At 44.9% G+C, this 263,912-nt stretch overlaps 1 protein-coding gene and 1 long non-coding RNA gene across 6 annotated transcripts; one reads left to right on the top strand and one right to left on the bottom strand.

The window, feature by feature from the left end:
* The first annotated feature begins 58,928 nt into the window (after positions 1 to 58,928).
* LOC120916685 lies at positions 58,929 to 77,061 on the top strand. Its single transcript, XR_005744096.1, has 2 exons — positions 58,929 to 59,051; positions 76,758 to 77,061. It is a non-coding gene; the product is annotated as an uncharacterized LOC120916685 (long non-coding RNA).
* On the bottom strand, positions 75,936 to 242,955 carry RUFY3 (RUN and FYVE domain containing 3). 5 transcript variants are annotated; one of them, XM_040327674.1, is made up of 18 exons: positions 242,239 to 242,955; positions 165,513 to 165,686; positions 163,202 to 163,319; positions 160,861 to 160,962; positions 143,414 to 143,537; positions 143,219 to 143,280; positions 137,045 to 137,110; positions 128,510 to 128,579; positions 126,835 to 126,915; positions 125,165 to 125,248; positions 122,549 to 122,716; positions 112,783 to 112,880; positions 104,321 to 104,440; positions 88,298 to 88,433; positions 85,830 to 85,900; positions 83,618 to 83,651; positions 80,734 to 80,808; positions 75,936 to 76,910 (listed from the first exon to the last, which is right to left on the bottom strand). In XM_040327674.1, exons 1-18 carry the CDS (start codon positions 242,633 to 242,635, stop codon positions 76,767 to 76,769), a joined length of 2,124 nt encoding a protein of 707 aa, XP_040183608.1. In that variant the 5' UTR covers positions 242,636 to 242,955; the 3' UTR covers positions 75,936 to 76,766. The 5 variants fall into 5 exon arrangements, with proteins under 5 accessions (XP_040183608.1, XP_040183609.1, XP_040183610.1 ...); XM_040327675.1 differs by lacking the exon at positions 242,239 to 242,955 and adding an exon at positions 188,658 to 189,425; XM_040327676.1 differs by lacking the exon at positions 242,239 to 242,955 and adding an exon at positions 188,580 to 188,654.
* Between the last annotated feature and the right edge of the window lie 20,957 nt (positions 242,956 to 263,912).

Raw genomic sequence — 263,912 nt, 5'->3', positions numbered from 1 at the left:
ATTCCTGCTCACGTGAATTATATGATTCTAATGAGTCATGACATATATTTAATGAGCTACCTGCATAAAATATATGTCCTGACTTATGAGAAAGACAGAGTTCCTTACACATCTCCTTAATGTGCCTCAAAGATGTGTGTAGATGGAATATTTTTCTTCAGGGAGAGGGAAGAGGAATTCTTGCCAATATACAGTAGTTCTACAATTGTCTGATGTCCTTTTACTGTATTGTCACTCTTTCCCGTTTGTTAAAAGTGTATTATGATAATTGCCCATTTGTTGCCAGTTTATTGTCACATCTACCTGTTTGCTGCCCACATATTTTCACGCTAGCCCAAATGTTGTCTGCTCCTTGTCACAATTGCTGTTTGCTGCCTGTTTTATATAATAATTGCCCATTTGCTGCCTGCATATTATAACAGTTAACCTTTGTTTGTGTAGTGTATACAATTGACTATTTTTATTCCATGTACAGCGGGTATAAAAAAGAATCACCCCCTTTAACCACTTGAGATCCGCGCTATGGTCGAAAGATGTCCACAGCGCGGCTCTCAAGTGCCAGGTGGACGTCCATAGACGTCCTGCTGTTGTTGTTCCCTGTGCGCGCCGCTGGGGGCGCGCAGCGGGGAAACAACGTGCCCGGCGCATCGCTCGGGAGCCGATGCGAGTGCCTGGCGGCCCGATGTCCGCCAAACACTCGCGATCGTCGGGAACACAGCCGGTAACACAGCAGGACGTGGAGCTCTGGGTGTAAACACAGAGCTCCACGTGCTGTGAGGGAGAGAGGAGACCGATCTGTGTCCCTTTACATAGGGACACAGCACCGGTCACCTCCCCCAGTCACCCCCTCCCCCCACACAGTAAGAACACAATGAGGGAATACATTTAACCCCTTCCTCACCCCCTAGTGTTAACCCCTTCACTGCCAGTCACATTTATACAGTAATTAGTGCATTTTTATAGCACTGATCGCTGTATAAATGTGAATGGTCCCAAAATTGTGTCAAAAGTGTCCGATACGTCCGTCGCAATATCGCAGCCCTGACAAAAAGAAATCGCAAATCGCTGCCATTACTAGTAAAAAAACAAAAACAAAAAAAAACATAAATCTATCCCCCATTTCGTAGGCACTATAACTTTTGCGCAAACCAGTCGCTTATTGCGATTTTTTTTTTTTACAAAAATACGTCGAAAAATACGGCCTTAACTGAGAAAAAAAATCGTTTTTTAAAAAAAAAATTGGGATATTTATTATAGCAACAAGTAAAACAAGTATAAATATATTTTTTTTAAATTTTCGCTCTTTTTTTGTTTATAGCGCAAAAAATAAAAACCGCAGAGGTGATCAAATACCACCAAAATAAAGCTCTATTTGTGGGGAAAAAAGGACGCCAATTTTGTTTGGGAGCCACGTCGCACGACCGCGCAATTGTCAGTTAAAGCGACGCAGTGCCGGAAGCTGAAATTTCGCCTGGGAACGAAGGGGGTTTATGTGCCCAGTAAGCAAGTGGTTAAAATAATCCAATTTTGTTGCTTTGCAGCCTGAAATTAAGACAGACACAGCTTTTGTTTTATCCAGCTGTTTCTACTCACTGCAACTTATAACATGCAAGTGAAAAATATAACAGCATTCAAATAACACCATTCCTATAGTAAAGCGTGGAGGTGGTGATATCCTATTATGGGGGTGCTTCTCTGCAACAGGGACTGGAGCACTTGTCATGAAATTTGTGAGGAAAATCTGCTGCCAGAAAGTTGTTAATGGGAAGAAGGTTTACCTTCCGACATGACAATGACCCAAAGCACACAGCAAAAAATTACCACACAGTGGTTGAAGGAGAAAAGGGTGAATGCCCTTGCATGGCCTAGTGACTTAAACCCCATTGAAAATCTGTGGAATGACTTGAATCTGCAGTCCATAAACGGCCACCATCAAATTTAACTAAACTTGAGAAGTACTGCAAAGAAGAGTGGGCAAATAAGTCTAGATGTACAAAGTTAGTAGAGACATATTCCAACAGACTAAAGGCTGTAATTTAAGCAAAATGTGGTCCAACAAAATATTGACACAAGGGGTGATCCCTTTTCCAACTCAGTGATTCTGTTTTTGATTTTTTTAGATTTTTCTCTGACATATTGGTGATATAGTTTTCACTTGGATACAGCAAACAAAAACTGTCTGTCTTCTTTTCAGGCTGCAAAACAACAACATGTGATTATTTTAAAGGTATTTCCATACCCACTGTATTGGTGTGATTGACATTTTTTGCCTGCGTACTGTCAAGTCACTGCTGTTTGGAGGACCACATCACTATAATTTAGTCCCCTGTAGGTCTGCCACTATCAAAGCATTGTTATGTTTCACAGCAGCATTCAGATGCCCCAGTAGAAGTCCTATTTGGAATGAAACAGGTCGGGCCAGGTACACCGCCCCCCATATTGCCCCCCTTTTTTATTGAACTGTGATCACATTTATCATGTATGTCGGTTTTTATTGATTAAAGCCTACCCTTTTGACCTGCACCATCGGAGCCCCTATTTTTTCTTTCCTTTCATGTCTTGTGGATGAAAGCTTTTTGAGTCTCTCCAGTTGGTCCCTATCACCCTGGAAAGGGGTCTTACTTACCAGAACAGAGATGTCTTGTGAATTCCTATCGATGTCCTAGCCACTCATATGGATCGCTGGATCAACCTTCAGCTGCGGAATATTGGGCCCATTGTTTTTTCCCCTTGGTTGAAACCATCCAGATACCAGTGAGGCGTACTCTACACTCTTCAGGATTTCTTACAGTTTGGTCCACTAGCCGGTTGGGATACCGCATGCTCGATCGATCCGTTATCGGGTCCAACAGTTCTGGTAAGCGTATTTTATCCATTCCTTTGGCTTGAAGAATTGTCGCTGGAATGATCCATTTAATCTTATGACATCTCTACTGTGTTATGTACATTCACTTATGATGGACACTTTCATTACATTGGATTTTTTGTGTGACTTGATCATCATTTCACGTGTGGACTGATTATAATTTGTTTCACTATCACACCCAGTTGGGTGTATACTGTTTAGTGTTTTTTTCCACATTCCACTTTACCGTATGTAGCGCTGCATATTTACCTAAACTAGTTTCAAATTTTTGTCACATTCCTATTCAGCTGCTCCCCTTTTTCCCTCTTTTTGGTTTGCTTGTGTTTTTTTGGGATAGCTCAATCATTATTCACATTTACTTCTGCATGTACCTCTATTAAACACAAACTTTATTTTATTCAGCACATTGTTATTGTCTCAATGTTTTCCTGCACTGCACTTTGTGTGCCACTATTACACTTTTATTTTTTATTTTTTTAACCTCATGTTTTTTTTCTACAGGAAATTGTAGTCATGAATAGTATTAATTTAATGCCATTATTATTACTGAAAATGTATTTTAAGTACAGAGGAAAGTGTAGGATGGGGTTAGAGCAGTGGTTCTCAACCTGGGGGTCGGGACCCCCTTGGGGGTCGAATTACGATTTTCCAGGGGTCACCGAATCCCGGGCTGTTCCTGAAGCGTGCGCCGCTCTCCCAGCCTTTTCACGGACGCCCAGCAGGGCTGTTCCTGGAGCCCACGGCCACCCACTCAGCCTATTCGGAGCTGCCCAGTTCACGGCATGGATGGGGGCGGAAACTAAAGATCAGCTAACTGGTGAAGAATGTAAAGTAGGAGGGGTTGAAGGAGACCCTATCTCCTGATTTTATCATAGGGGTCACTGCCTCTGATTATATTTGCCATTAAAAGTCCCCACTACAGTTCTCAGATCAGCAGATGACCTTGATCAAGAGTACCTAAGTTGGCCGATCAGAACTCCCCCCACCATTGCCACTCATCCCATTCCCCCCCACCAGCAAGGAGTAAGAGAAGGAAATAAAATAGAGAATACATAAAAGGGAGAGGAAAGAGGGAAAGTAACAAAGAAAAAGGGAGAGAAAGAATAAGAGAAAGAACAAGAAAGACAGACAGAGAGAGAAATGGGAGGAAAAAAAGAAAAGAAATTAGGATAGAGAGATAAAATGGAAAGAAAGGAGAACAAAGAGAAAGAGTGGTACATCCTAAAATGCGGAGTGGAAGGGACTCAGGGAGCATTAAATGTCCGTGGGTCAATGGCGCAAATTACTTGCCTTGCCTTGGGTGCTGACAACCTGCGCTACAAAATTTATTTTACTGTTAGGGGTCCCCACAACTTGGGAAATGTTATCAAGGGGTCACGGCACTAGTAAGGTTGAGAAACACTGGGTTAGAGAGTGTTAAAAAATTATCTGTCCTGGGTGCCAAATATGTTATACCATTGGTTGTCTACATGCGTGAAATTCTTCCCACTTACTACTGGTGTAGGTAGGGGACAGTCTTCCTAATGACACAAATTAAATTATCATCATATGAACAATAATAATAAAAACAAAACATAAAATACACTTATTATATAAAATACCAAAGTTATAAAGTGGCAATATAAAATGTGCAAATAGTAGTATAAATCAAATTATCATCAAATATACATGAATTGATAAAGCTATCTGGAAATATAACAATAGAGTGCAATAGCCCCAATCAAATGTGAAAAATGTGTGCAATAGTCCTCACATGTGAAGATGTCAACCAATAATTAAAGTGCAAAAAATCCAGCATACAAGTAAATAATAAATTCAGCTCCAATTCCCTGCGACTTTCACTTGATCCAATCACTACCCTTTTAAAGGCCACTGAACTCACAACCTGTTAACCTTGTAGAGAGTATACAGTATTGTGCAGTCATCTAAGAGAGATGGCTAAAGGCCTGTACACACGATCCGAAAATCGGAAGTAAAATTTCATCCGACTAACGATTTTTGGATCGTTAGTACGATGCTTTCGACGATTCCGATTTTTCATCAGACAAAAGCTGGATGAGCAGACTATAAAATTTTTATTGTACGTGAACTCAATGTCCGATTTTCGTTTAATTAGTACGGCTTTCGTCCGAAAAAAATCATAAGAGCAAGACTAAGCATGCTCAGAAACAAAAGAATACATACAAAACTATTCAACACATTACGTCACTTCTGAATTTGAATTCTGTCGTCCAAGAATTTTCGTATGGTGAGTAACCTCTTCCCTTTCATCATGAGACTAGCATACAAAAAAAAGGACAAACGGTCGTCTGAAAATTGGATTGTGTGTACGAGGCTTTAGGCCCAGAGAGACATTATAGTCTACTGAGTGGAAAAAGCAGAAAACTGCTTCAGGGTTGGGTTACATGTAACCTGTTCATTCTATGTTTAAAGTATATCAAAACTCAAGAACGAAAAAATATTGCAGCTTACCACTGCCTAGATGTGGTGGCTCTATTCGTTTTCTTTTTTTCAGATTTTCTGCAAGTACAGGAAAATAGCTGTTGATCCTTGTAGAAAATCTGTATCCTTGTAGCTTTTTATGTACTGAACTGAAATCCCAAACAATGTTTAAAGTTTTACAAGCTATCTTCTGTGAAATACACAACCCCCCTTTCTATATAATGGAGATGAGCATTAATTTCCGGAACCATGTCCTGTGGTCTGATGAGACCAAGATAAAATTATTTCATTCAGATGGTGTCAAGCATGTGTTTCGGCAACCAGGTGAGTAGTACAAAGACAAGTGTGGCCCGGATTCAGATAGATTCGTCTATCTATCTGCGGGCGTAACGTATCTCAGATACGTTACGCTGCCGTAACTTTGGGCGCAAGTTCCGTATGCAGAAAGAACTTGCGCCCTTAGTTACGGCAGCGTAACATATGTGTGGCGGCGTAAGCCCGCCTAATTCAAATGGGGATGTTGTGGGCGTGTTTTATTTAAATTTAAGATGACCCCGCGTATTTTACGTTTTTTGTGAACGACGCATGCGCGGTTCGTGAAAGAATCCCAGTGCGCATGCTCGAAATTACGCCGCAAAGCCTCATTGGTTTTGACGTGAACGTAACTTACACAAAGCCCTATTCGCGAACGACTTATGCAAACGACGTACAATTTTCAAAACTCGGCGCGGGAACGACGTCCATACTTATCATTAGCTACGCCTCATATAGCAGGGGTAACTTTACGCCGGAAAAAGCCTGACGTAAACGACGTAAAAAAATGCGCCGGCCGGACGTACGTTTCTGAATCGGCGTAAATACCTAATTAGCATATTCCTTGCGTAACTATACGGAAGCACCACCTAGCGGCCAGCGTAAATATGCAGCCTAAGATACGACGGTGTAAGACACTTACGCCGGTCGGATCTTAGGGAAATCTATGCGTAACTGATTCTCTGAATCAGGCGCATAGATACGACGGCCTGCACTCAGAGATACAGCGGAGTATCTGGAGATACGCCGTCGTATCTCGTATCTGAATCCGGCCCTCAGTCTTTACAGTCAGGCATGGTGGTGTTAGTGTCATGGTCTGGGTCTGCATGAGTGCTTGTAGCACTGGGGAGCTACAGTTCATTGAGAGAACCATTAATGCTAACATTCACTGTGACATACTGAAGCAGAGTATGATCCCCTCCCTTCAGAGACTGGGCCGCAGGGCAGTATTCCAACATGATAACAACCCCAAACACACCTCCAAGACGACCACTGCCTTGCTAAAGAAGCTGAAGGTAAAGGTAATGGACTGGCCAAGCATGTCTCCAGACCTAAACCCTATTGAGCATCTGTGGGGCTCCTCAAACAGAAGGTGGAGGAGTGCAAGGTCTCTAACATCCACCAGCTCCGTGATGTTGTTATGAAGGCGTGGAAGAGGACTCCAGTGGCAAACTGTGAAGCTCTGGTGACCTCTTTGCCAAAGAGGGTTAAGGCAGTGCTGGAAAATAATGGTGGCCACACAGAATATTGACACTTTGGGCCCAATTTGGACATTTTCACTTAGGGGTGTACTCACTTTTGTTGCCAGCGATTTAGACATTAATGGCTGTGTGTTGATTTATTTTGAGGGGACAGCAAATTTACACTGTTATACGAGCTTTACACTCACTACTTTACATTGTAGCAAAGTGTCATTTCTTTAGTGTTGTCACATGAAAAGATATAATAAATATTTACAAAAATGTGAGGGGTGTACTCACTTTTGTGAGATACTGTAATCTGAAAATGGATCAATTCTGATGTACTGGTGTGCCCAAACAGCGACACAAAACCAACGTATTTATTTCAAAGTGCCAACACAGAATTAAACCTACCAGCAGATCTGTACAGAGGATGGGACTGATCATCCCTCTGAATGAGCCCTAAGGGACCAAAAACACTGCCAAATTTGCTCAAAATGCAGGGTTCGGGAGGGGTTTACGCTCAGAATGCACTGTGCAACATACTGTGCGCAACATACACTGACCTACCTGACCCATACACTGACCTACCTGACACATACACTGACCCCCTCTGACACATAAACTGACCTACCTGACGTCAGTACTGACCTACCTGACCTCTACACTGACCTACCTGACCCCTACACTGGCCCATACACTGACCTACCTGAATCATACATTGACCTACCTGACCCATACACTGACCTACCTTACACATACACTAACCTACCTGACCCATACACTGACCTACCTGACCCATACACTGACCCCCACTGACCTACCTGACCCATACACTGACTTACCTGACCCTACCCTGACCTACCTAACCCAAACACTGACCTACCTGACACATACACTGACCCCCTCTGACACATACACCGACCTACCTGACCCCAGTACTGACCTACCTGACCCCTACCCTGACCCATACACTGACCTACCTGATACATACACTGACCTACCTGACACATACACCGACCTACCTGACACATCCATCCAGCTGCTCCTTGGTGTCCCCACCACTGGGAGCTCAGCTAACAGCCACTGCACCTCTCCCATGGTCATGATCTGCTCCAAGCACTGCCACTCCCCCTCCACTGTTCCACAGGTCGCGGTGTCAGAGGGACAGGCTGGACCAAAGTAGTCCTGGCACAGGGGGAGCTAGAATAGGGTGCCACATAGAGGAATGCCCAAATGCCTCACCGGAGGTGTAGGGGTCCAAGGGAGGTAATAAGCTGCAGCACAGACCCTCGGGACAACAGGAATAACTTTACACCCCCCTAAATGTGACACCTGGGGCGAGATGACTGGCTTCCCACGCCACATGCTACGCCACTGGCTCCCGGCCAACCCCAGGCCTTGATACTTGGGGCTAATGATTCTGAATGGGAAAAACAAGACCCAGAGCTTTTTGGGGGCCTACTCGGGGCTATATACCCTGTCAGCACCCCCCTGCCGACCCCACTTGCACTGATGCAAGGAAGGGAGTGGGCTCCTCTGCCTGCACCGCCAGTGCAAGTGACTGCCTGGCTGGGAGTCCTCCCCCCCATCCTGGCAGCACTGGCTCCGTAAGTTTGTGTGCCCACAGAGAGGGCTCTGCGTGCCAGCTGTGGAACGAGTGCCATAGGTTCGCCATCACTCCCCTATATCATTTCTTGAGGCCCAAAAATGCCAGGACAGTAGAAATATCCCCCAAATGACCCATTTTTGAAAACTAGACAGTTCAAGGTATTTAAGAGTAGTAAGAGGCATGGGGAGTTATTTGAAGCTGTAATCATGTTTTTTATCTCTTACCAGTGGAGTTCACCGTCATCATATAACTGGTGTGGCCAGGGGTGGATCCAGGGGGGTGGGGGACTACAGGGCAATTGCCACCCCCGAGAAATTAGCTAATTTCTAGTTGCGGAATTTGCGGGCATCATAGAGTCTGAGCGGCTCCGCAAGTCCGCGTGCGAGCAGGGCTGCCATCAGGACGGTACAACCCATATACCTGTAAGCTTCTTTGGGCACTTTCCCTGCACATTTTCTGAGGACCGGCGCCACAATGAAGCACTCTGAGAGGTGCTGGCTGCTTATTACAGCAGCACACCTAGCCGATGAAGTCTGGGCTTCTCCATTCTGACCAGGGCCGGACTGAGGGCTCAGGGTAAGTGGGGAGGGGTACACTTGCCACTGTGGGGACATCAGCAGTGCCATTGCTTCTAAATACATACACTGCGCTGCGTGGCCTACTGCACCGAGGTTGCGCAACATGCGGAGCCTCGACCTAACACTGAGAGAGGCCCCAGCGGCTTTCTGGGTCCCAAACCCTCTGCTGAGAGGATCCTAAGCTGAGAGCTGTGCGATGGGTATCGGCCCGGGGAGACCCTGGAACTAGGGGTTGTCCAAGAGGCATAGACGAACCATCGGGGATCCGGTCACCACACTACATGACAGGTATGCTTAAAGCTGTCAATTGGTGACACTATTTGAACTGTCTGGGAGGATTCATTCAACCTAATCTCTTATATTTCAAATTGCAAAAGCCTGTGGTAGAGGCCTGTTTCCTCCGCTCCGGCTGCCAGGCCTATGATAGTCGCCTGCTCGGGGGCACTTTACCCACTCTAGCTGGAGTGGCGACGAGTTGAGCTTTATTATTGCTGAGAGCGGGTTTGCTCTCCTTCATATCCAAGGCCTGATACCAAAGTTCTCTCCTTGCTCATCAACCTTTCTCTATTGTGTGCCATGTTGATGTTGGCCGTGTCGGGCCTTGGAATAAAGCATTGAAAACGTATTTGCTGTCTGGAAACTCAGGGCCAGATTCAGATCCAATTGTGTATCTTTAGGCGGGCGTAGCGTATCTCCTATACGCTACTCCGCCGTAACTTTGAGAGGCGAGTATGGTATTCAGAAAGATTATGCGCCCAAAGTTACGGTAGCGTATAAGGGCCGGCGTAAGCCCGCCTAATTCAAATATGGAAGATGTGGGCGTGTTTTATGTAAATTACGTAAATTAACGTAAATTACGTTTCTAACGAACGGCGCATGCGCCGTCTGTGAACGTATCCCAGTGCGCATGCTCCTAATTACGCCGCAAATAGTCAATGCTTTCGACGTGAATGTAACTTACGCAAAGCCCTATTCGCAAACGACTTACGCAAACGACGTAAACAATGCAAAATTCGACGCTGGCCCGACATCCATACTTAACATTGGCTACGCCTCATATAGCAGGGGTAACTTTACGCCGGAAAAAGCCTTACTTAAACTACGGAAAAAAAAATGCGCCGGGCGGACGTACATTTCTGAATCGGCGTATCTACCTAATCTCCGGAACCGCCACCTAGCGGCCAGCATAAATATGCAACTAAGATACAACGGCGTAAGAGACTTACGTCAGTCGTATCTTAGCCAAATTTCGGCGTATCTTGCTTTCTGAATACAGAAAGAAGATACGCCGGCGCATCCTAGAATTTACGCGGTGTATCAATAGATACGCCGACGTAAACTTTTTCTGAATCCGGGCCTCACTCTTTATCTACACTCACAAGCATCACCCTAGACAAAACAAGAGGGCAACTCAGTGCGCCGATTCCAAACTAATCAGCGGCTCCTTCGGGGGTGAGCGCTACACTAAAGTAAGTACACTGGACTGGATCTGGGCTGTACTGACAGCACAGAAGGGGTAGAAGGATTACAGAGGAAGAACACTGTAAGAGAGGACCGATAGAGGGGAGATGAGACTGGAGAAGGATGACCAAAAATGGAAGAAGAGAAAGACATGAGATGGCGACGATGGGACTGCAAAAGGAGGATTATGTGGGATGGAGGAGATGAGACTGGAGAAGGAAGAGGACATGGGGTGGGGGACAAGGAACTGGAAGAGGAGCACATGGGATGGAGGATAAGGGAGTGGAGGAGAAAGAGGACATGGGAAAGAGGACATTTGACTGGAGAAGGAAGAGGATGGAGGAGGAGGACATGGGATGGGGGAGAAGCAACTGGAAGAGGAACACGTGATGGAGGAGGACATGGGATAAAGGATATGGGAGTAGAGGATGAAGAGAACATGGGATGCAGGATATATTGGGTTGTAAGGGTATTCAAATAAAAGTGGGTGCACCGAAGGACTTGGTGGGGTGGCCAGTGGGTGGATTTTGTGGGACAGCCAGTGGGCGGGCCTTGAGGAATGTTTGTGGTCAGGCCGGGGGGGCCCCAGACATAAAGCTGTGTAAGGGGCCCCAACATTTCTGATAGCTGCCCTGCGTGCGAGTGACAGAGTGGGCGGATGACAGTGTGGGCTGCCGGGTGCCTCGTTGTGTGGGTGGTCGGCTCTGTGGGTGAGCGGGCAGCTGACCAATCATCAAGCTGGCGGCGCAGGGAGATGACATAATCTCTCACCGCCCCGCACCCGTTCTGCATCCCTGCAGTAACTTCTGCCCTCACTGTGCAGGCAGCAGAGAGATTACATCATCTCTCTGCTGCCTGACTCTGACAAGCAAAACACCACCTTAGCATGTGACAATCCGCAAGGTGAGGTGGCAGGCAAGTGACACTCCACAACTTGTGGCAAGTGACAAGCTGCATCTGGTGGCAGGTGGCGTGGCAAGTGACACACTCGGAGCTCCCACTGATTCTGCATTATGGTGAGTTGAACCATTTCATTTTATATTACAATGTAATATTAGAAATAATGCGCTTCAATCATCCTGACACCATAACAACCATGTTGCCGTGATCATTAAAACGCTAACACCAGTCATTTCCCTGATAAATTGCCCCTAAAAAAATATATATTTTCTGTTAGTGCCCCTCCCGACTAGACTCTGGATCCACCCATGGGTGTGGCGGTGATCAGGGATAATGACTAGTATGTAAAAAAAATATATATATATATATATATAAAAAATTATTTTTTATTACATTTTTTAACGCACTGTGACAAGCGCAACATAGGGGGTTATTTACGAAATCCAAATCCGCAGTTGCTGTAGGAAAATAAAAAACAGCATTTTAGATTGCACATGATTGAATGATAAAATCTGCAGAGCTTCCCCTCATTTCAGATCTTCCTTTTAGATCTACAGTGACTGATTTTCCAAGTGCACGTGTAGTGCAAAGTGGATTTGCCTTTCGTAAATAACCCCCATACTGTTACCAAATTAAAATTGTACTACTCTGGGGAAGTGATCATGATTTTTATTTATTTTTTACACACTATGATTGCTTATACCAGTGAATTTTACTGGTATTGTCAACCATTTTTACTGAATGAAACTTATTCATTCAGTGTTTATTGTTGAGATTAGAGGTGATTGGCCCTGTCCGTACCATGTGATCACTGTGACCAATCACAGCTAGTAACACAATTGTACACAATGAATGGCATGAAACCAAGCCATTCATTGGGGTAGATTCAGGTACATTTGCGCATTTCTTACGGAGGCGTAGCGCACCGTTTTGCCATTGCGCCTCCGTAAATTACCTGCGCTACGCTCGATTCACGGAGCAGTAGCTCCGTAAATTGCGTGGGCGCTCCTGAAAAATGCCCGGCGTAAGAGCGCGCAATTTAAATGATCCCATAGGGGGCGTGGATCATTTAAATTAGGCGCGTTCCCGCGCCGAACGTAGTGCGCATGCTCCGTCTGGAAACTTTCCCGACGTGCATTGCGGTAAATGACGTCGCAAGGACCTCATTTGCTTCAAAGTGAACGTGAATGGCGTCCAGCGCCATTCACGATTCACTTACGCAAACGACGTAATTTTTCAAAAACGCGACGCGGCAACGACGGGTATACGTAGCATTGGCTGCCCCTGCTAATAGCAGGGGCAGCCTTACACAAAAACCGACGTACGCAAACGACGTAAACTGCGTACGCAGGGCGCGCGTACGGTTGTGAATCGGCGTTAGTATGCAATTTGCATACTCTACGCTGACCACTACCGGAACGCCACCTAGCGGCCTGCGTAAGAATGCAGCCTAAGATATGACGGCATAAGAGCCTTATGCCAGGCATATCTTAGACTGCAGTCGGCGTATCGAGGTTCCTGAATCAGGAGCATTCGATACGCCGGTGCAAGTAAGCAATTGTGCTGCGTAACTATGGTTACGCAGACGCATTTGCTCTCTGAATCTACCCCATTGTTTACAATTGCCCAATCACAGCAAATCACATGGTACCGGCAACGTGCAGTGCGGCCTGTGGGGCCTGCATGAGGCGCGTTTTGGGAGGACGTCATATGAAGGAAGTGGTTAAATAGATTTTCTTTAAAAAACAAACAAACAAAAAAAAACTTTAATGGGTAGATAACCCAGAAACGGTAATTATAATCATAGCTTACTGCTGATAAGCTAAAGCCGGCCATACATGGATCAAAATGTAACCAGTTTCTCAAATAGATTCACCAGCAGTCTATCAGTATTATTTTTATATGAGGTCATTGATTCACGTGCCGTGCACATTATAAGACACTATTTCATTCCATAATTATGGCACGTTAATGCTGAAATAAGTAGCTGAATCTCTATCCAAGCAGACAACTATAAATAAATGCACATGTCTGCACATGTGATATCCATGTGATAAATACTAACCATGGATTTGTCGTCTTGAATTCTTTGTATCATAATCTCATCTATATCTGGGTGTGGTTTGTTTCTCGGTATCAAAGAAAAAAATAAATAAATAACATTAACTGGCGTGAAGAATTTATGTGTGCATGTGATCAGCCTGTTGTAAATAATCTTTATCAGTCTATTTCAATAAACAAAAAAACAAAAAAAAATAGTTTATATATATGTACTGTACATGGAGCAGTCATTTGCCTATTACATATACCATATATTGCATGTCAATAGGATTAATTCATGTAGGGCAGCATGTGGTTGCCATCATCCCTTAATCAATCAAAAACTCAAAGGGGGTGGGATTTTTAAGGCAACAAATATTCAACTCAAAAATTCATAAAAAATGATTGTAAATTTATTACATATTATAGATAGAAAATACCAACAATGAACAATAAGACATAAGAATATATAAAAAAAGATTGTATGTCAAAATGGTACTGTCCGTCAAGCAATGCCCGTCACCAAAGGGCTGAAATCCCACCCCCTTTGAGGGTTTTTTTTAGTTTTTGATATATTGCATGTCTTCCTACTTTGTGGCTAGATTTTTGTTACTGTCCTTACCGCCACAGACACTGTTATAATGTTTATTTCTCCATCCGCTATTATGATGGTTACCCCTCAGTTATAACTGTAAAATGAATTTTTTTGCCTGCATTATATATATATATATATATATATATATATATATATATATATATATATATATATATATATATATATATATATATATATATATATATACCGGTATACAGGGGCGGACTGACAACTCATGGGGCCCCCGGGCAATAGAAGATTATGGGGCCCCTCTGGCTTACAGATGGCCACCACGCCAGGAGGCAGTGCAGAGGCAGGGCAGCTAAAATCTTGGGATATTCACATTAAAAGCATGTCAGTTTCGGACATATCAGGGACAGATAAAAAAAAAAACAGATTTTTACATACTGTCCCTGGTTTTACTGAGCCTGGCAACCCTGATGGGGCCCCCTAGTGGCATGGGGCCCTCGGGCAGTGCCCGAGTGACTCAATGGTCAGTCCGCCCCTGCCGGTATATATATTTATGTCTCTGTCTCCATTAAGCTTGTTCACATGTGCGGCAGCCCTTGCCACCCCTCTAAAATGCAATCTGCAGGGGAACGCTTTTCAGAGGTGTTTGACAGACAGCAAGAAGTCAACATGTCGCCTCCTCACTGCCTAATTTAACCCTGTAAATGCTGCACCACTGTGCCCCAATTGCAAACATTGCAGGCAGTTAATTGCTGTGCAGTTGCAGTGCGGCCTTATAGACTAAGGTGGCCAGATTTTTTAAATGAAATCCGGGGACATATTTTTTTTTTTTTTTTTTTGTAACGGTGGCAATCAGCGACTCATAATGGGACTGCGATATTGCGGTGGACAAATCAAACACTAAAGCCCTGTACACATGATTGGTTCATCCGATTAGAACGGTCTGATGGACCGTTTTCATCGGTTAACCGATGAAGCTGACTGATGGTCAGCCGTGCCTACACACCATCGGTTAAAAAACCGATCGTGTCAGAATGCGGTGACGTAAAACACAACGAGGGGCTGAAAAAAAACGAAGTTCAATGCTTCCAAGCATGCGTCAACTTGATTCTGAGCATGCATGGATTTTTAACCGATGGACGTGCCTACAAACGATCGTTTTTTTCTATCGGTTAGGTATCTATCGGTTAAATTTAAAACAAGATTGCTTTTTTTTAACCTATGGATAAATAACCGATGGGGCCCACACACGATCGGTTTGCTCCGATGAAAACGGTCCATCAGACCGTTCTCATTAGTTTGACCGATCGTGTGTATGCGGCATAAGTGACACTTTTGACACTTTGTGGGAACCAGTGACACTAATACAGTGATCAGTGCTACAAATATGCACTGTTATTGTACTAATGACACTGGCTGGGAAGGGGATAACATCTAGGACAATCAAAAGGTTAAATATGTGCCTGACAAGCGTTTTCTCACTGTGGGGGAGGTGCTTTTACCGGGGATGTCTGGTCACCCTACCATAGACTTGCATTGGTCATGTTTGACGCTGGTAATGCCTGCCAAGTGGGACATACTGTTTAACTTTTGTGTGTATAGCACTGGGCAGCTGTAAGTCTGTAAGGGGGCCGGGGGTTTAAAACTACGGCTCAGTTTTACCCCCCCTAGCAGCACAAGTCAACAAGGCCTTAAATGCAGCAGCCAGATCAAAATTTCTATAATGGCCACATTTGAGAGGTTGTGTCTGCACATTTATAAATAAAATCACTGCATCATAGTGTTTATGCCTTTGGTATTCCAATGTGATATCAGTGTAGCGGTACCCCCATAGGGGCTGCTGGCGTGTATGGTCGTCTCCCACCCTGCACAGCCAGGCACACAAATCTCCACTCACTTCAGAGACAAGAAACAGTCCTTGCAGCTTTGTTTGATTTATTTTTTATTTTTTTATTAGGGGAATTGAACTTGGATAGCGAAGTGTTGATAAGGGATGTCCATTTGATCAGTAGGACTCTTTAGGGACTTGAACTATATAAATCCAGTATACACTTTCTTTCCTCTTCTACCTCCAAGACAACTTGCAGACTGTTACTCCCAGGACCAGCTAGCACAGGTTCTAAATCCAACACAGACTCAGCTGGATATTAGCAGAATTCTCTTTGCATGCAGGGACCGCGGGCCCTATTGGTGTAGCAAAAATAGAAGTCTATGGTGCTAGCTGTCCCATCTGTGACTACTGCTCCCAGTACCAACTCTTCAGGCCCTGACAGCCCTCCTGGCTGCAGCTGCCTCTTTCTCCTGCCCATGTCAGGGGCGGATCCAGGGGGGGGGGGGCAACAGGGAAATTGCCACCCCCGAGAATTTTGTGTTAGTTGTGGAATTCGCGGGCACCGGAGAGTCTGAGCATGCAGTAGTTGCGGAATTTGTGGGCACTGGAGAGTCTGAGCGGGTGGTAGTTGCGGAATTCGCGGGCGCTGGAGAGTCTGAGTGAGTGGTTGTTGCGGAGTTCGCGGGCGCCGGAGAGTCTTAGCGGGCAGTAGTTGCGGAATTCGCGGGCACTGGAGAGTCTGAGCGGGTGGCTGGAGAGTCAGAGAGTGGGCGGTCAGCTGGTCGGCTCTGTGGGTGTGAGGGTGGCTGGCTAATGACATCATCTCTTACCGCCCTGCGCCCGCCTTGCATCCCTGCAGTAACTTCTCCCATCACTGTGCAGGCAGCAGAGAGATTACATCATCTCTCTGCTGCCTGACTCTGACAAGCAAAACACCACCTTAGCAAGTGACAATCCGCAAGGTGTGGCAGGTGAGGTGGCAAGTGACAATCTGCATCTGGTGGCAGGCAAGTGACAATCCGCAACTTGTGGCAGGTGGCATGGCAAGTGACAATCTGCAACATGTGGCAGGTGACGTGGCAAGTTACAATCCACAACATGTGGCAGGTGACGTGGCAAGTGACAATCTGCATCTGGTGGCAGGCAACTAACATTCTGCAACATGTGGCAGATGACGTGACAAGTGACAATCCGCAACGTGTGGCAAGTGACAATCCGCAACGTGGCAAGTGACAATCCACAACAGGTGACGTGGCAAGTGACAAGCTGCATCTTGTGGCAGGTGACGTGGCAAGTGACAAGCTGCATCTTGTGGCAGGTGACGTGGCAAGTGACAAGCTGCATCTGGTGGCAGGTGACGTGGCAAGTGACAAGCTGCATCTGGTGGCAGGTGACGTGGCAAGTGACACACTTGGGGCTCCCACTGATTCTACATTATGGTGAGTTGAACCATTTCATTTTATATTACAATGTAATAATAGAAATAATGCTCTTCAATCATCCTGACACCATAACAACCATGGCGCTGTGATCATTGAAGCACTAACACCAGCCATTTCCCCGATAAATTTCCCCCAAAAAAATATTTGCCGGTAATGCCCCTCCCGAGACTAGACTCTGGATCCGCCCCTGGCCCATATGACCACAGTTCTCCTGACTGGCTCTGCATCCATCACAGACTGCTCCATCCCAGTCCTCTCAGGCATGCCTCCCAGTCCTCCTGACTGTGTGTCAATCACCAGCCCTCTTGGCTGTTCCTTTCCTCCTGGAGACTTGCCTGGCAGTGTCCTCTCCTTGCTCCTGTGCCTCCTGACCAGGACACCCCTGTGTGCCTTGAAGAGGGACCTGTCCTCAACCGAGCCCAGGCCCAAGGTCACCCCCTCCCCCCCCCCCCCCCAGACTGGGGAGCTCTCTCCTAGGCCATGACAGCCTAACATTCCATCTCCAGCTTTCACTCGAATGCCACACTTCCCCTCAGAGTATTTGCGGGGGCCTGCCAACCCTTTTGTTGGGGATTGGTCAGGGCTCTTGGAACACTCCAGCTAGCGCCTCCTAACTGCTTCTGGAATCAGTTTTCTAGCAGGTGGCTGTTGATCTTGTGAGCTGGTAACTTCCTGTGCTGACTGTTATCAATTACATTTTCTCAGCTATCACTGAGTACTGCATAACCATACCCTTCTATGTTATGGAGAATAAGACAAGGGTGTGGTTCAATAGTCCTATATTGTTTCTGTTGTCCTGATACTGATGAGTGAGTGTGTGTTGTCACTCTAGGACAGGAAGCGTGTTACTGGAAGAATCATTATGTGAATATAAAGCAAACCAAGCTTAAGAAAAGAAAATTATCATGATCCAAGTGTTAGTTGGTCTGGATAATCTTTTCATAAACAGTGTGAAGATCACAGTACATGTTTGTCATGATCCAGCAAAGGTAATTTTGAATAAACATGATCACAGTGGCGGCTGGTGCTCAAAATTTTTGGGGGGCGCAAACAAACTGAATTAAAAAAAACATCAATTGCAGCCACTGTGCCATCAAACACAGCCACTGTGCCCATCAAACGCAGCCACTGTGCCCATCAAACGCAGCCACTGTGCCCATCAAACGCAGCCACTGTGCCATCAAACGCAGCCACTGTGCCCATCAAAGGCAGCCACTGTGCCATCAAAGGCAGCCACTGTGCCATCAAACACTGCCACTGTGCCATCAAACGCAGCCACTGTGCCCATCAAACGCAGCCACTGTGCCCATCAAACGCAGCCACTGTGCCCATCAAACGCAGCCACTGTTCTATCAAATGCAGCCACTGTGCCATCAAACGCTGCCACTGTGCTATCAAACGCAGCCACTGTGCCCATCAAACGCTGACACTGTGCCATCAAACACAGCCACTGTGCCATCAAACACTGCCATTGTGCCATCAAACGCATCCACTGTGCCCATCAAATGCAGCTACTGTGCCATCAAACGCTGCCACTGTGCCATCAAACGCTGCCACTGTGCCATCAAACGCAGCCACTGTGCCTATCAAACGCAGCCACTGTGCCTATCAAACGCAGCCACTGTGCCCATCAAACGTAGCCACTGTTCCCATCAAATGCAGCCACTGTGTCCATCATATGCTGCCACTGTGCAAAAATTCTGCCAGGGAGCCTATCATATGCTGCCACTGTGCCAAATGCTGCCAATGTGCCCATCAAATGCTGCCAGGGTGCCCATCATATGCTAGTTAGGGGCTAGTATAGGTTTAGTTGGTACATTTTGTAATTTCTGGGCTCTGCATCTGAAGGCTTGCCTGTCCCCCCCTGTCTTTTCAGAAGGCACTGGAACATAGTGGGTGATGATAGTAGAGTCTGGACTGACCCTATATACGTCTCAGACAATCCCTGGCCAGGAGAGTGATCAGCAGGGGTCTGAGAGGGGTATATAGGGTGCTGAGCAAAGAGCAGCAGGGTCCTTTTCCTGCTGGAGAGTGATCCAGCCTGGAAGTGCGGTTAAACCTTCCAAGGCCTTTGGAGCTGCACAAGAAGTTCTGGGTGGTTCAAGTTCTGGAGAGGGCTGCAGGATCACCCCCAAAGTCGTAGGAACAACTGAGGCAATGTCCAAATAGGACCTGGCCAAGTCTGTCCCTGTTTTTTTCCCCTGATTGTATTTGAAGGAGGAATCCAGGTAGCTTGTGACACAGTGAGTACATAGTTACATAGTCACATAGTCACATAGTTAGTCAGGTTGAAAAAAGACACAAGTCCATCCAGTTCAACCATAAAAAAAATAACAATAATGATATCATACAATCCCATATACCCAATTCTATACAGTTGATCCAGAGGAAGGCGAAAAACCCCAGCAGAGCATGATCCAATTTGCTACAACAGGGAAAAAAATTCCTTCCTGATCCCCCGAGAGGCAATCGGATTTTCCCTGGATCAACTTTACCTATAAATCTTAGTACACAGTTATATTATGTACATTTAGGAAATAAAACAGGGCTTTCTTAAAGCAATATACTGAGCTGGCCAGAACCACCTCTGCAGGGAGTCTATTCTACATTTTCACAGCTCTTACTGTGAAGAAACCTTTCCTTATATGGAGGTGAAATCTCTTTTCCTGTAGATGTAAAGAGTGCCCCCTTGTCCTTTGTGATGACCGTAAAGTGAATGACTCAACACCAAATTCACTATATGGACCCCTTATGTATTTGTACATGTTGATCATATCCCCCCTTATTCTCCTCTTCTCAAGAGAGAATAAATTCAGTTCCTCTAATCTTTCCATATAGCTGAGCTCCTCCATGCCTCTTATCTCTGTCTAATTGGGCGACTATGTGGCAGATGAGGTTTAATGTTGATAAATGTAAAGTTATGCACTTGGGGGCTAAGAATATGCATGCACCATACATACTAGGGGGAGTACAACTGGGGGAATCCGTAGTGGAGAAAGATCTGTTTTTTTTTTCGCCAACTAAAGCACTGACAACCGGACAGAGGGTCCAAGACCTCTGCCCTACACTTGTGGCAGTTCCAGAGGCCCAGGGTGAGAAGGTGGCAGTCTTTCCTCCCCAGCAAGGATCCGTGCACCTGGAATACAGTATCAGAGACGTGTCGTCCAAGCAGTCAGATGAGGGTAAGGGAGGTGAAGCAGATGACTTCCCTTCCCAGCAGCAGATGGCACCCCAGAATGATGCCAGCAATCCAACAGAAGGGCTGGCAACAGGGCAGAGGCCCTCTGCCCTCAACTAACAAAATATGCGGCATCCACCTGTATGCTCCAGGGATGCTGGGCAGTCAGCCTAGATCCCCAACAGCATCCTGTCTTCTTTCCAGTGGCTGAAAGGACTCCAGGGAGAAAAGCCTGCTAACCTCTGCCTAGCACCGATAACATCTTCTGGGTTCTACCGACAGGAGATGGTGAACCTCTATCCCCAGACACCAGTTCCAGAGACTGGGGATTTAATTGACTCCTCTGCTGAGGAAGGACAGCCTGATGAGCCTCCAGCAGAAGAGCTGGCGTCAGGGCCAAACCTCACTGAGCTCTGCCCAGCACCAACAGCAGCTTCAGCCTCTCTGAGAGAAGAGATAGTCTGCCTTTCTTTCACAACACTGACAGAGACATGGGATTTTCGGCCAGCAGCATCTGTGGAGTTACCAGAAACTTCTCCAGCTGAAGCGCTGACAACTGGACAGAGGGTCCAAGACCTCTGCCCTATACTTGTGGCAGTTCCAGAGGCCAATGGTGAGAAGGTGGTGGTCTTTCCTCCCCAGCAAGGATCCGTGCACCTGAGATACAGTATCAGAGACGTGTCGTCCAAGCAGCCAGGTGAGGGTAAGGGAGTTGAAGCAGCTGGCTTCCCTTCCCAGCAGCAGATGGCACCCCAGAATGATGCCAGCAATCCAGCAGAAGGGCTGGCAACAGGCCAGAGTCCTGCTGGCCTCTGCCCTCAACTAACAAAATATGTGGCATCCATCTGTATGCTCCAGGGACCCTGTCTTCTTTCCAGTGGCTGAATGGACTCCAGGGAGAAAAGCCTGTCTGCACTTCTCCCATGCAGCGGGTATGTTTTCTGAGAGAGGCAGAGGCTGGCTGGGTGAGTAATGTTATGTTTGTGATCAAATTATTTGGGGTACTGTGTGTATACCGGCATTGGGGGACTAGCCCTACTGACTAATGTGGGAGTCAACCCATCTGGGGTCTCCTCCTGTGTTAGTTTCCTGCCAAAAGGGGATATGCGTGAAGGGAGACACTTGGAGAGGTTGGTCCCTTTAAAAAATAATTTTTGATCACTTTTATTGCTGTCAGAAGGAATGTAAATATCCCTTTTTACAGTAATAGGCAGTGACAGGTACTCTTTATAGAGGGACCTATTTGGTGTGTGCTGGAGCAGGCACGGGCAGAGGAATGCACAGCAGCTCCATGCTCCGAGCTTGCATTACTTTGAGCTGCAGATCGTAAAAACAACATCTGATGTGGGAGTGCACAGACAGTATTCCAGATTTGATGGAACAGCAAGCTGGAAGTAAAAGCGAAAGTGGATAAAGCTCTCTGCTTACTGTTGTGACTTGCTGTCATCCGTGAAAGAGACATGAGTGTTAACCATTGCATATCTGCTGCAAAGGAATGCTACACTGCTGCTTTCCTCTATTCTTGCATTAAAGCTTATTTAAAGTGAAATTATTGCCTCTGCTCACTGTCACCATGAATTACTTACACTGGGCTGTTGGGCATAAAAAACTGACTTGCTATAGCATAGTTCCCAACTGTCCCTGAATACAAAATGCACTATTCATCTATCAAAACGTGTTTCGTCCAATTTCTAAATTGCTGCATTTGTAAATTCCAAAAGCCAATATAACGGGAATTAGTAGTGGTAAAAAAAGCACTTGCGGGTTTAATCAATTTATTTTGTACAGTTCTCCTTTAGGGGGCGTGGCAGAGGGTGTGTTCTATGCCTACGTACTTTTGCTAATAGGTGTCCCTCATTCCAATCTCAGAAAGTTGGGAGGTATGATTATATCCTTGTTGACAGAGGCGTAACTAAAACCTTCTGGATCCCAGTGCAAGAAACCATGAAGGACCCCCCTGATCCCCAGCCTGGGCCCTTCCCACTGATCCCAATGATGGTGGCTTCACATGTGGACTCTCTGATCAGAAGTGCATTCTTTGATCAAAAGTGCCGGAGTTAAAAACCAGGAGTTGACTATTATCTGCTTCTGCTTGCAGATTTTTTTTTTCCCCTCTTTTTCTCTGACACTTTTTAAACAGCTTTTTTTCTTTTTCCTTTCTGCTAATTAAGGGGAGGGTTTAATTGTTCACAGGTGTGTGTTTGTTCACAGGTCTTCACAGGTGAGTATAAAGTGGCTGTACAAGCTCCCAGAGGAGCTGGCTCCCAATGATGGTGGCTTCACATGTGGACTCTCTGATCAGAAGTGCATTCTTTGATCAAAAGTGCCGGAGTTAAAAACCAGGAGTTTGAAACAGGAGGTAAGACAGGAGTCTTCATTATTTTTTTTTCAATCACTGATCCAGAACAAGCTTGCAGCTAATAAAGTTGGAACTCTTGCTATATAGATTCAGCGGTGCAGCAGACGCTCTCATCTTAGTCTGCTCACCCCAGGGATAGTGAGAGCAGGACGCTCTCAAACGAGTCGGCTCTCCCCAGGGATAGTGCAGCCAGGCAGGGTCCTCCCAGCTCTCGGCTGCTGCAGACACAGCACAAAAAAACAGGACTAAGACCCCCCCCCACCCCCCTAGCCAATTGATCCAGGGTTGCACCGATCGCCGTTAAGGGGTCAGGAAGGAATTTTTTCCCCCGATCGCTGCAGATTGGCACAGCACGCCTGGGGTTTTTCGCCTTCCTCTGGACCAATTGGGGAGAGAAGACTCAACGAGTGACGGCTCACTTGGACAGTCTTCCACCCATCACGTCCGGCGTCTCGCGGCTCTTCCCGCATCCGCGCCAGACCAGGCCTCATTCGCGGCCGCCGCAATTAGGAAAGACTGACGACAATGTGACTGGCGACAATGGCTAATCTGCGATACTCTGCGGACTCTATTCGGGGTCTGAGACAATTCGCAACAGCATTACCAGCCGTCACCAAAAAGGCCTTAAAAATAGAGCAACTTTTGAGATTCGATCGACGATCGACCATCAAAAATGTAAACTATTTAACCCAGCTCAAGCACATTTCATGTGCTTTGATCAACACAAGATCGGCAGTAAAATATAGTATCCACAAGAATCACATTACAATCACTAAGCCAGCCCTTCAAAATCCTCTTCCATTCATGGAAACCCTTACTCTTCAACTTCAAACTTCCCCCCATGAGACTGTTCACATTCTCCTCTGCTATAGGCCACCTGGGCCAAAATCGCAGTTTTTGCCATCTTTAACGGAGTTTATATCCACTTATACCCTTAACAGCAAACACCTTTTGCTGCTCGGGGACTTTAATCTGTGGGCCAACTCCGCACAGGATCCCATTGCGGACGCCTGCATCGATCACCTGGAGGGATTAGGGCTACAGCAACTTATATGCGGGCCAACACATGCTTCAGGTCACACACTCAACCTAATTTTCAGACAAAATCTGAAAATAAGCATTTTAGAAAATGAACCATTGCCATGGACAGACCACCATGCAATCAATTTCATAATCTCCAAAATTCCCCCAGTGATAAAAGCACCCAAGCCGGTGACAATACACTGGGATAGATCTCAGAAGAAGCTCCATTTGGAACTCTTTAAATCTACCTTGGGAAACAGAATCAAAACAATCCATCCACATCAAACAGCCGCAGATACACTGGATGCCATAAACGTAGCCCTGCTACAGTCAGCCGATTTAGTAGCACCGAAACGCAAAGCCTGCATCCGAAAAAGAAAGTCTGGCTGGTTCAACAACCAGCTGTCGCTTCTGAAGCAAGAGCGCAGAAGGGCGGAAGCCGCCTGGAAAAGAAGCCCTGCAGAGGATAACCTCATCATCTACAAGGCAATAAAAACACGATATCATAAAGAAATCTTCAAAGCCAAGAAACATCATTTTTCTATGGCGATTAACAGCGCCCTAAACCGCCCCCGCGAACTCTTCAAGATGGTCACCCAGACCATGAATCCAGGATGTCTTGAAGTCCCCAACTCAGACACCCAAGAGTTCTGTAATGAACTATCGGATTTCTTCATCAACAAAATTGAAAGAATCCGGAAAAGCATCTTGCAAAACAGTACCCCCCTCAACCCCACCGTCAATCAACCACAAAACACCCACAGAAACGCTCTACAATCAACAAAGTTCACTCTGGAACCGATCTCCATCGATACCACAAAAAATATCATTGGTGCTTTGCGGAACAGCACATCGCCCAATGATATCATCCCCACCAAACTGCTGAAGGAATGTGCCGACATCCTGGCACCACCCATCACACAGCTTATAAACCAGTCATTTAAGGAAGGCACAGTGCCATCCCTGTTGAAAGAGGGCACAATCCAGCCCATCTTGAAAAAACCTAACCTGGATCCCAAGGACCCAACTCACCGCCGTCCCATAACAGGCCTAAATGTTCTCTCCAAGATAATGGAGAAAGTAGTGGTACAACAGCTGCAACAGCATCTAGATACCCACAATCTACTGGATCCATTACAATCAGGCTTCCGTCCCGGACACGGGACAGAAACGGCCTTACTCAAAATATGGGACGATGCCCTCGAGGCCGCAGACGAAGGAGAATCTTGTCTCCTGGTTCTGCTGGACCTAAGCGCAGCCTTTGACACGGTAGACCACAAACTGTTACTGATGCGACTAGCCAAGGTAGCAGAAGTCGCAGAAGGTGATTTACCATGGTTTTCTTCCTTTCTTGAAAACCGATCACAAACAGTTAAATTGGGTTCTTTCACGTCGGAAAAGCGCACAGTGTCATGTGGAGTCCCCCAAGGATCCCCCCTGTCACCGGTGCTTTTCAACATCTATCTTCGCCCTCTCTTTGATATTATCAGTAGCCAAGAACTACTCTATCACTCTTATGCAGACGATACGCAACTGTATTTTCGCATCTGCAACAAAAAGGATCATCATCCCAGTTTAGAGAAATGTCTCTCTTTGATAGAAAACTGGATGTCAAAGAGTTATCTTAAACTCAACAGTTCAAAAACAGAACTCCTTATGTTTCACGCCAGCCGAAAGAGTCAACTGGCAACAACCTGGACACCCCCGCCCATTCTGGGCCAAATCATCACCCCTAGCTCCAAAGTCAAAAGTCTCGGGGTCATCTTCGACACCTTCATGACAATGGACGCACAAATAGGGTCAGTAGTCAGCGGAGCGCACCATCTGTTGCGCCTACTACGCAGACTTATTCCATTTATCCCCAAAGAAGACATAGCAGTCGTGGACTATGCTAACGCCCTGTACCTCGGACTCCCAAAGTACCAAATCTCCCGTCTGCAAGTCGTTCAGAATACGGCCGCCAGACTGGTGACTGGGAAAAAAAAATGGGAATCAATCTCACCTTCGTTGAGAACCCTTCACTGGCTGCCAGTAAAAGACAGAATTGCATTTAAAGCACTCTGCCTGACACATAAGTGCATCCATGGGAAGGCTCCGCAACATCTTTGCGACAAGATAGAACCTCACAATTCGAATCGCGTTCTGCGATCCACCGACCAAAATCTGGTCAGGGTACCAAAAACCAAATACAAGTCCAAAGGAGAAAGAAGGTTTGCTTTTCAGGGTCCTAGACTATGGAACGCTTTACCAACCAGCATTCGCTTGGAGGAAAACCACCTGACTTTCAGAAGACAGATCAAAACTCTGCTCTTTTGATGTCATGAGACACGAACAACTAGCGCCCAGAAGCGATTCAGTTCGCATGCGCCGCGCTTTATAAGTTTTTCATTCATTCATTCATTCATTCATCCCTGGAGCCCATTACTCCCATTTCAGGTTTCTGTATTACGATCCCACAACAGTACCCTTTCATATGTTCTGCACCGGGCCACCTTCCTGCTGTTTTGCCCCCCACCACGGTAGCAGAATATCAGAGCCTGGTCGCATATGCAACCTTGGTAGTGTCAATCAGTAGGTCAGTGGACGATGTCAGTAGGACAGTGGGTGGTGTCAGTAGGGCAATGGATGGTTTCAATAGGCAATGGACAGTAGAGCAGTGCACAGTTTAAGTAGAGCAGTGGACGGTGTCAGTAGAGCAGAGGATCATGTCAGTAGAGCAGAGGATCGTGTCAGTAGAGCAGAGGACCGTGTCAGTAGAGCAGATGACCGTGTCAGTAGAGCAGATGACTGTGTCAGTAGAGCAGTGGGAGATGTCCATAGAGCAGTGGGTGGTGTCAGCAGGGCAGTGGCCCGTGTCAGCAGGGCAGTGGACGGTGTCAGTGGACCATAGGACTGTGTCAGTAGAGCAGTGGACGGTGTCAGTGGGCCATAGGACGGTGTCAGTAGAGCAGTGGACGGTGTCATTAAGGCAGTGGATGGGGTCAGGAGAGCAGTGGACAGTGTCAGTAGAGCATTGAATAGTGTCAGTAGAGCAGAGGACAGTGTCAGTAGAGCAGAGGACGTGTCAGTAGAGCAGTGGACGGTGTCAGTAAGGCAGTGGATGGGGTCAGGAGAGCAGTGGACAGTGTCAGTAGAGCATTGAATAGTGTCAGTAGAGCAGAGGACGTGTCAGTAGAGCAGTGGACGGTGTCAGTAGAAAATAGAAAATAAATACTGCGCTGTGACAAGTAAAAAAAAAAAAGCTGCCAGCATAACTTGTGGACAAAAAAGCAAAATAGTGGATGTGGAAAAGTGCAGCGCTACATTTACATTGGCAAAATAATAAATACCAATTGCATAGCGAAATGAGCTGTAACTTTGACAGAACTGTGTATTAATTGAGTTTCAGGCACGTGCATAACTTTACTTTCACCGCTACACTACAGGCATGAGAAGGAACAAGTCAGGCTGCATTCTTCACCTTGTATAAACGCGATTTGAATCTAGACTTTCAGATCAACACATGGCACGCTGATAACCAACTGCCACCATAACCAAGTGGCACAATTACACATCCTCTGGTTGTTGTTATTATACATTGCTATGTCATTAGTGAACCACAAGTATGCACATAATCATGGATGAGAGACGCCCACAAAGCTCACGTGTATGTGACAAGGCACTATGCACACTGGAATTTTCAGTTTACATGTGTAGATGTCATGGATTTGTGCGCACCCTCTGTGTTACCAATGCTTAGCTGGTGTTGTCTTGATGCATACTAAGACGTGTGCACTTTTCACAGGGATCCCCACCCGGAGGGACCCAATTATTAGCCTCTGTGTTACCAGACTTTCTAGAGCTTTACCCACTACAAAACATGGCACTTATACACCTTCCTGCCCAGACCAATTTTTAGTTTTCAGCGCTATCACATTTTGACTGACAATTGTGTGGTCATGCGACGCTGTACGAAAGTTTCATCATTTTTTCCCCACAAATAGAACTTTCTTTTGGTGGTATTTGATCACCACTGGGGTTTTTATTTTTTGCGCTACAAATAAAAAAACAAAAATTTTGAAAAAAAAAAACTTTTATATTTGCTTCTGTCATTAAACTTTGTTTTCTCCTTCACTGACAGGCACTGATGAGGCGACTGATGATTTGGCACTAATGAGGAAGCACTGATATGTAGAATTGATGGGCACTGAAAGGCGACACTGATATGCAGGTGACACTAATGTGTACTGATATGTGGCACTGATTGGCACTGACAGGTGGCACTGATGGACACTAAAATAGATGGCACTGATGGGCAGCACTGATGATGAGGTACTGACAGGTGTAACTGCTGGACACTGATTGGCATTGAGGGGGCACTGGCACTTTCATTGGCACTGACAGCCTTTATTGTTGGGGCACTGATTTGCAGCTGATGGGCACTGATTGGAAGCTGATGGACACATCTGATGGGGCTGCACTGTTGATCAATGTGCTGATTATCAGCACAGGACACCCCCCCCCAATCTGACAGGGAGAGCCGCTGACACCCAGTCAGGATAACAGAACCACCGCCCGGCCGACAATCTGCTATATGCCGGGTGGGTGGTGGTTAAAGCATAAAAGTGACTGGTGCCCAATGTTCTTTCTTGTTCATCACCCACCATGCCCATAAACCTGTATCCTGAGAATGTATGTCAGCCACCCCTACCCCTGGTAGTTACCATCAGATTCCTGGAAAATTGGGGTAGGCGCTACAGGGGGTTAAGAGGGCACAGTAAGGGGGTTGGAAGGGCACAATACAGGGGGTTAGGCAGGCACAGTACAGGACTTAGGAGGCAAGACCGGATTAAGAGCATCATGTGTCTGGTGCTGAGGATTTTGGTGTCGGCATGCGCCCTGAGGTGGAAGGGTGCAGTCACGCAGGGCTAATACAACACTATGGAAGCAGAATACCAGTCTTCCGTTAGGACTGCCCACCCAGCACCCATTATTAATCTCGCCATCCGGCGCCGGCCAGGCGGTGTGTGCGTAATTTAGGGACGGTCAGACCAGGGGAGATCGCTCCCTGTCGGCCCATTGCTTTTGGGCGGCTGGGCGCATGGCTTTTCTTCCTAGAGTATAGGTGCAGGAACTCCCCACCCCACTTCCTCCGAAGGAGCATGCCATGGACGCCACGCCACAGGACTACATAATACACATAGCACTGGTTTCAGTGGTTTGCTATGCACAGAGGACACTTCTTTTCCCCCACATCCAAAGCTCACATCTGCACCCTTCTCTCATAAATCTCTGCAGCCACCCCTTAGTCCTTCCCCCACAACAGCAAAACCTTCCATCTCTCCATGCAGCTGCTTCAGCTTTGACACCTGCTCCCCCAACTACAAACAGACCCCCCCCCCCAACTGCTAACCTCAGAAGCTGCCGTTCTCAGCCTCCCACACAGTCCATTTGTGGCTCTGCCTCTCTTCCACTGGGCAGCAATAGTGAGTTTGTCCAGCAGGGGGCGTGGGCAGCCGAGAACCAAGATTTTTTTCAGCTAGAAAGCTCTGTCTGAAGCCCATAACACATCCTTTAATCTGCAGCTGTCCCTCTGTGTCCACTCTGCATGCTGTGCAGGGAGGCAAATGAAGTAGCCGCTGTCACTTGTAACACGGAAGCAGGCTTCTGTGTTTACAAGTGACAGTGAATCTGACCAGCCCATGCCTATCTTAAAGCGGAGGTCCACCTAAAAAAATATATTAACAGCCAGCAGCTACAAATACTGCAGCTGCTGACTTTTAATAAATGGACACTTACCTGTCCAGAGTGCCCGCAATGTCGGCAGCCAAAGCCAATCAATCGATCTGCTCTCATCTGCCCCCGCCGCCATCCTTGGTGTTCCCTGTACATTCGGAAAAGACAGATCGAGGGGGTGGAGGAGGAGAACGGAGGGGGACAGCAGCACGGGGGGGGGGGGCAGAGGAGGACATGGCAGCATGGAGGGGGACAAGGAGGGGGACACAGCAGCATGGAGGGAGACACGGCAGCACAGCGGGAGACACAGGGGGAGACACGGCAGCACAGAGGGAGACGGCAGCACGGAGGGGGACACGGAGCGAGACGGCAGCACGGAGAGGGACACGGAGGGGGGCTGGAGAAGGATACGGGGACAGTCAGCTGTGATCGTGTGTGGGAGAGTTACAAGCACCGATCACCGCTGGTTTTACTAAAGCAGCTGAAAGCCACGGGAGGGAGAAGCGGATAAACGGCTGTCAGACTTTGCAATCTATACAGGGTGATCGGTGCTTGTAACTCCCCCACCGCACTGATCACCCTGACTGTCCAGGTATCGGGTGAAGCATCGGAGCATTTGCCCGAGTACAAGTACTCGGGCAAATGCTCGGTATCGGTACCGATTCTAGTAAAGGTATAGGGACAACCCTACCGGAGACCACTATGAGTAAGCTGGAGCCAGTACCAGAGCAGTCTTCTAACCAGCGAGGGACGGTGAAGAAGTGGGAAAACTTCAGAAAATGCCAAGACAGGGACCCAGCAGGACAGCATAGGAAACCATAGGAAATGTGCTGTAGTGCAAATCTGCAAAAAGCACTAAAAATGCAAAGGTGTGAATCACGCCTTATGGACGTGGAAGAGCTCCAGGGATCCAGAGAGGCCCGGAGCAAAACAACAGGACATCAGCGCAGGGCCGGCCATGACGGGGTTAAAGAAAAGCCCTGCCCTGGCCGGGGGGAGGGGTCAGTGAGGAAGGAGAGTGGAGGGAGGGAGGTTATATATTTCCCCTCCCACGCTTCCCGGGTAACACGTGGGGAGAAGTTTCTTTGCCTGCTGGGGACTTGCTGCTCTGCCAGAAACGGAAAGGGGTGAGGTAGGCCGCGATCGGGGACATTTTTTACCGTTTTTCGGCGTTTTAGGCCAGCGCTGCTGGGGGAAGCTAGGCTCTGCCAACAAAAAAAAAAAAACCGAGCGCCGCTAGGCCGCAGCCGGGGACTCAATTTTAAGCTCACCCAGCGGCCTGTACCATGGCTGGGGTCGAGGCTATGCTCGCCCAGCTCAGGCAGGAGGCGGATCGCCGCGGTGAGGGGTGGCTGCAGTCTATGCTGGGGCCGCTCCTCCCGCACGGGGACACGGGGAACGATTCACCCGGCCGGGGGGGCGGGGGGGGGCACCCCGCGAGCGGGGGGGGCTCATACTGCCACCCAGGATATAGCCAGCAATCCACCCGTCCGGGGGGGGAGGAGTACACCCCGCGATCCAGGGTGTCCCGGCCTCCGGCACGCTATTCCCCGGGACCGTCCACCCGGTCCCACAGGAGAGGGGGCAGCCCCATCCGGGCCGCCTCGGGCCCACCCACAAAACGGACAGCGTCGGCGGCGGGGGGGGCGCCAGGAGGACACCGATCGGCAGCGGGGAACGGGGAGGGGGCGGCCAGGGGGCTCCAATGCGGCGGCCAGGTCCGCTCGGCGAGAAGATCGGAGGGATGCGGGCTCCAACCCCGGTTGTGCACCGGTGGGCCGAGAGCCTCGGCGAAGCACATCTGTCCCTGCGGTGGCTAGCTCTTCAGCATCCGCGGCTAGCCACCTCCAATCCAGCCCCGTGGTGAGGGAGCGAGGGGGAGGGGAAGACGGCAGAGTGTCCGAGGCGCCGAGAAAAGCTATGCGGAAGTCGGTGCACGGGTCCAGGGCGCGCAGCGAGAGTGAGTCCAGCTCTGGGCCCGCGGCTCCCAGGCCCGAGTCGCCTGGAGGGCTTTCATCTGGTGAGGAGGGTCGGCATGGAGATCGATCGGAAGGGGAGCTGTCGGAGGAGGAAGTGGTGCCCAGGACGGAGGTCGCAGCGCGGGAGCCAAGCCGGACGGCTGGTGGGATTGCTTCCAGACAGCCCGGTGAGTCGCTTTTGGCTTTGCCTTCTATTTTACAAAATGTGGGGGTGTTAGCGGGGGGACGGGGGGGGTCCCCGTAGTCGTGGGGGGGTGCCCGCAGGGGTGAGTAGTGGTGATTCTGGTACACTGGGGGAACAGTCGAGAGAGGATGCGGGTTTTCACCGGTTCCTGGCGGGTTTGGAGACGTTGGTTAGCCAGCTGAAGGGTGGGGTCAGCCCCGCCGTTAGCCCGGCGGCAGCATGGGGAACGGCGGGGGGATCCGGGGTTACGGCACCTGCAGTAGCGGTCGCCGTGCCGGGGGCTGTGGTGCCTGTGGACAAGGGACAAGAGGTAGGGGCTGTGGCGGCAGGTGCCGTGGTGCCGCCTACGGAAAAGGGGGATGCGGGGGTCAATTCCGCGAAGAAGAGAGAGTTGGTCCGGTTGGCGGACGCGGCTAAAGGGGAGGCACCGCTGGGAGGCACCGCTGGGTTCGCATTTGAAGCCGGAGGTGCGGGAAAAGATTTGGAAGAGTGAATATGTAGAGATATTCGCGTTGTTACCGCTGGAAAAGTTTAACCTTGATAGGGTTAAGCCGGAAGAGTCCAAGAAAGAGGACGAGGAGAAGAGGAGGTATAGGCTTATACCTAGGACTTTTGCGAATTGGTCGCAGGCCTATTCGATCATGGCGAGCGTGATCGGCGAGAAAAACCCCGAACATTGTTCGGCGCTTTTCAGTTACCAGGAGGCGATTAGCGAGGCCTACCGGTGTTACGGGGGCACGGGGTGGCTCCGGTATGATGAGCAGTTCCGGCAACGCCGGGCTATCAGGCCGGATATTAGGTGGGATACTAAGGACATTGGCCTTTGGATGCGGCTTATGTCGGCCCCACGGACGTCCACGCCGTTTTTTCAGGGGGGGGCCGGTGGAACCTCTTCCCCAGGACAGTTGGCCGGAAAGAAGAAGGGGGTCTGCTGGCAGTTTAACGAAGGAAACTGCAGGTTCGGAGGGTCCTGCCGGTTCAAGCACGAGTGCTCCGGCTGTGGTGGCAATCACCCCTCTTCCCGGTGTTTTAAGCAAGGCAAGGGACGTCCCGGAGATTCTTCAAGTAAGAGGGAGGACTCCGGTGATGGTGGAAAGGATGCGACCGTTTCTCGGTAGATATCCTGATAGGGCGGCCGCCCTGTCGTTGGAAAGGGGATTCTCGGTGGGTTTTAACATTCAGTGCTCTTTGGCCGTGGTCCCCCCGGTGGCTAAGAATTTACGTTCAGCGTTACAACACCCGGATGTGGTTTCGGAGAAACTGCAGAAGGAAGTGGCATTGGGCCGTATGGGGGGCCCATTTGTCTCGCCTCCCTTGGACGACTTGGTGGTTTCCCCGTTGGGGGTGGTGCCTAAGAAGGAGCCGAACAAATTTCGGCTTATTCATCATTTGTCGTTTCCGAAGGGGGGGTCGGTGAACGACGCCATCAGCATGGAGGAGTGTACGGTGAGTTACACCTCTTTTGATGCTGCGGTGGGCTGGGTCAAGCGGTATGGCCGGGGGGCCTTGATGGCCAAGTCGGACATTGAGGCTGCGTTTCGGCTCCTGCCGGTCCACCCAGATAGTTTCAGGCTCTTGGGCTGCCAGTGGGGTGGGGAGTTCTACGTAGACAAGTGTCTGCCGATGGGCTGTTCCATTTCCTGCGCGCTGTTTGAACGGTTTAGTTCGTTCCTGGAGTGGGTGGTTCGGGATGTGTCCGGCGTAAGCTCCGTGATCCACTATCTGGACGACTTTCTCTGTGTTGGGCCGGCGGGGTCGCAGATTTGCGCAGTGCTGTTGGCCACTTTGGAGCACATTGCGGAGCGATTTGGTGTGCCGCTGGCGCCCGAGAAAACGGAAGGACCGAGATCGGTCATCCAATTCTTGGGCATCGTGATCGACTCGGAGAGGATGGAATGTAGGTTACCGCTGGACAAGTTGGTGGGCCTCAAGGCCGAGATTCAGGAGATGGTGGGCTTGCGGAAGGTGCAACTCCGAGCGCTTCAGTCGCTCCTGGGGAAGCTAAATTTTGCTTGCCGCATTCTCCCCATGGGGAGGGTCTTTTGCAGGCGCCTTTCGGCGGCCACAGCGGGTGTCAGGTCGCCCAGGCACTATGTGCGCCTGGGGAAGGAACATAGGGAGGATTTGTTGGTATGGCACTCCTTTTTGGACTCCTTCAACGGCAGGGCCTTGTGGATGTCCGGTCCGGTTAGCAACTTTGACATGGAGTTGTTCACAGATGCGGCTGGAGGCGCAGGTTTTGGGGCATATTTTCAAGGGCAATGGAGTGCGGGCTCCTGGCCTCAGGCCTGGTTGGAGGCGGGGTTCACAAAGAACTTGGTGCTGTTGGAATTGTTTCCGGTGGTGCTGGCAGTAGAATTGTGGGGTGCGGCCTTCCGGGATCGGAAGGTGCGGTTCCATGGTGACAATATGGGGGTGGTCCAGGTGATCAACAGAGTTACGGCATCTTCTCCTCCAGTTATTCGGCTGTTACGGCACCTGGTGCTGCGCTGTTTGCAGTTGAACATATTTGTATATGCGGTGCATCTACCGGGGGTGGAGAATGTAGTAGCTGACGCTCTGTCTCGCTTTCAGTGGGACAGGTTCCGGGAGCTGGTGCCGGAGGCAGAGGAGCAAGGTGTCCCCTGTCCGGAGTGGCTTTGGAGGATTCCGTTGGAATCGTCTCCGATTGGATCAGAAGGTCGGTAAGTGTGAACACCTGGAGGGCGTATGAGAAGGTGTGGGCGGAATGGCAGGCTCTGGTTAGGGAGGCCGAGGTGGACCCGGCCGGTCCCGAGGTCAGGGGTTTGGTGCTGTATTTCTTGGTCAGGAACATGGAGGCCGGGGTTTCTCCGTCCATGGTGGACAAAAAGTTGGCTGGATTGGCTTTCCTGTTTAAGTGGCAAGGGCGCCCGGACTTTACTAAGGATTTTTGTGTCCGGCAGGCTCTAAAGGGTTACAGGAAGCAGGGGCGTCAGGCGGATTCCCGTCGCCCTGTGTCGTTTGCAATATTGAGGGGTATTATGGAAAAGTTGGGGACATTGTGTTCATCCCGGTTTGAAGTGTTATTGTTTCGCGCGGCGTTCGCTTTGGCGTTCTTTGGAGCTTTTAGGGTGGGGGAGTTGGTTAGCCCCTCGAAGACGGTGCAGGGTGGCATGTTGGCTGATGATGTGGTGTGGAATCAAGACGGGGTCGCTTTGTTGCTACGCCGGTCCAAGACGGACCAGAAAGGGAGGGGTAAAGTGGTGCGAGTCTTCCCTATTGAAGGGTCGGAATTATGCCCGGTTAGGGTAGTGCGGGAATTTTTGGATGTACGGCCAGAGTTAAGTGGCTCATTCTTGCTGCACGAGGATGGGACGGCGTTGTCGCGGTATCAGTTCGTGACAGTGTTCAGACGGTGTTTGGGGGCATTGGGCCTGGTGGCTCAGGAGTTCTCGGCGCATTCCTTTCGGATTGGTGCCGCGACAGAAGCAGTACGTTGTGGCTTGGACGATGAATTGGTGAAAAGGATTGGTAGATGGGAGTCGAGGAGATTTCGATTATATGTCAGACCTCAGCTCATGGTAGAACTAGGGGGGAGCGGGGGTGCAAAACAATAGATGTCCAGGGAAAGTTCATGTCAGGCCACCTCCAAGGGGGATGGGGAGTGGATCGGGGTTTTTTTTTTGGTTAAGGGAACATGTTGGGAGTCGGGATGGGAGCGTCTCCCGATGGGCTTGTGGTGATGGATTTCTTACTTGCTGTCTTTCAGGTGCGGGACAGGGACTGGTATGGATAATAGGCCACTCCTTCGTTCGTAGGGGGGCTGCGAGAGCGGATATGCGGCCGAACGGTCGCCAGCTGGGGGTCCCCAGACAGGAAGCGATGGTGCGGTGGTTGGGGTTCCCGGGGATGTTGTGGAGCAGGGTGGTGCCGGAAGTGCACAAGTTTGCACGCTTGGACCGACCGCCGGACGTTTTGTTGATCCATGCGGGCGGAAACGACTTGGGGGTGCGTTCTATGTTGGATGTCGCACGAGACATCAAGTTTGATTTCTTGAGGATTCGCATGTCCTACCCGGAAACAGTAGTGATATGGTCTGACATTGTGGGCAGGTCTTCATGGCGGATGGCTAGATCGTGGGAAGATGTGAACAGGGCCAGGAGAAAAATTAATCGGGACGTTGCTAAATTTGTGATCCGGAACGGCGGGTTGGTGGTTAAACACCCTGAGTTGGAGGTGGATACGTGGAGGTATCAGCTGAGAGATGGAGTTCATTTGACCGACGTGGGGATTGACATGTGGGTGTTGGGCCTACAGGACGGGATACAGCGAGCATTGAGGGTGTGGAGGTGCGCCCAAAGGTAAGGAGTTACCTTTGGGTGCTGGTGGCGGGTGTTTTGGACTTTGCAGGAGAAGAAATTACCCTGAAGTGGATGCCATTACCCAGAGGTGGTATGGGTTCTGAAGGGGCTGTTAGTCCAGTCTACCAAGGTGTAGCTGGCAAGTGGTTAATGGGGGTACTGCGGTCAGTTGGTCGTCTTTGAGTCAGTTTCGGCTTGAGGCCTAAGACCAGAGTTAGGTACTGCAGTGCTCATAAAACGTTTTAGAATGGTTACAAGTGTGTTAATGTGCCTGCAAAGTCCAGCACCAGCAGGGTTAAAATGTTGTATCTCAGGTCTAATAAAGGTTTATGTGTGAAAATGTTATTTAATGTTATTTAATATTTAAAAGGTTATTTAAAAATATATGGAGGCTGCTACGGACAGTTTTTACTCCAAAGATTACAGTAGTGGTGTCAGTTATTTATTAAGGTAAAGGTTGAGTAAAAATGTGGGGGGCTTAGCAGATAAGGGGTTAATGTATTTATACCATAGTCAAGTGACATTTGGGTCTGAGAGTCTAGTGAGAGACTGGGAGCTCGGTGAGTGAAGACCTACAGTAAGAGACTGTAGAGTGCGAGGAGAACTATTTGCGTTACCAATAGTTAAATACAAATACCGTTAGTGACCATTACAGGATTTGTTGCCATAGGAGACAGTGGTCCCACCTATACAGAAGTGGTGTCCGGCTGGAGGCCTTCCACTGTATAGCTATCTCATAGTTGCCAACATTTGAAAAAAAATTCCAGGGACACTTTGCAGCACAGCTATGAACATGCCGCTGCGCTTGCGACCAATGGCTCTGCATCTTAAAGGGGACATACCTGGACGCCCATGTGTGCAGCCGTGCCGTCGCCGTACATCGTTGTGCGGCAGTTGGCAAGCCGTTAATCCTTATCAACTGTCATTGCATGCATTTTGTAAACTAAAAAAAATATTTCTTAGGCCCGGTTCACACTGGTGCAGTGCGAGAACCCTGCAAATCCACTGTGGGTTCCCGCATCGCACCCGATACGAACTGCTAGGGAGTGTCATTATATGTTACCGACACCCCCAGTTCAGCTGGGGACTCTTACATTAGGGTCACCTGAGGGCCCCCTTACATCAGGGTCCCCAGACAGTCACACCCCCCCCCCCACACTTCCAGAGGTTTCCCTGTACCTGGCTAGTCTCCGTTGTGCTCCTTGAACACCCAGGACTTCTCCATAGGTGAGATGGGAGGCAGTGATCGGCGGCTGTATAGTGCCCACAAGCCACGGGATCTCCCTGGGGCTTGTAGTTCTCTCTCTGACTGTATCCACTGAAGAGGGGAGGGGCCTCTAACCCAGGCATGTATCATCAAAAGTGTAGAAGCAGAGCGACTCACTTAAGAGTGAAGCTGATTTATGCCCGGGTTAGAGGCCCCTCCCCTCTTCAGTGGATACAGTCGGAGAGAGAACTACAAGCCCCAGGGAGATCCCGCGGCTCGTGAGCACTATACAGCTGCCGATCGCGGCCTTCCATGTCCCCCCTTGTTAGGGTGACCACATTTCCAAACTGCCATTCAGGGACAATTTTGCCAAGGACCAGGGGGGGGGGGGTTGATTTGTCAGGTGAATGGCTGTTTTAGCACTCATATCATCCCAACACCATGCTTGATATGGTGTCAGGATCATAGGCGTGCACACAGGGTGTGCCAGGGCCCACCCTAATCACCTTGTGTGCCACAGAATCCCCCTGTTTGGACCCCTGGTATTTCACTGAAGTCCTCTAATGATTCCTAAAAAAAATAAAAATTCTGTAAAATTATAAAAAAACAAAATAAAAATGAAAAAAATAATCATACCGTCCACTACTCTACCAGTCAGTCACTTTGAGAGGCAGCTGACCTACCTGTCCACTACGTTGACCTACCTGCCCACTAAGGATGAGCTCCGGCGTGTTCGCATAGAACACGTGCGGAACCCGCCAGGAAGTGAGCACGGCGCTGCGCTAATATCAGCCAGGGAGACATTTCACGATCCCCGCAGCCGAGCATCGGGACAATGTCTCCCTGGCTGTGATTAGCGCAGTGCCGTGCTCACTTCCTGGCGGGTTCCGCACGTGTTCTATGCGAACACGCCGGAACTCATTCTTACTGCCCACTACCCTTACCTACCTGCCCACTACCCTGACCTACCTACCCACTACCCTGACCTACCTGTCCACTACCCTGACCTACCTGTCCACTACCCTGACCTACCTGTCCACTACCCTGACCTACCTGCCCACTACCCTGACCTACCTGCCCACTACCCTGACCTACCTGTCCACTACCCTGACCTACCTGTCCACTACCCTGACCTACCTGTCCACTACCCTGACCTACCTGCCCACTACCCTGACCTACCTGCCCACTACCCTGACCTACCTGTCCACTACCCTGACCTACCTGTCCACTACCCTGACCTACCTGCCCACTACACTGACCTACCTGCCCACTACACTGACCTACCTGTCCACTACACTGACCTACCTGCCCACTACACTCTGTCTTGCAGTACTCAGACTACTGACTACTTCCACTCAGGTGGATCGGGGGATTTCACTCACCACTCCAGGCCAGGACTCCATCCATAGATAACTGCTAGCCACCAGTCCCTTCTTGAGGGTGACATAACTGAGCCATGAGGAAAGGGATAATTTGAGATGGTTCACTATTCACTTCTGAGGAAGCACTCCTCCTCCGCAGGCAAAGAACACCACCAGCAGCCTCCACACGCTCGTCTGCACCGAGCACCGCCCCTCCCACTCACACACACGGACTGCCTGAGGAATCATGGGGGACAGGACAGGCTGGACCAGACCACTGGAGTCCCTGGGCGGGGGGGGGGGGGGGGGCAGGTGCTGAGGACTGGATTGATTGATTTATTGATTGTGCACAGTGATAATAGGGGCTGCTGGACTCAGAGCCTGGAGGAAGTCACCCTGGGATAGCAATGACATTCAGTCATTCACAGCAGCGCAGAGGCAGGTTTGGAATGAGCACTGGCTGCTCACCCCCACGCTACACTACTGGGCTGGCCCGGATGGATGACGGTAGAACGACAGGGCCCAGTCCCATCTTCTCCACCCAGTGTGCTTGCCAGAGCACAGCGTGACATGGCTCCCTGCCTCCGCGCGCTGACTACAGAAGTCAACACGCTGAGGCGGGGAGGCGTGTCACGCTGTGCTCTGGCAAGCACACTGGGTGGAGCAAGATGGCCGCCGCTCCGGAGCTAGGACAAAGCCGGGGACTTTCCTAGGCTCCGGAGCGCTCCGTGGATCGGTGACGATCCGTTTCACCCCTACAACCGGGACAAGTCCCGGCAGGCTAAATTAGCCGGGACTAGGTCCTATTTCACGGGACTGTCCCGTTAAAAACGGGACAGTTGGCAAGTATGGCTATCTACCCATAGTCTCAGAGTCTGCCAATTGTCATTGCATCTACTTAAAGAGGAAGTAAACCCTCAGATATATGTCCCCTCGTCGATAGTTTCTGTTTTCGCCGCTCCGGCTCTGTGATTTGCCGGAGCGGCGATGACGTCACTCCCGTGCATGCGCGTGGGAACGGCAGGTCCCCGCGCATGCTCAAAAATACGGCATTAACAAAACCGGCACCACTCAGTGTGCCTGTTTCTGTGAAAATATCTCTATCTATAGGCTTACCTGTAGGTGCAAGTGTTAATAGTGGGTTTACAACCACTCCTGGTCCTAACCCTCTCTTTCACAGTTCTTGTTCAAGAGGCAATAAATCTCTTTGCATTCAAAAAGTGTCTGGCACCCATCACTTCAGCTTATATTACACCCACCATGCCTTGTAACCCACTCTACAGAGAAGGATGTCAGCTTTCCCTGACTCTGGAGGTCACCATTAGGCCTCTAGAGGTCCAGGACCTTGCTACATGAATAAGCCCAAAATACATTAAATGCCGCTTTTGGGGCTTGTGCACCAACATATGATAGTTTTGTAAGAGTGACATAACTATCTTATTTTCCATTTGACATAAAACATTACAACATACAGCCTAAGGATACTGGGAGACTCTGCAAACAGGGAAAGTACATTTGCAATGTACAGACCTCTTTGTACCAGGAAGTAAAGAGTTTTTTTTTTTTGCATCGGTATGCAGATTATGAAATGTCCTTATTTTTTTGCATATCATTATTGTAAATCACTGGTGGGGGCAGTAAGTGCAATCACATGGGTGCAGTCATAGTAATGTTCTAGGATCACGTGGAAAATTAGCAACATATACAATACCTTTTGTTGTGACCATTATTATGAAATGTCACACCTGCCTGGAAATTCAATTTGCGCAATAAAAAACAAACTCACATTTTTTTTTATTGAATGAAGGAAGTTTTCGGTTTACTGTTAAGCTTATCAAACAATGCTTGGTTTTCCATTTATTGTGTGTGACTAGGAATGAGGTTCGGCTCTACCATGGGTTTTGCAAATGAATATGTGATTTCACCCCCATAGTAATCATAATGCACCTCCTGGTCCCTGAATTTGGGGTAGCTTGCTTATGTGGGCCAATAATCTATCTCAGAGTTTTGGAGACAGATAAGTAAACACTACAGATATATGGGATTTGCTCAAATTCCATGACTGAGATTTACAACCACTTTAATCCCTTTGCGCCTAAGAATAAAACAAATTTTAATGCCGTCCACCTAAACTGACAGGCCGGAGAAGGAAAGCATTCATCAGAGAAGTAGTCAAGAGGCCCATGATAACTCTGGAGGAGCTGCAGAGATCCACAGCTCAGGTGGGAGAATCTGTCCTCAGGATGACTATTAATCGTTCACTCTACAAATATGGCCTTTATGGAAGAGTGGAAAGAAGAAAGCCATTGTTGAAAGAAAGCCATAGGAAGTCCTGTTTGCAGTTTGCGTGAAGCCTTGTGGGGGACAAAGCAAGTGGAAGAAGGTGCTCTGGTCAGATGAGACCAAAAATGAACTTTTTGGCCTATAAGCAAAACGCTATGTGTGGCGGAAAACCCTGCACATCACCCTGAACACACTATCCCCACCATGAAACATGGTGGTGAAAGAATCATGGTATGGGGATGCTTTTCTTCAGCAGGGACAGGGAAGCTGAATCAGAGTTCATGGGAAAATTGATGGAACCATATAAAGGGCAATCTTAGAAGAAAACTTGTTAGAGTCTGCAAAAGACTTGAGGCTGGGGTGGAGGTTCACCTTCCAGCAGGACAACGGCCCTAAACATACAGCCAGAGCTACATTGAAATGGTTTAGTTTAAAGCATATTCATGTGTTAGAATGGCCCAGTCAAAGTCCAGACCTAAATCCAATTGAGAATCTGTGGCAAGACTTGAAAATTGCTGTTCACAGACGCTCTCCATCCAATCTGACAGAGCTTGAGAAGTTTTGCAAAGAAGAATGGGCAAAAATGTCACTCCCTAGATGTGCAAAGCTGGTAGAGACAGGGGGGCTGAATACAAATGCACGCCACACTTTTCACATATTTATTTGTAAAACATTTTGATAACCATTTATCATTTTCCTTCCACTTAACAATTATGTGCCACTTTGGTTTGGTCTATTACATAAAATACTACTTCTCTGATGAATGCTTTCCTTCTCCGGCCTGTCAGTTTGGGTGGACAGCCATGTCTTGGCAGGTTTGCAGTTGTGCCATACTCTTTCCATTGCTATTGGTTTTCTAAGGTTCTCTAACAAACCTCTGAGGGCTTCACAGAAAAGCTGTATTTATACTGAGATAAAATTTCACACAGGTGGACTCTATTTACGTTTTTGGTTGTAACATGACAGAATGTGGAACATTTCAAAGGGTATGAATAATTTTTCAAGGCACTGTATCTTTCTTAAGGATAAAAAGTGATAAGCACAATAATAAATCTATGAACACGACAAGTGCTAAATGTAAATAAATAAATAAATATCCTATAAATGCTTGAAAAAGCTGAAGTGACACACATGTCCCATTAAACTGATGATATAATGATGAACAATCTTTGTGAATGAAATAGTGTTCTTCCTGTGATTTTCTAAGTACCGTATTTATAGGCGTATAACACGCACAGGAGTATAACAAGCACCCTAACTTTAAGAGGGAAGTTTCAGGGAAAAAAACGTCCACAGCCCCTGCGTATAACACGCAGGCAGAGTTTACCCTCTATAATCAGGGTAAAAAACTGAGTGTTATACACCAATAAATACAGTAGTTCTTCAAAAAATGAGCTCACAGAGCGCTTACCTTCTTATAATGATAATGTCTCCTTGGATATGTGACTCTCTGCTTTCACTGATGGTGGGGCCGGAAGTACCAAGAAAAACACCGGAAGTATAGTGAGAATTGTCTATATGAATTTTACCTTTGTAAGCAGCATTTTTATTCTTTGTTACATTTTTTACTACGTATTTCACCATGGGAAGTTTCTTTTATTTACCCTGAGCACTACCGAGGATTATTCTGGAGATTTAGCCCACATTGCTGGACACCAGGAGGAGCCTTGACTGTGAGAGATACACAGTTGATCTCCACCATCAGTGAAAGCAGAGAGTCCTATATCCAAGGAGCTCATTTATTATTGCGCTTATCACTTTTTATCCTTATTCACTTTGGTACATAGTATATTATTTATACATATATCTATTTACACTTAGATTGAGCAGCAATTTTTTATAATTATTCATCGTTTTCACTTGGAGGCGCGAGAGCCCTTTACAATTTTTTACTGTATCTTTCTTGGCCATTCACAGAGACAATGGCTTGGTATTTTGGACAGCTTTTTTATCTAAGAGAAATTTCCAAAACATGGCTTGTTTGGGGTACTTGAGGACTGAGGTTAAGAACCACTGTACTATAGAACCACAAACATTGTCTGGCATAAGGAACAGGCATTTGGAGTGACAAGTAAAGTCTAAGAATTCTACTAGAAGAAGAGCCACCAACACTGAAGAGAAACATAAGTGGAGTCAGTGTTCCATGGAACCCGAGGGATCCTCAAGAGATTTCTAGGGGTTCTTTGAGGTGCTTGAACTCCCATTCGATGGTGCCTGCATAGTGCCAGTTCAATTTGGTAGAGTCAGTGGTATGATACCAATGTAGCGGAGTCACACTATCATGGACTACTGATAGCCTGAATCCCCACTGGAGCTCCAGCCACATTTGTTCATATATGTTGATATTTCTTTAAAAGCAATGCATTGTGGGATCAGAAGTACTGGGAGATATGGACTCCATTGACACTTAGTAGGGACAGACTACACTTCCCACAATGCCCTGCCTTATTGGAGCACATGATACCTCCGCACAGACTTATGGGGGAGGTTACTTAAAGACAGGGAGGAACTGACTTCGCCCTCTTGGGACCTGCATCTTCTCCTCTGCAGAGCTGTGGAGAGCACCACAGCCGAGCTGCTAGGCCGGAAGCCTGGACCTGGATCCACCGGAAGACTAACCATCCGGAGGGAAGCAAGACCAAGGATGTCCAGCTCGTGTTCTAAGAGATCGGAGAAGCTCGCCAGCTGATGATTGTAGCAGTGTAGAGTCTGATACCGGAGACCGTGTGTTGTGGAGCAGTGACTGATCGGTGCGTCTGTGTGAAGGACGGATCGGGCCTGCTCGGGTGAGAGGGCACATGCCCAAATTTCAAATCCCACTTCAGCGTATAACTTAGTGTTACTCCATAAACCGGAGCCATGTGTTTGATCTCTGACTGAATCAGAGAGGCCTAACAAGTTGAGAGTTATACCAGCAGAGTTGACTGACGCTGACTGGAGATCAGTTCATCAGCATTGGTATTCATCATACCCTTTTTGACTGAGTTTATTCCCTCTTTTACCCTTTTGGATTACAATTTAAAAAGTGCACCAACGGCTGCAACATAAACTTTGTCCTTAGGAGACATTCGGGGGCTGCTTGAGCCAGGCCTGGCAAAGAGTTCTACATTAGCTGTTTTGCCCGCTAGGGGGAGCTTGCGAGCATAGACTGCCTAGACTAACTGATGCTTAGCAATATTATCCTTGTAGTTTAGATTTTCTTGTCTTTACTTGCTGACTCTTGCAAGGGCCCTTGCAGAGTCATTTTTATGTTAATACCTATTTATGTTTGACCTGTTATTCAAACCCCTTTATTCTCTTTACCATACTCAAAGTAAAGTTATTCTTTTGGTTTGAATATATTCATTGTGTGAGGTGTGTTTACTTTTGGGAGCCGTCAACTGAAAAAGGTAAAAATATTACTGTATTACCATTGCATGTTTTATGTATGCTATTGTGGCCCCAGCCAAGTAGGGGGTCACAATACTATTGCATTTATCTGGTGTGCCAAGGGAGGGTTCGAGTCAATTAAAGGGGGTGAGTCAATTAATGAGAGTAGATCCCAAATCTAACCAGCGGCTCCTGAGGGGGTAGCGCTACACCAATAATCTGTTTAGGTACCTGTAGGGAGACATTCTTTCCATTGACCACTGATGACCATTTTTCCCACTGTCCCCCAATCAATTGGTTTTAGCAGTGGCTCGCTGAGACTTGAAAATTATTTCAAGGGTTCCTCTAGAGCAGTGGTTCTCAACCTGGGGGTCGGGACCCCCTCGGGGTCAAATGATGATTTGCCAGGGGTCACCAAATCCTGAGCTGTTCTTGAAGCCTGCACCGCTCTCCCAGTCTTATTGTGGCCGCTCAGCAAGGCTGTCCCTGAAACCAGCGGCCACCCGCTCAGCAGCCGCCCATTCAGTTCACGGCATGGCTGGGGGGGGGCAGAGACTAGAGGTCAGCTGACTGGTGAGGAATGTGAAGTGGGAGGGGCTGGAGGAGACCCTATCTCCTGATTCTGGCATAGGTGTCAGTGCTATGAAACACCACAAAGTCGAAGACAGTGAGTGTCCTATAGAAATGCATGTACCATAAAGGGGTTCAATACTGTATGAGTGGAAGAGACTCGGGGAGCAATAAATGTCCTTGGGTTAGGGCCGCAAATTACTTGCCTTGCCTTGGATGCTGACAACCCAGGCTACGAAAAGAATTTTACTGGTAGGGGTCCCGACAACTTAGGACATTTTATCAAGGGGTCACGGCACTAGAGAGGTTGAGAACCACTGCTCTAGAGTAAAAAGTTTGAGAAAAGCTGGTTCAGATGAAAATAATGTTTCTTTATGAAGGAGAGGGGAGTTGAGAATACCCATCCTTTTCAAAAACCAGCATTAGAAAATTATATCTGTTGGATAATAGACTATCAAGTATGATTAGTTCAAATTCCCAGACTCAGAATAAAAAACAAACAAGTAATGATGAGTGACAATACAAAAAGGAAGTATGTTAACAGAGTTCCGATAAATCTCACAATCCCTTACATAGAATAAGGTGAGTCATCGTCAAGAGAGGATATGACACCTAGCTTTAAGTACTAAAGTCAAAACAATTTTTTCTAGTTTTGGACAGAGTGGAGAGGGATTAGAACACCTATTAGGTTGTTATTACCGTTGCTCTCTCTTAATGCCGCGTACACACCATCACTTTATGTGATGAAAAAAAATGACGTTTTTAAAAACGTCACTTTAATTGACTGTGTGTGGGGGAAAACGTCGTTTTATGTCTTGTAAAAAACGACCAAAAAAAATTGAAGCATGCTTCAATTTTATGTGTCGTTTTTCAAAAGTGCACTTTTTACTTCACAGAAATTGACCGTGTGTAGCAAAAAACGTCGTTTTCTAAGACGTTTTTTCATCCACGCATGCCCAGAAGCTACTTATGAAGCAAGCTTCAATGGTAAAACGTGGTGGAACGTAACCTCACTTTGCAAGATCATTGTGAGAAAACGATGGTGTGTAGGCAACTTCGTCTTTGAAAATTGAAGTTTCAAAAACGTCATTTTTTACTTCACAGAAAGTGTTGTTTTTTTTCATCACATAAAGTGATGGTGTGTACGCGGCATTACATTTGTCATTGAAAGTGAAAGTAAAAGAAAATCTTACATTTTGGTTTGCCCCCAGAAAAGTAATGGAGGGAAAATGTTTCAATAGATGCCTGGACGAAGGGTTCAGTTGAAGCCCTGGTTCACACTGATGCAATTTCAGATGTGTTCCAGAATGCATTAAATCGCATGACAAGTGAAATAACATGATTTCTGACTTTTTCCATCGGAAATTTCGATCGTGTGTACGGGGCATATGAGACTTCACCTGTTCAGGTAACTTGGGGCAGCCACAGTTAGGTTCAGTTAGGAACAGAATGTTTATGCATGTTGCCAAATCCATGGGAAATGTTGATTCTACTGCTCAGTGCCTGGTCTGAAGTAATTCAAAGGGGTGCATGTCAGTTCCTTGCATATTAATAAAAAACTTGGGTCCTTAACCACAATATGGGTAATATCGGTACAGCAAAGGTTCATGAGTAACTATGAAGAGAAGCAGCAACCAGTCATTGGCGTGGTACCTAATCGGTGAGGGGATCAGTGTTTGGACTCCATTCCATAGCTGTCCATCTCTATTGGTCCTGGACGTGGTATAGTGTTACCAGGGCTTTTTTTCAGGGAGAACTTGGGGGAACTCAGTTTCACCACCTCTGGCTCAGACCCTTTGGTGCCTGCTCAACACAATCACTTGTAAACACAGAAGTCTGGTTTCTGTGTTTACAAGTGACAGCTCTGCACTCTGTGTGTAACCCCCCTGAACTATGTACTCTGTATGTAATGCAATCCTGGTATTTAATGCCCCTTTAAGACCCTTCTACTGTTTGTGAAATCTGACCGGGATCATGGTTGAGTTCCTGCACCTATTTCCTGAGAAAAAAAGCTCTGAGTGTTACAGTGATCTATGCCTGGCCACTTTGTACAGTAAGTGAGAGCATGTAAGTCCGCGTACACACGGTCGGTCCATGCGATGAGAACGGTCCAAAGGACCGTTGTCATCGGTTAACCGATGAAGCTGACTGATGGTCTGATGTGCCTACACACTATCAGTTAAAAAAACGATCGAGTCCAACGCGGTGACGTAAAACACAACGACGTGCAGAGAAAAATGAAGTTCAATGCTTCCAAGCATGCGTCGACTTGATTCTGAGCATGCGCGGGTTTTTAACCGATGCTTTTGCATAGTAACCATCGGTTTTGACCTATCGGTTAGGCGTCCATCGGTTCAATTTTAAAGCAAGTTCTAAAATTTTTGACCGAAGGATAACTGACCGATGGGGCCCACACACCATCGGTTTGGTCCGATGAAAAGGTCCTTCAGTCCGTTTCCATCGGTTTGGACTGACCGTGTGTACGCGGCCTAAGAGGTCTGTGCTATGTGTTCAGCGGGACCCCATTCTGTTACTGGTAGTGAGGTAACAGAGGTACGCTGACTGGTGGAGTGGGCAGCGGCACAGCCTGTCCGTCCGAATGGCACACAGACATCAGAGAAAGTGTGTAGAACATGTGACGCATACATTTATAAAGGAACTCTGTGGCGTGGGTACTGCACACTTTTGGCTCATCGATGAGTAAGGAGACTGCCTTAGACCCCTTTCACACTGGAAGCATTTTTCAGGCGCTAAAGGGCTAAAAATAGCGCCTGTAACGCACCTGAAAAACGCATTCCCTGCAGCCCCAGTGTGCTTGCAGGACGTTAGAAAAAATCCTGCAAGCAGCAACTTTGGAGCAGTTTAAGAGCTCCTCCACTGCCACTGTCCAATGAAATGAACGGGCACAGCTGCCAAATACTTTAGAAGCGGCGCTTTTTGGCCGCATTTAATTCTTTCTTCGTCCAGCTAGCAGCAGAAAAGCGCAGCTAAATGACGGTAAAGCGCCGCTAAAACTAGCAGCGTTTTACCGCTAACGCGGAGCAGTGACAGTGTGAAAGGGGTCAAATATTTGACTTTTTACATGACTACTGTTCTTGCCTGGTTCTTGGCATTGTTTAGCACGCCTTTGGGTGAAGTGAGTGAGTGAATAACTTATATAGCGCTACAAATGCGAACTAAATCGCCTCAAGGCGCTTGGTATCCATTTCCTTCTATTTAGCCTTCAGAAAAGATGGGTCTTGAGTTTTTTCCTAAAAGCCAGGGGATTCTCTTTGTTCGGATATCGGTTGGTAATGCGTTCCACAGTCGTGGTCCTTGGACTGCAAATCTTCGTTTTCCTTTGGTCTTGTAGCGGGCCTTGGGGATTTGTAGTAGATTTCGGTTAGTGGACCGAAGAACGCGATTGGGGTTGTGGTGTTTTATTTTCTTGCATAGATATTGGGGGGCGGTTCCTTGAACACATTTGTGCGTCAGGCAGAGGGCCTTGAATGTGACTCGGTCCTTTACGGCCAGCCAATAGAGGGACCTCAGGGACAGGGTAATTGATTCCCAGGGTTTTTTCTCTGTTACCTGTCGTGCCGCCGTGTTTTGGATGACTTGTAGACGAGCGATCTGGTATTTTGGGAGACCGAGGTAAAGATAGTTGGCATAATCGAGCCTGGAGTTGATTATTGTACCTACCACTACTGCGGTGTCTCTTCCCGGGATGAAGGGCACGAGTCTTCGTAGCAGCCGTAGAAGATGGTGGGATCTGCTGACTACGGACCCAATTTGTGCATCCATTGTCATGTCGGAATTAAAAATGACACCAAGACTTTTGACTTTGGTGCTTGGTGTAATGGTCTGTCCCAATATGGGCGGGGGCGTCCATGTCGTCCCAGCAAGTCTCTTTTTGCTTGCGTGGAGCAGAAGGAGTTCTGTTTTTGATCCATTGAGTTTAAGGTGACTGTCTGTCATCCAGTTGTCTATCAGAGTGAGGCATTTTTCTAGTCCGACATGTTGGTCCTTTTTGTTGTTTATTCGGAAGTAGAGTTGACTGTCGTCAGCGTAGGAGTGGTATAGTAGATCCTGGTTACTGATAATTTTGAGAAGTGGGCGAATATAGATATTGAATAGCACGGGAGACAGGGGAGACCCTTCAGGGACTCCACATGTGAGAGTACGTGCTTCAGAGGTGAACGGTCCCAGATTCACTATCTGGGATCGATTTTCCAGGAATAATGTGAACCATGGTAGATCAGAGTTAGCGACTCTGGCTACTTCTGTGAGCCGAGTCAGCAACCTTTTGTGATCTACTGTGTCAAAGGCCGCACTAAGGTCCAGCAGTATCAGAAGACATGATTTTCCATTTGTCTGCTGCTTCAAGAGCATCATCCCATATTTTGAGAAGTGCCATTTCCGTGCCATGACCTTGGCGGAAACCCGATTTTAGTGAGTCCAGTAGTTTGTGGGTGTCTAAATGGTGTTGTAGCTGTTGTACTACCAGGGCCGATCCTTGGCAGGGTGCACGGGGTGCTATGCACCCAGGCGCCGCAGATGTGGGGGCGCCGAAGCTCCAAGTGCTCCCCTCCCTCCTCCTTGTCTGTGTCCAGAGGCAGCGCGCATGTAGCGGATTCAGCGGTTCCCCATCCCGCTTGCTCTCTCCGCTGGCAACTGACAAGAGCCCATACCTCCGGCTGTCCTCGAAATCCGTGCTGGGTACCACAGCGGAGCCTATTACCGGAACACGTTCCGGCACTAGGCTCCACTAATTAATTCTGTCTGGTGTTCAGTCTCCTGTCTGCCCCGCCACCTCTGCATGTGTCAGCTCTTCTCCCATAGGCGGTGTGATAAGAGGCTTCTGGGTTGGCAGTAGCTGCTGCCAATTATCCCGTGCACTCCCAGAAATGCTCTCTAAATGCCACCCTCCAAGCAATCAAAGATGCTACGTATGTCCCGCCCCCTGTAATTTGCTTCTGCTCCCCGCGTGCCCGAGCTACAGGGATCTATTGGACAAGTACTGATCTATGGGGACACCTGATGTGGGGGGCTCTGATGGGGACACCTGCTGTGGGGGGCTCTGATGGGGGCAACTCCTGTGGGGGGGCTCTGATGGGGGACACCCGCTGTGGGGGGCTCTGATGGGGGACACCTGCTGGGGGGGACTCTGATGGGGGACACTAATGAAAACTTCTTAGGGGAGCATCTCTGTGTTTTCGTAGCCATAGAAACATGTGTAAAGGGGAGGAGTTAGTAAGATGACCACGCTCATGTGGGGGCGCCAGAAATATTTCTGCACCCAGGCGTCTGTGACCCTAGGATCGGCCCTGTGTACTACAGCTTTCTCAATAATCTTGGAGAAGACATTGAGGCCGGTTATAGGTCGACGGTGGTTTGGGTCCTTCGGGTCGAGGTTGTTGTTTTTTAGAATGGGTTTCATTATGTCTTGTTTTAGGCAGGGCGGTACCAAGCTTTCCTTAAATGATTGGTTTATCAGATGTGAGATTGAGGGTGCCAAAATCTCTGCACACTCTTTCAGCAGTTTAGTGGGGATGATGTCATTCGGCGCTGTACTTTCACGCAGGCTGCCAATGATATTTTTGGTGGTGTCGATGGAAATTTAAATGTTATTGCTTAAGGCATTTTAGTATTAATATTGCCTTTTTGATTTGTAGGGCCGGGGTTAGTGATTTTATTTTGCTGAATTATTTCACAGATTTTTTTCGATTTTGTTGATGAAGAAATACGATAATTCATTGCAAAAATCTTGTGTTTCATATTTCCGAGCCTCTAGGCAGGTTGGGTTCATGGTTTGTGCGACTAGATTGAAAAGGTCACGGGCCGACTCCGGGCTTTTGCGACGATGTTTGTGAAATGTTATTTTTTTGCTTTGAAGATTTCCTTGTGACATTTCTTAGTGGCATGGTCGTTTTTTGTGATGAATAAAACAACGTTTTTAATCATGAAACAAAACGACGTTTTTCAAACTTCATTTTAAAAAACGACGTTGCCTACACACCATCGTTTTTTCAAAATGCTCTAGCAAAGCGTGGTTACGTTCAGCACGTACAACGGCACTCTGTTCCATTCAAGCTTGCGTCATAACTTGCTTCTGAGCATGCGCGGGTTTAAAAACGTTGTTGTAAACGTTGTTTTAAACGTCGTTTTACCCACACACTATCATTTTAAATGACACAAAAAACTACGTTTTGAAAAACGACATAAAAAATTGAAGCATGCTTGAACTTTTTTTTTGTCGTTTTTCAGAAGACATAAAACAATGTTTTCTCCACACACTGTCATTTTAAATGACGTCTTTAAAAATTTTGTTTTTTTTTCATCACAAAAAATGACCGTGTGTACGCGGCATTATTTATAAGTTGTGTGGTTTTCCACAGTTAGCGTTCTTCTCCAGGCGCCTTCCGCTCGTCTGCGTTCTTGCTTCAATAACGTGAGAGTGTCATTGAACCAACCAGCGTTGTTTTTTCAGATGAGCGTTCTGCGTTTCGGAGCGATTTTGTCTGCAGTCTGTAGTAACGCTTTGTTGATGGAATTAATAGGTAGATTCGTAGCTTCGTAGCTTAGCGTGTTTAGGCTACGCCGCCGTAAGTTAGCGAGGCAAGTACTTGATTCTCAAAGTACTTGCCTGCTAAGTTACGGCGGCGTAGCCTAAAGCGGGCAGGCGTAAGGGCGCCTAATTCAAATTTGTCTAAGGGGGCATGTTTTATGGTAATGAGGCTTGACCCGACGTGATTGACGTTTTTATTGAACTGCGCATGCGCCGGGCGCCTACATTTCCCAGTGTGCATTGCGGCTAAGTCCGCCGCACGGGCCTATTGATTTCAACGTGGACGTAAACAACGTAAATCCCTATTCACGGACGACTTACGCAAACAACGTAAAATTTTCGAATTTCGAAGCGGGAACGGCGGCCATACTTTAACATTGTCTACGCCACCTAGGAGGCAGCTTTAACTTTAGGCGGCCTATCTCTTACGTAAACGGCGTAAAGGTACTGCGGCGGCCGGGCGTACGTTCGTAAATAGGCGTATCTACTGATTTACATATTCTACGCCGACCGCAATGGAAGCGCCACCTAGCGGCCAGCCAAAATATTTTATGGATTTAGGTCTTTATATAAGGGGGGGCCCTACTGCCTACCACTCGCTGGTGATGGGTGGACTGGTGAGTTTGCCGCCAGGCCGCAGCCGCGGCCTATCCTAACGACGGCCGCGCATTGACGTGGGGGCGGACACCTACCTCTCTGTCTGCTCCAGGGCACTCCGGGGAGAGCAGAGGCTGACTGACCTGCGGGAGGAAACGGGAGGAGGAGGAAGGAAAGAGATGGTGGGAGACTTGCAGTGTTAGGCCGCAGCTGCGGTCTGTCCTAAACGGCCTGGGCTTAAAAGGTAAGCCGCTCTGGAGGTAAAATAGGAAACAGATTGTGGCTGGGGCGGCTGTTGATTGAGAAGGGGAGGGCTGGGATGGAACACAGAACACTGAACAAGGACAAAGGACAAGACTGGTACTGGTTGCTGAGAGCTAGGAAGCTGGAAGCTGGAAGCCTGCCTGCCTGCCTGGAGCTATGAGCCACACGTCCTACTCCTAGGATCGTGCGCCGATTTGAGCTCCTGTTGCTATCCTTTGCCTTTGGGCGAAGTATTACCCCAATTACCTCACTCAAGGGTCAATGACCAAGTTCAATGCCTGGTGTAGCCTAAAGAACCCTCACCAAGGGGGAACCTCTTATGTGACCCTACTTGGTGCCCAACGAGAAAGGGAAACATGGAGGACAAGATGGGCAACCTGACTAAACCCCCAATCCCCTTACAATCCTATGTATCTGTTTCAGTGTCTTCCAGTGTACTTCTTATCTGTTTCCTGCGTTGTGTCCCTGTGCACCTCTACCGTTCCCACTCATGACAAGTGTCCTGTGCCTACAGACAGATGTATCTGTCAGTGAGGCGCTAACTCAGGCTTATAAGAGGTCTGCACAGCTGAAGTCGAGGGTATCATGGATACCTTTAGGGTACATTCACAGTGGCGATTCAGGCCGGTGCTAATTGTAGCTAGGTGCAGCTATTGGTCCCATTGACTATAATGACAGGTCGCCGGCGGCCACAGCAATTCATGGCTCTCCACACAGCCAGTGATTACCTGTGATGACACACAAAGTATTTTCAATCACTAAATTTCAGTTCCTCTCACTTTTAACCTCACTTAGTCTATTCCCATTAGGAACTGACTGCCATGTGCTGACTGTCAAAGAGACAGATTGATGTAATGTGCTATACATCCAGGTGTTACACCCTACAATTTTCTCTTTTATAGAATAGATTTATGTTTTTATAGAACAGAACCGGAAAAGATATTTAATACTGCACTGCACTGAGGGGAGGGTGGATTGACAGGTGTTGGCATAGAAACCTGTGTTGAGCTGCTAAATTATTACCAAGCTTCTAGTGTATTTCTCCTTTTTTAACCCTGGAAATACGGTAGTTACCAGGGCAGCAAATGTAATCTAGTATTTTTATTTTTACACCAATGTACACGTGCTCTCTCATATTTATGGGGGAAAAGCAAGAAATAAGAAATTGGATAACTTTAAAAATGATATTGGGCCGGATTCAGATACAAATGCCTATCTTTAGGCTGGCATGGCGTATCTCATATACGCTACGCCACCGTAACTTTGACAGGTAAGTCCCATATTCAGAAACAATTTACGCCCGAAGTTGCGGCGGCGTAGCGTATATGGGCCGGCGTAAGCCCGCCTAATTCAAAACTGGCTGGTAGGGGGCGTGTTGTATGCTAACTAATCGTGACCCCACGTCTTTGATGTTTTTAAACGAACAGCGCATGCGACGTCCGTGAAAGTATTCCAGCGCGCATGCTCCAAATTACGGCGCAAACAGTCAATGCTTTCGACGTGAATGTAATTTACGCAAAACCCTATTCGCGAACGACTTACGCAACGACGTAAAACATAAAAAATTAGACGCTGGCCCGACGTCCATACTTAACATTGCGTACGCCTCATATAGCAGGGGTAACTATACGCCGGAAAAAGCCTAAGGCCTCGTACACACCACCGGATCTATCCGCTGGAATTGATCCGCGGATCAGTTCCAGCGGATAGATCCGGTGGTGTGTACGTCTGAGCGGACATTTATTGGCGGCAAAAATTCCAGCCGATGGATTTCCAGCGGATAAAAAATTCTTAGCATGCTAAGAAATCTATCCACTGGAATCCTGTCCAGCGGATTGATCCGGTGGTTTGTACAGACTCACCAGATCAATCCGTCCGCTCCTCTCCCTCGCATGCGTCGTAATGATTCGACGCATGCGTGGAAGTCTTTATCTTCCAGCGTCGCGCACGTCGCCGCGTCATCATCGTGGCAACGGCGCGACACGTCACCGCGGATGGATTCCGCGCGGATTTCGATCTGATGGTTAGTACAACCATCAGATCAAAATCCGCCAGAGGATTTATCCGCTGGAACGGTCCGGAGGACCGTTTCCAGCGGATAATCCTCTCGTGTGTACGGGGCCTTACGTAAACGGTGTAAAAACGTTTCTGAATCGGCGTATCTACCTAATTTACATATTCTATGCGTAAATATACGGAAGCGCCACCTAGCGTCCAGCGTAAATATGCAACTAAGATATGATGGCGTAAGAGACTTACGCCGGTCCGATCTTGGGGGAAATCTATGCGTAACTGATTCTAAGAATCAGGCACATAGATACGACCCCGCACACTCAGAGTTACGACGGCGTATCGGAAGATACGCCATCGTAACTCGTACCTGAATCTGGCCCCTAGGCATTTCCTGCATGCAGAATTTGCATGAGCACAGCAGTGCATTAATTATAATGAAAAGAAAAAGGAGGCGAGAGAAGTGCCAAGCCAATCCTTTAAACAGCTTAGGAATTTATTCAGTTTATGGGCCAGATTCACAAAGAGATACGACGGTGTATCTACAGATACACCATCGTATCTCTGACTTACACTGGTCCTATCTATGCGCCTGATTCATAGAATCAGTTACGCATAGATATGGCTAAGATCCGACAGTGTTACACTGTGTTACACTGCCGGATCTTATTTTCGATTTAAAAATGGCGCCGGGGGCGTTCCCGCTGATTTACCTTGAATAATATGTAAATCAGCGAGATACGCAAATTCACAAACGTACGCGGACCCGACGCAGTCTTCTTACGACGTTTCCGTAGCGGCTTTCCCGTCGTATACTTACCCCTTTTATCAGGCGCAGCCAATGTTAAGTATAGCCGGCATTCCCACGTCGAATTTGAATTTTCTAACGTCGTTTGCGTACGCCGATTCACAAACACGCGCGTCGCAAGTCACGCTCACGTCGAAACCACTGACGTCCTAGTGACGTCAGTGGGAGCAATGCACGCCGGGAACGCGCCTGATTTAAATAGTACACTCCCCCTAGCCGCGGAATTTGAATTCCGCCGGGGGATTTAGGATCCGCCGCCGCAAGTTTGGAGGTAAGTGGTTTGTGAATTAGCCACTTGCCTCTCAAACTTGCGGGAGCGGATCTTAAATCACGTAGATCGAGCGGATCTATAGATCCGCTGATCTACGTGAATCTGGCCCCATAAGTATAAAACAACACTACAAACTTGCGTGAAAAATGTTGGAGCACTTGCAGAGTGCTAGAGTGGGTGGGAACTTCCACATGCAGTGTCACAGGAGGGGCACCGGAAAGTCTCTATTGAGGAATCCACGAGCACTGTGTGTTAGCCGCAGCTGGAGCCTCGATAAGCCTCATGGAGATGTCGGCTGTGTGTATCTGGGTGGGGGCTGCAAACTGGGGAGCCACCCACACGCTGTTTGGCCAATCAGAATGCGTTTCGAAGGCACGGCCTCGCCTTCTTTATCGGCTTTAAAACGCGTTCTGATTGGCCAGACGTGTGGGCGGCTCCCTAGTTTGCAGCCCTGGACCACTCCCACCCAGAGACGCACAGCCGACATCTCCATGAGGCTTATCGAGGCTCCAGCTGCGGCTAACACGCGGTGCTTGTGGATCTCTCAATAGAGACTTTCCAGTGGCCCTCCTGTGACACTGCATGTGGAAGTTCTCATCCGCTCTAGCACTCTGCAAGTGTTCCAACATTTTTCACACAAGTTTTTAGTGCTGTTTTATACTTATATACTGAATAAATTAGTAAGCTGTCTAAAGGATTGGCATGGCGCTTCTCTCTCCTCCTTTTGCTTTTCTTTTGTTCAGAGTGATCGGGTTCCCCAGCCCGCGCCTGTAGCAGCCTCACTCCCTTTACAGCCTTCATTTAGAGACTTTTTTAGAGACAAATTTTTAGGGGTTCATGCCCCAGAACTTTCAATTCACTCACCGATCACATGGTTGCACCTTCATGTCAGTGTTGCCAACCTACCAGAATTTACTGACACAGCATCCAAAATTTACTGGCACAGCCAAGTTTTTACTGGCATTTTCAAAAGTTCAAAAATTACAGTTTTAAGTGCAAATTAGAGTATTTAGGCTACAAACAATTACAATAAGCAATATGATTTAAGGTAGATAATAAGGCAAAAAACATATTTCTTATTTTTTTTCCGATATAGTAAGTAGCTCAGGGAAAGGCGATAGGAGAGCAAGAAATTAGAATGGGCGGCACACACACATAAAATTGTGTGCAGCAGCACAGATGATGATGAGACCTCACTGACACAACACGTCCCAGTGACAGTCTCTCTCCAAGCCTAGTGGTCCCTCCAGTATAAACAGCACTGACGGTCCCGGTCCCAGCCTGCCTTGCTCCTATACCGCAGACACACTCACAAGGCTCTGGCCGCTACGGCTTGGCTCCATTGCACCATGACATCACACGACATGCTTAGGCACCACCTCTGTCAGAGCCGCCCGGTCACAATGTAGCAGGCACTCAGATGGTCTCAGACAGCTCCGGACCAAGCCGAACGTCACAGCATAATTATTTACTGGCAACCTTTTACTTTTACTGGCATTTACTGGCAGGAGAAAATTGCCTGTTTATTACTGGCTGCCAGTAAAAATACTGACGGTTGGCAACACTGCTTCATGTATCAGCATGCAGATGCATGCCTTTTCATTGAAATTTTAAACTTTAATCTTTTTTATAAGATTGTTTAGCGCTGATTATACCAATATTGTGTATGTGTTTCCTCCTAATGTCATTAATTCCAATGGGCTTCTGTGCCTTCAAGAAATGCAGGGAAATTCCAAACTGCATGGTGCTTTTGCACCATGTGGTTTAATGCACTAGAAAACTTGCTGCATTTTCAGATGCGCGGGTGTACCAGGGCATCTCCGTATGTTTTGTCTGTGGGTGTGGGAATGCATACAATTTACACACTTTCCCACGTCAGTGTAAACCTAGACAAACACAAAAAATAATAGAGCAAAAATATAAGCAAGCATAAAATAAAAGATGAACACAAAAGTAAGGTAATCTAAAAAGCAAAATAAACAAGAACAGAAATAAACAATAAATGATTATTTATTAAGCATAGACTATTTAGCTTTATTTACCTCTTCCTGACCCTATAATGCACAGGTGTCAAACACAAGGCCCGTGGGCCGAATCTTGCCCTCCAGGCCATTTAATGTGTCCCACGCACCTCTCCTGCAACTGCTGGAGAGCTCCAGCCCTCCTTTGGTTCTCCTCCAGACCCTTACTTTCTGCTTTCAAGAAATGCATCCAGCTTCTTCCCAGTAGCAGCAGCATAAGGAAAGGGGGGTGCATTGTGATGTAAGGGAGAGTGGGGGACTCAACTTCTGATGGTTGGGTGGCTCTTGACATCTAATGTAAGGGGAGGGGATGCGCTGGACATCTAATATTACAGATACAACCGGCCCTTTTGAGGGCAATCATAATGCTGATGCGGCCCACAATGAAATTGAGTTTGACACCCTTGCTATAATGGGCTGCTTCCCTGGACCGGGTTCTTGGCCACCTACCTGACACAGCATCCACGGTGAGATTGTTTTGAATGATGGTTATATATTGGTAGATGGATGTGCTCTTATCTATATAACTGTAAATAATAGAGCGTCCTGTTGTGACCCACTTTGGAACCCCCCTTAATTTCATCTGAGGGTCTGCGCACTCTAGTCTATGCCTCCGGGGGTCGTTAAGTGTCGGATTCTGCAGGTACCTGTAGGTAAGCATGCCTTGCTGTTTTATTGGGCACTCGGACCACCTGTTTTGTTGTCTTTTTTGCTCATATATAACCTCTTGTACATATAATGTTGTACCCATATAGCGTCAATTTATGATCCTATGTGGCTAATCTGGTTATGTTTTTTATTTAGTTGTAATTACTAAAATATATGTTGTTTTCCCCTGAGGAAGCAGAACGCGCGAAACATGTCGGGAAATTTCTGTCTGTTTTTTCAAGTAAACTACAATCCTGCCATCTGACGACCACTTGTATTTATGACACTAAATGAACTATAGATTTTAATATGTATTTTTTGTACTGAATAAAATTATTTTGTAATTTTTTATATAAGACATTCTTCTTTCTCATCATTACCGCCTAAATAGTTGCACCGTAATATATCCCCTTTTCTACCTGTCCACAATTTCAATATTATCTATTTGGGATTAGGTGCCTTGATGAATGGGTGATTCTATAAGTGTCTGGACTATAACATTGTGAATAATAATATATTTTCCACAATGTATATAAAAATACTAATGTTTATTTCTTTGGTTTTTAGTTTTTTTGACATATTCCATATACATCTTTTAATAAATTATGTGCCCATGTATGGCTCCTGAGGAAGCGGACACCAAGTAAACATGCAACATGTAGAGTTTATATACACTGCACAATATTTGATGTTTTGTATACATCATTGTTAATACAATGTTAATGATAAGCTGATTTATGGTTGTCACAATCAATATTTTATTGTAAGTGTTTAGAAATTTTTACTTAGTAATAAAAATATTTTACATTATAAATTTGACTGTCTGTCTATCAGTTGCTCATAGGGTTGCCACCTGTACAGTTTTCTCCCGGACAGTCTGGTTTTTGAGTGATGTGTACGGGTTTTCATTTGCTCCAGACCCGGACACATCATTCACATGGACTGCACCGGGAGTAAGATCTAATGTCTACTCTCTCCCTCGTGACAGCCTTGTTGAGCAGACCAGAGTGTTAGCTAATCATAGCTCCTCCCCTCCTCCTCCTTCTCTGCTCTGTATACACACGAGGAGGAGGGGGGAGCAGGCCAGGGACGCCGCTGATCTCAGGTCTGTAAAAAGTTTTCTATGCTTGCTGTGTAGATGGACAGGGGAAGGGAAGGGAGCGGCTGCAAAGGAGGACAAGGTAGAAATATGTGTAATGATAGAGGGATTAGGAGGAAATGTACTGGAAGCTTTGGCAGGGAGAAGACAATGCTAGAAGTTTGGATTGGATTTTAAATGTGATAACTCAAGCTCTATCTCTCCCCCTTCCCAAAGCACCCCAGCACATATCCTACCCCTTCTACCCCTCACCCTTGCACTGGACCTCTTCTCTCGCATAAGATGGGCACAGGCTGTATATGATGGACACATGCTGCATAAGATGGACACAGGCTGCATATGATGGGCACAGGCTGCGAAACATGGACACATACTGCATATGATGGGCACAGGCTGCATAAGATGGACACATGCTGCATATGATGGACACAGGCTGTATATGATGGACACATGCTGCATATGATGGGCACAGGCTGCATAAGATGTGCACAGGCTGCATAAGATGGACACAGGCTGCATAAGATGGGCACAGGCTGCATACGATGGGCACAGGCTGCATAAGATGGACACATGCTGCATAAGATGGGCACAGGCTGCATAAGATGACATAAGATGGGCACATGCTGCATAAGATGGGCACAGGCTGCATATGATGGGCACAGGCTGCATAAGATGGGCGCAGGCTGCATAGGATGGGCGCAGGCTGCATATGATGGGCGCAGGCTGCATATGATGGACACAGGCTGCATATGATGGACACAGGCTGCATAAGATGGGCACAGGCTGCATATGATGGACACAGGCTGCATATGATGGACACAGGCTGCATATGATGGAAACATGCTGCATATGATGGGCACATGCTGCATATGATGGACACATGCTGCATATGATGGGCACATGCTGCATAAGATGGGCACAGGCTGTATGTGATAGGCACGGGCTGTATATGATGGGCACGGGCTATATATGATGGGCACAGGCTGCAAAAGATGGGCACAAGCTGTATATGATGGGCACAGGCTGTATATGATGGGCACGGGCTGCATAAGATGGGCACAGGCTGCATAAGGTGGGCACAGGCTGCATAAGATGGACACAGGCTGCATATGATGGGCACAGTGGCTACATATGATGGCCACATGCTGCATAAGATGGCCACAGGCTGCATATGATGGGCACAGTAGCTGCATATGATGGGCACAGTGGCTGCATTTCATGGGGCACAGTGGCTACATCTTATGGAACAAAGTGGCTGCAACTGATGGCACAGTGAGGCTGCAATTTATGTTTTTTTTTTTTTCAGAATTTTTCATTTTTATTGCACACTGCCAAAAATTTTGAGCACCAGCCACCACTGCTCCTCAGCACATATGTAACTCTCCCCACCCCTGCTAGCAATAGCTCTCTCCACAGGACATATCTGACCCCTGCATTCCATCCAGAACACTCACAATTCAGCCATGTGCACTGTTTGCTGCGGGGAACTAGGCGCCATATTATTACTCTCTTTCAGGCCACCAAAAGTGTCATACGTCTTTTACAATCTTATAGCGTATACCCCCCCCCCCCCCCCCAAAAAAAAAAAAAAAATGCTGCCGCTAAAGTGTTCGGGTTTGGCTTGAAGAAAAGGTGGCAACCCTAGTTGCTCATACGATGCCATCATAGTCCAATACAGCCTCCCTTTTCTTTACAATATTTCAATGGGACAAAGGCATCATTTTGCAACATAAATATACCCTAGCACTTTAATACACCCTTGCTATAATGCATATGTGCAGTGGCAAAGTAGTGTAGGCTTTAATGCCCAGCTAATGCATATATGCGTCCATGGTGGTCTGAGGTTGTGTGCGGAGAGTGTGCTCCCAGCACACTCACTAAACTATCACCAACAGCTCACAGTCACAGCTTCTGATTGAGAGCCAGCCTAGCAGGCTCCCTGTTTGTACAGCTCTGCCCCAAAGAAGCTCCTGTACTTTTTCTTGTATCCTTGAGTAACATGACACTAAGGTGTGAACAACCATTATTGAAAATAATGTTCAGAACTTCAGATCACCCAGGTATGTACTGGAAAAGGCATTGCCTCTGTTGCAGGTGACCTAAAGGTATGCAATTTTAAGGGGGAAGAATTTCTCTTCACTGCACAATCATGTATATTGGCCCCTTGGATGCACTAGAAAGTTTAAACACAACTTTCTAGATGACAGCTCGGGAAGAAAATGGTGGCGGAAGAAGACAAGGACACAGGGAGAGACAGCGGCTCAGAGCCATTATACTAATAAAGGAATTGTTAAAAACCGACTCTTGTTTTTTTTTTTTACTTTTCACTGCTTTTGTTGGTGAATGGGTAGGGGTATGATGTACCCGATACCCTATCACATAGGGTGGGGGGTTGGGATCTGGGGATCCCCTTGTTAAAAGGGGCTTCGAGATTCTGATAAGCCCCCCGCCCGCAGACCTCGACATTCGTCGACTAGGGTTGTCGGGAAGAGGCCCTTGTCCTCATCAACATGGGGGCAAGGTGCTTTGGGGTGGTGGGGCGCAGAGCCCCCCTGCCCCAAAGCACCCACCCCCCAATGGGGTGGGGGTCCCCTCCGAATACATACTAGACCCGAGGGGCCTGGTAAGGACCTGGGGGAAACCCCAAGCAGTTTTTTTGTGAATTTTTTTTATATTCAGCTTTTAGCGGGGAACCCAGCTGATAGCTGATGACCCATCGGTTGATAAGGATGTGGCAGCTGGCTTCCTGGACCCTTTCTTAGCAACCAGCGTTATGCAGTGTGTTTTACAGTGCGTTTAAAGAGAAGAAAAAAATACGTAAAATGCAAAATGCATGAAATCTGCATGCAAAAACACATAAAAAACGCTGGTTTAAAAACGCAAAATGCACTAAAAAACGTGCCCGAAAAACACATCAAAATGATTTAATTTTAGAGTGGTAAAAAACATTTTTTGGTTCATATAATTTTTTTTTGAGTTCTATGCATTAGATCAAAAACTATGGAGGAAGGGGGAACAGAGGCATTGGTTTCAAAAGCAGAAAGGTCCCTCTAAATAAAGACCGTGGGAAGCTATGTTGAGGAAGACTGAATATTCCATGAGTGACCCATATGAAGTAATACCCCCACCTAGTGGTCACTTTGATGTATGTTCTATCATGTACATGATTGTTAGAAGACAACTACAAGGTCCTGTTCACGCTAGCATCCATCCTACAGCATACATCTATGCAAGGGCCAAGTTTTCCTTAATGGGAATATACAGGTGTTCCGTGCATTCCAATACAGACAGTTCCATTCTTGTCAATTGGGATGCAGTGACTGCATGGACACAGCCGCTGCTCCCAGTTTGACAGCCATGCAGATGCATAGCTTCACTAGGGTTGCCATCTCATCCCTTTAGGCTCGGTTCAGGGTCGCTGTGTGTCCCCATTCACCGGTTCAGGGACGAATCAGGGCCGAATCTGTGCCTAAATTCGGCCCTGAAATGAAGCCATGGGGGGGGGGACAACAGGGCAATTGCCCCCCCGAGACAATCATGTCACATTGGCTTAAAAAAAAAAAACATTTTATATAATCATTTTTTTTAAACTGTTTTGCGGTGCCTGCAGCTGCCAAGTCTCTCACTCTCTCTCTCTCATCACCAGGGCCGGACTGGCCCAGCCCAGTAGGCTGCCTGTCCTGAGGCTGATTTGAGCTGTAGCTGACTGCAGCGCTCCCCCTCTCTCCTGCGTGTATGACACCGGGCATCTCTCGCTGTGTGTGAGAGCTGAGTCTGTGTTCGGCTGTGCTGCCTGTGCTAGACCTGCTTGTGTGATAGTAGATGGAGATGGAACACTGATTAAATCAGTGTTTTGTCTATCACACAAGCCAGTCTAGGGGGGACCTTACTAGAGCACACTGCCCTGCCGAACACAGACCTACCGCTCCTGTTTGTTCCATGACACACGTCGGGAGAGGGGATACCTGCTGTGTGTGATCGAGGCAATGCCATGGTGAGTGCCATGCACAGTGGGGCTTCATTCATATACAAAGTACAAAGTGGGGCTGCATTCATATACAAAGTGGGGCTGCATTCATATACAAAGTGGGACTGCATTCATAGACAAAAGTGGGACTGCATTCATATACAAAAGTGGGACTGCATTCATAGACAAAAGTGGGGCTGCATTCATATACAAAAGTGGGGTTGCATTTATATACAAAAGTGGGGCTGCATTCATATACAAAAGTGGGACTGCATTAATATACAAAAGTGGGACTGAATTTATATACAAAAGTGGGGCTGCATTCATATACAAAAGTGGGGCTGCATTCATATACAAAAGTGGGGCTGTATTTATATATACAGTGGGGCTGCATTTATATACAAAAGTGGGACTGCATTTAAATACAAAAGTTGGACTGCATTTATATACAAAAGTGGGACTGCATTTATATACAAAAGTGGGACTGCATTTATATACAAAAGTGGGACTGCATTTATATACAAAAGTGGGACTGAATTTATATACAACAATGGGACTGCATTCATATACAAAAGTGGGACTGAATTTATATACAAAAGTGGGACTGAATTTATATATACAGTGGGACTGAATGTATATACAAAAGTGGGACTGCATTTATATACAGAAGTGGGACTGCATTTATATACAAAAGTGGGACTGAATTTATATACAAAAGTGGGGCTGCATTCATATACAAAAGTGGGGCTGCATTTATATACAAAAGTGGGGCTGCATTTATATACAAAAGTGGGGCTGCATTCATATGTACAGTGAGGCTGCAATGATGGGCACTGATGAGGCTGCATTGATCTCTTGTACCATGTCTTCAGTCTCTGACCATCTCTTGTACCATGTCTCCAGTCTCTGACCATCCCTTGTACCATGACCAACCCTTTGTACCACGTCTGCAGTCTCTGACCATCTCTTGTACCATGTCTGCAGTCTCTGACCATCCCTTGTACCATGTCTGTAGTCTCTGACAATCTCTTGTACCATGTCTGCAGTCTCTGACCATCTCTTGTACCACGTCTGCAGTCTCTGACCATCTCTTGTACCACGTCTGCAGTCCCTGACAATCGTCTACAAACTATGGGATAGATTGATGGCATTTATATTTAATTATTTTTTACTAGTAATGGCGGCGATCATTGATTTTTTTAGCGGTACTGCAACATTGCAGCGGACACACCGGACACCTAATTGAGTTCTGTAAGCAACACCTTTTTTTCTGGCAGTGCCCCTCCCGAGACTAGACTCTGGATCCGCCCTTGCATTCTCCTGCCATCCCGCATCCAATATCCAGTTTACATAGGTGTGAACCCAGCCGAAATCCCTTTTAGGCTGGGTTCACACTTGTCCGACAAACGGTCAGGGAGCATTTTCAAAGTCAGACCGACTTGTGTAGGACTAGTTAAGACAGCTCTCATAGGGAAACATTGATTTTCACACGTCATGCTACATGAGGCTCCCAATGTAGGACCGTTTGTCGGACAAGTGTGAACCCAGCCTTAAACCCAAACACATATTAATTACTCTGTGACTGATTAACCACTTAAGACCCGGACAAATATGCAGGTAAATGACCTGGCCCCTTTTTGCGATTCAGCACTGCGTGACAATTGCGCGGTCGTGCGACATGGCTCCCAAACAAAATTGACGTCCTTTTTTTCTCACAAATAGAGTTTTCTTTTGGTGGTAGTATTTGATCACCTCTGCGGTTTTTATTTTTTGCGCTATTAACAGAAATAGAGCGACAATTTAAAAAAAATGCAATATTTTTTACTTTTTGCTATAATAAATATCCCCAAAAATATATAAAAAACATTTTTTTTCCTCAGTTTAGGACGATACGTATTCTTCTACATATTTTTGGTAAAAAATAAAATAAAATAAAATAAAATAATCGCAATAAGCGTTTATTGATTGGTTTGTTCAAAATTTATAGCGTTTACAAAATAGGGGATCGTTTTATGGCATTTTTATTAATAATTAATTTTTTTACTACTAATGGCGGAGATTAGCGTGATTTTTCGTGACTGCGACATTATGGCGGATACATCGGACACTTTTAACACATTTTTGGGACCATTGTCATTTTCACAGCGAAAAAGTGCCTAAAAAATGCACTGATTACTGTGAAAATGACACTGGCAGTGAAGAGGTTAACCAGGAGGGGGCGCTGTAGGGGTTAAGTGTGTTGTAAGGGAGTGTTCTTACTGTGGGGGGGCGTTGCTGTGCATGTGACGTCACTGATCGTCATTCCCCAACACAGGGAACAGACGATCACTGACAGCCACACTAGGAAGAACGGGGAAGGTTTGTTTACACTTACCTCTCCCCGTTCTTCCTCTCTGTGACCCGGTGGCGCGCTCGGCACCCACCGGTTAAGGACCGCCGCACGACTATTTACTTCAGCAGAATGGCACGGCTGGGCACATGGACGTACAAGTACGTCCCCTTTAAGATGCCCAGTCGTGCCATTCTGCCGACGTAAATAGTCGTGCGGCGGTCCTTAACCGGTTAAGGTAGCAATTAAACTCACTGGGTGCCGGCTGGGTGCCGGTGACGTCACCGCGTTCCGTCCATTGAGACGGCGGTGTTAGACACATAGGAAGCGAGAGTTAGCAGATGGAGACGCCGCGGATTTATAGATTTATTGACATGCTGAATTACTCATCGTTGATGCAAGTGCATTACTTCTTTCATTAAATGCTTTTTATCAACTTATTGCGCTATGAGAGATTTTGTCTTTTATCCTTTGAGCCATCCCTGGATGTATTAGCTGCCGACTGGTTTTTGGGAGACCCATATCCCTGTATTTGATGATTTCTGGTAAGCAGGCAACCACACTTTTGGGTGTTTGAAGACTGGGAAGATTGGTATTCATTCAATCACTTATTTCACTTCTGAAGTTAACCCTTCACATGGACTTTTCATGAATGGGACATTGCCTTAGTTTTCTATTCTTAAACACAAATTTTTTGAATTTTTTCAATTTTTATTTTTTGGAGTGTTTTTTTCTGTTTATTATCAATTTACTCACCTTTGTACAGCACCATCACTGTGTTTGTTTTAATCCATTCAGGTTCATTATTGATTTGTTGTTCATGCAATCTCAATTATTAGCGCTGCACTCCTCTGTTTTAAACTCACTTGGTGCCTTATCTGCATTAAATTAGCCTCAGAACCTGTGTAATTCATATGTGTGCGGGTTTAAAGGGATGAGGTTGCAACGCTAGGCTCCACACACACTGTCTACATTCGGAGTCATGCATTTGCAAGGCTGTCAAATTGAGAGCGGCAGCTGTGTCCATGCAGCCACTGCATCCCAACCGACAAAAGGATGGGACTGCCTAGATGGGGATGCATGGAATACCTGTGCATCCCCTTTTAGGCAAACATGATGCTCAAGTATGCCTGTGTGAATGCAGCTTTCCTGACAGTTGACATGGAGCTGTCAGAAAATGTGGTGCAGCTGTGCATGGTAGCTTTCAGCTTGTTCAGTTAAGCTTTGACAAAAAAAAAACTGGAAGCGGATTGGTTTCTATGCAGAGATGTATCAGATTTTGCACTTTCCAGTTTTAGCGTGTAGCGCCTGTGTACTTTCAAGTACCGGTGCTATTCTAAATTTAAGGGGGATGAGAGAGTTTGTTAGCTCTCATCCAGTTGATTTGTTCAAATTGGGTCTCTGCTTTAGCTGGGCTGTACTGTGGGCTCATTCTGTTGTTGCTGGGGTGTTATACCACCCCAGAGCTACAGGTGGCAGCAGTGGAGTTCAGGCTAGGGTGCCTCTTGCCAGCAGCCAATGAGGAGGGAGTTTCCCTCACGGGGCATGCTGGGGGAGGGTACTTCTGGAGCAGACACCAGGAGGCGGGGTCTTGTTCCTGGTGTGACACCCACCTTTAGGGTGACCACACGGTGGCTCCCCGGCGAGATGGCCTACCAGGCCGGGGTGCGTGTGCCACAAGGTGTTCCTGGTTCCGGGACCATGTCGGCCCGTAACATTTAAAGCTGTGGTGGGGCCCCAGTATTCGACTGGGTCCACAATTCTGAGAAGATCCCAAGCGAGATAGCTGTTCGGTGGGGAGTCCGCCTGAGGAGAGCCAAGAGAGGCTCGCGATCCAACAGGGCCTAGACAATCCATCGGGGATCAAGGTAACCAGACACTGAGAGGTTGGATGTCAGCAACCTGTCAGTCGGTAACCTGAGGAAAATACTACCTGAAGGCGATTCTAACACAAATTCTACCAAGGAGGATTGTCTCCATGATCTAAGTTCTAGGGAGGGTATGTGGCAGAGATCTTTTCCCTCAAAGTTCCGAGTGATACCCTGGCTGCCAGGTCGGTGTGAGAGGCCTGTCCGGGTACACTATATCCACTCCGGCTGGAGTGGCGACGAAAGTAAAGTATCGTTGGAAGCAGGACTGTTTCCGTAACCTTAAGCCTGACTGCCATTTCTTCTCCTCACCCATCTTTGCTATCTACCTCAAGTTTTACTGTTTACCGTGTTGGGTAAAATAAAAGCACAAGAAAAGACACCTGCTGTTTGGACATTCCATTTGCTAAGGCCATCATCGTCTACCCTAGACAATCACAGAGGTAACACGCCATCCCAATCTATAACCAGCGGCTCCTTCGGGGGTGAGCGCTACATGTAAATCAACCCCAATGTGTTCCTTATTAAAACCGATGTAGGAATCCAATTTGAAAGGGCTACACATGTGAAAATGGCTACCAAACTTCCTAGATAGAAGGACATTAACACCTCCATGCTTTACTGTAGGAATGGTGTTATTTGGATGGTGAGCTGTTCCGCCAGACATATTGTTTGGTGTTGAGGACAAATAATACAATTTTAGTCCCCATGCACACAGGGTATTTTCACAGCTGCTTTTACCAGCGTTAGACTTTTTTTTTTTTTTGCAACTTAAAAATGCCTTTCCATGTTATTCTATGGCCTCATGCATACACAGGTTTTTAGGGGCTATAAGTGGCATAGGCATTTTCAAGCTGTGAAAAAAAACTCAGGACCAGCGCGTTCTGAGGACAGGTATTAAGCCACGTCAAGAGTTTTATTTTTATTTTATTTTTGTCATGTAAAAATCAATGGTTCCCTACGAGAGCCCATTGATTTGAATAGAAGTCCTAAGTCTTGAAGGGGAACCCATGCCAAAATAATAAACCGGCCAATCATTCCCAACAGAGGCGGAACGGCGGCCTACCTATGTAAACCATTCCCAGTTAAAGCACCCCCACACAGTTACAAAGATCCCCCTAGGGAACACAGTTAACCCTTTGATCGCTCCGATGTTAACCCCTTCCCTGCCAGTGTCATTATTACGGTGACAGTGCATATTATTTAACACTGATCACTGTATTGGCGTCACTGGTTTGCAAAAAAGTATCAAACGTCATTGTCCGCCGCAATGTCGCAGTCCCACTATTTATGGAAAAATTCCATAAATATATCCTATAGTTTGTAGACACTTTAACTTAACCAATATATACTTATTTGGATTTTTTTTACCAAAAATATGTAGCAGATTACTTATTGGCCTAAATTGATGAAGAAATTAGATTTTAATTTTTTTTTTATTGTATATATTTCATAGCAGAAAGTAAAAAAAATTTTTTTCCCCAAAATTGTCGGTCTTATTTTGCTTATAGCACAAAACAAAACAAAACAAAAAAACAGCGCAGAGGTGGTGATCAAATACCACCGAAAGAAAGCTCTATTTGTGAGAAAAAAAAAAGGACATCAATTGTATTTGGGTACAGGGCGCAATTGTCAGTTAAAGGAAAGCATTGCTGTATCGCAAAAAATGGCCTGGTCATGAAGGGGGGTGCTGAACAGTGAGTGAGTGAATAACAATTGCGAACCGAATCGCCTCAAGGTGCTTGGTATCAATTTTCCTTCTGTTTCTCCCTCAGAATAGATGGGTCTTGAGTTTTTTTCTGAAGGCCAGGTGATCAATTTCCGTTCGGATGTCAGTTGGTAAGGCGTTCCACAGTTGAGGTCCTTGGAATGCAAATCGACGTTCTCCTTTGGTCTTGTAGCGGGCTTTGGGCATTTGTAGTAATTTTTGGTTAGTTGATCGAAGCACTCGATTGGGGTTTTGTTGTTTTATTTTCTCACATGAGTATTGGGGAGCGGCTCCGTGTACACATTTGTGTGTCAGGCATAGGGCCTTAAATGTGACCCGGTCTTTTACGGGCAACCAATGGAGGGATCTCAGGGACGGGGTGATTGATTTCCCTGTTACCACTCGTGCTGCCGTGTTTTGGACGACTTGGAGACGGGCCAACTGGTATTTTGGGAGTCCGAGGTAGAGGGGATTTGCATAATCTAACCTAGGGTAATGATTGTCCCTACCACTACTGCTGTGTCTTCTTTAGGGATGAAGGGGACAATTCTTCGTAGAAGATGGTGGGTTCCACTAACTACTGATCCTATTTGTGCATCCATTGTCATGTCAGAGTCAAAAATTACTTTGTATGGAGTTTAACAGGTCAAAAAGCAGCACTCACCTGAGAAGCACTGCAACACACCCAGAATGGTAGAGTACCTTTTAATTGATTGAAATAAATCCACATTTCTCACATGGCATTTAAATAAACCTTTTTATTATACTTTTGCAGGTTGTATTCAATTTGTGTCATTACCCTGCATTATAAATATATACAGCAAATTTTCCATCAGCTCCCAAAATAGCAGCAACTGAGATGCAAGCATCACATCTTACAATTAAAAACAATACAAGAAAATGTATAGTCAATTTTCAACCATTATATATCTCTATACAGCATTACAAATTTCGATTTATAATACATTCTTTGGTCAGCAACATTCTGATTCATACAATAAGACTAATAGTGTGCACCATGAAAATCGATTTTCAGGCAAAAGGATAATTCTGTTCGTCATTGACCCCAATGTCATTGCATCCCTAAACCAGGTCTTACCAGCAGCAGGAACTACAATTCAGGTTCCTTTACACAGGCATCTATATCCAAGATGTACTCCTTTATTGCTCCACTAACTTGGGCACACATTGATGGCCGTCTGGAAACCTCCATTCATCACAGGCTAGCATAGATCACATCACAGCTCTGTACATATTCAGACCAAAAATGTATGAAATTTAGTTTTGGTCCAATATTGTTGCGTAGGCCTCCCGTGACATTGTGTGCAGTACAGGAACCTCTTGTACGTCTTAAAGAAGAACAATCTGCTGACAGCTGCCCAGGAAAGTAGTGTTGGGGGGGGGGGGGATTCACAGTGGAAGACCTCCTTTCAGAGCTCACATGTAGGTTTACGTAATCTGGTATTGCTGCATAATCATACATTGCAATGGTTCTCTCTGGCTACAGGATGCAGAAGCCGCTCATTGTTTTTTTTTTTCCTCTGGAAATCTCACAAAAGGTTAACACTACACACAAGCTGCTAAGAAAATTGTAGTGTATATGTTAACAAAAGCCAACTAGAAGCTGCTTTTAAAACCGAATACTAGCTATAAAAATAAGATTGTAAAGTGTAAAATCTTTTTCTTGAAATCCATTGAGGCACACAGGAATTATAAATAATCAGACTGATGAGATCATAAGCAGCTGCCTACAAGAGGTTTGGCAAAAAAAAAACATGTTGAAGATCAGCAGTTTGTGAATAAGCAGTTCATAGACATAATAAATTTAGGAGGCGGGACCTGTGTGCCTCCAAAGACTTTAAGAAAAATATTTTTTTAGTACAAAAAATGTATTTTTATTTTATTACTCCCCAAAGGAATTGTAAATAATCATAGACCAATTGGATGTCCAAAAGTGGCCCAACTAAGAGGCAAGCAAAAGTCAGAGAAATCCAAGCAAGTTGGAAACCCTATTGCACATTAATATGAAAGAAATCAGCATCTGAACGAAAGGCTTAATGGAGAAGGACCAAACAAAAGGAGATGTCAAGGCAAAGAAGCAAGAACTGAGGCGGAAGTTTTTTAGTAGAATTTTGTTAGTTTTCATTTTAAGAACATTCTTTCCACTTTTCTAATCGTTTGTGGGGTCAGTTGGACATTAATTTTTGGTAGTAGCAAGATGAAAAAGTTTTCTTCAACAAACAAATTTGTATCAGTGTATGTGATTTTCATTCAGTAATACCCATTGAATCCAACATTGAATGTTAAAAGCAAATAAGGTTTTAAAGTACGGTACTTTTGAACGACATTTGTCAAGTCACTGAATGTACATATTTTCGTATGAATGTTTATTGGAAAAGCTACCATGTTTGGCCAGATTTAGCCTTAGGCAGTGAGGGACCAATTATCTGTCCACCAAAATACAGACAGAACATTACAACAACTGAGGAAAAAAAAAAAAGAGGACTGGGACCAAGTACCAATGTGGTCAACAGAAGAAATAGATCCTGCAGTAAGAGCAAATACAAGAATTTGGAAACAATTTTGCCAGGAAAACTGAATTTAGGGAAAGTGGGCTTGGACAGAATGGACAAGTCCATATGAACAACAATAGGTAGCTGATAAGGTAGAGTCCACAACAATAATTGTCTTCTACGTGTCCTAGTGGTGACCTGCATCCACCCAGTGCTATAAAATCTAAGTCCCTGCACTATATGTGAACAGGGCCTAAAAGTAAAGATTCCTTTAAACTGTGTGGTAGGATTTTCCAAAAGCAGGGGCTAATAATCAATACATTTTCAAAAACTAGTTGCATCAGAATATCAAGGGAAAGCCATAGTATGTTTCTAGTCCTCACTGAGGAGCGTTTCAAGTACAGATTGTATGAGGAAGGTCTAAAAGTCCCTATACCTGGTTCAGCAGGTTGTTTCCCTAGAGACATAGCAAAGCATATTGCATCAATAACATTGCAAACAGTTTGAATATTCGAGTCATATAGAACATGTTCAAACAATCAGTCTTTGCAAATGCAGGCTGTAAAGCCTAGTTTTAATCAAAGATTTTGAGATAGGGGCGTCAGGCACTCTAATGGATAAGGGCTTAGTAGGGTCAAAATTATATTCTGCCGTGGAGCGTGTCAGAGGGTGTTTAGAGCTTCTGAAAGTAGTTTTCTCCAACAATTACGTATAGATTGACACAAAATTAGGAGTGGATATAAGAGACCTGGTAGACACAGTCGAGGTCTCATGCTCAGCCAGTGGAGCTATAGAACCTACTGACAAGTATGATCCTATGGATCTAAGGATGCCGTTTAATCAATCCCGCAAAATAGTAGGGGAGTATGGACAAGGTCACCTGTTGCACACCTGTGAGTGTCTTTTAAAAGGCATGTTGCACCACTAGCAGTGAGGCAAACCAAGTCCAATGTAGGGCAAGCTCTTGTGTAGTTACAAACCCAGGCAGATACTGATGAGGGTTTGTAGGAGGGTTAAGGGTTGCAGGAGAGTTGTTAAGTAGTAAATGCAGTCAGGAAGATGCTTCCTCTTAAGCCGAAAGGCAGGAAGGGAGTGCATGTGCAATGCTTCTCCTAGCGGGCAGTGTCAACGCAGATTTCTCTCAAGCTCAACTGTCACCTCAGGTAAAAAGATCAACAGGGTGTAAATTGTAAAAAATGGTGCCCAACTGTCAAAACTGTGAGGTAGCTCCCATTGCTTTTGCCTAACAGGCCATGTTCATTAAATGAGTTAAGAGACTGGGTCAACAACAACAGCCTGTGCCACACCTCTATACCTAGAAAGCACTCTGCAGTTTCTAATCTAATACATGAAGGACTGAGAAATGCTATTAGGCAGTCCAGTGCTCCAATGTCATATGTGGTGTAAACCACAATGAATGAATTAATCACAGAATGGGTCAGCAGAGAATGGGTTGCACCAAAGGTTGTGTGACATCTCTCTGAACCTGGACAGAAGAGAAAAATATACTCAGGAGTTTAGGCAGCCAACCTCCTAAGACACTAGCGAAACAATGAAGCATGTTAGAGACAGGGTTGTACAGGGGCTGGTTTCAATTTTTTTTGCCAGTGCCCAAACCTCTTGTGGAATGAGCTAAGATTCCTGTGTCATTCAATGGATGATAATGAAAACGTTTTTCATATACGTCCAAAAACCTGCCACCTCTGGGTATTAAAAACGTAGGGCCTTTTAAGACAGAAGTTTTGGTGCATTTTAAATGCATGCGCATAAAAAGAAATAGAAAAAATAAATAAATCACACTTCAAAGCTGGAACATGCATGTAAAAAAAAAAAAAAAACCCTGCTTAAAACGGAAAGTGTTCTTGTGCAAATGAGCCAATTAATGGCAGTGGATTTGCCTTTTGAATTAAAGAATTTAACATAGTCCATCAAAAAAGCAGCAGTGAATCCCTGCAATACCCCTTTTTAATGGGACTATACCAATTTTCTACATTGCAGAAAAGTGTAAAGAGTAGCAATTTGTGGGGCAAATTATAACAGACAGCAATTTTAGGATTACTCACTTTTTGTAAACCTATTAATACTCTTCAGTTGGCAACACTCATTACAATTTACCCTGGCCTACCCTACTGGCTATAATCTGAATAGATTGTTTAGATTTACCATGCAATGTGAGGGCCTAAAGTATAATGCACAATCCAATGGTTATATTTTTCCACAGCTTTATGGTTGTCTATTTTTACCAGAACATCAGCTTACTAGTATTTAAAGGTTGAAGCTCTGTACACACAGGCCAAATATCAGGTGGTTCAATAGAAACCAGCAGACACTCAGCCTGTGTGTACGGCAGCCAGTCCAGCTTCTGTCGAAGGGTCACGACTGAAAAGGGTCTGCCAATTGGCATCCAATGAGCGCTCTCAGCCAATCGCTGAGGGGGAGATCGCTGTATGGGGAGATCGCTGTACTAACATCGGATTGTTAATACAGGATCTTCTCTTGAGCTCCTCAGTTTTTTTTCAAAAAAAGACCTCCCTAGTGTGTATTAGGCTTTAGTCCACCCAAAGCCAACTGCACTTTACATCACTTGAGGGTATACTCTGAAGGAAAGATCTTCTCAAATGAATTCTTAGGCCCAGCCTGAAGTCACTAGTCATTTAGACCCCCATCACCTTATTTATTTATGCGGATGATGTCCACGGCCATATTTTCTAAAATGTGATAAAATATATATCTGTGCTTACCATAACATTCATGTAAAGATGAATCTTCATTAATTTTTCAAATTCCCTGCAAATTATTGCACTTCTGAACACAGGTTTACTTTAGCAAGTCTGGTCCAGGATCAAGTCACATTTTTTTTTTAAATCATTCCCCTCAGAGTTGAGCTATACATAAAAACACAAGTGGGTGTGTGAATCCAGTCTTTTTTAAGATCATACATACAGTACAGACCAAAAGTTTGGACACACCTTCTCATTCAAAGAGTTTTCTTTATTTTCATGACTATGAAAATTGTAGATTCACACTTTAGGCCTCAAAACTATGAATTAACACATGTGGAATTATACATAACAAAAAAGTGTGAAACAACTGAAAATATATTTCATATTCTAGGTTCTTCAAAGTAGCCACCTTTTGCAGCAGACACATCTCTAGAACTGTTAAGAGGAGACTGTGTGAATCAGGCCTTCATGGTAGAATATCTGCTAGGAAACCACTGCTAAAGAAAGGCAACAAGCAGAAGAGACTTGTTTAGGCTAAAGAACACAAGGAATGGACATTAGACCAGTGGAAATCTGTGCTTTGGTCTGATGAGTCCAAACTTGAGATCTTTGGTTCCAACCCCCGTGTCTTTGTGCGACGCAGAAAAGGTGAATGGATGGACGCTACATGCCTGGTTCCCACCATGAAGCATGGAGGAGGAGGTGTGATGGTGTGGGGGTGCTTTGCTGGTGACACTGTTGGGGATTTATTCAAAATTGAAGGCATACTGAACCAGCATGGCTACCACAGCATCTTGCAGCGGCATGCTATTCCATCCGGTTTGCGTTTAGTTGGACCATCATTTATTTTTCAACAGAACAATGACCCCAAACACACCTCAAGGCTGTGTAAGGGCTATTTGACCAAGAAGGAGAGTGATGGGGTGCTGCGCCAGGTGACTACCTCTTGAAGCTCATCAAGAGAATGCCAAGAGTGTGCCAAGCAGTAATCAAAGCAAAAGGTGGCTACTTTGAAGAACCTAGAATATGAAATATATTTTCAGTTGTTTCACACTTTTTTGTTAGGTATAATTCCACATGTGTTACTTCATAGTTTTCATGCCTTCAGTGTGACTCTACAATTTTCATAGTCATGAAAATAAAGAAAACTCTTTGAATGAGAAGGTGTGTCCAAACTTTTGGTCTGTACTGTATCTGGTTGCCTTCTTCACCACTTCTTGCTTATTTTGTTTGAAAACATCATGTCCACCCATGGCTTTTCAAACAGGTGGCCTGTTCTTAAAAAAAAAAAATGGAGATTGCCATTTTTGGCCTCCACCTGAAAATGCTAGTGGTCTGGTAGCCAACTTCGGGCGTTTGATATGGAACACGCATGCAGGAAATATAGTTAGAAATTCTAATCTGTATACTTGTTCCAGGTCAGCCATTCAAAGGATGTATGCAATTAAATCTAGATGCTAGGCAGACCATTAATATTTAAAGAAGGAAAAGTCAGCAATGGAAGCCTCAACAAAAACTGTCAACAGAGTACTCCTGTAGTCTTGTTGTGACATTCCGCTGCATATCTGACCTGTGTTACTCCTGCCTTTCTAGTGTAAGAGGATTACCCAGTGCAGGTAGCAGTGCCTACCCAATATCCACATGGGAGTACTCGAAATCACAGTTCTACACAATGCCTCTTCTGAGCATACAAAATTAAACTGTTATTGCATGCTGGTCTATAGACAGCTATACACTAACCAAAGAAATGTTGTATGGTAACCGAATATGAAAAAAAAAATCTATCAATATATATTTTTTAGTTGTATGCAATGTAATTGCCAGATTATCCATCCAGTTGTATGTACACTATGTTGATGTAAATAAGACCCGTCATATTTATTTAATCAAAAAATAGAGTAGGCTACAAGTCTGTCCATCTAGTTATTTGAAATAACTGTCCAAAAACCCTTTTCACATGAAAGGGCCTTTCAGAGGTTTTATATTTATCTGTAGTTGGCTTTCCGCTTTAGATCCTGTACGCACCAAGTATGGGAAACATGTTTGCCATTGTCTAGAAGTGCTTCACTTACTGCACCTTATTTGCAAACTGGATTTGTGCCAAAGTCGGACATCAATTCTGTTGGCACACACCTGTAACATATAAGTAACAGAAAGAATGTGCTTGCTGCATCTGCTTCACATATGCGCAAATTCCAAGCAGTGCGGTTTCAGTCTTTTTCTTTTTTTATTTGCATGCCGGATATTCTCATTCACATGAATATTCAGGTCCAGATGGGTCAATATAATCACAAGGAGCACACGTTTATAAACTATTAAGGCTGAGCAGCAATACCCAAATTCCCCACACTTCCAGTTATACTTTGCTACAGGCAGTGGGTTTAACAGACCTGTCAAAGCACATTCCAGTTTTTCAGATGCACAGAGATGAGCTCCATCATTGAGAATTTGTTGTTGCTTAGTGCATTTTTTTGCCGAAGTGTGCATTAGATGCCATGAGATCAGCATATATAATTTGTTGTTGCTTGGTTGATTTTATTTGTACAAAGTGTGCATTAGATGCCATGAGATCAGCATATATCGCATACATTGTTGGTTTTACAGGGTATCCTTTTAGGATGGGCTGCTACAATACTGCTGTATCAGTCTCTGGTGACAAAGGTTACAGACTCGCTCTGGATTGATGGAAGAAGGAAGCGGAATTTCATTGGATGAGCATGTTGAGCAGAAGATCCCCCCACAGTTCTTGCACTCATTCTGCAATGCAAAAAGAAAACTAGAATCATTCATCTTTAAACACTTGTGCCCTAAAAGGGCTTTTGCTTTATTGCATCACATTACTGCCCTTTCCCCTTAAAAAGAATGGGACAGTGAAAAATTAACCATTAAAGTGTTACTAAACCCAGGACCCTGCATTTACTATATCTGGTCTCTCACAGTACATGGAAATACAGTTATGTTAGTAAACAAACTGCTAAATGCCTTCCATCATCAGCAGTAGAAGTGTAACTTGTACCAGTGTCTAGCCAAGCACTGGTTAAAGTTTGTAGGTGGTAAAGAAAAGGAGGGGTTTGGGACTTTAAATGAGGTATGCATGAGAGAACTCAGAGATAAGACAGTGTAATATGGACGCGTTTATTTGTCTAAAAACACATAGCAGAGCATGCGATTTCGAATGTATACATAATAGTAAACATACATGACCGTGCATATAAAAAAAAGCATGATGCAAAAACCATAAACATTGTATAACAACTTGTACATTGCATTATTTAAAAATATGGAATCATTAAACCCAAGGTAGGTCCTAAAACTGAAACATGTAGCATCTGTGTAAGCCCGAGACGCCTTTCATGGCATTATAGCCAATCTTCTGGGGCAGATGCGTAATGGAGTAAGATCTGCAGAAGGACACAAGTATAATATGTAAGTTTTAGCATAACGCCCAAATAATGGGAAGCAATAAGAGATGGAAAAAAGGCCATCTCCAAAAAACGTACTCATTCGCATGTGAGAATGTGCGACCAGGAACGCACAAGTTGCTAGAGTTGTCTGCAACCGGGAACTGAGGTAGGGCCAGTGGGAAAGCCAAGAGCTTTGTAGGTGGGGTCTTTGACTGTCCTATAAGGCCTGACCCTCTGTCTGGACAGTGTTGATTGGCCCTGTGGTGATCACATGCACCCTCCCAAAATAAAAAAACAAAACTTTCTAGCAATATATACCAAACCAAGCATGTGCAGAGTACCTCCAAGGCTCTGTACTATCAGCAGATGGATTGGGGACAGTACAAGGGAGGGGTCAGAGAAGACAGGAGCAAACCGCCTTTTTACACAATGCAGTGGATTAACCCCTTAGGTTCCACAGCGAGTATAACAAGCATGCTTTACTGCATATACACACTGATTTTACTGTTGTGGGTTTAGCAACACTTTAAAAGCTAGGATCAATGCAGATGAAACATACAGTAGTATGTATGGAGACTACTGGAGAAACAATAACAAAGACAAAAAAAAAGACAACACTGTTTAATTTAAAAATAACAATAGCACCTATGGCTGCAATACTCACCTCTCCAACATTATTTCCAGATTCCAGTCTTCCTGGTTGAAAGATGCTTAGCATGCTTCAACTCAGAAAACCAAAGCCATCCTCTGAGTACAGGGCTACATGGACCTGCTCTCTAAAGGGGTGTCTGCACAGCACTGGAAGGTCAGTGTAATGATGCAGACAGCAGTACCAACGTCATTGGTTGGCAGGGAGTTGGGCTTTTAGGTTACATGAAGGGGTTCAGGAGTAATATTGTCTGCCTTTATTTATGGCAAGAATGTGGTATTTAGTTTCCTCAGATATTAACATGATTTGTGAAGTGTAAATATATCCTGTTCCCAGGAGAGAGCGGGGACCAGTGACAGCGCGCCGCGATCCTCGCGCATGCGCAGTAGGGAATTGGGCAGTGAAGCAGTGAATTCCCTCACCGAGGATGGCGGCAGAAGCAGCCGAGGACCAAACGATTGCTCAGCCCCGGCTGCCGACATCGCGGGCGCGCTGGACAGGCAAGTGTCCATTTTTTAAAAGTCAGCAGCTGCAGTATTTGTAGCTGCTGGCTTTAAAAAAATACTAAAAAAAATAATAAATAAATAATAATAAATAAAAAATAATAAAATTATACTACAATAATTTACATGATAGTCACAGTAGTGACTGTTGTATAAAATCTGAGTGTATAAAAGACAGTTTAATAAAGAAGGGTTCACATTATCCCCAAAAATGTAATCTTTAATAACCAAAGTTAGCCAATAACGGGTACCACTTAAACTCCAAACTTTCTGCAAGAGGGCAGCACAAAGGCATACAGCGGAACCTTGGTTAGCGAGTAATGCGGTTAATGAGTGTTTTGAAAGACGAGCACCCTTTTTTTTTAAACCTGACTCGGCTTGCGAGTGTTGTCTCACAAAACGAGCGGGATTCAAGTCAATGGGGTGTGCAGTATGGCATCTGGCCAGAGGTGTCGGTGACACCCGTAACGGTGCGGAGCCGCTCAGACATACTTGGAAATACTCGGTTTACCAAGCCTTTCCGAGGGTTTGTGAGTTCAGACGAGCTGTCCCCGAGTATTTCCGAGGCTCTCTGGCGCACCCCCCTGGCCACATGCGGTATTGCATGCAATAGAAGTCAATGCAGAACTAATTTTCTTTGTTTCCATTGACTTCTATGGGGAAACTCGCTTTGATATGCAAGTGCTTTGGTTTACAAGCATTCTCCTGGAATGGATCTTGCTCGAAATCCACGGTTTCACTGTAATCTGCAAAAACCATTAGGGCTTCCTTAGATATTATCACCTTAGTATTGTTCATCTCTTACTTCAATACTAGTGGTTGTAATTGCTGTTCTGGATAACAAATAGCGTGGCTATTTTGAAGTTTGTTATGCAAAAAGTATTAATGTTTACCACAGACAACATTTCAAAATTAAAGATAATGTAGGCCACTGAGGCCGACATACATTAGAAGCATTGTCATGCTGTTCTTGCCACCCACACCAGCTGTTGTCTTCTACTTCATATACCGTACTATAACATAGGTCTCTATTGCAGCAGAGTTAGGATGGCTTTTGGCTGCTATTAATTGACTTTTCAAACATAATTTTTCCTATTTTTCAGCAAAGACTGAATATCAATAAAACACCCACCTTAATGCGAATAGTTTAAGTGTTTTTAACTGCATCCCCCATCCCTTCTCTTATATATAGTCAGAAATATACAGTATGAATTGGTGGCAATGAGTTGCCATGCCCTGTTTAGTTGTTTTTGCCAGAAAATCGCTGTGTTTTTGGCCAGCAGAGGAAAATAAAGCCATCTGTCTGGTTCTTAGCAATCAATCATCTGGAAATTTCTAATTCTAACCTGCACTATAAAAAAAAACAAAAAAGACTTTTGTTGCTCTCTTGAAAATGTTGCTTGTTTGCTTTTGAGCAATTAATGCTGTAACTATAGTGATGGTGTGGTATAAATACATTTACAGATTTATTATCATTAATTGAAAAATATAGTATACAGCAGGGGTCTTCAAACTTTCGAAAACAAAAAGGACCAGTTTACTATCCTTTAGACTTTAGGAGGGCCGGACTGTAGCCATAGTAGAACAGGTCCCGACATCACTGGGAAAAAATAATGTCCCATTATTTGTTTCAGTGAAAGTAATTGTGCCCCATTATTGGTGTAAGTGGGAAGAATTGGGCCCCATCATCGTTGATGTCATTGGGCCCCATTGTTGGTGTCAGTGAGAGGAATTGTGCTCCATTGTTGATGTCATTGGGTCCCATCATTGGCGTAAGTGGGAGGAATTGGGTCCCATCATTGATGCCATTGGACCCCATTGTTGCTATCATTGGGAGGAATTGTGTCCCATCATTGTTGTCATTGGGAGGAAATGTACACCCTTCATTGGTGTCAGTGAGGGGAATTATGCCCCTTTATTGGTATCAGTGGATAAAATGGTGCCCCAAGGGCCAGATAAAAACAAGAACAGGGCTGCCGGGCCGCAGTTTGGAGACGCCTGGTATACAGTATAGAAAAAAGTACCTTAGTAAGCAATATGCTTGATTCCTCTCGGCAAAGCTGGCACATCTGAAGGATCTTCTTTTCACTGTCTTGATCCTGATGAGCAAAATAAATTACATTTTCACATGTCACATCAGAAGACGTTCAAAATGAATGCAATATAACCGAGCTGTCAAAAGAGGTTAGCATTTGTTTACACCAGGTATGAACGCTTGTCATCCCGGTAAGTAGCCGACACGTTATTTTCCCAGTAGAGTCATTCTAGTTTGTTCTGCAATCATGATGGAATTGACTGTCCATTATGAAGGGATCTCACGCTATCTAGATCAAGAAGAATACTGGAACACAACAAAAATTCCCAGGTAAATAGGAACAAAGTAATTTCCTGGGGGAGACATACATGTCCAAGACATAAATAAGAGATGCAAATTATAATAGCGAGTGTCTGCCTGGAGGATGGTGAAGGCACTGAGCACTGTACTGTGGATTCGATTACAGACATTTTTGGTGACTATCTTTTGTTTGCAGACTTCTTGCAACTTCTTTAGACTAGATCATTTGACACTTGTAATGATTACACTGTCAGGTGGCGTTTTTTTACATAGTATCACATTTGTTTTTTTTATTTATGTATTTAATTTGTACCACATAGCTCTGCATTGTGTGACTGGAGCTTTGTATTTACATACCCATGTCTTGTTTTCAAATCGCACCAGTGTGAACCAGGTGCGATTTGACAGGCTTAGCCCTGGTTCAATTTAACATGTCAAATCGGCGGCATTTGCCGGCAATGGCACCGTCCTAAATCGGTGCGACGCCGCATCTGCCGCGCTGCACCGATTTCAAAAAGTAGTTTCTGTACTACTTTTTGCGATCTCAGCCCGCAATTTACTTTGACATCTGTGCAGAATCTCCCTGTGATCGCGGCTGAAATCAGGACTGACAAGCGGGAGTGAAATAGCTCGCACGGCTTCACTCCTGCTGCCCAGTGTGAACCTGGGCTAGATTGAGATGCTTAATGCAGCAGCAATAGTGACAATGCCATTGTATCAGTTTTTTTATTTTCATATATTTATATTATTTCACGCAGTATGGAGTGGGTTTGGGAAATATCCAAGACATACAAGAAACCAGTCTTTACCTACAACATGACTTTTGGGTGGACTTACCATTTAAATTGAAACTCCAGGCAAACGGCTAATTGTATAGCTAAAAAACCTACATATTTAACCGTTTCCCTGGCAAAGCATTTGTTTTATCAAGCCGTTGTACACACATAAAACTTGAACATTCAGAAAGATTGCTCTGCTACATTGTGGTTCAGCATTACTGATCCATGTTTAAATTCCCAGCTCATTGGGCGAACAATCTCGGGGCTCTCATGGTAAGTGGTGGGGGGTTCCAGAGCCACTAACAGTAATAAAACTTGACGTGGTCAAATAATGGTTCAGTACCCCTGAACCCAAAATACAAAATCACCTTGGCATAGTTCCACTTTGGACCTCCTTCTGAGCATTAGCTTTTTTACATCGAGAGACACGGGTTAAAAGCAGTGCTTGCAGCAGAAGACATCCATCACCATAAATGACTATTACCAGTGCATACGTGTAAACAACACAAGTATAGGATATGTGATCCATATCCATGTAAATTATTTGATGTGTAAGCCCTGCACCAACTGATCATGTGAATGTTTACACCCTGAGGGGCTGAGACAGCCATAACTCCAGGCACCTGGCGGACCCGGACTTCCAAAGTCGGGATGACGCGGTTCTTGGACTGATCATGGTGACATCAGCAGAGAGCGGAATTCAGACCGCTCTCTGCGGAAAAAGGGTCACAAAAGTGCAAAACGAATTGTACTCCTGTGACCCATAGGAGAAGCACAGCAGAATGAGCTCAAGCTGGACGTCTCAATTAACCACTTAAGCCCCGGACCATTTCGCTGGCCAAAGACCAGGCCACTTTTTGTGATTCAGCACTGCGCCGCTTTAACCGACAATTGCGCGGTCGTGCGACGTGGCTCCCAAACAAAATTGGCGGCATTTTCTTCCCCACAAATAGAGCTTTCTTTTGGTGGTATTTGATCACCTCTGCAGTTTTTATTTTTTGCGTTATAAACAAAAATAGAGCGACAAATGCTATATTTTTTACTTTTTGCTATAATAAATATCCCCCCAAAAATATATACATTTTTTTTCTCCTCAGTTTAGGCTGATACGTATTCTTCTACATATTTTTGGTAAAAAATAAAGAATAAATCGCAATAAGCGTTTATTGATCGGTTTGCACAAAAGTTATAGCGTCTACAAAATAGGGAATAGTTTTATGGCATTTTTATTATTTTTTATTTTTTTTAACTAGTAATGGAGGCGATCAGTGATTTTTATCATAACTGTGACATTATGGCGGACACTTGATACCATTTTGGGATCATTGTTATTTTTACAGCGATCAGTGCTATAACAATGCACTGATTACTGTAAAAATTACACTGGCAGCGAAGGGGTTAACCTGTAGGCGGCGTTGAAGGGGTTAAGTGTGACCTAGGGAGTGCTTCTAACTGTTAGGGGGCGTGGCTTGCCGTGACACATCACTGATCGCTGTTCCTGATGACAGGGAACAGACGTTCAGTGACATGTTAGGGGAGATGTTGCGTTTACACCGACATCTCCTCGTTCTTCAGCTCTGTGACCCAATCGACCACGCAGCTCACAAATTAAAAGGGACGTATATATACACGCCTATTGGCGCAGCCGTGCCATTCTGTCGACGTAAAAGTGAAGGCAAGGCCACTTTTAAGATCAGCATCAACAAGAATTAGTAACATAATAAACAACAAAGCATAATGCCAGACCATTCTTTATCACATTGCAAAGAAAGCATGGTCCTTTTGCATACACACCTCATTTTCTGGGTTACTGGTATGTGAACTTAATCTGAAAAAAAAAAAGTAAAAAAAAGAGAAATCCATTTATAACTTATGTTAAAAACACAAAATAACTATGTGCTTAAAATAAACTCCAGAAGACTGCCCCACTGCCATTTCTCTGTAGTATTAAAGTTGTACTCCAGCCTAAACATTTTCTTTTAGCTTTGGGAGGAGACGAGAAGAGAAGGGAAAGGATCTCAAACTATTATTTTGCAGCTGACTGCAGAGACTGGATCCTAATTCCAGATATCCATTTTCTGTCCTGTGTGTTAAAAAAAAAAAAAAAAAAAGAAGAAGTGGGGTTATGTGAACACTAAAACACCTGACAAAGAATAGATTACCTTTCCCTTCCAGTCTTGGACTCATCGGGCCATATTCTGAGTAAAGTTACAATGGAGTATCTCAGGATACTCCATCGTATCTCTCTTTTTTGGCCAGTGTATCTATGCGAGTGATTCTTAGAATCATTTTCGCATGGATACACTGAAGATCCGACATGTGTAAGTCACTTACACTGTCGGATCTTAAATTTAATTACTCCGCCGGCCGCTAGGTGGCGTTTACGTTCAGGTCTCATTTGTTTATGCAAATGAGCCTGATACGCCGATTCCCGAACAAATTTGCGTCGCGTAACCGTCGCTTACGTCGTTTACGTAGGCGTAAGGTTACCCCTGCTATATGAGGGGTAACCTTACGCCAGTCCCACGTAGGCCATGTTAAGTATGGCGTCGGGTGCGCGTCGTGTTTTCCCGTCGGGTACGTCGTTTTACTAAGTCGTTCTTGAATACGACTTTACGTTGGCGTCATTGACGTTTTACACCGAGAACTGGAGCATGCACACTGGGCTATTTTAAGCCCGGCGCATGCGCAGTTCGTTAGAATCGGGGGCGCGCTTAATTTAAATAGAAGCCGCCCCCTTGGAGATACGCCGGGCCAAATACACTCTGCCGCCCCAAACTACGGAGCAAGTGTTTGGGGAATACAGCACTTGCTCCTGTAGGTTGGGGCGGCGGAGTGTAAATGGCTTACGCGCCGCCCGCCGGAAATCTACGAGAATATGGCCCATCATCACTAGGGCAGGAAGTGAAGGAAATTCTCTCCAATAGCACCTAAAGCCTCGTATACACGATAGGTTAACCAGAGGACAACGGTCTAAGGGACCGGTATCATAGGTTAACCGATGAAGCTGACCGATGGTCCGTCACACCTACACACCATAGGTTAAATAACCGATCGTGTCAGAACGCGGTGATCTAAAACACAACAACGTGCTGAAAAAAACGAAGTTCAATGCTTCCAAGCATGCGTCGACTTGATTCTGAGCATGCATGGATTTTTAACTGATGGTCGTGCCTACTAACGATCGGTTTTGACCTATCGGTTACCAATCCATAGGTTAATTTTAAAGCAAGTTGGCTTTTTTTTAACCTATGGTTAAATAACCTATGGGACCCACACACGATCGGTTTTGACCGATGAAAACGGTCCTTCAGACCGTTGTCCTCTGGTTAACCTATCGTGTGTACGAAGCCTAATACAGCAAAGGAAATGTCATTGCGTTTCCAAGCCTTCCACACTGTATCCTAAACAAGTAAAAAGCTGTGATTGCCATTCTATTTTTTCTAAAATGATCTAAGGGCCAAGTTTTCTCATCTGCCCATGTCTCCAACCAGAGCAGTGGCCAACAGCAGGGAAACTTTCCGTTCTCTGAAGCTCCCATAGCACTCTATGGTTAGAGATGTTCACAGCGGAGACAACGAGGAGCTATGGTTAGGGTCAGCCAAATGTGTTCTATGGAGAAGTCCATCTCAGAAGCAAGCGAGGGTAGCTACATTGGAACTATGGAGAATGAACATAGCCACCATCTAGCAGGAAGTTGGAACACAGCAGCAAAGAAAATAACTTTGGAGATTTGGAGGTGGTTCAGAACTACTTTTTTGAGATACGAAAATATTCTTAAATACATTTTTTTCTTAAAAAAGGAGTTTAGTGTCCGCTTACCTACACAGTGCATGGGGCTATTTATCAATGAGTAACCTTATTCAGATGCAATCCTCAGCTAAATAGCATTGTGACATACACAATGCTAGGTAGTAGGACTACAATGCAGTACTTTTTATTATAGAACTCCAACAACACATTTTGAACTAAAAAAATCAACAGTTTACCATCTAGTTCAACATACTTGGTATGAGTGGTGCCGTCTGCCTCTTTCACAGCAGGTCTCACATTTTCATCCACTTTATTATGCGACTTCTGTGCAAGCAAATCAATATTATTAGAGCTATATAAAAGCTAAATGCAGAGGTGGAAGAAGCAGAGGACAATAAAACTGAGACATTACTAACACAGTATTATCTTGCTGGAGTTCTCGGCTCATCCACAAATAAGTTGAAATATTATTGTGTCAAAGTTACTCATACCTGTTCTTAACAGAAACAAATCCATGGAATACGGTCACATTGCATTTATTTCTTTGTATTGTATTTCTAATTTAATAAAAAAAAAAAAAAAATGTGCTATGCTTTGCTTATTTTTCTTTATTTGTATATTTTACATTCCTTATTACCTAGGTGTAGCTAGGTATTTTTGCCTGCCTATGATTTTTGCATTCACCCTGTTGGCATACCTTATTTATAATGTGAGCATAAGGGAGTTGAAGGGGGCAATGCAAATAACATTTTAAGCTATATTTCTATTTTGCAGCTTGTTAAATGTCTGGTAAATAGTGAGCAACTATGGTGGGTTCTCCACTGCAATCAGCAGCTACTCATTGATGAAACTCATTAATCTACAAACAACAAATGTTAAAGATTGCAGCCAGTGGTAAAGCAAATGTGACAGATCTGGATTCCCCACCAGAGAACGGGCAATTCAAACGTATAAACCGGTTTCTGCAAACATGCAGGTAACAAATACTAGTTTTTACGAACAGCAAAAGATGTGCAAAGCGTTCAGCAGCAAATAAGTAATTATTCACCTTTTTATAATTATGTACCCTACCCTTTATCATTAAATCACCTTGCGTACTCAAAGCTTCGACAGCCGTTTACATATTCAGCTGAGTACCATGAATTACAGTGGAATTTTGGATTACAAGCATAATTCCAGGAGAATGCTTGTAATTCAAAGAACTCGCATATCAAAGCGAGTTTCCCCATAGAGGGCAATGGAAACGAAAATAATTTGTTCCACGTCGACTTCTATGGCATGCAATACCGCATGTGGCCAGAGGTGGGGGGGGGGCGCTGGAGAAACTCAGAAATACTCAGAGACCGTCCGGCTGCATTCGGAAACCCCCGGAAAGGCTCTGGAACTGAGTATTCGAGCGTTTCCAAATATTTCCGAATGGCTCCGGTGCCCTCCGCACCTCTGGCCAAATTCGGTACTGCACACCGCAGAGGCTGAAATCCTGCTCGCTTTGAGAGACAACACTTACAAACCGAGTCAGGATTTAAAAAAAAATAATTGCTAGTTAACCGCATTACTCGCAATCCGAGGTTCCACATTTTACAGATTTATCCAGCAGTTCATGCAACAGTATTCAGGTTCTTGTTACCATCTAGGCTTCTGCTACAAAATCCATGTACACAGCTGTTTTCCTGTATTTGATAGGTGTTAAGACATACACTTTAGTGTCAAAAGTATTGTGGCGCTTGCCTTTACATGCACATTTGTGAGGTCAGGCACTTATGGATGAGAAGGCCTGGCTTGCAGTCTCTGCTCCAACTCATTCCAAAGGTGTTTTATTGCGGGGGTCCCCAACTGTTTGCAGCAAAGCCTGCACTGTTAGAGGTGCGTCGGCAGGTAAGCAGAGAGATGACATCTCTCACCACAGCTTCCGCCCTCACAGCTGGGGCACTACAATGTTGGCGGTTCGGCGGTTGGGCAGAGAGAGATCATCTCTTAGCGCCTGCCCCGCATCAATGCTGTTCTGTCCTAACTCTGCACCCACCACTTGCATGCCTCTGTGCTCAATGGACCAGTGCTGCCACCAATGCTGTGACAATCCGCATCTGGTGGCAGGCAACATGGCAATCCACATCTGGTGGCAAGTGACAATCCACATCTGGTGGCAGGCAACGTGGCATGTGAGAATCCACATCTGGTGGCAGGCAATGATTGCAATTAAAGTGCTGCATCTAAAGGCAGGAGACGTGGCAAATGACACACTGCATCTGGTGGCAGGCGACATAGCAAGTGACATTCTGCATCTGGTGGCAGGTGCATGGCAAGTGACAAGCTTCATCTGTTTGCAGACGACGTGGCAAGTAACAAGCTGCATCTGAAGGCAGGTGACGTGGCAAGTGACACACTGCATCTGGTGGCTAGTGACAAGCTGTATCTGAAGGCAGGCAACGTGGCAAATGGCAAGCAGCATCTGAAGGTAGGTGACGTGGCAAGTTACATGCTGCTTTAGGTGGCGGGCGACACGCTCAGGGCTCCCACTGATTCTTTATTATGGTGAGTTGAATAATACATTTATATTACAATGTAATATAAGAAATAATGCGCTTCAATCATCCTAACACCATATCAACCATGGTGCCAGGATGATTGAAGCCGTAATACCAGTCATTGTCCACGATACAATGCATACTTTGCCCCCCCATCGCAAGGGATGCACAGAAAAGTCTTAGACCTCCGACTTACCAGTTTTGCTGTATTCTTTTGGAGTAGATGTGGTATTCTTAACGGCGTGTATTTATTTTCAGGGGACTCTTTCTCTTTAGGATTTCCAGAGGAGCTGCGCTTTTTGTCCTTCTTTAGTTCCATTTCATAATGAGAACTAAAAATAAAAACCAAAGAAATGTAGCCAATGAATTGCTAATAAAGCCAGTTTAAATAAAAATGTACTCTGTATATATTACATATGTATACACAGTATAGTTAAGTATCTAATGATTTGGAAAATAAACCACTGTACGATTTTGCAAGACAACCTTGGATGAGACAGCATTACTTAGTATAAGGATTAGGCCAACACCATAAAATCAAACTCACAAGATTTATAAAACTGCCCCTGCTTGCAACTCGAGAATATACACAATGGTTTCCAAACTAATCACCAATTTTTTCCATGACCTTCCTAAACAGTATATGAGCTTTCTTTAACATGAGCTCTTATTGACCTTTGTAGATGGAGGCACTAGGAGTAATTCATGCTCACGAGTTTACAAAAGATAACGTAGAGTAGTTTAAAGTGTATGTCGAGCCACACATTTTTTCCAGTTTTGGATAGAGTAGGGAAGAATTAGAACTCCAGTCAGGTTTTGACTAACTGGGGCTCTGGTAGACAGGTTTACCCTCACCTTATGTCCTGCTGACGACGGTTTCACCAGACAGGAAATGAGGGAAAATCTACAACAGGGGCAATATTATTAATGTGTGTTGTAGCAGTTCCTTAATCTACAAAAGAGAGAAAAGCATTTTTACAAGTCTGTGTTCCTGTTGGAGAGTTAAGCCTAGTACACATTACTATTTTTTTTTCCGTTCATTCCAGTAGGGCTGAATGAAAAAAAAAACTGACAGCTCAGGAGGAGCCGCTGTACTAACCATGATCTCTCCTGCTGCGCTATTGTGTTCTGACAGGAAGATGCACTCCCCGCCAGAACACTCAAGTGAGCGCTCTCAGCCAATGGTGCTAATTGGGAGCCGATCGTCAGACCTTTCGGTCATGCTGGCTTCTGTTGGACTGGCTGCAGTATGCACAGGCCAAATGTCAATAGAAACCGGACGATGCCGCCCAACATTCGGCCCATGTGTACCAGCCTTTTATCCATCTTCTGGTCTATAATTACATAAGAGATTAAAAGGTTAGCAGGGTGCTAACTGCTGGCATAGAGGAGCTGATCTGCAGTAATGAATGCGAAAATGTATTATTCCACAGTACCTGCAGCTACAGAGATCAGTGAAGGTTGTTTACATATTCCTATGGCCCTTTGCAAATGAGGTGTCTATTATGGCTGTTTCAGTGTGCCCGGGAGGAACAGGTGCAGCATCCAGCCTCACTGCCTGAAGCCTGTCAGATAGCTGCTTTCCAGGCATTTGTCCCTGAACGCCCCTGTGCCTCCCGGACAAGCAAAGACTTCAGGATTGCACACACAGAAGCTATACGCACTGTGTGCAAGGGCCTTAGGAATATATAAATACTTGAATAGCCATAGCCTGGACACAATTCTACTTTAAGGCAAATGAGCAATGTGAAGATTCTTACATGTTAAAGCGGAGTTCCACCCAAAAATTGAACTTCTGCTTTTCGGAAACCCCCCCCCCCCCTCCGGTGTCACATTTGGCATCTTTCAGGGGGGAGGGGATGCAGATACCTGTATAATACAGGTATTTGCACACACTTCCGGGGAGAGACTCCACTTACCGCCATCCCCCCGCTGCCTTCTGGGAAACAAACTGGTCCCAGGAGACAGCGGAGACCACTGGGAAAGCGCCTCGCTACTCGCACATGCGCAGTAGGAAACCGGGCAGTGAAGCCACAAGGCTTCACTTCCTGATTCCCTCACCAAGGATTGCGGCGGGGGCAGCAGAGAGATGAGCAATTGCTCGTCTTCTGCTGCCGACATCGCGGGCGAGCTGGACAGGCAAGTGTCCATTTATTAAAAGTCAGCAGCTGCAGTATTTGTAGCTGCTGGTTTTTATTATTATTTTTTTTTTGCGGCACCTCCGCTTTAAGAATTTTGTAAAATATTAAAACTTGTTAAAAACTTGGGCGCCCCAAATGGGCAGGTTCATATGCAGACCTTTATGCTTTAAATGCTTTGTTCAGTGAATTCTGGAAGCAGCGCCGTGGAGTTTTTTTTTCAAATGCATGTTACTATGTTTTTTTATGTTTTTTTTTTTTCCCCCTCAGAGAAGGGATACTTTTGTTGCCTACTCCAGCACGTTAAATATGTGTAAAGTGTCTTTTTAATTTTGTACAACGTATCCCTATTAAAGGAGCGCTGGAGAAAACTGGTGACAGTTTGAAACTTGACTAACTGCACTGCATGAAACTACATTTACTTGATTGGTACCAAAGGAAACAAAGGTGCATCAACTCATGCAGTTTGCAGGTAGTATGAAGTTGCACTAAATGCACCATAACACCAAGCTGTGAATGAATTCTTAGGTATTTACAAGGTTTCGGTTTATAGACTTCTTCACATATTCATGTTTATTTGGCCAAACAAATATGATGATCACATACATTTAATTATTTAAGCAAACTTGATACCTTCCTTGATATGGCAGCAGTATGCCAAGATAGGATATCCTTTACTTCCTAACCAGTTCAATACGTGCAAGCCTCTGAATGGGCCAGGGGAGCATGTCCTTCATTTGTTCCTTAGTAAAACAATGATGCCTTTAGCTGCCATAATTAAAAGTGCCAAGTCTATGCATCAAAGCCAGCTGAGAGATTCCATGCAGAGCAGTTGGTATTCTTACTAAGGCCTTGTGGAATATACCGGTAATCACAATGTAAGCAAAGACACTGTAGTCTAACCTCTGTGGCACATTGTCATTCTCCAAGTGCCATTGATGAGAATGATGAATATTATAACTGAAATGTAATATCTCTTCATTTTAAAATTTGTGGTTGTATTTATATTTAACCAATTAAGCCCTGGACCATTTTGCTGGCCAAAGACCAGAGCACTTTTTGCGATTTGGCACTTTGTCGCTTTAACTGACAATTGCGTGGACGTGCAACGTGGCTCCCAAACAAAATTGGTGTCCTTTTTTCCCACAAATAGAGCTTTCTTTTGGTGGTATTTGATCACCTCTGCGTTTTTAACTTGTTTGCGCTATAAACAAAAATAGAGCAACGATTTTGAAAAAAAATCAATATTTTTTACTTTTTGCTATAATAAATACCGTATTTATCGGCGTATAACACGCACCCTAACTTTAAGAGGGACGTTTCTGGAAAAAAACTTCCACAGCCCCCTGCGTATAACACGCAGGCACAGTTTACATAAAAGTGTAAAAAAGTGAGTGTTATACGCCAATAAATACAGTATCCCCCAAAAAATATATGAAAAAACATTTTTTCCTCAGTTTAGGCCAATACGTATACTTCTACATATTTTTGGTAAAAAAAAACAAAAAAAAACCACTAAGTATTTATTGATTGGTTTGTGCAGTTATAGCGTCTACAAAACAGGGGATAGTTTTATGCCATTTTTATTAATATATTTTTTTTATGGCGGCGATCAGCAATTTTTATCATGACTGCGACATTATGGCGGACACTTTTGACAAATTTTTGGGACCATTGGCATTTTTACAGCGATCAGTGCTATAAAAATGCACGGATTACTGTGAAAATGACAATGGCAGTGAAAAGGGTGGCGCTGAAGGGGTAAAGTGTGTCCTAGGGAGTGATTTTAACTGTAGGAGGGATGGGCTGTGTGTGACACAACACTGATCACCGCTCTCGATTACAGAAGCGTGATCAGTGTCTTGTCACTAGGAAGACTGGGGAAATGCTTGTTTACATCAGCATTTCCCCATTCTTCCTCTCCGTGAAATGATCGTGGGTATACCCGCGGACATCGAGTCCGCGAGACCCACGGAGCTTGCGGTGGGCTCGCATCGACTCCCCGCAGGGATGTAGTCCCAAGGGAGGGGGCAAGCACGCTGACTAACCCCCAGCCAGAACGGCTCGGATGATGGGGGCAAGCTTACTGAGGAGAAACAGGAAGTGAGAAATTCAGACAAAGAAAAAAAACATTTAGAAGGGAAATCGAAGGAAAAGGTAAGTGAACCAACAATGCACTAGCTTAAAGGAACCTATTTAGAAAATAAAAAACTAAACTTTACAATCCCTTTAAGTTTGAACTAATTAGTGTTTCCAATTCAAAATGGTTTTGACTTCTTGGATTATTAATTTTTATCTGCACTTTGTTAAAAATATTGCTTGTGGTCCAGGGCTCTAGTCCTGCGGGAACGCGTGGGAACGGAGTTCCTGCACTTTTTTCACAGCAGGAACGCAGTTCCCTTTGCAGGACTAGAGCAGCCGAGCCGCCCGAGCCAATCCTTTACTAAGCGGCGATGCCCAGCTCGAGTCACTGTCAGGGGCAGGCGAACCTTAGTAATCCTTTATGTTACTGGCTGCTTCCTGTATATGGATTCATCGGGTAGTGTGCGGGTATTCCGTCACTTCCTTGATGCCGCAATGTCTCCTGGGAGCTTTTGTCATTGTTCCCAGGAGACATTCCTGAGGTCTGCCGCGAGTTATCGTGGGATTTAGAAAGAACTTGCTTAAAAAAACATGCGGTTTAGTAATTATGCATATGAGCGTATCATCTCTTTTTTTTGGTGGGGGAGTGGATCTTGGGTGGGAGTTCCCACACTTTTTTCCCCAGGACTTGACCCCTGTTGTGGTCACATTGTAGGTTAGACTACGTAGATTTGCCTATAGTCCTCTGTGTGGCAAGTAGATGCATACAGGTTTATGATTATGTATAAAGAAAAAAAGGGTAGCATTGTTTAGAGTATATGGCCAGTTAACAGGATTTTTAGCACCATGTCAATATTAAATCCAGTGGTGGCCAAACACTTATTCCTGGACCTTGACCAGTCTGATGACTGCACTGTTCCCCACACATAATATTGGTATACTGTGCTTGCTTAAACTAGGTATATTAAGATTCAGGGCAAAATAAAAGAACATGTAATGTGTGGACATATTGGTTGGCATTCTTCCATGAAAAAAAAAAAAAAAAGAACTCAAAATTAAAGTAACTGGCATCCACCACTCTTTATTCCATATTGCATTAAAAAAAAAAAAAAAAGTTTGATTTTGATTTAACAATCGCGAACAAGTGTTTTCTGTAGCTCATTGAGCTTGTAGATAGTTTTGCCATTTCTTCTTGGGCAAACTATTCCGGTGATGATCAATGTCTTTCCATAGATGTTCAAAAGAATGCAGATCAAGGCTCATAGAAGGCTACTTCCGAATAGTCCAAAGCTTTGTTCTTAGCCATTCTTGGTTGCCTTTAGCTGTGTGTACTGGATCATTATTCTGACTTGAGGACCCATGGTCTGCGATTGAGACAGACTTCTGATACTGTACAGTATGTTTCACTCTAGAATTCCTTGATAGCCTTGTGATTTCATTGTTCCCTGCACAGATTCAAGGCACCCCATACAAGATGCAGCACAGCAGCCCTGAAATTAAACCAAGCCTCCTTCATGTTTCACAGTAGGTCCGGTGCTCTTTTCTTTGAAGGTTTTACTTTTTTCATCTATGACAATAGAGCCAACATGACTTGTCAAAAAGCTCCAAATTTGTCTCATCTGTCGAGAGAACGTTCTCCCAAAAGCAATGTAGCTTGTCAACCTGCATTTTAGCATTTTTAGGTTTTTCTTTTAACGGTGGAGTCCTTCTGTGTCTTCTTCCTTTGAGCCCACTGTTGTTCAAACCGCAACAAATGGTGCAATAAGATACTGATGTACTGTGACCTTGGAGTTCAGCTTGCATGTCTTTTCCTTAGCTCTTTGTCTAACATTCGCACTATTCTTCTGTTCAATCTGGGGAAATCCTTCTTGCTGCCATGTCTAGGGAGGTTAGCTACAATCCCATGGACCTTACAGTCTAACTCCAATACTAACTCCAATACTATTAGCTAGATTCAGAAACACTTACGACGGCGTATCACTAGAAGTCCGAATCCGCGCAGTCGTATCTTTAAGCGTATTCTCAAACAGAGATACGCTTAAATCTTGCTAAGACACAACCGGTGTAAGTCTCCTACGCCGTCGTATCTTAGTTGCTGGCCGCTAGGGGCGTGTATGTGGATTTACGCCGAGAATATGCAAATGAGCAAGATACGCCTATTCACGAACGTACTTGCGCCCGATACGCTGTTTACGCAAGGCGTTTTTCCGGCGTAAAGATAAACCACCACAAAGACGGCGCAGCCCATGCAAGGTATAGGCGACGGAACAGCCGTCGCATTTTACGTCGTTTGCGTAAGCGTACTTGAATGGGGCTGGGCGTAGGTTACGTTCACGTCGTCAGCAAGGAGTATTTGCGACGTGATTCTGAGCATGCGCGCATGCTCCGTACCAACGGCCCTCATTTACATGGGGTCACGGGTATTTTACATGGAGCACGCCCCCTACCTGCCTAATTTGAATTAGGCGGGGTTACGCCGGCACATTTACACTACGCGGCCGTAAATTAGGACGCAAGTTCTTTGTGAATACAGTACCTGCCTCTCTAAGTTACGGCGGCGTAGTGTATCTGAGATACTCTAAGCCCGCACAAACTTAATCCAGTCTTTCTGAATCTGGCTAAATGACTTTAAATAGCTAGTTGGCCCAAACAAAAATGTTCCTTACAAATCGATGCAGTGGCTGTCAGCGCTGTATAGACTGTATGAAGCGATGTGTTCCGGCAGTGGCAAGGGGACTTTCTGGCCAGTTCCAGGCACAAAATCAAAATCAGGCTGAATTCTGCTCTGCCATTAATAGGAAGCCTTTTATGTTTATGAATATTGAATACAAGGCTTCCTTTGATTGGGTGAGTTAAAAAGGTGGGGGGATGATGTCGATCTCCACCCCAGCCAATCCAAAGAAGACACAGGAAGCCCCCATACTGCTGCCTGAACACACAGTTGTATACTGCATGTAGATGATGCTACATACAGCATCAATTGACAACATTATAGAAATCTTTTTCTACCAACAAATCTGTCTAGGCCACTTAAATTATTATTGTAGAATAAGCAAGGATTCATCTCCTTTCACACCTTCTGTGCTTTATTCTACGACATACTAAAGGCATGTAAGGTTTGCGTGAGACAATGACTTTTTAGGGTAGCAGCAAATTTGTCCATATCAATTGCTTTTAATTTAAATACTTTTCAGGTGGAATAAAGCATGGTTTTAATGAGCTGTAAGGATACCAACAAATGTGTCCACACATTTAGCACATCTCTTCATGAGCACAGCCCTCTGATTCCTACTGTATTGTACTGTCTGCCCTCGTGTTGTAAAGCACTGCATAAACTGTTGGCACTATATAAATCCTGTATGATCATAATAATGTTCAATACCTTTAAACCACTTAAGGCCCGTAAGATTTTTCCCCTTAATGACCAGGCCATTTTTTGCGAAACGGCATTGCGCCGCTTTAGTTGACAATTGCGCAGTCATGCGATGCTGTACCCAAACAAAATTGACGTTCTTTTTTTTCTTTCTTTTGGTTGTATTAAATCACCTCTGCAGTTTTTATTTTTTGCGCTACAAACAAAAAAAGACCGACAATTTAAAAAAAATATATACCGCATTTACGCGAGTATAAGCCAAGTTTTTCAGCCCTTTATTTTTTGGGCTGAAAATGATCCACTCGGCTTAAACTGGAGTCAGTACCTTGCCCATTGCAGAATCGGATCGGTGTACCCGAGTCTGTGACATAGACGGCGGCCGTGCAGTTTTAAAAAAATCGCAATTCTCCTTGTGCTTTTCCGTGATAGGCGGAACACTTGGTTTTTCAGCAAACACTGTGTTCAGTGTTCTGCCTATCACAATTGCCCTCTCGTCTATAACAAACGAGAGGGCGATCGTGATAGGCGGAACCGACGGTGAGGTCAGGCTGCAATGGGCACCGTGAGGTCAGGCTGCAAATGGGCATTGTTGACCCTTATTTCTGCTTACAGTAGCTGCTGCATTCTCATCCTCGGCTTATATTTGAGTCAATACGTTTTCCCAGTTTTTTTGTGGTAAAATTAGGTCCTCAGCTTATACGGTATATATATATTTTTTTACTTTTTGCTACAATAAATATCCCCCCCCCCCCCCAAAAAAAAAATCTTCATCAGTTTAGGCCAATATGTATTCTACATTGCAATAAGCATATATTGATTGGTTTGCGCAAAAGTTATAGCGTCTACAAAATAGGGGATACATTTATGTATTTTTTTTTTACTAGTAATGGCAGCGATCTGCGATTTTTAGCGGGACTGCGACATTGTGGCGGACAGATCAGACACGTTTGATACTTTTTTGGGACCAGTGACATATATACAGCGATCACTGCTATAAAAATGCATGTGTCAGGCCCCGTACACACGACCGAGTTTCTCGGCAGAATTCAGCCAGAAACTCGGTCGGAGCCGGATTCTGGCGAGAAACTCGGTCGTGTGTACACTTTTCAGCGAGGAACCCGTCGGGCCGAAAAGAGAACATGTTCTCTATTTTCTCGTTAGTCAATGGGAAAAGTCGGCCCGCCGAGTTCCTCGGCGGCTTCCACACTGAACTTGACGAGGAACTCGATGTGTTTGGCACGTCGAGTTCCTCGGTCGTGTGTACGGGGCCTTACTGTATAAATGACACTGACAGGGAAGGGGTTAACACTAGTGGTGATAAAGGGGTTAAATGTGTTCCCTAGGAGGCGTTTATAGCTGTGGGGGGAGGGGACTGACTGGGAGTACAAAGAAATTGCTGTTCCTAACCACTAGGAACAGACAATTACTCTGTACTACCCTGTCAGAACGGGGATCCGTTTACATTGAATGGCTCTCTGTGGAGCGATCGCAGATGGCCGGCTGTCAATCGTGGATGGCCGGCGTACATCGCAGCCTTCGGCCATGTGCATGAGCTTCCCTGCCATAGTTGTAAAACGGACCTACATACAACTACACCGATTCGCTGGAACGAGCCGGCCTGCCGAAGTACAATGACAGGCTGTGGTCGGCAAGTGGTTGAATATTCTGCAAGTATAGAAAAATACCTTTTGATCCTAACTTCCCGTTTGGACGGACCACTGCATTTGCTGTGCTGCAATGCCAAGCAGCGTCGTCAGCCCTGTCTCCTGGACTATACAACCTTTCTGTCCCTCTCCACATGCACATATTGTTCTCCCTGTAAACTAGTGATGCTGCCTTGACTCCCTTGAGCCTGCCCACACATTGTTTAAAGCTCCCAGCAGTCATCTCTGGAAGCATTTTACAAGCCTGGAGATAATGTCACAGGAAGTTTTTACTGCCCGCCCTATAGTGAAAAGACAGACGGGTGGGAGCACTCTCTTTCTAGAAGGAAGTCATATGACATCCTCCCATTCTCATTTTGGGACACAGCACATCACCGATCACAGTCAAGAGCCTATGACGTAGCCTCTTTACCATGTGATCAGCTGTGTCCACTCATAGCTGATCACAGTGTAAACAGGAAATGCCAGTTATCGTCATTCCTCACCTCACGCTGACAGCACGTGAGGAGAGGAGAACCGGTAAGCGGCATTCCTCAGCGATGACAATCAAGGCACTGATCATCAGTGCAGCTCCAACAGTGCCCACCAGTGCTGCCTGTCAATTTCTCCTCATCAGTGCAGCCCATCATTGCCAACTATCAGTGCCCACGAGGGCCATCTATAAGTGCCCATCAATGGTGCATATCACTATTAGTACCCACCATTGCTGCATATTAGTGCCTCCTCAATAGTGCCCGTTAGTGCAGCTTATCAGTGCCCGTCAGTGCAGCCTCATCAGCGCACATCAGTGGAGAAAAATTACTTCAATGTTTTCGTGATTTTTTTTTGTTTGTTTAGCAAAAAATAAAGAACCCAGTGGTGATTAAATACCACCAAAAGAAATCTCTGTCTCCAGCAAATGATAAAAATGTTGTTTGGGTGCAGACTTGCATGACTGCATAATTGTCATTTAATGTGCGACAGCAGTGAAAGCTGAAAATCGGCCTGGGCAGGCAGAGGGTGAAAGTGCCCTGTAGGCAAGTGGTTAAAAAACTCTCTTCCTACAGGAACAAAAGTAGAAAAAATATTGCTGGTCCCAAAAATATTATAGTGGGTACCAGTGTTTTGGCCAGTTCAGAATGATGCTTTGGATAACAAATCGGGTATTTGTGACAAATGCAGATAGGACTATACTGGCAGAAAAGGCACGAAAAAACTCCAGGTGGTGTCTAATATTTATATATATGATTGTAAAAAAATTGAACACGTAGAAAAACATCCTGGGCCAGATCCACATACATTTAGATCGGCGCAGCGTATCAGAGATACACTACGCCGCTGTACCTTACCTGGCGTATATTCGAATCCTCAGCGAGTTTGCGCCGTAAGTGTATTTCTGGCGGCGGATTTGAAATTGGGCGGGTTGGGGGCGGGTTTCATTTAAATGAAGCGCGTCCCCGCGCCGAATGAACTGCGCATGCGTCGTCCCGAAATTTCCCGCCGTGCATTGCACTAAATGACGTCGCTAGGACGTCATTTTTTTACTTAGACGTGAGTTACGTCCATCCCTATTCACGGACGACTTGCGCAAAAAAAATAAAAATTCAAATTTCGACGCGGGAACGACGGCCATACTTAACATGGCAAGTCTATCTATACGCTGCAAAATACCAGCTTTAACTATACGCCGGAAAAAGCCGACTACAGACGTTAGAAAATTCGACGGCCGCGCGTACGTTCGTGGATCGTCAGAAATCGCTAATTTGCATACCCGATGCGGAAACCGACGCAAACTCCACCCAGCGGGCGCCGAAGTATTGCATCTAAGATCCGAAGCCGTACGCCTGTCGGATCTTACCCAAATGCCGTCGTATCTTGGTTTGAGGATTCAAACTAAAGATACGACGCGGGAAATTTGAAAGTACGCCGGCGTATCAGTAGATACGCCGGTGTACTTGCTCTCTGGATCTGGCCCCCTGTCTGTATACAAATACTGAATCCCTGATATACAGCAGCACTGTACACATCTTTTAGAATAAAAGTGCTAGAAAGCAGAAGCTACCCATAATTGATTCTCAGGGTATGAAGAACACACATGTACTAGATCACTTAAGCTTACTGACCTCAGGAAGTGACATTGTTATTAAATGAGTCCAGGAAAAATGTACAACTGTGTTCTAATGGGGCAAATTGGCAAATGATTTCCAGGATTTTCTTTGCTTCTTCCTCTATAGATCAATACAAGGCCAAATAAAGAATGGAATTGTGTGCCGATTCAATTATAATGGAGAAAAGATTAGATAAGCTTAACCCTTTACTTGATCATGCTTCAGGACTACAGAAAGTAGAAGATAAGCATCGGGTAGAATCCAACAAGACATAATCACAAGATTATGTCTTGTTGGATTCTACCCGATGTGATTTGTTATCTGTTAACACACTAGGTACTGTGACGGTACGCGAGGTGATGTAGTGGATAATCGCTATATTTCACCTTGCATTCATTCTATTGTAAGGGACTGAACCAGAATCCACCTCTGTGGCAGGCTTGGTTCCGGTCTGGATGTTCTGGTCCACTTGAGTCCACACATTTAGGTGGATTTTAAATGACCAGGAAGAGAGCACAGTAGTGCTCTGGCCTGAGACTCGGAACGGGAATCAGAGAGAAGAGCTTTGTTTTGTTTGGATTGAAAAAGGCTTGCTGACCCTCATGTTTTGTGGGTGACGGGGACCAGCCCCGCACTGTATAGAGAGCAGTCTACTGTTTAGTCAAGAATTTGATTTACTGTTTTTGTTTATTTTTTATGACTTGCTTGTAAAAAAAGCTGGCAACCCACCAGATTTTAACCACTTCCAGACCGCTGTACGACTATATACGGCCTAACTTTAAAGATACATATCTCGGTAACGGCAGCAGCTGCTGCCACAACCGAGGTATGTATCTTTACTGTCAGCGGTTCTGGTAACGATAACGGCGGTCTCCGCGGCGGATGCGCCGCGAGATCGCCGTTATCGGTGGCGGGATAGGGCCCCCCCCCCTCCCGCCGCTCTCCCGCGCCCTCCGCCGCTTACCGGAGCCGTCGGTAGCGGCGGAGGAGATCGCGACCGTTCGGGAGCTGAGCGGGGACGAGACTGAAGGAAAAATCTCCTTCGCCCGTCCCCATAGCTCGGCTGGGCGGAAGTGACGTCAAAACGTCAGTCCCGCCCAGCCTCTTAAAGAAACATTTTTTTTTTTTGTCATTTGAAAAAATGACATTTTCCAATTTTTTTTTTTTTTTCTCATTTTAGTCTAAATATAAGATCTGAGGTCTTTTTGACCCCAGATCTCATATTTAAGAGGACCTGTCATGCTTTTTTCTATTACAAGGGATGTTTACATTCCTTGTAATAGGAATAAAAGTGATCATTTTTTTTTTATTTTTTTTCCCAGTGTAAAAAATAATAAAATAAATAAAAATAAATAAGAAAAAAAAAAAAATGTTTTTTAAAGCGCCCCGTCCCGACGAGCTCGTGCGCAGAAGCGAACGCATACGTGAGTAGCGCCCGCATATGAAAACTGTGTTCAAACGACACAAGTGAGGTATCGCCGCGATCGTTAGAGCGAGAGCAATAATTATAGCCCTAGACCTACTCTGTAACTCAAAAAATGCAACCTATAGAATTTTTTAAACGTCGCCTATCGAGATTTTTAAGGGTAAAAGTTTGACGCCATGCCACGAGCGGGCGCAATTTGTAAGTGTGGCATGTTGGGTACCATTTTACTCGGCGTAACATTATCTTTCACAATATATAAAAAAATTGGGCCAAATTTATTGCTGTCTTATTTTTTAATTCAAAAAAGTGATTTTTTTCCAAAAAAAGTGCGCTTGTAGGACCGCTGCGCAAATATGGTGTGACAAAAAGTATTGCAATGATCGCCATTTTATTCTCTAGGGTATTAGAAAAAAAAATATATATAATGTTTGTGGGTTTTAAGTAATTTTCTAGCAAAAAAAAATGTTTTAGTCTTGTAAACGCCAAATCTGAAAAACACCCAAAGTAGAGAAGTGGTTAAGGAAACTGCCAGCACGCTGATCTTCATTCTGAGAAAAGGTAAACCCCACAAGCCAATCTCCCACAGTCCATAACAATCAAACATTACCCGCCCCTGGCAACACAAATGACTACACTCAAGTAGTCGTTCCCCTTTAACCACTTCCCGACCGCCGCATGTATATGTACGTCCACAGAATGGCACGTACAGGCAAATGGGCGTACATGTACGTCCTTGCCTTCTAGCGGGTGGGGGGTCCGATCGGGACCCCCCCCCCGCTACATGCGGCGGTCGGGTTCCCTCGGGGAGAGATCCAGGACGACGGCGCGGCTATTTCTTTATAGCCGCTCCGTCGCGATCGCTCCCCGGAGCTGAAGAACGAGGAGAACCGTGTGTAAACACGGCTTCCCCGTGCTTCACTGTGGCGGCGTATCGATCGAGTGATCCCTTATATAAGGGAGACTCGATCGATGACGTCAGTCCTACAGCCACACCCCCTACAGTTGTAAACACACACTAGGTGAACCCTAACTCCTACAGCGCCCCCTGTGGTTAACTCCCAAACTGCAACTGTCATTTTCACAATAAACAATGCAATTTAAATGCATTTTTTGCTGTGAAAATGACAATGGTCCCAAAAATGTGTCAAAATTGTCCGAAGTGTCCGCCATAATGTCGCAGTCACGAAAAAAATCGCTGATCGCCGCCATTAGTAGTAAAAAAAATAATAATTAATAAATAAAAATGCAATAAAACTATCCCCTATTTTGTAAACGCTAAAAAATTTGGCGCAAACCAATCGAAAACGCTTATTGCGATTTTTTTTACTAAAAATAGGTCGAAGAATACGTATCGGCCTAAACTGAGGGAAAATTTTTTTTTAGATATGTTTTTGGGCGATATTTATTATAACAAAAAGTAAAAAATATTAAATTTTTTCAAAATTGTCGCCCTATTTTTGTTTATAGCGCAAAAAATAAATACCGCAGAGGTGATCAAATACCACAAAAAGAAAGCTCTATTTGTGGGGAAAAAAGGACGCCAATTTTGTTTGGGAGCCACGTCGCACGTCCGCGCAATTGTCTGTTAAAGCGACGCAGTGCCGAATCGCAAAACCTGGCCTGGGCATTTAGCTGCCTAAAGGTCCGGGGCTTAAGTGGTTAAAGACACTAGCAAAATGATCCCTCAGTAACAGGCCAACTCTATTAATTCTCATTCTTCACGAATCTCTTTCTACATAACAGATCCTGAACGTGTTCATCATATTTGTTTGGGTGATGCGAGAGAAGTAATCAAGAGGAGATACAAATCAAACATACTGGATGGCCAATTTTGAAACAGCAACGGCACTTCAGCTAATTTTTAAGCCACACACTTTATAATTCCAGCACTCATAAAGTAAACCTGAAAATAGAGGCTGATTTTTCAGAACGTTAAAACAAATCCAGTATATTAGCGCCTGCTGCAAGTGGAGACTGTGGTCTATGCACCAGTGTTTGCTCTGTAGTTTTTCCATGTCGGTACATGCATGGATACCCTACCAAACATTTTACCATGCATTTCTCCTGCATGTATTGTGGCTCGCCTCTGAATTTCAATACAGTCTATACGCTTTGAGAATTATGCTGCAGGAAATCACAAGAACACCAGAGAATTTTAGCAGCCTTGTACCAAACATGCATGCGTGTATCCTTGTCCTTTGCATAGCAGAGAACAAGGGATAAAGTTTTACCTCCAATCTATTTTCCAATGTATCAAGTGTGTGGGTCTGTGTTATTTTAGTGCTGTAGGTCTCCATAGAGGACACCTGATTGCACCCTATCAGTATAGAGACATGACTGATTTGTGGAAAGGCAAACACGACAATATTAGCTTCCATTCTCCAACTTGTAGGGTTCAAATGATACACAGTCTATGGATATTGTACTGACAACCCACTAGGTATATTGCTACCCTTGATTGTTTTTTATATTTTTTTTATAGAAGTGATCTTAGCGATGAATAACCAAAATCAAGCAGTTAACCAGAAGTGCAGCAGAAAGCAAAGCTATTAGAAGCTAAAACAGGCACAGAACCTTTTACCCAGAATGCACTGTGATGACAACCACAACGTGTATATGGTCATATATCGTTCTGTTATCTCCCTCCTTAATCACATAAGTGACATCATAGAGATGGGGGGGGCTCTCAGGATCCAGAAGAGGAGTGACATCATAGAGATGGGGGGGCTCTCAGGATCCGGAAGAGGAGTGACATCATAGAGATGGGGGGCTCTCAGGATCCAGAAGAGGAGTGATATCATAGACATGGGGGGCTCTCAGGATCCAGAAGAGGAGTGACATCATAGAGATGGGGGGGCTCTCAGTATCCAGAAGAGGAGTGATATCATAGACATGGGGGGCTCTCAGGATCCAGAAGAGGAGTGACATCATAGAGATGGGGGGGCTCTCAGGATCCAGAAGAGGAGTGACATCATAGACATGGGGGGCTCTCAGGATCCAAAAGAGGAGCGACAACATGGGGCCTCTCAGGATCCAACCAAAAGCTAAATTTTGTAGTGTCAAATAAAAGATTCTGTGCCTGAAAGTATAATCAGATACAATAGAAGAGATCTATCATCACTTTATACATTTGACTACAGCAAAAATATGTTTATTTTACCCAAATACCCATTAGCGCTCATTAGTGCATTTTCTTTGCAGGTTGTGACACCTCTGATTACAATGTCATTTTGTATTTTACAGTGGACATATTGTCTACTGGAAGGAAGTATTTAAAAAACAAAATCAGAATGACTGTACACAGCAGCATTATAAAAAAAAGGGTTTACGACTTCCAATAAAAGATATCACCACCTGCAAGAGGTTAGGCAATTGGCTGGCACCAGAGACACCAAGATGGCATCACCGCTGCTTGTGACTAGAACTACAGCAAGCAATCATTTCTTCACCACTGCTTCCTGAGCTGATCCACTTCCAGCTGGAGGCTCTCAATCTTGTCGCCAAATTCTTGTTTGAAGAGACGATTGGCTTCCTCGGCAGACTGTCTGTCTCGCTCTGACACTCGGAGTCTGGGTTACAGCCACATGAATGGGTAATAAAAAAATAAAAGCAATGGGGGATGGTGGGGGACAGGGACAAGGCTAATTTAATAACTAAAATAACTGAAAAAACTCAAAATATTGTTAAAAAGAATAAAGAATCAGAATGGATAGGAGACAGGAGAAATAAATTAAATGAATAAGTGCTAGAAAATAAAATCAAGCTCTTAATTGGTGAATCAGGCAAAAGATAACCTATTAGGTATGTGTTAACTACCACTGTGGTTTTCTGTTCAGGTACTTGGTTTGTGTTTATTGTATTACTCATTACATATTAATTTGTTCATATTTTCAAGTGAATTTAGGCTATTTCCTTAAAGCGGGGGTTCACCCTGTTAAAAAAAAAAAAAAAAAGTTTTTTTTTATTAGACCATTAAATTCGGCATCGTAGCGCGAGCTACGGTATGCCGGTCTTACATTTTTTATGCCCGTACTCACTGTGCTATCGATGATTGAAGAATCCGGGGAATGGGCGTTCCTATGGTGAGAGAAGGTGATTGACGGCCGGCCCTGGCACGTCACGCTTCTCCGGAAATAGCCGAAATAGGCTTGGCTATTCACGGCGCCTGCGCATGGCCTGTGCGCAGGCGTCGTGAATAGCCGAGACCTACTCCGGCTGTCTTCGGGGAGCGTGACGTGGCAGAGCCGGCCGTCAATCATCCTCCCTCTCCATAGGCACGCCCATTCCCCGCGGGAGTCGGATTCTTCAATCATCGATACCACAGTGAGTACGGGGATTAAAAATTTAAGACCGGCATACCGTAGCTCGCGCTACGATGCCGAATTTAATGGTCTAATGATGGAAAGGAGGGTGAACTACCGCTTTAAGAACTGAACAAAATTTGAGCCGTGCATGGCCCCGTCGGCACCCTCCTGCCCAACATCTTTATATCAGAAAGTTGAAGGACCTGGGCTGGAAATTCTAATCAAATGCAGCCATTGTTTGGGTATTTTGACAGCCCCAGGTGCTAGCTGGCAGAATACAATAGCCAGCAGGGAAGATTTGTTCATCAGTGTTGTTTAGCGTGGTTGGATTAGATTGGTTGGTTAGATTTCTTAACACCCTAAAACTGGGAACACACTATTTTTTTATCGTTTAAAAAACGGGCCGTCAGAGTGAGTATTTAGGCCCTTTCAGAAAAACAGAGTGCTATAATGCAGGAGAAGGAAATATGCTAGAGAATATAATCTTCTGGATAAGCCACATTTTTTTCTTGAGATTTTAAAGGCACGTTACAAGTCATGAAAAACTATGTACGGAAACTAAATACACCGCAAGTAAGCTTTTATTAGCAATTATTTAAGTCGGTGACGGTGTATTTTTTAATGGCAAAGCAGTTGGCACTCTTTTTGATAATTTGCTTGTAATTAACTCTAGCCAAACTAAAGTGCCTGGATGTAATGCCGCGTACACACGGTCGTTTTTCGGCATGAAAAAAAACTACGTTTTTAAAAACGTCATTTAAAATCATCGTGTGTGGGCTTCACATCGTTTTTCGGCTTCTGAAAAATGTAATTTTTCGGGTTGTAAAAAATGATCGTGTGTGGGCTAAAACAACGTTTTAAACCCGCGCATGCCCAGAAGCAAATTATGAGACGGGAGCGCTCGTTCAGGTAAAACTACCATTCATAATGGAGTAAGCACATTCATCACGCTGTAACAGACAAAAAAACGCGAATCGTCTTTTACTAACAACGATTCAGCTAAAAGCAGCCCAAAGGCGAATAGAACTTCCCCTTCAGAGTGCCGTCGTACGTCTTGTACGTCACTGCGCTTTGTTCATCATTTTTTAAAAACGATGGTGTGTGGGCAACATCGTTTTTAATGATGAAGTTGGAAAAACTTCGTTTTTTGGACATGCTGAAAAACTTCAAATTTTGCGCGTCGTATCTTTGTTTCCACCAAACAAGATACGACGGCATCTGTGTTAGATTCGACACGCGTACGCCTTAGTACGCCGTCGGATCCAAGATGCAATTTTCCGGCGGCCGCTGGGTGGCGTTCAATTCGTAATCCGCGTCGAGTATGCAAATTAGCTATTTCCGATGATCCACGAACGCACGAGCGGCCGTCGCATTCTTTTACGTCGTTTCCGTTCGGCTTTTTCCGGCGTATAGTTAAAGCTGCTATCTGGTGGCGTACTCAATGTTAAGTATGGCCGTCGTTCCCGCGTATCATTTTGAAAATTTTACATCGTTTGCGCAAGTCGTCCGTGAATGGGGCTGGATGCCATTTACGTTCACGTCGAAAACAATGATGTCCTTGCGACGTCATTTGGAGCAATGCACCCTAGGAGTTTTGACGGACGGGGCATGCGCAGTTCGTTCGGCGCGGGGACGCGCTTCATTTAAATGAAACACGCCCCCTACTCGCCGCATTTGAATTCCGCACCCTTACGCCGCGAGAGATACCCTACGCCGCTGTAACTTATGCCGCAAATTCTTTCAGGATTCAAAGAATAGCAAAGCAAGTTACAGCGGCGTAGCGTATCTCACATACGCTGCGCCCACGCAATTGTATGTGGATCTGCCCCTAGATCTTCTATGCGGAAAGAAAAACGTGAATAACAGGACACACCATGAAGGGCAAGGCTACACCCTTAAAGGAAACCTGCCTGTCATTCTGATTTAACAACTTCATAATTTCCTGCATTACTGATTAGGAACAAGTATGCTGAGAAGTTATGTTTTTTTCTCCAACTTTCCCAATCTACACACTTGTTCCAGATCGGTGACTTGAGAAGAAATGAAGCCGGGGGAGGGGGTTTAGAATACCAGCCAAATGACCAGCATTTTCTGAAGAAGACCAGCAACGGCAGGCAAGAATTTATTTTAAAATAGCAGGTTTAAGAGGTTCCCTACACGTTTCAGCTTCTTACAAATCCATGTTGACGTGTCCTCTTTAATCTATTTCTCCATCCCTTGATTTAAGTTAGCGAAACATACAAAACTTTTGACAAAGAAATGGTTTTAAAAAGTTTATTTGGCAAATATTTCAGGGTTCTAACAAAGATTCCATCTATAGTGAGAGGGTGGGAGAAAAAAAGGAGAACAGAACAGAGGAGCCATGGCTTCAAAATGCAGCAGTTTCCAAATAAACGGTAGGCAACATTTAACATCTATGTAGTAGCTAGTAACTGAGCAGGTTTCCTCCCTTCCTCCTGCTACCAAGTTGCTCTGTTAGTGTTGGTCAGCGGCTGCTTAATGGACACCTATTGCTGCTTGTGTAGTATTTTACTCGCTGCGCTACTTAAGGCTTTTGCCTGCTTCACCAAATCCTTTTCACTATTTTGTCAGTTTTAAAAAAGGTAAGCAAGGTTTAAAATGAACAAAAATAAAAAGTCAGATGACAGGCAAGGGCAAATGATTAATAAAAAAGACAAAGAACATCAAGAAGAAAAAAAAACAATCAGTTGAACATTTGATACAACTTAATACAGCAATAAAAAAATGCATACAGCAAACTTATACAATATGCGACTTGGGTGTCCTTTTATGAAGCAGTGAAATCTATTCACTGCTTCGTTCTCCGGCATTCACGGAGGAGATTTTTCTCCTCTGGGTGCCAGTTTATGAAGCAGAGAAGATCGCTTCACCCTTGGAGGAGTGAAGTGATCTACCAATGCTTCTAACACTGGAGAACTGCCCCTGAAAGAAGTTAAAAATCTTCCTCATCAGATCCCCCGGGATTTCCTATTCACTCCCCGATTCACCACCTCCAAGATGGTGAATCGGGGAGGGTGAATTCTGACACAGATCACCAGTGAAGAGCTCAGATCGCAGCTTCATAAACTGGCCGTTATTATTACGGTGTCAGTCTATGAGGATTCTCTGTGTGTGGAGATAATCGGCAGGAGAACAAGTTCAAACACTTCTCCCCCCGATTATCTCTGTTTCATAAACAGTTTATGGGCTGTGATCAGTGGTGATCCTTGGGATCACCACCGTTCATTGCTTCATAAACGGACACCTTAAAGCGGGAGTTCAACCAATTCCTTTTTTTTTTTTTTTCCGCTTAGCTTCCTGCTCGTTTTGTCTAGGGGAATTGGCTATTTGTTTTAAAATATGATCCGTACTTACCCGTTTTCGAGATGCATCCGTCGCTTCTGGGTATGGGTCTTCGGGAGCGGGCGTTCCTTCTTGATTGACAGTCTTCCGAGAGGCTTCCGACGGTCACATCCATCGCGTCACTCGTAGCCGAAAGAAGCCGAACGTCGGTGCGGCTCTATACTGCGCATGCGCACCGACGTTTGGCTTCTTTCGGAAAATCGTGACGCGCTGGATGCGACCGTCGGAAGCCTCTCGGAAGACTGTCAATCAAGAAGGAACGCCCATTCCCGGAAGTGGCGGAGAAGATGCATCTCGTAAACGGGTAAGTACGGATCATATTTTAAAACAAATAGCCGATTCCCCTGGACAAAATGAGCATAAAGCGAAGGGGAAAATGTGTAAGGTATGGGTGAACCTCCGCTTTAATCAGTACTTCAGTTTTACAGTTGAAAAACAATGATGACGTGTGAAGAGATGAAACCCATAACAGACAAGCAAATATGTTATTTTCTGAGGAGTGAGGGTGAATTCGATTGCTGCGGGTTACTGTTCTAAACTAATTTACTGATTATTTCTGTCAGAATTCAGCAGAACGCTTTAAACAGGTCACAAAATATCATGCACTCAACTTAAACTGGTTGTAACCCAAAAAGAGAGATCCTGTTTCCTTATAGAAGGATAAAAGAGCACAGTGCTTGTGCTGTCTAACTTGTCCCTCTCTAAGCTGTAAAAAACCTGGTGGATCCTGCATGTTCCTGTGCCCCCCTTAGGCCGGGTACTAACGAGCAAACATGTACGATAAAACCGGTTCGTCGGACCGTTTTCCCTGTACATGTCTGCCAGAGGGCTTCTGTACGATGGCTGTACTAACCATCGTACAGAAGTCCGCACGTAAACAATACGCGGGGCGTGTCCGCGTCGTCGCTGCGATGACGCAGCGACGTGGGCGGGCCTGCCATTTAAAGGCTTCCACGCATGCGGCGAAGTCATTCGACGCATGCGAGGGACGGCGGGCGCTCGGACATGTACGGTAGGTCTGTACTGACGACCGTACATGTCCGAGCGGGCAGGATTCCAGCGGACGGTTTTAAAACACGTCCAGGAATATTTGTCTGCTGGGAAAAGGCCCGGCGGGCAAATGTTTGCTGGAATTCGGCCCGCTCGCGCCTACACACGACCGAACATGTATGCTGAAACTGGTCCGCGGACCAGTTTCAGCATACATGTTTGGTCGTGTGTACGGGGCCTTAGTGGTGCAGGACCCTTTTTTTGTCCGCACCAGAATCTGATCGCATGGGTGTTCACACCCATGTGATCCGATTCTGCAAATTGCGTTGCGTTTTGCAAATCGATTGCAGGGTGTCGTTAACTTAACATACACATTTGGCAATTAGTTTGCATGGGCGGGCTGCGATTTAGATGCGGTGTCGGATCTACAGCAAATTCGCACCGCATCTAGTGTGAACCCAGGCTTACACTAAGTGGAAGGAGTAGAAACTATGTCAAGATTTTACTGCCATTTGTGACCCCACTGGGGATAGTAACCCTCTATTTTTCCTTGTGACCAACTTCACTGAGACTAAAAGTTAGGATAAATGAAGTGGTCATCAGAACAAAGAAAGAGTCTAAATCGTCGAATGGGGACACTTATTCCAGTGTCAACCAAGTAGGTATTTCCCTCACCATAAGAAGATCTCTATTCACCACTTCACAGAACGTGAAAGAAATTCCCCCAAATGGGACATAAAAGAAAAAAAAGTAAAAGTATAAATTGATGAATAGATTCCCCCATCCACACAAGCAAGGTGACTGGGGGAATCCTCCTACTGTGCTACTGTATTCTGACAGAGGGGACTCCTATGCTGGCTGCAGCACTGATCGAAGATTTTTTTTTTCCAACACTCATGCGTGAGAAGTCGATCATCAGAATGACTTCTCAGGAGCAGGAATGGCCATAGATGGATTGAAATTCAGCTGGTCCCTGTTAAACTGACCCAATTTTGACCCATCTATGGCCACCTTTAGATTACTGTATATTGGCGTTTATTTTATTTAGTAAGGTGTGGTTAAAAGTTATACATCGGAAACAAAGTGTAACTACACCCCAATTTTTTGGGGGTTTTAAATAGAATGGGGAAAGAAAATAACCCATTTGGGGTTGCAAATTTGGCCTCACTTTCTGGTCTGGGGACAAACTTTTACAAGACAGGAATGTAAAGTAAAATTTGGAACAGGTTAACGGATAACAATAAAAATCTGAAAGGTTCTAGTATTACCCTACATCAGTGGTCATCAACCCTGTCCTCAGGGCCCACTAACAGGCCAGGTTTGATGTATTACCTTGGGGAGATGCAGACTAGAATACTGCAATCACTGAGCAGCAAATGATATCACCTGTCATGTACTTCAGTTATCTTGCAAAAAACCTGGCCCGTTAGTGGGCCCTGAGGACATGGGTGATGACCACTGCCCTACATCAGTGGTTCTCAACCTCAGTCCTCAAGTACCCCAATGGGCCATGTTTTGGGAACTTTCCTTAGATAAAATAGCTCCCATCAAATACCAGGTCATTGATATTGATTTAAAGCAGCTGCGCAAAATAAAGGAAAATCTGAAAACATGGCCTGTTGGGGGTACTTGAGGACTAAGGTAGGTTGAGAACCACTGCCCTATATATTGTAAAAAAATAAAAAAGACTTGTGTCTTTATTGCTGTTATAGAGATTTCCTCTCACTTCCTGTCCCAGGGACAGCCTTTTCACCGGACAAGAAAGTGAAGTAATCACTACAACACAGCCTTCAATGGAGATAAAACCTGACTGGAGTTCTAATCCTTTACCGAAACTATTTGAATTTTTATTTTATTTTAATTTTTAGAGCGCTAAAGACAGACTTTAAAGTGTATCCAAACAAAAGAACAAAAACAAATGTACATTTTTTTTAAGGTAACCAGTACTTTGATGTGGAAGCTGCACTTGTTTTCTTCTTTAAGTGGCTCTAAAGTTTTATTTTTTATGTCACAATGTAGAGAATAAGATTTCCTATCATCTGTGCCCAGTCTTGCCACACAGAGTTAATCCAGCTCTGAGCAATCCTCTTTTATTGTTCAGTGATATACAACAGACGTCCAGATAAAAACCAAAGTCCTTGCTTCTGAAAAAAAGTGCACAATTCACATCCCCTCCCCTGTGTTTTGATTAAATGTTTTCAAAATATGGGGTGAGTCACAGTTCAGTGCCATGAGAAAATGCAACAGCCATCAGAATACACATAGAGCTGGAGGGAAGAGGGGAGGGGCATGTGAACTGAGCACTTTTTACAGAAGCTGTGTATGTCTGCAAGCAGTGCACGAGATATGTAAATAACCTGTCACTCAAGCAAGGACTTTGGTTTTTATCTGGAAGTCTGTTTTATTTCCCTGAACTATAAAAAGAGGATTGCTCAGAGCTGGATTAACTCTGTGTGGCAAGACTGGGCACAGATGATAGGAAATCTTATTCTCTACATTGTGACATCAAAAAAAAAAACCTTCTGTGTGCAGATCCCCCCCTAACCCTCCTAATACTTACCTGAGCCTGATGTCAATCCAGCACTGCACATGAGAGGATTGTTCCCCTCTCTTCTCACTATCTCAGACACATAAGCGCCTGCTGCTATCAATCACAGCCTATAAGGAGGGAGGAGGGTGCTGGCCAGAGTCGCAATGTGTGTTTCAATGGACACGCAGATCGCGGCACGGGAGCCAGAAAAGAGGAGGATTGAGGCTCATCTTTGTAAATCCATTGCACAGAGCAGGTAAGTAGAACAGGTTTATTATGAAAAATAAATCCCTTTACAATTACTTTAAGGATTTTCCTATCAGTAACACATTTCTGTTCTCTTTGTGTCTACAATCACTTCTCCGTGGCATCTATGGAAACAACCGTGGTTGTCACACAGGCTGGAGCCGTTGCTTATTTTTATTATTTGGATGAATGATGGAACTAGTAGTCTACAAAATAGAGATAACCCGGTTTATGCTTTTTCTCAGTGCCAATGGCACATTTCTGGCAAAATCAACAGGCATTTTCTGTACTCACTAAAACTAATGTAGTAACCACATCTAAAGATTTTTTTGTTGTTTCGTTTTTGGGTTTAGATACATGACATGCCCAATGTGAAAACATAAGATCCTCAGACCTGTGAAGTGTAATAGAACACACACAGCTGTGCATTTTATATTTGTGTGTCATTGAATAGATGATGGTGTGTGTGTGTTCTTACCTGTGTTCCAGCTGTTTAATGGTGGCAGCCATCTGATTGGTCTTTTCTTCTAAGCGGCTGTTTAACTCGGCCTTCTGTTTCACTGCCAGATCAGAACTCTGCCAAAGAAGTGACATAGCTACTATTAAAAGGAAGTCTCTTCAAAAAAAAAAAAAAACATTTTGTTCGTTATGGAGCACCTATGGAAGTCTCTCACTATACAGTCCATTATTACCCTGAACCCGGACTCTCCATATATAAAATAGGCTGGATGACTTGAACTGTGTTCAAAAGCACTAGATGTTTGAAACTGTCGGGACAGAAACCTACGATTGAATCCCTAAAAACTGGATTGCGTGTACATTCCTGGAATGTTAAAGTGGATGTATACCAGATTCATGAAATTTGAGCTGGGCACGTATATCTGCAATATTTTGTTATCTCTCTTCAAAGAGCTAAGTCCTGTAGCTCTCTCCTGAATTGTTCCTCTGTTATCAGCCAGATAACTCCTGACAAACTCTTGGACACATCAGATAAAAGCAGCCTGAAATTTCTGTCAGGGGAGGTTGCTATTAATAGATTAGCAGGGATCTGGTCCTATTACAAAACACCTCTGAGATTCTCGGTCTATGATGAGAGGGGGGTGTGTGCTATTCCTCCAAACAGCAATTTTAGCTATCTTGGCTGTATGCCCAAACATCACACTCTGTGTTAAATAGGAAGAGAAAAACTAACATGATCTGAACTTTCTAAACAGTATATAAAATGTGAATTTGAAGACAGCAGATATACATTTAAAACCTACATAGGGAGATTTGGTTCATTCCTGTGCATCATCTGAGGCTGTTCACTTCACTGTGTGTATGGAGGGTTTACATCCACTTTAAGTATTGTGAGGTACAATGGGAAAGAGAACTACTGCATATACACTCACCGGCAACTTTACTAGGTACATCTGTTCAAGTGCTTATTAACTACTAGCCGACCAGCCACCGTCATTATACGGCGGCAGGTCGGCTCTCCTGGGCGAGAGCCCGTAGCTATACGTCCGCTTTTCGAGCGGCCACTAGGGGCGCGTGCGCGCCGCCGGAGGCGCTCGCCCCCGACTCCCGTGCCCGGCGGGCTCGATCGCCGCCGGGCACCCGCGATTGCTCGTTACAGAGCGGGGACCGGGAGCTGTGTGTGTAAACACACAGCTCTCGGTCCTGTCAGCGGGGGAAATGCTGATCTTCTGTTCGTACAATGTATGAACAGAGGATCAGTGTTTCCCCTAGTGAGGCCACCCCCCCCCCCCACAGTAAGATAACACACAGGGACATACTTAACCCCTTCCCCGCCCCCTAGTGTTAACCCCTTCACTGCCAGTGGCATTTTTATAGTAATCCAATGCATTTTTATAGCACTGATCGCTATAAAAATGCCAATGGTCCCAAAAATGTGTCAAAAGTGTCCGCCATAATGTCGCAGTACCGCTGATCGCCGCCATTACTAGTAAAAAAAATATATTAATAAAAATGCCATAAAAATACCCCCTATTTTGTAAATGCTATAACTTTTGCGCAAACCAATCAATAAACGCTTATTGCGATTTTTTTTGACGAAAAATATGTAGAAGAATACGTATCGGCCTAAACTGAGAAAAATTTTTTTTTTTTTTTTTAGATATTTTTGGGGGAAATTTATTACAGCAAAAAGTAAAAAATATTTTTTTTTTTCAAAACTGTCGCTCTATTTTTGTTTATAGCGCAAAAAATAAAAACCGCAGAGGTGATCAAATACCACCAAAAGAAAGCTCTATTTGTGGGAAAAAAAGGACGCCAATTTTGTTTGGGAGCCATGTCGTGCAATTGTCAGTTAAAGCGGCGCAGTCCCGAATCGCAAAAAGTGCTCTGGTCTTTGGGCAGAAATATGGTCCGGGGGTTAAATGGTTAAACACAAATTGCTAATCAGTCAATCCCATGGTAGACAACTGGTAGAAGTTTAATTTAAAGCATCAGAATAGGAAAGAAAGGGGATTGAAAGTGGTTCTAAAGACTCAAATGTTCTGTGTGCAGCAGCACCCCAGCCCCCAATCCTTTATTGAACTCCCTGGGATGTGGGTAAAACAAGCGATTGGCATTATGAATGTGCAGCAGACAAATCTGCAGCAACTGTGTGAGGCTATCATGTCAATGTGACCAAAATCTCTGAGGAACACCTTGATAAATCTATGCTACAAATAATTAGGGCAGTTCTAAAGGCAAAAGGTGTGTATGGGGCTTATTAGAGTGGACTCCTTCGCTGTAAGAATCACTGATCATCGCTGGAGCCATGATCGAATTAAGGTTTTCCACTGGTCCTGTTTGACAGGTGTCGACTTCTGTCGAACAGGGAGAGGGCTACACCCAAATCAAAATTCGTCTTGTCCCCATTCAATTTTGATCCGTGGTCACCCACCGTTAGTCAGATATGTCTGCAAAAGAAGAACTCGGCAAAAATCAGTGATAAGCAGCTGGGATGGAATGGTGTGGCTCATATATGCCAATCAACCTTTTTGGTTATCTATAGGACTGTGGTGTGGAAAATAACAAACAGCAAAAATAGGATTTTTATAACAGCTTACCTGTAAAATCCTTTTCTTGGAGTACATCACGGGACACAGAGCCGCATAGCCATTACATGTGGGTTATAGAGTCTACCTTCAGGTGATGGACACTGGTGTAATCAATTAAACAGGAAGTTCCCTCCCTATATAACCCCTCCCCTACTGGGAGTACCTCAGTTTTTGTAGCAAAGCAATAAGTGTCCCAATATCCCCAAACAAGAGGGGTGGGAGCTCTGTGTCCCGTGATGTACTCCAAGAAAAGGATTTTACAGGTAAGCTGTTATAAAAATCCTATTTTCTTTATCGTACATCACGGGACACAGAGCCGCATAGCCATTACATGTGGGATGTCCCAAAGCAATGCTTACTGAGGGGAGGGAGACACCAACAACGCAGACCGCCATCAGACTTGAGGACCTATAATGCTGCCTGCAGCATACTGCGCCAAAAAGCTGCATCCTCTTGCCGTCTTATGTTCACCCGATAGGAATTAGTGAACGTAAGCACAGATGACCAAGTTGCGGCCTTGAAAATCTGCGTCATAAAGGCTTGGAAATGCATTGCCCATAAAGCGCTTACCATCCTGGTAGGGAGCACCCCCACAAAAAAACAGGGGGAATCCTACACTAAACCACAAGCCTGAATAATAACCTGATGAATCAACCTTAAAAACAGTTGATTTTAGACGCTGCCTGCCCTTTCCTGGGGCCTCCTGGTAGCGCAACAACATCAGTTTTCCGTATCCGAGCAGCCGCTTCGGATAGGCCTAGACCCTTCTTACTCCAACGAGAGAGAGAGAGTGTAACCATTTTAATAGCTGACCTGAACACTGCCTGCCCATCTAGGGTCTTCTGGCAGCCCAATAAAAACGTCAGCTTTCTATATCTGAAACCCTCAGATAGGTATTTACCTGCTCTCATCTCAATTGAGAGAAAAGCAATAACTTTTCCTTCCGTGAAACAAGGTTTTGAAAAAAGGGAAGGTAAGAATATCTAGATTCAAATGAATACTAGATCCTTCTAGTAAATAAGGTTGGGTGAGGATGAATATCACTCTACTTGTAAGAATAATTGAGTATGGCTCTATACCAAGAAAGTTGCCAATACTGAAACTCTCTTGGAGGCTACCACAACCAAGAACACCAATGCCCTTGTTAAAGGATGAAGGGAAATATGGTGCATCGGCCCAAGGAGCTGACCCTGTAAGCCGACAAAACTAGAGCCAATCCTCCGAGCACAAGGGCGACCCAACTGGTGGACTTATGCACGTCACCCCTTGTATAACAGCCCGGACCAAAGAGTGTGAAGTAAGCGACCTTTGGAAGCAAGGCCGAGAACGGATCCTTGATATAACTTAAGGCTAGCTCCGTCTCCTTTCCAAATGTAGGAAGGCAGGAATTTTACCTTTGACAAACTTCCACGGATGCCACCATCTGGTTTCACACCAGGAACATGGGCCTTCAAGACTGTAGGATATCTGGTCCTGGAGGCCAGCTCTCTTGTATGAATCAAGGGAATTGCCGCTGATTCTGAAAGCCCCGATCCTCGAGAATGTGGGCTATAATAGCCAGACCATTAATTCACCTGTTGCAAGGCAGGATGTAATACCCCCTGCAAAGTAGGCCTGGACAAGATGTAAGGGACCGTGGGTCCTCTACTACCACCCTTACTGTTCCTGCACCGAGAGGTCGTCAGGGTTATGCCGGAGTAATCAGGCCAGCTTCCGTTCTCCTCTAATGTTGCATAGAAGAAACAAAAGTCGCGGCACTGGGGCGAGAGACACAACCAGTGACAACTGGTCCCCCTGGATTACAAACACATCTGCCCCGCATGCGGGTGGACCCTTTATCCTTGACCCCCAAGCTGTTCAATTTCTTGTTGAGCCTGGACGCCAATACATCTTATGTACAGGGTACTATTTCTGTGACATTTGGTCAGGAAAACAGTCAGGGTGTAGAGGTCATTCTCCCAGAGACACTTGTTGACGGCTCCAGCGAATCTGCATTTCATGAAATGACGAATGTCAATAGGCAAGGCACAAGCTCCTCCTTGGTAAATTAAGTAAATCACTAGTATGGCATAGTCTGATTGTACTCTGACAGAACCAACCTGCCACCTGAACGTTCAGGCCCCTGAGCCAGATGCTCCATTGGTAGCTCTAGCTGACAGATAAGGCTCCCTTGGAACTTGACTACTTCCCCTGGGCCATGGTCTCTTCCTGACCTGGCAAACCCTTTTAGTTAAGAATCACCAAGAGGAATTCCAGCATATCTCTGGGACTGGGTTCTTTGGAAAAAGCTAGGTCAAGATCCACTCTTTCTAGGCCGACAAAATACTGTTTATAACAGCCCTGAATAAAAGTTAGTATAGGGAATTGTCTTGAATGAAGCCAGCATCTTCCCTAGTGCCTTAATCAAAAGGCCAAAAGTAAGGAACTGTTCCTTGCCATGACCACATAGACCAGTTTTCTTATAGCGATGCTCTTGTCTGAGGCCAAAAAAAAAATCTCCTTTTTGGACTGTGCCAAACATACCCAGCTTCTTGTCAAATGAAAGAATGTATCTTTAGACTGGAATCCCAACCCAGATACTTGAGTTCCAGATACTTGACCATGCTGGACACCCTTAGGTCCAGCCATGCTACTGACTGACCCATCAGCAGGAGTTTGCTTCGGTATGCCATTACTGCTATACCCTGGGCCTACAGACCTGCTAGAGGCGGGCCCTAGCACCCTGACAACCCAGGCACGGAGGCTAACCCAAAAGGGCAAGACCACCAACTGGAGATAGTGCTGTTCCCCTGCGAAACGCAGACAACCTCTGCAGACCCAAGTAAATAAACACATATGCAACTGGCTCCCCATATGTGTATGTGGCAAGTGTTAAAGCCATATGCCTCAATGGAAGTGTGTGTACATGGCAGCGTGCGTTCCTGGAAGCATGAATTCATATAAATATGTTTTAAGCAAAACATGCATATAGCATGTGTGCTCTGGAACAAGCATCTTGCAAGCAAGCATGTGCTATAAACGTGTTATGCAACAATGTGCAACATGAACCCATGCAGACACGTATTTCTATGCAAACACAAGGAATCCTGTATTGCTTAATTAGGCCGCCATGTGCAACTTTAAAGTAATCATGCATCCTTATGCAATTCAGCATCTTCCATGCGATCAACATCTTATGCATTTTAAGCACTACTGTGCGGACAAGAACCCTTGTGTGACCAAGGACTTTTGTGTGACCAAGCACCCCTGTGCGATCCAGCATCCTTATGCACTCAAGCATCTTAATGCGACTTTAGGCATTTCTGTGAAACAAGCCTCTCTATGTGATCAAGTATCCTTGGGTAATCCAGGATGCTGTTGATCCGACAACCATGGTTGATCCAGCTTCTTTTTGCATTCAAGCATCTTTAAGCGATCTTTAGGCATTCTTGTAGAAACAAGCCTCTCTGTGCGACCAAAAATATCCTTGAGTAATCAAGGACTTGGGTGATCGGGTAATCATGTGTGATTCAGCATTTTTATGCCTTCAAGCCTCTTTATGCGATTCTAGGCATTTCTGTGGAAACAAGCCTCTGTGTGACCAAATATCCTTTGGGAATCAAGGGCTTGGGTGATCAGGTAATCATGTGCGATTCCAGCATTTTTATGCCTTCAAGCCTCTTTATGCGATTCTAGGCATTTCTGTGGAAACAAGCCTCTTTGTGTGACCAAATATCCTTGGGGAATCAAGGACTTGGGTGATCAGGTAATCATGTGTGATTCCAGCATTTTTAGGCATACAAGCATCTTTATGCAAACTTAGGCACTTCTGTGGAAACAAGCCTCTCTGTGTGACCAAATATCCTTGGGTAATCCAGGACGTGGATGATCAGGTAACCATGTGTGATCCAGCATCTTTTTTGCATCCAAGCAACTTTATGCGATTTTAGGCATTTCTGTGGAAACAAACCTCTTCTGTGTGACCAAACATCCTTGGGTAATCAAGGATTTGGGTGAATGTGTGATCCAGCATTTTTATGCATACAAACGTCTTTATGCGATTTTAGGCCTTTCTGTGGAAACAAGTCTCTCTGTGTAACCAAATATCCTTGGGTAATCCAGGACCTGAGTGATCAGGTAACTAGCATCTTTATGCACTCAAGCATTTCTATGCAACTCTAACAAACATGCAACACCATACAGACAGAAACATGTATCCTTATGCGATCCACAATAAAACATGCTCTGTTACTTGTTTTTATCCCACATGCATTCCAAACGCATGTATCTTATGCAACATGCGGTCTGTTAAAGAGGAAGTTATCCTCTGTAGATGTGCGTTTCCTCAATTAAGAGATGTTAGCAATGTGTACCAGCAACTGTGCATCCCTCAGATGTGCATTTGGTTAGCCTGAAGCCGACACCAGGCTGAGGACCATATGGAGGTCTTACTAGCCACCTATAGGAAAACCTCTCTTTACACTCTAAGGAGAAGATAGAGGCTTTGGCCGAGTAGGCAGAGGGAAATTATATGCAGCATGAATCTCTGAAAAGACTGCAGGTGCAATCAGAACCTGTAGAGCTATTGATAGCTTCTCCTCGTTAGGCTGCAGCTCCTGTCTCCTGTCCTCTGACAGTGAACCTTCATCCCCAGCTCTTCTAATCCCTTTGTTTAAGGATTAAAGCAGGAAAAGGGACACACCCTGCTTTTTTTTTTTTTTTTTTTTGCTTTTTGTGAGGATGCTGCGAACATAGCAGTTAACCTCTTGTAGAACAACAAAAGTGATGCAAAAAACAAAACACATGCAGAGTAGCTGCAATGTTGGGGGAGGCTGCATTGATTGCCTGACAGGTCTGATGGCTCAATCTGTGAGCTGTTTAAGTCTCTACAGGGGAGAATAAGGGGCCACCAGGTTCAGGTGGCGATTCCTTTTTATATTCCTACCCCTGACCTTATTCAATGGGGAGACAAAAATCCTAAGCTAAAAGCAGAGGAGCTTAACCCAGGTGCATCAACAGCTGAAGTCTGGCAGCAACAATGCCTGCTAATCTGCACAGCTAAATGCGGAGTAGGCGTCTTAGATGAATCTGTATCCAACTCACACAAGGTGCTTACGTTTGTGTCCCCCTAGCTTTACAGAGCTCTGACGTCTGGGCCTTTTTGAAGAGCCCTCTCTGCGACTGCACTGAGCCAGTGAGCACGTGCGACATGGTAGAGCCTGAAGCTGAGGAAGTGGGACGCACAATAGACCAGCTAACACTTAAGCTTCCGTCTTTGGAAAGCATGGTAAGCGAAAACATCAGGCATGTCTTTTACTGCCCATAGTAGTGGAAAAACAGATAAGACTTGCAGCTACTCATGGAAGACAATCCTTTGCATAGGATTAAGGGCATTTTTTTTTTTTTTTTATGTACCAGCCCCTTCAAGGGGAGATATATGGGTACTACAGCCATCCTGTCTGAACAGACATAGTGGCCCAGGCTACATGCCGGCTAGGGGAGGTATATGGGTGCCCTGAGCCATCCCGTCTCAGAAGACATTGTGGTTTACATTGCCCATGCATAGAAACATAATATAGGCGAGACCCATAGTCCCCTACAGAAGACCTACTGTCGAACCAAGTCCCGTAGGTCCCTCTCTTACCTTTCCACGCTGCAGGGTATTGCCAAGCAAGAGGCCCAATCTTCCCCCTTCACCGTGGGTATAGTCCTAGACCTTCAGGGACCGGGGTCCATGGCAGGAACACCACACCCCTGGACCTATATAGCACCCTGGCAGCAGAAAAAACATTTGGTCCTTAGAAGGCACAAAGTTCTGGAACCCAGGATCCAGCCCTCCGCAGAGAGGCATTATAGGCTAAACCTCGTTCTTCGTACCGAGGCCCGGGTACCGTCCACTTTGGCTATGAAGCACCTTGGACGGATCCGGATTTATGGAGGCTTTTTACATCCAGCATGGATCCCTCCAGTGGAGCTCCTAAGAGCACATGTTAACTCGTGACCAACACCTTAGACACTGATGAAAAAACTGAGGTACTCCCAGTAGGGGAGGGGTTATATAGGGAGGGAACTTCCTGTTTAATTGATTACACCAGTGTCCATCACCTGAAGGTAGACTCTATAACCCACATGTAATGGCTATGCGGCTCTGTGTCCCGTGATGTACGATAAAGAAATTGGGGTTAGGGGAGGAAGGTTAACCACTTAAGGACCGCCTCCTGCACATATACGTCGGCAGAATGGCACGGCTGGGCACAAGCACCTATATATACGTCCTGTACTTGTACCCAGCCGTGGGTCGCGGGCGCGCGCCCGCGGCGCGCGCCCGCGACCCGGTCCGAAGCTCCGGGTCCCCGGAGCTGAAGAACGGGGAGAGCCGTGTGTAAACACGGCTTCCCCGTGCTTCACTGTGGCGGCGTATCGATCGCGTCATCCCCTTTATAGGGGAGACACGATCGATGACGTCACACCTACAGCCACACCCCCCTACAGTTGTAAACACTCACAAAGTGAAGCCTAACTCCTACAGCGCCCCCTGTGGTTAACTCCCAAACTGCAACTGTCATTTTCACAATAAAGAATGCAATTTAAATGCATTTTTTGCTGTGAAAATGACAATGGTCCCAAAAATGTGTCAAAATTGTCCGAAGTGTCCGCCATAATGTCGCAGTCACGAAAAAAAATTGCTGATCGCGGCCATTAGTAGTAAAAAAAAAATAATTAATAAAAATGCAATAAAAATATCCCCTATTTTGTAAACGCTATAAATTTTGCGCAAACCAACCGATAAACGATTATTGCGATTTTTTTTACCAAAAATAGGTAGAAGAATACGTATCGGCCTAAACTGAGGGGGAAAAAAAAAAATTATATATGTTTTTGGGGGATATTTATTATAGCAAAAAGTAAAAAATATTGAATTTTTTTCAAATTTGTCGCTCTATTTTTGTTTATAGCGCAAAAAATAAAAAGCGCCGAGGAGATCAAATACCACCAAAAGAAAGCTCTATTTGTGGGGAAAAAAGGACGCCAATTTTGTTTGGGAGCCACGTCGCATGACCGCGCAATTGTCTGTTAAAGCGACGCAGTCCCGAACTGTAAAAACACCTTGGGTCTTTAGCCAGCATATTGGTCCGGGGCTTAAGTGGTTAACAATAACTAGTAGGTCTTTGAATTCACTTCATACTGGTAATTTGTTGAATGTTAGTTCCTGACCTGCAGTTTGAAGGAGAGTTCATGCTTTAAGGCCCTGAGGTCGTCAAGTTGTTGTCTGAGAGCTGCTAGTGCATCTTGCTTCTCACAAACATCTTTATCCAGCATCTTCATGGCCATCTCCATCTCTTGTTTCATTCCAATCTGCACTTCTAGTTCCTTTTCTATATCCTGTAAAAATTTGACAAAAATAAGAATTAAAGGATAACTAAAAAATAAAAAAAAATAAAAAAGGCAAAAATGTATTTAATTTTTTTTGGATAGCGTGGAGAGGGATTAGATCACCTATTAGGTTTTTATTGCTGTCTGTGTCCCCATTAGGGAGACCCCCCCCCCTCTCTTTGTTCTTCTGTTTACCATTATCATTGAAAGTAAAAGAAAAAAAAAAACACAGATTTTTGGATTGTCCCCAGAAAAATAATAGAGGTGAAATCTTTCAATGGAGACACTAGTTCTGGTGATCTGGGGGTTCCCATGGAATTCCTTTAATTTGCAGGGATTTCCTCTCGCTTCCTGGTTTTGCTATGGCACAGGAAGTGAAGGCAAATCTCCCCAATGGGAGACAGATGGCAAAAAAATAAACTGACAGGTGTCATAATCCTCCCTTACTCTATCCAAAATGAAAAAAAGCTAAGCATATAGTTCTACTTTAAAATCAGCACAAATGTATTCTAATTAAACAACTGCATCACCTAAAGTATGCAGATGTGTATAGCATGCAGTCAACATTAGATTCTATGACACTCTTGCGCTGTGCAGTTACTTCCTCTGTCCCTCTTATTTTCTTCTGAACAAGAGGAAATAAAAAAAGGATTTTGCGTTAGTAAAAATTTGGTGAGAGACGATTTGCGCTTTTCAGTCTTCGTGCTTTTCAGTCTGTTTCAGCGTGACGAATGTGCCATCTCCATTACGAACGCTAGTTTTACCAGAACGAGTACTCCCGTCTCATAACTTCTGAGCATGCCCTTTCTTCCCCCCCCCCCCGACGTTAAAGCCTACACACGATTGTTTTTCCGGTTGTAAAAAATTACGTTTTTAATGGCACATAACTAATTGCCGAAGACAATTTCAATGAAGGCGACTTCTGCTTATGCAGATTATTATATGGACTGGGGGCCAGATTCTCGTAGGAGCACGTAACTTTGTGCGGGCGTAACGTATCCGATTTACGTTACGCCTCCGCAACTTGGATGGGCAAGTGCAGTATTCTCAAAGCACTTGCTCCGTAAGTTGCGGCAGCGTAGCGTAAATCGGCCGGCGTAAGCCTGCCTAAATTAAAATTGTGAAGAGGTGGGCGTGTGTTATGTAAATTATCCATGACCCAACGTGATTGACGTTTTTCACTTACGGCGCATGCGCCGTCCGTGGAATATCCCAGTGTCCTTTGCGTCAAAGTACGCCACAAGGACGCATTGGTTTCGACGTGTACATAAATGACGTCCAGCCCCATTCACCGACGACTTACGCAAACAATGTAAAAATTTCAAATTTCGTCACGGGAACGACGGCCATACTTAACATTGGTACGCCGCACTTACGCCACCATATAGCAGGGGTAACTTTACTCCGGGAAAAGCCTAACGTAAATGGCGTATCTGTACTGCGTCGGCCGGGCGTACGTTCGTGAAATCGCGTATCTAGCTGATTTACATATTTTGACGCATAAATCAGCGTACACGCCCCTAGCGGCCAGCGTAAATATGCAGTTACGATCCGACGGTGTAAGAGACTTACGCTGGTCTGATCTAATAGAAATCTATGGGTAACTGATTCTATGAATCAGGCGCATAGATACGACCGGCCGGACTTAGAAATACGACGGCGTATCTCCTCTGAGAATCTGGCCCTATGTCTTCAGTTCTTGTTCGAAAAACAAATCTGAAGTTGTGTAGATTCTCACAGAGTTTATGGCTGAATTGTTAATAAAAGACACAATAATAATACACAGTCATTAAAGGGTCACTAAAGGAAAAAAAAAATTGCCTAAAATTAATGTCTGCAAGGTAGACAGACAGAATAGTGTAATGATTCTGTTAAAAAATGAGTAAATACCTATTAAATTCCTTCACCTCCGGCATTCTAGTTTCTGTTCTCTCATTCACTTCCTGGTTTGCATTGTTTGTTCATGTAAAAACTACATTTCCCAGTATGAATTGCGGCACACCCATTAATTCACACCTCCTTGAAGTCTCTAACACGTAGAGAGCGTCCTGCCACACAGATGTAGTTCCCAGGAGGGGGTGAGCACGTTACTGACCATCGCAGTAAAGCCTCCCGTCACGGTGGTCAGTAAAATCAGACAAGCAGGAAGTGAACAGAACAGAGAAGAAATAGAGCAACTTCTGAGCAAAAACGAACAATGAGGAAGTGAAAAGAGGAATGTCTGCAGGTAAAGGATGCTTATTATGAAAAAAAATGTTTTCCTTTACAACCCCTTTAAGTACCTAAACAAGTTCCAAATCATGCAGCCCACTCCATTACATTTCCTTTAGTTGTACTATGGCACTAAAATTAGGTATCTTGCAAGTACACAGTCTGGCTGAACTGTATTTGTGTGGACAAGTAGTAGTAGCTTATCTAATAGTCTTAAAAAATGTTTTTTAAATAAAATCAACATACCAATCTTAACTGAGTTTCTTCTTTTAAGTGTTTCCTGACCTCGCTCAGCATCTGCCCATCTGCACTCCTCTCGTGCTTATTAACCTGAAATAAATGGAGTAAAGTTATGTATTTAGTATGCCTAACCAGAGAAGAATTACTAGTTGGAAGCTTTGATGGCCATTTCATTTTAAATATGAAAAACAGACATAGGCCCGGATTCACGTACAGCGGCGTATCTTTGCGCGGGCGTAATGTATCCTATTTACATTACGCCTCCGCAACTTAGATGGGCAAGTGCAGTATTCTCAAAGCACTTGCTCCGTAAGTTGCGGCGGTGTAGCGTAAATCTTCCGGCGTAAACCCGCCTAATTCAAATTTGGAAGATGTGGGTGTGTGTTATGTAAATGTTATGTGACCCCACGTAAATTACGATTTTTACAAATGCCGCATGCGCCGTCCGTGGACATATCCCAGTGTGCATTGCTCCAAAGTATGCCGCAAGGACGTATTGGTTTCGACGTGAACGTAAATTACGTCCAGCCCTATTCACGGACGACTTACGCAAACGACGTAAAATTTTCAAAATTCAACGCGGGAACGACGTCCATACTTAACATTGGTACGCCGCATGTAAGCCTCATATAGCAGGGGTAACTTTACGCCGGGAAAAGCCCAATGTAAACGGCGTATCTGTACTGCGTCGGCCGGGCGTACGTTCGTGAATTCGCGTATATAGCTGATTTACATATTTCTAGGCGTAAATCAGCGTACACGCCCCTAGCGGCCAGCGTAAATATGCAGTTAAGATACGACGGCGTAAGAGACTTACGCCGGTCTGATCTAAAAGAAATCTATGCGTAACGGATTCTAAGAATCAGGCGCATAGATACGACGGCTCAGACTTTGAGAACCTGGGCCTAAGTCTATGGTAAGAAGACCGTGTTTAAAGCAATTTTTGGGAAAAGGTGGATAGATGAGAAAAAGTCGGCTTCAAAAAGTCAGCACCACAGCAGGATTTTCCAAACTCAAAAATACATCGGGTAAAATTCATGCAAACATGACCTATCAATAAAGCAGTTTTAGCAAAATCCTGTTGTAGTGTCAACTTTTTGGACATTATTGACTTTGATTTGCCTACAGGGGGTTAGCCCCCATTCACACCTAGGCGTTTTGTCGCCTGTAGTGTGACGCCGTAGCAGCCCCGAGACGCTGGAGGGATGAAAACACATTGCCCTCTATGGAGATGGTTCACATCTCCACGCCGAACGCCGTACGCCTGCCGCCTGCAAAAAAGTCCCGGACCTTTTTTTCAGGCGTCTTTCGGCGTTCGGCATAGGAGATGTGAACCATCTCCATAGAGGGGGTGAGGCTGCATTCACAATCGCGGCGTTTTGTCGCCGCAAATCGCGGTACAAAACGCCGCAATTTGTCACCGCAATTCGCGGGACAAAATGCTGCGATTTTGTACGCCTAGGTGTGAATGCAGCCTAAGAGTTTGAGCACCTCTCAACTATCCAATTGGGAAATAGGGTTGAGCGAAGTGTGCTATTTTGTCTAGCGGAGGATAGATGAGTTTATTGCAATAAGTCTTGGTCAGAATGCTACAAGTAAACACAGAAAGTACAACTATCGGCAGAAAATAAGTGACAGTGTAGTGCAGCATGGTGCCTCTGTGGAAAGCTGCCTACCTTGGAGAAGTATGTACTGTCCTCTTTCATTCTCTCCATCTCTTCCTGCATGGTAATAATTCTGTTGTTTGCCACTGCAAGCTGGAAATAAGACAAGAGTAGGATCTAGACAGTCTACTTATTTAGGAACATATTCAGTATAAGGCAGAGATTCTCAACCAGGGCTCCTCCAGAGGTTGGTAGGGGTTCCTTCAGCTTTGGGCAAGTTTTGTCTCTCAGATAAGTTCCCACTGACACCATTGATCTTTTCAGCTATATGTAAGGAGGTAATTCTTCCCAATGACCACAAGTGTAAGGACCATTCTTCCCACTGACATCACACTTATGTATCAGGAGTTGTAGATTTCTAATTTTAAGCAGGGGTTGCCCTTGACCGGAGAACCATTTCAAGGGTTCCTCTGTATTGAAAAGGTTGAGAAAGGCTGGTATAAAAGGTGTACATTTTCTAGGAGTCATGAAAACCAACTTCCTCTGAGCGTGGACCAGTAAAGCAAGGTTAGGCAATTGTAACTAGCCTGCAAGTTTTAAGGAAGTGGGTAATAGGAAATACATAGGCTGACCCAACTGCTGCTTGTCTGCACGTCTGGCTGTTTCAACACGTAAAACCTTCCAACCAGACCAAGCATGCAGCACATCAAGTCAGAGCTGTTAGAACACTTACCGTATTTATCGGCGTATACCGCGCACTATTTTGCCCTGAAAATCAGGGCAAAATCGTGGGTGCGCGATATACGCCGATACCTGCTTTCCCGCCACGAGTTTGAATACTGCGCCGGCAGTCTCGGCGCCTCTCACGCTGCGTCCTGAGCGTACAGGACGTCAGCGCGAAAGTTGCCGAGCCTGCCCGACGATACACGAGTGTACTGCGCTCGGTATATGTCGGCGCAGTATTCAAACTCGGCGCGGTAAACGAGCGGGGAGGACGCCGCAGGAGGACGCCGGACCCGACGAAGAGGACACCCGAAGCCGCAGAAGGACGCCGGACCCGACGAAGAGGACACCCGAAGCCGCAGAAGGACGCCGGACCCAACGAAGAGGACACCCGAAGCCGCAGACGGACGCCGGACCCGACGAGGCCGCCGATGGACGCCGCGCAAGACACCAAAACTGTAAGTACAAAAAAAACTTTTTTTCCACAGGATTCACGGCAACTTTAGGGGTGCGCTGTATACGTGGGAGCGCGTTATCCCGCGATAAATACGGTAATCATCTACTTGTTTTGGGAAGTGATGCAGAAAGCGCCAACACCAGTGGATCGGCATGACAGCCAGCATTTTTCAGGAGAAGTAGACTGTATTAGGCCGTTTGGTAATTGGCAACCATTCTACTTTGCTTTCCTCCAGTTTTTATCAATGTAGCACAAAGTTCATAAAGTGGAACTTGCGCTTATTCGGCTGTGCAGTCGAAAAGGTTTCACTGCCGGGATTCCTTACCAGGAATGGTGGCAGTTGCACCCCAACAGCCGATCCGAAGATTAGCTGGGGTGCCGACATGGCGCCGGAACAGGTAAGTGTCCATATATTAAAAGTCAGCAGCTGCAGTATTAGTAGCTGCTGATTTTTACTTTTTCGTGGGGGTCGGGGGACCTCTGCTTTAAAGTGTAAAAATCCATACTACAAAGTGTAAAAGCAAAAAAACAGTGATCAGACAACTAAAGAATACACGTTTTGCATACCTCTTCCGTTAGCTTTGTGTTTGATTTTTCAAGCGCATCCACCTTTGCCTGAAGGTTGTTAACAGTGGCCCTATTATGAACAGAAAAAAAATGAGGATTACAGAACTATGCAAGAATTCATTATCTGAATTAGCTCATCATGGCTGAAGCACATAATCTTAAACTGTCTGCAGCACTCAAAGGCCTATTTGCCACTTTTGGAGTACTAGAAGCTGCTGAACTGCATTATTTAACCACTTGCCTACTGTGCACATACACCCCCTTCCTGCCCAGACAACATTTTTGCTTCCGGCACTGCATCGCTTTAACTGACAATTGCGCGGTCGTGCGACGTGGCTCCCACACAAAATTGACGTCCTTTTTTCCCCACAAATAGAGCTTTCTTTTGGTGGTATTTGATCGCCTGTGCGGTTTTTATTTTTTGGGCTATAAACAAAAAAAGAACGTAAATTTTGAAAAAAAAAAAAACACAATATTTTTTACTTTTTGCTATAATAAATATCCCATTTAAAAAAAAAAAAAAAAAATGTAATCTCAGTTTAGGCCGATACGTATTCTTCTACATATTTTTGGTAAAAGAATAAATAAAATCGCAATAACCGTATAGTGACTGGTTTGCGCAAAAGTTATATTGCCTACAAAATAGGGGACAGAATTATGATTTATTTTTTATTTATTTTTTTACTAGGAATGGCGTCGATCTGCGATTTTTTTTGGGACTGCGACATTATAGCGGACACATCGGACACTTTTGACACATTTTTGGGACCATTCACATTTATACAGTGAACAGTGCTATAAATATGCATTGATTACTGTATAAATGTGACTGGCAGGAAACCACTAGGGGGCGGGGAAGGGGTTAAATGTGTAGCCTAGTGAGTGTTCTAACTGTAGGGGGAGGGGGGGGTGACCGATCTGTGTCCCTATGTATAAGGGACACAGCATCTGTCTCCTCTCCCTGACAGGACGTGGATCTCTGTGTTTACACACAGAGATCCACGGTCCTGCTCAGTTACTGGGCAATCGCGGGTGCCCGGCGGCCATCGCGGCCGCCGGGCACACACATTGTGTTCCCAGTAACGCGATGGGTGCGGCGCACGAGCCCCCTAGGGGCTTTAAATGACAGGACGTCATATGACGTACTGTCAGAACAATAGGGGATTCCGCCGTCATTTGACAGCGTGCGGGTATAAAGCGGTTAAACACATTTCAATACAGAGGCTAAATTGCAATGAAATACAATAGGATAGATTTACTGAAACTGGTACAGCTGTGCATGGTAGCCAATCAGTCTATAACTTCAGCTTGTTCAATTAGGTTTTCGCAAAAATAACCTGGTTGCCGATTGGTTTCTATGCAGAGCTGCACCAGAGTTTGTACTCTCCAGTTCTAGTAAATACCCCCCACCATGTTTTGTGCACTGTATTAGACTTTGAGAAGCTTTAGTCAGTGCTAGAAATAGCTGGTCAATAGAGTTTCCAAGCAAAGAGACTCTTGTTTGTCCAAATCACTGGCCAAATGTACCCAAGTTTTTACTGGACCACCCATTGGGCCAGATGGACCACACTTTCAAAAAACACAATTAATTCATAATTTGTTGCTTAGAAATGTTGTTTCAAAACACTTAGGCCGCGTACACACGGTCGTTACAAACTGATGAGAATGGTCCGACGGACCGTTTTCATCGGTTCACCGCTGAAGTGGCCTGACGGCCTGATATGCGTACACACCGTCAGTTCAAAATCCGATCGGGTCAGAACGCGGACACGTAAACCACGTACGACGTCACTATAAAGGGGTAGGCCAAAGCCTTCGTCACCGCCCTTGAGTCCGCTTTTGCCAATTCCGTGTAACCGCGTGTTAAAGAAAGATTGGTGAGAGCCGATTCGCGCTTTTCAGTCTCCGTGCTTTTTCAGATCGTATTCTCGAGTTCAGTGTGTGCTTGTGGGTTCGTATTTGTCATTCAGTGCTGGCTTTCGGGTCGTTTCTGCTTTGCAGTGCCGTCCTGTCCGCTCGTGTCTGTGTGGAGTGCGTTCTTTACAGGTATTGCTGGATTTGGGGGTGCTTTCTGTTTGAAGTGCGTTCTGACCAGCCGACCGGTTTGAAGCCATGATGGAGCAGCGTGATTTTGCTAGAATTCGTGCTGCATATGGGCTGTCTTCTGCAGTTCATACTAACTCAAGGACTTTGGCCAGGAACAGGGGGAGGAGGAGTTCCTGGGCCAAGAATTGGTTGCGCCAGCATGACCAATTTTCTCATATGCCTCTGCTTAGGGAAATCCAGGAGAATAATCCTGATGACTGATGACAGGAACTTTCTCCATATGACGGACCCAGTTTTCCACCATCTATTGGATCTTCTGTCCCCCTATATCACGAGGCAGGACACCGTGATGCACCAAGCCATCACGGCCGAGCAGAGACTTATTGCCACGTTGCGGTACCTGGCGACTGGGAGGAGCCTGCAGGACCTCAAGTTCTCGACAGGCATCTCTCCCCAGGCGCTTGGGATCATCATACCGGAGACGTGTTCTGCCATCGTTCAAGTCATGCAAGAGGAGTATATTAAGGTAAGCTTCCTCCTTTAAACATCACAATCTATGTTTTTTTAATGTATGCTAAGGTCTTCTTTTTTTTGCAGATTTCCCTACTTCCCATGATTGCAATATGCTGTGAATGTTCCCTTTTGTCCCCATGCCTGTTTGAAGCTTTCCATGCTCTTTTCTTGTCCTACATGCATCTTTCCCTTCACTAAACCTGTCCAGCATGCTATCCTAGGGCCAAACACACCTAGCCTAGTCATTTTTCAAACTTATTTATGTCTGCTCCCATGTAGTTCTGCCCCCCCCCCCCCTTATTTTTTTTTATTATTTTTTTAAATATTTTTAAGCATAGTACTACCGGTTTAGAATTTTAGGGCCTATACTCAGCTAGAACCCCCCCCCCCTCCCCTAAAAATGCCCAATCAGAGGGGTGAGGAGTCTGATTTAAGTGGGCCTTTATTTTCGGCCATGTAATACTCACTCCAATGCTACTAAATGTTATAATGATGTGGCACAAGGATGTTTTTCGAATTGTGATTGCAATGTTTATTTGGCAAATTTCTAATTGTAATTTTTTGTTTGTCCCCCACAGTTTCCCTCCACGCCACAGGAATGGCAGACTGTGGCTTCCCAATTTGCCCAGCGGTGTGATTTTCCGAACTGCGGAGGGGCAATAGATGGGAAACACGTCCGCATAGTGCCGCCACCCCGTTCGGGGTCGTACTATTTTAACTACAAAGGTTTTCATAGTATCGTGTTGATGGCGGGGGTGTCGGCACAGTACGAATTTTTGTATGTGGACGTGGGAAAGAACGGCCGGCTGTCTGATGGGGGAGTGTTCGCGCAGACGGAGTTTGCCAAGCGTCTACAATCTGGTGGTCTGGAACTGCCACGTGATGAAGACAATTTGGAGGGACTTCCGTTTGTTTTTCTAGCGGATGAAGCTTTCGGCTTGGACCTCACCTCATGCAGCCTTTTTCCCCAGAGGACCCTCACCCCGGAGAGGAGGGTATTCAATTTTCGGCTGGCCAGAGCTCGGAGGGTAGTCGAGAATGCCTTTGGGATACTCGCCAGCCGGTTCCGCCTGTTCCTGACAGCGATACACCTGGCGCAATATATATTGAACACCATTGTTTTTGCCTGTTGCATTTTGCACAATTTTTTACGCAGGCACTCCCAGTCGTACCTAGCCAACATTGGTGCTGAGGCAGGACTACCCTCAGATACCTTTCCTGGCATGGACACTGGTCACGCTGGCTTGGCCCCCCAATCTGCTCGTGAGGCACGCGACAAATATGTTGAGTACTTCATGGGTCGGGGGGCTATTGCTATGCCAGAAAATATTTCTTTCTAATTCGGCCCCCAAAAGAAAGAAATATTAATTACATAATAAATAATTTGACCATTGGAATTTATACAGTTGTTTGTCATCCTTGCTTTGGTTTCATTTCTCTGTCTCCCTGGTTCTCCTTCTAGTGCACTTCTAGTGCCAAATGTAGTTCTCAGTTTTAGTAAATAAACACAATTGCACAGTAGTCACTCATCTACATACTGGTATTGAGCATAGAAAGAAGAAGCCACTCCATTTTAGTATTTCAGGGGTTTTTATTCTGTGCTCAACCTCTTTTTTTTTTCTGGTAACAAAATGGAAAAGTTTTTTTTTTTGTTATTTTTTTTTGCTTATTTAAAAAAAAAAAAAAATTCAAGTTGTACAAAAACCCATGCATTTTTACAAAAAAACAAGATCTCCAAGCAATGGAACTTACAAAGTTCAACCTTATTCCAAACACATGTGATGGGGTGATGTCACCCCAGAACAAGCCAAAATTTGAAGATGCACACATTTTGACTTGCCAAATGGGGAATTCTCTCCTGATACCATGCCAAATGTCAACATGTGCCATCTGCCATCATGGGTGATCAATGGATGTGTTTTGGGGGGCAAACCCTTCCTCTCACCTACTTGAGTAACGAGTACTTGAACCCACAAAGAAAAGCCAATCGATATCCTGTGATGGCAGATAGCACATGTTGATACACTGCATGCATCTTCAAATTTTGGTGTGTGGATTATCCAATACAAATTGGTGTGCAAAACATAACCTTGAAACAGGTTTTGGGGTGCTCGAGTCCAGATGTGAAAACAGCTGTTTATTATCACTGTGTGAATGAATGATTCATGTTTGCCCTTCACATTCTAGTACGGTTGAACAAACACATCATCTTGTCAACATTGTTTATAAACTTTGTTTTAGGCCAAATAGGCATGTCTACAGGTGTGCTTTTCCTGGAACAACGGAAAACATCGGTTTTGTGAGGAACGATGTGGAGGAACGATGTTTACTACGAACTGGAAAATAATACACTTTGCAAAAACCAACAAATAACTTTGCCATGTTCAAAAGTACAACCAGGCCAAAGAAGCACATGGAGAAAAACATGTTCACAAATTAGAAAGTCAATTGCAAAAAACACATTCAAATTACCTACTTTTTTCAATAATTCGCTTGATCCTCCTATACTGCTCTGGCTCACGCAGTTTCAAGTCCGACCATCTTTTTCTCAGCTGCTCCTTGGACCTTTTGACCCCAAATATGGCATAAAGTCTCCTTGCCACTTTATCCATTATTTTTTCCTTCCACCGATTAGGGGTGTTATATGGGCCATAATCCCCATCATAATCTTTCCTCCGCAGTATGTCCACCATCTCCACCATTTCTTCTAGTGACATATTTGTCGCTTTGTAGCGCCTGGGCCTGGATCGTGACGTTCCCACCTCCTGCCTTTCCTCGTCGGGAAAGGGTAACCCACACTCCTGTGACCCCGCCATATTCTCGTTTCACAATGATTTAAAAGGCGTGGAAAAGAGGGAAGGGGCGGGGAAGGGGCGGGCGAAGAGGGCGGCGCTTCACGAATGCGTGGGTATATTAAAAACGACGTGATTGCGTGAGTTTATGCGGAGTCTGCTCGAGCGGAAGTGTGTAACGGCAGAAACGAAGGTACATTTGAAAATAGAACCAGCAGAGGCCTAGAGGGTTTATATGTTGATTGCACCCTTGCATGATTATTTAGCTTGGGGCCCACCATGCTATTTTGATATCCATTTGCTTGGAGACTGCTTCAAATATATACGTGAGATTGCAAAACATCATTATTTTAGTGTGTAGCACATCAGGCAAAGATTGTGATGTTGGACAGAGGTAATTAGCCAGTGTATCATCTCATCAATTCTGAGGGGCATGGTATCTACACTGAATAGTGCTTTGATGAATGCTATCATTACTTTGGAATGTTATTATGCCACTTATTTAGTGAAATGTAAACACAGGGTTTGCAGGTAAAGTCAGCATTTTCACCAACAATGGGGCAGAGCTGGGCATCATTTTAGCAGCAGGAGACAGTGTGTTTGAGGCTCAAAAGATTGTGCGCAGATTCTGACAATGTCAAAGCTGATCCAAGTGGTTCTAATTTTGTGTTTTTTGTTATTCTAGAAAACCATTTAAACGATGGACCAACTCAATCTCCAGGAAAATATGAGTCGCTTAATTGACAAATATCGTCAACTGCCCTTCCTTTGGGATGTTAGGCACCCAGCCTACCATAAGGCAAATGTGAGAACGGCAACACTCGACCAAGTTGCAGCATACATGCAGACTTGGATACCGGAGTGCACAGGCACCATGATTAGGGACAAAATAAACATCAGGGGCACATACAGAAAGGCCTACTTGAAAAGACATAAATCACAGAGGTCAGGAGCAGCAGCACGTGCTGCAAAGGAGCCCAAGCTGTGGTACTACACGGAGCTCAGCTTTTTGGAGGATCAAATGGATGGCCGGGATTCACTTTCCAGTCTTCCTCCCACCCTTCCTTCCAGGTTTCCTTCCAGCAGAACTTCCACGGATCCCCCCACCCCTGCAGAGTGCGAGCAGGAGCTGGCTGACATCAAGGAGGCAGATCTGCCGGGCTTCAGTGAGGTATAGTAGTTTACAACATATTTCTTGGCTGCAAAATCTTGTTGGTTTATTGAGATGAATTTGTTAGCAACAAGGAAAGCTTGGAAACACAAACAAAAGTTGTGGGCAGAAACAATTGTGTCAGGGATGCCAACTGCAGGGGTCAGAATGAGAGTCAGTTCAATTTCAATTCGGAAAAAAAAAAAAAAACAGTCAAGAGCATGAAAATGTGTGTGATTGATTGTGCAAAATATTAAAATATGTCCCTTTTTACTACACAGGAAGAGACCAGCCAGGAGGCGGCAGCTCCCCAAGATGTCAGCCAGGCGGAAGGGGTGAGTGGCAGCCAGGAGGAGGCCGGTCCAAGTGGATGTCAGCCGGTCCCCAGGCTCAGCACCATCTCCCAGGTGCCTCCCCTCCAGATGCGCCGACCAGGCCAAAGGAGGCGCTTGAGGAGGATAGCCTGCAGGTCATCAGGGAGGCAGCTGAGATCATGAGGGCCCCCCTGAACCCAACAGAGAGCTTTAGCACTTCTCTCTCCAATGATCTGCAGGAATTGGGGGAGGAACAAAGAGGGCTCGCCAAAGATATGTTGAATCAGGTCATGTGGTGGGCTCGAAGGGACTGGCTGACAAAAGGACACTGAGCTAAGTGACCCGGCCCGGACTGCTGCTCATCTTATGACTCCTGCTGCCACATCACCACCACCTGCAAGGGGCCGTGGAAGTTCTGGTGCAAGGCAGCCTAAAAAAGGAAGGCTGTAAGGAAGACCAGGAAGTGAATCCCTGCCTTCCTGCTGATTTTTCCAAAAACTGAGCTTGGTGTAGTACCACAACTTGGGGTAATTTATGCCATTTGCTGTTGCTTTTGATTTCTGTGATTTGTGTAGCACATTGTGACTCCTGATGTTGTTTATTTTGTCCTTGATCATGGTGGACTGTGCCTTTGATGTCCATAAAGTCTGCATGTATGTTGTAAATTGATCGAGTGTTGCCGTTCTTTTTATTATTTTATTTTGCCAGAATAAATGGTAATTTATTTAACGTTACAACCTTGTCTATTGTGTTTTTCTGGTGAATAGCCATCAAACATTTCCAAAATACAATGTGTAATTAACAAAGGACACAACCTCCTTGAGGGGGAGGGGGGCATTGGTGTGATTACTTGACCAAAAAAAAGGCTAAACTCCAAAAAAAAAAAAATTATCTCACCCCAAAAAAACAAACATTGGTGTGGTAACTTGACAAAAAAAAAAATAACAAAAAAATATTGAGTACAAAGAAATATTTTGGAGATCTGGCTAGGGAAAAAAAAGATTCCAAAAAAGGAGATCACAAGCAAAAAAGAAAATAATTCTGTATGGGAGAACTCTGGCTAAATAGCATCAGCTAAACAACATGTTTATTCTAGCAATAGAGAAAAGAAACAAATGCTCAGCAAGAAACGGAACACTAATTTTAAAAATGTAGAATGTGCCATCTCCAAAACGAATGCGAGTTTTACAAGAACGAGCGCTCCCGTCCCCTCATTTAGTCTGAGCATGCGCGGGTTTTGAACAGATGCTTTTGTGTACTAACCATCGGTTTGGACCGAACGGTCAGCGGTCCATCGGTTCGATTTTAAAGCATGTTTTAACATTTTGGACCGAGGGACAACAGACCGATGGGCTATACACACGGTCAGTTTGGACCAATGAAACTTAACCTTGGTCCATTCTCATCGGTTTTGTCCGACCGTGTGTACGCGGCCTTATGATTGCAGATGCTCAGTGACTGTTTATTGTGGGATCGCGCAGGATCCTAGTCCTCGCCCCTACTCTTCATTTATGCATTTCAAGAGCTATACACATTTTACTATCAGGATTAGTATCCTATGTCAAGCAATCTGAACGTTGCCTGTTGGGAAAGGATATATGTTAATGCTTACCGGGTGGCATATCTTCTATACAAATTTAAGAAAAAAATACATTTTGTGATGCTTGGGATTCAGGAAGATTATGAAAAAGTCTACATAAATCACATGCTTATACTTTACCCCAATTGTCTGTTTAGTTCTTCTACATAATTCTTCTGGTCAAGAATAGCTGTTATTTGTCCATCTCTATGTGAAGAAGAAAAATTAAACAAAATAAGATCTTGATTGAAGAAAAAATAAAGTGAAAGCAAGCATAATAAAAAGCTAGTAAAAAACAAAAAAACAAACACCTTTTTATTTTTATTTTTTATTTTTTTTAACAGAGTGGAGGAAAAAGTATCCAGCCTTCTAAGACGTCAGCAAACATGAGCAAAACGGTTAGGGGCTGACTTTTTAATGTTTTTTTTTTTCTATTTTGCAAATGCCCAAAACTGGCCTTAAGATGGTTGTAAAGGTTGTTTTTTTTTCTTTGCGGGGGATTAAAATAACAAACATGCATATACACACCTGCTCTGTGCAATCCTTTTGCACAGAGCAGCCCCGATCCTCTACTCCTGGGGTGCCCCACCAGCACTCCAGGTCCCTCCTCTTCATCTAGTGCCCCCATGGAAAGCTGCTTTCCCTGGGGTCACACATGCAGGCTCAAACTCGAGTCTCGCTTCTATGTCCATTGACACAGATAGTGAGATTTGATTGACAGCAGCAAGAGAAAAGGGCTCCTGCTGCTATCAATCTGTCCAATGAGGAGAGGGACAGTGGCTGGAGCTTTTGCACTCGTTCATATTGTTGGATTGGATGGGCTCTGGTAAGAAAAAAAAATAGAATGCAATAAGGTGAAAAACCTTAAGGCTTTAAAACAACCACTTTAAAGTTGACAATAAATAGGAATCTGGATATAGCCAAAAGAGACATAAATCATCTTTATAACTATGCTGTAAACATTACAGATATATTGTAGTAAAAAGCTTTGTACCAGCTAAGATCTGCCTAAAACCGATACCTGTAAACTCAACAATTAAAACAGTTAGTTGTAGTTATTTTGCGCTCTGTAAAGATAATGAAAGGGAGTTGTTGGTTATTTTATGTTACCCCAACTGGTACCTGTCATTTCCGAACTAGTATTGCAGATCATTGTAAGGCACAGTGGGTTGATTTACTAAGACCCCTTTGACACTGGGGTGGTTTTCAGGCTCTTTAGCGCTGGAAATGGCCTCTGTTAAGCAACTGAAAACCACCTCCTATTAATTTAAGTGTGACTTTTCACTTTGGGGTGGTGCGCTTGCGGAACGTTCCGAAAAGTCCTGCAAGCAGTATCTTTGGGGCGGGTTGGGAACGCTGTATTTAGAGCTCCCAAAACGCCATGCCCATTGGAATTAATAGGCATTGCTTCTGAAGCGCCTGAAAAGCAATTCGGCAACACAGGAGGTTTTAACCCCTTCTTTGGGGTTAAAAGCATCTCCGTAACGGTTATGCCTCGTACACACGTATGGGATTCCTGGCGGTAAAAAGTCCACCTGAGGGGAAACCCAAGAACCTGCTCGGTAAGTGTTTCCCCCTACACACAAGAGGTTTTCCTGAAAGGAAAACTGTGATTGAGCTTTGGTAGGGAATCCCGGCCGTGTGCATGCTCCATCGCAGTGTTTCCCATAGGAAAACTGCCGGGATAAAGACCACCGGTAATCCCAGCAAAAAAAACAAACAAACGAGAGCTGGTTCTCTTTTTCCTGGCAGTTTTCCTGTTGGGAAAACTGCCATGGAGAATACACACGGCCAAAAGCTCTCATGGCAGTTTTCCCAACGGGAAAACCGGTTGTGTGTACGAGGCTTTAGAGGCATGTGGATTCCAGAAGCACTTTCAGACACTAATCATTAGCACATGGATAAGAATCTTTATGTAAGATTTTGATTCAGCTAAAGTTAAATGCCTGTTTTAAATGGATCCTTAACTCGGAGTGTTAGCTTTGTGAATTGAGCCCAAATTAGGTTGTTATTTCTTAGGCGTTGCAGAGGGACTATAAAAGGGAAAATTTAGATATACATACTACTTCCAGGAAAAATTAAAAAAATGTCCGACAAGAATAAAAAAATGTTGTCAGTGTTTAGGGTACAATCTATATTCTACAGTTTGCAATGTGCTGCACTTACAGAAACCTGAACCTAAGAAGTGTGAATACATATATAGTAAATAACACCAACAAAGTTTCCCATTGAAGGTCACAAAATGAAAGCCAGTCTCTAACTAGTTGCTTTAACCACTTAAGCCCCGGACCTTTAGGCAGCTAAATGCCCAGGCCAAGTTTTGCGATTCGGCACTGCGTCTCTTTAACAGACAATTGCGCGGTCGTGCGACATGGCTCCCAAACAAAATTGGCGTCCTTTTTTCCCCACAAATGAAGTTTTCTTTTGGTGGTATTTCATCACCTCTGCGGTTTTATTTTTTGCGCTATAATCAAAAATAGAGCGACAATTTTGAAAAAAAATCAATATTTTTGACTTTTTGCTATAATAAATATCCCCCAAAAACATATATATATATATATAAAAAAAAAATTTCCTCAGTTTAGGCCGATACGTATTCTTCTACCTATTTTTGGTAAAAAAAAAAAAAAAAAAATCGCAATAAGGGTTTATCGATTGGTTTGCGAAACATTTATAGCGTTTACAAAATAGGTGATAGTTTTATTATTATTATTTTTCTTTTAACTACTAATGGCGGCGATCAGCGATTTTTTTCGTGACTGCGACATTATGGCGGACACTTAGGACAATTTTGACACATTTTTGGTATCATTGTCATTTTCACAGCAAAAAATGCATTTAAAAAATGACAGTTACAGTTTGGGAGTTAACCACAGGGGGCGCTGAAGGAGTTAGGGTTCACCTAGTGTGTGTTTACAACTGTAGGGGGGTGTGGCTGTAGGTCTGACATCATCGATCGAGTCTCCCTATAAAAGGGATGACACGATCGATGCAGCCGCCACAGTGAAGCACGGGGAAGCCGTGTTTACATACGGCTCTCCCCGTTCTTCAGCTCCAGGGAGTGATCGCGAGGGGGCAGCTAGAAACGAATAGCCGCGCCCTCGTCCCGGATCGCTCCCCGCGGGTTACCGACCGCCGCATGTACCGGGGGGGGGTTCCGATCGGACCCCCGACAAGGCGGGGACATACATGTACGCCCATATTCCTGTACGTGCCATTCTGTGGTCGTATATGTACATGCGGCGGGCGTTAACCGGTTAAGTAAATCGCCCTGATCTTTATTAACTCCAGTATTTTTTCATAATCCGCTCCACTATTTTCAGCGCCTTGACAGCTCTTCTGCCGGCAAAATATTCTATATTCTGTTCTGCTCCTAAAATTAAGACTAAAGAAGCAGCTGTAAAGATGGTATGTAGCACGATCATTCAGTCTAGCTAGGAAGAGATTTGCTTCTGGCTGTGGATGGGCTGATTTTTGTCTCTTGATAAATGTCAAGGAAAAGCATGTTTGGTAATAAGCCATGTTGTGTAGTCATGTCATGCTTCATTTACCCCTGAATTTCCACTCTGATCTGGACAAAGACCATGACATTTCTAGGTCTTGTAATTCTACGATAAAGGCAATATCCACTGTCATTTATTATAAATACAAGATAACATTACGAATACAGAGATTTAAGCTATGCTCGTGCTTCAACACTGAAAATTATAGCAAGGCATTAGAAAACGATTTCAACACAACTGGTAAGAGGTCAATATTTTCAACAAATCACATCAGTCCCTTTATGATTTAAAAATATTAGAAATGTTCTTAATGGCTACAAAAATCCACAGAGTTTCTACAGACAAGAAAATTTAGAGGGCTTGTTGGGTGGTAGAATCCGATATCTGGAAATTCAGATAATACAGTGTGGCAGAGAGTGTACAATGTACCCAAAGGGAAGGAGAGAACAAACATGCTTTAACTACTACAGACCCGCGCTATAGCCGAATGACGGCTTCAGCGCGGATCTGAATATCCAACAGGCCGTCAATTGACGGCCGCCCCTTTGGGCGTTCCCCGCGCGCGCTCCAGAGCGCGCTGCGGGGAAAGTCTGTGTTGGCCGTGTCACTTGGACACAGCCAATGACAGATCGCCGCGAACGGCCAATCAGAGTGGCCGTTTGCGATGCGATCTGTGCGGCCAATGAGAGAGGATCTCATATGTAAACATATGAGATCATTTCTCATTGCCGGCTCACACAGAGACAGCGGTGCTGTCTCTGGAGAGGAGACCGATCTGTGTCCCTTGTACATAGGGACATAGATCGGTCACCCCCCCAGTCACCCCCCCCTCCCCCACAGTTAGAACACTAAGCAGTATACACATTTAACCCCTTCCTCACCCCCTAGTGTTAACCCCTTCCCTGCCAGTCACATTTATACAGTAATTAGTGCATATTTATAGCACTGATCGCAGTATAAATGTGAATGGCGCCAAAAATGTTTCAAAAGTGTCCGATGTGTCCGCCATAACGTCGCAGTAAAAATCGCAGATCGACCGCCATTTCTAGTAAAAAAAATAAAATAAAAAAATAATAATTCTGTCCCCTATATTGTAGGCGCTATAACTTTTGCGCAAACCAGTCGCTTATTGCGATTTTTTTTTTTTTTTACCAAAAATATGTAGAAGAATACGTATCGCCCTAAACTGAGAAAAAAAATGTGTTTTTTTTTTAAAAACTGGGATATTTATTATAGCAACAAGTAAAAAATATTGTATTTTTTTTCAAAATTGTCGCTCTTTTTTGTTTATAGCGCAAAAAATAAAAACCGCACAGGCGATCAAATACCACCAAAAGAAAGCTCTATTTGTGGGGAAAAAAGGACGCCAATTTTGTTTGGGAGCCATGTCGCACGACAGCGCAATTGTCAGTTAAAGCGACGCAGTGCCGGAAGCTGAAATTTCACCTGGGCAGGAGGGGGGTATATGTGCCCGGTAAGCAAGTGGTTAAAGGGGTTGTAAATGTAAAAAAAAAAAAAAATCCCTAAATGGCTTCCTTTACCTTAGTGCAGTCCTCCTTCACTTACCTCATCCTTCCATTTTGCTTTTAAATATCCTTATTTTTCTTCTGAGAAATCCTCACTTACTGTTCTTCTGTCTAACTACACACAGTAATGCAAGGCTTTCTTCCTGGTGTGGAGAAAGCCTCTTGAGGGGGGGGGGCGAGCAGGAGTGTCAGGATGCCCACTAACACACAGCTCCTTTTTCTATCTGCAAAGTAGATAGCGTCCTGACCCTCCTGCTCACCCCCTCAAGAGGCTTTCTCCACACCAAGGAGAAAGCCTCGCATTACTGTGTGGAGTTACATACAGAACAACAGGAAGTGAGGATTTCTCAGAAGAAATAAAGACATTTAAAAGCAAAATTGAAGGATGAGGTAAGTGAGGTAAGTGAAGGAGGACTGCACTGAGGTAAAGGAAGCTATTTAGGGAAACAATTTTTTACCTTTACAACCCCTTTAAGGCCCATACACAGGATCAGAAAACTGGATGAAAAATCCTGCTGTCTAAGCGATCGTACGATAATCTGATCATTAGTACACAGCTTTCGTACAAAATTATCTGAAGACACAAAACACAAAAAAAAAAATTCTCGTACGATACCAGATTGTACGATTTTCGTATGAAAATACAATACATTATATCACTTCCAATTTTTTGTTCTGTCGCACGAGAATTTTCGTACTTTAAAGCAGAGTTCCACCCACAAATGTAACTTCGGCTTTTAACCACTCCTCGCCCCTTCACATGCCACGCTTGGCATGCAATATTTTTTTTGGGGGGGGGGGGTACCTAGTTTTGACAGGTACCCCGCTCCCACTTCTGCTCTCGCCACATAGGCGACTCCTCCTATGCCCCCCCTCCCTACAATCTTCTGGGACACTTTACAGGTCTCAGAAGATTGCCTGGCCACTGAGAAGGCGTATCGCGACTCGTGCTGCAAGCTGTCACAGCCGGGTGCCCACACTTGCAATGCCGGCGTCGTGGAGAGGAAGGGGAAAGGAGCGAGGCTTTCGGCTGGACCGTGGGATGGGTGAGTGTGTCTGTTTTACAAACGTCAGCAGCTACACTTTTTGTAGCTGCTAACTTTTAATAAACTTAAAAACAAGTGGAACTCCGCTTTAATGGCCTCTTTTTTTTCATATGGAGATTAGCATGCAAATAAAAAAAGACGATCATTCGATAATCTCATTGTTTGTACGAGGCTTTAGGGTCAACAAACTGATTTTATCTTGATTTTTAAGCTATTTTTAATGCTTTTTTTCACACTTACCCTTCACTACATTTTGTTATAGGACCTTCTTTTAGGTACATTGAAAAATCAATGACTCCGACCTAATAAAAATGAATAAAAAAAAAAAAAGCAGCAAATTAAAATGCATTCCAATACAAACAAATTGCATTCCAACAGGAATATATAGTGAAATCTTAACACTAATGTACAATGCTAGAAAGTTCATATAAATACCTGAGAATCTAAATCTTCCCCTTTCATACAGAAGTTAGCATCAATCACATTGAGTCCAACCAAAAGGCCTGAAATTATGGCACCTTCTTCTTCCATCATTAGAGCATTTGGCTCATAGAATTCACTAAAAAGACAAGAGAACAAATTAAATCAATCAATTATATATGTGTTCTAAAGTCATACCGAGAAATCCAGGTGTAACAGAAAGACCCATGACACCCAGAGACTTTTGGAGGATGTGGGGTACTCCTGTGCCAGCGTCACTAATGACTCTTCTTTCTAGGGTCACCCTGAGCCCCTTTTGGGCATAGGTTGACTGAGAAATATTAATTATAAATGACATGAGATGGGACATTAGTTAATTCATGTATTGAGCCAGGAAGTAAGGGACATATGTTGGATTGTTTTAGCAGGGACAGTAATCCTCAATACATTCCTCAATGTCTGTAAAGAACTAATATTGTGACTCTACCGGTCAATAATGACTCATTCCTCTGTGTAGCACAGGCTGTTGAGATGGTAATGAGTCTGCTCCAAGACCTTTCATTAAGTATGCCAATACTGTTTTATGTGTGGAATGTGACTTCTCAGCTGTGATAATTAGGTCATGTTAGATCGGTGCCCAAAACGTCTGACATACAAATGTGTATTCTGCAGGTGAATCACATATTGTCGGAGACGGAATGTCTTGGGAATAATTAGCTCAATGGGATGTCATTGTCTAAGAGAGTGTGTATTGAAGTGATGTGTGGGTGGAGGGTTCTTTGTTCCTTTGATTACTGTAAGATGTTGTACTGCATATAAAACTGAGAGTTACCATTAAAAGTGTTCATACATTTTGACTCAGTAACAGAGCTTGTCAGTCTCGTTATTGAGGGAATTCTTATGGGATGTCTGATGTCTGCTAGATTGTGGAGTGTCAGATAAGCTGTCTTGGGAGGAATGGAATATCGTAAACGGATTTAACCCCTGTCCCATTTGGGGTTCCGTTACACCAGGGTACAAAAAAAAATAAAACAGTGATTTTGTAGCTACATATTTCATCCTGTTTATTGGACATGAGGCTGTACCCGGAAGCCAGTCAGTCCAATCCAGAATAACGGAGCTTGTCTGAGCTGCTATATCTGTAGTACTTCCATTGTTTACCTACTCACGTTACAGGATTAATGCATAGAATTTCAGTGTATATTATGCAGGTTCCATTATAGACAAATCAAGCAGATACAGCATTTAAAACAGTTATGCATTATTAATATAATTCTAATAATGTCTTTTAATAGTATAAGAAGCATATATATCTAAATATGCCTTGCTATTAGTTGGACATCATAAGTAAGGCAGATTATCTCCTTTTTACGCTGAAAGAACAAGGTCAGCACTGTCTGACGGTCAGGCTCTATTGCTTTTCACAGTGAATATGTGAACATGCGTACAGGACATGACAGCACAGACATGTCCTTCATTGTCCAATCACAGGCTGGGGTTAGTCCTGAGCCTGGCCAAATTGTTTTACTTAAAGTGATTGTAAAAGATCACCTTGTAAAACAACCCATTCAGTTTAACATAGAAATGAAAGGCAAAACATGTTTTTATAGATATATATAAAAAATTAGAAATGCCTTTTTTCCCCCCTTTTTTATTTATAGGGAATACCATTCCCTCGGTTCTCAGCTGCATAAGAGCTGGGTGAGGAAAAGCAGCATACAAAGCTTTCCAGTGAATGGCAAGGGTGTGTCAGGACAAGTGTGATCATTGGAGGAGAGCACACCGAGTTCCCAGAACAGCTATAGACCTCACCATGATGTGTTCTCATGCTCAGTGTGGTCAGATTTAAATAGGAAACCAGAGGGACTGGCAGAAACACCAGGGATTTCACATAAAGGAAGCAATACAAATAGAACAGGATACTTTCTCATACAAGTACATGCTAAAGCAGGCACATAGCAGGAATATGAAGTGTTAGGGTAACAAATAGTTTAAAAACAGTCTGCAGAAAGGATATGGCTGTGTGGTCTGGCAGGGGTGCCAAGGTCACAAACTGGCTTAGCGGATTTATGAATGTCTTGGTGGCTTATGTAATTTTAAATAGTCTTAAAATTATTCAATTCATCTTATTAAAAGATATATGGCTTAAATATCTGTTCTAGTCTAATAAAATGTAGAGGAGTTTACCCAGTAAATTATTTCACTACATTAGTATACACACTCTAAGCTTCTGTTTTTTTTGTAAGAACCTTATTAAATCTTTGTAGAAGAAAGGGCATAAGAATCCTATATTGGATAATACCCTACTATCCAAATCCTTGATTTCTATGATTTATTAAAAAAAAAAAAGCTCAGTCCGGGGAATTAAAGTGGAGGTTCACCCGGAAATGAAAAATTTTTAACATTAGATTGAGGCTCATTTTGTCAAGGGGAATCGGGTAGTATTTTTTAAATCGAAGCCGTACTTACCGTGTTTCCCCGAAAATAAGCCCGGGTCTTATATTAATTATGCCAACAAAAGAATCAGTAGGGCTTATTTTTCGGGGTAGGTCTTACCATGTAATGTGCCGTCTTCTCTCCCCCTCCCTGCCTGTCAGGAATCCCAAGTGTGAACCGAGTTAAAATGCTTGTACAATCCTATAATCCACTCTATTACAGTATTATATAATGTACAATGTGTGCGTTTCTGTAATATAATTGTGCCAAATACATTTGTTATAGCGCCGCTCTGCACTTCTGTTACCCGCCCGAGCTCTTTTCCCCGCAATTATATTACAGAAACACACACACATTGTACATTATATACTACTGTAATATAGTGGATCAGAGGATTTTACAAGCATTTTTAACTAGGGCTTATTTTCGGGGTAGGGCTTATATTGCAGCCCTCCTGGAAAATAACGCTAGGTCTTATTTTCAGGGTAGGTCTTATTTTTGGGGAAACAGGGTACCGTTTTAGAGATAGATCTTCTCCGCCGCTTCCGGGTATGGGCTGCGGGACTGGGCGTTCCTATTTGATTGACAGTCTTCCGACAGGCTTCCGACGGTCGCATACATCGCGTCACGATTTTCCGAAAGTAGCCGAACGTCGGTGCGCAGGCGCCGTATAGAGCTGCGCCGACGTTCAGCTTCTTTCGGCTACTCGTGACGCGATAGATGCGACCGTCGGAAGCCTGTCGGAAGACTGTCAATCAAATAGGAACGCCCAGTCCCGAAGACCATACCCGGAAGCGGCGAAGAAGATCGCTCTCTAAAACGGTAAGTACTGCTTCGTTTTTAAAAAAATTACCCGATTCCCCTTGACAAAATGAGCATCAATCTAAGGTTAAAAACTTTTTTAGGGTGAACTCCCGCTTTAAGGTGATTCTTAACCCTGATATTACTGCATTAACTAGATGACAGGGCACTCCACCAGCTATTAATCTAAATTGAAACTGCTTTATTTAATTTATTTTATTTATTATTACAGGTACTTATAAAAGTACCATCAATTTACTCAGCGCTATACACATATATTTTACATTCACATCAGTCCCTGCCCTCAAGGAGCTTGCAACCCAAGGTCCATAACTCGCATTTATGCATCTTCATACAAGGGCCAAGTTAGACAGGAGCCAATTAACCTACCAGCATTTCTTTGCAGTGTAGGAGGAAACCAGATTACCCGGATGAAACCCACGCAGGCACAGGGAGAACATACAAACTCCATGTAGGTAGTGCCGTGGTTGGGACTCAAACTGCTGACCCTAGTGCTGCTAGGTTGAAATGCTAACCCCATAGCCACTGTGCAGACCTTTAGTAATAAATGGAATTAATACCATTCCAGGTCCTTCCCATATGGGTCACTTGACTTACTGTGACATCACGTCAGCTTCTTCAGGCCCTCCCCACAGGCCATGAACAATGGAGTTGTCAGTGAAGATTTTGACCCCCCCCCCCCCCCGACCAATGCATTCAGGCAGATCAGACCTTTGACTGACAGCTCCAATCCACTTTGCACAGGCAGAAAAAGACCTGAAAAAAGCCGAGGCAACATCACAGAGAACGTGACTTGCTCCGGCTTAGCCTTATCCCCAACTTTTACTGTACGAGGCATGAGCAAGCAGATACACGGACAGGTCTGCAGGAGACCTGCATGGCATCAGCGATTTGCTGATCACTGGTGCAATGCTTTACAGGCTCCCACAAGAAAAAAAAAATCACTTTTTTTTACATGCATTTATTATTTTTTGTAAAAAGGTGAAGTTATCCTTTAATCACTTGAGTATTAGCCTGCAATACCCATTCATTACCAGGCCATTTTTCAATTTCTAGTGCTGTGATTCTTTTAAATTAGTCATGCAACAATGTACCCAAATTAATTGTATACATTTTATATTTTTTAAAACAGATAAAGCTTTTGCCAAAATTGTATATATATATATATATATATATATATTTTATTTATATACACACACACACACACACACAAAATATATATATATATATATATATATATATATATATATATATATATATATATATATATATATATATATATATATATATATATATATATATATATATATATATATATATATATATATATATATATATATACATACATACACACACACACACACACACATATATATATATATATATATAACATTTTCATTTGTGAGGTTTTTCATTTTAATAGAAATGTTTGTTTGTTTTTTTATTTCTATTAAAATGAAAAACCTCACAAATGAGGGGCGAACATGGATGCAGCGGGGACAGCACAGGCTTTGTATGCTCTGGATGCTAGCACATTATGCTTTTACTTTTCAGGGAACAAAAAAGGAAGCAAAACCCATCAGGGTCTTTAATGCATCGTTTGCATTAAGGTAAGAGAGGGGAGAGGGGAGAATAGATCAGCGCTGTGCACGGCTGCATCTATTCTCCCCTTACTTTCTCTTCACACAGCATTCAAGAAGCAGCAAAAGCCTTTGGCTCTTGCTGCTGTCAATCAGATGCAGTGAAGAGGAAGTGGGGTTGGGCCCAAGTCCCACTGTGTAACACTATGGAGCGCGGCTCCATAGACACACAGGTCGGAAGCGCACAGACCACGCTTCTCCTCATAGCAAGCAGCTGGCTATGGTGGATGAAAAAAAGAGGAGGAGCCAAGATCACCACCGGGGACCCCAGAAGAGAAGGATCAGGGGCCACTCTGAGCAATACCACTGCACAGAGCAGGTAAGTATAACATGTTTGTTATTTTAATAATAAAATAAAAAAAATGACCTAGGTAAACACTTTAATGCAAAAAAAAACAGATATGCTGTGAATACAAATCACAGATCGAGAGGGAGAGGATCATATATGATTTAAAGGAAGCGTGTACTGTACACATTAGAGAACACTGAGTGCATGGAGAACACAGCTGTCACATTAGTCCCATGGACGTCCGTTGCTTGTTCAGGAAACACTCCACATAATTAGTGGTCAATAAGTGGACATTTACTGCTTTGTCTGGCCATTTTAGATTCAGCTCTGTAGAGCTTTGTGCACCTGCTTCCATGACTCAAGGCAATTTTTCCTGCATTCTTTTTTTTTGCAGACAAAGGAATAAAAGAAAGCTTTATTAAAAAAAACTGTTAGCAGCAATGCCAATGCATGTTCAGAGAAAGTTGGTGTTAATTTTTTAAGCTTTTAAATGTCCAATTGCAAAACGCTATTTAGATTGTTGTACATGACAACTAGCTGTTGGTATTTGGCGATAAAGTATCGATTAGCATTAGTCTTAACCGACTGCTTCATAGTACATATCCATAAAAAAAAAAAAATATTGGAACAAGGGACCTAACTTTAGTGAGATGTGTCCCTTGTGCTGCTGTGCCCTCCATTTGCCAACATGTTCCTCCTCAGATGCCCCCACTCACCCTGCAATCCTCCTGTGAATGGATCTATGAATGGAGGGGCAGACCTATAAGTTATCTGCTCGTTCTCTATTCATAGATCCTGTTTTATTCACAGAAGCTGTAGTAATGGCTTCAATGAATGGAGCAGTTGGGCAGAAAGGTGGGCATAGTCAGGCACTCTTTATGAGTAGCTGTGACAGCCCATTAGATCTAATAACCCCCACAACGCCAGAAGATTATGGCAGTGGAGGTAGGATAGGTTATGGCGAAAGAAGCATAAGGGACATATCTCTCCATAAAGTAGGCAATGTCCCTTGTGCTGATTTTTTTATTTGTTAGGTCCATTTAGGCTTTAAGTGCACTTTTGCATCTTTTAGAAGTACAGTATGTTAAAATAGAATTTTGGTTTCCCATTAAGCTGGCCATACATGGATCAATATTTGTCTGGTTCAGCAGCGAACGGCCCAATATTGAATCAAGAACAGCCACTGTAGTTCTGCTGATCGACTTCTGTTCAACCACTCGATCAGCGCTGCAGACTATCTACATGCTGTCAGAATACAATGACACAGCGGAAAGAATTCCCCTCATCAACACATTTGAGGTGGTTATTTTTTTTTTTTTTCTTCAACCTACTGGTTGGAAAAAAATAAAATGAATCATCTATGACCATCTTAAGTCTCACAAATACTTGTTGATCCTGCCAGTAAAGCCCACCTAATTCAGCTTCCTATATTAGGGTGGATGCGGCACTGCTCTTGAACTCAGTGAAATGTTGCCCCCCTTAGGTAGGCTGTGTCTATTTCACTATGGTGGGATGAGAAGAGGTTGTAGGGGCATGGCTATCAACACCATCACTGCTGATTAAGAATGGGCTCAGGCTTGTTCGCAGCTCCACATGCCCGAGCCTGCCAGGAAGCTTACACAGCGTAGCGCTAATCACAGACAGCGAGACATTTCCCGGTCCGCAGAGATCTGGAAATGTCCCACTGCCTGTGATTAGCGCTGTGCAGTGTAAGCTTCCTGGCGGGCTCGGGCACGTGGAGCTGCAAACACGCCCCTGAACCCATCCTTACTGCTGATTAATAAACCTGTATCTAGCCAGTCAGCATCTGACCACACCTAGTCCCGCCCACTGCTTTCTGAATTGATGACACCGACTCTCTACTTTAATCGATCCCACTGTGATCTGCAGTGTCTGTGAGGGAGGGCGTGTGAGGCACACATTAAGGAGAGGTTGGCATAGTCAACAATACACAGTTCGGAAAGTTTGGAAAGGCATTTGCTGATTTTTGGGTATACAGTAAATTACATCTCACATAATTGAACGCTTCCTTTATGCCATGGAATATTTGCGCCAAATGGGTTTATTGCCTTTAAAATCGACCTGGGCAAACTCTGCACTAAGGGGGCATTTAGCTGTCTGGGCAAATATCAGAGCAGCTGATATAGGCTACAGGAGTAAGAGCTCAACAGAAGGCCTATAGTCCATTATGGGGATTTATCAAGATAGCTACAAACAGTAGTTTTACACATTGAAAGTCATTTTGTTACACTGGGAAGGTGAAATGCAGTGTATATAAAAGTATTATGCTTGAAATAAAAAGTACAGCTTAATAAAGTAACAACAAGGACTGTACACAGTGAGGGAAAAAAAGAATTTGATCCCCTGCTGATTTTGTATGTTTGCCAACTACCAAAGAAATGATCAGCCTATAATTTTAATGGTCGGTTTATTTTAACAGTGAGAAACAGAACAACAAAAATATCCAGAAAAACGCATTTCAAAAAAGTTATAAAATTGATTTGCATTTTAACAACTACCGTGCCATGCAAACTCGATGACCGGGCCGCCATTGTGTCACGGAGAGGCAGAACCCGGGAGATGCCTTTGTAAACCTAGTGACAGGACAGTTATCTACTGCTCCCTGTCATCGGGAGCAGTGATCACTGTCGTGTCATTTGTAGCCCATCCCCCCCACAGTTAGAATCACTACCTAGGACACACTTACCCCCTTCATTGCCCCCTAGTGTTTAACCCCTTCCCTGCCAGTGTCATTTACACAGTAATCAGTGCATTTTTATAGCACCGATCACTGTATGAATGACAATGGTCCCAAAATAGCGTCAAAAGTGTCCGCCATAATGTCACAGTCATGATAAAAATCGCAGATCGCCACCATTACTAATAAAAAAAAAAAAAATGTATAAAGAAAATTCCATAAATCTAACCCCTATTTTGTAGACGCTATAACTTTTGCACAAACCAATCAATATACGCTTATTGCGATTTTTATTACCAAAAATATGTAGAAGAATACATATCGGCCTAAACTGAGGAAAAAATTAGGTTTGGTCTTGGCCATGGTGGAGATTGGAATCTGATTAATTGATTGCTTCTGTGGACAAGTGACTTTTATACAGGTAACAAGCTGAGATTGGAAGCAGTCCCTTTAAGAGTGCTCCTTATTCTCAGTTTGTTTCCTGTATAGAAGACATCTGTGAACCAGAAATCGTGCTGATTGATAGGGGATCAAATACTTATTTCACTCATTAAAATGCAAATCAATAACTTATTTTTAAAATGCATATTTCTGAATATTTTATGAATATTTTCTGAATAGTTGTTATTCTGTCTCTCACTGTCTATAAGCCTACAATTAAAAACTATAGACTGGGGGGGCGTGGCTAGCCGCGATCTGAGATGGTCGTCTGAGAGCAGAGCTCCGCACCACCGGGACACATAACGGCTCACAACAGCTATCCAGGATAACTCCACCACCCGAGACCTGTGCCCATCTACCTGGGGAACCCTCCGAGCATGACGAGAAAACGGAAGGAGGAGAGGAAACCGCACAAGCTGACGGAATTCTTTCCGTTCAGCCAGCATGGAGGTAGGCAAGATGGCGCCGGCATGTCCTCCACGCCAGCAAGCTCCGCTCGCTCTCCTCATCTCCCCTCCGATACCAATAACAGGCACAGTGGATCGCAAAACAGCCCGCGATCGTGCCCCAGAACCCCACACACTGCTAGCCCAGCCAAAGCTAGATTCCGTATGGAAGAACCACAGTATAGTCCTGTGCAGGGGCCAGAAGCAGACTCTGGAGATGACACGAGGGAGCTCCCTGCTAGGATTGAACAGTTCCCCACTACAAATCAGCCTGTTTTAGACACAGTGTTAAAGGACATGTTGCTATCCCTCAGGAGCACTATCCAAGCGGACATGATGTCCTGTATGAACAAATTCCACACAGATATACAAGCAGTAGAAGAGAGGGTGGAACATGTTGAAACAAAGATGGGTGAATATGCCATAACGATCAACGATCTGGTTGACGCTCAGGAACAGGGAGAGGATGAGTTGGAGGGCATTAAAATTAAGCTTGCAGATTTGGAAGACAGAAGTAGGAGGAACAATTTAAAAATCAGGGGGATCCCTGAATCAGTGCAGCAAGGGGAACTTAAGGCCTATGCCGCAGCCTTGTTCTCTGAACTACTCCCTGACACCACTGCGATTGACATTACTATAGACAGAATTCACCGCCTTCCGAAGCCTTCCTATCTGCCTGATACAATACCAAGGGATGTCATCTTGAGGTTGCATTTTTACCACATTAAGGAACAGTTAATGGCGATTATGCGTACCAAAGATCATGTTCCATCCTGCTACCAGCACTTACAGTTCTACGCTGACCTGTCTCAGTATACCCTGAAAAAACGGAGAAACCTAGCTACCATAACCAAGGCACTGAGAAATCATCAGATTACCTACAGGTAGGGTTTTCCAACTAGCATCACCATAACTAGAGAAGGTAAAAACCACGTGGTGACCTCGCTAGAAGGCGGCCTGACCCTACTAAGGGAATGGGACATTCTCCCTGATGAATCAGCTGCGGATAGTAATGTGAAAAAACCAAAATCGGTGACACAGGCGTGGAAGACAGTCACTGCCAAGAACTCCAAAACACATACTTAACCTGGTTTGCATTGTTACTATACTAAGTCCCGGGGGGGGGCTTGCTTTCTCATCACAAACTTTCTTTTTTCCCCCTATTTGTGCCTGAGCAGCTTGTTGCTGCACTCTGAGCTCTTTTTGACCAATTGGTCAGTTTTGAAGTTTAAATGTCTGCTACGGCTCTCGTGCCGGAACTGCAATCTTGTTTTCTGTTTTTTTGCTTAATTTTTCTTCTTTTTTATCTTCCTACCTTCCGTCAGCCGAAACACACCCAGGAGGCCGACTGGCAAGCCATTCTGGTCTATCGAATCGTTCACCTGCTGAGCACCTACCTACACTGAATACAACCTAGAATCCTTTCTAATCTGCGATAAAGTAACAGAGTCGCCGAGGAGCCCTCAAAGCTGCACGTTTGTTCTTCTAAGCGTAAGTACCAAACCTACAGATGTCTCACATACTTACATTAACATGGACTGTTCCCTACCTACGACAGAGGAATTTAGCCATTCTCCATACATCTCGACTCCTTTATGGAGCCCCCATTTCAAAACCACCACTTAGACACCATGGGAGTGACTTTTTTGTCTATCAACACTAAAGGCCTAAATCACCCCGCCAAACATAGGGCACTATGGGCGGAGGCCATGTAACATGGAGGTGACATTCTATGCGCACAGGAGACGCACTTTCGTGCCTCGGCTCAACCCCAATGTTCACACAAGAACTTTCCGTATGTTTTCACGGCAAGTGCCGAGGTTAAGAAACGAGGCGTTCTAATGGCTATTCGAGACACAGTCTCCTTTCAGCTTCATGAGGAGATTAAAGATAGTAATGGCAGGTACCTTATCATAGTATGTGATATCAACTCAGTTAAATACACACTGGTTAACGTATACTCTCCCAACCAACACCAACTACGATTCATTAATAGGCTCCTGAAGAGGATTGAACGTGTCAAGCAAGGTGCTTTGTTGCTTTGCGGTGACTTTAACCTGGTCCCAGAGAGGTCCATGGACTCTACCTCTACACTTTCTCGGGCAGGGCCAACGCTTCAACAAACGATACACCAACATAGCTTATTCGACGCCTGGAGGTGTCACCATGCTGAAGAGAAGGACTTCACCTTTTTCTCATCATCACATAGATCCTACTCGAGGATAGACTGATTTTTGGTTGATTTTGGCCTCCTAAACAGGACTATCAAAACTAGTATTAACACTATCACATGGTCGGACCATGCATCCGTGTCCCTTTCGCTAGCCGATACACTTTCGGTGGGAGCATGCCCAGTTTGGAGAGCCAATCCTGCACTCCTACAAATGCCAGAATCGAAAGCTTCCCTGGAGGAACATTTGAGGGAATTTTTTTCTATTAATGTAGATTCAGTACATGACTGTTCTATTCTATGGAATGCTCATAAAGCCTACATGAGGGGAATGTTTATTAAAATTGGAGCAGGGGTAAAGAGGCGGAGGCAGAAACGCATCAGGGACCTAACCACCAATATTGAACGCTTAGAAGCCCAGAATAAGCAGGCCCCTTCCCCTATAGTGTCTAGCGAACTTACGAAGTTGCGACATGACCTCAGGATGTGCCTTCTGGACGACTTTGAAAAGTCGTCGAGGAGACTTAAAGCTCAATTCTATGCCAACAGCAACAAGGCAGGTAAAATATTAGCGCGTCGACTTCGCGGTCATAGATACAAATCCAAAATACCCTTCATTGTGCATCCCGAATCCAAAATTAAACATCATCATCCCAAAGACATTGCAGATGCCTTTAGTAGCAACTACTCGTCCCTTTATAACCTCAAACAAGATCCCCACACTTATCAACCTAACCCAGCATTGATTGATGACTTCCTGTCCAAGGTGTCACTCCCCAGCTTGACCTCTGAACAACTCCAGGAACTAAATTCCCCATTCACTATTCAGGAAATCCATAGGGCCATAGACTCTCTACCACCTAACAAATCCCCGGGCCCAGATGGGTACGTAGGGGAATATTACAAGTCATTCAAGCAAATACTGTCTCCCTATTTACTTAGGGTGTTTGGTGATGCGGTTGCCTCGGCCTCTTTCCCCTCAGAAATGTTGAAAGCGTTGATAATTACGTTGCCCAAGCCAGGGAAGGACCCATCTGAACCTCAAAATTTCCGACCCATCTCACTCTTAAACCTAGACTTAAAAATATACGCTAAACTTATCGCCCTTCGTTTGAACAAGATCCTCCCGATACTAGTGCACCCCGATCAATCTGGATTCACAACCGGACGCCAGACGTCGGATGCCACCAGGCGCTTGATTAACATTATCCATTGCTTGAACAAGACACAAACGCCTTCTCTGCTCCTCGCTTTGGATGCAGAGAAGGCGTTTGATAGGGTGCACTGGGGATACTTTGCTAAGGTGTTGGCTGCTTTCGGCTTTACAGGTTCAATTTTATCGGCCATCATGGCGTTGTATACCTGCCCAATGGCGCAGGTGTTCACGTCTGGTGTTTTGTCCACTCCATTCCAAATCACGAATGGCACGCGCCAGGGCTGTCCGCTTTCTCCTTTGATCTTCAATCTGGTAATGGAACCCCTGGCGTGTTACATTCGCAATCATCCACCGATCTCTGGTTTTAAAACCCCCACCTCCACACACAAGATCAGTCTCTTCGCGGACGACGTGATTTTGATATTGACAGATGTGGAGAGATCCCTGGCTTCGGTACATCAGGTATTACAAATGTTTGGTCAAATGTCATATTATAAGGTGAATGAACAGAAATCCTATATCCTGGGCTTGAACATTCATCCTAGATTGCAGGAGAGGCTGGCCAACTCTTTTCCATATACTTGGGATGGGGAAGGGATAAAATACCTAGGCATCACCCTTACCTCCACGACTGCGGGGCTGGTCAGGGCTAACTACACATCCTTCCTAGATAAACTAAAAACTAAACTCCGTGAGCTAGGTAAAACGGAATTATCTTGGTCAGGTAGATTGGCGGCCTTTAAAATGATGGTGTTACCTCAAATGATCTACATATTCCGTACACTCCCTATCCCGGTGCCGAATACCTTTTTCACAGCTGCTCAGTTACTTCTCAACCAATTCTTGTGGCAGGGAAAGAGAGCCCGCTGTGCATTTTCTAAACTAGTCAAGACCAAACGGATGGGTGGAGTGGTGGTGTTGAGGGATTACTACATAGCGACAATTTTGGCTCAACTCAAAGCATGGTTCCCAACCTCAGGACAGAATAGATGGACAGACCTAGAAAGTCATCAGGTACCGGGTCGTGACCTTTCTGCTTTTCTTTTAATGTCGCGTACCATTAATTTCCAGCTGGGCGAGTTCTCCCCGACGATTTTAGCAGCTCTCCAGGGGTGGGAGGTGCTCAATTCCCTCAACTTTCAACACCAGGCTTGTTCGAATATACCTATCCCAATCCAGTGTTTAGCTAGTGCAATCCCCAATTTGAGCGTGGAGAGCTGGGTGGGAAAGGGGATAAGAGATATGACAGACTTGACAGTGGGTCCGGCCCTGAAAACATTTCGCACCCTCCAGCTAGACTTTGGTTTATCAAATAAGGATGTATATAACTATTTACAAGTTAATCACTTTATGCGAACACACCCAACAAGACCCATCTCCTTGCCATGGCAGGTCACCCTATATTTCACTAGCACTACGGTTAAGACCAGAGGTATCACTATGTTTTATATGCTGCTTAATGACAAAGATGTCTTTACCAAATCTTCAGCAATACTAACGTGGGAAAGAGATTGGGGGAAAGAATATCCCTCTGAACAGTGGCGAAAGGCTCTCAGCATTACATATGCGGCAACCAGGTGTGTGAACTTATGGGAATTAAACCAGAAAATTTTATTGAGATGGTACTTGACTCCCTCAAGGATAGCAAAATTCGCCCCGCAGACATCCAACTGCTGTTGGAGGATGTGTGGGAACCCAGGAACTTTACTTCATGTTCTCTGGGACTGCCCCCTAGTGGTTAAATACTGGCATGAAGTCTTCCAAACTATCGCCGACGTTATAGGCATATCACTACCAATGGAACCTGGCATGGCGCTGCTGTCGCTGGGTGTTGAAATTCTTCCACCCGACAAGAGAACAATAGCCATACACATCCTCCTAAGTGCCAGGCTAGTACTTGCTCGCCATTGGAAGCAATTCAATCCACCTCCCTTGCAAGAAGTGCTCACAACTACTCACACCCATGCCGCATATGAACTGCTGTTCGCCTCCACACAGAACTCCCTACATAAAATTTGCCCTCAGTGGCAACTATGGTTGGAGTGGTATGACCGTCACAAATTTCTTTGATTATAGGCTCTCTTGAAGTAATGACTGTTGAACTAGTGGGTGTATTCGACAACAGACGGAACATTGTGCTTGTTTATTTTGTTTCTTCTTTCTTTCTTTCTTTTTATATGTTCTCTTTTATTTACCAACCTAAGATGCGCTTGGGTCTATTGAAAGGTTTGATAAACTACTACTCAACAATACTTTGTACTAAATATATATGTTGCTGTTGCATCAGCTATGGGCCTTGAGCCGTGTTACTTGCTACTTGAAAAATACAATAAAAATGTATCGACTTTAAAAACTATAGACTGAGTATTTATTTTTCAGTGGGCAAACGTACATGTCAAGAACATTTCAACTATACATGAGAACAAGTAGCCCCCCGTGCCCCCCATGCATTTTCCATTATTGACAATGCTGATCCAGAAGCATATATTGCAAGAGCTTGATAAATGTTCTCCTGATTTTTAGGTGTCATTTTATCTATAAGTGAAGGGAGTATGTATTTTTTGGAGGCCGTGGTTTGTAACACTTCCCTTTCTTGAAGATGCTGCTGGTGAAGAAACACTTTGTGATGATCCAGAAGCAGCAGAAACAGTGGGGTTGATTTACTAAAACCGGAGAGTACAAAGTCTGGTGCAGCTCTGCATGATAGCCAATCAGCTTCTAACTTGAGCTTCATCAATTAAGCTTTGACAAAAAAAAAAAACTGGAAGCCGATTGGTTTCTATGCAGAGCTGCACCAGATTTTGCACTCTCCAGTTTTAGTAAATCAACCCCATTGTTTCTGGAATGAGAACTATGGAGTGGAAATCTATTTCATTATGGTCTTCATCATTTAATTCTAGGGGTGCAACGGATCGTGCCCGATCCGCGATCCGAACGGGTCGACCTGTTCGGATCGGCACAGTATGCGATCCGCGGAATGCACCGCCGCCGCGGCCTTAGGAAAGACCGCGGCTTCGGCCTAGCTCCGGAGCGGTCGGCCATCTTGCTACACTCGGTGGCGGTGCGCGCTGACATCATCATCATCCCTCCCTCTGCTCGTGGATTTTTTCTATTTTGCAAGAGCGCGCTGCGCCGCTGACTCTAGTCTGCATGCAACCTGAGTACAGTGAGACGGACCGAGTACATCAGTACAGTGAGTTGGCTAATGGCTTAATAGCCATTAGCCAACTCACTGTAATGATGTACTCGGTCTAGTAAAACAGTAACACTGTAATTACCATGTTTGCCACTGTAATAATAGTCATAGCCAACATTGCCCCCACACTAGTAAACAGTAACACTGTGTGTATAGCCATTTTTCCCACTGTAATCAGTGGGAAAAATGGCTATACACACAGTATTACTGTTTACTAGTGTGGGGGCAATGTTGGCTATGACTATTATTACAGTGGCAAAAATGGCAATTACAGTGTTACTGTTTTACTAGTTTGGGGGCAATGTTGGCTATGGCTATTAATAATAGCCATAGCCAACAATGCCCCCACACTAGTAAAACAGTAACACTGTAATTGCCATTTTTCACACTGTAATGGTCCCAAAATTGTCCGATGTGTCCGCCATAATGTCGCGGTCACGAAAAAAATTGCTGATCGCCGCCATTAGTAGTAAAAAAAAATTTTTTTTAATAAAAATGTAAAAAGACAACTTTTTTTTTTACTGATCCGAAAACGATCCGATCCGTGACTCCTGATCCGAGGATCGATCCGATCCGTGAGTTTTTTGATCCGTTGCACCCCTATTTAATTTCATAAAGTAATTTCTTAACCCTTGACGCCAGCTGCACACATATATGCGTCCGATTGGCCGGTAGGCCTTAACACCAAGCAGCCGTATATATGTGGCCCTGTTAAAACAACATACCTTATTGAGAGCGCACTCCCAGCATGGTAGGCGATGGGTACCGGAAAGCTCCCGGTGCATACTAGCGATCAGGAGCTCTTCGATTATATGACACAGTGGTCACATGACCCGAATGCCTGCCTCCGCCTCCCAGCTTTTAGAACCCTTAAAAGGGGCGGTTGGCGCAAAAGAGTTAATGTCTTTAAAGCACCTCTGGCATGAAAGATGTTTTTTGTCATCCTTGTAGCATTTGGAAAAGAATATTTCTTCTCACAATATTTGCAAATTGCAGCTTTGCTTTCAGCAGAAATTGCACTGTGGAAATGTTTCTCTAGATGTTGGTCTCATCATTTTACTGAGAGGAGAGAAAGAAAAACCCATTTACTGACCAGACTATAGCTAAACACTATGCTGTGATGTTGGAAAACATTAATAGGAATCATGTAAAGATTAAAAAAAAATATAAAACCAAATTTGTCAGACAAATTTACCCTCTGAGCTGTTAAGGCCTGAGTGGACAGAAACTATTATCTACTGTATCCCAAATCGCCCAACTGATTCAAGCAAACTATACCGGAGCCTTTACCCTGAAGTCCCCCCTAGTGGCAGATATGTATATTTCTCTTGTTTGAGAACTGCATTGAGAAGTACAGTGTTACTTTAATTGTATTACAGGATTTGCTTGTCCTCAGCTGAGAGAACTTGCAATATAACACTTTATATAAAGGATTTCCTTAAAGCGGGAGTTCACCCATTTGTGTTTTTTTTTCTCTTTTCCCCATAGCTGGATGCTCGTTTCGTCTAGGGGAATCGGCTATTTGTTTTAAAATATGAGCAGTACTTACCCGTTTTCGAGATGCATCTTCTCCGTCACTTCCGGGTATGGGTCTTCGGGAGCGGGCGTTCCTTCTTGATTGACAGTCTTCCGAGAGGCTTCCGACGGTCACATCCATCGCGTCACTCGTAGCCGAAAGAAGCCGAACGTCGGTGCGGCTCTATACTGCGCCTGCGCACCGACGTTCGGCTTCTTTCAGAAAATCGTGACGCGATGGATGCAACCGTCGGAAGCCTCTCGGAAGACTGTCAATCAAGAAGGAACGCCCAGTCCCGCAGCCCATACCCGGAAGCGACGGAGAAGATGCATCTCGTAAACGGGTAAGTACGGATCATATTTTAAAACAAATAGCCGATTCCCCTAGACAAAACGAGCATCCATCTAGGGGGAAATGTGTTCTCCATGGGTGAACCTCCGCTTTAAGGTCTTCATGTTATATAGTTTGAATACCATTTCAAAAATATATTACTTATTGTAAAAGAATATATTTCACACAAGTTTTTTTCCCCAATCTTTCTGTTTTTTTCCCCAGGCCTTTCCATCTCTAGCCCAGACATTCAGGTAAATTGTAAAATCGGCTTTCATTCGCAGATGCATTTTGTTTGTTGTTTAAACCCAAGCCGAGTTACCTTAGGAGATCTTTCCTGTTGATAATGGCTTTCATGTATTCTGAGAGCTTCTTCTGCATCAGTGCCAAGCGTAACCAGGCTCGCCCTCTACCTGCAGGTGTCCTAGAGAAAAAAAATAAAAAATGTATAGTCTTTAACAATATTAAATTATAGGAGTATACCAATAAAATTATTAGCAGTCAGACAGTTCAGAATCGAAAATTCAAAGCTTCCCATGTATGATGCAGTTAATGAAGAACTTATCACTGTTGTTCCCCTGTAAAAACACATTGATTTATAGTACAGCAATAACCTGTTTTCCTAGTGTTAAACCGCACAAAACCATTTTAAATATTTGATCGGCAGGTCATAAATCTCCATAGTCATGGTGTGCTTACATACACAATAATGAATTCAAACTAAAAATCCTGTCCAAAAGCACATTGTGATAACAGACAAATTAAAAAAAAAAGAAATTGCTGATCATCAATGAATAAAGAAGAATTCCAGGTATGGATATTTTTTTTACATGGTTACATTGGTACAGATGTCACTGCCCCCACCTCGTCCAATTATAGAAAGGGCAACCGCTAGACATAGGACCCAGAAGCTAGTGGAGATGACTGGAGTAGCAGTGTCTACTACAATGATCTCGAGCTTCTAGAGCACAGGTGTCAAACACAAGGCCCGCGGGCCGAATCTTGCCCTCCATGCCATTTCATGTGGCCCTTGCACCTCTCCTGCAGCTGCAGGAGATCTCCAGCCCTCCTATTGTCCTCCTCCAGACCCAGTACTTTGTGCTTTCAAGCAATGCATCCATCTTCTTCCCAGCAGCACCATAAGGTAAGGTACAAACTGTGATGTAAGGGAGAGTGAGGGACTCAACTTCTGATGGTGGGGTGGCTTTTGACATCTAATGTAAGGGGAGGGGATGCACTGGACATCTAATCTTACAGATACAACCGACCCTTTTGAGGGAAATCATAATGCTGATGCGGCCCACGATGAAATGGAGTTTGACACCCCTGTTCTAGAGGGATTTCATAGGTATGGTATATAGTTACATTGATCCAAGCTGGGTCAATGTAAACGGTGTAAAAAATGCAGTAGCTGTTCTCATTCTATATTGTGCCTGTTGTATGAACTTTACTAGACTTAGACCTGTGAGAATGAGACCCATTTGCAGGCCCAGATTTCCCACAAGGCCACTGAGGCCAGGCCTTGGGGCGGCAGGGCTCCAAGGGGCGGCAGTGGCATGGAGTCCCCCGACGCACGGAACATACAGTTGAGGGCGGTAAGTTATGGGGGAATCCGCTCGCTCGTTAACAAGTGATTGCGGCGATGTCACCAAAATCACTTGTAAAATATGTGCTCCCCCCTCCCCTCTCCCCCCCCACCCGACATACCTCTCTCTGCTGGCTCTGTCTTTGGGACTCTGTCCTCCCCCCGGCCACCCAGTCTGTTACCTGTCCCTGCTGCCAATGTACACAGTGAGAGGGGAGAGCTGTGCTCTTCCCATCTCAGCTGTGACAAGAGTTCTAGCACAGTGCTAGGACTCCTGTTTTGGAGGTGACAGGGTCAATAAAGAGAACATGTCACCTCCAATTGCTATCACACAGGAAATTGTTTTCTCCTGTGTGATAGCAAAAAAGTTAAGTGAAAAAAAAATTGATAAAAAATAAATAAATAATAAGAAATAATTAAATTAATAAAATAAAAAAGTAAAGAATAAGAAAAATAATAAGAAAATGATACAAAAATTTTAAAAAGTAAACGACAAGCTACAAATAAATAAAAATAAAAAAGTGATAAAAAAACAAAAAACATATTTGAACTAACCGTGCCGCACATTCTCCGTTAATTTTGGGGGGGGGGGGGTTCGGTTGGCGGGGAGGGGGTGCATTGTGGAACCTGGCCTTGGGGCGGCATGGAGAGCAAATCCAGCCCTGCCCATTTGATACCTCTTTACTTCCCGATGTTAATATATTTTCGCTTATTATCTAAAACAACGTAAATACAATACAAAGCCTTTAAAGATGTACACATGCAACTACAGAGGATCATACTATAAGGCTGGGTTCACACTTATGCGAATTCGATGTGGGTTTCCTTGCATCCAGTTCGCATGAAAGGAGACTGTGACCGGCTCTCAATGGAGTCGGTTCACACATCTCCGGGGCGGCCACGGTCTGAACTGGAAAAGGGTCCTGTGCATCTTTGGCTCAGTTTCAGGTCTGAATTCAGGCAAAAATGTGGACCCGATTTGCCCGTGAAACAGAGAACAGACGCACCGGACCCCCATGCTGAGAGCCGCGGCTAGTGTGAACCCAGACTAATAGTAAAATAGAAAAATGCAACTTACTTGAGACCGGGAAGATCCTTCACACTAGCTGTGATTTCTGATGCTTCAGGTAAAAGTTTCTCCACTAGTTCCAGAGGGCCCCAGAAGGACTTATTCTGCCCAAGAAATGTCTTCTTACCTAGCAAAGAGTGAAACACAAAATGCATCCTTTTATAAAACGTGGCAAGACATTTCCTCGTGGTACAAACATTTAAAGTGGTACTAAAGTCTATTCTGACAGGTAGGGGTTTTTATAACAGAAGCATTTAAGGATTGGGGAGGGAGGGGGAGGAGAGGAAAGGGGGAGGAGAGGAAAGGGGGAGGAGAGGAAAGGGGGAGGGGAGGGAGGGAGGGAGACGGGGGGGAAAGGGAAAAAAAAAAAAAAAAAGAGAATAAAGCAAAAGATAAATATATAAAATAGCAAATAACCACAAATGATGCGAAACTGAAGTAGAGACAATATATATGATTAAATGAAATCATGAGCAAGTCTCTTGCTATGGTTGAGTCTGACGTGGTAATAAAAAAAAAAAAAAAAGAAGCATTTAAGGCCTGCTCTGTGTGCCCCTGCGATGCAATTCCCCTGTGCATGCGCAAGAGTGAAGTCACTGAAGCCCGGCCATTAAAGTGGCCGAAGATTCGGATACCGGAAGGAAGACTGGCTTAACTTGGAAACCCCGGGGGCCAGGGGGAGCGGTGACAGCCCAGTGCTGGAGGGCTCAGTTTGTTGGCAAGTCTCTCATAATGTATTATTATGCGGTGCATACTTGTACATTATGGCTTAAACCTGCTGGGGTGCAATTTTTTTAGTTTCTTAGAGACTTTACTACCACTTGTGGAACTTAATTTTAAAAGAGGAAGTTTCTCTTTATGTCGCCCCCTCGTTCAACATTTGGCACATTATTTTTTGAGGGGGAGCAGGTACCTAGTTTTGATAGGTACCCACTGTCACCTCTGTGTTCCGAGCAGAAGTTTGGCCCCTCTCTTTCCCTGCATTCTTTTGGGACAGATCACAGGTCCCAGAAGCCTGCAGGGCCATTCACAAAGCTCAGAAAAACTCATGCATGGGTAGTGGGAAGTTGGCTGTTAAGCTACAAGAAGTTACGGCCATCTTTTCACAGCAAACATGCCAGCGCTGGGGATCCCTGGACAGGTAAGTGTTCTTTTAATAAAAGTCAACAGCTATAGTATTTGTAGCTGCTGAATTTCAATCTTGTCTTTCTAGGGTGAAGATCCTGTAACTCATAGAAAATGAGTTGGGATGTTTTTCCATATGCGTATATTAGCAGAAATTTAAGGATGGCCACTTTCTAAGTTCTGCATTAGGGATTGCTAATCTCAATGTAAGGGAGGGGGAGGGGGAGAGGGAGAGGGAGAGGGGGGGAGAGGGAGAGGGAGAGGGGGAGAGGGAGAGGGAGAGGGAGAGGGAGAGGGAGAGGGAGGGAGAGGGGGAGAGGGGGAGAGGGGGAGAGAGGGAGAGGGAGAGGGAGAGGGAGAGAGAGAGACATGCGAACTGAATCGCCTCTGCATATCACTATCATCTCAATCAAGAGTAAAGCCCCGTACACACGGGCAGAATGTCGGGAGACATTTGCCAGTACAACATTCTGGCCGGTTGCAAGCACGTCTATTCTAAACAAAATGGCCGTTTGGCCAGCTTCTGTTAGACGTGCATGCTGGAAAACCAGCAGCTGACCAACTCCTGATCAGTGGTCTCAGCCAATGGCAGAGAGCGTTGATCTGAGTATTCTGGCGGGGGACGTCCCCCTGTCAGAACACAACAGCTCATCGGGGGAGATCGCTGTCTTTTTTTTATGCAACCTGTGGGGTTGCATGAAAAAAAAAAAAAAAAACTGTAGTGTGTACCAGGCTTAACCGTTTTTAATCCCTATGCTACTAGCCATAGTATATAAATATAGATTGAAATGTATATTCTATTTACTTGTTTTAACCCCCCCCCCCCTTTTTTTCTTCACTTGCTTCCTGGTTCACTTTTCTTTCGTCTGGAGGAGGAGTTTTCTCAGCCAAGCACAACCTCCTGCCTGCATGCATGAGCAAAGGGCAGATGGATTCCAGGAAGTAAATGCTACATGAAATATCTGCCATTACTCAAGATGGACAGGGCTTAAAATGCTAGGGTGTATTCAACCGCCTATGTGGAATAAAACTCAGATTTAACAGAATATGGATGTGACCAGATTGTCATAAAAAGGTAAATTATTTGTACCTTATTGTAGCTATAATGGTCTAACCTACAGAAACAGCATATCCAACAATATCTCAAGATTTAGAAATAGATCTACATTTGGCATGCCACTACCACTAGTCATACCTTTTAAGCCATGCTTTAGACAGTGCTCCATAACCACAAAGAACTGCTGCAGAGGTGCATAGTCAGAGTCCAGGGTCCGTCCCAGGTTAAGCGCTGACTCAATTAAGCCCTTTATACTCAACTTTGCCATGTTCATGAGATTCATACGTTCGTTGGCCATCAGGTAATTGGGATCTAGAAAAAAAAAAAACACAATTCAAAATATGATGCTAACATGAGTCTGAATATCATCTAGGTGTAAGGTCTGGATATTTGAAATATTTAACCCAGGCCACACATCTTTCACATGGTGGATTGATGGGATTAGTCATGTATACCAGACAAGATAAGGATACTTTTTCTTTCTCTTCATTTCACAGAAAGTGATAAGAACAGTGCATTTCTTGCCAGATCAACGGTTATATATTCTGTACTTGCTGAAAATGTTCTTAGCCAGAAAATCGAAAACTAAAAATCAGCCACCTCATTTAAACAACTAGCAAACTGCAATAGATTACATTTTTGTTTTGGAGGTTTACATATGCTTTGACAGTCAACAAGCACGCATACTCGCAGGGCCAAATTTGACAGAACTTCACTAACCAACCCAGTAAAACACTTGATACCAGATCTTAGAGAACAAGTTAAAGCTTTGGGCCTGGATTCAGATACGAGTTACGACAGCGTATCTCCGGATACGCCGTCGTATCTATGCGACCGATTCAGAGAATCAGTTACGCATAGATTTCCCTAAGATCCGACCGGCGTAAGTCTCTTACACCGTCGTATCTTAGGCTACATATTTACGCTGGCCGCTAGGTGGTGCTTCTGTAGATTTACGCGAGGAATATGCAAATTAGGTAGATACGCCGATTTAGAAACGTAAGTCCGCCCGGCGCATTTATTTACGTCATTTACGTAAGGCTTTTTCCGGCGTAGAGTTACCCCTGCTATATGAGGCGTATCCTATGTTAACCACTTCCTGACCTCCTCATGTACATTTACGTCGGCAGAATGGCACAGACAGGCACAATCACGTACCTGTACGTCCTCTGCTAGACGTGGGTGGGGGGTCCGATCGGGACCCCCCCCCGGTACATGCAGAGGTCGGGTCCGCTCGGGGAGCGATCCGGGACAATGGCGCGGCTATTTGTTTATAGCTGCTCCGTCGCGATCGCTCCCCGGAGCTGAAGAACGGGGAGAGCCGTGTGTAAACACGGCTTCCCCGTGCTTCACTGTGGCGGCGCATCGATCGGGTGATCCCCTTTATAGGGGAGACTCGATCGATGATGTCATTCCTACAGCCACACCCCCCTACACTAGTAAACACATACACAGTGATCCCTAAATGTTACAGCGCCCCCTGTGTTTAACTCCCAAACTGCAACTGTCATTTTCACAATAAACAATGCAATTTAAATGCATTTTTTGCTGTGAAAATGACAATGGTCCCAAAAATGTCGCAGTCACGAAAAAAATCGCTGATCGCCGCCAATAGTAGTAAAAAAAAAAAAAAAACGATCCCCTATTTTGTAAACGCTATAAATTTTGCGAAAACCAACCGATAAACGATTATTGCGATTTTTTTTTACCAAAAATAGGTAGAAGAATACGTATCGGCCTAAACTGAGGAACATTTTTTTTTATATATATATGTTTTTGGGGGATATTTATTACAGCAAAAAGTAAAAAATATTGCATTTTTTTCAAAATTGTCGCTCTATTTTTGTTTATAGCGCAAAAAATAAAAAAACCGCAGAGGTGATCAAATACCACCAAAAGAAAGCTCTATTTGTGGGGAAAAAAGTACGCCAATTTTGTTTGGGAGCCACGTCGCACGACCGCGCAATTGTCTGTTAAAGCGGCGCAGTCCCGAACTGTAAAAACCCCTTGGGTCTTTAGCCAGCATATTGGTCCGGGGGTTAAGTGGTTAAGTATGGACGTTGGGCCAGCGTCATGAATAGGACTGTACGTAAGTTACGTTCACGTCGAAAGCATTGCCTATTTGCGGCGTAATTTGGAGCATGCGCACTGGGATACGTTCACGGACGGCGCATGCGCCGTTAGTCAAAAACGTAATTTACGTGGGGTCAGCCTTCATTACCATACAACACGCCCACTGCATGGATAATTTGAATTCCGCTGGCTTACACCGGACCACATACGCTACGCCGCCTTAACTTAGGGCGCAAGTTCTTTCTGAATACGGAACTTGCGTCCTAAGTTACGGCGGCGTAATGTATCCGAGATACGTTACGCCCGCCGATAGATACGAAAATGTATCTGAATCTGGGCCATGATTTTTACCTCACGCTCAGGTTTTATTCAAAGTGCCGTTATTGGGCTAGTTTACCAAGAAAACAAAGACAAGCAAATAAGCAAGGATTCCATAGCAGCCAGAGTGTTCCCTTTCCGCTGGTAAAAGAAGTCAGTCAGGAGTCAGCTGATATTTGGCTGCGGGTCACTCCTCATTCATTAAATAAACGAATTACATTTCTGAAACACTAGCATGCCAAAGTAATAATGTGAATACAATAGGTGTTTGTCTACCATTTTAACAGCATACAATGGAACAACAGAGGACGTTTCAGAGTATTCACTTTACCAAAATAGTTCAGTATAAGTAGGAAAAGGATTTCCACTAGGAGTAAACACTTGCAGTTTGTAAAGTGTACGTCAGCATAAAAAATAAAAATAAATAAAATGAAGCAAATTCCTGCTATACATGCACATTCCCTCATGTTCTATCCCTTTACGCCCCTTTCACACTGGGGCGGTGGGTGCGTCGGCAGTATTTTTAGCCACGTTTTACCATCAATTTTGTGGCGCTATTCGGCCGCTAACGGGGCGCTTTTACCCCCGCTAGTGGCCAAAAAAGGGTTAAAACCACCCGGCGGTATAGCCACAGTGCCCATTCATTCCAATGGGCAGGAGTGGTCCAAAGATACTGCTAGCAGGACTTTTTTTTAGCATCTGTCAGTTTTTCATCCATTTTTGCATTGGTAGTGGATGTAAATAAACTGACCAGAAACTGATAAAAAAAAAAAATCCTGATGAACAGCTGATAAAGAACTGATGTACAACTGATGTAAACTTCATTTTTTTTTTTTTTATATTTGAAAAGATGTGACTTAACTGATGAAATGAACGGTCTGCATGTGTGAAATGGGCCTTAGGGTTTAATAATAGGGTTAGGGGTTAATGTTAGGCTTATTTTATTTATTATTTATTTTCATTTAATTATTGCATTTGAGCTGAAAAATGCTCAAAAACACACAAAAAAAAAAGCACCAAAATGCTCAAATCAAGTGTTTTCATGCACGTCTATGGAACAAAACACTGCAATCACAGGTAGGCTCTGATTTTGACAGCTGGCAAGGCTGTATAATATGGATGGAGGAATCTTTTCGATTTTTTTCCCTGCAAGCTAAAAAACTGAAAAAAAACTTTATGTGCATGACCTGCATATTTCTGTAGTCTCATGATAGAAAAACGAATGCCGCGTACAGACGATCGGAAATTCCGACAACAAAACCGTGGATTTTTTTCCAACAAAATTTTGGCTCAAACTTGTTTTGCATACACACGGTCACACAAATCTTGTCGGAAATTCCGAACGTCAAGAACGCGGTGATGTACAACACTACGACGAGCCGAGAAAAATGAAGTTCAATGATTCCGAGCATGCGTAGGATTTTTGTGCGTCGACATTGCATACAGACTACCTGAATTTCCGACAAGAACTTTTCTTGTCGGAAAATTTGAGAACCAGCTCTCAAATTTTTGTGGTCGGAAATTTCAACAGAAAATGTACGATGGAGCATACACACGGGCGGAATTTCCGACCAAAAGCTCACATCGAACATTTGTTGTCGGAATTTCCGATCGTGTGTACGCCGCATAAGAGGGCCAATACAACGCACAGCACATGATGCAGGAAAGCTCGGAATGTCTGACTTGATCTTTAGGCATTTTATTATGCCTATAAGATCGGATTCACACCTATGCATTTTTAGTGCTTTTTGCACTTTGAAGATTTGCTCTACAGTCCATTTCACATGGTTTCCTATGGAACATGTTCTGTAGTGCAAATCTGCAAAATGCACTTAAAATGCCATAGGTGTGAATCAGGCCTAAGCCCTGGTTCACACTGGGTACGATTTGGAACGATTTGAGATGCGATTTGACATGTCAAATCGCATCTCAAATCGGCGGCAATTGTCAGCAATGGCACTGTCCTAATCAGTGCGACGCCGCATCTGCGATTTCAAAAAGTAGTTCCTGTACTACTTTTTGCGATTTCGGGCCGCGATTTACATTAAACTGCGGCCGAAATCGCGGCAAAATCACGGCAAAATCGCAGCCGCGAAATCGCGGTAAAATCGCGCAAGTGTGAACCTAGGCTCAAACAGATTTTTTAACTTTAACAGACCAGAAGTGGGCAAATGAGAAGTTTGTTGTTTGGGTTTACATACATGTCCCTGCATCTGAATTTAGCACCTTGATAGAAAATTTACACCTGGCGAGAACCGAGTAGACAATACTTTCGTAGAAGTCAGATCAAAATCTGATCGCAGCAGTGTAAACCTAGTTTAATGCCTAATACACATGAGAAAAATCAGACAAAAAAATACCGCTTTCGGGCTGATCATCTGATCGTTAGTACACAGCTTTCGAGAGCCGATCACGACAGTTCATTCAAAAATATCCAAAAAAAGGGACAAGCACATTTTTCTTGTACAAGAACAGAACAACCGATTTTTGGGTAATTAGTATGGTATTTGAACGAAAAAAAAAAAAAGAAGGAAGGATGACCAAGACCACACATGCTTGGAAATAAAAAATAAAAGATTACAATATAATATATCACTTCCAAAGTTATATTCTGTCGTACGAGAATTTTCGTAACCCATTGGTTTTTAATATGAGACTAGCATGCAAAAAAGAAAGAAAATGATCATCCGGTACTGTTAACGTTTGTACCAAGATTTAAAGCGGGAGTTCACCCGGAATTTTTTTTTTAACATTAGATTGATGCTCATTTTGTCAAGGGGAATCGGGTAGTTTTTTTAAAATCAAAGCAGTACTTACCGTTTTAGAGAGCGATCTTCTCCGCCGCTTCCGGGTATGGTCTTTGGGACTGGGCATTCCTATTTGATTGACAGGCTTCCGACAGGCTTCCGACGGTCGCATACATCGCGTCACGAGTAGCCGAAAGAAGCCGAATGTCGGTGCGGCTCTATACGGCGCCTGCGCACCGACGTTCGGCTACTTTCGGAAAATCGTGACGTGATGTATGCGACCGTCGGAAGCCTGTCAATCAAGTAGGAATGCCCAATCCCACAGCGCATACCCGGAAGCGGCGGAGAAGATGCATCTCTAAAACGGTAAGTACTGCTTCGATTGTAAAAAAAAAACACCCGATTCCCCTTAACAAAACGAGCCTCAATCTAATGTTAAAAAAAAGGTTTTTGGGTGAACCTCCACTTTAAGGTCTTGATTATTATTATTATACAGGATTTATATGGCGCCAACAGTTTGCTCAGCGCTTTACAACATGAGGGCAGACAGTACAGTTACAATACAATTCAATACAGAAGGGATCAGTGGGCCCTGCTCGTTTAGAGCTTACAATCTAGAATGGAGGGTCAAGTGAAACAAAAAGGTAATAGCTATGGGGGGGGGGATCAGATGGACAAAATGAAAATACAGTTGTTAGGCCCCTCGTACACACGATAGGTTAAACAGAGGATAACGGTCTGACGGACCGTTTTCATCGGTCAAAACCGATCGTGTGAGGGCCCCATAGGATATTTAACCATTGGTTTAAAAAAAGTCAACTTGCTTTAAATTTAACCGATGGATTCCTAACCGATGGGAAAAAAAATGTTCGGTTAAAAATTCACGGATGCTCAGAATCAAGTCGACGCATGCTTGGAAGCACTGAACGTTTTTTTTCAGCATGTCGTTGTGTTTTACGTCACCGCGTTCTGACACTATCGGTTATTTAACCGATGGTGTGTAGGCGCGAAGGACCATCAGTCAGCTTCATTGGTTAACCGATGAAAACGGTCCATTGGTCCGTTCTCATCGGATGGACTGATCGTGTGTATGAGGCTTTAGGTGTGGGTAGGATAGGCTTCTCGGGTTTTCAGGGATCGTCTAAATAAAAGCTAATCGAGTAGGAGATAATCTGACATATTGGGGTAAGGAGTTCCATAAGATTGGAGAGGCTCTGGAAAATTCCTGGAGGCAAGCATGAGAGGAGGTGATGAGGGAGCTAGAGAGCAGAAGGTCTTGAGAAGAACGATGAAAACGATTAGGTTAATGATTGAATTTGTGAATTATAACCGTTTTTTTCTTTATCTATCCTTCTAACCGTTTTTTTCTTTATCTATCCTTATAAACGGTTTTTCTGAATTTGTGAATGATAGGCAGCAAAATTTTTAAAGTGCTCGAAACACACACATACAGATAAAGAAACAAGCCCAACACATACCATATGAACTGCAGTATCCGCTTACCTTCTATAAGAACCTCAGTCAGCTCAAATCCCAAGGAAGATGGCAGACAACGATGAACAAAGTTAGAACGACTGAGTTCAGACTTGGGTTTCATCAGAGAAAGAATGAAGCCCAGCACGTGAGAAGACATTACAGAACCAGCAAGGTGTCTGACTTCTCTTTCCTCTGGCTGGGAATTTATACAAGAGGGTAACAAGCCCTTTAGACTTGCCCCTTCACTCATTGCAAGGAGACCTTTCTTCTTTAATTACCCCATGACATAGCATTCATACAAATGGACATTGTTTCAATGTTCAAGGTGGCTGAATAATTACAGGCCAGAACACCAACAACTTTAACGTTTTAAACACTGTATTTAGGAATAGATTGGAAGCATAGTTTATTAAAACAGAAATTGCAAGAAGTTTAAGCAGACAGCCAAACAATAGTAGGTTTTATTTTCATTAAATCAGCCAGTGCAAGCTTGTTGGTTCCTTTACAAACTGGGACATATAAATGAAGGAGTGGCACAGGCTTTGTGTTAATATTTTTAAAGAATATCTACAGTAATTGTTTAATAAATTAGAGAATTAATAAAATGACCCCCCTCTACTTGTCCTGGTAACCACTGATGGAAAAATCTAAAAATGTACACCCGTCACCAGAACAGGAACAGAGAGGAATTCATCCTATAGGGACACTTGTCCAACAACTATCTAATGCCGTGTACACACGGTCGTTTTTCGGCATGAAAAAAAAAAAAAAAAAAATGTTCAGCATGTCCAAAAAAAACGACGCTTTTCCAACTTCATCATTAAAAACGATGTTGCCCACACACCATCGTTTTAGAAAAATGATGAACAAAGCGCGGTGACGTACGACGGCACTTCGAAGGGGAAGTTCTATTCGCCGTGGGGCTGCTTTAGCCGATTCCGTGTTAATAAAAGACGATTTGCGCCTTTTTGTCTGTTACAGCGTGATGAATGTGCTTACTCCATTACGAACGGTAGTTTTACCAGAACGAACGCTCCCGTCTCATAACTCGCTTCTGGGCATGCGCGGGTTTAAAACGATCATTTTTTACAACCCGAAAAACGTCATTTTAAAAAACAACATAAAAAAATGAAGCCGAAAACCGATGTGAAGCCCACACACAGAGGGCCAGATCCACAGAGCAAGTACGCCGGCGTATCTACTGATACGCCGGCGTACTTTCAAATCTCCCACGTCGTATCTTTAGTTTAAATCCACAAACCAAGATACGACGGCATTTGGGTAAGATCCGACAGGTGTACGCCTTCAGATCTTAGATGCAATACTTCGGCGCCCGCTGGGTGGAGTTCGCGTCGTTTTCCGCGTCGGGTATGCAAATTAGCGATTTACGACGATCCACGAACGTACGCGCGGCAGTCACATTTTCTAACGTCGGCTTTTTCAGGCGTATAGTTAAAGCTGGTATTTTACGGCGTATAGATAGAATTGCCATGTTAAGTATGGCCGTCAGTCCCGCGTCGAAATCTGAATTTATTTTTTTTGCGCAAGTCGTCCGTGAATAGGGATGGACGTAACTCACGTCTAAGTTAAAAAAATGACGTCCTAGCGACGTCATTTAGCACAATGCACGGCGGGACATTTAAATGAATCACGCCCCCTAATCGCCAATTTGAATTCCGCCGCCAGAAATACAGTACGCCGCCGTAACTTACGTTTTGAAATTGTTGAGGGTTCGAAATTCCGCCAGGTAAGGTACGGCGGCGTAGCGCATCTCTGATACGCGGCGCAAGTGCAATTGTATGTGGATCTGGCCCAATGATTTTAAATGACGTTTTTAAAAATGTCATTTTTTTTCATGCCGAAAAACGACCGTGTGTACGCGGCATAAGAAAAGATTTAAACTGATTTGCTGTAGCGAAAAGGCATTTAAAAAAAAAAAAAAATTGTTTTATTTTGTCCAAAATATTTTTATTTTAGATAGCGATTAATATATTAAGCTTAAGCTATAATAAATATCCCCATTTTTATTTAATTTTTTAACAAATTTTTACTCAGTTTAGGCAGATATGTATTCTTCTACATATTTTTGGTATGCGATACTGCGGCAGGCAGATTGTTAAAACACACAGATCCACGTCCTGTCAGGGAGAGGAGACCGATGGTGTGTCCCTTGTACATAGGGACAACCATCGGTCACCTCCCCCAGTCACTCCCCTCCCCCCACAGTAAGAATCACTCCCTAGGGAATACATTAACCCCTTGATCGCCCCCTAGTCTTAACCCCTTCCCTGCCAGTCACATTTATACAGTAATCAATGCATTTTTATAGTAGGGATCGCTGTATAAATGTGAATGGTCCCAAAAATGTGTCAAAAGTGTCCGCCGCAATATCGTAGTCACGATAAAAAAAAAAAAAAAAGCTAGAAATCTTTCCCCTATTTTGTAGACCCTATAACTTTTGCGCAAACCAATCAATATACGCTTATATATGCGTTTTTGTGTGACAGCGCTGAAAGCTGAAAAATGGCATGGGCAAGAAAGGGGGTGAAAGTGCCCTGTAGGCAAGTGGTTAATCACTTAAAGACTAATACCGTGTACACACGATCGAAAAATCCGACAAGAAAACTGGATTTTTTTCCAACGGAATCTTGGCTCAAACTTGTCTTGCATATACACGGTCACACCAAATTCCGACCATCAAGAACGCGGTGACGTACAACACTACAAGGAGCCGAGAAAAATGAAGTTCAATGCTTCCGAGCATGCATCGACTTGATTCCGAGTATGCGTTGTTTTTGGTGCATTGGAATTGCCAGTCTGCAATATTTGATATCACAATGTATTTGCGCAGCGGTCTTTCAAACTCAATTTGTTTAGGAAAAAATACACTTCAAAGAAACAAAACCGTAAAGTTAGCCCAGTTTTTAGTACAATGTAAAAAATGATGTTGCGCTGAGAATCGTGATCTTTATTCTAAAATAAAAAAAAAAAAAAAAAAGAGTGTTCACATAAGTTGGCTTTCTGACTTGTTTTAATTTATATTTTTCAGTTTCTAAGTAACCAGCAAGACAATAAAAATAACATCTGCTACAAGCATATCTAAATCAATGTTATTTGGCTGAACAACAGCCAGAAGGTTTTCAAGATTGAAGTATAAGAAAACAAACTGCAAGTTCCATCTATAAAAATGAAGCCCCATTTATTCTAATGCCGCGTACACACGATCGTTTTTCGGCATAAAAAAAAACGACGTTTTTAAAAACGTAATTAAAAATGATCGTGTGTGGGCTTCACATCATTTTCGGCTTCTGAAAAATGACAAAAAAAATTCGAACATGCTGCATTTTTTCACGTTGTTTTTTAAAATGTCGTTTTTCGTGTTGTTAAAAACGATCGTGTGTGGGCAAAACCAACGTTTTAAACCCGCGCATGCCCAGAAGCAAGTTATGAGATGGGAGCGCTCGTTCTGGTAAAACTACCATTCATAATGGAGTAAGCACATTCATCACGCTGTAACAGACAAAAAAGCGCGAATCGTCTTTTACTAACAAGGAATCAGCTAAAAGCAGCCCCAAGGCGAATAGAACTTCCCCTTTAGAGTGCCGTCGTACGTGTTGTACGTCATCGCGCTTTGTTCATAATTTTTTCAAAAACGATGGTGTGTGGGCAACATCGTTTTTAATGACGAAGTTGGAAAAACGTCGTTTTTTGGACATGCTGATAAACGATCGTGTGTACGCGGCATAAGGCCTCACACCCACACGGTACGAAAATTAGAAGGGAAAGGTCTGAAGACGAGCTCTCTGCGGATTTTCGGATCGTTAGTACGGTGCATTCAACAGACGATTTGACTTTTACATCAGACAAAAGATGGATGTGCAGGCTATAACATTTTTGTCTGATGTGAACTCCACGTCCGATTTTCGGGATGGTCAGTACAGAAATCTTCACACAAATGTGGAAAGTACAAACACGCATGATCGGAATCAAGGGACGACTGGGAAATGTTCGTTCTTGTAAACTACTGTTCGTAATCTAGCATTAACCCTATACAACCCACTTCCTGCTTGTCTGATAAAAAGCCTACGGTTATTACATTATGCTCAGCTCTCTATCATGAGAGTTTGCCATTAAGAAAGGGAGGGGGGGGGATGAGTCATAAGAGGGCCAATTAGGGCTGCAGAGCTGGAGGTGTGCCTCTGTGTAAATCCAGAAAGTGAACAGGCTGCTGCCTGTTCACTTTCTGGATTTACACAGAAAGTGTCCACAGTTAAAATGGCTGCAGCCAGACTTGGTAGAGGCAGATTTCTGCAGCATATTTGGCAAGTACAGAATCACAGCATATATAAAATAATATGCAAAGTAGTTGGAGGGAAGCTTCAGAATGGCAAATATGTTTTTTATTACAAATTATGTGCGCAGACTGCAGGTCCCCTTAGGAAAAGAAATTGAATAAAATTGAGGTGCTGCTGTATGGAAGCCAAACAATGGGCACACTTCTGTAATCCATATGCAAATATGTATATGTTGTCCATAACACCACGTACATGTTTCAGGCATTACCCCCCCCCAATGACAAATCAATGTTGTCCTCGAAGCCACGTAAAAAGATGCCCTGCCGTAAAAAATGTTTTTTTGCATTGGTACATTTGCCAGTTTGCCCTAAAATTTTTGAAAATTTATAAAAAAAATGGTCTTCAAATGTAATTCATCTCTAAGTTCAGGTTTGCCATATTTTGAATATTTGGGGGTTTAACCCTTAAAGTATCTAACCCAGGCAATTGTGCCCACTACCACTCCTGAGGGCTTGCCGGAGAGAAAGTAGCGCATGTTTCCTGTGTTTATAACTGTCCCTGCACAAAATGTAATTTCTGAAGGAAAAGTCATTTAAAAAACTACTCACAGCTATTCATGAATTGTCCACTTGCCGCCCGCCAATGACATATTGACGGCGGCAAAGTGGTTGTAGAATCCTGACTGGACGTCATAAGACGTCCTCAGGATTCTGAGCTGCTGCTGCTGCGCACCCGGGGGCGCGCACCCCCGGGGGCGCGCATCGCGGCGATCGTTGTTCACCGATCTCGGTAAAGAGTCTCTCACGGAGACTCTTTACCACGTGATCAGTCGTGTCCAACCACGGCTGATCACGATGTAAACAGGAAGAGCCGTTGATGGCGAGTAGAGGAGAGCCGATCGGCGGTTCTCCTGACAGGGGGGGTTCGCGCTGATTGTTTATCAGTGCAGCCCCCCCCTCGGATGCCCACACTGGACCACAGGGAAGCCCACCCTGGACCAGGGAAGGGCAAAAAAAAAAAAAAAAGTCTGGGCAAAAAAAAAAGCATTAAAAAAAAAAAAAAAAAAGATGCCAATCAGTGCCCACAAATGGGCACTGATTGGCACACATGGGTAAATCAGTGCCACCCCACAGTGTCCATCAGTGCCACCCCACAGTGTCCATCAGTGCCCAGTGCCCATCCATCAGTGCCCATCTGTGCCACCCATAAGTATCCATCAGTGCCGCCCATGAGTGCCCATCTGTGCCGCCTATGAGTGCCCAGTGCCGCCCATGAGTGCCCATCAGTGCCGCCCATAAGTGCCCATCAGTGCCGCCCATAAGTGCCCATCAGTGCCGCCCATAAGTGCCCATCAGTGCCGCCTATGTGTGCCCATCAGTGCCGCATACCAGCACCGCCAATCAGTGCCACCTCATCTGTGCCCGTCAGTACTACCTCATCGATGTCCATCAGTGCCATCTCATCGGTGCCCATCAGTGCCGCCATATCAGTGCCCGTAATTGAAAGAGAAAACGTACTTATTTACAAAAAAAAATAACAGAAAAAAATAAAAACGTATTTTTTAAAAAAAAAATTCAGTCTTTTTTTAGTTGTTGCGCAAAAAAAAAACCAAAAAAAAAAACGCAGAGGTGATCAAATACCACCAAAAGAAAGCTCTATTTGTGGGGAAAAAAGGATGCCAATTTTGTTTGGGTACAGTGTAGCATGACCGCGCAATTGCCATTCAAAGTGCGACAGTGCTGAAAGCTGAAAATTGGCTTGGGCGGGAAGGTGCGCAAGTGCCTGGTATGGAAGTGGTTAATAGTGCGAGTAGTTTTAAATGACTTTTTTTTTCCTTTAAAAATGACATTTTGTGCAGGGAACCAAAATAAAATAAATAAAAAAAATTGTGGGGGTCCCCCCAAATTCCATATCAGGCCCTTCAGGTCTGGTATGGATGTTAAGGGGAACTCTGCACCAAAATAAAAAAAATTTGTATGGGGGCCCCCCAAAAATCCATATCAGACCCTTTATCTGAGCATGCAACCTGGCAGGCCATGGATGGGTGACCCTGCCCCCCACCTGATGCAACAGAAACCACCCATCCACGTCAATGGGAAACCCCAGCGTTTCCCCTTGCGTCAGAGGAAGACGGGGTAATGTGACAGGTGGCCCCGCCCTCAACTACATAAGAGCTGTCCGGCTAGCGCCGCGTCATTCCCGGTGTGTCTCCAGTGGAGTCAGGATTGTGTGCGTGTTTCTCGCTGGAGAGTGGAGATCACCCATCGCTGGATACCGAGAATGGATTCCATCACTGGAGTGGAGATTGAGAGTGGATTACATCGCTGGAATCTTTTTTTCCTTTTTAAATTGTTTTCTTTTTAATAAAAAGGACTTATAAAGCTGTGTCTGTGTGGTTTTTACCAAATTTGACATTTTTGTGGTGAAATGATAGGGGTACAATGTACCCATTATCAATTCACATAGGTGGGCCGTGATCTGGGGGTCCCCTTTGCTAAAGGGGGCTTCCAGATTCCGATAAGCCCCCCGCAGACCCCCACAACCACCGGGCAAGGGTTGTGGGGATGAGGCCCTTGTCCCCATCAACATGGAGACAAGGTGCTTTGGGGGTCACATGTTGAGGGCATGTGGCCTGGTATGGTTCAGGAGGGGGGGCGCTCTCGTCCCCCCCCCTATTTTCCTTCGGCCTGCCAAGTTGCGTGCTCGGATAAAAAGGTACTGGTATGAATTTTTGGGAAGACCCTACGCCAATTTTTTTTTTATTTTGGCGTGGAGTACCCCTTAAAATCCATACCAGACCTGAAGGGTCTGATATGGATTTTTTGGGGGAACTCCACATCATTTTTTTTTTTATTACACAGGGTTTCCCTGAAGGACCCGATATGGAATTTTGGTTCCCTGCACATGACATGACATATGCATAAATGTTTTGGGGATTACAACTAATCCGCTGGTTCCTTCACAGGTCAGTGCAAATTTGAGGTGGCAGCCGGTAGCCAGTGTGACTAAAAATTATTTTTAGCTCTTCTGGATTTCACAGAGAGAACGGTTCTTAGCTCTTTAAAGTGTGTGCTGCTTACCAGATTTGATAACCTCATCTCAATTCTACATGTATAACCGTTCTGGGCAGGTGTCGTTTTCTCACTGTAATATGTTCATTTTAGCTGTAGGATTTATATGGTGCTACAAGGCCTGGTCTGTTCATCCATATGCAGCATTGCTTCAGCTTTTAAAGAGCTCCTTTTTCTTGTTCATCTCAACTATATAATTAGGTAAATGAGCTAATTAAATGGGAGTTGACCCTGACCAGTAAGTAGTGTTTACTTAAACTGTTCAATGAGGTGATCAGAGGGTTTTATTAAACATTTTAAACTATGGTTTGATTGTTCGGAGGTTATATTTAATCAACCATTTCAGAAAATGCTTATAATAGATGAAAACTCCTAAAGCTGCCCATACAGGGAGTACCGTATTTATCTTCATATAACGCGCCCCGGCGTATAGCGCACACCCCCAACCTGCAAGGAAAATTCCTGGAAAAAAAATACTTACAGTTTGGATGCCCCTCATCGGTGTCTTGTCCGGCGTCCATCGGCAGCCATCGTGGTGTCCTCCCTGCTGTGTTTTTCAGCCGATCCCCCGCTTCCCGCGCTGTGTTTGAACCACTCTGTCGACATATACCGAGCGCAGTACACTCGGGTATACTCGGCTCCTCTCGCGTAAAGGACATACAGGACGCACAGGACCTGACCGCGAGCGTAGCTGAGCCTGCCCGAGTATACTGCGCTCGATATATGTCGGCGGAGTGGTTCAAACACAGCGCAGGAAGAGAGTATCGGCGTATATCGCGCACCCACGATTTTGCCCTGATTTTAAGGGCAAAAAAAAGCGCGATATACGCCAATACGGTAAATATCAGCCAGTTCTTAAATAGGAAGTGGAGGAAGCACAGATCCACAGAATGAATGAAACAGGAGTAGGGAGATCTTTGCACTACAGGTCCACAGGTAGGGATGAGCCAAACACCCCCGTTTGGTCCGCATCCAGAACATGCGAACATACCAAAAGTTCACAAGAAGATTCGAACACTGTTTTTGGGACTATGGGACTCGACCGTGAGAAATCAAATTTTAAAAGGTTAATATGCAAGTTATTGTCCTTAAAAAGTATTTGGGGACCCAGGTCCTGCCCCAGGGAACATGTATCAATCCAAAAAAAGTGCAGTTTTTCAGGAGCAGCGATTTTAATAATGCTTAAAGTGAAACAATAAAAGTGAAATATTCCTTTAAATTTCGTACCTGGGGGGCGTCTAAAGTATGCCTGTAAAGTAGTGCATGTTTCCTGTGATTTTGGAATTGTCCCTGCACAAAATGTAATTTCTGAAGGAAAAAAAAAAAAAGCAATTTAAAACTACTCGCGGCTATTCATGAATTGTCGGTCCCGACAATACAGAGAAAAGTAATTGAAAAATTACCCAGTCCATTAAGGGGAACCCCTGCCATTTTTTTCAATGACTTTTTATCTGCATTGCCGGGACCCAACAATTCATTAATAGCGCAGGGAACTTTAGTTTAGGTACAGTGTTGCATGACGGCGCAATTGTTATTCAAATTGCGACAGTGCTGAAAGCTGAAAATTTGACTGGGCAGGAAAGGGGTAAAAGTGCCCAGTAGGTAAGTAGCTAAACATTTTGCCATCCTTTTCATCACTTGGCTAGAACCCATAATCTCTGCACAAAACAGCTTCTAGATCAATTGTTTTCAATTCAGTTTTGTGCTTTGATACAAGAAATTAAAATGCAAGGTGCCCAGCTGTTGAATATGAAAATGATAATTCTTTGGAAACCACAGCTTGGATATAAAACATAAGCTGAAATATGATACTGCCATTTTTTTTTTAACATAACTGCTGCTTATTTTTTTTCTTTTTGTTCCCATTTATCAAGCTAATCAAAGTTTATTATAAACCGTCTTTTGAAAGTTTATAAATATTGCTATAATTTTGGCAATAACATGTTTATGTACTGTACATATCATGCAAATTGTAAATGTCAACATGCACAGCACTAAAAGCAGATTTTATAGATAATAAAATGAAACAATAAAATAATAATAAACACTGCACATTAAATTAAATCCAAGGCCTTTGTCATTGACTGTCTATGGCCTTGTATGTGGCAATTCTCGACAGTACTGAAATGTGATCCAACTAGAGGAAGAGCTCGGTGTGTAGAAGTCCCTGGAGATCCTGGATCCATTCTCCTGCCTCTGTCCATGTGATGTATCACTGTAGAATCTAACCATTACCATTACCATAGGGCACTTCTGGGAATACAAGGCAATCTCTTGGCAAGCTTTGGATGATTTTCTAGAGTCATGTTCTTGGGGGCTGAACAGGGATCAGAAAAATTAACATTCTATCAGCGTATGCACATGCCAACGAGAAATCTGGGCTACGCTGGGCTTTCAAGACCTAATTATTCACACCAAGCACAATCTCTCTAGTAATAGCAATACAGAAAAAAAAAAAAAAAAATAATAAAAACTAGCCTATGCACTATTCTCATTAGACTTGTTCTTAAAAACTAGGGCTGTGGAAATTAAAGATTAATTCCTCGATTAATCTTTAATTTTTTTGATCGATCAACATTTTTTTGATCGATCAACATTTTTTTGATCGATCAACATTTTTTTGATCGATCAAAATTCTTTTGATTGTACCAGTGGTGCAACGGATCGCAAGTGATCCGAACGGGTCACCATATGCGGATCGGCACACCACGTGATCCATGGAGCTCCGCTGCTGCCATAGGAAAGGCCGCGGCTTCGGCCTAGCTCCCGAAGCGGCAGCCATCTTGGTCCACCTGGCGGTGTCCTAGGTGAGCCTACAGCGAGGCGCTGACGTCATCACCCGGCCTCAACTGCTCATGTTCGGCTGGCTTCTCTGGTAATACTAAGCAAGCTCTAATCTTCCTATACAGTGGGGGAGATGTGGCTCATATTACAGTGGGGGAGATGTCTGTGGACCATATTACAGTGGGGGAGATGTCTGTGGATATTACAGTGGGGACTATGTATGTGTGTTAAAATTAATCGAAATTAGTCGATAAAAAAAAAACGATTAATCGAACACGAAAATATTAATCAGTAAACAGCCCTATTAAAAAAAAAAAAAAAAAAAAGAAGAAGAAGAAGAATCAAAATTTGTCAACAATTTTAAATAATTTTGCTGTTGAGAAAGTGTCGCCCATCAATCATGATACGGTCTTTGGTGACTTTTGCTGCATTTCAGATTTTTTTTCAGTTATTGACATACAAGTTTCACAGGTTCTGTTTCGGACATGGTATGAATATGTAGAATTATACAGCTAATGTACCGTAGAACTACTTAGTTCAGCTGTGTAAAGTAGGTAGAAAGGTTAAAAATTGTAATGTGTGTTTTGCTTAAGTGCAGGACTTGCAGGAACTGAATGCTACTATATGCACCTGGAAAAGCTTTGTGTTGATTGCCTGAGTTTTGGGTGTGCTGGTTGTTGGACACTTGGGAGGTGAATTCAACGAAACAATAAGGCTGGGTTCACGCTTACCTGCTCTTTGTAATGTTTGTAATGTTTTGCACAGAGCAACCCTGATCCTCTTCTTTTTATGTCCCCCGCTGGCGGCCCTGGATCCCCCCTCCTGCTTAGTTCCCCCAATAGCAAGCCTCTTGCTATGGGGGCACTCAAGCAGGCTTGTTCTCAAGCCACGCTCCTGTGAATGGACATTCAGCATTCACACACAGAGCACGGTGCAGCCCCACCCCCATCTCTCTCCTCATTGAAATACTGGCTGTAATTGACAGCAGCAGCCAATGGCACTCACTGCTGTGTGAGCCAATGAGGAGAGAGAGACATGGGAGAGCCACTGCTCTGCTGCACATCACTGGAGATGGGGCTCAAGTAAGTTTGGGGGGGACTCCACTCAGAAGGTTGTTTTACCTTAATGCATAGAATACAATTAAGGTAAAAAACCTTCTGCCTGTAGAACCGTTTTAAATATTATACTGGGTACAGTGTTCAGCCAGCCATCTAAATGAAAATAATAAAAAATGTACACATTCCTCCATCCACACAATTGAGGTACAGTCCTGATCAAAAGTTTAAGACCACTTGAAAAATGGCAAAAAAATCATATTTTACATTGTTGGATCTTAACAAGGTTCCAAGTAGAGCTTCAACATGCAACAAGAAGAAATGAGAGTGAGACAAAACATTTTTTGAGCATTCAATTAATTGAAAATAACGATTAAACTGAAACAGGCTGTTTTTCAGCTGATCAAAAGTTTAGGACCACACCTCCAAAAAAAACCTAGACCCCCCAAAACAGAAATCCAACTTCCAAACATGAACTCGGTAATGAGTATCTCCGCCGCTATTGTTGATCACTTCAAAAATTTGTTTCGGCATGCTTGATGCAAGCGTTTCCATGAGGTGAGTGGGAACATTTCTCCAAGTGGTGAAGACAGCCGCATGAAGGCCATCTACTGTCTGGAACTGTTGTCCATTTTTGTAAACTTCTCTTGCCATCCATCCCCAAAGGTTCTCAATTGGATTTAGATCAGGGGAACACGCAGGATGGGCCAAAAGAGTGATGTTATTCTCCTGGAAGAAGTCCCTTGTCCTACGGGCATTGTGTACTGTAGCGTTGTCCTGTTGAAAAACCCAGTCGTTACCACACAGACGAGGGCCCTCAGTCATGGGGAATGCTCTCTGCAACATCTGGACATAGCCAGCGGCCATTTGACGCCCCTGCACTTCCTGTAGCTTCATTGTTCCACTGAAGGAAAAAGCACCCCAGACCATTATAGCGCCTCCTCCACTGTGGCGCGTAGAAAACAGCTCAGGTCTGCTTGTCATGCCAGTAACGTTGGAAACCATCAGGACCATCAAGGTTACATTTTTCTCATCAGAGAATAAAACTTTCTTCCACCTTTTGAATGTCCCATGTTTGTAGGCAGTAGGACACATTTATGTCTAGGGGGGCCCAGGTAAAACAGTTTCTTACCCAATCCTCTGCTCTGTTTCCTCTGCACTGCTAGACTGTACCCACAGACTCATCTGCCCTCCACTCCGGCAGTTGGATGTCTCTAATGCCATCAAGGCCGACATAGGGCCCTTAGATGCAAGGACATCGAGAAACCGTCCACTGCCAAAGCATGAGCGGAGGATCGGGTAAGTAAATGTGCCTTTACCTTCCCCTAAACAAGGGGTGTCAAACTCAATTTCAGCGTGGGCCAAAACAGCATTATGGTTGCTCTCAAAGGGCCTGGTTGTATCCGTAAGATTATCTAAAATTTGTCCAAGGCTTTTTTTCTCAGAAAATAGGTGCAGGAGTTTACCACACACTCCCGCTAAACCATATCGAATGGCAGGTGTGGCCAAATTGCGGAGCGGGAGGATACTGAATGGGCAATAAATACCAGGAATGCATAGTGAGGAGTTCAGGGACTCGCTATGTACAGTTTCAAGGGTGTCCTATGCACAGAGCGCAGAGCTCAGGGGTGCGCTTTGTGCAGAGTTCATAGCGCAGAGGTGCATTACATACCAAGTGCAGGGTTCAGGGATGTGCCATGTGCAGTGTAAAGGGTTCAGCTATCTTTTACAGGCTGTCCACATCTCACTTCCATTCTTTCCCCTGGGCGCGAGGAAGTTTGTTTGAAATCTTTGCAAATTTATTAAAAACAAATCCCATGTACATAAGCATTCACGGCTTTTGCTCAAAACTTTGGTGAAGCACCTTTGCTAAAGGTACACCCATTTTTGGGCAGTTTCTCCTATTCAGGACCTCTCAAGCTCCATCAGGTTGGATGGGAGCGTCGGTGCACAGCCATTTACAGATCTCTCAAGAAATGTTCAATCAGGTTCAAGTCTGGGCTCTAGCTGGGCCACTTAAGGACATTCACAGAGTTGTCCCATAGCCACTCCTTTTATTATCTTGGCTGTGTGCTTAGGGTCGTTGTTCTGTTGGAAGATGAACCTTCACCCCAGTCTGAGGTCCAGAGCGCTCTGGAGCAGGTTTTCATTCAGGATCTATCTGTACATTTCTGCATTAACCTTTCTCTCTATCCTGACTAGTCTACCAGTTCCTGCCACCGAAAAGCATCCCAACAGCATGATGCTGCCACCACAATGCTTCCCTGTAGGGATGGTATTGGCTAGGTGATCAGCCTTGTTTCCTCCAGACATGATACTTGCCATTCAGGCTAAAGAGTTCAATCTTGGTTTCATCAGACCAGAGCATTTTGTTTCTCATGGTCACAGAGTCCTTAAGGTGCCTTTTGGCAAACTCCAGGAGGGCCGTCATGTGCCTTTTACGGAGAAGTGGCTTCCTTCTTGGTACTCTACCATACAGGCCTTATTGGAGAGTGCTGCAGAGAAGGTTGTTCTTCTGGAAGGTTCTCCTCTCTCCACAGAAAAATGCTGGAGCTCTGTCAGAGTGACCATCGGTTTGTTGGTCACCTCTCTGACTGAGGCCCTTCTCCACAGATTGCTCAGTTTGGCCAGGCGGCCAGCTCAAGTAAGAGTGCTGGTGATTGCAAACTTCTTCCATTGATGGATGGAGACCACTGTGCCTTAATGGGACCCTTATTTCTGCAGAAAGGTTTAATGTACCCTTCCTCAGATCTGTGTCTCGATATAATCCTGTCTTGGAAGTCTACAGACAATTCCATGTACTTCATGGATTGGTTTGTGCTCTGGTATGCGCTGTTAACTGTGGGACCTTACATAGACAGGTGTGTGCCTTTCCAAATCATGTCCAATCAACTGAATTTACCACAAGTGGACTCCAATCAAGTTGTAGAAACATCTTAAGGATGATCAGTGGGAACACGATGCACATGAGCGCGATTTTGAGTTTCGTGGCAAAGGCTGTGAATAATTATTTAAATTAGATAGTTTTTTTTTTTTTTATAAATTTGCAAAGATTTCAAACTTCTTTCACGTTGTCATTATTTGGTATGGTTTGTAGAATTTTGAGGGAAATAATGAATTGAATCCATTTTGGAATAAGGCTGCAACATAACAAAATGTGAAGAAGGTGAAGACTTTCCGGATTGACTGTACGTACCCTAGACCAGTGGTCATCAACCCTGTCCTCAGGGCTCACTAAGGCCCCGTACACGTGGTCGGTTTGGTCCGATGAGAATGGACCGAAGTTCATTTTCATCGGACCAAACCGACCGTGTGTATAGGCCATCGGTCTGTTTTTCTTCGGTCCAAAATTTTAAAACATGCTTCAAAACCGAACTGATGGACCGCTGCCCCATCGGACCAAACCGATGGTTAGTACAGAAAAGCATCGGTTCAAAACCCGTGCATGCTCAGAATCAAGTCGACGCATGCTTGGAAGCATTGAACTTCGTTTTATTCAGCACGTCGTGTGTTTGACGTCACTGCGTTCTGACCCGATCGGATTTTGGACTGACGGTGTGTACACATATCAGGCTGTACGGCCACTTCAGAGGTGAACCGATGAAAACGGTCCGTCGGACCATTCTCATCGGTTTTGTCCAACCGTGTGTACGGGGCCTAACAAGCCAGATTTTATGTATTACCTTAGGGAGATGCAGACTAGAATACTGCAATCACTGAGCAGCAAAATGATATCCCCTGCAATGTATTTCAGTTATCTTGCAAACCTGGCCTGTTAGTGGGCCCTGAGCACAGGGTTGAAGACCACTGCCCTAGACTTAACACTCATTTGGTCCCCCGCAGTTGGGCTAGTCAGAATCCCAACAGATGCTATGGACTACTCTTGCCATATGCATGCACAAAGGGGTGTGTCTGAGATCTGGCAAAAGCCCAGCACAATGACTTTGTCGATGTAGACTTCCGATTACAGTAAATGCAGCCCATACTTTACATACACCATGGGGAGGAGCTGCATGGGGTGTATTATGGCTAATAAATATTTTCACTTTGTTTTCCCCATATAACCATTTAGCATTCGTATCACCAAGTTAGGAAAATGGATATCAACATTCGTACTTACTCTGCCATTGCAGTAAAAAAAAAAAAAAAAAGAACATGCAAACAATGACGAATCTAATGCCCCGTACACACCATCACTTTATGTGATGAAAAAAAACGACATTTTCTGTGAAGTAAAAAATTACGTTTTTGAAACTTCAATTTTCAAAGACGAAGTTGCCTACACACCATCGTTTTTCTCACAATGTTCTAGCAAAGCGAGGTTACGTTCTCACCACTTTTTCCATTGAAGCTTGCTTCATAAGTAGCTTCTGGGCATGCGCGGGTGAAAAAACGCCGTTTTAAACGACGTTTTTTGCTACACACGGTCAATTTCTGTGAAATAAAAAATGACGTTTTGAAAAACGACACATAAAATTGAAGCATGCTTCAATTTTTTTTGGTCGTTTTTTACAAGACATAAAACAACGTTTTTCCCCACACACGGTCAATTAAAGTGATGTTTTTAAAAACGTCGTTTTTTTCATCACATAAAGTGATGGTGTGTACGGGGCATAAGGGAATAACAGAAGGGTACAGATCACAAGGAAGTAGGTGAATATAAAACCAGGGATTTACAGGCAGACCGTAGCTCTCTGGGTCTTTTGTCTCCAAACTATTTGGGCAGAATGACATGAGCTCTATAACAAGGGAGGAGGCATTACCATTTAACCAGTTCACTGCTGCATGCAGATAGAGCAGTCACACAATTCAGCTCCATCCTGCAGGCCTAGCAGGTTGCTAAGGAAGGCTTACTTCATGATATGGCGTATTTCACTGCAACAACCATGACAAAGGTAATATGAAGATTAACGCTTATAAGCTGACGGCAGAAAAAAAAAAAACAGCATTTCGGCGTCGCTAAAGAATCAGCGTTATGATGTTAACGAGTCAGAATTATAGCTCCAGAAAATACAAGTGATATTCTAACATATAAAAACAGAACCGATGCCTAGTGCATTACACAATGACGACTATGTAAACAACGGCGCAGGCCAACGCACTAATGACCTTCACTAATCTAGGAAGAGGCGACTTGTCATAAAAGAACTTAAAAACAATAGAGAATAATCATTATTGGATTTTGTATCTTAAGTAACTGCAAACACGTAAATATCATTGTAGCTAAATAAACAATTGCATTGCACAACATTAAAATATTGCAATTATTATAATACAGGATTATATAGCGCCAACAGCTTGCGCAGCGCTTTACAATTACTAAAAATTTCAGGCTGATTTTAATAAACGTTAAGCGTTAGCACAAAGCAACTGATTTGCAACTAACCCCGGGTTTGTTTTTGATCAGAAGAATGATACAGCAGGGGATTGTGGGATGTTGTCATGGTATCGAATTGGCCCATACCTTCAGGATTAGGTTCAGGGTCTGGCGTAAGCGAAATGTCGTCAAGTTCACGCAAGCAGAGCCATTCGCCGTCCATAGAGACGCGGAATTTGCAAAGGTATATGGTTTCCATTGCAGCCTGGGTTATCTTGTCCGTGGTGGGGGTCGGCATGTCGCCCTGAGGGGTAAGAGCCGTCATGTTGGCTCAGGTGGTAAGACACCCACTCGAAAATATCAGAAATAAGAATAAAATAATCAAAAGGCGTCGTGAAGAGTCCAGAGATTATTTTGAGAAATTACAGAGAAAGCTGCACAGTTCGCATGCAAGAAAGGAATAGAGAAAATGTTCTGTAGGACTGTTTTCAGTTCTGCAATACAGGAAAGATGCTCTTCCTCCTTGGCTTGCTTTGGATTCCTGTGTCTGCCTCTTCCGCCCCCCCTGCTGCTCTGCTGCCAATCGTCATGCGTCAAAGCTGCTTGCTAAAAAAAAACCCCCACAAAACTCCAAATTATAAAGCTCTCCTTTGTTCTAGTCACACAGGCAGTTAGTCAGTGACAAATGTAAAGCAGGCATCCGCTGTGATGTGAATGACCGGTATATAGAGGCAGGTATGGGAATCCAAAGAGGGCAAGCAGGTCTGCACAGCCCAGGCACTTGTGATCTTGTAGGATTGGTTGTGCGCAGTAAGCAGGGTGTTGACCAAAATGGCTGACTAATGAAGAGAAGAGAAAATTCACACTCATGTGACCAGGGATGCTCGGAGCGTAAGCAAGTCCCAGAATGCTGCTGATGCAGGGAGAAGCAATTAAAATCTTCTGTCCTTCAGTACCCAACCCCATTGCATGCTCTGTGACAGCCATCCCCTCCCCGATCAGACTCCACCTTGCCTCAGACTCGACTAGCAAACTGAATATCAGATCAAACACAATAAGGCTCTTGTCATTGATCTCGTCACCCAGAAGACTAATCCGTGTGATACAGCTAAAGCAATTATTTTCACCTAGACCATAGAAAGAAAAACAAATCATAGGCGCCTTCCTATTCATCTCCAGGCTCATTTAGCCATCTGTTGTTCTCTGTTCATTTCTAAAATAGTTATTTCTTCTTCTACAAAAATGATTACTGTTGATTAGCGGAAATACAATTATTGTACTGTAATTGTGCTGTGCCTCCGATACATTGTAAAGCGCTGGGTAAACTGTTGGTGCTATATAAATCTTGTATAACAACCACAACAACAACACAATTTCTGTATGGGATTATAGGCAGGATGCCTGGACATACCAAATAACTTTGACACTACAACCATATAACTCTGCTTTTATTTTATTTTTTTTAATTAAATAATCAACAAACATACATACTTTATTAAATGAATAATACTCAAATATATTACTATAATAATTTTTTTTTTTTTTTTTGGATAAAATAATGGCCGCGGCATACTATTGGATTAATATATTATAATCAATTAACTTAAAACACCAATGTACTTTATTCAACCATTGTTCCACTAAAATACACAACTCAGCCACTACGACTCGAGCTGCAGTAGCCATGAATTTAAAACAACCAACTATCCCCTCTGCACCTGCAAAGAGATTTATCCATATAGTTTAATGCCGCGACAAGGGTGGGTAGGTGGCTTAGCTCTGCTGGAACGGTCCTCCTCAGGAACGGCTGGCCCCGGACCCCTTCAGCCAGCTCCTTAAATAGGAATATTCTAGAAGGTCAGGAAAGGCCTAACACCAGCTGACCCTGACTGACCTATCAGGTATCCCTAAAATCCAAAATTCTCCCCAGTAACCTGGCTTTGACCCATAGCAACAGCTGCTAACCACCAATCCCTGATGTTCCCGCTCAAAATAGCCCCAAATGGCCTTGAAACTGCCCCTGCCATGAATCCCATAAGGAAAAGGGGGGCCTTGAGACAGTCCTTTCCCCTTTTCCCTCCATTATAATTTGTACAAATCCTAACGTGGAAAAGGTGTTACAGAAGTCCTAAATATTGTAAGAAATCAATGCATTAGGCCAATTTCTCCAAATTATTCTTGTACTGCGGTTGATTAACCACTTAACGCCCGCCGCACGCCTATTTACGTCCACAGAATGGCACGTACAGGCAGATGGGCGTATATATACGTCCCCGCCTTCTAGCGGGTCGGGGGTCTGATCGGGACCCCCTCCGCTGCGTGCCACGGTCGGATTCCCGCGGGGAGCGATCCGGGACGACGGTGCGGCTATTAGTCTCTAGCCGCCCCCTCGCAATCGCTCCCCGGAGCTGAAGAACGGGGAGAGCCGTATGTAAACGCGGCTTCCCCGTGCTTCACTGTGGCGGCGGCATCGATCGAGTGATCCCTTTTATAGGGAGACTCGATCGATGACGTCAGTCCTACAGCCACACCCCCCTACAGTTGTAAACACACACTAGGTGAACCCTAACTCCTACAGCGCCCCCTGTGGTTAACTCCCAAACTGCAACTGTCATTTTCACAATAAAGAATGCAATTTAAATGCATTTTTTTGCTGTGAAAATGACAATGGTCCAAAAAATGTGTCAAAATTGTCCGAAGTGTCCGCCATAATGTCGCAGTCACGAAAAAAAAAAACGCTGATCGCCGCCAATAGTAGTAAAAAAAAAAAAATTAATAAAAATGCAAAAAAACTATCCCCTATTTTGTAAACGCTATAAATTTTGCGCAAACCAATCGATAAACACTTATTGCAATTTTTTTTACCAAAAATAGGTAGAATAATACGTATCGGCCTAAACTGAGGGAAAAAAATATTTTTATATGTTTTTGGGGGATATTTATTATAGCAAAAAGTAAAAAATATAATTTTTTTTCAAAATTGTCGCTCTATTTTTGTTTATAGCGCAAAAAAAGAAAAACCGCAGAGGTGATCAAAAACCACCAAAAGACAGCTCTATTTGTGGGGAAAAAAGGACGCCAATTTTGTTTGGGAGCCTGGCCTGGGCATTTAGCAACAAAATGGTCCGGGGCTTAAGTGGTTAAAAAAAAATTAAAAGGCTTATTCACGCGGGCATAAAAAATGCTGCGTTTAGATGTGCACAGCGTATAGTTTTGTGCGCGGTTCACACTACTGCGATCAGATGCGATGTCAGCGGTTCGCAGAAGGCAGTGTGAACTTCTTGCTGGAGAGATTATTATTATTATTATACAGGGTTTATACATCAGTTTGCGCAGCGCTTTACAACATCAGAGAAGACAGTATAGTTACAATATACAGGAGGGATCAGAGTAGGACTGCAACTAACGATTATTTTCATAATCGATTAGTTGGTCGATTATTGTTTCGATTAAATCGATTAATCGGTAAATAGCCTTTAAAAAAAAAAAATTTGCATTTTAAATTTTTTTGGGGCCAATTTGTTGTTGGGCAGATTACAAAACACAAATTTCCGCAAAAACACATTACATGATTTTCTGCAGCTCCTCCATTGAAGTATATTGAACCAAAAAAAATAAAAATAGCACCGGTTTGCGTTAAAAAGTCCTTGTCCTTTCCAAATACGCAGCAGCTGAAAAAAAATCATGGATGTGAACGTGTCCCATAGGAAAACATGTAAATGAACTGTAGTGTGTTTCTGCAAAAAAGCACCAAAAAACTGAGGTCTGACCCCAGGCCTGAGATGTTTAGTAACATAATGGGGGTTAGAAAAACAAAAATAAAGTACAAAGAGCAAATCGCTACAGTTAGGCTGCATTCACACCTCCGCGACAAGATACGCCGCGTACGCGGTGTATTTTGCCGCGAGTGTGTAACTTTTTTTTTTTTTAACAAAGCCTTCCCATTGCTTTGTATGGCCGAATGCCAATGCCGCCTGAAAAAAAGGGTCCGGGACTTTTTTTCAGGCGACAGGCGTACGGCGTCTGAGATGTGAACCATTTCCATAGACAGCAATGGGAATTCTCCCCTCCAGCGGCACGAGCGTCCGGTGTCGGGCGTTTTGTCGCGGAGGTGTGAATGGGCTCTAAGGGGTTAATTTTTTTTACTGTGGGACAGTGAAAGTAATATTTACAGTAGCGATTTGCTTTTTTGTACTATAAAGGGCTAATTTTAGTTTTAACCCCATTATGTTACTGGCCGATTAATCGATTATGAAAATTGTAATCGATTCATTTCATAATCGATTAGTTGTCGATTAATTGATTAGTTGTTTCAGCCCTAGATCAGAGGGCCCTACCCGTTAGAGCTTACAATCTAGAAGGGAGGACAATGCAGGAACCAGCGCTGTAATCACGCTGGTTCCTGCATTGCATCAGTGTGAACCTAGGCACAGATGTGCGGCGGGGGGGTGTGCCAAAAATGTTTGGTTGAGTCACATTTTTGCCGCCCCCCCCCCCCCCTTAAGCGTCAATGGGCTGCAGATGGGGGTGTTTACAGGCCGTGGAAGCGATGCTTCACTTCATGTCAGTGGCAAAGTTCACACCACTTCCGGTCAGTAAGCCGTACACTACACATTCAAGTAAAGAAGCACCACAAATGCCCTGCAATGCATGTAGATGTGGCACGTTTGTCGTAAAAAATGGCATTAAAACAGGCGGCGAGGAGTCACATCACTTCCTCACCCCCCCCCCCCCCCATATGCATTAAAGCGGGGGTTCACCCTTAGAGGGCACTTTTCCCCCTTAGTTTCCTGCTCGTTTTTACTAGGGGAATCGGCTATTTATTTTAAAATATGTGCAGTACTTACCCGTTTACGAGATGCATCCTCTCCGTCGCTTCCGGGTATGGGCTTCGGGAATGGGCGTTCCTTCTTGATTGACAGTCTTCCGAGAGGCTTCCGACGGTCGCATCCATCGCGTCACGATTTTCCGAAAGAAGCCGAACGTCGGTGCGCAGGCGCAGTATAGAGCCGCACCGACGTTCGGCTTCTTTCGGCTACGAGTGACGCGATGGATGCGACCGTCGGAAGCCTCTCGGAAGAATGTCAATCAAGAAGGAACGCCCGCTCCCGAAGACCCATACCCGGAAGCGACGGAGAAGATGCATCTCGAAAACGGGTAAGTACTGCTCATATTTTAATACAAATAGCCGATTCCCCTAGACCGAACGAGCAGGAATCTAGGGGAAGAAAATTTTTTTTTTTAGAAATGGGTGAACTCCCGCTTTAAAGTGAAAAAACATGAGGGTTTACAAACCCTTTAATTGAACAAGCTGACGTTAGAAGCCAATTGGCTGCCATGCACATCTGTACCAGATGTTCCACTCACCAGTTTTAGACTTGGTTCACACTACCACGACTTGAGATCGGACTTGTGAGGCCTTGAGTCGTGTGACATGTGAAATCCCATGTTAGTCAATGATGACTGTCTTAAAGCGGAGCTCCAGCCCGCCCCTCCAAAAATTTTAAGTCAGCAGCTACAAATACTGTACCTGCTGACATTTAATATTAGGACATTTACCTGTCCAGGGATCCCATGTTGTCAGCACCCCAGCCGACCTTCCGATCAGATCTTGGGTGCTGTCCCTTTCCGAGCATAGCACAGTGCGCTTTCTAACTGGCCCAGCGGCGGAGCAGAAAGGATGGGGGGGGACGCGAACTACTGGGGGGGCCTTGCCACATCTCGCTGCAGCCAGGTCTCCAGGAAGTAGGGACAGGTACCTGTCAAAAACAGGCACCTACCCCCCCCCCCAAAAAAAAAGGTGCCAAATGTGGCACCTGAGGGGGGGGGGAAGCAAACAAGTGGAGCTTTCACTTTTGAGTGGAACTCCGCTTTAATTAGCACTACGGAAGTCGCTCTGACTTTAGAAAAGGTTCCTGTACTGCCTCAAGGGGACTATCTGACTTGTGCCTTTAAACCACCCACTGTTACGAGCAGAAATCACAGGTTCCTTAAGGTCTCGTTAACACCATAGAGCATACATCCTCAGATATACGGTATTATAGGCTGGCAATGAGTGTTGTGATGCATTAGGCGTGCGCTGCTATTTATTGTGCGTTTTTATTTAGAAAAAGCAGACTGCAGTGTGTCACAATGTGCTGAAATGAGTCACCACGTACTGCGGTGCGATAAAGAGCTGTCTGACCCATTTTTTTAATCTCACACCAATGCAGTACATCGGTATTTGACAAAATAGCAGAGAAAGCCTTTGCCTTGTCCATGCATTGGGATTGTATTGACCAGCCCCAATGCATGTGGTGTAAATAAACCCATAAAATGAAAAACTAGGTCAATAAACAATATGCACTCAAATAGAAATAGGTCTATACACATACACTTGTATTCATCCAAAGTCACAACACTCCAAAACGTATTGCTCTATATGTACAATCCACACTGATGTGCTGTCAATAATACTTTCCCGGATTTAGCAAGAAATGTTGGAGTGTGGTGACTTCTTTGGATGAATAAATGTATTCTTCCCAAAGTATATTAAATTAGCACATTGTCGGGGTGCATTTTAAGAACATTACTAATGGACTCTATGGGGTTTATTTACTAAGGGCGGGTTCGCAGTGGTACGACACGACTGTCATCCGACTTTGCCCTGAGACATCGGTTCCACATCGGTCCTACTTCCATCAGACTTGAATGAACAGGATACGATTTTGCTCCGACTTCAAGACAGTCTGACTAGTCCTCTGACCAATCAAAACTATCCCAGTGTGACATGAAAAAGTCCTTTTACTGCTGCTGTAATCACCATGTCAGATGTCACAAGTTGGATGGTTAGGACAAGGATTTGACTTCGATCCAACTTCAATGACATTCAATGGGCGGAAGTAGGAACAAAGTAGTGCAGGAACCTTTTTCAAAGTCGGACCAACTTGTGTCGGACCAGTTAGTTAAAGAGGAAGTAAACCCTGTTGGGTTTTACTTCCTGTTTTTTCCCCCCTGCAAAGTAAAAGCATAATGGGCTAGTATGCATTGAATACTAACCCATTATGTTGCATTTACCTGCAAAACGATGCCCGCACTGTCCCCGCATCCATCTTCACCACTCTTCCTTTCAGGGCCGTGGACTCCGGCTCATTGACTGTCCGGAGTTACTTGAACTCCTGCAGGTGCCCTTTAGAAACAGTACTATCGTGCCCATTCTTCAGTGTGCATACGCCGATGACGTCGGCGCAAGCGTATATGGCAAATATCTTCTAAACCACGCAGATTTACGACATATTTCCAGTACCTACATGCAAGCTTTATTATAAGCTTATCTGTAGGTAAAAGTGGTGCAACTAGGTTTACAACCACTTTAAGGCCCGGTTCACACCGATGCGTCTTCAAAATCTTGCAATTTTACGGCCACGATTCCCGGCGTATCTACTGTTACGCCGTCGTATCCCTGTTTCTATCTTTGGAACTGATCCACAGAATCAGTTTCCAAGAGATAGACAGAAGATCCGACATGTGTAAGGGTCTTACACTGCCGGATCTTAGGATGCAGTACCGCATCCGCCGCTGGGGGCATTTTGCGTCGAAATGCCGCCTCGGGTATGCAAATTAGCACTTACGGAGATCCACGAAGCTTTTCAGCTTCGTTTTTTCTCCGTAAGTTTTAGTTTGCAATCGTAAAATTAGGGCTGCTTTTACAAAGTGTAAACTGTTTACACCTTGTAAAAGCAGACCCTTCTGTCCAGCGACGCGTTTTTTTTTTTGTTTTAAAAAAAAATTTTTTCGCCGTATCTTTTTTTTTCCCCCGACGCAACTTTATTGACCCGTCGCGATCGACAAAGCTCGGCATAACGTAATTTCGCGCTATGCACGTCGGGAAAATGACGTCACGAGCATGCGCAGTACGGCCGGCGCGGGAGCGCGCCTAATTTAAATGGCAATCGCCCCCATTTGAAGAGGAACGCCTTGCGCCGGCGGAATTTAAGTTACACAGCCGAAAATTTCTAGGTAAGTGCTTTGTGGATCGGGCACTTAGGTAGAAATTTTAAGGCAGTGTAACTTAAATGGGAATTTTTAGGTTACGCCGGTTCTTTGTGGATCTGGCCCTATGTTAGTAAAATGACTTGCAAATTTGAGTAATCGCAACAGATCAAATTTGCGATATAATTCGCAGCAGTGTGAACCTAGCCTAAGATGGCTTTCATAGGGAAACATTAATTTACACGCGTCATGTGCTCCCAAAAGTCGGAGCGTATGTCGTACCAGTGTGAATCCGGCTATTGGTTTCTATGCAGTCTCACTTCTGCATAGAAATCAATCAGCTTCTAACCTCAACTTGTTCACTTAAAGGGGTTGTAAAGGAAAAACATTTCTCTTTTCACTTCCTCATTGTTCGTTTTTGCTCAGAAGTTGCTCGATTTCTTCTCTGTTCTGTTCACTTCCTGCTTGTCCGATTGTTACTCACCACCGTGAAGGGAGGCTTTACTGCGGTGGTCAGTGACGTGCTCGCCCCCTCCTGGGAACTACATCTGTGCGGCAGGACGCTCTCTACGTGTTAGAGACTTCAAGGAGGTGTGAATTACTGGGCGTGCCGCAATGCATACTGGGAAATATAGTGCTTACATGAACGAGCGCCGCAAACCAGGAAGTGAATGAGAGAACAGAAACTGGAACGCCGGAGGTGATATAGATGAAGGAATTTAATAGGTATTTACTTGTTTTTTCTACCTTGCAGACATTAATTTTAGGCAAAAAACATTTTTCCTTTACAACTCCTTTAAAGTGGATGTAAACCCAATTTTTTTTTTTTTTTTTTTTTTGCTGTCACAATGTAGAGTCTAAGATTTCCTATCATCTGTGCCCAGTCTTGCCACACAGAGTTAATCCAGCGCTGAGCAATCCTCTTTTAATGTTCAGTGAAAATTAACAGAATTCCAGATAAAAACTTGCCAAATTATAAAGTCCGTTTCTCTGTTCTTGCTTTGTGTTACAGGTTATTTACATATCTAGAGCTTGGACATGTTTATCATATGTTATGTAAATAACCTGTAACACAAAAGCAAGAACAGAGAAACTGACTTTATAATTTGGCAAGTTTTTATCTGGAATTCTGTTAATTTTCACTGAACATTAAAAGAGGATTGCTCAGCGCTGGATTAACTCTGTGTGGCAAGACTGGACACAGATGATAGGAAATCTTATTCTCTACATTGTGACATCAAAAAAAAAAATTTTTTTTTGGGGTTTACATCCACTTTAAGCTTTGGCAACAAACCTTTAATCGGATTGGTTTCTATGCAGAAGTGAGACTGCTTTGCACTCTCAAGCTTTAGTAATGGATGGGGCCTTACACAACAGGAGCTTCCAAATGGCAAAAACTGGCCTTTTAAGTTAAAGCGGGGGGTTCACCCTTAGAGGGCACTTTTCCCCCTTAGATTCCTGCTCGTTATTACTAGGGGAATCGGCTATTTATTTTAAAATATGTGCAGTACTTACCCGTTTACGAGACGCATCCTCTCCGTCGCTTCCGGGTATGGGCTTCGGGAATGGGCGTTCCTTCTTGATTGACAGGTTTCCGAGAGGCTTCCGACGGTCGCATCCATCGCGTCACGATTTTCCGAAAGAAGCCGAACGTCGGTGCGCAGGCGCAGTATAGAGCCGCACCGACGTTTGGCTTCTTTCGGCTACAAGTGACGCGATGGATGCGACCGTCGGAAGCCTCTCGGAAGAATGTCAATCAAGAAGGAACGCCCGCTCCCGAAGACCCATACCCGGAAGCGACGGAAGAAGATGCAGCTCGAAAACGGGTAAGTACTGCACATATTTTAATATAAATAGCCGATTCCCCTAGACCGAACGAGCAGGAAGCTAAGGGGAGATTTTTTTTTTTTTTTTAAATGGGTGAACTCCCGCTTTAACTTCATCATATTCTTATTTAAAAAAAAACAAAACAAAAAAACAGTGTTAATAAATATTTTAGGAATTGATCACTTTAATTTAAAATTATTCTGAATATACATTTTATATATGCTAAAATATAAAAATAAGTTATAAGAACCCGCCTCTAATCTAAACCCCATCATTGGATGTATGCAGATTTTTAAATACCATTGTATACCCTTCTTTCCTATATATAAAATGTGTGGGGTTTGCAGCTCCCAGCTGTTCACTCATTATGTGATGAATTCCTAATAGGAAGTATTGTTGTAATCATTGATTGACCACATAAGGAGTGAAGGGTAGGAGGAGCATCTGTGTCAGCTTCATTCCCAACATATGTACAGCGTTGCTTTTAGTTACTCCTCGGGGACAGTGCTTTCAATTTTTGTGAAAGACGCACCATTTTCCTGAATGGACTAGTAGAGTTTGGAGATGCCCTCTATTACCTGACATTTTGATCGAAACCCTGTTAATATTTATTATGAACTTAGAAAAATATTATTCCGGTTTAGGCTGGGTGCACACTATAATGAAAATTGGGCGAACAATTGTCAGTTTTTTCTCGATGTTTAATAGCAAACCCGAGGATGTTACCAATTGTTCAAAAATTCTCAAACAATGGCTTTTTTTTTTTGTTTGCTATAGAAACGTTGAAGAATAGATTATTATTGTTAATTTCTGATGATGCACAGTCTTTCGTATCTGATTTTTTTTTTTTTTTTGTACGAAAACAGTACACATTAAATGAAAATTGTTCATCTGTTCACGTACAAGAAAAAAATTGGTTCCACATTTGGCATTTCATTTTTTTTGGGGGGGGGGACTATCTTTTTAGAGGGTTCCAGCTTCCACTTTTTTCCCGGGGCACCGGAAAGAAAGTTCACCTCTCCCCCCTCCATCTCGGCAATCTGGGACACGCAACAGGTCCCAGGTGATTGCCCAGTCAGTCACAGTGCGCAACGTGGCTTAGGCCCACAGTGACAATGCCATTGCCGCAGAGAGGAGGGGGGAGATGAGCGGGGATCCGTTCCCCCGCATCGTTGGACCTTGGGACCGTTGAGTGTCCGGTTATTAAAAGTCAGCAGCTGCAGTATTTTTTTTAGTCGGATCTCCGCTTTAAAAGAGAAGTATGGTTTTACAAAAAAATAATAATTAACATTTAGACTGGGTTTACACTATTGATCGCTCAGTTCTCAGTCTTGGCTGTTCAGGGGGTGGGACCAGCTGGCTCAGGCTCTCAGAGGCTCGCTGAGAGGCTTAGCCATCTGTCGATCCAGGCATCTGGGTGGATCTCAACTGTAAAGTCTGGACGTTTCCTGAGCCTGGACCGGCTCAGTGTTGTCTTCCAACAGCCATCTTTAGCCCACTGTCAGTTGAAAGCAAGTCACAGGAGTGCAGAACATTTTATTATGTAAAGCTCACAAGCCTATGAATGATGGTCAAAGGACTCCAGGCCTGTTCTGACTGTTTGAGTCACTCATTTCAACCAGGATGCTAGAATTAAAGTGATTGTACTATACAAAATCGATTCCTGGATCTGCTCAGTTGGGCAAGGAGCTCAACTGTCTTACCCAAACATAGTGAAAGCCTGGGCTGGACCCAAAGAGAGGGGGGGGGGGGGGGGGTGGGTCCCAAACTCTCTTTACGAATGATTTTACTTTCCTGTCCGTTTGATCTTTAATAAGACCTAAATCTTTAGGGCCCATTCACACCAGATGCAATGGGATGTATTTTTGACTGCAATCGAACAGCATAGAGATGGTAAAAAAAAAGAAAAAAAAAAAAAAAAACGGTTATCTCGTGGGCATAGTTCACACTATTGCTACTGTATGCAAAAAGTACAGCAAGCTGCATTTTTTCTGCACTGCAAATGTACAAATTCACACAAATGCATGTAAATGCACAAAAAGGCACCCCAATGCAGCAAAATGTACATAAAGACCCAAGGAAGAAAGAAGACCTCAAGAAGTGACCTCAAAAGCCAACACAAGCTTAAGAAAATATCACATCAAATACATGCAAAAATGTGAGTCAAGTGTACAAAAGTGTGCAGTAAACGTGCAGTTTCTGGTGCGATTGGGCCCTCAATGATAAATCAGTATCTAGATACCCAAGACAGTGCGGCATCCAGTCTTGGACACCTAAATAGCACCTGCTCTTGAGATTTGAAGGGCAAGTGCCACTTCCAATATCTGGACATAAAGAGCTTTTTCTCAGGACATTTTAATTCCTTAAAAATAATTTCCCTAAGGGGCTGATGGACAAGAAAGAACCTACTCATTCGTTCTTTTAAGCCTCTAAACATAGGGTCCTTAGAAGACGGAACTGGTTGAGAATTGTGAGTCTGCTCGAAAGTATATATGGCTTTGAGCAGCTCATTGGTCTAATCCACTATAAACCGATATTTTGTAGCACTACTGACCTCTATAACATCTAAATCCTCAATGGAACAGGCCTCTTCTTCCAACGAGCGGGCTGACTCCTAACCTCCTCCGGCTCTGAGACTACCTGGATATATGGACCCTACAAAACTACCGGAGCATGAAGCAAAAAATAATAATACCTCTCCAAAGCATTTCTGTAGCCCATTCACACTTATGGTTTACCTCTGAATGTGAAGTCTTAAGGGCTGGATTCACAAAGATTTACGCCGGCGTATCAGTAGATATGCCGACGTAACTCGGAATCTAAGCCCGTTGTAAGTTTAAGTGTATGCTCAAACTGAGATACACTTAAACCTAGCTAAGATACGACGGCCTGCGCCGTCGTATCTTAGGGTGCAATTTTTCCGCTGGCCGCTAGGTGGCGCTTCCGTTGATTTCGGCGTAGAATATGTAAATGACTAGATACGCCGATTCACGAACGTACGCTTGCCCATCGCAGTAAAGATACGCCGTTTCCGTAAGAGGTACACCGGCGTAAAGATAAAGCTGCCCCCTAGGTGGCGTAGCCAATGTCAAGTATGGCCGTCGTTCCCACGTCGAAATTTTTAAATTTTACGTTGTTTGCGTAAGTCGTCCGTGAATGGGGCTGGACGTAATTTACGTTCACGTCAAAACCAATACGTCCTTGCGGCGTACTTTGGAGCAATGCACACTGTGATATGTACACGGACGGCGCATTCGCCATTCGTAAAAAACGTCAATCACGTCGGGTCATCGCCCATTTACATAAAACACGCCCCCTCATCCTCATTTGAATTAGGCGCGCTTACGCCGGCCCCATTTACGCTACGCCTCCGTAAGTTAGGAGGCAAGTGCTTTGTGAATACAGCACTTGCCTCTCTGACTTAAGGCGGCGTAGCGTAAATACGATACGCCGATCTACGTGAATTCAGCCCTTAAGAGTTCAATTGGAGGATGCCTTTGCCTGCAAGGAGGCAGGGGTCCCTTTACAGTACACCTCTGCTGTTCCCCCATTATCCATGGTGACGCAATGCAAAAGGTGACTTCAGTCCGTAGCAAGCACGACTGATACTTAGGCCAACTAAGCTTACAAAAGGCCGATTATGTTTTTTAAATATCATGTAGAAAAAAAAAAAAAAAAAAAAATCGCTGTCAGTCTGGTGCACCCTTCCCATGCCCAGCAGCATTTACTCTCTGCAGTGTTATTGGCAGCTCTGTTGAAGGTTGGGTATGCATTGGGCTAGCCTTTGTGTGCTGATGTCCACCATTATACAGTGCCTTGAAAAAGTATTCACACCCCTTGAAACTTTTTCCCATTTTGTCACATTACAATCAAAAAGGTAAATGTATTTTATTGGGATTTTATGAGATAGACCAACACAAAGTGGCACATAACTGTGAAGTCGAAGGAAAAGGATAAATGTTTTACAAATTAAATATGTGAAAAGTGGTGTGCATTTGTATTCAGCCCCTGAGTCGATACGGTGTTGGACCACCTTTCGTAGCAACAAGTCTTTTTAGTGATGTCTCTACCAGCTTCGCACATCTAGAGAGTGAAATTTTCATCCATTCTTCTTTGCAAAATTGCTCAAGCTCTGTCAGATTGGATGGAGAGCGTCTGAACAGCAATTTCTAAGTCTTGCCACAGATTCTTAAACTAGATTTAGGTCTGGACTTTGACTGGGCCATTCTAACACACAACAATATATATATATATATATATATATATATATATATATATATATATATATATATATATATATATATATATATATATATATATATATATATATATATATATATATATATATATATATATATATATATATATATATATATATATATATATATATATATATATATATATATATATATATATATATATATATATATACTTCCACCCAGTCTCAAGTTATTTGCAGACTAACAGGTTTTTTCTACCGTGTTTCCCCAAGAATACACCCTACCCCGAAAATAAGCCCTACCTGGATTATCGAAGTGGGCTACAATATAAGCCCTAGTAACGCTCATTAAAAAAATTGTTAAACTGGTATAGGTGTGCGTCTCCGTTTGTAACTGTATTAATATTTCCATACGGTATTTACAGCCACCGCTCTGCCGGAGGTTTCTTTCTCTCCTCCCGGCTGACATCTACAGCCCTTTGCTCTTCAGAGCTCAGAGCGGGCTGACGTCAGCAGGATCTTTTCTCCTCCCGGCGACGTCTGCGGCCCCTCCCTATTCAAGGCTCAGAGCGGGCCGACGGAGATCTCGGCTCTTCCCTCCATCTGGCTGACGTCTGGGGCCCCTCCCTTCTCAGAGCTCGGAGCGGGTTGACGTCAGCAGGGATCTCGGAGCGGAGAAGAGCAGATCATGTGCGGGCCCAGGGGGATCTGTTAGAAAGGTACCGTATTTCTGATAAAACTGCCAGTATATACACTTATACCAGTATAATCTTTTTATTAAAACTGATTACATAATTTTAAGCAAGATGTTTTTTTTTTTAAATGATGTCAAAATACTGACCTGACTGGGGGAGACAGAGAGAAGACAGGGGACACAGGAATATTTTATTGATTTAGGGGTAAATGACACAGCATCAAGTACAAGCACTGTGCTTTAAAAGAACAGGATATATAATTTTTTTCTTTTAGGGTTACAACCACTTTTAGATCATCATTTTATTTCCCGTAAATAAATAAGCCCTACCCTGAAAATAAGCCCTAGTTTGTTTTTTGAGACTAAAATTAATACAAGACCCGGTCTTATTTTCGGGGAAACACAGTAAGATTGCCCTGTATTTGGCTCCATCCATCTTCCCATCAACTCTGACCAGCTTCCCTGTCCCTGCTGAAGCAAAGCATCCCCACAACATGCTGCTGCCACCACGTTTCACAGTGGGGATGGTTTGTTCAGGTTGATGTGCAGTGTTAAGCCCCATACACATGAACTGCCTTTTTGACAACAAACTTCAAAATGAGCAGGTTTTAAAAAAAAATAAAAAAAATCAGACCGTGTGTACGCTCTATCAGACAAACTTTTTCGGTTTTCATCTGACAAAAGTTCGCTCTGCAAACTGACAAACTTTTCGACAACAAAAGTCCTATGGTGCAAAGTCCTATCGTGTGTACAGAGGTCCATCGGCCTTTAGTCCAAAGTACAAACACGCATGCCCAGAACCAATGTTAAAATCAACCAACATTTTGAAAATAGTTTCCAGAATTACAGTTACAGAGCTGGAACCCCTTAATATACCTAATGGTATTTGAATGCTACAAATCATTATGACTTGTTCGAATGCAAGGGAGCATTAATAAAATTTAAGACAAGTCTAGCATATAGAAAAATTGGGCTTAAAACAATCGGTTCATTAACCTGAAAATATGGGACAGTAAAAAGCCTGAAAATCATTTGACAGCGATGGCAGTCAACCAAACCCATCAGCTAACTAGAAATGTACAGGTGGTTCTCAAAAAATTAGCATATTGTGATAAAGTTCATTATTTTCTGTAATGTACTGATAAACATTAGACTTTCATATATTTTAGATTCATTACACACAACTGAAGTAGTTCAAGCCTTTTTATTGTTTTAATATTGATGATTTTGGCATACAGCTCATGAAAACACAAAATTCCTATCTCAAAAAATTAGCATATTTCATCCGACCAATAAAAGAAACGTGTTTTTAATAAAAAAAAAAGTCAACCTTCAAATAATTCTGTTCAGTTATGCACTCAATACTTGGTCGGGAATCCTTTTGCAGAAATGACTGCTTCAATGCGGCGTGGCATGGAGGCAATCAGCCTGTGGCACTGCTGAGGTGTTATGGAGGCCCAGGATGCTTCGGTAGCGGCCTTAAGCTCATCCAGAGTGTTGGGTCTTGCGTCTCTCAACTTTCTCTTCCCAATATCCCACAGATTCTCTATGGGGTTCAGGTCAGGAGAGTTGGCAGGCCAATTGAGCACAGTAATACCATGGTCAGTAAACCATTTACCAGTGGTTTTGGCACTGTGAGCAGGTGCCAGGTCGTGCTGAAAAATGAAATCTTCATCTCCATAAAGCTTTTCAGCAGATGGAAGCATGAAGTGCTCCAAAATCTCCTGATAGCTAGCTGCATTCACCCTGCCCTTGATAAAACACAGAACACCAGCAGCTGACATGGCACCCCAGACCATCACTGACTGTGGGTACTTGACACTGGACTTCAGGCATTTTGGCATTTCCCTCTCCCCAGTCTTCCTCCAGACTCTGGCACCTTGATTACCGAATGACATGCAAAATTTGCTTTCATCCAAAAAAAAGTACTTTGGACCACTGAGCAACAGTCCAGTGTTGCTTCTCTGTAGCCCAGGTCAGGCGCTTCTGGCGCTGTTTCTGGTTCAAAAGTGGCTTGACCTGGGGAATGCGGCACCTGTAGCCCATTTCCTGTACACGGTGGCTCTGGATGTTTCTACTCCAGACTCAGTCCACTGCTTCCGCAGGTCCCCCAGGGTCTGGAATCGGTCCTTCTCCACAATCTTCCTCAGGGTCCGGTCACCTCTTCTCGTTGTGCAGCGTTTTCTGCCACACTTTTTCCTTCCCACAGACTTCCCACTGAGGTGCCTTGATACAGCACTCTGGGAACAGCCTATTCGTTCAGAAATTTCTTTCTGTTTCTTACCCTCTTGCTTGAGGGTGTCAATGATGGCCTTCTGGACAGCAGTCAGGTTGGCAGTCTTACCCATGATTGCGGTTTGAAGTAGTGAACCAGGCTGGGAGTTTTTAAAAGCCTCAGGAATCTTTTGCAGGTGTTTAGAGTTAATTAGTTGATTCAGATGATTAGTTTAAAGCGGGGGTTCACCCTTAGAGGGCACTTTTTCCCCTTAGCTTCCTGCTCGTTTTCTCTAGGGGAATCGGCTATTTGTATTAAAATATGTGCAGTACTTACCCGTTTACGAGATGCATCCTCTCCGTCGCTTCCGGGTATGGGCTTCGGGAATGGGCGTTCCTTCTTGATTGACAGTCTTCCGAGAGGCTTCCGACGGTCGCATCCATCGCGTCACGATTTTCCGAAAGAAGCCGAACGTCGGTGCGCAGGCGCAGTATAGAGCCGCACCGACGTTCGGCTTCTTTCGGCTACGAGTGACGCGATGGATGCGACCGTCGGAAGCCTCTCGGAAGACTGTCAATCAAGAAGGAACGCCCGCTCCCGAAGACCCATACCCGGAAGCGACGGAAGAAGATGCAGCTCGAAAACGGGTAAGTACGGCTCATATTTTAATACAAATAGCCGATTCCCCTAGACCGAACAAGCAGGAATCTAGGGGAAGAAATTTTTTTTTTTTAGAAATGGGTGAACTCCCGCTTTAAGAGCTCATTTAGAGAACCTTTTCATGATATGCTAATTTTTTGAGATAGGAATTTTGGGTTTTCATGAGCTGTATGCCAAAATCATCAATATTAAAACAATAAAAAGGCTTGAACTACTTCAGTTGTGTGTAATGAATCTAAAATATATGAAAGTCTAATGTTTATCAGTACATTACAGAAAATAATGAACTTTATCACAATATGCTAATTTTTTGAGAATGACCTGTATGTTTAGAAAGCTAGATTGTGGCTTGACCAGCCAGTCTGCTGCAGAGGCTCAATGGAAATGTAAATGTTCTGTCCCCTTGAGAAAACCAACTCCTCATCCAAGCCCCCTGGTCAGCCTTGAGCTCAGGTTTCTACGTTAATGTGTCCCAGCAGATTATTCTTTTCAAAAGCAGAACATCTGACCTATGAAAGATTTAAATTGCCTTTATCTGCAAGAGTGCACAACGCCATACATTCTTTTTTCCTAGCCTCCCCCACTTGACAATGCCTGGAACCTTCTGTTAATATACAATTGGCACTCTTGTACCTTTACTTGCTTTTCTGGCTTTATATATTAGTACATTGTATTCTTTTTATCTACTTATCTTTTAATGGACATACACAAAATTTATTTGAGGTTTTCTGTGGCTAAGCCTTCCTGACGATACAAGGATAGGTATGTACATAGGCCCAAGCTTTTAAGAATCATTGCCGACATCCAGCTCCCCCTCCCCCCCCTTCCCCAGCATCAGCTCAGTCCTTTCAGTTGAGAGCCAGCAATCAAGCGATGCACAAGGTTTCCTTGTGTTACGTCAAATTAGGCGACCTGTCAGATTTCGCAACGGAAGTGACGTTCCGTCGTGGCCATCTTGGTACACCCGCACTCAGGCACACCAAGCTTGCAGTCTGAAGTCGGCAAGCCGACATCTTTTTACACCCACCAGAGTCTTGCATTTCACACATATTTTTACGAGTAAACTGAGCTTATATCGTGAAATACATGATTTAGAAGTCCGTGACACGGTTTTGATGTTGAATTTTAAAAGCAGCGGTCATCTGTCAAATTAGCAAACGTGGGAGATCAGCAGGCTTGCCGCTGCATTTAAAATTCAACATCAAAACAGTGTCACAGAGTTCTAAATCCTACATTTCACGATATAAGCTCAGTTTACTGATAAAAATAAGTGTGAAATGCAAGACTTCGGTGTAAAAAGATGTCCGCTTGACGACTTCAGACTGTAGGCTTAGTGTGCCTGAGTGCGGGTGTACCAAGATGGCCACAACGGAATGTCACTTCCGTTACGAAATCTGATGAAACAATTTACTTTTCCTCAAAATGTTTTACCGTATTTTCCGGCGTATAAGACGACCCCCTAATTTTCCAGGAAAAATTTTGGTTTTGGGATATACTCGCCGTATAAGACTACCCCCTTCCTACTAGTCTTTCTGGAAGCTGAGGGGTAGCCAGAACAACCACTGACAGAAACAACCGCTGACAGAAACAAACTTTTTTCAAGCCCCACTATGCCATTACATGCCCCCACAGTGCCATTACATGCCCCCACAGTGCCATTACATGCCCCCACAGTGCCATTACATGCCCCCACAGTGCCATCACATTACATGCCCCCACAGTGCCATCACATTACATGCCCCCACAGTGCCATCACATTACATGCCCCCACAGTGCCATTACATTACTTGCCCCCACAGTGCCATTACATTACTTGCCCCCACAGTGCCATCACATTACTTTCCCCCACAGTGCCATCACATTACATGCCCCCACAGTGCCATCACATTACTTTCCCCCACAGTGCCATCACATTACATGCCCCCACAGTGCCATCACATTACTTGCCCCCACAGTGCCATCACATTACTTGCCCCCACAGTGCCATCACATTACTTGCCCCCACAGTGCCATCACATTACTTGCCCCCACAGTGCCATCACTTGCCCCCACTTCCCCCCCCACTGTGCCATCACTTACGTTTTGCAGGCCGGTGACAGTCTCCGTCTGCTGCGAGCGTCCATGATTTCAAAGCTGCGCCTTCTTCTCAGCGTGTCCTGTGATTGGCGGAACACAAATTTTCCCAGTAGCGCCTCTGTTCTGTGTTCCGCCAATCACGGATGCCTTCTCATCTCGTCCGAGGATGAGAAGGCATCCGTGATAGGCGGAACACATAACAGAGGCGCTGCTGGGAAGTTTTGTGTTCCGCCTATCACAGGACAAGCTGAGAAGACGGCGCGGCTTTGAAATCATGGACGATCGCAGCTGCACGGAGACCGTACCCGGCGTATAAGACGACCCCCGACTTTGGATGCATTTTTTTGCATCCAAAAAGTCGTCTTATACGCCGGAAAATACGGTAATGAGTTTGCCAAGTTTTATTTCAAAGTTCTAGAAATCGTCATGTACAGAAAAGTGTAAACATAAAAAAAGTAGCAGAGGCAAGTACATAGTAACAAGTCTGCCAAAATGTGGAGGCAACACTTCAAAGTACTTCACAAGTTGTAAAAGGTGAAATCATCATCAGAATGATTCGGAAGATGCGCCAAAGGGAACAAATGCTGCCAGCAAAGCACTCACCTCAGTAAAAGGTAGAGGAAAGAGGAGAATGCTCTAAAGGCCAAGAAAGAGTACTGTGCTGAAGGGGAGGAAGAGGGAGGAGAAGGAAGAGGAACTATGAAGACCCCATCAAATGGAAGGTCAATCAGCCAAAGCTCAAGGACCCCCCTAGCAAACTCGGGAGAATCGCTGTTCTAATAAGTTTCCCCGGATTAGAGAGGGGTTTGCCAGTGTGGGCAGCAAGTACCGTATATACACACGAGTATAAGCCGAGTTTTTCAGACCTTTCTTTGTTGTGCTGAAAATGCCCCCCTCGGCTTATACTCGAGTCACCTTTTTGCGTCTGATCTCCTGGACTTTGGAGACCTACGGGCGGCCGGTACCGGGTCCCCAAACTTGGCACACATGTAGCCCCACTCTTCCTCTATAAAAGTGTGCAAAGTTTGTTGTCCGGGGAACCTACGGCCAGGGAGCACTGATTTTTCAAAGCCGGGCACCCCTTCCATAGACTCCCATATTAAACAGACATTTCTCCGGTGACTTTAGGGACCCAGTACCCACCGGTCGTAGGTCCCCTGGACTCGGAACTTGGCACACATGTAGCCCCCTTTTCTCCTTTACAAGTGTGCAAAGTTGGTTGTCTGGGGGACCTACGGCTGGGGAGCACAGAATTTTTCAAAGCCGGGCACCCCTTCCATAGACTCCAATGTTAAACATCAGTCTAGTCATGGGCACAGTGAGTCAAAGTGAAGCACAGTGAGGCAAAGTGAAGCACAGTGAGGCAAAGTGAAGCACAGTGAGGCAAAGTGAAGCACAGTGAGGCAAAGTGAAGCACAGTGAGGCAAAGTGAAGCACAGTGAGGCAAAGTGAAGCACAGTGAGGCAAAGTGAAGCACAGTGAGGCAAAGTGAAGCACAGTGAGGCAAAGTGAAGCACAGTGAGGCAAAGTGAAGCACAGTGAGGCAAAGTGAAGCACAGTGAGGCAAAGTGAAGCACAGTGAGGCAAAGTGAAGCACAGTGAGGCAAAGTGAAGCACAGTGAGGCAAAGTGAGGCAAAGTGAAGCACAGTGAGGCAAAGTGAAGCACAGTGAGGCAAAGTGAAGCACAGTGAGGCAAAGTGAGGCAAAGTGAAGCACAGTGAGGCAAAGTGAAGCACAGTGAGGCAAAGTGAAGCACAGTGAGGCAAAGTGAAGCACAGTGAGGCAAAGTGAAGCACAGTGAGGCAAAGTGAAGCACAGTGAGGCAAAGTGAAGCACAGTGAGGCAAAGTGAAGCACATTGAGGCAAAGTGAAGCACAGTGAGGCAAAGTGAAGCACAGTGAGGCAAAGTGAGGCACAGTGAGGCAAAGTGAGGCAAAGTGAAGCACAGTGAGGCAAAGTGAAGCACATTGAGGCAAAGTGAAGCACAGTGAGGCAAAGTGAAGCACAGTGAGGCAAAGTGAAGCACAGTGAGGCAAAGTGAAGCACAGTGAGGCAAAGTGAAGCACAGTGAGGCAAAGTGAAGCACAGTGAGGCAAAGTGAAGCACAGTGAGGCAAAGTGAAGCACAGTGAGGCAAAGTGAAGCACAGTGAGGCAAAGTGAAGCACAGTGAGGCAAAGTGAAGCACAGTGAGGCACAGTGAGGCACAGTGAGGCAAAGTGAAGCACAGTGAGGCAAAGTGAAGCACATTGAGGCAAAGTGAAGCACAGTGAGGCAAAGTGAAGCACAGTGAGGCAAAGTGAAGCACAGTGAGGCACAGTGAGGCAAAGTGAAGCACATTGAGGCAAAGTGAAGCACATTGAGGCAAAGTGAAGCACAGTGAGGCAAAGTGAAGCACAGTGAGGCAAAGTGAGGCAAAGTGAGGCAAAGTGAAGCACAGTGAGGCAAAGTGAGGCACAGTGAGGCAAAGTGAAGCACAGTGAGGCAAAGTGAAGCACAGTGAGGCAAAGTGAAGCACAGTGAGGCAAAGTGAAGCACAGTGAAGCAAAGTGAAGCACAGTGAGGCACAGTGAGGCAAAGTGAAGCACAGTGAGGCAAAGTGAAGCACAGTGAGGCAAAGTGAAGCACAGTGAGGCAAAGTGAAGCACAGTGAGGCAAAGTGAAGCACAGTGAGGCAAAGTGAAGCACAGTGAGGCACAGTGAGGCAAAGTGAAGCACAGTGAAGCACAGTGAGGCAAAGTGAAGCACATTGAGGCAAAGTGAAGCACAGTGAGGCAAAGTGAAGCACAGTGAGGCAAAGTGAAGCACAGTGAGGCATGCAGGTGGACACCCTAGGCTTATACTCGAGTCAATACGTTTTCTCAGTTTTTTGTGGTAAAATTAGGTGCCTCGGCTTATATTCGGGTCGGCTTATACTCGAGTATATACAGTACCTTCATCTTGGGGAGCTCCATCATTGGAATTTCACAGATTTTTCCAATAATGAGCAAGTAGATGCAAAAAAATAAAACATTTACAGCCTTATTATTTATTTTACTTTACATTTTTGTTGCAGGCTATTTACATGGTCATTTGGAGAGAGGATGTCATGAGAGTCCAAGCACCCTGGTTTCAGGCCCAGTAGCTGAAAATGACATTTAGTTCTGCAAGGCAGCACAATGCACTACACCTCATTTAAAGGCGCAGTGCTTATAAACACCAGCACCCGCATTAGATTACAACTTCTGGGGTGCTCTGTGAATAGAATGACGACAATGCGTTGTAAACACGAATTGCAGTTAACTTTTTTTTTTTTACCTTCAATTTTATTGAAACATTAAGAAATTACAATGTATTGTTATTTACTACCGTGCATTTCAATGTGCTGTGCTAAAGTACAGCATGTCCTACTTTATTTCAACACACACCAATGCAGCGCAATGGTGCGAGCTAAACGAATTTGAGGACTTTTAAATTGCCTTGTCTTTGCACTGTCTGCGTTGGACAACACTGCCAAAGGGACTGGTGTGAATAAAGCAAAAACAATACTAGCAAAGCAAGCAATATAAAATGCATATAAATCATTAACATTCGTGAAAACTTGTTTATTAGACAGTTCAAGGGCATGGCTGAACGTGGTTTTGTAGGCCATGTAAAAGGCACCGACAATTCAGCAGTCATTTAATACCACAGTATGGAATTCCAGTTAAAGTGAAGAAACAACTTCGCTCATGATTCAGCAAGATAGGAAGCCTCTATACAGGTCACTCATTTCACTGTAATGTGGAACAAAGTCCTAAGAATAAGTTAAGGGAAGAATTGGATGCAGTATAATCCTGATGCAAATGTCTGCACTAAGGCCTGATTCACACCTATGCAGGTTGCAGTTTGCAAATTCCAGGTGCATTTTCCACTTTTCAATACATTTTTTTTTTTTTGATCAATTGAAGTCTATGGAACAAAAATCAGAAAAAAGCTACCTAGCTTGTTCCATATAATGCACAGATGTGAACTACATCCATAGGAAACTATGTTAAATGGATTGTAGTGTGTTTCTGAAAAACTGAAAACGCACAAAAATAAATAAATGCATAGGTGTGAACCAGGCCTTAAGGAATACTGAGAGGAATTTATTATGCTGGTCAGAGAGGGGTACTTGGACCCAGAGTTGCATGGAATTTAGATAAATCTTTTAAGACCCTCTGATCGTTCCTTGACAATTTTTCTCCCCAAAACGCACACACACCTTGAATGATTGCAATTATACAGTAAACTAGATTTATTACTTCATCATAAAAAGCTTGTCTTTAGGTGTACATCTTTGACCAGTTCCTACCCTCTCCCAACAGTCCTTTAACTGGGTCTTAAAGCGGGAGTTCACCCATAAAACAATTTTTCCCCTTAGATTCCTGCTCGTTTTGTCTAGAGGAATCGGCTAGTTGTTTTAAAATATGATCCGTACTTACCGTTTTCGAGATGCATCTTCTCCGTCGCTTCCGGGTATGGGTCTTCGGGAGCGGGCGTTCCTTCTTGATTGACAGTCTTCCGAGAGGCTTCCGACGGTCGCATCCATCGCGTCACTCGTAGCCGAAAGAAGCCGAACGTCGGTGCGGCTCTATACTGCGCCTGCGCACCGACGTTCGGCTTCTTTCGGAAAATCGTGACGCGATGGATGCGACCGTCGGAAGCCTCTCGGAAGACTGTCAATCAAAATAGGAACGCCCAGTCCCGCAGCCCATACCCGGAAGCGGCGGAGAAGATGCAGCTCGTAAACGGTAAGTACGGCTCATATTTTAAAACAACTAGCCGATTCCCCTAGACAAAACGAGCATCCATCTAAGGGGAAAAAGTGTTATGTACGGGTGAACCCCCGCTTTAATGTCAGCAGGAGGCTGGGTGGACTTCCCAATGTGAACACTGTGATTGGCCGTGAGTGGGGTTGATTCACTAAAACTGCCGTGTGCAAAATTTGACGCAGCTTTGCATAGAAAATCAGCTTACAGCAAGGTTTGACAAATTTGCTTGGAATCTAGGAACCAGCTAAAAAAGTTAGGAGCCAGAAAACACCCCCCGTCCCGCCGAGCTTGTGCGCAGAAGCGAACGCATACGTGATTAGCGCCCGCATATGTAAACGGTGTTCAAACCACACATGTGAGGTATCGCCGCGATTGGTAGAGCGAGAGCAATAAATTCTAGCCCTAGACCTCCTCTGTAACTCAAAACATACAAACCTGTAGAATTTTTTTAAACGTCACCTATGGAGATTTTAAAGGGTGAATGTTTGTCACCATTCCACGAGCGGACGCAATTTTGAAGCGCGACATGTTGGGTATCAATATACTCGGCATAACATTATCTTTCACAACATAATACAATTGGGCTAACTTTACTGTTGTATTTTTTAATTAAATTTTTTTTATTTTTTCCCAAAAAAGTGCGCTCGTAAGACTGCTGCGCAAATACGGTGTGACAGTAAGTATTGCAACGACCGCCATTTTATTCTCTAGGGTGTTAGAATAAAAAATATATATAATGTTTGGGGGCTCTAATTAGAAGGCAGTAAAAAACACTGGGGAAGCTCCATTAGAATTGCTGGTTTACTTGTCATGCCAACGGCCACCACAAGATGGCGCCAGATCACAGAAGGAAGCATAGGCCTGCAGAAGGCCGCAAAGCTGCAGCCTCAATTACCGGCCGGCACGATTGCATGGATTTTACATTCTCCAATTTTAGTAAATCAACCCCACCCAGTGTTCGCATGATAAGGAGCTGGTCCCGCTGGCTCCCGATCACAAATAGAGACCAGGAGCTGTCTGTGATGGCTTGGTCACTGTGCTGGTAATGATCAGTAAACACATTCTCAGCGCCTAAATCTCAGCCACCCTGTATGTAACATTTGTCACCTGCTGAAGTTTCCCAATTCTTCACCGTCCCCAGTTGGTGAGAATACTGCTCTGGTACTTGCTTCACCTACTCACTGTGGTCCCTGGTAAGGTGGTTGGTCCCTTACTGGCGACAGCTTCCTCTCTTCCTCCGACTACAACAGGTTCTCCGTACCAACAGAACCGTCACTTTTTTGCTGGACTGCAAGCTGCAGTCCCAAACCTGTGCTGCTCTCTTGCTTTTGGATAGGCCCTCAGACAGATGTGCCCGGGATAGGCCCAAACTCCGGCCTAGCAGCCCGGGCAATACAACACACATCGACCCAGACAGCCGACCAGGTGGTACAGAACATAGATCACCTGCTCCACCCGAATATATAGATTGTCCCAGTAGGCCAAGGGATTTAGGAAAACCCCTGCCCATTGGCTGATACCCCATATACTCCTAATCTGACCTCGCTTTCCCCGCGTCTTATTTAATATCACCAGGTACCCAGTCACCTAGCGTCAGAAGAAAGAAGTGCAGCAATTCCAGATTTAGGGTGAACTCAATTGATCCCCAATAATGAGCCAAGGTAACTACACCTGGCAGGTAGATTTAGGAGTAACCCTGCCTAAACATTAGGGTGCTGCATTTGTGTTAGGGCCAGCTTACACCATAATTGCACAGGATCGCGCTGGGTAGTCATGTGCGTTTCTCATGCGATACGGATGCAGTGTGATTTTAGGCCATTCATTTGAATGGGATGAAATTGCGCCAGACAGAAAGCACTATTTCACAAAGCACTTGACTGCAGGGTACTGACCTGTGTTTGGGGTGTCATTAAATTGCACCGACAGCTGCTGCAGATCGCAAGTGCAGATTTCCCGCAGGACATTCTGGTGTCTACTGAACCTTAAGGCCCACCTTCCCTGCCACCACACATGCGTGTTGCATGGTCGGCAAGAGGTTACTGCAGGCTCTACAGTGTTTTGCTACACTTTCCTACATTTTAGCATGCATTTAAAAAAGCAGTATAAATGTAGCAAAAGTTATGCATAAAAAATAAAAATAAAAAATGTGCAACCAACACCTATGAACACCGCCCTTAATTATATATATAAAATTTGCAATCATATTTTTATCATACAGAGAGTTACATATCTTACCCACAAACTAAAATAATGTGTCCATATATATATGTCACGCATTTAATGCCAGTGCAAGAAAAACAAGTTTAAAAAAACCTGACACTTGTTAATTATTTAGAAATATCCACTTAGGAGGCTATAAAAAATACAACACCACTGTTTTTTCACACTGCCATTACTTCTACTGACTAACACTGAAGACAAGAAAGACCAGTAAAAAGAAGATATACTATTTTATGGACCCACCGGATTGCAGAGAGTGGGGAAGTTAACAGCCCTGAGGTCAAGAGATTATCTACTCAGCAAATAACTGAAAGCACAGGATGTGATGGCTTTCCAAAGTCACATGGCAGCTAGCAACAGCAAAATGTCATTTATATCTTGATGGTGGAAAAAAAATGCATGTATGCTATCAATACTAGGGGTGCAACGAATCAAAAAACTCACGGATCGGATCGATCCTCGGACCAGGAGTCACGGATCGGATCATTTTCGGATCAGCAAAAAATAAAAAAAATAAAATTATTTATGAAAAAGTCGGCTCTAGCTGGGCCAATGGCGGGCCACTTGCGTAAAAGATAATATTCCGCTAAATTGATATAATCTAGATTTTCAATAAACCAGAACAAAAACCTGAGTGAACATGTGTAGACGCATTTTGAAGCAACATACTATTGCAAAGCAAAACCCTCTTTGTCATTTTTGTAGCCAGTGTGTAGAAATTATATTTCAGACACTAGGGGGAGTTGCTGAATTTTGACAGATGGTAAAGCAGACATGCATAGCTATAGGGAGTTAATAGCTTTGAGCTGTGATTGGTTGGGGTGGAGCAAGATGGCCGCCGCTCCGGAGCTAGGCCGAAGCCGGGGACTTTCCTACGACCGAGGCCCCGGAGCGCTCCGTGGATCCCGTGGTGTGCCGATCCGAACGGGGTGACCCGTTCGGATCACGGATCGGTGACGATCCGTTGCACCCCTAATTAATACCCATTATTAGCAATTTGGAACAAGGGGTTTCAACATGCTCCTTTATGACATATTTGATGGGCCCCTTTCACGTGTGTCTCATGTGTGTATGCAAGTTTTTTGCGCAGGAAAAAAAAAAGAAAAGATGATGAAAATGTATTTCATCAGTTTGCACTTCCATTTTCAGTTCAGCTCACATCAGTTTGCACTTCCGTTAAGTTCAGTTCAGGTTACATCGGTTTATATCAGTTCAAAAGAAAAACACAGGGGGCACAAATGCCTAGTGCATAAGCCAAGATTTGTTATAAAAGAAAAAAAAACAAATAGCCAATTAAATACGCACAAAGGACAGAAGAAACAAAGATCTCCAATGGTCAGCCAGTGTGGCAACGAGTGACCATACGGTTGGCAAGCCAACTCGTTTTTGGGAACAGATCCCTTTCCTCAGAGCTTTGGGGCTCTGAGGAAGGGGGACCAGTCCCCAAATGGTGTCAGTTTGCCGACATCACCAACAGTCCAGTCACTCGTTGCCACACTGGCTGACCATCGGAGATTGTTGTTATGCATGTTTCTTCTGTCCTTTGTGAGTATTCAATTGCCCGTTTGTTTTTTCTTTTATAATAAATCTTGGCTAATGCACTAGGCGTTTGCACCCAGTGTGTTCTTTTGCAGTATATGGTTGGGCTCCCCTGTCTGAGGAGGGCTGCACCGATGAAGCGTTGTTCCAGTGGAGATATAGACCAGGCGAATGGCTGGTCCGTGTCTGGTCCGCTTATGGGCAGTCTGATGCAAATGGACCACCTGTCCCGTTTACACCCGACTGCCACCCAATCCGATACGCCAGACAGATGGGGAACAGATGTTTTTGGTGGATAGGATCGGTTCGGATGTCAGCAGGTGTCAACAGCCACATGTCCATTGACATTTGCCGCTCCATAGAGGGCAATTGATGGTCCCATCGGGTCTGCCTGAAAAACTGACAGGCGGACACAATCGGACCATCCGTGTGAAAGGAGTTAAACAGAACAGATGCAAACGGACAGCATCCATTTAAATCTGTTTCATGCCGTTTCAATGCATCTCGAAGTTGGCCGTTTAATAAAAAACTAAATTAACACACGCGGAGAGAGATAATTATCCATTTACATCTATTTGTCCATGGAAATTAATTGCTGTCTATTTTTCATGGAAAACGGACAGGGCCTAAAAGGTGGCCATACACGGTTCGAATTTCGAAAGAATTTTCTTTCGAAAATCGTATCAAAGAAATTTCGTACAAATTTCGCACCGTTAGTGGGCGCAGCAACAGCCGATTTTCGTGCGGAAAACAAATTTGAGAAATCCGACATGTTGAACATTTTTGGAAAAACGAACGATTTTCTGATCAATGATGGGAGAATCGTGCGAGAAATGTAATAGAAAAAAAAATGCGCATGTGCAAGAAAATAATATTCCCGGAGAGAAAAGAATATTGCCGGAGAGAAACGAAGATTCCCAGCAACATAAAGGTTTGGTTGCCTGAATTTCGAGAATCAATGGTGGCATCATCGGATCACAAAAAAAACGAACTTTCCAAATTTGAAAAGAAAATTTGTTCAAAATTCGACCGTGTATGGCCTGCTTAAGGCTTCCACAATCTCCCACTCCTTTTCCCTTTCACATGGCTATTCCAATCAGTTTTTCAATTTTTGACAGTTTTTCAGGTGGGTTTGAAAGGAAGCTCAGTGTTAATCAATGGGGAAACAAATGTAAACAGACGTAGGGCTATTTAGCTATGTAGAGGTTCAATGAAAGAGGAGGGAGTAAGGCCCTGTACACACGATCAGTCCAAACTGATGAAAACGGACTGAAGGTCCGTTTCATCGGTTAACCAATGAAGCTAACTGATGGTCTGATGTGCCTACACACCATCAGTTCAAAAACCGATCGAGTCCAGTGCGGTGACGTAAAACACAACGACGTGCAGAGAAAAATGAAGTTCAATGCTTCCAAGCATGCATCGACTTGATTCTGAGCATGAGCGGGTTTGGAACGGATGCTTTTGCGTACTAACCATCGGTTTTGACCTATTGGTCAGGCGTCCCTCGGTCCAATTTTAAAGCAAGTTCTCTGTTTTGGGACTGAAGGACAACTGACCGATGGGGCCCACAGTCGGTTTGGACCGATGAAACTGAACTTCAGTCCGTTTCATCGGTTTGGACTGATCGTGTGTACAGGGCCTAACATGAAGGGATATAGGAGAAAAAGGGGGATAGGCTTGGAAAAGGGACAAACCTCCTACACAGAGTGAAAGCCAGGACAACTGCAAATGCAACTTACGACATGTCCGGTTGTAAAGATGTTAGAAGGGAAGGTGGATGTAAAAGAAAAGTGTCCAGGCCTGGCAGGTAAGTTGGCAAGCCACAGTTGTCAAACCATTAAGGAGTGTTAAAGACTCTCTAGAAGGGTGACTATGATGTTTTCATTTAGGAGCATATCTTTAATTTTAACCTCCTGGAAGCTCAGTCTCAGGATTTCTAGGAACTCTGATTGGTTGAAAATACGTAAGAGGTCAAAATGTGCATTTTCGGAGATTGCCAATGGAAATTTGGAAGTCAGGATTCCCAGGGTTGCGTTTTTTGCGGTTTTTTTTGCGTTTTTTTGGAGGGGGGGGGGGATATGAAGACTGAATAAGAATATACTACTATATTAATATTGAGGCTCAGAACCTTAGGGCATATTCGCATGATATGGGGCATGGTTTCAAGGATCTGGCATCTTCTAAAGTACATTTTTGCATTTCTCTCACCCTTACCAGTATTGTAGGTTCTGTTTAAAGCACATACTCAACAGCCAAACGAACCCAGCATTGTCCCTTTGTAATTCATTGTTCAGGTGACATAGACCAGGTCCCTGGATTTTAATCTGAATTAAGTTGTATTTGGACCAGTTAGAAGTGGTGTGGTGCTTCAAAATTTCAATTTGTATTACATTACACTACAAGCCAAAAGAGACTGTGGAGATTAGATTCTCTGGTGTGTATAAACTGCCTGCCCATGAACCAGATAATTTACAGGAGGGGTATTGAATTAAAATTTTGTGAGGTCTGATCACTAAAATTTTCTTTCAGAAGAGGTCCCAATCCCATGTTTGTCCAATGACTCAGATCTTTTACATCACAGCCCCCCCCCCTCCCTCTTATATCAGTCTAGTTCCAACATCGGTGTCCTCAGTCCACCCTGCAGATCACAATCCCCAGCCTCTTTTCATCACAGTCCTCCATTTCATAGCATTATCCTCATTCACAGTAGTGTTCTGAATTCCCTTCACATCAATATTCACGTTTTACCTCCTATCAGTTTTTTTTACATCTGTGTACGACTGAGGAAATTTTCCATTGCCAAAACAGGAAGTGAGAGGGAATCCCTGGCTACCACAAGAGCCAAGGTCCCCATTGGAAGATTTCTCCCTTATTTTTGTTCTGTTGTCAACACAAAATGTGTTTTTTTTTTCACTTTCGGTATTACCAGTAAACAGGACAACGAGAGAAGTAGAATCTCCCTAATGGGGGCAAAGAGAAATAAAAACCTGACGACATATTCTAATCACTCTCCACACTATCCAAACTAAAATAAGTTATGCCTTTCATTCCCTAGTAAATCTTCACTTTAAGCTCTGGTCCACTTTAAAGAGGAGGTTCACCCAAAAAAATATTTTTAACTTTACATCTAGCAGAGCCGGCATACTAAGGACATTTACTTTAGGCAGGCAATTTTTTTTTTTCTCCCTACATACCTTTATATTCTGTTTTTGTCCAGGGCTTCCGATGACTGCGGGACTGGGCGTTCCTATGCTTCTGTTCGATGATTGACGGCTTGTGAAACAGGTGACCTGTCGCACAACGCGCATCACCAGATGTCGGGAAATAGCCGAGCTGCGAGTCGGCACTATACGGCGCCTGCAAAGTCAGCTCTACACGGCGGGCGCAGGCGCCGTATAGTGCGGACTCGCAGCTCGGCTATTTCCGGAAATCTGGTGACGCGCATTGTGCGAGAGGGCACCTATTTCACAAGCCGTCAATCATCGAACGGAAGGATAGGAACGCCCAGTCCCGCAGTCATCGGAACCCGGAAGCCCTGATATATATATATTCTGATTTGGTCCAGGGCTTCCGCGTTCTGATGATTCCGGGACTGGGCGTTCCTATCCCTGCCTCAGGGTTCCGATGACTGCGGGACTGGGCGTTCCTATCCTTCAGTTCGATGATTGACGGCTTGTGAAACAGGTGACCTGTCGCACAACGCGCGTCACCAGATTTCCAGAAATAGCCGAGCTGCGAGTCGGCACTATACGGCGCCTGCGCCCGCTGTGTAGAGCTGACTGCGCAAGCGCCGTATAGTGCCGACTCGCAGCTCGGCTATTTGCCGACATCTGGTGATGCGCGTTGTGAGACAGGTCACCTGTTTCACAAGCCGTCAATCATCGAACTGAAGGATAGGAACGCCCAGTCCCGCAGTCATCGGAACCCTGAGGCAGGGATAGGAACGCCCAGTCCCGGAATCATCAGAACGCGGAAGCCCTGGACCAAATCAGAATATAAAGGTATGTACGAAAAAAAAAAAAAAAGACCTGCCAAAAGCAAACGCCCTTACTATGCTTAGTCTAATGTTACAAATTCGTTTTTAGGGTGAACCTCCACTTTAAATAGAGGCAAATGTGTTATAAGAGCCCATACACTACAGCACCCTTTTATTATAGTAACCCGGTTGTTAAAGAACAAATGGGTAGCCATTGCTAAGCTGATAGTTGCTTGGCTGTTATAATGACTTTCTTAGTCACAAGCGCAACACAAGCATAGACCTCAGTAACGCCCCTTTAAAATCAGAGGGCCTAATCTGCATATGGTATTGAGACCAGAGGGTCAGCCAGGTAACAAGCATTTCCATAAGCAGAGATCAGCAATGGTAGCTTACACATTTCTCTAATAATAGTAGATTTCCTCAAATGTGTGGATCTAAATAGTAAGTTTATAAAATACAAACATACCTGTATTTACAATCAGCGTCAGGGAAATTAGATTACAAAGGAACCTCTCTAAAATGTCTTATGTCAGCGAGTCACAGGTACTCTAGTTTTTGTTACATGCACCTTGTTTAGTTTTACAGCTGTCAGAAAGGGAAGGGTGTGCTTGTCTGTAGTTTGAGCTCCTGGAATAATTTGAAACAGTTCCGGGATTATGACACCGGTCATGCTAATCCAACCACGCCATAAATGTTTTTTTACCATAATAAAAGCATAGAGGACTATTGTGGATGGGACATAAAAAAATAAAATAAAATAAAATAAAACTGTAAAAAAAAAAATCAATGCTGAGACTGATGCCAAGAAACATGAGTATTACACAAGGGACAAAAGGCAGAAGGATCAATGCCAGAAAAAAAAAAGCAAGTCGTTAAAAAAAAAAAAGCGAACAGATGTTACCATTTTAGCACAAGCCACTGCGAACACAGACACGCAAGTACACATAAATAATCATGTAAGCTTACAATTACCCATAGAGACCCAATCTCAAATACCTATGGCTGATATACACACAGACTGTAGAAATAAAACCCAATGGCCTGTAACATTTTTATTTTAGCTCGGTAAACAACAGATCCCTGGCTGACAAGTGGCATCAGGATCTCAATCCGAAGGGAGGGAAGGGAGGGACAAAATCTTGTGCTCATTCTCCTCCTTTAATTTGGCAAGATTAACACTCGAATCTAGAGAGCAGCTCGCTGTCATGTACAATACTTACTACGTCAATTACGCTCGTCAAAGCTTCAGGTGACCTCCGTGTAGTGCCAAAGGGGTTAAGCAGAAGAGTGCAGCAGATGGTTCTGCATACAGCATCAGTGTGGCACCGGGATCTCTACTACAGATAGGTCCATCACCCTTGGCTTCTGGACTGAGCACTATCTGCCATGACTCTGTACTGCTTATTTCTAAATGCAATTAAAACCAGAGAAAATAACTTGTAACCGTCCATTCTTTTTTCCACAGAGAATCAATGAAACTCTGAACAATTTAAAAGGCTAAGTTATCCTTTTCCAAAAAATAGTCTATACAGTCAAGGGGCACCAGAAGGTATTAAAAAACGGTAGCTTTGTAAAATGTTCATCAACGTCAAATCTCTAGGCCATTTGGGGCCTCCCCAGAACCCTGGACAAGAAAAATCCTAGTTACCAAGTCCCCTGTTGCTAGGACGTGAAAACCAAGGGAACACCTTGTTTTTGCCCAATCATACTCTCAATGGAAAAGGGTATAGGAGGGGCATGGTCAGACCCTATGAGCATACGCTACCGAGAAAAAATGCCCAAAATTAGGCCGTGCTGAAGTAATGACATCATCTCTGCTCATGTTTCGGAGAAAAAAAAAAAAACACATCAAAGACCACCAACAGAGGACACACACCACTGATCATCAATCTTGAAAGCGGAACTCCACCCAAAAGGGGAATTTCTGCTTTAAAGTGGTAGTAAACTGTGGCCGTTTAAAAAAAAACAAACAAAAAAACAAAACACCTGTCGGGCAATTGCATAAATGTGCTAGTCTGCATCACAGACTAGCACATTATGAAATACTTACCGTATATACCTCGAGTATAAGCCGACCCGAGTATAAGCCAAGGTACCAAATTTTACCCACCAAAAAAATTGGAAAACGTATTGACTCGAGTATAAACCTAGGGTGAGAATGCAGCAGCCACTAAGCGGAAAAAAGGGTCAACAATGCCCATTGCAACCTCACTGTGCCAACCTCACTGTGCCCATTGTCAGTGTACCTGAAATTGACAGGCTGCGGGCGTCCATTCATTGTTTAAAACTCGCGGTCTCCTCCTGGTCTCTTCCGTGATAGGCATTGCTCAGTAGACACAGTTCCACCTATCACGGACGTTCTCTCATCCTCGGGTTTCCCAGCAGACACTGTGTTCAGTGTTCCGCCAATCACGGACATCCTCTTGTCAGAGGATGAAAAGGCGTCCGTGATTGGCAGAACACTGAACACAGTGTCTGCTGGGAAACCCGAGGATGAGAGAACGTTTGCGATAGGCGTTTCTCAGCAGACACAGTTACGCCTATCACGGAAGGGACCAGGAGGAGACTACGAGTTTTAAACGATGGACGCCCGCAGCCTCTCAATAACTTCAGGTACACTGACTTGAGTATAAGCTGACGGGGGTATTTTCAGCCTTAAAAAAAAGGGGGGGGCTGAAAAACTCGGCTTTTACTCGAGTATATACATGATTATACGGTACCTTGGAACAAAGCCCTTCAGCTCTGTGCTGTCCCCGCTGAGAGGGCTGACATCTTCCCCCAGTCTTTTCCCTGTAAATGGGAAGCAATTAATCGCTAAGTCACTGAAAACAATCTCTAGTAATGCCAAGGTGATAAAAACACAGTTAAAGGGGTTGTAAAGCTTCGTGTTTTTTCACCTTAATGCATCCTATGCATTAAGGTGAAAAACACCTTGCACTCTCAAGCCCCCCAGCCCCCCGTTTTACTTACCTGAGCCACGAAACTCTGTGGGCGCGATCCTGCGAGGGTTTCCCCCAGCTTGAGGCGGCTCTTCACTGGAGATTGATAGCAGCACAGTCATTGGCTCCCGCTGCTGTCAATCTAATAACTTTAGATGCGCGCCGGTGGGCTATGGTCGCCGACTATCACGAGAACGCTCCTGCAAGCTAACCCCCTTGGGAGAGAGCTTCCCAGCTACGGGGTTAGCTGTTGCGGGGAGGAGCCGAGACAGCCACAAGGGACCCCTGAAGACGAGGATCTGGGCCACTCTGTGCAGAACAAACTGCTTAGTGGAGGCAAGTATGGTATGTTTGTCATTTTAAAAAAAAATACCTTTACAATCCCTTGTAAAAGGTATTTTTTAAGCATAGATGTGAATTGGTATGAACAAGCAAACAGAGCTCTCCTCACATTCATGGAATGCTAACCAGCATAATACTGTGACAGTAACTTTGGCAAACAATGGTATGTAAACACGCTGTGTGGAGCAGTGCTGCGGTGGTCAACTAGGCTCCTCTTGTGGAGAATGAACTCCACGGTGATGTAAGACAGGGTGGATACAGAACCGGATGGAAGGAAAACCTTTGAGCCGTGAGCGCCTATGGTAGGTGGTGGAAGGGCCACTGTGGAGTGGGGAGTTTAATAAGGAGCTGACCGAACGTGATGTCATCCGCTCGGTAGGGTGACCACATTTCCAAACTGCCATTCAGGGACACCCCCCCCCCCCCCCCATTTTTTTTGCAGATTTTGGGGGCAGGGGCGTATGAAATCAGCGGCCCATGCGCAAGATCAAAAGTGGGCCCTAGGCATCAAGAAGAACAACTGAGTGGTCAGGGGGGGGGGGCACAGAGTAGTCAGAGGGGCAGTGCGATGGACAGGGGGACCGTGGGATGGACAGGGGGACCGTGGGATGGACAGGGGGACCGTGGGATGGATAGAGGCATACCTCCCAACTTTCTGAGATGGGAATGAGGGACACCTATTAGCAAAAATATGTAGGAGAATTATAAACAAAAATAAAAATGGTTAAACCCACAGGTGCTTTTTTACCACTACTATTCTTTTATATTGGCTCCTTGAGGGACAAACAAAGAGGAAAGAGGGACAGAGGGACAATGCCCTAAATGAGGGACAGTTCCTTCAAATCAGGAACAGTACAGGAGGGGGGGACTGAAGAACAGCACAGGTGGGACCAGAGGACAGCACAGGAGGGGGGGGGCTGAAGAACAGCACAGGTGGGACCAGAGGACAGCACAGGAGGGGGGGGGGGACTGAAGAACAGCACAGGTGGGACCAGAGGACAGCAGGGGGTTGGAGAATGGGGGGTGAGGTGGGAGAGAGCAGAGAAGTTACTGGGGAAGATCAGCCAGGAGAGTGTTGAGGGACCTGTGGGCAGCAGAAGGAAACTGGATAAGAGGGGTGGCATATAGAGAAACTGATGCCCCCCCCCCCCATGTTCTTCTTGCAGCCACTGAATGCCCGCTTTTCCTCCTTTACCTCCTGCAGGCATTCAGTGGCTGCAAGAAGAACATGGAGGGCATCAGTTCCTCTATATGCCACCCCTCCTATCCAGGTTTAGAGGGAAGCTGCATGGACCATCCTGGAGTATGAGGCTGGGTTGCAATGGCGCCCCCTGTAGTTACACCGCTGCAGTGGAGTAACTAAAACATTTCTGGCAGTTTGAAGGAGCAATGAATGGAATGCTGGCAGGACTCTGAGGTTGTGATAGTCGCTGATGAGCCACTCCTGAGAGGATTGCTTGGTATACAGAGGGGGTAACAAGACTAGAAGGTGAAAAGGTGGCAGAACATGAAAGGCTGAGGGTGAAGGAGGAGGGGGGGGGCTGCTGCAGGGAGAGGCAAACAAGTAGTGGGAGAGAAGAGACAGGGAGCAGCCGGACAGGACTGGGTGTGAGGAGTTATCATGTGTTCAGGGATGCAGGAAACATCTTCAGCTCTGAGGAGTTCATGCTGGGACCTGTAGTTCTTCACTTTTGGGGGGGGGGGGGGGGGAGTCACATCCCCAAAAGTGAAGGATTACAAGTCCCAGCATGAACCCTGCCCTGATATCTAAGGAAGTTTCCTCCTTCCATCCAGGGTGTCATGTGTCAGTGTCTCTCCTGCCGACCCTTATCTGGAGCAAGCCTCTGAGTGTACTGTGCAGAGTGCAGACACACACTCCAGTGTCTTACTGAACTCTGACTGCTGAGGGAGAGCCGACAGGATTATAACACCGATGGATCTTCAATGCTGGTCAGTGCTTTGTAATTTTACTTGCCTTAGTTTGTACCATCTCTCATCTGTACACTGCAGTCTGTCTCAGAGTCTGATGTTTCTTCTGGCTGCCTGGCTGGACTCCAGAGCATACACGAGGAGGTGGGTGGAGCTGAACAGAAGGCGCGGAGGAGGAAGTTAAACTCTCATCTGCTGCTATAGGTCTCTCCCTCTCTCCTGCTCTGACGTCACTGGTTGCTACACGCCAAGCGGGAGGCAGGAGGTAGCAACCAGTTTGGGCACTGAGCCAGCGGTGGAAATAAAGTAAAAAGGGGTCTCACTCTCTGTCAGCTAGGGGTCCACCACAGGCTGAGACAGAGAGGATGTATGCAAAGGCTATTTTAGGGGGCATTAGATCGGCCCAGGCCAATTCCGGGACTCTGTATTGTCCCGTAATGAGGGTGTCCGGGACACGGGACACAAGTATTAATTAAGGGACAGTCCCGGGCAATCCGGGACACGTGGTCACCCTACCGCTCGGGGAACACAGATCGAGAACGAGGCTTGATGCACAGGAGTATAGATGGAGCACAAGCCAAGAGAGAGGAGGCAAGGTAGTGGCTGTCTACCTAACAATGCATTTCAGGGTGTGGCCCTTCAAGTCATCACCTGTAGGTAAAAATCACCAATCAGGCTTTACTACCACATGAAGACCTCCTCCCCTGCCTCATTTAGCTTGTCATTTTTGTGGGCTGTATATTCCTCATAACTGTTAGCGTTCAGTCATTTTTTTTTACCACATTCATGATCAGTGTGCCTCCTTTATGCTTTAACCACTTAACGCCCGCCGCACGACTATATACGTCTGCAAAATGGCACGGACAGGCAGATGGGCGTATATATACGTCCCCGCCTTCTAGCGGGTGGGGGGTCCGATCGGAACCCCCCCCCGCTGCGTGCGGTGGGCGGATTCCCTCGGGGAGCGATCCGGGACGACGGCGCGGCTATTCGTTTATAGCGGCTCCGTCGCGATCGCTCCCCGGAGCTGAAGAACGGGGAGAGTCGTGTGAAAACACGGCTTCCCCGTACTTCACTGTGGCGGCGTATCGGTCGAGTGATCCCTTTTATAAGGGAGACTCGATCGATAACGTCAGTCCTACAGCAACACCCCCCTACTGTAGTAAACACACACTAGGTGAACCCTAACTCCTACAGCGCCCCCTGTGGTTAACTCCCAAACTGCAACTGTCATTTTCACAATAAAGAATGCAATTTAAATGCCTTTTTTGCTGTGAAAATGACAGTGGTCCCAAAAATGTGTCAAAATTGTCCGAAGTGTCCGCCATAATGTCGCAGTCACGAAAAAAAAATTGCTGATCGCCGCCAATAGTAGTAAAAAAAATAAATAAATAATAAAAATGCAATAAAACTATCCCCTATTTTGTAAACGCTATAAATTTTGCGCAAACCAATCGATAAACGCTTATTGCGATTTTTTTTACCAAAAATAGGTAGAAGAATACGTATCGGCCTAAACTGAGGAAAAATAAAATTTAATATATGTTTTTGGGGGATATTTATTACAGCAAAAAAATATTGCATTTTTTTCAAAATTGTCGCTCTATTTTTGTTTATAGCGCAAAAAATAAAAAACGCAGAGGTGATCAAATACCACCAAAAGAAAGCTCTATTTGTGGGGAAAAAAGGACGCCAATTTTGTTTGGGAGCCACGTCGCACGACCGCGCAATTGTCTGTTAAAGCGACGCAGTGCCGAATCGCAAAACCTGGTCTGGGCATTTAGCTGCAAAATGGTCCGGGGCTTAAGTGGTTAAAGGATCACTAAAGGAATTTTTTTTTTTTTTTTTTAGCTAAATAGCTTCCTTTACCTTACTGCAGTCCTGGTTTCATGTCCTTATTGTTTGTTTTTGCTTTGAAGTTGCTGTAATTCTGCTGTGATCTCCACACTTCCTGGTTGTCTGTTTCTTGTCTGTTTCCTTATAACCATGGTACTGGGAGCTTTTCACGGTGGTCTAAGCTGTCATTACTGTGTGTCTAAAACTTAACAGAACCAATCAGATTCATTTTAAAAACAAAACACTGCCCTGGATTTGTTTGTTTTTGTTCTGTGCGTCTCTCTAGTTCACAGGAACACGAAACCAGTTTAAAAGTGAAACTAACCTGCAGGCACATTCTAGGATTGCTTTTTATCTATTTGTAATCATTTTTAAAAGGAATCAGTTAACTTTTATGTCTCTATACCCTGTAAACAGTCATTTCAGGAAAAATTTTTTTTTCCTTTAGTGACCCTTTAAGTGTACTTTTGTTGCTCAGTGTGTCCCCCTATTTGTTGGTGGTCAGTGGGAGCAGTTTTGCGTACAAGAGCAGACAGGAGTAGTGCTCAGAAAGGAGGAATGGAGAAGATTGGAAGAGTTGGAGAAAGGGGTGGGCTCTCAAATGTAAACATTAGTATGTTTACATTTGTGATTGCTGTGATTGACCACAAGAAACAGAGCCATTCAGATTGTCTCTGTGCACTTAGTCTGTCCTCTAAGCTTCCAATGGCAGCCCAAAGACACAGTGACCACTCGTGCCTCATTTCTGTAGGACCTTTTATAAAAAAAAAATAGCACTCCAAAATAAAAGCCCTCCTTTTTTTTACAATTAGGTAGTAGTGAAATGGTTAAAGTGGTCGTAAACCTTTACATATACCCAGTGAAGTGACTAGCCTCAGGTGATACACAGATTAAAACAGATTCTCCGACATAAATTGTACTTGTCTATCTGCTGTCTTCTTTTCTCTAAATTCATTGAAAGCGCAGAATTTTAGAATCTTGTCTGAAGGTCCAGGAACAGAGCTAAGGCTGTCAATCAGCTGGAACTCCCTCCCGTCACCATGTTTCTCTTGGTATCAGAAAAACTTGTCAGAAATGATACATGCTGATAGCAGAGGAATGAAGCAGCACAGAAATGACACTTGGTGCTCCGGATGGAGAAAAGTACACACTATAGAGGGATATGCTTTGTTCACATTTCATGTCCGATGTTTACCACCACTTTAAAATTACATATACCCTAGCCTACAGTACTGACTGCAGACGTGGCACGTGATTTTGCAGCGTTTTGCATTTTCCTGCAGTGGGTGACCAGAACATTCCTATACTGAATGTAATTCTTCCGTGTTCAGGAGAGGGAGGTTTAACTTCACCTAAAACGTGGCAACTCCTAGACCAGGGCTCGACAAATCCCGGTCGCCAGGTCGCCATGGCGACTAGAAATAGCATCCTGGCGACTTGGCTTGGAAGCTGGCGCCATCTGGTGGTGGCCGTTGGTATTACAAGTTAAGAATTACAAGTTAAACAGCAATTCTAATGTAATTTTTCACCGTTTTCACTGCCATCTTCTTCCCTCTAATTAGAACTAGGGGTGCAACGGATCAACAAACTCACGGTTCGGATCGTTCCTCAGATCAGGAGTCACGGATCGGATCATTTTTCGGATCGGCAAAAAAAAAAAATCTCCCCCACTGTAATATCCACATACACCCCCCCCTCCTCTTAGTACAGAGACCCCCCCTCCTCTCAGGACAGTGACCCCCCCCCTGCTCAGGACAGTGACCCCCCCCTGCTCAGGACAGTGACCCCCCCCCCTGCTCAGGACAGTGACCCCCCCCCCTGCTCAGGACAGTGACCCCCCCCCCTGCTCAGGACAGTGACCCCCCCCCCTGCTCAGGACAGTGACCCCCCCCCCCCTGCTCAGGACAGTGACCCCCCCCCCTGCTCAGGACAGTGACCCCCCTCCTGCTCAGGACAGTGACCACCCCCAGCTAGTACCGACAGACGAGCGGCGTGTCCCACGAGTGCGGGCTCCTCCTCTGTGGGTGTAAACAGAGGAGGGCCGCCGCCGGGTGTACCAAGATGGCCGCGGCTCCGGAGCTAGGCCGAAGCCGCGGTCTTTCCTAATGTTACGGCGGCGGCTCCGGAGCCGCCGCCGTAACATTAGGAAAGACCGCGGCTTCGGCCTAGCTCCGGAGCCGTGGCAATCCGCGGATCACAGTGTGATCCGATCCGAAGGGGGTGACCCGTGTGATCCGTTGCACCCCTAATTAGAACCCCCAAACATTATATATATTTTTTATTCTAACACCCTAGAGAATAAAATGGCGATTATTGCAATACTTTGTCACGCCGTATTTGCGCAGCGGTCTTACAAGCGCACTTTTTTGGGAAAAAATTACACTTTTTTTTAATTAAAAAATAAGACAACAGTAAAGTTATCCCCTTTTTTTTAATATTATGATAGATAATGTTACACCGAGTAAATTCATACCCAACATGTCACGCTTCAAAATTGCGTCCGCTCGTGGAATGCCGACAAACTTTTACCCTTTAAAATCTTCATAGGCGACGTTTAAAAAAATCTACAGGTTGCATGTTTTGAGTTACAGAGGAGGTCTAGGGCTAGAATTATTGATCTCGCTCTACCAATCACGGCGATACCTCACATGTGTAGTTTGAACACCGTTTACATATTCGGGCGCTGCTCACGTGTGTGTTCGCTTCTGCACGCAAGCTCCTCGGGACGGGGTGCGTTTTCTGGCTCCTAACTTTTTTAGCTGGCTCCTAGATTCCAAGCAAATTTGTCAAACCCTGTCCTAGACTCTCCTAGACATAGGCTTTTATGGAGTTTAGGAGCTTTGGCAAAAAACACCAGCGTACATGAAGCCTAAAAAAAGGTATACATTGTTTTTTTCCATTACAATAGTAATATTGTGGCAGAATATTGCGTTTGACCAAATGAGATCTTTTTAAAACAGATAAATTCTAATACTACTTTAAGGAAGCAGAAGATTTTGATTTGATCCTATAAATCTGCAGCATACAGTACAGTGTGTAGTTACAATTGTAAATAATAATTACTTAATCTTTTGCTTATTCAGGTTCTTTAAAAATCCACTGTGGTACCTGGGAAATGTTCAAACTGCACCTTTTTTCTGTGAGTGAACTGTAGAAATGTGCTTGTTACCATAGGGAAGTTATATCAACAGATAGCCTCTCCTGCTGGTTTCCCATATGTGCTTTTGGAATAGGAGTAAAAATCATCAGATCATATCGGTGCTGTACCATCGTACTCCCATAGGGATCATATCTGTGCTGTACCATCGTACTCCCATAGGGATCATATCTGTGCTGTACCATCGTACTCCCATAGGGATCATATCTGTGCTGTACCATCGTACTCCCATAGGGATCATATCTGTGCTGTACCATCGTACTCCCATAGGGATCATATCTGTGCTGTACCATCGTACTCCCATAGTATAACAAAATGAATACCTCCCGTTGTGCCCAGTGGATACTTCAACCAGCATAAACAAGATTTCCTGTGTTCTGTCAGATTAGGCGACCCGTCAGAATTGGTAACAGAAGTGACATACCGTCGCCACCATCTTACTACACCCCGCACTCCTTCACAGTAAGGATACACAGAGAAGGGGGAAAGCGGACATCTTGTTACACCCACCGGAGTTTTGCATTTCACACTTTAACAGTAAACGGAGCTTATAAGGTCAAATACAGTATTTTAAAGCTGAAGCCGCCCAAAAAAAAGGGTCCGGGACTTGTTTTGAGCTTCAGGCATTTCGGCATGGAGATGTGAACCATCTCCATAGCCGACAATGTAAAATCACCCCTCCAGCGTATCGCAGGCTGCAATAGCGGCGGGCGTCTGGCGTGAAAACGCCTAGATGTGAATGGAGCCTTAAGCTGTGAAGGGTAGGTGCAGACCGGCATGGAACCCACTCACACTCCTGAAAAGAATGATGTATATCTGGGGTAGGCGAAGACAAGGGGGTACCGTAGCTGCACAGAGAGGTGCAAGATCTGTAAGAGTTCAATCCACCTCTCTGCTGTTGACTGCCAAGATGTGTGTGTGTGTGTGTGTGTGTGTGTGTGTGTGTGTGTGTGTATGTGTGTGTGTGTGTGTGGGGGGGGGGGGGGGGGGGTGGTACAGAAGAGCCTCTCTGCAGCTTCATAGAGAAACACAGTTCTGTTCCCCTTTCTGCCAATTGCTGAGATAAGGTGGGGGGGCGGAGATGAGGGGGGTGCCGCAGCTGCAGGACAGGTGTGTGAGCCACATGAAATGGCCCGGTAGGCCGGATTTGGACCATGGGCCTTGTGTACGACACATGTGATGTAGGACGACTGAACATACATGTGAGCACAGGAACAATTAGACGTATGTCTCTGTATAGTCAGGCAAAGGGAAAAGAGCTGAAAAAAAAGCTAAATTTGATCAAACAAACAGAAACAAAAAAAAAAGCTGAATGGGAGCAAAGTAAAAACTATTCATGCACCAGTCGACTGCACAAAAAGTGAGAGAAAAGTAAAAAGCAGTGTACTTGGACCATGCCTATCAAGCAACCCAGGCACTGTGCATGAATGGGTGTACCCACCTGTATATTCGTTGGGATCACATTGACAAACATTGCCTGCAACATTTAAGTCAGGCTAGGCCTGCTCCTCACTAGATATACTGGAGAAATACTGACAACAGCCCGAATGCATGGGTCAAGAAGACTTAGTCTAAGGCTAGGTTCACACTGCTGCGAATTCAAAAATCGCTGTAAAAATCGCGATTTTGCGGCTGCGATTTTGCCGCGATTTGGGCCGCGATTTCAGAGACATCTGTGCAGGGTTCAATGTAAATCGCGGCCTGAAATCGCAAAAAGTAGTACAGGAACTACTTTTTGAAATCGGTGCGACGCCGCACCGATTAGGACAGTGCCATTGCCGACAAATGCCGCCGATTTGAGATGCGATTTGACATGTCAAATCGCATCTCAAATCGTAACAAATCGTACCCAGTGTGAACCAGAGCTAAAGCCCAGTTTAGAATAATGTGATATGCTTATCTACGGTGATAATCCTGGTCTACACTAAAACAAAAAAATCCTGCATACGGCTCTTTGTACAGAACAAAAAGATATCCTTGAGGAGTATCTTGTTCACCGAGCTGAAAAATTGTGGGTTATAATATACCTAAGGTTTTAGCCATTAGTGCTACTAAGGTCTTAGAGGGAAAACATAACTATACACTTGTTACAAAGGTGATTATTCACGGTTTGCTTTATAATTATGTCACAAAGAACAAAACAATTTTTAACCACTGAATTTTGAGTTTGCCTTTTTCAGGTTTCCAAATATAAACCTGGCTAAAAACATAGGGGTCTCGCTGTTTTAAAATCAATAGGACCTCGCCATGATCCCTCCCCATTTACCTGATCCTGCTCATCTGTTAGTACTTGTATGTTTGGTATATCTCAAGTAAATCTGATGTTTATAACTAGGGTTGTCCCGATACCACTTTTTTAAGACCGAGTACATGTAACAAACCCCCCCCCCCCCCCTCCAAGTACTCACCGATGCCGATACTTTTTTTTTTTAATGTCATGTGACAGAGGTACTAATATACAGCACTGATGACGAGTGGACTGTCCGTTTTTATTTTTTTTAATGTTTTCTTTTTATTTTGGGGGGGGGGGGGGGGGGGTTTTTTATTTTATATAAAAAGGTTAAAAATTGTAAAAATATTACAATTTTAGTTTTTAGCCATCAGCCCTGTTAGGGCCTTTGGTGAGATATCAGGGGGTCTAAACAGACCCCTGACATCTCCCCTTTGAGACAGGGAAAGGGACTGAGGGCACAGACTTCACAGTCCCTTTCTCTGTAGCCTCAGCTGCACTGGAGATAAATGGAGAGGGGATAGAGGTTCCTCTCCATTCGTGAACTGAAGCAGAATCGTAAACACAGTGCTCAGTTATGAATGGAGAGAGTCAGCGATCATTCACTCTGTTCATTCGGCAAAGGTAAAATGACAGATTTACTGGCTCCTTCCACTGCTCGTCATCCTAACTGATCGAGGATAAAGCGGGCGGAAAAGCACAGAGAAGGACATAGAGGGGGACTCTATGCAAGTACTTACACAAATGCTCGGTATCAGAACAACCCTACTTATAACAATGTTTCTCAACCTTTTAAAGCAGAAACATCCACACATTTAGGACACCCAACATTAGAGGCGAGTTATTCTTTCAAAGCAAGTACACCTCTGCACTCTGATACTGACTAGTATTCCATTGTTTCTCTTCTCCCTCATTAACCTTATGTGACCACAGCACTGATGGAGAGGGGCAAACAAGGATGCTGTGAAGGCGCCCAATATCCTCCTAATCAACCAATGACACCGGTGGCTGGAGATTTCGATACTGTATAATGAAAACCTGGGGCTTTGTGCAACTAGATGTCAGGCTCGATGCATCCGCTGACTTGTATACAGTTTGGGGGTATTTTAATTTTTTTTTTTTTTTTTTTTTTTAGCCATTTTGCACCCCTGAAGAAACCTGAAGGCATCCTGGTTGAAAAAGGCTGGTCTATAAAATATTAACAAGAACTATCGTAATAAAATGCCAGCCTTTCTTTGTATTTATAGTATGTCTTCTTGATACGTCAAGGGGAAGGCGAGTCCCTTTCCGGTCTCAGGGCCACCTACAGACCTTGAACACTAGATCGTAGGTACTAGGACAGCTTTTGATTATGTTATTTTACTCTGAGACAGTGTATTAAAATGTTTTCCTTTACAAGTATTGCGATACCCTTTTGCTTGCTACCACCAATCGTTACTATTGCAAGTTCCATTATCCTTGACTCCTATTGTGGTAAAGTTTATATTAAAATTGCTGAAAAAACTCCAAATAAAGAATGTATCATATTTATCTTGCTATAACGCGCCCCGGCGTATAGCGCGCACCCCCAACCTAGAATGAAAATTCACTCCAAATAAAGAATATATCGTATTTATCTTGCTATAACGCGCCCCGGCGTATAGCGTGCACCCCCAACATAGAAGGAAAATTCCTTAAAAAAAAAAAAAAAAAAATACAATTTGGATGCCCCTCGTCGGTGTCTTGCCCGCCATCCATCGGCGGCCTTGTCCGGTCCGGCATCCTTCTGCGGCCATCGTGGTGTCCTCCCCGCTCGATCCCCGCTGTGTTTGAACCACTCTGCCGACATATACCGAGCGCAGTACACTCGGGTATAGTCGGGCAGGCTCGGCTCCTCTCGCGTAAAGGACATACAGGACGCACAGGACGTGACCGCGAGTGGAGCCAAGCCTGCTCGACTGTACTGCCCTCGGTATATGTCGGCACAGTGGTTCAAACACAGCGTGGGTATCGGCGTATATCGCGCACCTACGATTTTGCCCTGATTTTCAGGGCAAAAAAAGTGTGTGGTATACGCCGATAAATACGGTATATAAAATGCCAGCCTGTATAATCTATGATCATTTATCATACATTCCATACCTGAATTCACAGAGTACCGTCCTATTTTGACACTAGCTTGCAGTCACACCTGGAATCCCATTGCACTACATTGTCTCAGCTGAGGAGATCCTTTCTGCATGGGAAGAAGCAAACTCCTTTCCTTCCAATCCGCCAGTGAGACCAATAAATCCGTAATACAGAGAAAGCATTCAATAGAAGACATCAAGCACAGGAGTTGATCAATAATCTAATTCATTACACAAATGAAACTCTGCACATAAATCACAATCTCACATGTAATATTCTAAACAATTCTATTCACAATGCATGCTAAAAACAAACATTCTGCAGGCACAACAAGCACCAAAATTCTCCACCATACGGTATAGTTGGGCCCCAAATGTCAATATAGAAGCTCCAATAAGGGAGCACCACAGCAATATCCGAAGAGGTCCCTTTAGCTTACAAAGACTGGAGCATCTTCCCATGAGGTTTGGTATACTCTGCATTCCCAGGATCTTGCTGGAAGGCTTGCGATATCACCCTCACCTAGGTGCCATTGGCAGAAATCTGAGCGTGAAGTACGTATCGTTTTTTTTTATTTTCTCATGGGTGTGGGTGTGCGTTTTTAATGTGTGGGGAAATGAGTTCAATGAAGAAATTGCCCTTTCAAGAAAAGCTATGGGGGTTAGGATAATGCTCGAAACTTAGGATTTTTTTTTTATTGTTGATCATATTACTACACTCTCTGTCCCAAAGACCAACAACGATGTCACCAGGACAAAAAGCAAGGGGAAATCTTACCAATGGGCCCGAAGGCAACAATAAAAAAAAAAAAAAAAAAAAAAAAAAGCAACAAATCGCTCCCAAAATATAAACTTTACTCGACTGCTAAGGCGCAATGAGCCCAGGTACAATTAACTAACTAACATAAATGTATAGAAAACCTTCCCCCTTGCCCCCTCAACCTATTACAGCCCTCAAAATTTCCACTCGCCTGCTAGCATTTGGCGAGTGGATTTAAGCTGGGGGCGAGTGATAACAGTTCTGCATGACCAACAGTCCAATCTGTGCCTACACTTAGAGCCACGCTGCGATTGGCGGCCGAAGAGGAAAGGTGCGTGCCCAGGAAAAGTAGTCGGGTGAGCCGCACACATGCAGAGCAGTACACAGGTGCTCTCCTTACAATTCTCGTTAAGCCATGGGACCTAACAGTATGACCTCTGAGCCTGGCTTCCCAACCTGACCAATGTAGCTGGAGAGCAGAGAGCAGGAAGGAACAAGTGAGCAGGAGGACTGCGATTATCATCACTCTGGGTGTTCCAGGTATGCAGTGCAGCACAGCGCTCACCAAGAGTTGCCCTGACAAGAGAGCGGCAGTATGCTGTGCGGTGTCAGTGTGCGCTGTGTTGGGGTGTCAATGGCTATGCAGGTGTGTGAATCTCGGTGCTGGATTGTACTCCCTCCCGCTGTGCTGCAGCTCCTCAACTCACTGCCCGACAATGAAAGGGGGAAGTGGGGACATGCAAGTGTGGAGGCGCACACAGGGGCTCCTGATTATGAGAGTGGGTAGAATAGGAGAGGGAGAGAGAGAGAGGATGGATGGGGGTTGCAGAGGAGACAGCAAGAGAATGGGGGAAAAGACCTGGTTCTAGAGAGAGAAGGCAGAGGAGGAGGATGGAGTCTTGTACATAAGAAGAGGGAGAGCAATATTTGCAGAAGTAAAAAAGTCCATGTCCCTCTGGTCTGCCCCAGTGCCATGTCCCTCTGGTCTGCCCCAGTGCCATGTCCCTCTGGTCTGCCCCAGTGCCATGTCCCTCTGGTCTGCCCCAGTGCCATGTCCCTCTGGTCTGCCCCAGTGCCATGTCCCTCTGGTCTGCCCCAGTGCCCTGTCCCATTTTGTTAAAGTTGTTGTTGGTAATATTTAATTGTGTAACTTGATTCGGCATAAAACATTTAACAGTGTCATTCCAAGAGATAATCTACAAGGGCGTTTTTAGGGGCGGAATTATGGGCGGGGCAGTGTATGGGTTGGGTGAGGCAACTGGTGGCGAGTAACACTTGAGGCCTGGCTAGAAGCTCAGGGCTTGAAATTTTGAGCCCTGAACTATTAAATAAAAACACACTTACAACCGTTAGGTTGGAAAGGGCAAGGCCACAGCTTTATTAAAAACCAAAACATAACATGTGAACACTTTTCAACCAGTGCCAGTCCCAGTTGTACTGTGAGCACACAATTCCAAAGGGGGGGGGGGGGCTGTCCTTACCATAAGTGCTGGACAGGTCGCCTACTTCCGATTTCCATCAAGGGCATAGCCCATTCATTACAGCCATTTTATGCTGGCAAGGTCAAGAAAACACAGCAAGCCGTGACATACCATAGAAAAAAAAGGGGCGGAAGGGTGGGCAGCTCTTCCAAACATGTTTCCTGTAAGACCCAGAATTCCCTGGGGCAATACTTATACCTGAGAGAGAAACTCCCTCCCGATTGGCTGCCGGCAAGAGGCACCCCAGCCTGGACTCCACTGGCGCCACCTGTCGCCCCCGGGGTGGTATGACACCCCAGCAACCACAGAATGGACCCACAGCACAGCCCAGCTGAAACAGAGACCCTTTGTAAAATTGCAATCAGAATCAGAGTCAACTATATTCTGATTATCCCTCAACTTTTAATAGCACCGGTACTTGGAAGTACACCGGCGCTACACCTGCATCTGTCACATGCAGAAAGCTTAAGAAAGCTTAAAAGAGGAAGTAAACTTCTATGTATTGTTTGTACCTATAGATAAGCCTATAATAAGGGTTGCCTATAGGCACTGTAACGTGTGCCGTTTAGGAGATATTTACTATATATCCCGCCAATTACATCATCTGCGAATGCAATCTGAAGGAACGGCCACCCGTGTTGTAGGCCTGTGTTGTGACAGATGGCTGCCGCGCACATGCGTGGGAGTGACGTTACGCAGCTCCGGCCAGTCACACAGCCGGAGTCCACGGACCCAGAAGGAAGACGGGCAAAGATGGATGCAGCCTCCAGCAGGGACGAAGAGGGCTTTGTTGCATGTTTAACATAATGTGATAGTATGCAATGCATATTAGCATTTACTTTTGCAGGTCAGAAAAACAAAAATAAAACACAAACAGGATGCTTACAACTTGCTTTTTGTAATGTCTAATAAACAACCTATGTACTAAAGGCACCCCCCCCCTCATTTTGAATAGAGTAGGGGAGGGTTATAACCCCTGTCTTTTTTTTGCCATCTGTGTCCCATTGGAGAGATTTCCCGTCACTTCCTGTCCTATAGCCAAAACAGGAAGTGAGAGGAATCCATGGTTGTTACCATTGGATGATATCTCTTCTACTCCTGTTCTGTGGACAACGCAAAATTAGGGATTTTCTTTCACTTTTAGCAATCAAAGTAAAACAGGACAAATAGAGAGGGTGAGGCTCTAAACCAGTGAGATAGACACCAATAAAAAACGGAGACCTGGTACACGTGATGAGAATATCGGACGAATGATCGTCTGTTTTTGTACGCTAGTCTCATATAGAAAACGAATGGGTTACTAGAGTTATGAAAATTCTCGTAAAACAGAATACAACTTCCCATGATTACCGTATTTATCGGCGTATACCGCACACTTTTTTGCCCTGAAAATCAGGGCAAAATCGTGGGTGCGCGATATACGCCGATACCCGCTTTCCCGCGCCGAGTTTGAATACTGCGCCGACATATACCGAGCGCAGTACACTCGTATATAGTCGGCGCAGTATTCAAACTCGGCGCGGGAAACGAGCCGGGAGGACGCCGCAGAAGGACGCCGGACCCGACAAAGAGGACACCCGAAGCCGCAGACGGACGCCGGACCCGACGAGGCCGCCGATGGACGCCGCGCAAGACACCAAAACTGCAAGTACAAAAAATCTTTTTCCCACAGGAATTCGGGGCAACTTTAGGGGTTCGCGCTATACGCGGGAGCGCGCTATACCCCATTAAATACGGTATGTAATGTATTCCTTTGTTTCGGAGCATGCGTGGTCTTGGTCATTCGATTTATTCTATGGACAAACACTGTACTGACTAAATGAAAAAAATTGTACGTGAAACACATGTCCCAGATAATTTCACATAAACTGTCGTGATCGGGCCCTCGAAAGCGGTGTATGAATGATCAGATTAACGTACAATCACTCTGAATTTTTCATTGTGTGTGATAGGCAAGACAGGTTTTCTAATCGCTCTCCACTCTATTAAAAAAGGAAGCTTTGTCCTTAGTTACACTTTAACACAAGTTACCTTATAATAATGAAAACACACTAAAGCTGGCTGGCCTTAGACACCAAGGGGCTGTCAGCTGAGCTCACAACTTGGTACCGACAGTGATCCTTTCATGAGAGAGACGGGGGACTGCCTCTCTATGAAAATGCTTGTTTCCTGGCTGCCAGACCGACCCTCTGTCTTCAATGCTTTTAGTCACTAACCCAGAACAAGTATGAAGATCCTGAAAACCAGAAATTCTTATGTGTTTACTTGCAGGCGGTCAATGACGTACTGAAAGGAGGAAGGTCAGCATGTCAACAAGCATTTCCAGCAGAAGTTGTCAGCGACAGCTGCCTCCTTCCTTCTCTTATGGCAGCTTTCCTATAAACATGCCATATCTTACAAATGTGTATCTTTAGGAGAACCCCCGTCTGATCACGTAGAGAACAATACTGATCCACTGAAAGGAAAACCACACGGCTGATTGCTGTTTTCCAGAGATCAGCAGCCAGGGATGTAAACAATGTAACGCTTGCAGTAAACAATCAGTCTTTCCTACTTTAATTGTACAAAACACTTTAATTACAGATGAAAATGGAGCGTGTAATCTTTATGCGAGGTTCCCTCCAGCTCCTGTATAAAGAATACTGAAGTAAGAGTGGACCCATTACTAATGATAACAAGATGACCTAATTTTCCCCAATCCAAGCAGGCTTGTCGGCTATAGCCAGCAGCTCCATTGCTGTATTTGCCACTCAGGCCACGTTCACACGTGCGATTAGGGGCATAGAGAGGATTCCTGCATCAAGAACCATCAGATTCCTGTGGCAGGATTGTCAGGGATATACGATAAATGTTCAGGGAGCCATTACGCCCAGTAAGGACAGATGGTTGCCCCTGGACGGTACCAGGACAGCCAAAGCAAGAACTGCGTGCCCTCTAACGTACGGCGTAGAATGGGTGTACCGCCATGTACCCATTATTCTCTGCCCTCTTGTTCCAGCTGCCCATGGCTGGCATGGGGTGTGTACTGCACATGCCTGGCCAATCACTTGCTTTCTAGCAGCTAGTTGTGCATGCACGTGCACGGTGTGTCATTTCAGCTGTGGGTGGAGATTGGGCATGTTGGACAGCAGTGGAGTAGATATGAGACCACGGTCCGCTGGTTGCCAGCCACTGATCTGCAGTGTGCGCCCAGGGAAGCCACCCCCTTCTGCCTGCCCAGTCCCGGGGAGATCATCTGTCCCCAATCACTGGTAATCTCTCCATGTTTGATACATGCAACGGCTGGGTCTCATTTGTACAGGCTGCATGGCCAAAGCTGTTTACATACACCTGTGATCCCTGTTGCAGGAATCCCCAGTATGCCCCTAACCACACATGTGAATGAGGCTTATACCCATATTCTTTTAGACAACGTGGAAAAGGATTAGACCCCTGGTCAGGTGTTACTGCTATTCAGGGTTCCATTAGAGAGATTTCCCCTTCTGTTCCTGTGCAGTGTTTTACAAGACAGGAAGTGAGGGGAAATCTCTCTAACAGCAACACAGACAGAAGCAAAATCACTTGGTTAAAGTTCAGTAGGGGAGTGCTAGATCCCCTGTGAGCTTTTTTTTTTTTTCTCTGGTGCAGGTTTTCATTCATTTCCTGTCTGATAAAAGCTGTGTCACCAGGACAGGAAGTGAGGGGAAATCTCCCTACGTCCTACTTTATTTTACACTTGCGGCAGTTTCTCCTGCACTGTGAAAAGTGATCCAGAGTCCATTCCTTTTTTAGAGGGTAAATGACAGGCAGGTCAGAGACAATATAACCACCTCAGTACCTGTTTAAAAGCCCACACAAACATGCAGCAACCATGTATACTGCACGTGTTTGCAGGTAAGGAGGAGCGCAGACATGTTTACACAGTCCACATGCAGAGCCTGCCAGGAAGTCGGCACTGCGCTGCGCTAATCACAGGCAGTGAGACATTTCCCAATCTCTGCAGCCGAGCATCTCTGCCTGTGATTAGTGCAGCGCGGTGCCGACTTCCTGTCGGGCTCTGAACATGGACTGTGCGAACACGCCGGAGCTCATCCTTATTTGTAGGGTGGTTGCAGTGCAACTCCATTCATAAATGGGCCATGTTTGGTGGCAGTGCTGCCCATCGAGTGCAACAGGGTATATCTGTCTCTCTTTGCAGCTTAAAAGGGGTTGTAAACCCTCATCTATTTTTCATAAAAGTAACAAACATGCCTACTTGCTGTGTGCAAAGCAGCCCCGATCCTCTTCTTCTGGGGTGCCCTGCTGGGGCTCCAGGCCCCTCCTCTTCATCAGGTGCCCCCCCAATCCATTGACACAGACAGTGGGACTCTGCCCGTTCCCCCCCCCCCCCCCCCCGAGTCTGTCAGTGGATTTAATTGAAAGCAGCGGGAGCCAATGTGTCCAATTAGGAGAGAGACAGCGACTGGAGCCACTGCATCGCTGGATCGGATCTGGCTCAGGTAAGAGGAAAAAAAAGGGGGGGTGGGGTCTGGGGGGAGCTGCAGCACAAAATGTTTTTCATAGAATGCATTAAGGTGAAAAACCTTGAGGCTTTACAACCACTTTAAGGGGGCAGTAAAACCATGGCTGAACCACCTATTTTTACTGCCCCAGCCATGTGTAAATAAGCCCTAACAGGGCCATGAAAAGCAGTAAAACCTGACAGGGGTTCTAATCTTTTCACACGCCATGCAAACTAGATTTAAAAGTCTTGGTCATAGATATCTTATAAATATATGTAATTTACTCACTTTTTTGGACTTTATCATTGCCGCCATTGCTCCCGCTGCTCGTGTAGTTCATCATCATCATCATTAGCGGCAGGGACGATGTCGGTGACAACCCCCCTGATCCAGGCGAGGCAGGGTCAGGGTATCCAGATGAAGACGACGAAGGGGGAGAGGTGCGACTGTACCCCTGTGAACCTGTCATCCCTGTGTAATCTCTGCCCTGTTGTTTTTGCTTTCTTGCCCCCGGATAGAGGAATATGGGTGGTGGCAGCGCAGGGGGCGAATCTTCAGATTCCTGTTTACCCTTTTCATCCAAGTGCAAGGGGAGGATCTCCAAATCGCGCCCACGAAGAGCCATGCCTTGCGCGTTTCCATTGCCCTGCTGGTGGCAGCTTTTGTCCGGCTGCTCCCCTTCCATGTCTTTGCTCGGTAGGAGATGTAGGTCTCTGATAATGCTGCTTCTAGTGTGATGCTGCCTGTCAAGGATTATTGCTCTTTTGCCACATTCAAACACTCATGTTAAGTAGTCTTTGAATGTGATGAGCATTCCTCATGTCACTGGTGTACACTTCTCCTTACTACTCCTAGAGAACAATGATGAGTGGTGGGTGGGTGTCAGCTTCAGGCAGGCATCCTACCTTCTTTGCTTGATCATCCAGGAGATGGAAGTAAAAGGAGAGCAGTGTGTGCAATCCTTGTGTGCCCGGAACTTCCCTACAGCTAGAGGAGGAAGCAGACACACAGGACTCTTCCTTAGTACTGCTCCTCCCCATTACACTCCCCTCTGTAGCTGTAACCCTTCTGTGTGCAGCCATTGTCACAACACTACCTTCATTATACAGCTCTCATCCACATCATCTTATGCGATCGCACGCCGCGTCCCCCCCCTTAAACCAAAAAAAATAATATAATGCAGCTTACCGATCCTTACGGTGTCCGTACACACTTCCTTATTTTTTACAATAGATCTGTGATTTGATCAAAACGATGAAAACTGCAAAAAATAAATAAAAATAAAACAGTCATAACTTCTCTTACAATCAATTTACACCAAACGGCCAGAACGGAGAATTATTGATCGTTTTGCATTAAGATACTTATGCCTCGTACACACGATCAGATAATCGGATGATAAAAATCGCTTTCGGATTGATCGCACGATAGTCTGTTCGTTAGTACGCAGCTTTCGACGGCCGATCATGACAGTTCGTCTGACAATATCCGAAGGGACAAACGCGAAAACTTTGCTTGGATGATAGCCCAGCGAACGGAAATCGTTTAATCGGCGTGCGTCCGCTGAAAACCGATAGACAAACACCACGCATGATCGGAAACACAAAAATGAAGGAGGGGCTCAGACGTGTTCGCAACAGCCCGCCAGGAAGTTGGTACTGCACAACGCTCATCACTAAGGATGAGCTCCGGCGTGTTCGCATAGAACACGTGCAGAGCCCGCCAGGGAGTCGGCACCCGCGCTGCGCTAATTACAGCCAGGCAGACATTTCCCGATCTCTGCAGCCGAGCATCGGACAATGTCTGCCTGGGTGCCGACTTCCTGGCGGGCTCTGCGCGTGTTCTATGCGAACACGCCGGAGCTCATCCTTACCCATCACGGGCAGTGTGACATTTTCGAGATCGGGAAATGTCTCACTGCCTGTGATTAGCACTGTGCAGTGCCGACTTCCTGGCGGGCTCTGCGCGTGCGGTTGCGAACGCGCTGCAGCTCATCCTTAACGAAAAAAACTCGGAAGGAGATGGGAGAACGAACGGAAATAACCAAAAGGCGCGGCAGACACAGGGGTCACATGTATTTGACATCATTTCCGATACGTAGCTACGCAAAACAGGAAGGTTTTCCAGAATCGTACAAAACAAAATGTACATTTCGTAGAGCGTAAAATGCACTGTTGAATTCGATATTAGTATTACACAAAAATGAAGGAGGGGCTCAGACGTGTTTGCAACCGCATGTGCAGAGCCCACCAGGAAGTCGGTACTGCACAACGCTCATCACTAAGGATGAGCTCTGGCGTGTTCGCATAGAACACGTGCAGAGCCCGCCAGGAAGTCGGCACCCGCGCTGCGCTAATCACAGCCAGGCAGACATTTCCCGATCTCTGCAGCCGAGCATCGGACAATGTCTGCCTGGCTGTGATTAGCGCAGCGCAGGTGCCGACTTCCTGGCGGGCTCTGCACGTGTTCTATGCGAACATGCCGGAGCTCATCCTTACTCATCACGGGCAGTGTGACATTTTCGAGATCGGGAAATGTCTCACTGCCTGTGATTAGCACTGTGCAGTGCCGACTTCCTGGCGGGCTCTGTGCGTGCAGTTGCGAACGCGCTGCAGCTCATCCCTAACGAACATAACGTGGAAAGAGATGGGAGAACGAACGGAAATAACCAAAAGGCGTGGCAGACACAGGGGTCACATGTATTTGACATCATTTCCATTACGTAGCTACGCAAAACAGGAAGGTTTTCCAAAATCGTACGAAACAAAATGTACATTTCGTAGAGCGTAAAATGCACTGTTGAATTCGATATTAATATTACACAAAAATGAAGGAGGGGCTCAGACGTGTTTGCAACCGCATGTGCAGAGCCCGCCAGGAAGTCGGTACTGCACAACGCTCATCACTAAGGATGAGCTCCGGCGTGTTCGCATAGAACACGTGCAGAGCCCACCAGGAAGTCGGCACCCGCGCTGCGCTAATCACAGCCAGGCAGACATTTCCCGATCTCTGCAGCCGAGCATCGGACAATGTCTGCCTGGCTGTGATTAGCGCAGCGCAGGTGCCGACTTCCTGGCGGGCTCTGCACGTGTTCTATGCGAACACGCCGGAGCTCATCCTTACTCATCACGGGCAGTGTGACATTTTCGAGATCGGGAAATGTCTCACTGCCTGTGATTAGCACTGTGCAGTGCCGACTTCCTGGCGGGCTCTGCGCGTGCGGTTGCGAACGCGCTGCAGCTTATCCTTAACGAAAATAACTCGGAAGGAGATGGGAGAACGAACGGAAATAACCAAAATGCGTGGCAGACACAGCAGGGGTCACATGTATTTGACATCATTTCCGATACGTAGCTACGCAAAAAAGGAAGGTTTTCCAGAATCGTACGAAACAAAATGTACATTTCGTAGAGCGTAAAATGCACTGTTGAATTCAATATTAGTATTACGCAACAAAATGCGAACGTTGTCGTAAGATTATCTGATCGAGTGTACGAGGCATAAGTTTGCAAATAAGATCGCATTATACATTACACGATGGGAAAACAGAGGTGTTATTGATGACGCACGATTGTAAGTTAAGATCGTATCCTAAATCAAAATACACTTTACCGCACGTGGCATACCGATGGAATGGGCTGTCCACTAGATCGATTGATCCGATTGGAGGAGATCAATCAGAAAAGATATCGATCATTTATCAAAGCGTGTATGGCCACAATCAAATGTGGCTACATTTGTTTTCTATTTTTAATTATTATTATTATTATACAGGATTTATATAGTGCCTACAAGTTACACAGCGCTTTACAATATAAAAGGGAGACGGTACAGCTACAATACAATAAAACACAAGAGGGTTAAAGCAGTTGTATACCCCGCTTTGTGGTTTTGCGCATGCTTGCGCATGTGCTCTTAAGGTTCAGCATATCTTGCCAGTGTCCTGACAAAAAAATCAACTCGGCTGCATGGTGGCTAAAGCCCCCTCCTCTCCCCTTCACTGAAGAAGAAAGTCAGCTGATGAGATGACCGCCAGTACAGTGCAGTGGGAGGAGCTGAAGAAGACCCCACATGAGGAGAGGAATCACCGGAGGCACTGAAGGGGGAAAAAACACACTGAGCATCATGGAGGATGTGGAATCGACTGACACTATTAGCAGGTGAGTGCCAGTGTCACTGATTCCATCCAGGGATGAGCTCTGGCGTGTTCGCATGCTCCACATGCAGAGCCCGCCAGGAAGTCGGCATGGCGCTGCGCTAATCACAGGCAGGGAGACATTGTCCCGATGCTCGGCTGCAGAGATCGGGAAATGTCTCCCTGACTGTGATTAGCGCATCGCCGTGCCAACTTCCTGGTGGGCTCTGCACGTGGAGTATGCGAACACGCCAGAGCTCATCCCTAAATCCCTTCCCTCCACTATCAGCACCCTTCTGCCATATCCCACCATGCCTCTGATCCCATCATCCCACTGATCCCACCATGCCTCTGATCCCACCATGCCTCTGATTCCCATCATCCCACCATGCCTCTGATCCCACCATGCCTCTGATCCCATCATCCCACCTTGCCACCATGCTTCTGATCCCATCATCCCACCATGCCTCTGATCCCACCATGCCTCTGATTCCCATCATTCCACCATGCCTCTGATCCCACCATGCCTCTGATTCCCATCATCCCACCATGCCTCTGATCCCACATGCCTGTGATCCCATCATCCCACCATGCCTCTGATCCCACCATGCCTCTGATTCCCATCATCCCACCATGCCTCTGATCCCACCACGCCTCTGATTCCCATCATCCCATCATGCCTCTGATCCCACCATGCCTCTGATCCCACCATGCCTGTGATCCCATCATCCCACCATGCCTCTGATCCCACCATGCCTCTGATTCCCATCATCCCACCATGCCTCTGATCCCACCATGCCTCTGATTCCCATCATCCCACCATGCCTCTGATCCCACTACGCCTCTGATTCCCATCATCCCACCATGCCTCTGATCCCACCATGCCTCTGATCCCACCATGCCTGTGATCCCATCATCCCACCATGCCTCTGATTCCCATCATCCCACCATGCCTCTGATTCCCATAATCCCACCATGCCTCTGATCCCACCATGCCTGTGATCCCATCATCCCACCATGCCTCTGATCCCACCATGCCTCTGATTCCCATCATCCCACAATGCCTCTGATCCCATCATCCCACCATGCCTCTGATCCCACCATGCCTCTGATTCCCATCATTCCACCATGCCTCTGATCCCACCATGCCTCTGATCCCATCATCCCACCTTGCCACCATGCCTCTGATTCCATCATCCCACCATGCCACCATGCCTCTGATCCCACCATGCCTCTGATCCCACCATGCCTCTGATTCCCATCATCCCACCATGCCTCTGATCCCACCATGCCTCTGATTCTCGACATCCCACCATGCCTCTGATCCCACCATGCCTGTGATCCCATCATCCCACCATGCCTCTGATCCCACCATGCCTCTGATCCCATCATCCCACCATGCCTCTGATCCCACCATGCCTCTGATCCCATCATCCCACCATGCCTCTGATCCCACCATGCCTCTGATCCCACCATGCCTCTGATCCCATCATCCCACCATGCCTCTGATCCCACCATGCCTCTGATCCCACCATGCCTCTGATCCCATCATCCCACCATGTCTCTGATCCCACCATGCCTCTGATCCCACCATGCTTCTGATCCCACCATGTCTCTGATCCCAACATGCCTCTGATCCCACAATGCCTCTGATCCCACCATGCCTCTGATCCCATCATCCCACCATGCCTCTGATCCGACCATGCCTCTGATCCCATCATCCCACCATGCCTCTGATCCCATCATCCCACCGTGCCTCTTATCCCACCATGCCTCTGATCCCATCATCCCACCATGCCTCTGATCCCATCATCCCACCATGCCTCTGATCCCACCATGCCTCTGATCCCATCATCCCACCATGCCTCTGATCCCACTACGCCTCTGATTCCCATCATCCCACCATGCCTCTGATCCCACCATGCCTCTGATCCCACCATGCCTGTGATCCCATCATCCCACCATGCCTCTGAGTCCCATCATCCCACCATGCCTCTGATCCCACCACGCCTCTGATTCCCATAATCCCACCATGCCTCTGATCCCACCATGCCTGTGTTCCCATCATCCCACCATGCCTCTGATCCCACCATGCCTCTGATTCCCATCATCCCACAATGCCTCTGATCCCATCATCCCACCATGCCTCTGATCCCACCATGCCTCTGATCCCACCATGCCTGTGATCCCATCATCCCACCATGCCTCTGATCCCACCATGCCTCTGATTCCCATCATCCCACCATGCCTCTGATCCCACCATGCCTCTGATTCCCATCATCCCACCATGCCTCTGATCCCACTACGCCTCTGATTCCCATCATCCCACCATGCCTCTGATCCCACCATGCCTCTGATCCCACCATGCCTGTGATCCCATCATCCCACCATGCCTCTGATTCCCATCATCCCACCATGCCTCTGATTCCCATAATCCCACCATGCCTCTGATCCCACCATGCCTGTGATCCCATCATCCCACCATGCCTCTGATCCCACCATGCCTCTGATTCCCATCATCCCACAATGCCTCTGATCCCATCATCCCACCATGCCTCTGATCCCACCATGCCTCTGATTCCCATCATTCCACCATGCCTCTGATCCCACCATGCCTCTGATCCCATCATCCCACCTTGCCACCATGCCTCTGATTCCATCATCCCACCATGCCACCATGCCTCTGATCCCACCATGCCTCTGATCCCACCATGCCTCTGATTCCCATCATCCCACCATGCCTCTGATCCCACCATGCCTCTGATTCTCGACATCCCACCATGCCTCTGATCCCACCATGCCTGTGATCCCATCATCCCACCATGCCTCTGATCCCACCATGCCTCTGATCCCATCATCCCACCATGCCTCTGATCCCACCATGCCTCTGATCCCATCATCCCACCATGCCTCTGATCCCACCATGCCTCTGATCCCACCATGCCTCTGATCCCATCATCCCACCATGCCTCTGATCCCACCATGCCTCTGATCCCACCATGCCTCTGATCCCATCATCCCACCATGTCTCTGATCCCACCATGCCTCTGATCCCACCATGCTTCTGATCCCACCATGTCTCTGATCCCAACATGCCTCTGATCCCACAATGCCTCTGATCCCACCATGCCTCTGATCCCATCATCCCACCATGCCTCTGATCCGACCATGCCTCTGATCCCATCATCCCACCATGCCTCTGATCCCATCATCCCACCGTGCCTCTTATCCCACCATGCCTCTGATCCCATCATCCCACCATGCCTCCGATCCCATCATCCCACCATGCCTCTGATCCCACCATGCCTCTGATCCCATCATCCCACCATGCCTCTGATCCCACTACGCCTCTGATTCCCATCATCCCACCATGCCTCTGATCCCACCATGCCTCTGATCCCACCATGCCTGTGATCCCATCATCCCACCATGCCTCTGAGTCCCATCATCCCACCATGCCTCTGATCCCACCACGCCTCTGATTCCCATAATCCCACCATGCCTCTGATCCCACCATGCCTGTGTTCCCATCATCCCACCATGCCTCTGATCCCACCATGCCTCTGATTCCCATCATCCCACAATGCCTCTGATCCCATCATCCCACCATGCCTCTGATCCCACCATGCCTCTGATTCCCATCATTCCACCATGCCTCTGATCCCACCATGCCTCTGATCCCATCATCCCACCTTGCCACCATGCCTCTGATTCCATCATCCCACCATGCCACCATGCCTCTGATCCCACCATGCCTCTGATCCCACCATGCCTCTGATTCCCATCATCCCACCATGCCTCTGATCCCACCATGCCTCTGATTCTCGACATCTCACCATGCCTCTGATCCCACCATGCCTGTGATCCCATCATCCCACCATGCCTCTGATCCCACCATGCCTCTGATCCCATCATCCCACCATGCCTCTGATCCCACCATGCCTCTGATCCCATCATCCCACCATGCCTCTGATCCCACCATGCCTCTGATCCCATCATCCCACCATGCCTCTGATCCCACCATGCCTCTGATCCCATCATCCCACCATGCCTCTGATCCCACCATGCCTCTGATCCCACCATGCCTCTGATCCCATCATCCCACCATGCCTCTGATCCCACCATGCCTCTGATCCCACCATGCCTCTGATCCCATCATCCCACCATGTCTCTGATCCCACCATGCCTCTGATCCCACCATGCTTCTGATCCCACCATGTCTCTGATCCCAACATGCCTCTGATCCCACAATGCCTCTGATCCCACCATGCCTCTGATCCCATCATCCCACCATGCCTCTGATCCGATCATGCCTCTGATCCCATCATCCCACCATGCCTCTGATCCCATCATCCCACCATGCCTCTTATCCCACCATGCCTCTGATCCCATCATCCCACCATGCCTCTGATCCCATCATCCCACCATGCCTCTGATCCCATCATCCCACCATGCTTCTGATCCCATCATCCCACCATGCCTCTGATTCCACCATGCCTCTGATCCCATCATCCCACCATTCCTTTGATCCCATCATCCCACCATGCCTCTGATCCCACCATGCCTCTGATCCCACCATGCTTCTGATCCCATCATCCCACCATGCCTCTGATCCCATCATGTCAGTCTGATCCCACCATCCCTCTGATCCCACCATCCCTCCGCCTCTGATCCCACCATGCCAGTCTGATCCCACCATGCCACTGATCCCATCATCCCCCAATGCCTCTGACCCCACAATGCCTCTGATCCCATCATCCCACCATGCCTCTGATCCCATCATCCCACCATGCCAGTTTGATCCCACCATGCCTCTGATCCCACCATGCCTCTGATGTCACCATGCCTCTGCCTCTGATCCCACCATGCCTCTGATCCCATCATGCAGCGAATCAGTGGGAATGGTCGCCCCACTGTGCATGCTGGGGAGGGGTACCTAAAGGAACAGACGCCATTGGTGCAGGGTCTGTCGTCCGCCCCGTGCCTCGTGGTCCGCCTGCACGTCCTAAATCCTGGTTCTGGGACCACGTTGGCCCAGGGCCACAGCTTTGTTTGTGGGGCCAGTTGTCTGGCTGGGGCCTGTGCTGAAAGGGTGACCCTGTGCTGTTCGTCCTGTGGAAGGAAGCCACTTGATGAAGGAAGCCAGGGGAGGACCTATCCTGGAGAAGGCCATGCAAGAGGCTGGTACCTTGGGAGAAGGCCTGGAAACTTAATCGAAGGATGCATCTTACACCGAAAAGCTTGATAGTGTCGCCTGTCGGATCTAGAAGTTCTAAAGAAGCCAAGCTAAAGAGATACGGGTTCTGAATCCTGTGGCCAGTGCCGATCCTGACCTCCCTGGGGCCCTAAGCAAACTTCTGCTAAGGGGCCCTCTACGGTGGTGAAAAATGGGCGTGTTTGCGGGAAATATTGGGCGTGGCGTACATGGGCGTGGCCCGGGGTGTGGTCGGAGTCTGAGATGAATGAGAGATGGAGGTAGAGAAAGAAAGAAAGGGGGAGAGAAAGAGGGAAAGAAAGAGGGAGAGGAAGAAAGAGAGAAAGAAAGAAAGAAAGAAAGAAAGAAAGAAAGAAAGAAAGAAAGAAAGAAAGAAAGAAAGAAAGAAAGAAAGAAAGAAAGAAAGAAAGAAAGAGGGAGAGAAAGAAAGAAAGAGGGAGGGAGAGAAAGAAAAAGGGAGGGAGAGAAAGAAAAAGGGAGGGAGAGAAAGAAAGAGGGGGATAAAGAAAGAAAGAGGGAGAGAAAGAAAGAAAGAGGGAGGGAGAGAAAGAAAGAGGGAGGGAGAGAAAGAAAGAAAGAGGGAGGGAGAGAAAGAAAGAAAGAAAGAGGGGGAGAAAGAGGGGACGAAAGAGGGAGAGAAAGAAAGAGAGAAAGAAAGAAAGAAAGAAAGAAAGAGGGAGGGAGAGAAAGAAAGAAATAGGGAGGGAGAGAAAGAAAGAAAGAAAGAGGGGGAGAAAGAGGGGAAGAAAGAGGGAGAGAAAGAAAGAGATAAAGAAAGAAAGAAAGAGGGAGAGAAAGAAAGAAAGAGGGAGGGAGAGAAAGAAAGAAATAGGGAGGGAGAGAAAGAAAGAAAGAAAGAGGGGGAGAAAGAGGGGAAGAAAGAGGGAGAGAAAGAAAGAAAGAAAGAGAGAAAGAAAGAAAGAGGGAGAGAAAGAAAGAAAGAAAGAGAGAAAGAAAGAAAGAAAGAGGGAGAGAAAGAAAGAAAGAAAGAAAGAAAGAGGGAGAGAAAAAAAGAAAGAGGGAGGGAGAGAAAGAAAGAAAGAAAGAAAGAAAGAGGGAGAGAAAAAAAGAAAGAGGGAGGGAGAGAAAGAAAGAAAGAGGGAGGGAGAGAAAGAAAGAAGGAGAGAAAGAACATTCAGGGTTTTTTTTTTTTACCACATAACATTCAGGGTTTTTTTTTTACCACATAACATTCAGGGTTTTTTTTTTACCACATAACATTCAGGGGGCCAGATTCATCAATAGATACGCCGGCGGATCTCCTGATCCGCCGTCGTATCTGTGAGACCCGACGGTCGGATCTGTGAGATCCCACGGTCGGATCTATGCGACTGATTCATAAGAATCAGTTCCGCATAGATCTCCCTTAGATCCGACTGGTGTAAGTGAATCTTAGGCTGTAATCTCCCGCCGGCCGCTAGGTGTCGTCGCTATTTTTTACCCGTCGCATATGCAAATGAGGAAAACCGCCGATTCACGTCCGTACGCCCGCCCGTCGCTCGTTTTCTACGTCGTTTGCGTTCGGCTTTTTCCGGCGGATAGCTACCCCTGCTTCTATGAGGGGTAGCTAATGTTAGGTATGGCCGACGTTCCCGCGCCGAGTTTTACATTTTTTACGTCGTTTGCGTAACGCGATCGGGAATACCGATGGCGGCAATCGACATACCCGCCGCAAACAATGACGTCCTAGCGACGTCATTTGGAGCATGCGCACTGGGCTTTTTCGCGGCGGCGCATGCGCAGTTAAATCGGCGCGGGAACGCGCCTGATTTAAATTGTACACTCCCCCTAGCTGCGGAATTTGCATTCCGCCGGGGGGAGTTACGATCCAACGGTGCAGTTTGCGAGGTAAGTGCTTTATGAATCATGCACTTGCCTCGCTAAATTGCACCGGCGGATCGTAAACCAGGTAGATCTAGCGGATCTAAAGATCCGCAGAGCTACATGAATCCGGCCCAGTGTTTTTTTTTTTCTACATAACATTCAGGGTTTTTTGGTTTCCACACAACATTCATGGTTTTTTTGTTTCCACATAACGTTCAGGTTTTTTTTTACCACATAACATTTAGGTTTTTTTATTTTACCACATAACATTCAGGGGTCTTTTTTTTTTTTTACCACATAACATTTAGGGTTTTTCTTTTACCACATAACATTTAGTTTTTTTTTTTTTACCACATAACATTCAGGGTTTTTCTTTTACCACATAACATTTAGTTTTTTTTTTTTTACCACATAACATTCAGGGGTCTTTTTTTTTTACCACATAACATTCAGGGTTCTTTTTTTTACCACGTAACATTCAGGCTTCATTTCCATGGACGTTTTTACAGCCACTTTCTTTAGCCTTTTTTACAGCTTAAAAACGCCTGTCCATGTTTATTTATTTCTTTATTTTTTTTTTATTTTTTTTTGAGCTGGTAGCTTTTTTGAGCGTTTTTGCACGTTTTTGAGCGTTTAACGTCTGGCGTTTTTACAGCTCTACTCTAGAGCTTCAGAACACACTGGGGTAGATTCAGATAGATTAGCGGATCTTTAGATCCGCGTAATCTATCTGATTTACGATCCGCCGGCGCAAGTTTTTGAGGCTAGTGCTGTATTCAGAAAGCACTTACCTCAAAACTTGCGGCGGCGTATCGTAAATCCCCCGGCGGAATTCAAATTCCGCGGCAAGGGGGCGTCTACAATTTAAATCAGGCGCGTCCCCGCGCCGATCCAACAGCGCATGCGCTGTCCACGATTTTTCCCAGCGTGGATTGCTCCAAATGACGTCGCTAGGACGTCATTGGTTTCGGCGTGAGCGTAACTTGCGTCTGGCCGTATTCTGAATCGACTTACGCAAACGACGTAAAAATTCAAAACTCGGCGCGGGAACGACGGCCATACTTAACATAGGATACCTCTCACATAGCAGGGGTAACTATACGCCGGAAAAAGCCAAACACAAGCGACGTAAAAAAAAAGCGAATCTGAATCGGCGGAACTCCTCATTTGCATATTCGTCGCGTACAAAAAACAAAACGCCACCTAGCGGCCAGCGGGAGATTGCAGCCTAAGATCCGACGGTGTAAGTCACTTACACCTATCGGATCTTAGGGAGATCTATGCGGAACCTGATTCTATGACCGTCGGAACTCAGAGATAAGACGGCGTATCAGGAGATACGCCGTCGTATCTCTATCTGAATCCGGGCCACTGTTCCTGTTTTTTTTTTGCAGCTTAAACACGGCTCAGCCATCTACAGCTCAAAAACGTCATGGTGGGCATGAGGCCATAGACTAACATGGAGAGCTGTTTTTAAGCTGCAAATAACGCTCAGAAAAGTGGCTGTAAAAACGTCCATGGAAATGAAGCCTCAGGGTTTTTTGTTTTTTTTTACCACATAACATTCAGGTTTTTTTTTTACCACATAAAATTCAGGGTTTTTTTTTTTCCACACAACATTCAGGGGTTTTTTTTTTTTTTTTCACACAACATTCAGGTTTGGTTTTTTTCCCCCCACATAACATTCAGGTTTTTTTTTTTACCACATACCATTAAGGTTTTTTTTTTTACCACATAACATTCAGGTTTTTTTTTACCCACATAACATTCAGGGTTTTTTTTACCCACATAACACTTTTGTTTTTTTTTATACCCACATAACATTCAGGTTTTTTTTTTTACCCATAACATTCACCTCCTAGTCCTACTGTTTCCAAAAGGCACTGGCAAAATACGATCTCACCGTCACCACTGCTGTGCCGCTTTCCTCTTCTCAGAGTGACTGACTACAACAAACCCCCCCCCCCCCTGGAGCAGGGAGCTTCAGCAAGTAGCCGCTCGCGGACTACAGCTCCCATAAGCATTAGCGGCGGCCGTCTCACTGACGTCACCTGACGTCTGACTCACTACTGCTGCTTTGTCATGATTCAGTGCCGCGGGCGGATACTAGGACAGCCGCAGCGGTGGCCATTTTTTCGGTTAGGAATCGCCGACGCGATACAAACAGCTTCCCAGCGGGGCCCCGAGTAAATCCGGGGGCCCTACGCAGCTTGCGTAGTCTACGTATAGGGCGGTTCGGCCCTTCCTGTGGCAGGGGATTCCAGACCAAAAGTGTCTCATCTACAAAGGAAAGTCTGTGACAGAGACTGTACTTTGCTTCGTGCGCCATCCCGGCTGCTAGGCCAGTGAGAGGTGAGCAAAAGCCACTCTGGCTAGAGTGGCGACGAGAACTGTTTTCTGGAGGGTTTCCTTACTTTGAATATGCACCTGAACCTACCTACCCTTCCACCCCTCATCCTTCTTTTCTTCTGAAGTTCTCCCAAATAAATCCAAGAAAAAGAAGTATATTGTGTGGACATTGGAATTGTTTAGACTCTCTCCTTTCACCCTAGACAGCGAGAATACAGAGGTAACGTGACACCCAAAAATATAACCAGCAGCTCCTACGGGGGTAGTGCTACACATGTAAAATCTAAATGAACTAAATTATAAACAAATTAAACTAATGGGCAAATTATGCAATAAAACCCATAGGTCTAACTAATGAACAATTATTTGACTCAATACGTGCCAGCTCACAGTCGCAAATAACTTCACTAAATATTTATAAAATACCTGACCAAGTTTTCTCCATGTTCAGTTGCATGTGCCTTGCGCCCCCCCTTCCTCCCCCGGTGGGTTTGTTGAGCGCAAATGTTTTAAACTATCTGGTCTGTGAGATGCATCTTCACTCTTGCATTTATTTCATGGTAAATACACCTCCATGTATATGGTGATACATGTTTCGCACAATTTTAAATGATATAATGATGTTTTCGTATACTGTCAAATGTTTTGAATTAAATCTTTTTTTTTTATACATTTTCCTAGAACCTTGATCCTCCTGAAGAAGACCAGAATTGGTCGAAATGCATTGTGATGTTCACTTGGATATTAATGTCGCAAATATAATTGACCAATCATGTTCTCCTGGAGGCCTCTTTGCCATGAATGATGGTTTATGCTGTTGATTGTATCCTGAACCAGAGTTTGTATATTTTAATAAATTCATCTAATTTATTCCTAATTTCTTACTTATTCAAAATTTTTATATACATTTTCTAATGTTGTATTGCTTAAAAAAAACCCTGGGGAAATCTTCTATTGTTCTGTACATTTCTTGGGTTGTGCAGCCCCGGGTACTCTCGCATATGTGTTTTTTCCTTCCTATTGAGCATCTGTGAGGCATCCTCAAGCGGAAGGTGGAGGAGCGCAAGGTCTCTAACATCCACCAGCTCAGTGATGTCATCATGGAGGAGTGGAAGAGGACTCCAGTGGCAACCTGTGAAGCTCTGGTGAACTACATGCCTAAGAGGGTTAAGGCAGTGCTGGAAAATAATGGTGGCCACACAAAATATTAACACTTTGGGCCAAATTTGGACATTTTCCCTCAGTGGTGTATTTGCTTTTGTTGCCAGCAGTTTAGACGTTGATGGCTGTGTGTTAAATGATTTAAAGGGGACAGCAAATTTACACTGTTATACAAGCTGTATAATGACAGTGGCTGGTCGGCAAGTGGTTAAACAAGCAGCCGACAGCCACATTAACCTGCTGACTGTGAGCCCCCATGGACCATCCAAATGAGTGAGCTGAGCACTGTCACTGACCAGACCCTGACCCTGCTCTCTGCCCCCTTCCTCTCTGTCCCCCCTCTATCTCCCTGCCCCCCTCTCTCTGCCTCCAGACCCCTCTCTCTCTCTCTGCCTCCCCTCTTTCTTTCCCTCCCTGTTGGCAGGTGACACGATGCATCTGGTGGCAGGCAGCGGTGGCACATGACATATTGCATCTGGTGGCAGGCCACAGTGACAAGTTGCATGTGGTGGCAGGCGACAGTGGCAATTGACACCCTGCATCTGGTGGCAGGCGATTGCAAGTGACATCCTGCATCTGGTGGCAGGTGATAGTGGCAATTGCCATCCTGCATCTGGTGGCAGGTGACAATGACAAGTGACATGCTGCATCTGGTGACAGGTGACAGTGGCAAATAACAAGCTGCATCTGGTGGCAGGTGACAGTCGCAACTGCATCTGGTGGCAAGTGACAATCTCAGGGTTCCCACTGATTCTGTATTATGGTTATGAGTTAAACTTTTTCATTTTATATTACCATGTAGTAATATAAATAATGTGATTTGATCATCCTGACACCATATTAAGCATTGTTTCAGGGTGATTTAAGGGCCATTTGCCCAAAAAATCACCCCTGCCACTGAATTTCCCATCAACCTTGAGATTACATTACCATTCCCCACCCCCCACACCCTGGTTCTTGGCAAAATTGTCCCTGGATGGCAGTTTGGAAATGGATGGTAGTCAAACTACCGGGGGGCAATTTCCCCCAGTTCCGCTCTAAAGCCCCATACAAAGGCCGCACCACTTCCCTCAGGCTGTGCGTGCCCTCCATCCCCTCCCCAGCTCAGCCAATGGCAGACAGGTGTCAGTAGCTGAGTGGGCTCCTCAGCTCGCTCCGCATGAAAAAGATAGTTTCAGGTGTAAACGTTTTGTAGGCTGTCGAGAAGCCACTGATGGTGATGGAGGTCGGGGCCGGAAGGCTGCTTGTTAACCTCACCAGCCTGTGTATATTCCGGGACAGTGCAGGGACCGGACCTGGCCACTCGCACAGAGGAGGAGGACATGGGCACACACAATGGGGGTAGAAGAACCAAAGCCACAGGAGAGATTGGCCAAAGAGGGGGCCGCTCTGAACTGGGAGGTGACTAACAAGCGCTGTGGAGAACTGGGCCAACAGAGGTGGTGTCGGGAAAGCACGGTGAGGATGACCGCTAGTGTCGTGGGGGACAGCAACACAGTAATCTGCCTGTGTGAAAAGCAGGGCTCAAGTCCTGCGGGAACGCATGGGAACGGAGTTCCTGCACTTTTTTCACAGCGGGAACTCAGTTCCCTTTGCAGGACTAGAGTAGCCGAGAGCAGCTGAGCCGCCCGAGCCAATCTTTCACTAAGCGGCGATGCCCAGCTCGAGTCACTGTCAGGGGCAGGTGAACCTTAGTAATCCTTTATGTTACTGGCCGCTTCCTGTATATGGATTCATCAGGTAGTGTGCGAGTATTCTGTCACTTTCTCGATGCCGCAATGTCTCCTGGGAGCTTTTGTCATTGTTCCCAGGAGACATTGCGGAGGTCTGCCGCGAGTTATCGCAGGATTTAGAAAGAACTTGCGGTTTAGTAATTATGCATATGAGCGTATACCATTTTTTTTTTTTTGGTGGGGGAGTGGATCTTGGGTGGGAGTTCCCACACTTTTTTTCCCAGGACTTGACCCCTGGTGAAAAGCCTTTGCTGATCCCTGCTACTTCTAGTGCAATGACATTTCTTGGGTTTACTTAACCATACTACAGTGAGAATGACAGCTGCCATCTGAAGCTTCTCACATGGGCACGTTGCTGTGACAGGTTATTTTTTCATCTCCAGGAATGTCATGAAAAGAAAAGCAGGAGGGAAGTGTTAGGTGGCACTTGTCACACTGTCTCTGGTAAGTTGTCCCCAGCAACAAATCGCTAAAGGTAGGGGCAGAGAAGCCCCTACCTGTTTCCATGGCATCACCCTTGAAACGCTGTCAGGTCACATTTGCCAGCCAGGGGAGGCCGTCGTCGCCCTCTATAGCAATCGTGAAGCTGGAACCATAACCTTCAGGTTCAACCACATTTACCGGCCCCTTCCCGGCTCTCCATCCTGACAGTATTTACCGTAGAAGACAGCAGGAGATGGGAAAAGGGAACCTGGTGGCACTGCAGGGGGGGGAGGTGGGGCCTGGGGCAGGATAGGGAGGCAGCAGGGGCAGAATGTAGAGGAACTGATCCCCTGCAGCTGCTGAATGCCTGCAGCCAGGAGAGAAGGAGAAGCGGCATTCAGCGGTTGCAGGGGATCATTTCCTCTACAATGATGCCGCCCTTCCTATCCAGGTGTACAGGGTGTCGCACGGGTCCCCTGGAGCATAGGTCAAGTCACAATTGTGACCCCCGTATGAACACACCTAGGTACTGAACAGTTCATGCAGTACCGCTTGCATGACCTTGCTACACCACTCGCTGTTCTCCCTCACAGCGGCACGCTGCTGGATTTCCCCTGACAGACAATCTCGCAGTTCAGTATGTTAGGCTATCATTATCATAAAGTGTACCCAATCAGATAGCCAGGAACTGCAGCCAATCCAGGAAACTTTGATATCGTCATGTGATAGTAATAGACCTTTCCTAACTGGCTGCAGTTCCAGGGCTTCTGATTGCTTCCATGGCATAAACCTAGTGGAGTGCAAGACCAGCTGCTGTATAAGGTATGTGAGGGGGTCCCTGGTTTAAATGGCCACTGCCAATGTGAAGGGGAACCAGGGCTGGACTGGGACAGAAATTTGACCCTGGACTTCATTCAGACTGGCCCACTTTGACAGGTCTCTCCCATGGCACCCCCCGGCCACCCAAACCCCCTCTCCCCCTTCACTAGCCACTAGCCGTTCTACTTTATTACAGTAGAACGGCTGGTACTGGTAGGCAGTACCAGTGGGGAAGCTAGACATTAATTCACCCGGGGCAAAGAATCAGTTCGGTGCCCGCCTTTTGGGACAAGATTAGGCAGAAGTGAGAAACTCCCAGGCCATAGCTGTTGAATCAGCTGTCTGTCCCCTCCCCCCATGCTCCTCTGTCTTCCCCCCTGCTCCTCCCCCTGCTTCTTTGTTCCCCCCAGGTGAGCGATGCGGGGAGGGAGAGACAGAGGAGAGGAGGGGGGCGGCAGTCCGCTGTCACTGAAGCCGGCCCACTGAGCCATCGGCCCACCGGGAAACTCCCTGTAGTCCCAATGGCCAGTCCATCCCTGAGGGGAACGCCTAATGTGAAGGAGCTGACTTTTGATGTAAAGAGGGATTCTGACATAAAGGGAGACACCTGAAGTTCAGTAGGAGGCCATTGATGTAAAGAGGCACTTTGATGTTAAAGGGGGACTTCTGATGAAAGTAGGGACTACTGATGCAAAGAGGGACACCTAATGTAAAGGATGGACTTCTGATGTAAAAGGAGACTCTTGATGTTAATTAGGGGGCTCATGATGTGAAAGGGGGCTCCTGATGCCAAGTATGGAGCTGCTGATGTTAAGGGGGGACTCCTGATGTGAAGTGGGGGTGCTGTTGCTTTTGCATGTAAAGCTGATCAATTTAAATTTAGTTTTAAATTTTTATGATATAAAATAACGGACGTGGGGGCCTTTTGATGGGCGTGACTTTTTTGGGGGGAGGGGGGTGGGAGGGATGGGGAAAGAATTGAATTCTTGGACCCAGTCAGCATAAGGTCTTGGGCCAGCCCTGGTTAACTTCGTCTTTCTTACACTTGCCTTTACACCCGTTAATGCAAATAATTACAGTAAAACCTTGGTTTGAGAGTAACTTGGTTTAAGAGCGTTTTGCAAGACAAGCAGAATGTTTTTTTGTTATACAAGCGATGTCTTGATATAAGAGTAGCGTCATGTCACAACTGAGTATAAAACAGAAGAGAGGAGCCTCTAAGTGTAGCAATATGGTTACATTTAATGCATGTACAACTTATTTCTACACTTAGAGGTGCCTCTCTTCTTTTATATCCTGTAAAAAAAATGCTTTGATATACAAGTGCTTTGGATTACAAGCATGTTTCTGGAACGAATTATGCTCGCAATCCAAGGTTTTACTGTACTGTCATTTCACTGCGCTGTTGTACAATACTTTGACCACTAGATGTCAGCAAGCTAACAGAATTCACTACCTAAAAGCTAAAGACCCACTATAGCATTGCTTCTCAACGGTAGTAACCACTTGACCACCGGAAGGTTTTACCCCCTTCATGACCAGGGCATGATTAGCTATTCACAATTGCGCTAATTTAACTGGCAATTGCTCAGTCATGCAACACTGTACGCAAATGAAATTTGTATAATTTTTTTTTTACACAAATAGAGCTTTTCTTTGCTGGTATTTAATCAATTTTATTTTTTGGTATATAAATGGAAACTACTGAAAATGTTGAAAAAAACAAACAAATGTTTCTTGCAAATAATCTTTCTTCATAAATTTAGACTTTGGTAGAAATAACCAAAATCATTGTATGTTTTTTGGTTTGCGTGAAAGTTATATAAACTGTGGTGTGTATATATATATATTTGAAAACTGATCAATCCTAATGTACTCATTTCTTGAGGTCCTAAAATGCCAGGACAGTACAAATACCCCCAAATTACCCCTTTTTGAGTAATACGTAAAAAACATGATAAGCTATTTTAAGTTGTAATTTTTTTCTCACAATTTTTTGGAAAATTAAGACACTAAATAATTAATTTTTTTTCAATTTTTTTTTTTTTTTAATATATACTGTCACCAGTGCAGTACAGCACCATCATATGACCGGTGTGGCGGTGATCAGGGATACTGACTAGTGTATTATTGTATTATAACTGTATTGTCTCCCTTTTTATATTATAAACCCTGCGTAAACTGTTGGCGCTACATAAATCGTGTATAAGATTAATATATTTAGTATCTATACGCTTATTCAGGAAAGCAGATACGCCTGAATTTTGGCAAGATACGACCGACGTAAGTCTCCTACGCCGTTGTATCTTGGGTGCATATTTACGCTGGCCACTAGGGGCGCTTCCGTTGATTTACGTGTTGAGTATGTAAATGAGCTAGATACGCCGATTCACAAACTTACTTGCGCCCGTCGCAGTAAGCTATGCCGTTTACGTAAGGTGTACGTCCGGCGTAAGTTTACCCCTCATAAAGCAGGGGTAAGTCATGTTAAGGTATGGACGTCGGAAACGTTGGAACAGCCGTCGTATTTTGCGTTGTTTACGTAAGTCGTACGTGAATGGGGCTGGGCGTAGGTTACGTTCACGTCGCATGAATGGACCCGGCGTATCTTAGGGAGTAAATTTGACGTGATTCTGAGCATGCGCGCGCATGCGCCGTTCGTTCGACCATGCATTTACATGGGGTCACGGTTAATTATAATACAACACGCCCACTGCCTTGCTACTTTGAATTAGGCGGGCTTACGCCAGCCCATTTACGTTACGCCGGCGTACATATGGGAGCACGTGCTTTGTGAATACTGTACTTGCCTCTCAATGTTACGACGGCATAACGCATATGAGATGCGCTACGCCTATCTAAAGATGCGCCGATCTCTCTGAATCCGGGCCAGAGTGTCTTGAAAGGAAAAAGAAAAAACAATCTATGTAAATAATCAATATACTGTAGGTATTGTACACTACTTTCAAATGTTTTTGTTGTTTTAAAGTACCGGTATATCTAAAGACAAAGGGGCAGATCCACATACATCTGCGCTGGGCGCAGCGTATCTAAGATACGCTACGCCGCTGTAACTTACTTTCAGTTGGTTTGAATCCTCAACTAATCCGCGCCATAAGTTATGGCGGCGTAGCGTATCTCTCGCGGCGTAAGGGCGCAGAATTCAAATTCGGCGGGTAGGGGGCGTGTTTCATTCAAATGAAGCGCGTCCCCGCGCCAAACGAACTGCGCATCCAGGGTGCATTGCTCCAAATGACATCGCAAGGACGTCATTGGTTTCGACATTAACGTAAATGGCGTCCAGCCCCATTCACGGACGACTTACGCAAACGACTTAAAAATTTCAAAATTATACGCGGGAACGACGGCCATACTTAACATTGAGTACGCCACCATATAGCAGCTTTAACTATACGCCGGAAAAAGCCGAACGGAAACAACGTAAAAAAATGTGACAGCCGTTCGTACGTTCGTGGATCGTCGGAAATAGCTAATTTGCATACTCGACGCGGATTACGACGGGAACGCACCTAGCGGACGCCGAAAAATTGCATCTTAGATCCGACGGCGTACGAAGACGTACGCCTGTCGGATCTTGCCGAGATGCCGTCGTATCTTGTTTTGCGGATTCAAAACAAAGATACGACGCGGGAATTTTGAAATTACGCCGGCGTATCAGTAGATACGCCGGCGTAATTTCTTTGTGGATCTACCCCACAACATTTATTTTTATATTTTTGGACAGAGTAGAGAGGATTAGGGTTGAGCGAACCCGAACTGTAAAGTTCGGGTTCGGTATAGACTTTGGGTTTTTCCCGGACCCGAACCTGAATAATTGGAAAAAGTCCGGGTTCGGGTTCGGAGTTCGGGTATGTTTTGGCGCGCTGCACGGCAGCCAATCGCCATTCGTGTTACTACTGTGACTGGGAACTGATCACAGCCATGCCTACTTATGGCATGGCTGTGATTGGCCAGTGCAGCATGTGACCCATCATGTGACCAGTCTCTATATTAGATAGAGGCACACAGTCAGCACTCTATAGGTGACTGAGTATTTCAACAGCACTACACCTGCCACACCACCTGTGCACCCGTGATATACTGTGTTTCTGTCAAGTACATAGTCAGGGAGAGTTTCCTGAAATATTTTTCCTATAGGGGCAGTCAGCAATCTACAGGTGACTCTGTATATTTCAACAGCACTGCACCTGTCCCCTGTGATATACTGTCTGTGCAGTACATTGTTTAGGGCTGGGTTCCTGCTTCTTGCTATAGGTGGAGAAATATATAGGTGAATCTCTGC

This window comes from Rana temporaria, chromosome 1 (assembly GCF_905171775.1).
Source record: "Rana temporaria chromosome 1, aRanTem1.1, whole genome shotgun sequence".
In the NCBI taxonomy this organism is placed as follows: Eukaryota; Metazoa; Chordata; class Amphibia; order Anura; family Ranidae; genus Rana; species Rana temporaria.
This window is presented reverse-complemented; position numbering and strand designations above follow the sequence as displayed.

What these genes read in the sequence shown, in the direction of transcription:
- RUFY3 (XM_040327674.1), bottom strand. Translation starts at nt 242,635, where the DNA reads ATGGAAGGGGAGCAGCCGGACAAAAGCTGCCACCAGCAGGGCAATGGA. An exon ending in TCTAAAGCATGGCTTAAAAG is followed by an intron (nt 163,320 to 165,512) that starts GTATGACTAGTG and finishes ACTCTTTGCTAG; the next exon opens with GTAAGAAGACATTTCTTGGG. An exon ending in AAGGATCTTCCCGGTCTCAA is followed by an intron (nt 160,963 to 163,201) that starts GTAAGTTGCATT and finishes TTTTTTCTCTAG; the next exon opens with GACACCTGCAGGTAGAGGGC.